Source organism: Rhamphochromis longiceps, linkage group LG22 (genome assembly GCF_057381845.1).
Source record: "Rhamphochromis longiceps isolate RC_006_pf linkage group LG22, R_longiceps_female_GT1.1, whole genome shotgun sequence".
Taxonomy (NCBI): Eukaryota; Metazoa; Chordata; class Actinopteri; order Cichliformes; family Cichlidae; genus Rhamphochromis; species Rhamphochromis longiceps.
This window is the reverse complement of record NC_140577.1, coordinates 17,170,730-17,457,654: the sequence shown is the minus strand read 5'-3', so window position 1 is coordinate 17,457,654 and position 286,925 is coordinate 17,170,730. Positions and strand designations below refer to the sequence as shown.

Sequence of the window (286,925 nt, the reverse complement as noted above, 5' to 3'; positions counted from 1 at the left end):
TAAGTTCAATAACAAATAAGCTTAAATAAATTTCTTAATAAATTACACAAAATAAATCCAGTACAAAACCAGAGAACATACATTTGTGTTTTTTCTCCTGCAGTTTAACCGGAAATTTGCCTCAGTTTGGTAGCATCATAGTTGGCAACAAATCAAAACTGCAAACGCATCACTGAAGGAAATCCTGAACTCCAGATCACCGCGATGTTTTTTTTTTGTTTTGTTTTACGGATGTGATGCGAATTTTCATTCTAAGATGACTTTTGTTCAGCGGTCTTACCTTACAGAGAGAGCACAGAGCAGTCTCTGTTTGTGCGTAGCGGCGCTCCTCTGGTGCCTGCAGCCGTCGGAAAAAATGAGTCGTTCACTGCAGACTGTTACATACAATCTGAATCACTTTTACTGGCCCGGTAACAGCAGAATCAGGAGCTTGGATTTTCCCTCAGTGGAAGGGGATGGGATGGGAGATTGCAAAATGCATGTGAGGTGTGGGTTACAGTAAAAGCTCCCTGCTGGAGGGAGAGAGCGCCATTCTCTGGATCGTATCCCTGATTTGAAGTGTATTTATTTCTTTGTGAGCTTCATTTTCTGTGCTCATTTGTGCTTTTTTTTTGGTTTTTAGAAGTGAAGACTTTTTAATTTGAGTGGCAGGAGGAGAAGGAGGTGCGATGCTCTGGGTATTTATGAGCCATTTACAACATCCAAAACAGCTACAGCAAAACGCTCGAATTAAAACACCAAATCTGCTTCTTAAACTTGCTGGTCTGAAACCATCCCTGAGTTACATTTGAACACGATGGTGTCCTGCAGTTACTGGGGAGAAAAGAGTTTCAAAAAGTACCCAGACTGTCCATGAGCTCAAAACTCATGCAGAGCATCTGTAGTTATTTAGCGAGTTTTTTGAATGACCAGAGAGTGGATCCACACAGCCGGAGGCTTTCACCCTGACATAAGCTGCAAGGAATGGGACACATTTTGGCACAAACAAGCCAGGGTTTTGCAATTTAAGGGGAATGACGAGCAGTTTTCTGAAAACAAACACTAAATTTAAGGATGAATTGTAAAACATAAAAAGGGTGGGACTTAAAAACATTACACCACCACGAGATTCTGTTTATGCAATAAATCACTGGTTTGGCTTAAGTGTGCCTCCTGCCTCGCAAAGTAACGTTTTAAAGGTATTCACTGGTTATTTTAGAAAATAACATGACAATAATAAGAAGTCGAATAAAATTAAAATATGAATTCCAGTTTATTTACATGGTTCAATAACACTTCATTTATTTGATCTGTTTGTAAGAGTTGACTACTTTTATAGTAATTTTGTATCTTTATGCTGTTGTTGTCACCAGAAAGTGACCTAATGTGACTTTGACCTTATTTTAAAAAACAACACTAATATTCTCTTGATGCAGCAAAGCACACAGGTGTGGAAAGAGTTCACTTTATGAGCATGTGTGCTGGAAAATATTGTGATTCACTTTTAATTTTTCTTTTTAGTGAGAGAAAAGCTTAAATTTTACAACTGCAATTCTGAAAAAAATTGGGATGCTGGAAAACATGTCGTCAGATGTTTAAACTTAGAAAGTGTATCTTTTTCAGTCAAACTGAAAAAGGAGTGCTGTTTATAGTATGAACAATCGGCTCTATGAAGGCCATCTGTGTGGTTCACAGATTTGTATAATTGTGTCCAAATGTTGTAAATACAGTGAAAAGCGAAGTCCAAAACTGACTTTGAAATAAAGAGAAATCTGACTCACAATACTTTGAAAATCCTGGCAAAAGCCCTGATCACTTGTATGTTTACCCCCTATTTTGGGTGGTTGTTATATCTGAGGCTATTACATGCCCAGAGTTTTTTTCTTTTGTCATTCATACTACACTAAAGTAATAGATACACAAAAATACAGACATTTCTAAAAAAAAAAAATTAATTATGATTTATTAGTTATGACTTACTCTCCTGTAGTTGCAATTGCAGGACAGTCTGAGCAGTGAGCTATCAGAACCTTTTCCTGCAGTTTTGTAGTTTTCTGTAATGATTTCTTTCATTGACTACAGCAGCATTCCTTTATCATGTACAATCCTGTACTGAGACTTACCATTATAACTGCACTTCTTATTCTTATATTAAATGGGATTAAAAGTGCAGTTAACCATATTTACACTGGGAGAAAACGGGAGGTATGCTTAACAGTTACTTAGTTTTGGTACTCGTGGTCCTCCATATTGTAAAATGAGTTTGCCACCCCTGGTCTACATAAAAAACACAACACAGCGGGACTTTGCTGAGTGAACCTGACACCACAGCCGTGTATAAATAGTAAAATATGGGGCGAGCGTGCTCTGACTGCACTGCCCCGGACCTCAGTAATCCCACAGTGACATCTAGTGGCAACAGCCGTGAGTTGCTGCTTTTTCTTGTCCCACCATTTAAATTCCCAAACTTTATCGTCGCGTTTGGATTTCAGTCATGTCGTTATTATTCTTAGGCTTAAATATGAATAAATATGTATTTGGGGTATTAAATGGAAAACGCTTTTTAAATCAATGCAGTTTATCAGGAAAAAATAAAAAAAATTCCTTCAGTGTGCACCAGCATGAACTCTGCCCATGCCCGGGGCCATATCTGAGAGGGGCGTGGACCACCGCGGAGCTCCTCCCCTCTCCAGGCTTCCGTCAGCGGGGCTGCTGCTGCTGCTGGACCGGAGCGAGTCGGCACCAACAACCAGCCGCTGGCTGCTCCTCCGTGCTGAGGGAAAACTCGGTGCAGCCAGGAGCCACCCCGTCATTTCTCACGGTCAACGACATGGCCTCCGACGGCATGGACGAGCGATCTCCGCTGCTGTCGGGCCCCAACTCCGAGAATGTGACCCCAACAGCTCCCCCGTACCTGCAGGATTCAAGTCCCCGAGGTAAACACGCCACACGCAGCACCCCGCCGCTTGCATGCTGAATCATTTTCAGGGCGTATCGAGTTTGTGTGAGTGCGTAAATAAAGCTGCAGCAAGGCGAGGCAAGGGCATCGCTGGGAAATCAGTCGGCAGCTGACTGAAAGGTGGAGCTTGCACTGTGAGAACTGGAGCAGTGGGTTATAGAGGAGAGGGGCCTGCGATAATACCAGCAGTACCATCAAACAGTGTTTTCAGTGCAGAGATTTCTACATCACGATTCACTGGGGCCTGCCGTGATTTTGTCCAGCAAAAAAAAAAAAAAAAGAAAGAAAGAAAGAAAGAAAGAAAGAAGGTATGAGCTGAAGCTCTGCAAAGCCTCAGTAGATTTTGGGTTGAGTGTTGACGTGGGAGCACTGAGGTATTGCAGATGGAGGCAGGCGAAGCATCCTTTTGTCCAGCTGCAGATCAACAAAAGCACCCACAGGTGTGCCCTTTATGGGAGAAATAATGCAGCACGAGTTAAATGTCGTGTTCTCCTGTTTTTAATGATGGTGAGTTTTGCTCGTTTGCATGGTGAATGCACTGTAAGCGACGAGCTTGAGCCTTCTTGCATGATTTGCAGCTTTCATACAGCAGAAAACATAAACATGTAGGTTACAGCCCACAGTGCTTATTCTCAGGACTGGCAGCAGCTGTCTGCACTGACCTTTGCTCTGAATATAATCTCCTCAAATTCTCAATATATTCTTCTCCACAAGAAGAAAGACGAAGCAAAGTGCCTGTGGGAGCTGCAGAAATGCATGATCTCACATAGAGCCCTCCTTGTGTTTTGCTGGCATTAAATATTGATTCAGGCTGTACTTTGACTTCAGTTCACATTCTCTTGTTTGAGGATTAGATTTTGAGTGCTACTTTCAGTAGTATTTGACCTTTTTTCCTGTTTCTGCTTCTACGTTTTTGTCAGCAGCCTGACAGAAACAACGTTTCTTTGCTTTGCAGCAGCTCGGGATGGTCGGCAGCAAATGAATGGACTCATTGACCGTGTAAATCAGTTTAAGGAGCATTTCAGGCCAATTTCAAACAAACAGAGGAGAGAGAGAAGTGCTTGTTGTTCTCGAGAAGTCTAATCCCACAGAATTCATATTTCACCACGGGATTAAACTCTTAATGCTGGACTGTAATAATCTAAGAAGCAAGAGCCTGGCTGGATGCTAACACAGTGACACAGTTCCTCCCCCCTCCCTCTCTGCAGACTGGATTATTGGCTAATTCCAGTTTGGGTTTGTAAAATCAATTACTTTGATCCTAAAATGCCAAAACTGTGACATTTCCCAGAAACACAATGATTGTGATGCTGCTTTGACTAATGAGCAGCTGCATTAAGGCACTAAAGTGAGCTGTGGCTTGAATTTAAATTTTAGGATATCCATGTAATACTTGTTGTGTTCACTGGAATTATTCTGTAGTAGCAGGTAGAAATTCAGTGGTTCCTGCTTGTTGTTTTTGTTTTTTTTTGCCCTAAAATAATCAAAGAAAAACAAGCATGTCTGCCTCGTTTAAAATGAAGCTTTACCAGCTTCACATTATCAGGACTAATTAGTCTAAGGTGAAGTCATGAAACGTCAATATTTTAACAGGTTTCTTTATATGAAGAGATCCAGTTACCCTGCTATTACAATACCGAAATAGAAAGGTCTGATTCTTCTTGTTAGCAACTCATGGTCACTTTAACAGGTACACCTGTTCAACCGTTCATTAATGCAAATATCTAATCAGCCAGTTGCATGGCACTAACTCGGTGCATTGATGCATGAAGACGACTAACTGAGAATCAAACTGGAGAAGAAAGGTGCTTTAAGTGACTTTGAATGTGGCGTTGTTGTTGGAGTCAGACGAGCTGGTTTGAGTATTTCAGAAACTGCTCATCTACTGAGATTTTCCCCACACAACCGTCTATACAGTTTACAGAGATTTGTCAGAAAGTGAGAACAAATCCTGATCTGATAGAACGTCAATAGCAACTGAAAAAAGCAAACGACCAAGATATGGAGAACAGGATCTCTGAGTGCAGAACATTTTGAACCTTGAAGCAGATGAGCTACAGCAGCAGAAGATCACCCCAAGTGAGACTCCTGTCAGCTAATAACAGGAAACTGAGACTACAGTTCACACAAGCTCACCAAACCTGGACAACAGAAGACTGGAAGACTTGTGTGATGAGACTTGATGTTAGATGGTAAGGTTACTGACCACATCCATCGCTTTATGACCGCAGTGTACCCAGCCTCAGATTGTTGCTTCCAGCAGCCATAAACAGGTTTTTTTGAACTTGACAGTGAGTTCACTGTGCAGGCGACAGATTTGCAGCAACTGTGTGATGCCATCATGTCAATATGGGCATTACACCATGGAGAAAGCACCTTGTTGAAGCCATGAAGAGTTAAGGAAGCTCTGAAGGCAAAAAAAAGGGGTCCCATAAAATCCCGGAAAGGTGTACCTAATAAAATGTCTGGCAAGTGTATATAAATTCAGTTACATTACTTTGAAAAATCAGTTAATTTACTTTCTCACTAAAAAAACATTGTTATCTTGTTTTGTTTTGTTAGTAGTAGAAACTTTCAGTGTTTTATTTATCATGAAAACACAAAGTTAAAAATATTAACTTGCTGACTCCACCATTAAAGAGCTGCCTCCAAAGAGAGAGCAGCTACCGTGTGGAAGCGGGTGGGTTACAAGAACATGTGACCAATGACGAGTCTTTATCACAGGTCAGTGGAAGAGAAAAGTAATTCAGTCTAGTTAAAATAAATCCGTTATCAGTCACGGATTTGCAAACAGAGCCGACCGAACCCAATGCCCTGTCTGACTGATTAACACTAATCAGACGAGTGGAGGAGCTTTATTGATATCTGGCTGAACTGTTCATAGGTGGAAGCTGAGATGACTGAGGCAAAGAACTGCCCAGCCTGGAAAGACTCCTCCATGAATAAAGAGATCAGCTGTCGAGACATGCTGTCCTTTAGTAAATGAACACAACAGGAGACACGGTACAATAACATTGATCTTAACATGATAAAAGCTGACTTATCATCTGAATCAGAGCAGCACTTTATTAGAAGACAACCCAAACCAGTGTGCTTATACACAACCAAGATGTTTAGATTAATAATGTATTGTAATAGTGTAAAACATAGATGTAATTAAGGCACATTGTTTGCAATTTTTATACTGTGTCTTACACACATGCACTAAATGTCTACTAACGTAGCTGCTTTGGGAGATAACTAGATTTTCTTTCAAATTAACTCTCAAATTTGTGGCTAGATCTTAAAGACTTCAGATTAAATCTAAAATGTTGGCTGTAGTGAGGGATGGGCAGACGCATTGTTGTGTCGGTAAAAGGAAAACTGTAGTATTATTTTAAGATTAAAGAGATAATTTTTTTCTTGCCACACAGAAAGGTCTCCAGAGCTGCTGGTGTCTGAATACCAGATGTTCAGCTTGGCATTCTATCCCACAAACCACAAGTGAAGTCATCGAGTCAATACCCTTAAAGCAGGACTGTATGTTGTGGTGTTGGTGGTGGTTGCAGCAGAGTCTTCTCGTCTTTCCTCTGGCTCCTTGTGAAAACCTATAGCTGCTGTCTTCAGTGTCAGACGTGCATTAAAACACACAAAGCAGCAAGAGGAGGAGAAACAGACCTGAGACTAAGTCGGGGTGGATACTAACACGGCAGAAATTTAGATTTAATCCTAAGGTGTTGTGGAATAATAAAAAATATTCTCCATCTGGTCGCACTGTGTTACATTTTAGATTAACAAAGCGTAGTAGAGGAGGATTCACTTAGCTTTGTTGTGTAATAAGAGCCACTCTGCTGCCTGAAACTCAGTGGGAGTGTCCAGTCTTGGCATGCTCGCGTCGTAGTCGTAGCCAGGTTCGCCCAAATGTAGACGGGTGTCCCATCTGTCCCTGTGGTGTCAACCGGTTCAGAGTCTCTAAATGTCGGAGCCAAGCACGTTTACCCACCGACCCATGCCATTATCTCATTCAGGGCGAGATTAGATTCTAATAATTAGTCGATTGTTAGATTGGATGGCTTCTTCGTGTCACTGAGCCGTCAGTCGGGTAAATGAAGCCAAACAAAGAGACTGTATATTCTGATATAACTGGTTAATATTTTTTTGGAAAGAAGCTTGTCATGAATCCAGAAAGCATGTTTGCGTCCTCACTTTTTCTCCGGTGCCTAAACATATTTAGCTTCCTGTCATGGAGGGGGAAGAGCAGCAGCTCTACATACCACATCTGGATTTAGGAAATGTATTTTGGCATTTTAGTTTAGAAAAATGTGAGACTGACATCTGAATGAGTATTTAAGTGTTGATCGATATAAATATGATTTCAGCTTGCCAGAGCTTAAGAATATAGATGGCGTAATTACTGTATACTCACATGTTATTTAAACCTCTGCTCCTGTTAATTAAAATTAAACTGATAGAGGTATTATGGTTAATTGTGTAACTACAGATTTTATTGGCTTTAGCTACGTTACAGACAAGCAGAATTTTAAATATGCCACAAAGCCATTGTAGTAAAGGCAGTGGCTGGTGCAAGCCTGTAGATTAAATGTTAAAACTCTGAAATACAGACTAAATACACGAGGTTAATGTGGGATTAAACAGTACAGAGGTCATTATGGTGGCCACTGTAGTCAGTTCACAGTAGGCCTTGCAGACATAAAGAGAAAATCTTGTCTGTAAATGGCAGCCAGTTTAATTTGGCGACTTATTCAACTAATTCAACAGTGGAAAATAATCTTTAACAAAAACCTTCAAGTTTAGGTGGAATTATTCAGGTACTATAAATTATTCTGTTTCCAAAGTACAAACTGGACACACAAAGCCAATTTTTTGTTCATGAAGCTACTTTTCTCCAGATGCATGCCATTAACATCTGGCTGTGTGCTTTGCCTTCCTCTTCTCAAAGCCGAACTACCTCCTCCTTACACAGCCATCGCCAGCCCCGATGCCGGCGGTGTGCCTGTCATCAACTGCCGCGTTTGCCAGTCGCTCATCAACCTGGACGGAAAGCTGCATCAGCACGTGGTCAAGTGCACTGTCTGCAATGAAGCTACAGTAAGTGGAGGCTACATCATCACAGGTGTCGACAAACTAAAACCGTAACAGTTCAACATTCGACTTTCCTCTGTATCTGTTACAGCCTAAATTCCCTGTTGAATTTTATTGTCAGGCACATTTTTGCATGAAAGAATGTTTGATTGACTTTCAGTGCTCACATTTGGACTGCTTTTTCCCCACCTTTGCTTCTTTGCCTGCCTTTATCGCTTAAACTGATGTTGACATTCGACCAAATTAATCAGGGCCTAAGGCTGCCAGTGTGACAAGGAGTGCAGGGAGAATGAATGACTGTCATCACCAGCGCTCGGGTGGGAAATGCCATTAGCACAGCTGATATTTTTGGTCGTTATGCATCCACACGGACATCTTATATTATGCTACTCTGCACCAAAACGATGCACGGTTTAGCATCTGGCCTCGAGCTGTTGTATCTTACTGTAAATATAAAGTTAGAGAGTCACATGACCAGAACTTGATTTTAACCAGGAGTTTCTCCAAGTTTTGTTTGATTTACACAGGCAGCGCAAAAAAAGTACACTTGAAATATTTGTTTTTAAGTGTGTTTGTAATGGTTTCATTCAGAGGATGGTGGTTTATGTTGGTAATTGACTGTTACAGTTGTTGACACCAGCTCCAATGTCGTTTTTAAGAGGGTTTAGTCTGCTGTGATGGCTGGATACAGAAAATCTGAAATAGAGGATAAATTCTCCCCCGAGCTCATTCTGCTCATTCTGTGTTGAAGTATAACGTGAACTGTGGATGAGCTAAATTTAAAGCAGTGCATTCTTTACTGGTTGTGCTTGTGGTGCTGCTACTGTGAGAGCCCTGGATTTAAAGTGCACCTACAATTTATTTTTTTATATTTACAATTCTTTGATGAAGTATTCACCCCTTTCCTGAGTTCCTTTTGTTTTCACGTGTTTGTCACACTTAAATATTTGAGATCATTGTCTAATATTAAAATTTGTTCAAAGATAGCCCGAGTAAATACAAAATGCGATTTTGAAGTCATGATTATGATTTCATTTATTAAGGGAAAAAAAGCTATCCAGACCCACTTGACCCTGTGTGAAAAAGTACTTGTTTCTCTTGTTAAACCATGTTTTAACTGTGATTAACAACATGTTTTGCAAAGTTGAGTTTCATTTCACTGGTCACACTCAGGCCTGATTACTGGCTGAACTGTTGAATCGAGACATAACTTAAACAGAACCTGTCTGACAAAGTGAGGCTAAAAGATCTCAAAAAACAAAAAAGAAATAAAATCATTGACATCTGTCAGTCTGGAAATGGTTATAAAGCCATTTGTAAGGCTTTGGGACTCTAGTGAATTACAGTGAGAGCCATTATCCACAAATGGAGTCGCTGGCCTACCAAAATTTGTCCAAGAGCCCACGGACGACTCATTCTTGAGGTCTTAGAAGAACCCAGAACAACATTAAAGAGCTGCAGGCCTCACTTGCCTCAGCTAAGGTCATAGTTCATGATTCGACAATAAGAAAGATACTGGACAAAAATGGCATCGATGAGAGAGCTCATGCTGAAAAACTCTGTGGCAAAGATAAAAAATCTGCAAAGAAGATTGGGACGAAATTCCTCCACAGCAGTGGGAAAGACTCATTGTTATCACAGACACTTGAATGCAGTTCTTGCTGCCAAGGGTGGCACAACCAGTTAACATGTTTATGGGACAGTTACTTTGTCACTTAGAGCCAGGTAGGTTTTGATAACTTTTCCCTTAATAAATGAATTCATCATTTAAAAAGATTTTTTCTACTCTCAACTTTCAGATCATAGTGGTGTCAGTGGGCCCAATAACCCTAATGTGGTCACAGCTTTGTGGCTCCATGCAAACGTGCTCAACAGGTGCAACCAATCAGAAGAAACTTGCTTAAAGGAGTTGTACTTTACTACTGAAACCAAAACTTTTCTAAGCATAGCAGTTTTAACTCATAGTTTTTTATGTTTCTTTTAGCCCATTAAGAATCCCCCTACAGGGAAGAAGTATGTGCGGTGTCCCTGCAACTGCCTGCTCATCTGTAAAGACACATCCAGAAGGATAGGATGTCCTCGACCAAACTGGTACGGAACAAGAAGAAACATTCAGACAGTTTACCCCACTGATGCAATAAGCCACACAGTGCTTCAAAACTGAATCTGGGGCTGTGGCAACATGTTGGCTCTGTAACAAGTCAAACAGTCGCGTAAGGTAAGGTAAAGACCAAGGAGCTTGGAAAGAAAAGCGTGTGGACTTCTCTAAGTTTCTTGAGGATGTAAGAAGCTTTTCGGATGAGAGGTGAAATATCTCTTTAAAAAAACCATTAGAACATTACATTAAAACATTAGAGGTTATCTAGGTCTTTATGCCTTTAAGAAATTCCTGCAGTTTAACTAGTTGGTGTGTGTCTTCTAGCTTCATACATGGATAAAGCTGCATATCATCTGCTAAGCACTGAAAATTTATGCTGTGCTTTCGAATGACAGTGTCCAAGGGAAGGATGTATAATGTAAAAAGAATTGATCCCAGCATGAAACTCTGTGGAACTCCATAATGAACCTTAGTATGTAAACAAGACTCGCTGATCACATGAACCAGTTGGAGTTTTAGTTTTATCTATATCAGTTATTATTAATCATAAATGTCTTCTTGGTTCCTCTGACAGCAGACGCATCATCAACCTGAGCCCAGTGATGGTGATCCCCGAGGAGCAACCCGCCCAGCCAGCGCTGCCCATCCAACCCGAGGGAATGAGAGTGGTCTGTGGCCACTGTGGCAACACCTTCCTAGTATGTAAACCTGCAAATACAACCATCCTCAGTCAGGCACAGGCTTGTTAATGCAGAATCTCATTGCTGTGCTGTTGTTGGTACGTGCATATATACGTAATTTTGAGAGCCTCGCCATATGTTCATGTTTACAGAAAACTACTGCAGTAAATAGATAAATTGCTGAAGGATTGTCTGCTAACTAGTTGTACTTTATGTGGGGTCAGCTATTCATTAAAAGCACAGAATTAGACATCTGCGCGTGGCTGGCATGCATTTTCTGCATGTTTTCTTTCATTGCGTGTCTCACCAAACATCCTGAGTACCTCTTGACTGAGCATGGCCGCACCTTTCCACACAAGTTTCCCTCTCTAACATGCTCTCAACCTGCTTTTTGCAGAGTTTTCTAATCTCGGATAAAAATGGCTTCCTGCCACTCTTTGTTGATGTTACTATCAGTGCATTTGACATGTTTGGGTTGAGTGTAACATGTCACACATGCATTTAATATTTCACATAAGCAAGGTTATGTACACAACCTGAGCCATTGAGTCAGTGTGACACAGACTCGAATGTAAGAAAAATAAAGTCAGTGCTGTTTTCCTCTTAACATCTGCACATTGCTGCTTGCGGCATCTGCAGGGCAGTGAGGACGCCAGGACATCACAGCCTATGTCTGGTCTCCCCAGTGATGGCTCTCCACCAGCACAACAACAGGTTGAGAAAGCTGGTCTTACTGGTGGACTTATTAACAACAGCCTAACCCGCTCCAGCTCAATTTGTGGCCTTATTTACTCTGACTTTGTGAACATCTGGCTTTGAGCAGAGCTTTGATCAATTAAAAAAATAAAATGTAAATTTTTTTTAATGCATTAGGCTCTAGAAGTCTGCGCTAAATTGTTTCTTTTTTTATTGCCGCTTGCTTACCTTTAGGTATTTAATTTATTGTTATTTCTAACCTGAAGCCAGATGTTGTCACATGTTTAACTTCACCGTGACCCTTGAATTAATATGATTTGGAGTGATTTAACACTAGATGAAATATCAACTAACGAATTATGACTCTGTGTGCTAACTTAGCAAGAGTGCAGGATAGATTTAGACGGTTCATTAAAACTGTTTCAGATCATTTCCAGTAAGCCTTTTGCTGATTTGTTGTTTCTAAAAAGAGTAAGATTGTAGTGTTTCGTTTCATTTCTGTGAGCCTGTGCATGCGTGTGTGTCTCCGTGCGTGTATACGTTTTCTTTGTGCCTTAAAATGAAAATGCTGATTTCTTTTTATTCCCTCACAGTGGATGGAGCTTCGATTTAACACGCTAGCCAAGTGTCCCCACTGCAAAAAAATGTGAGTCCATCAAACTTTCACACAGAGTTCCCCTTCACACAGTCGCTTTAAGTGGATATCTGCATGTTTATATTCTGAATCAGTAGGCACAAACCAAGTTTTGATGAATGGGAGTTTTCTGGTTTCTGCATGCTTTAGTAGCATAAAGCTGAACTTTGGAGTAGGCTGTTCATGCAGAGAGCAAAAGAACAGTGGCATTTGCCAAAATGCAATCTTTAATCTTTAATGAGATCTGTGCTCACAGCCCAGCACTGTGCAGCTTGACAGGACCTCTCCAGAAAACACCAGAACTAACAGGTTCACCACTGGAGCCCCATTTTCTTCACAGAGGAGAGCAGATTCACACTGAGCACACATGACAGATACCACGCCATCTCCAGACTCTTTCACATGTGTATATTTATCTTCATAATGAATGACTGAATTAGTCTTTGTTGCGGGGTGGGGAGGAACACCATGACATTCCCATACATCTCACCAGCATGTACTGGGCTGATCCTGATGGGATATACCTGGAACACCTCACCTTGGAGCCACCCAGGAGGCATCCTGGTTAGACAGGAGTAAAAAACAAAAAATTAAACAAAAAAGCTAAAAAAAACCCCCCAAACAAACAAGCATAAAAAATAAAAGTAAAATTCAGGAAGGAAAAAACATTAAGTTCACTTTCCTTCAAATAGACAGCTGTACCAGTGTCTTCACAGCTGGCATCGGTAACAGTTCTAAATCTTGTGTTTGATAAACCCAAAGTTTGATAGTTTCTTGTGGTTTTCTTTCTATTATCGCAACTGTTGTTGGCATTTGGTGCCATACAAATAAAATTAAATTGAATGAACTCATTCATGCTGTACGTGAACATCAGCTGTGCTTCAGAGCTCTTCTGCTGAGAAAGTAAACTTCCCATGTGTTTCTCCTCATTTCTGCTGTGTGCTGCACAATGCAGTTCTGCTTTAAAAACTACAGTAAGTAAAAAAAAAAAGTGTTAACTACATTTTATTTTCAGATGTCAGTTTCCAATTTAATCTGGGAAAATTGTCAGGTTAGCCCGTTAACTATGAAAATGTCTGGTTTGTTTTTTCCAACTTCATGATTTTGCAGTTACAGAAAGGAAGCCACTAATTTTACTTCATGTCTCATAGAAAGAAGTACTGCAGTCTGCTTTTTGTTAAAATGCATTTCATTATATTACAATTGCATTGTCTAATGCAGCTCCTGGGATGCAGTTTTAGTGCTTATGATAAAGCCAGAGGAGGTTTACAGCTCTGCAGTTAGTCAGCAGAGCAATGGTGACTTTTACCACCGTGCCCTGTTATGTTTGTTGACATCCTTCTGTAACTGAGTTCCTGTGGCTCTTAAACACTTCCACTCTGCAATAGCATCACTTACAGCTAATTGTGAAATGTCTGGAAAGGAAGAAATTTCACAAACTGACTTGTTGCAACTGTGACATCCTATTACAGCACCACGCTCCGAATTTAGAGCAACTCATTCTATCACAAATGTTTGTAAAGGCAGACTTTTGTCCACATAATGTACACAGAAACATTGAAAACAACGTGCAAGCTGAAAGTAACAACTTTCAGGAGCCTACACTGTTACATTTGATTGTAAAATAAAAATAAAAAGAACCCATTAATTAGCTGCCCCAAACAGGAAATTATAGAAAATAACTTTGAATTGCAGGATGCCCTTCCTGATGCAACCCCAGACACATTCATGTCTCGTCCCAGCATTGAACCAGACATCCTATGCTTCTTAAGCAAATGTGTAAACCACTACACTATAGAGCCAACTAGTGAACACATGCAAATCGGTATGATTCATTATATCCACTGAGCTTTGTGAAATCTAAATTTGGTCAGCAGAGTGAAGCTGAGGCTGTGTGAAACACTGTACAGTGTTGTTACACTAAAATCCCCACACAGCTTACTTTAAAGTTATTTATCTTTATTTATTGGAGAAGTAATTCACCATGAAGGCATACTGCACATGAGAAAAAGCAGAATAGAAAAAAACATAGACATTTCACTTCTGTATAGGCATTAACACTTCGCCATGTAGAGCTGTGGTCTAGTATGACTCAACTATGAAACCAAACACTTGAATACCAGGAGAAAAAAAGAGGGTGTGGGGCGATCGTGACTCAAGAGTTGGGAGTTCGCCTTGTAATTAGAAGGTTGCCGGTTCGAGCCCTGGCTTGGACAGTCTCGGTCGTTGTGTCCTTGGGCAAGACACTTCACCCGTTGCCTACCGGTGGCGCCAGTGTCCGGCAGGCTCGCCTCTGTCAGTGCGCCCCAGGGGAGCTGTGGCTGCAATGTAGCTTGCCATCACCAGTGTGTGAATGTGTGTGTGAATGGGTGGATGACTGGATGTTTAAAGCGCTTTGGGGTCCTTAGGGACTAGTAAAGCGCTATACAAATACAGGCCATTTACCATTACCTATTGAATTTATGTTTAAATTCACTGAGATGCAAAGGTTTAGAGGGCTGGATTTGCAGTTCTTGGAAGGAGGAGGGGAGGTAAGCAAGGCTAATCTAGACGTGTGACACGTATTAAAGTTTGGCCTCACATGTAATGTTAGTGGTATGAGGGTCACAGGTCTGAGGAGAGGAGGAGGGGTCACCTCAGAGAGGTTTTTGTCCTAATGAGATGATGCAGACAGTGATGGTGAGATAAGCAGCAACTATAACATGACACTACTTCTACCCTTGTTTTCTGTGTAGTTGGCTGATGTACTTCTTTAAGTCAGTGAACTTCATTTATTATCTCTGTGCAATACTTTTACCACTCATAGCTTTTCCAAAAATTCCTATCATCGTCTCTCTCATCCTAAAACCCCCTTTCCTTCTTTATTACAGACATAAAGGCTGAGCTAAATATTTTCCCTTAATTCTCATTGAGGAACTGAAACTTCTGTTCTAGTAACACCTTTCCAAAGAGAAGTCCTCTTAATTTAAGCAGATAAAACGGTAGTAATTTCCCTCTTCTGTCTACATTACTAAAATGAAGAGATGGTTCTAGTTCACTGAATAAACAGCTAGTAAAAGAAACAGGGGATGTGAATGCAGTAGAAAAAAAGTAGAAGGCAGTAAATCAGGTGACCAGGCACCCCTAAGCCATCTGAATGCCAGTGATCCCTGAAGAATGCTTCAGTCCTGTCACATGAGAGGCATGTGAGAGCTGAGTGGGGGAAGGAAAGTGAAATTATAGTAAAGTTATGCCAGTCTGCTGCTTCAAGGCAGTTGAACTGTGTTTGTTTAGAGGCTGGATGGAGTGGAGGTTGTTTGGAGCTGGACATGTGACCGTCCTGGAGCGCTTACAAGTGTAACTTAAAAAAGGAAGTGAGACTTTTGGCAAACAGATTTATCATCAGAGCATGGTGAAGTAAGATCACTGGGACAATGTGTGGGGACTTCCACTGGATTACAAAATAAAAAAAATAAATAAGACAGTGTAACATCTACATGTAGTTTGTATGTTTCAGTCTGTATCCGTGTGGAAACCCTCTAAATGTTTCTCCCCAATTTCTTTCTTTTCTCAATCTCTCTCTGCAGATCCTCCGTCGGCAGTGCGCTCCCTAGGAGGCGCTGTTGTGCTTATATAACTATAGGAATGATCTGCATTTTCATTGGAGTGGGTTTAACAGTAAGTACGCTTTGATCAGTTTGTGCAGATACTATCCAAGTAAGTAAGTCACTCTTTTGACAATGAAAATGGACAAAAGCCACCAAGTTAGCTCAGTACAAGCAAGATGTACAGTGGGGCAAAAAAGTATTTAGTCAGCCACCGATTGTGCAAGTTCCCCCACTTAAAATGATGACAGAGGTCAGTAATTTGCACCAGAGGTACACTTCAACTGTGAGAGACAGAATGTGAAAAAAAAATCCATGAATTCACATGGTAGGATTTGTAAAGAATTTATTTGTAAATCAGGGTGGAAAATAAGTATTTGGTCACCTCAAACAAGGAAAATCTCTGGCTCTCACAGACCTGTAACGTCTCCTGTAAGAAGCTTTTCTGTCCCCCACTCGTTACCTGTATGAATGGCACCTGTTTGAACTCATCATCTGTATAAAAGACACCTGTCCACAGCCTCAAACAGTCAGACTCCAAACTCCGCCATGGCCAAGACCAAAGAGCTTTTGAAGGACACCAGGAAAAGTATTGTAGACCTGCACCAGACTGGGAAGAGTGAATCTACAATAGGCAAGCAGCTTGGTGTGAAAAAATCAACTGTGGGAGCAATCATCAGAAAATGGAAGACATACAAGACCACTGATAATCTCCCTCGATCTGGGGCTCCACGCAAGATCTCATCCCGTGGGGTCAAAATGATCATGAGAACGGTGAGCAAAGATCCCAGAACCACACGGGGGGACCTGGTGAATGACCTGCAGAGAGCTGGGACCAAAGTAACAAAGGTCACCATCAGTAACACACTACAACGGCAGGGAATCAAATCCCGCAGTGCCAGACGTGTTCCGCTGCTGAAGCCAGTGCATGTCCAGGCCCGTCTGAAGTTTGCCAGAGAGCACATGGATGATACAGCAGAGGATTGGGAGAATGTCATGTGGTCAGATGAAACCAAAGTAGAACTTTTTGGTATAAACTCAACTCGTCGTGTTTGGAGGAAGAAGAATACTGAGTTGCATCCCAAGAACACCATACCTACTGTGAAGCATGGGGGTGGAAACATCATGCTATGGGGCTGTTTTTCTGCCAAGGGGACAGGACGGCTGATCCGTGTTAAGGACAGAATGAATGGGGCCATGTATCGTGAGATTTTGAGCCAAAACCTCCTTCCATCAGTGAGAACTTTGAAGATGAAACGAGGCTGGGTCTTCCAACATGACAATGATCCAAAACACACCGCCCGGGCAACAAAGGAGTGGCTCCGTAAGAAGCATTTGAAAGTCCTGGAGTGGCCTAGCCAGTCTCCAGACCTCAACCCCATAGAAAATCTGTGGCGGGAGTTGAAAGTCCGTGTTGCTCGGCGACAGCCCCAAAACATCACTGCGCTCGAGAAGATCTGCATGGAGGAATGGGCCAAAATACCAGCTACTGTGTGTGCAAACCTGGTAAAGACCTATAGTAAACGTTTGACCTCTGTTATTGCCAACAAAGGTTATGTTACAAAGTATTGAGTTGTATTTTTGTTATTGACCAAATACTTATTTTCCACCCTGATTTACGAATAAATTCTTTACAAATCCTACCATGTGGATTCATGGTTTTTTTTTTTTCACATTCTGTCTCTCACAGTTGAAGTGTACCTCTGGTGCAAATTACTGACCTCTGTCATCATTTTAGGTGGGGGAACTTGCACAATCGGTGGCTGACTAAATACTTTTTTGCCCCACTGTAACTGTAACTGAGCTAAAGTGAAATAAGGTAAAACAACAAAACGTCACAAAAAGAGAATCTGATCTGCATCATATTTCATGACACAGCAGTAGAGACTTTAAACTCTAAACCACAATTCACTCCCTCCATGTGGAGGTGCTAGAGGACGAGTCTTCAGCAGCATCACCCAGTGGGGTTCACAAATTGTCAATGAAAAACTTCAGTGTAGAGCATTTGTATTTATCTGTACTTTATGAATAGGAGTAAAGATCTGGAAATTTCCATCAGACACTGGTGTTGTGACCTGAGAAAATGAAAACTGTATATATGTTTTAGAGATGACGAGAAAGATAAAAGTGACAAATCTACAAAACATCCAATGCATTTCCAACCACGCCTTGTTCAGTGTTTCACAGAAACATATTTAATATAATGAGCTTATACTTTTGCATTTCAGCTGAGGCATGGTCTCACAGGCTGGCCAAAAAAAAAAAAGTGATTGTCCGGTTGGCTGCAGTAGTTTTTTGTCTTTGGCTGGGTGATATTAGTTGCAGAAGGTGCAGCACCAAAACTATCCTTTTCACTGCTTTGGTTGCTAACAGATTGCAGCAGTTTCCTATAGTTTGTTTGGAAGATGCCAACTTATCTGTCGCTAACCAACTACTGAGTGGTAGTGAAATTCGCAAAGGTGCTGTACAAATCATAAATGGACATCATTCCCCTTGAAAGTAAAAGTTGTGCCTTATCAGAAGGCACCATGTTTCAAAACATGCAGCTTTTACTGTGAGGGTAACTGTGTCTGTTTTCAGGTTTCCCAGTTTCACTCCTGCTTAGAAAGCAATTAGCAAGGATTTGCAAATAACTTGATAAACTACGAGCAGCCACGGCAAAATACAAGTGACCAAAGCAAACACAAGGAGGATTTCTGTGCAGGGAATACACTTTTCCCCCTAGCGCCTGCTTGCTGCCAGGCAGTCGCCCACTGATCTCTAGCCTTTTATGACTGGAGCCTAATCTGACAAAATGCATATAAGGGGATCTTTTTAAATACAAATCGATGATCTGTATTTCTATAGGTGTAACTATGATTTCCTCCATGCTGTCTTCTTCCTCCCTCCCCCCATTATGTGTAATTATAGGTTGGCACTCGGGACTTCGCCAGACGTTACAACGCCACCTACGTGTCCTGGGCATTTGCCTATCTGCTGGGCCTCATCTGTCTGATACGTGCCTGCTACTGGGGGGCTATCAAAGTGAGCTACCCAGAGAATAGCTTCGCCTAGAGTGATCAGAACATGTGCACGGCTGGAAGAACAAAACTTCACTTTTAGTTTTTTCATCTTGCTCAGATTTCAGTCATGTTCGGCGAAGTGGAACATCTGTAGAGTGAATGGACAGGAGTTTGTTCAAGAAAGAGTATGCTGGTGATTTTTCTTCATGTTCCGTTTGTGTCTGGAATATTTTTGACTTACTGAACAAACCTACTGCCTGTCAGTCAGTCCTGTACCGGTCCACTGAGACTCAAATCCAGTCCAAGTCTCCTAAAATTGTTCAAAGTACAGAATTAAGAAATTGAAATGATTTTTCTTGATGAATGCCTGAATTAATTGGTTCACATGCTGATTTTAGAAATGATAGTGCAAGAGACTGGCTGGGTTTAGGATTTTTTTTTTAAAATCAGTTTTCTTTCCTTCAGCAGCCTGAATGACGTGACTGCACCCACTTGATTTTTCTCGTTACCGACCAGACCAAATTGAAACAACCTAAGAACAGTTTTCCCATTGCACTACAATTATATGCAATTGTGTTGTTTTGCTGCTAGTTAATGTCCAGCTGCAGAAAGCTGCATATTCATACTGCATTGTAACCATTTCTCATGCCTGTGTACACTGACATAGTATTGCTATATGATTTTAACTCCTGAAAATGTTGATTTTTGAGGAGAAATTATCCTTAAATACCCATGTGTGCCAACTTTGCTTCCAAGTGTTTAGTCAGGAAGAGTGTCAGATCAAGAGGAGCTTGTGTTTTTTTTTAAAAAAAAAAATCATTTCTTTGTGCCATGCAGCTTTTAACTCACTACAGCAATAACCAGTTTGAGTTGTTATGAAGCTTCCTGGTCCTCTGTCCCCAAGCTTTTCACCGTTACCTTCTCAAAATTATCCACAAAAACAAAACAAAACATGGTGACTCACGTTTGCATGCCAACTTTTTTTTTCTCTTCCAGTTTTAGAGGTAGTTGAAGCCTATGATGTTCCTGTCTTTGCTCCTTCTGCCTGTGAGTTAGAATGTAAACCCTCCTCCCTTTGCTTATATCGCTGCTCTTTGACCTTCAGTGAACTCTGTCTAGCTAGCATTGCTATACGCTAACTCAGCATCCTATCTCTTGACCTTGACCGGTGGGCACAGTTCAAACTCCTAACCTTGTTTTGAATGTGATTATGACGATGAAGCAGAAAATACTAAGAAATACTTTGTACATAGTTCAAATTCAGTACTTGGGTAAGTGAGTATGTATGTAGCGTGAGCTAGAAGGTAAAGTTGGCTTTTTAAAAATGATAATTTATCAATAAAAAAAAAAAAAAATCTGCCTGTGCTGATTTGTTTGTTTGTTGAGTGAGATCAGAGTTTAAGGATAAAATATTGGCCGCTCGTTGTGTGATGAAGCAAATAGAACCAAATCAACAGCAAAAAGCAGTCTGCAAAGGTTTCTGTAGGATTACCACACAGCTATGCTGGTCCCTTTTTTCTAATGCTAAACTAGTTTTGTTTTTCTGGCAAGTCTGCAGCTGTTTTATTTATTGTTCAGTCTTTCAACAGTACTACCAAGAGATCTTACTAAAAATAGTCTTTGGCTCACCAGAAGTAATTCATGTTTCACTGGACTGAATTCTGATGCGTTTTTGCTAATCTAACAAATGCCCAGTTCAATAATGCAAGAAAGACAAGGAAAGCTGGAAAGAAAACATACAATGATTTTGCACCCTAATTTATGAGGTAGTCCGGCGTTGTGATTTTATTGTCATCAGAAGAAGATTTCAGAAAACGAGAAGAAATAAGCGGTAGTTAATTGTTTTAAGTCTAGCTGTATTTTCCAGGTGAGTCTTCAGCCAGTTAACTGTTCAGTTTTTTTTTGCAGTAGCCGACCTACTATAGTGATGTGTAATACCATTTTTTTTTCTTTTCTGATCTGATACCAAGTAAACGCAAACAAGCAAACTTTATTACAACAAGCAATAAGGTTAAACACTACACAAGCTGTACAAGTACATTGTAAGAACACAGATCTGTTAATTAATGGCAAGTAACAGAGTAATAAAATATAATTTCACTTGATAATGGTGACAAACTGCTTGGACAATTTGGTTCTCCTTTTAAATCAGAATAGTACAGTGGCCCTGAGAGGCCAAACAGACTGCAGCTTCAGAAAACACCAGCAATAAGAAAAACACTGAAAAAGCACACAAAACAAAACGGAAATAGGAAAAACGAAGACACAAATAGGATAAACAAAAACAGAAATAGGAAAAAACAAGGGAAGTGTTTCCAGGGAGACAATAACCCGACGGACCAGTTGCAGGAACCCAAAACATGGTAGGCGTGCTTCATCATGATTCATATAATACTGATGACGGATTTTTAGGCTAATAGTTAGTCTAACACACTTACCTCTCCTCTTTTCTTTCTTCGCAAAACCAATAGGTCCTCCACTTTTAAGCGTCTCCCAGCGCAATGCTTAGCATATTTTGGTTCCTGCAACTGGTCTGTCGGGTTATATTCTCCCCCGAAACACATCCCTTGTGCTTTTGGAAATCAGATTTTTTCCTATTTCTGTTGTGTTTTGTGTGCTTTTGCAACGTTTTTCTTAATGCTGGTGTTTTCTTAAGTTGCAGTCCATTTGGCCTGTCAGGGCCACCGTAGAATAGCATCAAATCAGTGAAACATCTGGGATATTGATCTGCTCACTGAAGTAGCTGGTGGACTTTACAGGTGCAACAATGAGACAACCTCCAAATCAGAACCAAAATGAAAACTACAGAGGAAATTCCAAGAGACAATTACACAAGAAAAAGCTGGACAGGGCCATAGAAGGTCTTTTGAGCCCAACTGGCATTTCCCATAGAATACTAGGAATTGGCAAGTCCACCACTGATGAGAGCAGGTTCACCCTGAGAACATGTGACAGATGTGAAAGGGTCTGGAGAAGCTGTGGTAAACATTATGCTGCCTGTAATATCATTTAGTATGACCGGTTTGGCGGTGGTTCAGTGATGGTGCGGGAAGGCTGTGTGCACATGTGTCTTTGTCTTTCTGTGTGTCACTAGTGGGACTGTCACCCTTTGGCTCTTGGCACCCCATCTAGGGCCTCCTTACTTCTCATGCTGGGGTAGATGCACAGATGTCACCAAGATGTGTGGCCTCAGGTGTTCGGTACCCCCGGGGCCTGCAGATGGCGCTGTTGTCCTGGTTCCATCTCTGTCTGCCCCCAGGCCTCACCCCCTCTCTCTCTCTCATTCACTCACCAGCGGTGGATAGCGGTGGTAGAGAAACTTTCTTAGGGTGGCAAAATCAAAGCTTCTTTTGGTTAAAATACATCAAATGCAGTCAGAACACATGTTTTATATAAATATAGTCCATAACTTTATTTTCTTTGGCCCAGATAATTAAAGATTTCTGTTACATAAAACATGAATTTTCATTTTATATACACTGTACAGTCTACATGATAACTGTGTAGCCCAATAAGTATAAAATCAATAAAAGCAACACAACATGGAGTGGTTCATTTGGTTCAAACCCAAGTCTAACTTAAGTTTCACACTCTTTTGTTTTATTATTAGAAATAATCAAATTGTTACATGCTTAAATTTACACAAAATGCAAGAAATCCGTTCTGTCATGAAATGATAAAGTTATATACAACTATTTACCTAAAATGCAGCCACTGCATCTTTAGGTTTTTTGTACAACCATTTAAGAATACTACTAAAACTAAAATGAGAGATCAATCAGGTGTCACATTAAGATGCCACACAAATTATTTGTGCCAGTGCAAAAAACACTTTGACAGAGAGAACACCAAAGAGATAAAACCAGGTCTGACAGCAGGAGGTGTATCTCTCCTCCTGTTTTTCACCTGGAGCCAGTGTTTACATTGCAGTCTGCCTTTGTGGGTTTTTGGCCAGCAACTGTGACATTCAGAAGTCGCCTCACAGAACAACACAACACACTCCAAACATGCTAAATGCCACCGTCACTCCCAAAACTTTATCCTCTTCCTAAATAACCAAATCCCAAGTGTTGCCAAATAATTTTTATCAGTCAACATGGAACACCTTTACAACAGTAGGAAAGGAGTGGCATTTTTTTCCTTTTTTTTTTTGCACTGTCCATCACGCATTTTTTTTTCTTTAATCACAACTGTGATTGGATTATCAATAAAATGAAAAAACTGGTATATAGTTTTAAGTCTGAGCTTTCAACACAAGTTGAAACACACTCGCGGCTGCATCTAGTTGCTTTGATATCTTAAATCTGTCGTGTGATTTGGAGGTGTCGGCGTTTCTGTCGACCCCAGAGGGTCAATAACACCCACCTTCATTCCATTTTCAAAGTGTAACAATTAACCACCTGCATGAAAGCCTAAAAATGCCCATGGTGTTGATGCAAAATGTGTTCTGGCACAATCATGAGCATTGGTTGCTATGGACAACAAGAAATAAAGTCAGTCTGCACTATGGGCTGAACCATTTTTTAGTGGTGGTGGTGTTGGTAACTATAATATATTCAGTTTCAGAATTTATATTTAATGTTAATTGTAGCTAGGCTCAATGTGTTAATGCTAGTCATATGCAAAACTAAGATGGCACTAGGGGTAGCAAGAGTGGCCAGATTTCTAGAAATGAGAGCTGCTCCGTGCAAAGGGGGATGGATGCCGTCTCTCCTAAAAACAGTTTACAACATCTTAAAAGCATTTCCACTTACTTAACTGTCCTCTAGTCAGTTATGCCTATTGGGGAAACCCAAGCAATTACTCACATTAGCTCTGAAAAAACAACCTCATTCTTTACGTCAGGGGTGGCAAATCCCAGTCCTCGACAGCTACCTTCCTGCAGCTTTTAGATGCATCCTTGTTCCGACACGCCTCAATCAAATGAATGGCTTGTAATCAGTCCTTTTCCAAACTTGCTGGCATGCTGAAGTACCTCTTCAGCATGCCATCAAACCATTTGATTCAGCTGTGTTGGAGTAGGGATGCAACTAAAAGCTGCAGGACAGTAGCTCTCGAGGACTGGGATTGGGCACCCCTGCTTTAGGTGCTCCCAGCATGTTTGAGGTCTAGTAAAATCCCTCAGTGAAATGTGATGAACCCAAAATCCTATTCAGGGTGTTAAACAATGTGTCAGAATTCAGTACACATGTCAAAAGAACTCACAACTTTTGTTGCTCTGTATACTCAGACACTCAGGACCTAATGCATTTATGCATCGGGAACTAACATGCTTGAAAAGCAGTCTAGCTACCCTACAAAGTGTGCATAAACAATTGCTAGTCAAGTAGCTGTAAAGGTTGTATGCTATAATTACTCCAGTTGGTTTTACTCAGGCTGAGGACTCTTTCACCCCTCACTCTCTTGTTCCAACTCAGCTGTAGGTTGAAAGGGCAGAGCACGTCATACACCGTTTTGTCTTCCTCAGCATCTAACACAGGTCTTTCTTAACCTTTATGGTTATTGCTGTAGTTCTGAAATCTTTTCATGAGGACTAGCAGGACCCTAAATGGCACGACCTTTGACCTCAAGCACTGCCTGGGCTGTCAGCTGTGCGTGGAATGGTCCTGACTTCTCGCTGTGTCTCTGAAGATTTCTGATCAACACCCAGTTTCAGTCTGGAGATTCCACCCTTGGGATGATTCCTTTCAGCAAAACTTTGGCTACTGCACCTGTATCTCCTTACTAGAAGGAAAAGCTTCTAACCATTTAGAAAACATATCAACCATCATCAAACCATATTTTCATTTCCTTTCAGTGAACTTTACTTATGCGTCATGAAAACCTTATCTGAACATGGATGTAAAATACCTGTACATGAACTGTTAATCACACAAATCACAGTGAAGTCCTAGAAAAATCATCATGGAAAACATTGTTTAATGTTAAACCTGGACTCCCCCTTTTGACACATGGTCCCTCCCATGTGTCAACTCATCAGAAATAAGAGAATAAAAATGTTAGTGACATTATTTTTCAGACAACATCAGAAATTCTTCTCTGGAGTAGCTCCGCTTTGGCCTGTAAACCTGTGTTAGGAAATGAAATCAGTGTGGTTGTCATATTAAGTCTGTTTAAGTCCTGGCTCCACCACCACATCCACATTATTATTTCCTAGAAAACAAAACCTGTGGGTTAATATGAACTTCAGATTTGCACAATGATGAAGACGAGGTTTCTTGCCCTTACATCCTTACATTCAAGGACTGGAGGTGCACCACGCCTTTGTAATACATGTAAGTCATTAGAATACATTGTCATTGTTTTTTGAATTATTATAATGACATAATGGGAATGTCACAGTCTGGCGGAGGCAGACTGTATGTATTGTGAAGAGTGGACCCAAAATGCAGACTCCAAGGAACAGGGAACAAAACTTGAATGTTAACAAAAAGCGAGCCGTTTAATATGGCTGGTAAAAAAAAAAGGTACAAACAAAGGGCAAGGCAAACTGAAGTAAAACTAACATTAACTTAAACTGGGAGAACTAAACAAACAACAAGAAAAACCTAGACATGAAACTTGGAAACATGGCGTGGACAACAGACGACCTGAAAAGGAATGAACAGAAACACACAGGCTGTATCCCAATTCAGGGTCTGCAGCCTTAAAGTACGCAGCCTCAACGGTCCTCAAGGGCCGCGTACTCAAAGACCGCTAAGGCCGGAAGTGCGAGGCTTGTGAAATGGGACGGTCTAGCCTCTGTTGCGCTGCCCAGGTTGCCTAGCAGCCATGATACTAACAGCTGGAAACGTTTCATACAGCTTTGTTTGACAGAAATGAAGGAGAAAATCTTTTGTTCATTTGTTTGTTTGTTTCCACATGAGCTTTGATCATTCTCTGTAAGATTAAGGTCAGCTATTGAACGGCGTGTATTTTAAAGTAAAGGCTTTAAAAACAAGTTAGTACAAACGTCACTAACGTCACATAACTTTGCCGACATGTGGCCAACAGTAATGTTTTAATGTTCTTCGTTATTAAACATTTGCACATAAATAAGTGACATAATATGCAGTACTTAAAGTTTACTCTTCGGGCGCCCCTCATCCGCCGTTTTTTTCGGCAAAATTATCCACACCCACCGCTGCGCTATGCATTCTGGGATATATTGGGCCATGAAGTCTACACCACCACGTCCTTAAAATTCAGGGAAATGAAGGACGCATTTGAGGGCCGCATTTCGAGCAGCCTTCGAATTGGGACAGCCTTTGTCGCGTCGAGTCGCTGTGACGTAATCGGCCTTAAAATGCGGCCTTTAAGGCTGCAGACCCTGAATTGGGATACAGCCAGACTAAATACACACAAGGGTGATTAGGGGAAGTGGAAACACATGGGAAACAGCTGACACTAATCTGACATAATGAGACACAGGAAGCAAAGCTGACTATGCTGAACTAGGACACAGACTTTCATAATAAAACAGGAAACATGAGACACAGACATAAACTTGATAATATAAACTTGACAACATAAGACATGCAGCTTTAACACATAAAGGGCAAAGGGAGACTAAAACACAGGGGTAGAAGACGCAAGGGGAATCGAAATAGACAAATGAGCTTAGATAATCGAATGAACTTAAAAATAAACCATAAACATCAAACATAAACTAAAACCTAAAATGCTGGGTTAAAAGACCCAGGATCGTGACAGGGAACTTTAGTGTTTGTTGATATATAAACACTTTATTTAAAAACAAACATCTGTTTCAGGTCATAACAGCATGTGCTGTTTTGCACAACATCTGCCTCGGTGCTGGTGACATTGTGGCCCCGTAGGATGATGTTCAAGATGAGGGGGAGACTGGTTCAGAGGCAGTCAGTGGTGCTCTTTGGTGGGACCGCCTATCTGCTGAGGTGTCTGCCCTGGACCAAAATGATTGTCAACAGGCAGGTATTCATTCATTAGTACATTTTTAAAGTTGTAGATCATTACTTGTTATATCCATATTAACAGGATTGTTTGCCCAACTTTGTTCTTGCATCTTCCTGAAAACATTTTAGTGACATGGCAGCAGTCAGTTACATCAACCCTAGAGTTAGATGATGTGGTGAACTGTGGAAACAAGCATCCCTAAACAACTTGTGGAGACCACCCTTTATGATGCTCAACTTAGAAGGTAGAAAGGCAAATTGTTTCACTTATGGCGTCTCCTTCATCTCTTTGGTCCTGGTCCAGCAGATTCAGCAGCTCTGCCTGAGACTTCCTGCTCAGCTAAATATCAGGCCTGGTTAAAAGTGTGCATACGGAGACACTCAGCCTAATCCTGGACTTTAATAATAACTCTTAATAACTAATACTCCTGTTGTGTTTTTTTCACTGTTGTTATTTTCTCAATTTAGACAATTTAATAAATCAGTTGCAAATAAACAGTTATGTTGTACATAGTTTGAGAAAATGATTCAAATACAGTTAAAGTGTTTACAATGATTTTTATTTATAGAACTTTATACATTTTATGTTGGACATAGTTTAAAAAAATAATTCAAATAAAATTCAACAAACAGCAAGTTCAACTATGTACAGTGATTAATATTTAAAGAATGTTATTTGTTCCCCCCCCCCCCCTTCTCTTGGCCAAGCTGGCCGTCATCCTCCTGCTCACTTTGGTGGACCACTGAATAACTGGGCCCTGGAGTGTCCTCTTGGATGGTGGCAATTAGGACTGGAGGGCCTCTCTGGCAAACCCGGGTGATGTCGCTGCAGTGGGCTTCTCACTCACTCCTTAACTGAGAGCCATGCTAGGCTCAGGGAGACTCTGCTGACCATCTGTCCCGCAGTCATGCAGGGACTTCATCAAGCTTGGTTGTCTGTTCTTTGTGTGTTTGATTAAAGAATGTTAGCTACCGCTCACCGCTCGTCTGCAGGCTTTATTTAAATGGAAAACTTCCACAACAGGCAAAAAAAAGCTTTTTGCTAAAAAAAAAGATTTAGAGCAGAAGTTTTTTGCACTGCATTTTAAAATGAAGACATATTGCATTTATTTACAGTTAAAGACACAGAGCAGAAAGTGTGTTACTGTTTTACATCCACAGACACACAAGAAAAGACGCAGGCAACATGAGGTCAAGTTATGGCAATTTTATTTGTGTGTTTCAGTACATGTATTTAGATTAGAGTTTTTAAAAAACAAACAAACGTCCCAAGAAGAAGGATGGGGTGAAAGAAAGGTGGAGAGAGGAGGAAGAAACTATTGATGTCCTCAAACTCGATGCTGCTGGGTCAGTTCTTTCTCAGCAGTCTGCTCCAGAATCCCCTCCTGCCCTCGGCTTTCTTCTCTTTTGCCTTCAGTTCTTTTAAGGTTTTGTTGAGCTGCTCCTCGGCATCTTTAAATTGTTCTTTCAGCTGCTGTTTGGCCAGTTTCACTTTCTGTTTGAGGAGCTCTTTAGCTTCCTTTTTGTGCTTTCGTATTTCTTTAAGTGCGTCTTTGCAGTCTTTCTTGGTCACCGCAGAGCCGCTCATTTCTTTCTTGAATGCCTTCTGTTATGATGATTTCTGATATGAGGTTCAGTTCTACGGTGGTGATCGCAGGGTGTGCACAGGTCAAGTGCCACTATGACCCTCCAGAAATTAACGAGGACAGGGGATGATCGTTCAGCTCTTTAATGGCAGATTTAGCGTGGGTGTGGGTATGTGTGTGTGTGTGGTTCTACAAACAGAATGGAAAATAGAACACAAATTACAATCAAATTATAGACAACAATAATCACCATATAACATATTACAGCCACATACTTGTCTTATAGGCCCTAATACTAAGCTGGCGGCTTTTACTTATAGTCTGAACCATATTTGACAACAAAGAAAATAAACATCTTCCCATCACTTAACTCTTGTGCCCCACTCACTTATGATGCCAACTAAAGAAGGAAAATACACATAACAAATCCCCAACTCAAACTGAACTCAGTTTGGCCTAGGCGAACTTAGCTTAGCTTAGCCCGCTTAGCTTAGCGATAACTTAGCTTATAGAAAATGTACAAACAGAGGACGTCCAGAGCAAGAAAACATACAGGCTATCCTTCTTACACAAGAAATATCCTGTAACTCACCAGTCTTATGGACGCACACTCTCATTGAACCCACATAAACTGCTCCCGAGCATAACTTGTGATTCACACTGCCTTCATGAACACCATTTTCCATCCCAGTCAAACATTACTCACAAAACGGCCGCGCCCTCTAGTGGCGAGGCAGAAAACTGCATCACAGTCCTGCCTTCAGAACAGCCGCCCCCAAACTTGCCCTCGCAAGTTTGCAGAATGTCATTTACTGTCCATTTTGTTCTGGTACTGCAGGTAGTCGAATAAGGCGGCTCACTGGGCGTACGTAGGTACGGTCCTTTACGTCCACTTCTGCAGATCGGATCAAACCATCAGCTCCAGGGAATACCCTGTTGATCTTCCCAACAGGCCATGATGCTCTGGGAAGATGGGGATCCACTATCATCACCACAGTGCCCAGCTGGATCGGAGCAGTGTCTTTCTGCCACTTTGACCGTGTCTGCAGTGTAGGCAGGTAGTGGCGTATGAACTGTGTCCAGAAGCGATCGGATAACACCTGACAGGTCCTCCATGATCGTCGTCCAATGAGCTCTGAGTCGTGGTATATCACTTGGGGTAGGGAAGGGTCTAGCCGCCCCATCAGCAACAAATTTGGGGTAATGGGGTCTGGGTCAGCCACGTCTGATGACACGTACCCCAAAGGTTTCGAGTTGAGTATTCCCTCGATCTCGATCAACACTGTTTGGAGTATTTCCTCTTTTACAACCTGTGAGCCCAATGTGGAGGCCAGAGGTGCCTTTATGGACCTGATCTCTCGCTCCCAGGATCCTCCAAAGTGGGGAGAACTGGGAGGGTTAAATCGAAACTTGATCTGCTGCTCTGCTAACTTGCCTTGTAAAGAGGGATGCAGGGCTTTGAAAGTTTCCTGGAGCTCCCGATCCCCACCTCGGAAATTTGTTCCCTGGTCACACAGTATCTCAGCTGGTTTCCCACGACGAGAGACAAATCTTCTTAATGCCACTAGAAATGAGTCGGTGTTGATACTAGACAACACCTCAATATGAATGGCACGAGTCGTCAAGCATTTGAAGAGCAGGCCCCAGCGTTTTTCATTTCTCCGACCAACTTTCACCTGCATTGGCCCAAAGCAGTCGATGCCTGTTGAGAAGAAGGCTGGCTGATGTAATCGTAGGCGTGCAAGGGGAAGGTCAGCCATCTTTGGGTTGGCAGGTTGGGCTCTCCATTTTTGGCACTCAGGGCAGGAGCGCTGTTCGCTTCTTACGGCTTCACGGCCGCGAAGAATCCAGTATTTCCTTCTCAACTCTGCAAACAATCTCTCTGCTCCTGGGTGTTTCAAATCACTGTCAGCCTGTCGGATGAGTAGTCTGGTGACTGGATGTTTAGGGTCCAATACTACTGGATGTATCACAGCAGCTTCCAAATCATGGCATCGTCTGAGACGACCACCTACTCTTATGAGTTGAAGCGACTTATCAAATTCCGGGTCTAGGCAAAACAGACGGCTGGATGAGAGAACTGGTTTCCCAGTGGTCAGGCACTGGATCTCATCAGGGAAACTGTCTTTCTGAGCAGCTCTCAGCAGAATAAGCTCAGCCTCCTTGTAGTTCTCTGATGTGAGATTGTCACCAGCCGCCCCGTGAAGGCACCTGGCTGTTTCTTCCAAAAGCTTGCTAAAACTGGTAAACTGCTGTGCATCAGGCAGGGAGATAGTCAGTAGACACAGCTAAGCAAGTTATTGGTTTACGCTGCTCCTCAGCAAAGTCTGTACATGGTGTGGCTGGGTGCTCTGGCCACTGGTCTCGATGTAGCTGCAGAAACGGGGGCCCACATGCCCACCGGGACTGGACTGTGAGGTCTTGTAGCCTTTTACCCCTAGTTAGATCATCTGCCGGATTGTCATATGTTGTCACATAACGCCAAGACTGGCTGTCTGTCAGTTCCTGGATTTCAGCTATCCGAGTTCCCACGAACACCTTGAAATGACAGGACTCTGACTGGATCCATGTTAGGACAGTGGTGGAGTCTGTCCATAACACCACTCTGCATAGTGGTAGGGTGAGCTCTTTGGTCAGCAGGCTAGCAAGTTGAGCTCCAGTCAAGGCTGCACATAGTTCCAGACGTGGCATGGACATCTGCCGTTTAGGGGCCACCCTAGAGCGGGCAGTCAGGAAAGCAACTTCCACCTTTCCAGCAGCATCTTCCGTCCGTAGGTAGGCAACGCTTCCATATGCTTGTTGAGATGCATCGCAGAAGATGTGCAACTCACGCCTACTGTCAGATTTGTCCAGCTCTGGGCTTACATAACAACGTTGTAGACTAATGTCGTCCAGATGTTGCAGCTCACCCTCCCATTCGTTCCATGCCGAGAGCAGGTCACTTGGTAACAGGGGGTCATCCCACTCACGCTTTTTGTCCCACAGCTGCTGGACTAGTACCTTCGCCCTCGTTGTGAAGGGGACGAGAAACCCTAGTGGGTCATACTGACTCGCCAGAACCCGGTAGATGTTTCTCATGGTAGGAGGATTCCTCTCCAACTGCATGGACTTGTAGTGCAGAGTGTCAGAGCAGCACATCCAGCGCAAACCTAGAGCAGGTTCTTGAGGGTCCATATCAGTTTGATTCAGCCACTGTACGCTGCTCTCCGATCTTATTTCCTTTGGTAGATGGCTGATGAGATCTGGGGTGCTGCTGGCCCACTGTCTGAGCTCAAATCCTCCCTCCGATAATAGTGACCGTAGTTTGTCCACAACCTCTGTGGCCACATCTGGAGAAGAGAAGCTCTGTAACCAGTTGTCAACATAAAAATTCTTCTCAATGGAGTCACGCACGTCATCTCCCTGGTCACTGTGGTCATGGACGTGTCGCTGGAGTGCATAAATTGCACAGCACGGTGAGCATGTTGTCCCAAAGGGGAGCACCTGCCATTCATACACCTTGGGATGGGTGTCTCGTTGCAGATCGCGCCAGAGGAAACGTAGTAGTGGCCGGTCCTCAGGCAGTAGTCTCACCTGGTGGAACATCCCCTTGATATCACTGCTAACTGCGATGGAGCATTCTCTGAAGCGTAGCAGCACACCAAGAAGAGAGGCCCCCAGGTTCGGGCCTGGTAAAAGCAGCTCGTTGAGGTTCTGATCCCTATAGGTGAATGAGCAATTAAACACCACACGGTTCTTTCCGTTGTGTGTCACCATGTGGTGGGGGATGAACCATGATTCTGTGGAGGCCCTCATTTCCTCCTCACTGATTTCTCTGACATAGCCTGCTGCTATCAACTTTGCCATCTCCGCTTGATAAGCTTTAGCCTTCTCTGGGTCTCGACTGAGGCGCTTCTCCGTGCCACGTAGATTGGGGAGTACTGCTTCAGGTGGCACCCGGAGTGTAGGCATATCACTGACACGCAGAAGGGGAGTTGAACATCTGTTTACTCCCTCGACATTCAGTCTTGTCGTCTTTGCCTCCAAAAGCCTCATAGCTTGCTCTTCCCTCCGAGACCGTGTCACTAGTTTCTCACTTCGATATGGGAGAGTGTCAAGTTGCCAAAGCCTCTCTACTTGACTATGAAGCTCTGATTGAGGAGAGGCAGTTGAGAGGAAGAGGCACTGTTGTGGTTGAGCAGAGTGCTTAAGGGAGGGGATTGGTCCCTGTAGTACCCAACCAAGTCTAGTCTTGACTGCAGCTGGTCCTCCAGGTAATCCTAGGCGCACAGGTTTGATGGGCGTTACTAGGTGAGGACAGTCAGAGCCGATCAGAAGGAGTGGCTGGGCATTTGTGAAGGGCTGCAAGGGAAGCCTTCTCAAGTGTCTATATTTCTGTTGAAGTGCCTTCACAGGGTAGGAATGTTCAGCCAAGCCTAGGTCATCTGCTGTGAAGGCTCTCTCAATGGTGAATGTTCTGGATGGTTGGCTGGCAGGGGAGACTTTGACTGTCACTGATGCGCCATGCAAGGTTCTCAATCCTTGTCTCACCGTACGTAGAGTAAGACTCTCTGCCGTGCCCTGTAACTGCAGTCTTTGAGTGGCCTCAGGGAGAAGGATCGTCCTCTCAGATCCATCATCCAATATGGCGAATGTCTCCAGGGTGTGCTCACCGTTCTGCAGCAGCACTTTGGTTATCTTCAGAAGTACTTGGCTACAGCCAGCACGCCGGTCTAGATAAAGTACCTCAGTAGATGGTTTACTCCCCAGCTCAGCGACGTGTTCCATTGGTGGATTGGGTGCAGCAGGTCTGAGATTCACTTCATGCAGGGCCTCTAGGTGTTTTCCCCTGCATGTCTTACACTGCACTTTAAGTCGACACTGAGCGGCCTGGTGGTGCCGCCCACAACGCCAGCAGCGATTGTTGGACTTAATCCAAGTTGATTTCTGCTCCTTAGTCAGCATCTTGAAGTTGACACATTGATCTAGGAAGTGCAGAGTGTTATTACAATATGGACAATAAGCTGTGTGCTTGTCTTGGACCTCAGAAGTGGAAGGGGTTGTGGCTGAGGACCTTTGGGGGGCAGTGTTGTGTGTTGCACCATGCAGCACGGTGGTAGTCCTTTTGGTGGCTCGTTTATCTCTTTTCATGCTGCTCCTGTCTCTCGAGCTCTCCTCTACCTTCTCTGTGATCTCCGCCCTCTTGAATGACCAGCTCATACTCCAGCCACTCTGCAAAGTCTCTCAATGATGGTATTCCATCTTTCTGTGGGTAAAGGTAGCGGCGGAAAGCAGCACGTAGGTCTTGGGGTAGCTTTCGTGTCAGTCTAGCAACATGAGACCCGCATTGCAGCTCTATGTGTCCATCTTCCCCAAGTTGCTCTAACATGCCGACCAGAGCACGGACTCTCAGTGCAAACCTTCTGAATCCAGTTGTGTCACCTGGGCGGATGCTGGGCTCATCCATAAGCTCTGCTATCCTCTGCAGTGACAGCTGGTGCGGCTGACCGTAATGTTTAATGAGCGAGGCCATCGTGTCAGAGTAGGGGTGAGGTGAGTTACTGTAGGAGTCAGCAATTAAAAGAGCTTCCTCAAATTTAAGGTGGTCACATAAGACCTGATATTTGAACCTCTCCGTTGCATCAAAGGGGAGAATATTGTCTAGGGCAAGCCTTAATCTAGCAAACTGCCTGGGATCACCCTGCGTGAACTCTGGGATGGAGGGCGATGGTCCTCTGTAGGTCTTCTCCTTTACACCTATGGCTGTAGTGGGAGCCAGCATTTGTTCTGGGGGGAGCATGTTCGCGTCGAAACTAGGTCCAGCTAGTGATTGAGATAAGGGGGTGGACTGTGGCGCACGAGGCTGAAACTCAGGAGCTTCAGTGGCTGAGGGTTGCTGTAACTGTAGCTCTTGTAAGCGTTGGCTAAGCTCTTGTGCAATGGCTGGTAGCGGTGGAGGTGGAACAGACTGTACCTCTGGTAGATCAGGATGATCTCTTGGGAGAAAAACTGGAGGTGGTGGTACTGGCCATTCTTCAGCTGCATCCTGTGTGTAGGATATATTGTGCTGCTCTGGTCTCAGGGGAAAAGGCTGTGTAGTTAGAGGTGTGGAGACCCAAGTGTTATCAGCTGAAATGTAGCCCCCTGGTTGCTGGGCAGAACGTAAGCGGGTGGATTCCAACGTGCTGACATTACGATCCATCTGCCTCCTCATGTCTCCTACCATCATCTGAAGTTGCCTGTTGTCCTCCTGCAGTTGCTGCACAATGTTCATGAACTCCTGAGGGATGCTGGATGACACTGGAGTCTGTCCTGCAGCTCCAATAGAACCAGGAGTCTGGGTGAGGGGCGTCATCTTGGCGTATCCCTCTCTAGTCTGCTGTTGCTCCAATGTAGCAGTGGGTGGCAGTGTGTAGCCTTCATACTGAGTCATCCATCCTGGTGGTCGCACAGCCCTCCGTGGACGTGCACCTGCTCTCTGGGGGTCATAATCCATCTTCACTCTGTAATCACCTATCCGGCTCGAAGGACCAATTTTGTTATGATGATTTCTGATATGAGGTTCAGTTCTACGGTGGTGATCGCAGGGTGTGCACAGGTCAAGTGCCACTATGACCCTCCAGAAATTAACGAGGACAGGGGATGATCGTTCAGCTCTTTAATGGCAGATTTAGCGTGGGTGTGGGTATGTGTGTGTGTGTGGTTCTACAAACAGAATGGAAAATAGAACACAAATTACAATCAAATTATAGACAACAATAATCACCATATAACATATTACAGCCACATACTTGTCTTATAGGCCCTAATACTAAGCTGGCGGCTTTTACTTATAGTCTGAACCATATTTGACAACAAAGAAAATAAACATCTTCCCATCACTTAACTCTTGTGCCCCACTCACTTATGATGCCAACTAAAGAAGGCAAATACACATAACAAATCCCCAACTCAAACTGAACTCAGTTTGGCCTAGGCGACCTTAGCTTAGCTTAGCCCGCTTAGCTTAGCGATAGCTTATAGAAAATGTACAAACAGAGGACGTCCAGAGCAAGAAAACATACAGGCTATCCTTCTTACACAAGAAATATCCTGTAACTCACCAGTCTTATGGACGCACACTCTCATTGAACCCACATAAACTGCTCCCGAGCATAACTTGTGATTCACACTGCCTTCATGAACACCATTTTCCATCCCAGTCAAACATTACTCACAAAACGGCCGCGCCCTCTAGTGGCGAGGCAGAAAACTGCATCACAGTCCTGCCTTCAGAACACCTTCACCTCAATTTTCTCTTTTGCAAGTTCTTCTTGCACTTTCATCAGTTCCTTCTTCATGTTTTGAGTGTAACTCTTTGTATCTTCCATTTCTTTCTTTGCTTCCTGTATTTTAATTTTCTCTTCCTCCAGCACTTTTTGAGCTTCCAACAATTCTTTCTTCATATTTTCAATCTCATTTTCTGCCTCATGTTTACGTTTTTTCTCCTCTTGAAGTTGTTGCTTTACATGCAGCAATTCCTTCCTTAGTTTTTCAGCTTCAGCCGTTACATTTGCAGCTTCTTGTGTTGCCAACTGCATTTTCCTTCTTTCCTCTTCAAAAGCTTCCTGAACCTCCTGTAATTCCCGAATCACATTTCCTGCCTCCTTCTTTGCAGTTTGATATTTACTTTTGGCTTCTTGTGCTGTGGTTTTCTCTTCCTCCAATGCTTTTTGAGCTTCCAACAGTTCTTTCTTCATGTTTTCATTCTCGTTTTCTGCCTGTTGTTTTCCCATTTTCTCTCCTTTAAGTTTGAGACCCACATGCAGTAATTCCTGCAATACTACTTCAGTTTCAAACTTTGAATTTTTAGCTTCTCCTTTTGATTTTTCTGCCTCTTCTTTTAATTTGACATTTTCAGCCTGTATCATTTGAAATTCTTCTTGCAGGTTAATCAGCTGCACTGTATTGTATGGTGAAGCACTCGCCGATCCTCTTCTCGTTCTCCCTTGATTCAATTTGGCCTTTTAAATCCAGGCAGAGGAAATCAAAAGTGGCAGTTAACAAAAACAGCAACAGTACAGGTTTACATGAATAAATTCAATACATTATAATTAACAATACATATTTCAGTACTACTGTGCGTACTTTGTTTTTTTTTTTAAATTGTCCCTTTTCTTAGGCCAGCAAAGGGGTGATTTTCCCTGCCAGGCCCAGTAAGAACATTTATGTTTTATACTATGTTTTTATAAATGACTTCTCACCCATCAGCAAGCATACGCTGCCCAGCCCCAGTGTTACCAACTTAGCAACTTTGTCGCTACACCTAGCAAGTTTTCAGAACCTATCAGCGACTTTTTTTCTAAAAAGCGACTAGCGACAAATCTGGTAACTTTTTCTGGTGTTATTGGAGACGTTTTGATGTGAAAGCAGGTGTTGGCGTGGGCACCTCGCCCATGCCAAAGCGCTCACAGGCGGCAGATAGTCCTCACGCAGCAGTCGCCTCCAGCTGCTGTCAGAGCAAGAGATATTCACCCCTATGCGTACAAAACTGCAAATGAATCGCGCATGAGCGAAGCCGTTGCTCCTCTCCCACTGTAACGCAGGGCGGGAGCAGCGGTAAATGTACATTTTTCTTTGTCTAATATAAATCGGTGCACTATAATACATCATTCTAATCATTGCAAACTTAGAAATCGGATGTCCTTGCAGAGCCTTAACTCCATGTTGTACATCTGATTTCCACTGAAGAGGTTTGCTATTGTCACGGGGTGGAAAGGGACAAGTCATCTAAGTTTTTTTACTGTGCATGTTTTTGTTGTGTTTTATCTTTTTAATGTTTAATATTGTACATTGGGTTATTTTTATGAGTTTTACTGCATGTTTTAATGGTATTTATTTGGTGACTTGTCCTGGAAAGACTCCGCCCCTACCTGATAATAAACTGATCACACCTGCGAGAGATCCCAGAGAGGCCAATAAGAGGGCCTGACAGACCACAGGAAGGAAGTTCGACCGAGAGGCTTGAGAGACGGCCAGGAGTAAGTGGTGCCAGGCGGCAGCGCCTGCAAGCCGAAGGGGCTGGTGGAGCTTGGCGTTCAAGACGAGGACGGACAGCACCAGCGACTAGGGACGCAGAGCGAACAGGCGGACTGCAGTAGCAACAAGAGCCCAGCTTGTGCACTGCGGGAGAGCAGAGGCGGCGAGACAGCCGGTGCCGATTTGCAGTTTTAAAGAAGCGCCGGGCGGAGTTGAGAGCTCTGCCCACCCGGGGTAAGTCTTCGACTTATCCCCTTTTATTGAATGAAAACTGCCGAAAAGAATAGTGACTGCCGCTCCCTCCCTTTCTTCAGCGTACCAGGACGCGGAATGCGGGGAGGAAGGCGAGGACTCCGCTGGGTTTCCCTTTTACATCACTTCGCTGGACTTTTTTAGTTCTTTGTGACTTTTATATCGTGGCGGATGCCACTGGACTTTTAATGTTCTGTTTTATTGATTTTTATTGTGTTACCCCTTGGCCAAGGTTGTTTTAATTCATTTTACATTTTTAACTATTTAAATATAATAAATTATATTTTAATTATACAGATTTTATTCGTGTGCTTTCCCTTGGCGGCTCCACTGCTCTGTCCGTTTGGAGGAAGGTTTCCTTCCTTTAAAAAAAAAAGACACTGTGGAAATAAAATCACCTTAGCTCCGTTACACTATGTTCATTTTGATTGTTAATGGTTAAAAATTTTCTTTTTACTGTTACTTTTTTTGGATCACAAGGTTTAAAACCACTTAAAGGAACACACACACACACACACACACACACACACACACACACACACACACACACACACACACACTATAAAAAGTAACTCCGCCAGTGATTCCGGATAAAGGAGGAAGGTTGGAATTACTGAAAACAATAATTACTAAGAGAAAATTAATTTGTAGTTCTAAATATATTCTAAATGTGTCACGGTTCTGGGTCCGTTGGACCCAGTATTTTGAGTTTATTGTGTTTTGATTTAAGTTTGCATTAGGGATTGTGTTCTTGTTCTCTTGTCGTGTTATGATAATGTTTATGTCTATTTAGAGTTCCATGTTTCTGTTTATCTGGGTTTAAGATGTGGGTTTAGTTTCATGTCATTTCAAGTCTGTCTCTGTCTAGTCTGTGTCTTAGTAAAGTGTGTTTTGTTTCCTGTTTTATTGTGAAGGTCTGCGTCTCATGTGAGTGTGTTCATTTTTACCTTTTGTCTCGTCTTGTTGATTATTCCCAGCTGTGTCCACCACCTGTGTGTAATTCCCCTGTGGTTCTCTGTGTATTTAAGTCATGTCTTCCGTCATTGTTGTTGCTGGTCCGTCTGTGTTTCCACCCTGCTTCATCTGTGTGTTCTCCCTGCAGTCAACCATCATCTGTTTCCGCCCGCTCTCATTCATGTCCAGGTTCGTGTTCTATAGTTAGTTTGTTCCCAGTTTAGTTTAGTCATTGCTCCGTTCGCCGTTTGTCCATTTCCTTTTTGTGTTTAATAAACCACCCTCACACCCATACAAGTGCCTGCGTTTGGATCCCCCTTTATTTTCCACACGGCTCATCTCACTCGCCGTGACAAAATGCTTTTAGGGTGGTTTTTTTTTTTTTTTTTTTTTTTTTTTTTTTTAACTCACTTTGTCTCTTCAATGTTTTTTCTCTCTCCTACAGCGTCTGTAACATTTACATAGGCAGGACCAATTATGCAAATTAGGCGATGACATCATTTAGCGATTTTTAGGACAGCCAATAGCGATTTTCCTTACTGAGGAGTTGGCAGCACTGCTCAGCCCTCTTCCAACACCTAAAAAAAGTAGTTATTTGTGGCTGGTCGAGCATACAGGCAAAGCAGACTGGGTTTATTATCAACTCTGCAAAATGTTGTATAAAAGGGAGCGCAAGTGTCAGCAGTGCAATGTAGGCCTTTGGCTACAGCTTGAGAGCAAGTGCTTTTTGGAGCTCTACCAGAAGCCTGAACTCATTTAGAAGAAAAGAGATGCGAAAAACAAACCACAGGGCAGAAAAACAAACACTTGTTGTTGTTTAGTGTTTTACAGTTCATACTTCAAATTGGCTATTCTAAATCTTTTATTCATGGACATTTTGAGTGCCTCATGCAGTAAAAACTGTAAAATTTCTATTTTATTTTTTGTCTATTTCTCTTATTAATCCCTGATTACACTGTTATAGTACACAGTGGAGAAAAAAACCTACCAGATAATAGTAATTGTAAAAAAAGTTCAAAAGCACACATTGATAGCAGATTTTATGCCATTTTCTACAGTTAAAACAACAAAATAACTCCAGACAGCCTGTTTAATATTATACGAGATAAAGGGTTAAAGAGATTGTACTTCTAGCATCACTGCACATTTACGCAGATTATGTTTAGAACTGTTATAAAATTCATTACCAAATTATTTTAACTCAAAGTGTATCTCAAAAATCAATAAATATGTTATAATTGCCACTAGGTGTGAATGTGCGAATGAATGTGAGTGTGAATGGCTGTCTGTCCCTGTGTGTTAGCCCTGCGACAGACTGGCGACCTGTCCAGGGTGTACCCTGCCTCTCGCCCTATGACAGCTGGGATAGGCTCCAGCACCCCCCCCGCGACCCTGAAAAGGATAAGTGGAAGCGAATGGATGGATGGGAGGGAGATCCCCTATGAGCCCTAATATACTTATTATGACATGTTTAACTGCCAGTGAGACAAAGCCCATTTTTTACTGCAAATGAGAAATGAACATGCCAATAAAGACTAACTATTCATTTCTAAGCAAAGTTACCCTCTGTCGTGTCCTTTGGAGCAGAATCCATGAATTTTGTAGTAATTCATGGATTTCTTCACACTGTCCTTCAGACAGCTGTTGGATGCTCCTGACAATGACACAGGAAAAAGAATTTGCATTTGATGAAGCATCAAATGCATCGGTCACTCTGGCACAGCTGGCTGCCAGAGTGACCGAGTCCCAGGCTGAGAAGCCGAGGGTACCCCACCCCCGAAGTGGCCTGAGCGAGCCCCGGGCTTCAGGCCCCGATAACCAGCCACCAGGAGTGAGCCGGTGTGTACCTGTATGCCCATCCCCAAACACAAAGAACCACCAACGCACCAATGTCTGAGGGCGTCTGCCACTGGCAGGGGAAGTGGTGGGGGGAGATAGGCCTCCATACCTTGGAGGGCCTGAGATGTCCCTAGAGAGGTGGCGTCTGATACCCAACCTGACATATAGACACAGACATACAGCCACACACAGATACAGACATCCATTCCCACCCTCATGCTCTCATACGCAATTACTCAACACTCACCCAACGTGGAGACAGACATAAATAAAGACACTGTACACACAATCACACTCCCCAAGCGTACTCTAAGCCCCAGGTCTAGGTACCCTTGCCCCTGGAGGGGGAAACTGCACCCAGACCCAGAAGTGTTACCCTTTTCCCTGCGGTGGAGAGAAGCAGACTGCCCTGGCTCGGCAGCAGCAGGGAGGCCCCACATTCCAGACCCCAATTGGACGGCCAACTCCTCCTCCTAGCCCCCCCCTCCCGCTCCAACAGGCTGCAGAGAACGTGTGTGTGCGAAGACTCCAAACCTCCCTCCGCCCGCTCATATGTAGTGTTGGTGTTGTGTTGTGTGTTCTAAGGTGCATTTAAAACCCAGGAGGGCATGGAGCAACCTGCGAGAGAGAGCAGCAGGTAAGTGCATAGCCCCTCCTGATAGCCCTAAATGTCTACATGTATTTAAAATTGAGAGGTGGGCAACAACGCCAGGGGCGGAATTGTACACCCTGATGGTCTTTTGGATTATGTGTAGCGTGCCCACCCCCAAGGTCCTATATGTATGTGTTATGAGAGTGTGAGTAATGTGAATGTCTAAGTTGTGGGATAAAATTGCACCCCCATACTTTGCAACCCACCAGGGAAAGGGGGCCCAGGCCCATCCGGACCGGGGCCCAGTTCAGCAGCGCCGCCTGGCCCCACAGAGCCCGAGACAGTCCACCCGACCCCACCACAGAGAAAAGTCTGCATACCAGAGCCATCATTAATGCACAACACATGTAGGATGGCCAAGAGAGCTTGCTTGACAACTTCCATTCCATATGATTTATCTGTGTGATCCACTATGTGATCACCAGGAAAATTGCATTTTAACCCAACTCACGTTCAGATGTGCTGTCTAAGAAACATAATTCTGAATGTTTTTCATTATATAATTATTCACCCCTGGCTGCAAATGGGACACCTAAGTTACCTGAGTAGAGAAAAAATGCATATGTAACCCAGATTATTTTCTGAAATATGAGATTTCTGATAATTTGGCAGTCATTGAATGCAGCACAGTGCCATGACCATAGCAGCCGCCTGTCCAGCAGCTGTAGAATTTCATTTTCCTCCTGTCGATCCGATGAGGAGCATGCTGTTTTCGTGTGCCCTGCCAGCTGGAAACTTGGGTACATTTAACATGAGTCGCCATGGATACGTTTACGAGATATTTGTACTTGAAACTGATGGTTTAATGTGTTATTAGAGAGAGAAGTCATGTAGTGGTACACACTTGAAGCTGAGCCGAATCTGACAGGCATTGGCTATTACATCTGGCGAGTTATCTTGCAGCGCATGGTCAAATTGAATGTTCTCGTTTGGCTCTTGGCGAAGGCGGTCGCACTTTTCTCCTCTCTTCCTTCCCCTTATCTTCCCTGCTTAGCCTCTTGTGTCCTTGTCTTGTTTCGTGTGTATTACTTTCCCTCGAACAGTCGACTCACAACGAACGCAGCATGGTTAACACCTTGGAGACGCTTACAGCTGCCGTGAAGACTCAAAATAACACCATTGAGCATATGATGGGATACATCAAAGAGAGGCCAGCTCAAAATGAGACCCTTGAGCGAAAGTTGGATCACATCACAGAACGGCTCACTGCAGTTGTGAGGTCTCAGAATCAAAAGAATGACAACACCACGGACCAGAAGTTTGATACCATCATGGGGAGGCTCGCGGCTCTACAACGGGAAATTGAGAGACCAGTGTCGGAGTGTTAAAGATCAGCTTTGAAATTCTACTGAGCTGCTTGCATAAAAGAAAAATCAACGACATCAACATGCGAACACCACGGCGCCAGCTGCACGGCCCAAGGCTGGAGCCGAACAAAAACTCCCTGATAACGACTGTGTGATGACTATTCTTCCCATCCCATGGAAGGCCACCTGGGTTGGCTGGAAGACTGTTTACTTAGCCTGATAGGGCGAAGGACATTGTCTCAGCTGAACTATGGACACGCACACACACACATACTTACACTGATAAGCACTCACACATCCCCCCTCCCCTTCCAACGCCTTCGATGCTTGTTGCCTCCTGGGAACACGAGGCGGGTCTGAGCCCGCGCTGGTGAGTCGGCGCAGTGGCAGGATGGCTGTTGTGTTGCCTGGGATTACTCCTTTTCCCTACCCAACCCTGTTGCTGGTCACGTGCTCCATAATGTTGTGCTGTGGACATTTATGTGCTTTTTTGTGCAGAGGAGTTTTTTTGTTTCCTGTTCTCATGCTGTCCTCCTGTAGCCCAGCACGAGTAGAGGTCTCTTTTTTTTCCTCTTGTACTTTTCCCATTGTAGTGTACATTTCAGTGTTTTTCTGTAATGCAACCGTTCTCTGACTTGTATCCCCATGTGATGTCTGTGTTGTGTGTGTAAGGTCGGAGGGCGGGTTCATTTCACTGCAGTTTACTGCATGTGGCGAATAAAAGTTGATGATGATGATGATGTACCTTATTATGCTGCAGCAAGATGTCAAATCCACCACTGTGATATTTTGTTAAGGAAGAAAGCTAAATGTTGTAGAATCTGTGAATGAGGTTATTAGCAGGCTGGATAGCTGACTGTTACAAGCTAGTGGATAAGCAAGGCTGGCTACCATCTTAATATGGCGGCCAATACAAGGACAATTATCGAGTTTATTTGTTCATGCCTAAGAAAATTTGTTGAATAGCATTTATTTTTTCTGTTTATATTTTTACATGAACAAGCCTGTATTTTTATGATGGTAAGACTGCTGGATGAGCCGTTAGGGACATTGACACTGACTTAGTGGTACTGGAAGTCATGAATATGCTTTGGTTAATTTCCCTGCACACTTGTGTGTAGGCTGTTTTTTCTTTCCTGTGGTAGTCTGTTCCTGCTGGATGAACCACTTTAGGAAAATCCTCATCTGATGACTCCACTGAACCATCCTTCCTGGTAGATGGCCGTTGCTGCTAGCTGGATGCTTCTGCTAGCTGGATGCTATTACTGGATACTACACTGTTCCAACAGCTTGGTAGGAACAAATTGATGGGCTCAGAAGATGCACTTTACCTTTCCTTGAGCTTTTTTGGACTCAGTGTTTTTTTTTGGAAACACTGAGTGGAAAGACACTAAAAGAAAAGGGTTGTTGTTTAATTAAAATTGTTTTAATAAATTTATTTTTTAAGTGAGTGTGGTGTTCATTATGTGCTGAAGGTCATACTGTTCCTATAGTGGAGCAGCTCAGTCAGAGTTGCTTTTCCTGTTTGGGTGTGAAAGAAAAAGAATTAGTAGCAGTGGCTCCTAGCTTCAGTACTGCTATCTGTCCACACAGTGGTGCAGTTTGCTTAGCTAAGTATATATATGGAAATAAAATGCAAAGCTTAAGTCAGAATGTGTTAGGCTTTAAATGTGTTTGCTTTGGTCTTATTCACATGACCCTGTTTTATTTTTAAGTAAATTAATGTAGATATTAAATAAGGCTAATAAATAACGCTTGTGCATGAAATATCACTTTTACGTAATCATAAAAATAATTATATTTTTATAATCATAATCATAAAAATATAAACAAAGAAAAAGGCTGATTTGTCATATTTAAGATATTGTGACAAGAGACAAATGTGAAAAAAACACCAAGAGAGAGATGAAATCATTTCCACTCACAGAATGAGAAAAAGAAGCCCACAAATACACAATAATATCGTCTTTATTTATGCTTTTATCTCATTTTAACTCAATAAATGCTGAAACAACAGTATTATGGTTTAATGAGCTCTCCAGAGCTGCTACAGTTGATACAATTTCATCAACTAGTCACTCTCAGTCACTCACACAGATGCATACACACACGTCACACACTCGTCTCACACACACGTCACACACACACACACACACACACACACACACACACACACACACACACACACACACACACACACACCTATATACTTGTATGGCTATCTGTGAGGACATTCTTTAACAGACTTCCCAGCCCCAAATCAACTGAACCCTAAAACCAACAATGGGGACAAAAACTTTACACGCTGGTCCTCACGAATTAACCTATACAAACACACACACCTGTCTCATGAACTACTCTGGACTATAGATGATGTCATGTCAAACACTGCGATGAGATAATCAGATTGATCACTGTCTACTGAGATTGTTGCTTTTAGGATGGCTGAGGAACGTAAACAAACACGCGTGAGCTATTTGAGCTACCACCAAACTATGAAGGAACATGGAGGTCATAAAATAGATACTAATCACCATGACTTCACAAAATGTGTTCATCGTGTGTGTGTGTGTGTGTGTGTGTGTGTGTGTGCGTGTGTGTGTGTGCGTGTGTCAGGGGTAGGGCGGCATTGTTGCTCTTGCTGTGGACTTCCAGATGTGTTGGCCAGTTGCTGTTTGTTTGCACCCATCAGTAAAGAGAAGTGTGTGTCCACGTTCAGTTGTTGTTGAGGACCCACCAGGAGGCTGCAGTGGAAACACAAAACAAAAATAACGGGCCCAATGCTGAAAGTGACACTTTTAAAGGTAGAAATAGAAAAGAGAAGAGAAAACCCCCACAAAATAACCATAAAAAACACATGCTAAAATATTAAAAATTAAATTATTCCAGGAGAGCAAATTGTGCCACGTTTAACCAAGAAAAGTCACTGTTAACTGTGCAGACAAGTAGACTGAGTCGTTGTTGATTTCCCAGTGTCAAGCTCTTAACCAATCTCATTTCTCTGATGCTTAATCACATTTGTCGGGTGAAATCTCAAAGCAGAGATCTCTCAGCATGACCTTTGAATAACTTCAAACACTGCAGAGCCCTGATTTGAATCTTAAAAAATCGATTGTTTGTCTGGAGAGGATTCTTTTTATGATTAACGGCAGCCCCAGCAAAAGCTGCCTGAATCAGTCTTAATCTTTTTCCTGTTGATGTCACACAGTTCACTGTTGATGCTATGGATGTTCTTACCAGGAACCAACATGGTGGTAATGGTCTCAGGAGTTTCCAGGAAGTCCACGTTCCCCCTCTGGAAGGTTTTACTGTAGTTGGTCTGTAGGTGACTGAAGAGCAGAAAAGAGAAAACTCAAAGATGGTTTCAGGTCAGAGCAGCCGCGATCGTATAGTGGTTAGTACTCTGCGTTGTGGCCGCAGCAACCCCGGTTCAAATCGGGGTCATGGCAGGTTTTCTACATAATTTCTTTCTAGTAAATAAATGAATAATTCTCATATTGATTTTGAGTTCAGCTGTTTGCGTAACACTAGTTTTCCAAATTATTTGCTATTAAAAGTCAATAAATTAAAATTCTTTAAACAAAAACAGAAATATGTAAACATGTACACAAAAGCAACTAAAAACCTGCCATACCAACAATTCCTTAAAATGTGCTCAACCTGATTTACTTCCTGAAAGTTTATGATCTTTAGGGGCAGGACTTGCAGAGCTGAACACTTCTCATTGGCTAAGTGTTCATGGCAGTACATCCATAGACAACATGTGAACAATAGCATAAAAAACCATTAAAAAAATATATTTATATATAACAAACATGGTAAAATAAAATTTAGACATAAACAGTCATAAAGGTTTATTCATAAAATCCATAAAAGTGGATTGTTTTTCCAGCAATGGAAATGTGTCTATAAGTTATAAGTTAGCTGAACAATCTGCAATAAAAAAAAACCGAGAAACTAACAACTGAGATCAGAAACTAGGAAAGTGTTTACTGAGGTAATCAAGTGAGCAGTGGGCTCATTTTCTTACAGACATCTATTGAAGTTTTGTGGATACATAACCACAAACTACATGATTGGGTCAAGTGAATAAGGCATCAGTCACGCTCGCCTAGAGACCTGGCAACCACTGGTTGCTAGGGAGAAATGTGTATTCCTTCACCCGTTGGTTTATGATTGTTTTGGTCACTATCAAGTTGCTGCAATCACCGGTTGCTGCAATCATACCAGCTTGTCTGGAAACAGTTTCCAGGTGGTAGTGAAACTGTGAAAAGTGCAACACAAACTGGAAATGGACTGTTGCCTAAAAAGTAAAAGTTGTCCTTTCAAAATATGACACAAAACTTTTAGTTTGAAGGACAACAATCTGTTTCTGGTTTGTGTTTTACTATCTGGTTATATAATGTCCAATAATGTGAACAACTATGTGCACATGTAAGAAACCTCTATACAATCAGACCGCTATAGACGAAGCCCCCTGGTGGTCATTAGAAATAAATCAAGTTGATGCAGGCATTTCTGCTCTGGCCTCACTTCCTAAGGCAGAATTCTATGCCCAACTTTCATGATATATGATTTTATCAAGTTAACCACTCGGTCGAGCTCATAAATATCAAGTCCCTAGAAGCTCCACTTCAGATCCAGTGTTTTAGGTGTTTTGATTCTACTTTATTTAAATCTCCTCCATGCTTGTTGTTGCTACAGCCAGTGGCTTTCCTTCGCTTATCTGGTTTAATCTTTCTTATACAGTCTTTTGCATTTGTGACAACAGCTGGACTTCAGTGGAGCAGTTAAGGAAAAACAGCTGTCGCCTCAATATTTGCCTTCACGGTTCTTCAGACTGTGGCAGAAATGCAGCCTGAAGTCCTGAAATGCTGGCAGGTCTGCATTATTCACAACGGTTTTGTCTTTGATTTGTGATTTTAACCAAACAAAATGATCTTGTTATACATTTGCTTTCCCACGCTGTGCTTTTATATTACATTTAGCTATGTGATTTGACACTGGGAATGCTTGATTGCAAGCTGTTTGTTTGGGAAGGGATGGGTCAATGACTGTCTTTTTTTATATATAGAACTGGGAAAATTAAGTAGGATCATTCATTTTAATAAATATACATGATGTGACACAACAATATGTATAAAAATTCCATGTTAAAACATACATTCAAGTAACAACTACATTCTGACAGGCGAACACTTACTTCTTCCACACATTGTTGTGCTCCCAGAATTCATAGAGAATGAAGCGTGATTCATTTGCCAGCCGCTGAACTGCGATGCTGCCAAATACAAAACACGAGAGCGCACAAGTCATGCAGTTACTAATTAGTGTGCCGCATCATGTCGCCCAACACAGCTTCTCTGCCCGAATTGTGTCCTACACTCTGACAGCATGCGGGTATTGTGGGTCTGTCAAAAACACTGTGTGGTTTCGTCCTGATGTTGAGGCTTCATGCAGCAGGCTAGTGTTTTATTAATCACAGTTTAACTTAAAAGTGAGCCTGAAACATGACTGAGTATTTAGAGAAGCAATCATGACAAAGCATATAAATGTCAAGCTGTCCTTTAGGCTGCTGGGATTAGTCTAAAACCAGAGTGACAGTATGTGAGAGCAATTTGTTTTGTCCTGCTGAATTTACTCACGGAGCGACTCGGGTGACAGAGCTTCAGATTTTTGGGAGGTTTTGGCAGGCAGAAATGCAAATGTTATTTTATCTGCTTTGTTGTGATCGCACACAACAGTAGAACTCACAAAATGTCCTGAGCTATAACAGAAGACTGATTCTTTACTCCTATTAGGAGGACAATGGCTCAAACCAGCCATATGTATTTAATTTGATATAGATTTAAGTCACTAGTCAAGCTTAAATTTCACTACTACACTGTAATACACATATGATATAGGCCACAAAGGATGCTGTGTAGTATTGGGGAGTGGTGAACTAGTAGCTTATTAATAGTTTAGCAATGTTCATATTTCTCTAGTGATTTAATAAATTACTTTTTTAAATTAAAGGTTCAAATCATACAGTTCGACATATAAAGAATATGTTTCGGCCTTCTTCATAACTCTAACTAATCTTCCTTTAAACAAACATCTGACCTTTCTGTTTTGCATGTGCAAGTAAGCATTAATTTTTACTGTTTAGAAGAAGTTGCCGCAAGTTATTCTTGCTTGTTGCAGTAAGCCTGCTCAGGCTTTTGTGGAGGACAGGTGTCATTCCTGTCCTCCACAAAAGGATTAACAGTGGTGTAAAATGAAATAATATAAATAATAGTATCTCCCTCTGCAGTTCCATCAGAGGGACATAATACATTTAAGGCCAATAAGTCATTAAGTGACTGAGGCAGGTATGAGGCAGTATATTCCAGGGTCTTTTTATGCTAGAAAGATTTTACGCTAGGTGGCTAATACGTATTTACATATCAGTGTCTGTTTGAACACTTTCCTGTGATTATTTTCATGTTGGGTTGAAATAATTTATCTCCCTCTGCTGGTACTGCAGCTTATTGCAACTTCTTCATGCATGTGCATTTCACACTTTGAAGCAAAGGGGGAAATGGACACGCTGTCTATTACATGCTTTGCCATGATAGTGGGTTGGAATGTGTGTGTGAATGGGTGAATGGGACATGTTGTAGAAAACGCCTTATTTGCTTGAGTAGAGAAGCGCTACATGAAAACCAGTCCAGAAGTGCATTAAGGACCGGTTGAACATGTGTCCCTAATAAAGTGGGCATTTAATGTATATTGGAATTGAAGATCACCTTCATTCTTCTAATTGGTCCACGAGTTGACATAATTATCAAAAGGTCAAAGGTGAGGCTCTTGTCTTTATATCAGAGTGTGACTTTGTTTCCTTCACTGCTAGAAGATGTTTAGTTTTGCTTATGCAGCATTTCAGTGGAATCTTATTAAAACACATGCGTTATGATTTCTGTTCCTTAAGCTGCATAATTCATTAGAAATGCAAGCAATATGTTAAAAATAGTTTCTAATGCCAGAAAAGCAGCTGAAATATTTTTAGTCTCAGGTTAGGGCAGCTTCACAAGACCTGTCTGTCTGCCCGTCTTAATCAAGCCTTTACAAAAATGTGAAAAATAGAAAGGATAAAAATAAAAGCAGTAAATCCCTGACACAAATGAACAAAGAGAATATAAACTGACTGCAAACATCCAGTCTGGGCACAGGCGCACTCCATGTACTGTCTGAGAGCCAAGCGAAACTCCTCCAGCTCTTCTTCCAGCACCGAGAGCTGCCTCTGAACTATTAGGATGTGCTGCAGAGACAAGATGCAAACACAACATTTAAAGGCGCACAGACGTCAGACAGACAGAGGCTGCTTCTCGTATCTTGAGAGGCCGTTTGAGCTGAGGTGTTTGGAAATCTGGCAGGATTTTGAATTTGCTCAGTGCATTGTGACTCACGCAGAAGTGTAAAGTGAAAAATGATCATGTCTCATAAGGTCTTGGCATCAGCTTCTGAATAAATGTGCCAACACATTTGCTCAGAGACCAGAATATGACCCCGAATACACATTTAGAGGAAGCATGTACAGACATCTTGTTCAAAGGTGTGAACAGCAGGGGGGGGGGGGAAGCTGGTGTACCCATGACTGTAGAAAACCTGCTAATCATTTCCTGTGGCTGATGAGGAATTGTTAACAGCAGCAGAGCAGATGATTAGAACAGGAAGTGAATGGTCTCCCTGTTGGCTATAAAGCAGGCAGTGTGTGTTAATGAGGGTGAGACTCTAGGAAATGAAGGTAAGTCAATATAATGTCTTTTGAAATGACTGAAACACGACTGCGGGTGTGTGTATATATGTGTATGGGTGTGTCTGATGAAATGCGCACACTTTCGCTCTCTCAGTGGCTAATTTGGGAGAAAGTCACCCTCGCACGCATGCACACACTCAGGGACGCATCCACTCAGGCATGTTAACGCACACAAACACACATCAGTCTTGTGTTGTGGGTCATTATTGGATTACTCAGCAACCCATTTATTCCCAGTGACACACAGCAAATTAAACAAAATTACATATTGATTAATTCACACACAAAGAGATGTCTGCATCAAATTAGTAATGAGAATGACAGTAGCATGAAACATTCATATGCATACCTTCATTTGGAGCTGCCTCTGCAGTAGGATACAAACACAAATCATTCCATAAACATAACGCACACATATTGTGTTATAAAATAGCCTCACTGATGCTCCTTAGGCGTCTTCTCTCTGAAACAAACTATTTAAATCCCACTTTCTTCTTGTTTGGGCACATATAGTACTGTACAAAAATCTCAAACAACCTCTTATTTTTTATATTTATCTTCAAATGAGCCAGACTTTTTGTAAATTTCCAAAAGTGGTCTTAACAAACAATGATCCAGACTTTCAGAAGGTCTTTAAAAGCGTTTTTTTGTGTGAGAGCCTTTTCAATAACTTTAATCAGTTCATTCCTTGTGCCTGACCATTATCAGAAGGGGCCATTCTAAAAGAACAGAAACAGGGAGAAAAGTTGATACACAAAAACATACTATAACACTATTAGCGATGGATTGAGCCTGGACCTCGTTATTATTGAAGCAGTGTGGGATCATCCTGACAGAGAACAGAACTAAAAGCAGTCAGAGAGGGGTAGCTAAAGACGTTTGCACAGTGCTGTATAAAAACAGCTTGCAAGAACTATTAGAAGTGTAAGAAGCATCTAAGGTACAGAAACTTTAGTTGAGCTATCCACTGAAATTATCAATATGACACAAAGATTTTAGTGGTTTCATGTCACTTACAGTTTTGAGTTCTCACTCATTAACACTGTCCTTTGCAGATAGCTCAGGATAGCAAATAATTTAGCTGCAGGACTTGATTTGGCCCTTATCTGTCAGAAACCTTCATCTTAACTAACGTGAGATTGTTGTTTTTTTTTTTCCACAATTTCATATTTGACATACGTGAATGTGTCACATCACGGACCTCCAGAGATGTCTAAAAAACCCTACATGCAATGAGGGGTTCTCATGTTAAACATGTTTCATGTGCTTCTCTCAGCCGTTAGACAAGATAAATGTATCTGTTTTATATTTACAAGGGTTAAGTGGCAGTAAGGTGTTAAAATATAAAATAGCTATTTCCCAAAATAATGATTGAAATTGCTTTTGCATTAAAACTTTGAAACTAATGCATGAAAAATATAAAATATTAGATGTTGGCTATGCTGCTGAGATTTTCATGATGGAAGAAACTAAAGAGAAATCCTGTTAGTGCTGGTGTTGATGTGATAGTCAGTGAGTCATCATTTCAGCCATGAAATGAGTGCCAGGCAGCTCAGACTGCAAGAGCAGTTACTGTTTCCTTTGGCATGTGGACACACACACACACACACACACACACACACACACACACACACACACACACACACACACACACACACACACACACACACACACACACACACACACACACACACACAAACCGGCACATTCAGCGACACAAATACAAACCTGGAAAACATTTTGTTTGTCAGTAGAAGTTTTACACTTTGGGTAAAAAGAAATGCATGTCCTCCTGCAATGGTGGGAATCAAAAAGTAATCACAGTACAGTGGGTATGTGATGCGATGAAGACAATCATCTATGATACATCAAAATATCTGTGAAGGAGGAAGTGTGTGTATATCACTTTTAATCAACCTAAATGACATTGTTGTGCCTGACTGCCATTTTCCTTCTGGGACTTTTTTCTACTTTAGTCCAAGATTTTTAAGTTTTACTCACCCTCGTTTATCTGCAAGCACGAGGAGTAATGACCCTAATGCAGTCACGTGAAGAAGAAAGTACACCTTCAACCAGCTCAAAGCTTTAACGAATCAAGACATAATACAAAATGGTTCTAAAATTATGTAATATAACGTCAGGTGAACAACAGCACGTGACATTAAGACATATTGCAGCATGACATTATTTATTTAGCAAAAGCTAATCCAAGCCTCACTTCTTAACGATGCTGGTTCAGTTTATTGAGGTTTCTACCCATTTGTTTATGCATGGCTCTCCTCAAGTTCCACCACAGGATTTTAACCAGGTTGAGGTCTGGACTTTGACTGGATCATTGCAACACCTTGATTCTTTCCTTTTTCAGTCTTTCTGTTGTCAATTTGCTGCTGCTCATATTTGTCTCTAGGATACTTTGGTATACAGAGGAGTTCATGGTTGATTCAGTGACTGCAAGGTGCCCAGGTCCTGTGGCTGTCATCAAAGTTATCACCTCTCTACCACCATGCTTGACAGGATGAGGTGTTGTGCTAATATGGTGTGTTTGGTTTTATCCAAAGTTTGGTCTCGCCAGTCCAAAGGCCATTGTTACAGGAGGTTTGTGGTTTGTTCAGGAGAAACTCTGCAAATCTAATCTGTACTGCCATGTTCTTTTTAGAGAGAAGAACCTTTCTCCAGGAAAATATCCGAATCCTTGTTCAGTCTTTTTCTAATCGTACTGTCATGAACTTTTACATATAACATGCTAACTGAGGCTTGCAGGTCTGAGCCGTAGCACTTGGGTTTTGGTAGTTTCTCTGAGGATTCAGTGGTTTGGACCTTGGGCTGAATTTGTTGGGACTTCCACTCCCAGGAAGAGCTGTCTTTGAATGATTTTCTCTTCTTTCTTACTGTAAAATAAATAGTTTGGAAATGTCTTTTTCCAGATTGATGGGAAGCAACAGTTGCTTCTCTACGATCATTGCTGATGTCTTTGCTCCTTGACATTGTGTCATCACACCTGCATACAGCAAAATGCCAAAACTTCTGTTTTTAGAGATTTTTAGACCTGGTTAAGAGAAAGAGGATACACTTTTCCACATCTAGACTGCGCTTTTTGATGCAGGCAAAACATCAGAGTTTGGCTCCAGCATAAAAATAAGTGATGATGTATTGTTCATATTTTTTCCTACTGCTGGTCCTGTATTATTCACATGGCCAGTATTCTAAGCTATGGGTTTTTGCAGAAACAGTACAAGAACACAGAGGCACTGTCGACTCCCTAGCTCACACGTCCTCGCACCTTAATGTCTGCTCCCTACTCTAACTGAATATTGAGCCCTAAACAAACAGATGGAGGATAAAGACAGACAGAGCAACTTTAAACTCTGCTGTTGCTATGACAACACTGACTGGCCTCCATGTGAGAGCAGTGAAGTGGTCACTGTGGAAAAACAGGTGAACAGTAGATAAGTAAGGAAAAACAAACCGATTTGCTCTCCAAGACCTCTTCTTCAACGGGCTCCAGACGGATCTCCTGTGGAACAAAAGGAAGTGATGAGTCCTTTACCAGTGACTCATTTTCATTTATCTCAGTGTATAACCCGTCATTCACAGTCTTTATTTACAAGTATTACACGGCCCATTGGTATGCTTTTACAGATTTATTGTCACATATATGAGCTGTTACTACCATGAGCCATAAACTGCAAACAGCTCTAAATGCTCAGTTCCAGGAAGCCTTCTCTGCTCCTTGTTTCTGTACGAGTCTATGAAGGCAAATATCTTTCTATGACCATCTAAGGCCATATAATTACATGTCTAGTGTGAGCATAGAAGCCAACCCAATCACAAGAAAGCTGTCTTGAGAAGGAGAAGATAAAATGGGTTGGTGCAGACAGAAGATGAGAAATATGAATAATGAATTATATTATATATAAACTCTGAATTATACTAAGCCACTCAAAGATACTCCAGCAGCTGAAAGAGAGAAAATCAAGTCACCATAAAACCTGCAGTGACTGATTTTTCCAGCTGTTGGCAACACAAACAAGTTGCAGAACAGAACAAAGAAAGAAATATCCAGACAAACCAGTTGTTTTTTTTTGTTTTTGTTTTGTTTTAGTAGAGCTCTTTTTTTGGTAATGATCTCATGAGCTCTAAGATTTATCTTCTGAGTCCTTGTGGTTACCATGTATGAGTATAACTACATAATAAATAAATTAATAAATGCATTCAATTAAAACAACATTACTGTATCGATACATTTTTAAAAATTAAAATATATAAACCAAAAATGAAAATAAAAAATTGAAATCTTCATAAAATAATTCAAAATGTATAAAAGGATGATTAAAAATACAAAGAGAGACATTAAATAATGAAATAAGGATATTCTATTAGATTCCTAAAAGCATTACAGTTTTTTACAGACGCTAGGACACATTTCTCAATACTTAGGTCACTTTTGCAAAACTCTTCACACAATCCTCCTAACTGACCGTCAGCTTGGCAAAGCAGTTCATTTCACATTCAAAATGCACTACAACTACCAAAACACTTCATTCAGGTCTCAAATAACCTCATTCTTCCAGAACACTAGCAAAGGTTGACAGCCGACAAACAAACTTTGTCACCCACAAAACAATGACCTAAAAAACACTAACAACATGTAGCATTACACAGTGTTTTCTTGTGTAAAACAAGGACACATCTCTGTTTATAATTTCAATATATGTTACTGGAATGAATCAGACATCATGCAGAATTCGTTAATATTTGTTTATGTATTTTTTTATTTTTTTGCACTAAGTAATCCCAAAATACAAGAATTTGTATACACACCATCCACTGATACACATACAATAGTAATGCTAATCTACTCGGTCTTCTCCATTTGGCCACAGGTTCTCATCCACATCACATCTTATGTCATCTGTCCTGAACCGAAGTTCCGAGCGCAGGCAGGACCCAGTAGCAGAACACACACACTAGGGTAGGAGCGAATAAAGAAAGTAATATTTATTGCAACTAAAGGTGTCCTGTGAGGGTAGCCTGAAAAACAACGTATGGAACCAGAAGAAACCGAGGGACCGCGCAGGGAACGGCGAGAGCGGGGCTGTGAGAGGGGTGATAGCCGGGCCGAGTGAACCAGAGGGGGGTGGAGCTCCAAAAGGGGTCGAGACGGCGAAGCTGATGGTGAACCAAATCTCAGGCGGACAGGTGGACAGGCAGGTGGCTCGTAAACAAAAACACGCCGAGTTGTGATCGCTGAGAGGCGACTACGGACTGGCGTGGAGCAGCAGGTAGGGCAGGATTAAATAGTCCACCTGATGATCGCCTGGGATGGGATGCAGGTGTGGGGTTAGCAGCCACGCTCGTGGGCGTGGACATCCCAGCAGCACCCCGGACGCCGGGCCGCGGACCATGACAGTACCCCCCCCTCAAGGGTCGCCCCCAGGCGACCGGCCGGGACCCCGCCTGCGGAGAGAAGCACGGAAAGCAGAGATGAGACGAGGGTCCAGAATGAAGGAGCGCGGGACCCAGAGGCGGTCCTCGGGGCCGTACCCCTCCCAATCCACAAGATATTGCCAGCCGCGCCCGCGCCGGCGCGCATCCAGGATCCGCCGGACCACATAGGCCGGATGGCCGCCGACGAGCCGGGCGGGAGGAGGGGGCTCGGAAGGAGGGCACAGGGGGCTGAGGCGGACCGGCTTAAGTTGAGATACATGGAACGTGGGATGCACACGCCGAGAGGCCGGAAGCCGGAGCCTGACCGCCACCGGGTTGATGACTCGGTCCACTTCGTACGGCCCGATGAAACGGGGAGCCAGTTTGCGGGACGTGCCCCGGAGCGGGATGTTCCCAGCAGCCAACCAAACCTTCTGTCCCGGCTGGTAGTCAGGGGCTGGGGCGCGGCTACGATCGGCGTAGTGCGCCTGTCGTTCCTTTGCGCGCAGGAGGGCGCGGCGAGCGCAGCGCCACACACGTTGGCAGCGCCGGAGGTGATGAGGGGCCGACGGGACGGAGAGGGACAGGTCCTCTTCCGGGAAGAGCGGAGGCTGATACCCGAGGGACGCTTCGAAAGGAGACAAGCCGGTGGAGGACGAGGTGTGAGTATTGTGGGTGTACTCCACCCAGGGCAGGTAAGTAACCCAGGAGGAGGGGTTTTGACTGGCTACGCACCTCAGCATAGTCTCCAGCTCCTGATTAAGGCGTTCAGTTTGCCCATTGGATTGCGGGTGGAAACCGGAACTCAAACTGACCTTGGCGCCGAGAACGGAGCAGAAGGTCCTCCACACTTGTGAGGTGAACTGGGGACCGCGATCGGAGACAATGTCCAGGGGAATTCCGTGGAGCCTGAAGACTTCCGTGACTAACGCTTGGGCAGTCTCAGCAGCCGAGGGCAGCTTGGCTAGCGGGACGAAGTGGGCGGCCTTAGAAAACCGATCCACAACGGTGAGGATGACACATTTTCCAGAAGAGGTGGGGAGACCGGTAACAAAGTCGAGCGAGATGTGAGACCAGGGCCGGTGGGGAGTAGTGAGTGGGTGGAGCTGGCCCATGGGATGTTTCGTGGATGATTTTTTACGAGCGCAGACGGCACAGGCAGACACGTAGTCCCTCACGTCCCGTAGTAGCGATTTCCACCAGAAGTGTCTGCTGAGGAGGCGTGCCGTTCTGCTCACGCCCGGGTGGCACGCGAATCGTGCTGTGTGGATCCAGTGGATGACTGCTCCCCGGGCGGCGGCGGGAACGAAGCGCCGTCCTGGCGGTCCAGTCCCTGGGTCAGGGTCCCCCGGGAGCGCTTGGCGAATGGTCTCCTCAATCTCCCAGGTGAGAGCACCCACCACGCAGGAGGCAGGCAGGATGGTGGCGGGGGGGGCGCCTCGCTGTCGGGGGAATACAGACGGGAGAGCGCATCGGGTTTGATGTTTCGTGACCCGGGACGATAGGAGAGTGTGAAGTTGAAGCGGGCGAAGAATAGGGACCAGCGAGCTTGACGGGGATTTAACCTCTTGGCGGTTCTAAGGTACAGTAGATTTTTATGATCCGTCCATATAACGAAGGGCTGTTCGGTCCCCTCCAGCCAGTGACGCCATTCCTCCAATGCGAGTTTTACCGCTAGGAGTTCCCTGTCGCCGATGTCGTAATTCCTCTCCGCGGGGGTGAGTCGGCGTGAGAAAAAGGCGCACGGCCGGAGTTTGTTCAGGGGCCCAGACCGCTGGGAAAGAACCGCCCCGACTCCCGCATCAGACGTGTCGACCTCAACAACAAACTGTTTAGAAGAGTCAGGATGGGTCAGAATGGGTGTGGACGTGAATAATCGCTTCAATTTAGCGAAGGCTGCGTGGGCCTCAGGGGACCATGTGAAAGACACCTTGGGTGAGGTGAGTTGGGTGAGAGGCGCGGCCACCTGGCTGTAGTTTCGAATGAAACGGCGATAAAAATTCGCAAACCCCAAGAAGCTCTGAAGCTTCTTTCGTGTCTCCGGAACCGGCCATTCCAATATTGCTTTGATCTTCACCGGGTCGGTCTTCACCTGCCCACCAGCGAGGATGTAGCCCAAGAAGGAAATGGATGAGGCGTGGAACTCACACTTTTCCGCTTTTACGTACAGTCTATTTTCGAGCAGCCGTTGTAGCACGCTCCTCACATGGATGCGATGGTCCTCGAGCGTCTTGGAGAAAATCAAAATATCATCCAGGTAAACAAAAACAAACACGTTCAGGAAATCCCGTAACACGTCGTTGACTAGGGCTTGAAAAACCGCCGGGGCGTTCGTTAACCCGAACGGCATCACCAGATATTCAAAATGCCCTAGTGGGGTATTGAAGGCGGTCTTCCACTCGTCGCCTTCACGTATCCGTACCAGGTGGTAGGCGTTCCGCAGATCTAGTTTGGTGAAGACCGTAGCTCCCTGGAGTGAGTTAAAAATAGAACTAATGAGTGGGAGGGGATATTTGTTTTTGACGGTGACGTCATTCAGCCCCCTGTAATCGATGCACGGGCGGAGCGTCCCGTCTTTCTTTCCCACGAAGAAAAAACCCGCAGCCACGGGAGAGGATGACGGCCTAATACGTCCTGCAGTTAGCGACTCCTGGATGTAATTCTCCATGGTTTCTCTTTCGGGGCGAGACAGGTTGTATAATCTGCTAGAGGGCAGCGATGCACCCGGGAGCAGATCGATAGCACAGTCATATGGACGGTGAGGCGGGAGTGAGAGCGCCTCATCTTTACTGAACACCTGCTGGAGATCGTGATAGTCGGGGGGCACGGAAGAGAGGTCCGGCGCGGGTGGCGGGGCGGGCCTCCGTTCCGTTGAGGCGGAGGGAACGGCTGACCTCAGGCAGTTCGCCAGACAAAACACACTCCAGCTCGCGATACTTTTTCCGGCCCAATCTATGTGTGGGTTATGTCTCTGTAACCAGGGGTAGCCTAGGATAAGCGGGGTGTCAGGAGCAGGAAAAGTGAAAAAGGACAGCTGCTCTTGGTGGTTACCTGATGTGATTAACCGTACAGGCGCGGTTTGGTGAGTTATGTATGCAAACACTTGGTTGTTTAATGTAGACGCAGGGATGGGCGCAATACGGAGCCCATAGGCTTAGACCGCCGCTCGGCATCCCTCTCCCGCAAGCGCCTGTCAATCCTACGGGAGAGGGAGGCCAATTCATCAAAGGATCTGGTCTCCTCGTGAAAAGCTAGTTGGTCCTTGATCTGGTCATTTAATGACCGTAAAAAAAACCCACGAAGAGCCGAATCGGGCCAACCCACGGCGACCGCTCGAGTACGGAATTCAACTAGGTACTCCGCAATACTGCGCCGCCCCTGACGGAGCCCCAGCAACTTCTGCGCGGCATCGTCCTCCGATACCGGAGGGGAAAACGTAGCCTGGAACTCCTCCAGGAATTCATCGTAATCGCAATCATGAATGGGGTGAGAATTTAAGTAGGCTTCAGCCCATGCTAGAGCACGCCCCCGTAACAATCCCACGAAGTGGGAGATCTTAGCAGCATCCGTGGGGAACGCGTGAGGCGTGCGACTGAAAAACAAGGAGCACTGGAAAAGGAACCCCCCACACAGGTCCAGCTCCCCGTGGAAGGGTTCCAGCGGCGGAGGTGACACGCCGCGGTGCACGGGGTCGGACGGCCTAGTTTGTAATTTATTCTGAGTGTCACTGAGCTCTTGACAACGGTCTTGGAGAGACTGGAGCTGCTGATCGTGGCGACCGAGAATAGCGCCCTGTTTATTAATAGCGGAGCGGAGTGGATCTGCTGGGTCCATACTGGCCAGTCCGTACTGTCATGAACCGAAGTTCCGAGCGCAGGCAGGACCCAGTAGCAGAACACACACACTAGGGTAGGAGCGAATAAAGAAAGTAATATTTATTGCAACTAAAGGTGTCCCGTGAGGGTAGCCTGAAAAACAATGTATGGAACCAGAAGAAACCGAGGGACCGCGCAGGGAACGCCGAGAGCGGGGCTGTGAGAGGGGTGATAGCCGGGCCGAGTGAACCAGAGGGGGGTGGAGCTCCAAAAGGGGTCGAGACGGCGAAGCTGATGGTGAACCAAATCTCAGGCGGACAGGTGGACAGGCAGGTGGCTCGTAAACAAAAACACGCCGAGTTGTGATCGCTGAGAGGCGACTACGGACTGGCGTGGAGCAGCAGGTAGGGCAGGATTAAATAGTCCACCTGATGATCGCCTGGGATGGGATGCAGGTGTGGGGTTAGCAGCCACGCTCGTGGGCGTGGACATCCCAGCAGCACCCCGGACGCCGGGCCGCGGACCATGACATCATCTAGGGCAATACACCTAGGAAAGAATCTTCTGGCATGCCAGAATTGAAGGAGTTGAAAAATTGAAGGAGTAACACCTGTGTAGATGTTCATCTACAATGAGAATAAGCTGTGGCTGGTTAAACTGCATTTTTAGATTTAAAATATGTTTCAATAAAATATTGTTGTTGAATTTTGCTGTCTTTTCAAGTTTTGCATTGTGTTATTGTTTTGGCCATAAGTTTAACAGTTTTGAAAACAGTATGTAAGCACATGCAAAATGTCCTGTACGTACAAAGATTTTTGGCAGGTGTTGTGTCTGAGTGAGAAGATAATTCATGAAATTTGAGAGATGTAGTCATTGAATGCATTTTGTGCCAAAACAATGATAACTGATCCTCAGTTTAGCCCACATAGACTTCTGTTGTGCTCACTGTGTGAGGAGCTTTGCAAACATGACCTAAGTATTGAGAAATGTGTCCTAGCGTCTGTAAAAAACTGTAATCATAATAATGCTTTGAAAAAAATGAGCATTTAGAGTCAACTGGGGTTTAAATTTCAGATATTTATATTATTCATATTCATGCTTGCAGTTGTTCACAGTCTTACACTTGTAATGTAAACAGATCACAGCTTTTCTGGGTTTGCATGTCAATTTATTTTATCTACTTTTTACACCACATTTCATGCAGAGAGCAGCCATGATGGTTTGTGTGCAGCTGGTGCTGCCTCTATACGTACATATGTGCATGTGTCTGCATGTGGGTGGGTGTTGTTGGACGAGTGAATATGTTGACACAGTTTTAAATCCACTTGCCATAATCTCAGGTTAGTTTCAGAAAATTTTGCAAAGCTCAGATGGTTGAAACAGAGACAGGAGAAAGATGCGAAACAGGAAATGTCAGAAAGAGACCCACAAGAAGAAGGTAGGAAGGAGAGGAGACTGGAAAGGCTGAGCGAAAGGTCAAGTAACCTTTTGTTCTAGGCGGTCGATAAGTTTCTGCAGTCTGTTGACCTGGATTATCCACTGGCTGTCTTCATCATAAACACCTGGAGGGGAGAGAGAAGCAGAGAGAAGGATGGATTTCAGTCAGAAAGGTGGGGATGAAAGGTGCTGCATACATCGACTGTATTTTAAACACTTTCCATTGACTGCCTCAACAGTCACTGTTGTAAGGGGTGGCGGTGTGCCAGGAGGCATTTTAAGGATCCCTTTCATGTCATGCGACAAGAAACCAGGCCAATCAATGAGAAAAGCTTTGACCACTGTAATTGAAGTTCCTAGATGCTCTGTCGTTTTTTTGCAGATCTCCTAGCAACCACATCTGGCGCTATAATCCAGGTCGACGGTTAAAAACGTATAACAATGAAAATAAAAACCACTGGAAACATGTAACTGTCGTAGATAAATGAATATTTATCAGGATTCTAAGCAGAAATATTATAAAAATCATACCTAGATTTCATATTTATTTAATTTGAATCAGGTTTTATGACAGTTAAGTAAAATCTAGATGCAAACTAAAAAAATGAAGACATTGCAGGTGATGGCAAAACAACTCCAGGAACAGCTAAACAAGCTGAAAACTAAAGCAGGTTGATTGATTGTATAGTAACTACAGTCCTGTACAATGTCAGAGCTTGTGGTAAACAGCACATACTGTGTAGTAGTATCTGGAGTTGGTTAGTAATAGATTATAGAACAAAAGAAGTAACTCAGATTATAGAAATAAGCAGCCATTAAGAAGCCATTTTTTCTCACTATAATTGACAGTGACTACGTAAACATAAAAAAAGCTTTGTAGATGTAATCAAAGTCAATAGCTGACCCCTAATTTGACCCTGCACCCCTGCTAAACTGATATTAGCAGGGGTGCTAATGTTAGTATGCTTTAGCTGCAGAGCCAACAACAGGACAGCCAATTACAGTGCGCTCTGCAGGTACTGCATTGAGACTTGCCACTGACCTCCAAATATGTGCAACCTCAAACCTCCACCTGTGCACCAGATAAGTGGCTTTGAAACTAAACATAGAAACACATGTGGTCACAGCCTTCCTCCACCTCAAGCTCCCTCTGTGTGTCTCACTGCACTGTTTCTCTCACACCTACATGACCTTCCTTCCCCTCCTGTGCTCTGCTCTCCCTCGGTGTGACTCTGGTCCAGCAGCTTTTTTTTGCTTCTGGCAGAAACAACGCAGGATAACCCAAGGAATGAATCACAGTCAAACATAACGCAACACAACATGGTGATGGAGAGTTATTTAAACATAAAAAACATTAAAAAAAAAACCCCACCTGAACTGACGAGGCTAAAGAGAGGGTTGTTGGGGGAGAGGCTGTTGTTTCTCTGAAGCCTCCGATTAGAGCGACGACCCGACCACTGGATGGACAACACCTCTGGCTTCACAGGACCCTGTCTTGAATCAAAACAGGCCAGTAAATATCCTAAGCCTCACATATTTCAGCATACATTTTTACTTTCTTTATGTTTTTCTTAAAAAATGTCAAATCACTGAAGGACACACTGCATCACAGCCCTCTGTAAAGTACACATGCTCTTTCAGCACATGTCGTATGTGGTGATCACAAAATTACAGTTAAATTATTTGTTTTTTTCTTCTATTTCTTACAATCTGTGATGAGAATCAGGTGTCTGGAGCCACAGTTGTCTTGACTTGCTTTAAATTTCTATGTAATGCTGGTCTGACAGTGATACTAATGGCAGTGACAAGGTATGTGCACCTACAGGGTGTCTTCACCTAAGATTTATCTTACTGCTGTCAAGTTGTTGGTTCCCATACTTTGAAGGGACCTCAGGGTGTCTGTGAGCAGGCTGCGTGTGAACATGCATGATTGTGTGCATGTGTGTGTACATAGCATGTCATAATTCTATTTTGAACTCGTTCTACATTTTAAATACCCTACATGCTCACTTCTTTTTCAGTTCCAGGACTATTACCAGATACAGTCACATGGAAAAAAAGGTCCTGTGTAATCAGAGCATGCAATTATCAGAGTAACTACAAACCCAGCCAAACAAGAAATGATTGCTTACAGTACGTTATTGCTTCTGTATTCTGGTTTACTTTTGTTAAACAAATGATGGCATGCTGTAATCACGTGTTTTTCTTCATCTGCAGTTGTGTTTAATAGCAAGAAAACCAACAAAGCCTTTGAAACTGAAGTTTTATAAGGGAGAATGAACAAAAATTTCAGGAAGCTGATGTTGGAGACTGATGGCAGATGAACAGCAAAACACAGTAAAACATTATTACTGCTAAAATGGAAGCAATTTGAGGTATAAGACCAACTTATACTCTAGATGTAAACTTTACAAACCCTTCACTTACTACAGCAGCAGGAAGGAAAAAGTGAATTAAGGAAATAATAGAAAAATAAAAAAGGAAAAATAAACAGTGAGAGTGGTATACACAGACATACATGTATATTTTAGCGCCATCCTACACAGTGGCCGTAACAGCTTATTGCTGAAGGAGCTGCTCAGGGCCTCCAGTCTCATGCAGGGGTGAGAGGTGTTACCTATAATGGGTATGAGCTTGGCTAACATCCTCCTCTCACCTACCTCCTTTATAGAGTCTACGGGGCTGGCCTGGACACATCTGGCCCTCTTCACCAGTCTATTAAGCTATTTTCTTCCTTATTCTTCTTTAATTCAAAAGAAGACTGAATCTGTTCTTTCAAACATGTTTAAACGTTTACTTTGATTCACACAGAAAACATTTTACATGGGATACACTTGTTTTTCAAGACTGTGTGATCGAAACTTTGTTTTTCAACTGTAACTGTGCAGTATTCAGGAGTGCACTCATTTCAGTCTTAATGTAATGACTTTTGAAACAACCAGGTTTTCTTCAGCTTGATCTGCTCTTGTTGGGAAGAGAGTGGTGGGACATAGCACAGTTTTTAATTCACAAGCTGTTGTCTAATACATCTATACCACTGAGACTTGATGAGGACAAACTGGGAGGGGCAGATCCCTTTTGATCTGCCAGTGAGTCACAATCTCACCTACATCGCTGCTTTAACTGCTAAAACTTTCAGAGATATCTAACAGATCAAAGCACAACAGCTTCCCCATCCACATGTTCCTCCTACAGTTTTTATGCCAAGTGAGGAGGAAGGAAAAGAGGTTTCGAAGCTGGAGAGCAAAGTGCGATCTCAATGCTCATCTTTTTCCAGAGAGAATGATGAAAAAGATAATGCTAACCCAATAGGAAACATAAAGCTCTTGAGCCATTGTTATGGCCCAAGCTCAGTTCTGAGTAATACCATCATAGCCTATTCACATATACCTACAACTGAATACAAAAACCTATTTTAAACCACCAGAGAGAACCACATCTCCGAATGTTTGGAAGGACGGAGCAATTCAAACGCACAAGGCAATTTCTCCAGTGAGACGGCTGCAGGAAGAGGAGAAGCTGCTTGGGGAGCGAGCGACAGTCACACTTTGAAATGACGTGAGAGTGAAAGAACGATGCATTTGGAGGGAAGACAGTCTGTGAAGGTCTCCTTAATTTAAAGGTTGTTTATCCCAGCGCATTATTTTCTGCCAATGAGAATAAATGTCAACATAATTATTGTGTGAAACAAAATATTATGGAAAGCAAAACTGTATCAACCCAAAAATATAACTGGAAGTAAAATGATTTGATGGTGATTTGGATCTTTGGTTGCGATTTCGATAGCTGCAGATGTAACGTGGGAAAACATAAGAGACATAATGTGGCTAAAGTAGTAGACTGAAGCCACCCCTCATTTCTCTACTGTTTCCTATTTTTATTTCTGAGATGAAAAATGAGAAAACTGGTTTAGTGAGCTCTTGAAACATGTACAAACATACGTGGAAATGCAGTATATAAGGCAAAAGCAGAGACTGTGCAGTTCTAATGAGCTTGGAAGTCAATAATTGGAGCTTGGAAAGAAAAGTGACTGGACTTTGAAGTTTTTTGTTTTTTTTTAAATGTTCAACCTCTCATCAGTTCAAAGTCACTATTGGGTATTAGGCCACCTTCATTTTCCAACACAGCATAAACTCTTTGGGAGGTTTCTGGTAATTTGTAGTCCTTATGAATAGTTATCCAGGCTTATTGAAGGACATTCAAAGCTCTTCTTTGGATGCTTGCTGCCTTTAGATGATCCCACACTGCTTCAGTAATGTTGAGCTCCAGACTCTGTGGAGGACAATCCATGAGTGATAAAGTTCCATTGTTTTTCTATCAAGGTTTCCTTTGGCTGCATTGGTAGTCTGTTTGGGATCGTTGCCATACAGAAAAATAACCTGTTGCAAATCAGATCTTTTCCAGATGCTGTAGGATTTTTGTTTAAAATCTGGTTGCACTTCTGTGCACCACCACCACCAGCTGAAATGCAACCCTGAACAATGACAGAGCATCCATCATGCTTTACAGATGGCTGTAGACGTGCACTGCTGTGCCTCTTGCCTGACCTCCTCCGTACAAGCTGATGAGAACTTGAACGAAAAATTCCAAATTTAGATTCATCACTCCATCAGACTGGTTGCTTCTGATTTTCTGTTTAGTTTCTGTGTAATTTGGCATACCTCTGCCTTTTCTCCTTGTTTTGTTCCTTAAGCATATTCTAGTCAGCCACCCTTCCACTGAGATCGTTTCTGATGAGGCTTCAGTGAACAGTGGATGGATCTACAGATGCATTTCTCAGGTCCTGTGTTGGGGTTTTTGCATCAGAGATTCTTAGTAGCTGCATCCATGGTATGAACTTTAAAACCCTACTTCGCCTCACTTTTGAGTTACTGTACTGGGTGTCCATGTTTTCTGCCCTGAGGGTCAAAAATGAGCATAAATAAAAATTTTGATTTTGGAATCACTTGTGTCATTCTTTCTGAATCTGATCACAAATGTCAAGGAAAATTCTGTATGATTTCCAGCAGAAGGCATAACAATAATTAACATTGTTCCTGTACTGCACTCCAAAAGCCTCTCAGTGCTGGAGTGTCACATGTTTGTCAAAGATACCAGCTGCTCTCCACTGAGCTTCAACCTTTGCTGCATAAAGATTAAGGTGGCAAGAAAAAACCCCAAAAGGACTTAAGGACTGCGATTAATGTGTTTGGAATACCAAAATCCAGCATCCAATAAGCACTTAATTAGAAACATAGCAAGAGCTTGCAATGGAGTGTTTTCAGCAATATGTTTCCTCCGCAGAGACCGAAGAGCAATTAGAGAAACACAAAACAAGGACAGCCTGGAATAAAAAGACAAAACAAAACAAATGTATTATTTAGTAACAGTTCAATTTCAGAATCTGTTGAATGCAGGTTTGGTTGCAAATGGCAGCAAATTGTTGCTCAATTGTTGACCTGAGATCGGTGACAGGTGCATCATTACCTGTGCTTTAAACACACCAGGATTATAATGAACACAGACATGACCTGCAGGGGACACCCATCTACATCCACACTCACACCATATATAATATGTTGCACGCTGGTGAGTCATCCTCACTAATGAGGCATGTCTGATTCCTGAACGCAGATCCAGACTGATCAAATACTTTGAGCACATGCGGGAAACAGAGTCCACTAAGAACATGAGCCTCGGGTTGAATCATCACTCCTTCACTTTTCACGCTCAGAGGCGAGTATTCATTAGCAGTCAGTGCATTTAGAAAAATTATAATAAGATCATGACCACATTAAGGTCATATTTTTAACATTCTAGTATTCATAAACATGGCTTGCAGTAGTAAAAACAAACTGCCATTTTTGCACATTGCACAACAGTTGTGACAACACAGCAGCAGAAATCCAACAACCCTGATTCTGAAAAACAATGCTGTATAGACTGTTAATAAAAGCAGTGATTCCCAAACCACATAAACCCATATTTCATTCACAACAGAAAACATATCAAATGTTTAAACTCAGAAAGTCTACCAGTTTAAGAAAAATACTAGCTCACTTTTAAATTAAAGGCAGGAATATGTCTCAAAAATGTTTTTTCAGGGCCATGTTTACCACTATGTCAAGTCAAGTCAAGTCAAGTCAACTTTATTTGTCAATTCTGCCACATGTGCAGGACATACACAGAATAGAAATTGCGTTACTCTCAAACCCTAGTGATTAGAAAAATGCAAATAAAATAATTAAAAAGTAAAAATTTAAATAAATACAATACAATTTTACGTATAACAAAAAAAAGCTATGCAATATACAATATACAATATTCAAGTAAGAAGGCATAGTGGTGCAAAATAGGCAAATAGTGCAAATGGGGATTTAGTAGTGTACGGTAAGAGATAGTGTAACAACAAAGTCTTATGAGGTCCAATGCTTAAGCAGTCCAATGCTCCACAAAGTGACTGGAGCAGGCCAGTGAGTGCGTCAGAGAGTGAGTGTGTGTGTGTGTGTGTGACAGAGTTCAGTGAGACCGTGGTGGAGAAGAGGGGAGAGGGGGGCAGAATCGGGAGGGAGTTTAGCTTCCTGACAGCCTGATGGATGAAGCTGTCCTTCAGTCTGCTGGTCCTGGCCTGGAGACTCCGCAGTCTCCTCCCTGACGGCAGCAGCTTGAAGAAGCTTTGCATTGGGTGCGTGGGATCAGCCGCTATGCAAAGGGCTTTTTTAGTGAGACGGGTGCTGTAAATGTCCTGGAGGGAGGGGAGAGAGACACCAATGATCCTCTCTGCAGCTCTCACTATGCGTTGGAGGGTTCTATGGCAGGACGCATTGCAGGCTCCAAACCACACAGTGATGCAGCTCGACAGGATGCTCTCGATGGTGCCTCTGTAGAAAGTGTACATGATGGGGGCTGGAGCTCCTGCTCTTCTTAGTTTGCGGAGAAAGAAGAGACGCTGCTGTGATTTCTTGGCCAGTGCTGTGGTGTTGTACGTCCAGGAGAGATCCTCTGTGATGTGCACACCCAAGAACTTGGTGCTGCTCACTCTCTCCACAGACGCTCCGTCAATGGTCAGAGGAGCATGTTGGGTGTGCATTCTCCTGAAGTCCACAACAATCTCCTTCGTCTTCTCCACATTCAGAGAGAGATTGTTGTCAGCACACCACGTGGCCAGGCGTCTCACCTCACTTCTGTAGTCGGTCTCATCCCTGTTGCTAATGAGACCCACCACCGTTGTGTCGTCCGCAAACTTGATGAAGAGGTTGGAGCTGTGTGATGGAGTGCAGTCATGGGTCAGCAGAGTGAAGAGGAGGGGGCTCAGCACACATCCCTGCGGAGCCCCCGTGTTTAAAATGATGGTGCTGGATGTATTACTGCCGACCCGTACTGCTTGAGGTCTTCCGGTGAGGAAATCCAACAGCCAGTTGCACAGTGAGGTGTTGAGCCCCAGCTGGACCAGTTTTTGAGTGAGCTGTTGGGGGATTATAGTGTTGAATGCTGAACTGAAGTCTATGAACAGCATTCGAACATATGAATCTTTTTTGTCCAGGTGTGTGAGTGCTGAGTGGAGTGCAGTGGAGATGGCATCATCGGTTGAGCGATTGGGCCGATACGCAAACTGGAAGGGGTCCAGGGAGGGGGGCAGGACAGTCTTGATGTGCTGCATGACTAGTCGTTCGAAGCACTTCATCAGGATGGGAGTAAGTGCAACAGGACGGTAGTCATTAAAGCAGGAGGGAGATGACTTTTTTGGAACCGGAATGATTGTGGTGGCTTTAAAACATGTGGGGACGACAGCCTGGATGAGTGATATGTTGAAGATGTCTGTGAAGACATCAGTGAGTTCCACTGCACAGTCTCTCAGTGCACGACCAGGAATGTTGTCAGGAATGTAGCATCCCTCCTACTTTCTTCAGCAGCCTGTAAACAGGGAACTGAGGAGAGCAGCTGCTGGATATTTGGGAGAGGTTGTCCCATTCTTGCCTGATAGAAGAGTCTAGCTGCTTAACATATGTTTTGTTTTATGATGTTCCAAATGTTTCAGTTGGTGAGAGGTCTGGACTGCAGGCAGGCCAGTTCATCACTCTTGTACTTCAAAGCCATGCTATTGCAATAAATGCAGTATGCAGTTTAGAATCTTCCTGCTGAAATATGCAAGGCCCTCCCTGAAAAATCATCTGGATGTTATATGCTGCATATGTTGCTTTAAAGCCAAATTCAGATGTGTAAGCTTCCAATTTCACAGGCACTGTAATGTACCTTGAGACTATCAGAGATGCAGGCTTTTGAGCTGAGCGTTGATGCTGGATAGTGCCTCTCTACTTTAGTCCAAGGGATGTAGTGTCCAACATTTTTCAAGAAGAATTTTAACTTTTCCTCAGAAACGGATCATTCTGTTCCCATGCAGTGGGAACAGAATGATCCTTTAATACAATTTCTTTAATACAATACTACCCAAAGACCTGAAGATTGCAGGCATCAAATATTCATCCCTGGCCTTGTTCCCTGTGCACAGGGAGCAAGGCTTTACTTTTCCAGCCTTTTGTTGCTCTTGTCTCAGTTTTCTTAGATGTGTTGTTAGCATGAAATTCAAAATGAGCAAATATTCTTCATGAATCAGTAAAATATCTGAACTTAAACATTTGATATATGTTCGGTATATTAAATCATATCAAATTAGATTTCACTCAGTGTTTTTTTATGCCATTCTACATTTAATCATTAGTCATTATTAATCTCTGGTTATATTTCACAACTTGCTTTTTGTTCTGCATTCCTGCCCTTACCGCTGGCGGTTTCTTCCTGTTAAGAGGGAGTTTTTCTTTTCCACTGTTACCAAGTGCTCGCTCAAAGGGGTTTGTTTGATTTTTGGGGTTTCTCTGTACTATTGTAGGATCTTTACCTTAAAATATTAACCACCTTGAGGTGTTGTTGTGATTTGTCACTATATAAATAAAATAGAATTGAATTGAACTGAACCGAACTGAAATATTTATAAATATTTTTATATATATTGTATTGTATTTTACACTGCACTGACTGATCTGGCACCATTTGTTAACGCAACATTTGGCACCTTGTCTGTGCAAAAAGAAAGAGAAAGAGCTGAAAGATTCTAAAATGCAAAAGAGAACTACAATAGATGTTTTAGCTCAAACCAGCACTGTGCTTCAGTTCTCTCAGATATTCCTTCATGGAGAACGAGTTAATCAGATAAATTAGGACAAATAACTGCTGGATTGCAACAGAAAGCAGGTGTGTTTCACAAACACTTAAGAAGAACCTATGCTGGCATCAAGTCTAAAATGTGGGAGGCAAACTGGTGTGTGTGGTTTAAAAAAAAGTGAGAGCTGTAATTATTGGTGCTATTGTACAATATATTCTGCCCAAGTTTGAAAGACTAATTGTGTGTGTGCGTGTGTGAATGACCAGGGGAGGTTTGTTCTTACTTCTCCTGGCGAGTCTGCTCAGCTGTGGTTTCCATGGCACACTCGAGTGAGCTTTGAAGTGAATGAAGCTGATTGGTAGTCTCCTTCAGCAAGAAGCGGGTCACAAACTGCTCCAAGTGGGTGGACTCCTGATAATCCTGTCAATCAAGGCGATTAGAGGAGGACAAGTTAGAGTAGGAGGCATGGTGAAGGAGGGCCGAACGAGGAGAGCTGTGACACGTTTCACATGCCAGCCGGGAGTCACTCGACGCCCAGACCTCCTCTGCTAATTAAAAGATGCCCACGAGATCATTCATTTAGAAAAGATTACACAACAGTGCTGCTGGAAAGAGAGGAGAAGAAAGAAGCAGATGTCAAACCTTTGGTCTTCTTATTAACTTATTTAATAAAAGAATCCCTGTTAGCTGTGTTTGATCCACCACACTAGACTGATGTCAGCAATGTGTCAGTCGACGTCGAGTTAAATGTAGGATGGAGAGCTTAACCCGAGTCGAGTTTAACGACAGAATGTTTCTACAAAGTGAAAAGTGAATTCTTCCACTTAACATTTAACAACGTTACAACTCATTCTTTGTTTATGTCATGATTTAAATGGAGAATTATGTCCATGAACAAAAGCTTTCAGCTAATATTTTATTAATGTTGTTGACATACTTGTGGTATGGGCAACTGCTTTGATGTGGTAACTGTAAATGCAGGTGGATGATATACTGTAAGATAAACCCAACTTGACTCAGTTGAGAAAGCTGCAAATGTGGGTAGTTCATATATTTGCTTCTATCTGAGATCAGTCATTTTTATTTGAATAAATCTTTTTTTGGCTCTTTGGATCCAGGATCCGTGTTCACAAAGAAGCAAAAATCTAAACAGGAGGTGACGGCACAGAAAATGACAGGAGGTGATTTAATAGGAACTGAACTGCTGGTATGTGTGTGTCAACACTGATATACAGTTAGATCCATCATTTGTTGGACAAAAACTCTTTTGTTGTTGTTTTGCCTCTGTACACTGACATTCTGATTGTGCGCTTTAATTCAAGAGGTTTTGCAAAAAAGAATTACCAGTTTTATAACCGGACTTCATTTTCAGAGGTTCAAAAATAACTGGAGAAACTAATATATTTGTGTTCTAAATATAAAGATTTTAATCCTTGGATGAAAATTGTTTGCAGTCAATGGCTGCTCTGCTGGCCCTTTAATGCAGCCACCTTTAGTTTAGATGCGTGGGTCTCTCTTTCAGTTTTGTCTTCAGTCACTGAAAGCTTCTCTGTTGGGTTGATATCAGGTGACTATCTTGGTCATTGAAGAATATCCCTTGAAAAACTGTTGGATTGCTTTTGCACCACACTTTGGGTCATTATTGATGTTTGATTGATATTTATTTATTCATCCAGTCATCACATATTACACAGACTGTGTACTGTCCATATTTGGTTAAATCTGAGCAGAGAGATTAGCGCTGTACACTTCATCGTGCTTCTGCAAGCAGTCACATCATCAATGAACACCAGGGACCCAGTTCCACTGGCAGCAATACATCCAAATACTATAATATCATGTAGATCAGACATCATGTTTGACAGATGATGTGATATGCTTCATATCATAAGCCGTTTCTCTCCTTCTGCATAATTTCTCTTCCCATTATTTTGGTACAAGTTCATCTTGGTTTAATTGGTCCAAATAATTTTTACAGAACTGTGAAGACACTTTTATTCAGGTGAAGTCTAATCTAGCCATGCTGTTCTTTGGTGTAAACAGCGGTTTGTACCGTTTTGTTAACCTGCTGTAGTTTCCTCTATTATGAAGGTATCAGTTGATTGACCCTGACAATGTTACATTTACCTCTTTGAGATTGTTTTTTACTTGGTTAGATGTTGTGCAGTTGTTTTTCTTCACAACGATTCTGTCTGTTTGTGAAGGTTCTCAGTCATCCAGGTCATCGTAGCCTAGAGCGCTTGGAAAGAAATGCATCTGGAAATTTCTTGCAGATGTTTCACCTCTCATCCAAGAAGCTTCTTCAGTTCTAAGAGCAATTGGTGGACAGTCCCAGATTTTAAGCCCAATGGGAGTGTCTAATCACACATGCAAAAGTCACAATCAGGGTGTGGGTCACAATCAGCCAAGGTTTCAGGTAAACCCATTGTGAAACCCTAACCTGTCATGTGATTTACTGAGGTCAAATGGCGCAGGATGTGAGTGGGCGTTAAGGTGTCTGGGAGGGGATCTCAAAACTGGATTATAGACGGCAGACAGTTGGTGTCGTAAACCAGCCCTCTGTTCAAAGATGGTCATTCACAGTGGACACAGATGGCTTCTTTCACTCCTCTTTCAAACCACTTGTCTTCTCTGTCCAAGACAAACCAACTCCAGAGCTTTTCTCTGCTTATTTGCAATAAAACACCAAGGACTCAGCTCTGATCTGTTTCCCAACTGTACATTTCCTTTTTGGCCTCTGAAAATGGGGGCTGTGTATAAAAGTGGCTGCAATTTTTAAACATATAAAACAAAATATATGTGAAACCCTGTAAGTTAAAGCTGGAAGTCTGTAAGTACACCTTTAAATACTTTGAACTCTACTTTTAAATGTGTTATGGGTAAGAGGTTAGCAAACATTTTCCAATTTACATATTCCGAAGCTCTATTTATCCACATGGTCACTATTTGCTGCCCCTTTGGTTTGTTTTGATCTCTACTGACTCCCCCAAAACATGTCAGGCTGCTAACAGCCTGAACACATTCATTAGTCTTCGCTCCGTAGGGTATTTATTTATCAGAGAGAGAGTGAAAGGGTCTAAATGATGATAAAACAGTGTTCTCAGTCATGTGATACCATGTGCATAGTCGTGATACTATTAACATACACATGCAGTATTGAGAAGTATGACTTTAAAGAATTAAATGTGTTATTTTTGAGGCTTTATAGCTGTAAACAAACAGCATCAATCACCACCTCTTAATGATGCATCCTTTCTTCGGATTGGTGTAACAGGTGTTTGCCTGCAGTTATTTATGAGAAATAACATGTTTACATTTCTGTTGTGTTGGCAACAATCAGCTTCTTGTCATTTTGTGAGTCAGAGTTGGATATTTTTTCATGGCAGGTTGGAAAATTAGACTCAATGAGGTTTTGGAGAGATGTCATTTGTTATGTGTGGAACAGCACAGCAGGGCTAAGTGCTGTTTTGAATCTAATCAAAGGAGAGTGAGGGATGGTCAGCACAGCAGTTTGCTGTTTGCATGGCAGACCTGCTCCTACAGTTCTGAGGACCATGAGCATTCGTACACTCCACTTACAATGAGGCATTTGAAGGCAAACGCTAATGCAACTTGGATTAGAGAGTGCGTAATGCATGCATCGAAGCAAAACAAAAGATAGTGTTTCTTTATTTGGGTAACTGCTGTGTTTTTCAGTAGTACGATGAAAATGGCTGAATTTTAAAAGCTGGATTTGTTTATATGTTGTGTACATGTGTGCGCAGACACACTCACTAATTACAGTTTGTTGAGTGGGTGCCTACTGGGAGAGAGATAAACTCTTAGCAGCTCCTCTAGCATTCAGATCATTAAGACTCTTCCCCATCAGTCCTTTTAACAACATACATACACAAAACCATATGTAAGCAGACTAGATTAGGAGTACAGATAACACAAAATCTCTGCAGTGTTTGCAGTATTACTTTTTTTTTAAAGTCTCATTATCTCTCATGCACAGATATTGTTTGATCCCCTGGCAAACACGCACACATGTACACACCTGCACACATGCCTGCGCGCTCGCTCAGCCAGAGTGAGTCACGACAAAACTGGTGAAGGTCAGTCTCCTGTGATCTCCACCTTTGTGCAAGTGTGTGTTAGCGTGTGTGTGTCCATCTCAACAATGAAGAACCATTTTAAACAGCTTCATGTTTCTTTTTTTGGCCTCTTCTTTGATCTTTTATTTTCAGTTGTACAAAAGGTCAAAGGAGAGCTTTGTTGAAGGCAAAACCGTGTGGTTTTCTATAATTTTCTACCTCATTCTCTGACCCAGAACTGCTGCTAAAATCATAGCATTTAAGTCCGCACTGAATAAATGCAATCCCAGCCCTGCAATCATACCTCAGCTTCAGCATCAGTTGTTTTACCCTTGGTAATTATAAAAATCCTGATTAACAATTATAATTAAATAACATCAAAAGCAAGCTGATTGAGCACAACAACTATGCTAAGTAAAACTCAGTTTGCATGTTTTAATCTGTTTCTGGGGAGTGTGTAAATTTCCACTAATTTTAAACTTACCAAACAGCAAACAACGCGGCTACATTTTACCAGGCAGCAGCACTGCATATTATTTTTTATTAATTAAAACTTTAGATTACAGGTTTGGCATCAGTATTTGTATAAAATAAAAGACGGACTGACTATGATCACATAGATTTGGCTTCAATGCTTCTTCCAGCACCCCCGCACGTGTACATAAAGACATGAGGCATGGACACAAATAAATTAGCTTGTGTGCACACACTTATTGTATTCCAGTGCAAAATTAAAATATATATAAAAAAAAAAACACCTTGCAGCCCCCTCACGTACATCCCCAGCCAGAGACTACCCACTGAAATACATACTCAGCCCAACAGAGACGATTGAGCTTTATTCCTGTGACTAAAGGAGCATCTGTTCTCCTTCTTGCTCAGCCAATACCCAGAGACAATCAGAGAAACACGGGGATTTTTTTTTTTCTGTGACTCATTTCTAAGGTCAAAGAAATCTTATAAAAAGCGCAAGCAGAAAGACTTCATCGTGGTGAAAACCTGTGTGTCTTTCACAGTCCAGTGTTGGAATTTCATTTGGAAGTTATTGCACATTCTGTCCAATTTGTGCAGAATAATTTGTCTTCATTTAGGCTCAAATATCCAGTGTGAGTGTTTTCTAGGGGGAGCACTAGAGATTTTCTGAGAGATTTGCAAGGTGAATAGCATCAGTAGAAAATGATAAATCCTTAGCATACACACTGCCTGGTTCTCCCCTCCGCCACCGCCCCGCCGATGTCTCATTTCCGGCTCTCAGTTATCCTCTTGGAGAACAGAAAAATGATTTGAGGTGCGATTTGATTTTCACACCTCAGCTTAAACGTGTTGAGACCCTTGAATGATTGCAAAAGGGGTTGCAGAGCTATGTGTATTTTTCTCTGCAGAAATGGTGAAATTTCAAGCAGGTGTACTTCACAGCTATGCTACTTCATGTCTAACCTTTTTTCCACAACGCCTTTTTGTCTTATGAGCTTCTACTACTTTTTTGCACCTCACATTTTCTTAATAAATCTGTTTTGATCCAATTTTTTCTATAAAATCTACCTTTACTGCTGTTTTTTCCCCAACACACGCTATAAACCAATGCCTTATCTGAGATTGGCCATCATTTATCTTTGACACTACAACTTTTACATGTATAAGTTGGATGTCATCATTTGTTACCTCGTTCTGTGCTAGTAAAAAAAAAAAATACAACTGACAAATTAATGGTTTGACTCCCACACAATGGCCACGATGAGATGTGTCTGCTTCACTGAAGATCTGAGGGGCGATTTGAGCTTCACAGCATGTGTTGTGTGCACCAGCTGAGATACTACAAAGAAGACGAGAGAGTGCGACAAAGAAATAGAAGCTCTCCCTCCAGATCTAATAAGCCACCTCTCTTCCTTCTGCTCACATCCTTTTCCCATTTCTCTTTGTCATTTCTCCTTTCACCCTGCCATTTTTCTTCGTGTCTGATCATTCCTGTCTTTTTGACTTTATGTCTCATGCCACTCTCATCTTCCTTCCTCTCGTCTCTGATAATGCAAAGGGCATTCTGCTTCAGACAGTAAGATCAAGAGGACGTAATACATAAAGATCAAAAGCCATATTTGTTTGGTAACGCAGCCACAATCCATTCAATTTGTCATCTGTGCTGGCTGCAAGTCCAAAAAGAATTATAACATGTTTTGTTCTGGGGGGTTCATTAGTAGTATGCATGAGCCGTGGCTTGTCCTTTTTGGCTCTGTAATGGAAATGTGACTAATGGGAGATCTGAGAACGCCAGCTGGGCGTCCTCCCAGGAGCATGCTGATTTTCAGCATGTAGCTTTGGACACATTCTGGGAAAATCAAACATGCCTTCCTATTGTCTGTACATCTTCTAAATTTAATCAAAAGTTTCCTGTGTTACTCCAATTGACACAACTTATCTCAAATGTCACATCCACTGAGTCTTAACTCACTCACTGTGAAAAAAACACACACATATTATTGTCAAAGGAATATGGATCCTTTTATTACGATGACCTGGATGACTGAGAACCTTCACAGACACACACATATTATTGTGATGTCTGATATCTAGCAAAAAAAAAAAAATGTATAAAGGAAATTATCATTAGATACATTTATTTTATTGTGAAATAAAATTAAAAATTAGTGGCCTTTGCCAGTACTGTGAATGCAGCTTACAGCCATTTGCCAAGATAAAGCTCTATTTTAACATGCAGGTATAAATAGTTCTAATTTATTATATCTAATTTTTGTTGTTGCCACCATGTCTGCATGCCTAAGCGCACAGAGTTGGACTGACTGATTCTCATATAGTGCTTTCCTCCTCTCCCAGAGCACTCAGTGCCACACTCACCCATTCACACACTTTCTTCTATGATTTTCAGTGTTTCCAAGCTAACGTTCACACACATTGATATTCTAATGGATGCATCGGGTTAGTATCTTGCTCAAGGATACTTGGCATGCAGACTGTGATTGAACCACTAACCCTCCAATCTAATCTGCCAATCAGTAGACCACCTGCTCTAATTCCTGGGCTACAGCCACTTGTCAGGGTCCTTGGTTTTTTCGACTCAGTGTTTTGAGTTTCCTGTGTTTTTGTCATTTTGAATTATGTATTAAGTCCTCAGTGTCAGTCTTTAGTTATTCTATAGGGTAATGTTCCTTGTATACCTTATTTAGAAATTTTCCCTCTGTGTAGCGGACCCATGCGTCTCCCTCTGTGTGTCTAAGGCTACGTTCACACTGCAGGTGCATCCAATCCGACTTTTTTGATCCTATGCGACCCATATCCGATCATGGTATGACGGTGTGAACGGCACAAATCCGATATTTTCAAATCTGATCTGGGTCACTTTCTTATGTGGTACTGAATCTGATACATATCTGATGTTTTAGAAAGCGACTGCTGTTTGAATGGTCATGTCGCATTAAATCCGTCTTTTACGTCACTGACACAAGACAGACGCCAATTATCAGCGCTGGAGAAGACATCGCAAACGCTTCCTGGCCATCCAGTGAAACTATTAGGAAGACAACGTTGGAGGAACATGAACATTTTATTTGTACTGTATAATCTGCAGATTCTGACAGAAATCCGCAACTATCCTTTGAAGCACCGCTCCTCTAAAACAGCAATAAGGATAATTATTAGGCCATATGTAAAAATCAAAATAACTTCATAACTTAAAGCAAAATTTGGAAACGTAAAGTCCAAAACAAGTCTTCATATTAACGGCCATCAGTCAAACAATACTGTTTGGTCTGGGTCTAAACAGAGCGCGTTGTGTGTGACGTCTTCTTTTGTGCATGCGGGCCGCTTTGAGGGTTCACACTAGAGCATGTTTGCGGTCACATTTTATTTGTAGTGTGAACAAGCAGACAAAATTTTTTTTAAAAAAATCGATCAAAAAATGGAATTGAGCATTAAGACCTGCAGTGTGAACGTAGCCTAAGTGGATATAGTGATGTGAGTGTTGTGCTTTGTTCCCACTCCTTGTGTTCTGTGTTTCCTCACCCGTCATGTGCTCCTCCATGTTCTTTCTCCCTCCAGGCTATTTCTGTATACTTCCTGTTTTACTTTGAAGGTCTGTGTCTCATGTTGCTTCCTTGTCTTGTCGGTTCTGATTTCTCCCAGCTGTGTTTCCCTCCTGTCTCCTGTTTCCTGATTGTCCCTGTGAATATACAAGCCCTGTGTTTTCTCCTGCTGGTTGCTGGTTCGTCTGTGATGTCTCCCTGTGTTCATCTGCATGTTATCCTGTGAGTTTTAGATTCAGCGCCGTGCGTTTAGGTTTTCCCTGTTTAATTATTTCTTAGTTCCTGTCCTCACCGTCTCCATTTAAATAAACTCACTCCTCATACCAACCTCTGACTGCACTGGGGTCCTCACTTTACCTCCACACGACCTGCCTCGTCAGCCGTGACGCCACCCATGTGATTGGCTGATTAGATATTGAGTTGGACACGTGTAATAAAATTGCTGATGACTATACAGATACACACACACACACACACACACATGCATATTTGGCAAGATTGTTACACCAAAGAAACAGTTGACAAACACAAATTTTCTTACTTTTTTATGCTACGTTTATAATAATAAATGTGCATTTAAAATATCTGTTATGTCAGTAGCTTCATCAAGACGACCTCCCTGATAGAAAGAACCCAAAAAACAGTCTAATGCCTTAACTTATTTTGTTTTAATAAGAACTGGAATTTGCATAAAATCTGAAATGCAGAAATCATTGTGAAAAAGAAAAACACACTTTCAAGAGAATTTCAAAAACATCAATGCCCAAAAGATATGTGAATATTCACACAGGAAACATCATTACTATTCACATCTAGTGTTCCTGTGTATGTTCCCCCTGATTACATTCATTTATAGCATCTTACCTTCTTTGTTTTGTCCATCGCCTTCAGGATGGACATGTTCAGGTCTTCTAAGGCAGCAAGAACGTTCTCGTATTCACCGAGGTGCTGGGAGAAGTACTCTTCGAAGCAGAAAAACCAAACCAAAAAACATTTTGTGAGTCAGACAACTGGGACAGGGCTGTAGGTGTTTTGTTGAAGAAGCACTGGTGTGACACCTCACTCGCACTGCCTTAGGGGTTTGGTCTGGGAGCATGTGACCATGTCTAACATCTTACTTTCCTATCTTTACTTTTCTGTCTGCATTTAAAAGACTCAACTTACCACAGAGTTCATCCGTGTCCAAGTTGCTGTAAAAGAAGAAAATGACAGGTATTTAAATTAAAAACAGACGTCTCCAGGGACAGAGGTACATTTTTCCTGCAAAGATCTCTTTGACACAGTCTTCGCTTTGATGAATCAATGTGATGACAGATAGAACTGAGTAAAATATGCGATGAGTAACAGAATAATTTTGGTGTTTTGGCCTCCAGAGGCATGAGTGAGAGACAAATTGGCCAAATGGGGAGTTTCAGAAATGTTGGCCGTTTCTAATAAATGTTCATGCATGGATGCTTTTCTGGGTGGTCTGAGTATTTTTGTTCCTGAAAGAGAGAGCCCAAAAGAGAAAAGAAGTGGAACAAAGGAGAGGTGACGAAGTGAAGAGAATATTAGGCACTGTATCAGCACTACAACTATCTTCAGACGACACAAAAAACACATCTTATTTCTTGCTCTAGTCATTGATACCAGGGGATTTCATTCGTTTAAACCGCATTTCATGCAAGCCGTGGCTGCTGTTTGCAAGAGGAGAGTGCTGCAATCAATGATCCAAACAGGAGAAAACGGAGAGAGGAGCCAGAAGTCAGACAACTAAGTAACGCACCATTAGCCTCTCTCCTGTTTTGCTTGAAGCCTGGTTGCTCTGACACTGAAGGTACATTACCATTGCTCTGAAGATTTGTTACCTTTATAAATAAATAAAACAGCCTTGAAATACTGTAAATACAGTTAATTCCATATCAATAATCTGTCATCCATACATGCAGCATGCTGTGTGTGCCTGTTTAAATCCGCTGTATTGAATAATGTCAGTGTTCGACATGGACCTGAGCAGGTTTAACAGCCTGTCAGGGAGACCTTACAATCTGGTTACTCGTTCTTTAATCAATATAGGATTCAACCAGAGACTTCCAATTGACTTCCTTACAACTTTGTCATCTGCCTCCTCCTGTGTTCATTTCACAGGTGGAGGCACACATTAACACGGAGTCTGGTAAAGATAATAGGAAACTGGACTCCACTGTATGTCAACAGTATGCATTTTTCTTTTTTTGCTGTTGATATTTTCTTGAATACATATCTGATACAATCTATATAATAAAATTAAATATCATTAATTGAGTTCTGCTGAGCTCTGCTTAGGAATAAAGGGACATTTTAGGTCTCTATTCTCATTACAAATATCACATCAAATCTACACATACACACTGAAAGGTTGTTGGTTGGTTCAATTCCAGCTATAGCCACAAATCATCTTTAATACTGAGTCAGGAAGAGATCTGGTGTAAAAATGTGTTTGTGAAATAATTATTATCACTTTAAAATATTAAGGAAGTAGACAGACGTTTAGATGGTGATGACTGTAGGAGCAAGTGGTGACAAAGCCAGATAATTTCTTCTTGCTTTTCAAATGGCCAAATAATTTCTTTTCTTTTTGTTAAGTCACCCCTATCATTGGCTTATCTTGTTGAGGCCATGTAAAAGTATACGATGAGGACTTAGGCACTAATGACCTCTTAACTAATTACACCTTGCTGTTGCTGCAGATCAGAAGATGCATACACTTTGGGTATAAAGGGATGAACATGGTCAGCAACAATAATCAGGTAGGCTGTGGTGGTTAAATGATGCTCAGCTGGTGCTTAGGAGGCTGAAATGTACCAAGAAAATATCCCTAACAACATTAAACCACTACCTTCTGCTTGAACTGCTGATACAAGGCAGGACTGATATATGCTTTCATGTTTTTTATCAACATGCCTATAAAGTTGCTGTCATGTGATTGGTTGTGTGTATATAATAAATTTAGTTAGTAACTATATTCTGATTTTAAGAAATCTGGTTTTGTTTCTGAAGTTGTCCTTTTAAAAATGTTTATAAAAATCAATTAAACTTCAGTTTTGATGCCTCTGTGCTCAGTCTGCAAAAAACTTTTCTGAAAAAACTGAAATTCAGTTGTTAGTAAGTTTAACTTTAGCTCTGTGAGTGGATGCACAACCCTTCAAAAGGCTCTATAACTGGTTAGGTGAGGAGGCCAGACTTACTGATCGCTGTGGCCTCCCCAGAGCTTGTTTTTTCTTTTGTCCACTTGCAGTTTATGTGAGTTTGGACACCAAAACATTGAAACTGTTTAACATATTGATTTAAATGTAAATTTTCCAAGGTGATCGTTGTGTGATGTAATGCCGAGTGCAAATCCTGCATTCTTATAATTGTTGTGATGATGTGATGAGCTGCAGCAGCTATTTATTTAGAGAGAGAATCAACCTGTATCAAACCACTTGAGTCAGAGTGTTTAATTTTCTGGTTGTTTAATTACACCAATGAAGTACGTAACATGATTGACACACCACTGTGTGGAGTGAACAGAGATATTTTAATAAGCTTCCTGATAAGTGTACTCATTAAGCAGTGTTAATAGAATTAGCACTGTTTGCTTCGGGTGATATAGACAACAACAACCATCCTGTGACTATTACTCTATCAACAGACACTAGGGCCCAGTGTGTAAACTACAAGCCCAACAACATACAGAACAAGTTCCTTTACATCCTTGTGTAGTTTTAAGCCAGCTCTTTGTTTATAACAGCTGGCTGAATGCTCAACAGCTGCTTGCTTTAAAGCTTACAAAAGTCTCTTTCTAGTGTTTTTAGACCACTGATGCAGAACCTGCATCTGATTAATGTGAGGCACCAAAGAAAACTTAACTAATAGCTTACACAGAATGAAGTTTCTCCAAGCACTTTTTGAAGAACTATTTTCAACCTGATTCAGACTGCAGATCTTTATTAGTACACATAATCATCATTATTTTTCAATGTCTAACGTCAAACTGAGGGCCAGGTGAGGTGGTTTATTCAAAGTGGTAATTCATCATAAAAAATACTGAGTGCTCTCGAGTCTTTGACATCTCTATTAGAAAATGTATTTCTATTGAAATAAATCACTATCATCACTTCTTCTGTTGTGAATAGCTTTAGTTTAGTTTCATAAAACCAAATGTCCAGCAGTGTTGATTCAATGCACAACAGAGTCAGTGGCTAAAGTGCTAAAAGTGGCGCTCTGTGTGAAACCGCTAACGCTAACCATAAATTCTCCATTTCTTTGGCAGGTAATGAAGGGTAAACCAAATAATAATGTGTGATTACATACTGGTTGTACACGGTGATAGATGATACAGTTACTCTATATTATACTTTGTATATTTATGACAGCACTTGTTAGCTTGTTTGTGCACATGCTAATTGAAGCGTGGCACAGAAGCTAGCATGGCTTTACACTTTTATTTCTCTTCTGTTATGACTATCTAAACATTAGATCAATAACAGATGCTTTTACTAACCTAACCATGTTCTACATCACTCTACAATAACACACATATATTTAGTTCTACTTGTTTCCTTTATATAAAACTTTGATCGGGGACTTTAGGGTTAAGGATGCCAGTGTTATATAGCTGGAAGACAGAGATTAGAAATACTTACATACTAATCTAAGCTTTGTCAAAATGGCACTAAAAGGTTTATTCACCTGCTAAATGCCTCTCAGACAGAAACAGTGCTTCAGTGCTGCACTGCTATTATATAACTGAAACTAGCAGCTATTTCTAAATATCTTGTGGCTCAGCAGGTCATTTGCTCACAAATGCCTTCAGTGTAATCACAGAGGAGTGACTGTATAAGTATTATCTGTATCCTGATTGATGCAGGAGCTGGTTCACATTATAATGTCTGCAGGGAGCATAAGTAATGTGGTTTCTCATGTGTGTGATTTAAAAGAATTGGTGTGAACTAAAAAGCAGAAAAATCAGTGCAAATCGGTCGACAGTGAAGTGTCAGTGTGTCTTTGGCTTCCTCTCACCGTTAGGTGTTTGGGACATTGTGAATATAAAGGGAACATTGCACATCAGTGCCTGATTTTTAAAAGTAGATGATCTGTATTTACTGTGCTTCCACCTCCAGCTGAGTCTTGCAGAACAAAGCTGCAGGTCAGGAGGAAAAGAGGAAGACCACAGAGAAAGTTCACAGGTGTAGTGAGGGAGGACTTTGGGATCATCATTAACGATGATTTAGGCCTCATTGTGATGCGTTGACGGTTTCCCTGATTGAAAGGTGACTTATAATACACAAGAATTTGGAAACCACGTTAGACAAGCCTGATATTTGAGAGTAATAATAATAATAATAATAATAATAATAATAATAATAATAATAATAATAATAATGGATTGCATTTATAAAGCACTTTTCGAGACCCTCAAAGCACTTTACAATTCCACTATTCATTCACTCTCACATTCACACACTGACATGGTGTACAAGAAAAGCATGCAGAAGCTCACTTTATTTCTCTACTTGTGGCAGTCTCTCAGGGTGAAACAAAAATCTGTACAGGTATTACAATAAAAAAAAAAACTCTTTTTGAAAGCAGTAACTAAATTCAAAATGACCTCTCAAAGCCTCAGTGGGAAAGCTCCAAACAAATTTTACCAGCCATTTCATTTATATTGTTGTATTATTTTAGTTACTTCACAAAATAATTTGAGCAAGTAAATCTCTTCTTACTTTTAAAAAGATGAATGTTATTAAAAGGGAAAACACAACGATATCGTTCAGAATTTTGAAACCGATTACTCTCGCCCCTTACCTCTCCTCATCTGAATGGAATAAACTGGTAAGAAGGTAAAGCGAGTCTTACTCTGTGTTATGGGTATCGATCGTGTGAAAGAGCTCCTTCAGTTCCTCAGCTGTCAGGACTCCGTCAGAGAAGTAGGATTTGAATTCATCAAAGGACAGCTTTCCATCATCTGGGGGTAAAGAACAAATCTTCTCAGGATGGCTTCTTTCTCAACACTTTAAAACATCGTGGATTTGGTTTGTGTTTGCAAGACATCAGACTATAAGAAAATGTGTCCAAACAAATGTAAAAGTGAAACTGGCGGATCATTTTGTTATAAAACTGATAAGATGACATTGATAAAGAATATTTGTCTTGAGCTGGTTTGACCTGAGGTGTCTTTAGATGTTAAAAATTATATCAGTAAAATATGGCATCAAGTTTAAACATCAGATTCTATTTCACATCAAACGAGGAGTAATATAACATAACAAAATAAACCAGCAAAGGTACATTGATCTTGTTTTTATTATCCCTCTCTCCATATATAAAGCAGGTCATCACCATTTGTTCCACTAGACTAACATTATATCAAACAGTCAGTCATTTTTTATGATTTGAGACGCTGCAATTATGAACAGAATAAAAGTAGTATGAAATATTCATGAGCTGAAAATAAACAGAATTTCAAAACAGAGCGCTCCAAACTGAACGCCCTCCAGCGAAAACAAAGACCAACGACATCTCGTTTTTCACGCAGCTCTGGCTCCAGTGGTGTCTTCCTGTTTTTGTGACACAGTGTGGCCGATCTTCAAATTGTCACTGCTGACCTGATCTGGAGGAAATGTGTAGCATGTTTCTATAGCTGCTGTAAGGGAACACAATCACATGCCCAAAAATAGAGCCTACAGTGAGTCACTGTCAGTGCATTCAGAAATACGCTCGGAGCAGGTTCGGCATGTGCTGCTCCTTGTGCAACAATAAAAACAAACATGTGGGATGACTTCTATTGCTGCATGACAAGGCTTCAAATCATACACGGCGTGGGATGGATATTTAGTAGATGATGGAGCATGTCATGCCATGTGAAAAATACTGATTTGCTATTTTTGGTCATTTCTGCTAAATTCAACTGGACTGCATTTATGTTGTTTACACAACAAGCCGCAGTCACACATTCATGCAGACTTTTAATGGGTAGATATAACAAATATACTAATGACATGAGGGGCAAATGGGTCAGCAACTTGTCCAAGAACACTTCTACATGCTGCCTGGAGGAGTTGGGGATCAAACCCTCAGCCTCCTGCTACAAACTGATGCCCCAAATTAAAAATATATGCAGGTCAAAGAAAGACAACTAAATATAGAGATCTGTTAATTTGTCGGTATGTTATATGACTTATAGGAAAATTGATTCTACTATTTTCCTTTTTAACATTTTAAAACAAACAGCTGTTTCCAGAAATGGGTGCTGATGTTTACTTGTTTACAGCAAAGTACACCCGCCAGGTCATCGCTGATGGACGTTATAGGATGGACATAGCGGCAGTTTTTCGTAACATCCCCTTCTGAACCCTCGACATGAACATTTTGGTCATTTCCAGCTTGTTTCTATGAAACTGTCAAACAGGGTGAATCTCAGACATCGTGGCTACTGCACGCATGAGTCCACAGTCACACAGACCAGTCGGGAAATCCCTGGGAAACATCAGTTGCTAGAAAAAATGTGTATTGCCCGACCAACTGGCAATTGGCTGCAGGTAGTCACTGGGTGAAAGTGGTTACAAAGAGGTATACAGTATTGTATCAAAAACAGTGGGATTTGTTTGGGCGCTTGCAGGTTGTCATGGTTATGTGCAGTCTGCAATGCAACTCGCCGAGCAGTCGTGAAACTTGAAAAAGAGTGACCCAAACCAGAAACAGAGACTACTCGCCTTCAACATAAAAGCTGCACCTTTTGAAACGTGTTGGTTGCATCAATTAAGAGCAGCTTTTAATTTGAAAAGCAAACGTAATAATTTGCACAAAGTATCACGACTGCTTTCTAACTCCTGACAGATTTCAGCAGGGGTCATGACTTTTTGTGCTTTTTTGCACCTTCCTTTCTTCGTATGATCAACACATTTTCTCTCTATCATTTCTTCTATTTACACATAACTTAATTCATGGACATTTATGGTGTGATTTCTTTGCATGCATGGATTGGATGGGTTGTTACCAACATCTGGTAAGAATTTCCTTATAAACTGATCTATTTTTTTCTTATATTTATTGTTTTGTGGAAATTAATGAATGGTTTGGTCACACTTTTCACAGTATTTTCACAACAAATAGTTTGCAAGTGTTTTCAGACAAGTCAGGATCTTCCATGAGTGACTGAGGTCTAAGGTTGGCGCTTGTCAGTCACAAGATAACCACAACTTAAAGCATCATCTAACCAAATTGCTAATTTTACTTCATTTAATTCTTTCCAGAATTAAATGAAAGAAATTTAGATCTTGTTTTATTTATTTCAAAGCATATTTATTATCTCAGCAAACAAAGACTTGCTTGAATTTTGTGGGGTCAAAACAGTTTTTAAATGAAAAGTAAACAGTGAAGCAGCTTAAAGAAGCTAAGATGGAGGATTTATGTGCATCCTATATTACACTTGCATGTGTAACAGAAAGAGATTTATTTATTATTTTAGTGCTTTTTGGATTCCCTTTGTTGTCTGCACTTCTCTGATCAATAAGAACATAAAAGATGTATTTTTGTATGTTTATCCTGCATTAGAGAGTGGAGGTGAAACAACAACATAATTTGCCACCTGATAGGGCACCTCTGAGTCATTTTGTGTGGACCACTATCATAAAAGTGTTCACAAATGTCAGTGTTTTTCTTTGTAAATGCTCTGAAACTGAACCTCAGTGGGCATGGTCAGTTTCCTGTTTCCATGGAAACTGACAGAGTATCAGCAGAGAGTCATGATCGGAATTTCATTGAGAAAGTAATCTGTGAAAGAAAGGTTGAAGTGACGCTCAACACAGAAGAGAGTGGTGTTGGTGTGTGAATCTGAAATGAGCCAGATGGTGAAATACTCACCGTTTTTATCGGCCCTCCGTAAGATCTGTAATTAGGAAATGAAGAAAAAAACAACAGGATATTAAAGCAGGTTCCACACCACCAGAGTTAAAGTAAGCAAGTGTGTGAGTGCGAGGATCATCGATCACTCTGCCGAAAGCAGTGCGTCATTAAATTATTGATAGTGCTGTCCCAGAGTCCAAAGGAGATGAAAGGCGGAGTGGCAATGACCACATCAGCTGTAAAAGGCTTGAGCCACCATCCTCAAAATAGCACATCCTACTTTTACTTACCATGAAGAAGACTCTGCACAGGCGGCTTTGGAGGATAAATCTATATCTAAATGATGTCTGTTTTAAATTCATTCATTTATTTGTGGGATTTCCAGACTAAGAGGATTCTAGCCCAAAGCTGCACACAGGTTAAAAAAAAGAAAGAAAAAGAAAACTACTATAAAATATCCACCCACCATCTTCAAGCTCCTGGCAGTCGATTCTGTGCTCTGATTTACTTTTTTTTTCCAGTTTTTTTTTTAATCTGCTGTACAAATACTGCTTCTCTGTCTTCATCTCTTAGTTAAATTCAGTTCCTCTACAAAGCGACAAAGCAGAAAAAATTGTTTTGTTTCATTATTATTTCAAATATGTAATCAACCATTCACTTGGCAGGAACCATCACAACCATGTTAGAAAGTGGTCCAAAAAAGAGAAAGAAAATATCCAGTGAGTGGCTGTTCTCTGGATGAAAATTCCAGAATGAACAGACTGCTTTGAGCTGATAGGAAGGCAAGAGTAACAAGAGTAACCACTCGTTGGAACAAAGATATCCATAAGAGCATCTCTAAATGCCCTACATGTTGAATTCTGAAGTAGATGTGCTACAGGAGCAGAAGACCACACTAGCTGCTACTTTTGTCAGCTAAGAACAGGAAACTGAGGCTACATGTCACACTGACTCACCAAAACTGGACAACAGAAGACTAGAAAAAAACAAAACATTATCTGGTCTAATTAGTTTCAATTTCTGCTGCTACACTCAGAATTTGTCATAAACAACATGGAAGCATGGATCCATCCTTGTATCAGTGATTCAGGCTGCTGGTGATGTAATGCGTTGGAAAATATATTCTTGGCACAGTTTGGATCCATTAGTACTGACTGAGCATCATTCTAAGGCCACAGCTTACCTGAGTTGCTCATCTTTATAACCACAGTGTCCTCATGTTCTCACAGCTGCTTCCAGCAGGATCACATATCATCTCACTAAGTTTAAGATCATCTCAAAATGCTTTCTTGAGCATAACGATGAGCTCCCTGTACTCAAACTAGTACTAAGCTTCATGGTGTACCTAAATAAAGTGTCTGGTGAGTGTACATAAATTAGAAAAGACTACCAAAAAAGACATCACTTTGTATTATATGAAACTAGAATAGGATATTTTTAAGTCATGGTATTTTAATTACATATAATTAAGTTTTTATCAATTAAGTATAAAAATAATATAGATATTAATAAATGCTCAAAATAAGCACCTGCTCCTGATGTAATTGTGTCTGCTCTCTAAAGCTGTTGTGTCTGTTCTTTATCACCCCGTGAACGCATTGTCACAATCTTAATAGTACAGGCTTAAATAATATTTAGAGTAATCTTGATGACTACTCCTGCCGTTTCTGCTTTTACCCCTGTAATTAAACTCAAGTCCGGGTCTCATCTCATTTCATACCTCAGCTCACCCAAATGAATCTTTCATATGCTATTAATAAAATAAATCTCACACCGCAACAACGGCAGCAGAATAAAAATGCAAACATCTGAGATAATGTCAGTGATTGGGTTGAAGATATGTGTATTAATGAAGCACACTGAGGTTGAAGCTCAGAAGAAACAAAATATACCCAAGAAGCAACAATTTGTGACCAGCTCTCCCCTAAAAACAAGAAATGGTTTGATTCCCTGTAATCCAGTTGGAGAAGACAGATAATGAGTTTGCCATTGGCTGGATAGATAGAGGTCTCTGCCTTTAATAACTCTGGTTAAATGCTAAATGTACTATAAAGCACTTTTCTCCTCTTACCGAGCACTCAAAACACTTCTCTTGGTTCATTTGCTTTCCTTCTATGCCTTCCCGAAAATACTGATGGCAGCCAACAGGTTTATGATTAAGATATCACAAATGAATGAAAGCATGGAGGGAAATTGAATCAGTAGGTGGATAAGAGGCAGAAGGCAGTCTGATTAAGAGCAGGGGTAAAGCTGCTAAGACACAAACACTTGGAGAAGGGTCATTAGATCAGGATGAGAGTTTAAGATGTGTGAGGAATCAATCCTAGGCTTATTTTATTGTCCACACTTACACCCTCTGCACTTGCCTCCATCCCTAACAAAAACAGGACCCAAACAGAAGACCCGCTTAAGGAAAAATCACCAGCATGTCTACAACTACCACCTATGGCTTGGTTTGTTTGTTTTTCTTTGCACAGATTTGCAGTGAAAATTAGGAAATTAAGTGAATGATGTTCATAATTTAATTGAATATGTACCCCCACCCCCTGCACAATACTCAAACAAAACCTACATCCATGTTTGCATGATCATTTCCCCCACAAAAAAATACAGGTTTCTCTTTTCAAATTAGAAATATGTTAATGTTAATTAGATTTTTCATATTTAAGCTGGATTTGTGAACAAACATATCAACAAAACGGGGCAGATTTCTACTAATTAATTATTTTACTGTGTTTGATTTTAAGGCTGAGGAGAAGCGAAAGGAGTAAGCTTTGAAATCCTTCTACCAAATAGATAAAGTACATGTGAGTTGTATGAAATAATTACTAGAAAGAAAGCCCTCTGTACACGTCATACATTAGAGGAATCCATATTAAATCAAGTGAGCCACAATCAACACTAATAGGTCTTCTTTATTTCTAATAAATTGAAATCTGTAAACTGTAATGCATTTTGTAAGGATCACATACCGGTAATCCTGGTATATATATTTTTCTACAGTTATGTTTTAACAGTGTTGATTTTTAAGTGTAATTTTGGTCTTAATAAGGATAAAAAACACATGATACTTACATCAATGAAAATGGACATTCCCTTTTTGAGCTCTATTTGAGCGCTGGGCTCCTCGGACACCGGCTGAACCTCTTCTGAACAATCCATCATCCACAGTGTAGCTTCACTTGTGATCTGCAGAGGAATGTGTGTCCGCTTGAACCTCTTATTCTCTGACTCCGACAAGACACGCGAAGTAACGCACAAGTTCCGGGCTGGAGTGCCACAATTAAACGTTTACTTTTAAAAGCCGAAAATAAGAGTTAATGCGATCCTTACAGTGCACGTAACGAAGCCCAAATATAACTGCCCTGCAGTCAGCTTTGAGACTGCTTTTTCCTCCCCGTTAGGCAGCGATGTGCAGCTATATGCTTTTATTTTGACAGCTAAATCAACAGCCTGCCATATACTGACTGTCTGTGTTGATCCCGCCTCAGTTGATGCGAAGTGTTCGTGTTTTTCACACTGTGATGCACAGGCTTTAAAATATATAATTAAATACATAGAAACTTCACCTGAGACACTCTGACAACATCGCTGCATTCAGCCAAATGAGCAGCACTAATAGCTTACTCCAACAGAGGGGCTGTTACATAAATGTGAACTTTTTGTAAAAGCTACAAAGGCCACATAAAAGGTCGGCTTATGATGTCCTCTCTAGACAGATCCCCCTCCCCCCAGGTAGTTGAATGCTTGAAAACGGTGGTCTCACTTCAACACACAAAAATGGCCAGTCTCTCAAGGACTGACATTTCTGTGTTTTCGCTGCAGTATGTGCTCTCTTTTAATCTGACCATAATGAAAATGCATACAACTAAAAAACAAACAAATTAAAAAACAACAACTCATTAAGAATGCTTTCTATTGTAGCTTTGCATTAGCAAAAGAAGAAGAAGAGGAATATTGAACTATAACAAGGATATGTATGTTATAATCTGCCACATGTATCGCTCATGCTAAACTTGTATTGGGTTGAAATGGCTGTAAAACTGTGTAACACTTCCATCTAGTGGGGTGCTGTGATAGCACAAAAATACAGATCAACAAAACCAAAAATTACATTGATGAAAAAAAGAAAAGAAAAAACATATAATTTAATTAATAGTCCAGGGTTTATGTGAGACAATGCTCAGATAGGAGGGGTTAGTCTGTTTTTAAAGGACTACCATCTCAAGGCTTACAGCTCCACAGCCGAGAAAGCGGTGTTAGATGCACCAATGAACTTATTGTCTGCTTCACTCCCCTCGTTATGAATTTATGCTGAGCACACCAAGCAGGGTGATTCCCCTCAGGCTATAATATTATACTGCATGCTCTCAGAAATACAGGAGAATAAGTGAAAGTGCTCTTACTCTGCCACATTTCACAGTAGTGTGCCGCCTGAAATTATGAACCAGATTTTTATAAACGTGAAATTATGTCCATAAAAATAATCTGCAGTGTATTTTTATGCTAACTATATTTACTGCAGTACTATTGTTCAGTTACAGATTTGTGGTACATGTACTGCATTTAGGTCTGCTTCTTCATCACCTCATTGCATGATGGATATTTATTTTTGATTCCTTCTTTGAAAGCTATTTTGAATGAACATGGTAAGAAAATTAAGCTTAATTCATCTTGTTGTGAATGAAGACTGATTGGAGACAATCTATACTTTTGCCAGCTGAATTTAAGAGCATGTTATTTTAGGTGATCAAGAGGAAACATATAATTTTTATAGTAGAATAAAACTGAATTGAGAACCTTTTTTGTAGGATTATATGCCAATGAGCAAACATATGTGTAGATCAGGGGTGTCAAACATAAAGCCCAGGGTCCAGAATTGGCCTGGCAAAGACTCCAATCTGACCCACTGAAAGGTTGTAGAAAGTGTGAAGGAATGCATAGATTTAAACTTTAATCTGTATTTTGATAAGCTTTTCACAAGTTCATAAAAACCTCTCCTATTGCCATTCACACTATACCAAAGTAAAGTAATAGATAATTAAAGGACATAAAAGTTCCTGTTTTTAGTGCCTACTTACTTATACTACTAATAATGATATCAGTACTGGAATGTTTATGTAGGCAATGAGGTACCAAAAACCTTTCTGTCATTTTCTACATTAATAATGTAGAAAAACTGAGAAATACTGTTGAAATTGCACTTCCCCCCTATATTAACGCTTCTCGGGGATTAAATGTGCAGTTACATGCATTTACACTGACAGAAAGGGACGTTACACTGGTCTGGCCCACTGAAGGCCACGATATTAAATGAGTTTGACATCCCTGGTATAGGTAACATCTGTTCTGCACATTGAGACACACACACACACACACACACACACACACACACACACACACACACACACACACACACACACACACACACACACACACACACACTAAAATAAGTGTCAGAAAGCATGTAACTACAACAACAATAAATTGCTCTCATGAATTTATATGAATCTCATGCGTGTGTGTGTGTATGTGTTTGTGTGTTTTAATTTGCTTCAGTTGTTTATCAGTTACATTTATTTAAATTTCATAAACCATCAAAATGACGTGTGTTCAAAATGAAATCCAGGCCATCTTTAAACGACTTTTAATTCCTATGTTTATTTTCCTCTTGTTGCGTAATTTGTAATTTTCTAATGAAATCACTGTGTGTTTGCTCCTGTTTATTTTTAGAAAGGAGAGCTTTCCACGTAGCTACGTCCCGGCCACACTGACGGTAAGGAGTAACAACACGGGGACATTTCACGGTGATATCTGTTACGTATATCTTGCCTTAAAAACACAGAGAGACTCCGAATGATTGAAGTAAAAGAAACGTTACAGGGATCGCGTTAAGCTTGGCTGACAGAAACAAAATCATTCAAGCAATCGCTCAAAAACAACTTATTTAAAAAAAAATCTCGCGGTGACATCGAGAGCTTTCTGATTGGTTGAAACAGTTAAACGGTGGGTCACGTGGGCTGAGGTTACTTGGCATTCTGGGACACAAACAGTGGTCTGTATGAATAGCTTCGACATCGACAGCATCCACTCAGGAGAGAGGACGACGAGTGAAACAGCAACAGCAGCTAGCCTGGAGACAAAGAGCAAACTGGGCTTTCACATCCGGCTTGTGAGTCCTGTTTGTCGCTCTGGTGTCCGGGAGAGGCGGCTCTGAAAGGCCGGTGGCGGTGGTTTTAGTCTCGAGATTGCACTGTTGGACTTTATCCTCGCAGAGAGCTAGTTAGCTAACGGCGGAGAGTAAGTTAGCCACGCAGTGATTTGTGCTGGTGAGTTATCGCTAAAACTGGATGTGAATGCTGGGGGAGTCCTGAAAGTTGATGTGGATAGCACAGGCTCTCCCCTTGTCATGCAGACCCATCTTTGTCGTGTCCCTCCGGCCACTGACTCAACCTTGTCCTGAGCGAAGTGATAACAACTCTGAAGATGGCGAGTGCTTTAGACAGCGACTACAAAACTGACAACATCAAGTCACTGCGCTGGCACGCTACACAGCTGGTGTACCCGAGATAAACCGCTAACACGGGTTAAGTTGGGCAGTTAATGTAATGGCAAAAGGTTACCTGTATGCCTTACTATGCCAGTGCAGTAACAGCACCAGAGCAATGGACTACTACTTATGCTGAAGCCATCGTCTGCGAAGTTTGTGATTACTTGGCTCTGTTGAGATGGACTTTGACTGTGTTTAGACGCTTTCTAGGAGCCTGTAACATAACAGCTGCTTCCAGGTCAATCTGAGCTCCACTGCTGGTCCCCAGAGGCTGTTTGAGGACCGACATGTCAATGTCAGGGGCTACGACCGTGCAGCTTTTCACCAAGCTTGTAAAGCACGCAGTGGGCAAGACGCAGATCCAGCTGAACCGCTGGCTGCAGAAGACCTCCACGGACGAGTGTGACAAAATCGACATCCTAATATGCAACGCTTTTGATGAGAGGGGGACTGGCTTGGGGAAGTCGGATGGTGTTCCCGAGGCCAGCGTTGACGCAGGGGGGACGACCTTCACCGGTGGTGCAGAGTTCAGACACCCGTGTTGTATCACCACCTTCTGTTTTAAAAGCGCCCTGCTGGCGTGCATCCTCACTGCTGTGTGCTTCTCCTCGGTGGCTCTGGTACGCCAATACCTCAAGGACCTCCTGCTCTGGGTGGAGAGTTTGGACAGCTTTGTTGGAGCCATGCTCTTTATAGTTGGTTTGATTATCGTGTCCTTTCCATGTGGATGGGGATATATTGTTCTTAACGTGGCTGCTGGCTACCTCTACGGCTTTGTGCTGGGCATGGGACTAGTTATGGTGGGGGTTCTAATAGGGACCTTTGTGGCACACGTGGTGTGCAAACGACTGTTGACTGACTGGGTGCTGAACAAAGTTGGAAACAACGAACAGCTCAGTGCCGTCATACGCGTGGTGGAAGGAGGAAGTGGACTCAAAATTGTGGCCTTAGCAAGACTCACCCCCATACCTTTTGGACTCCAAAATGCAGTTTTCTCGGTGAGTATGTTTCCAGGTTTTTTTAGGTCATCGTGTAAACTCACAAATTGCAGTAGATGTGTCACAGCACTTGTTCGGCTCTGGGAAGAATTCATTACTGTGCCAGATGATCGCTGAACAAATCAAACAGAGTCCTGACAGTTAATTCTGTGGTCTTTTTGTGTGTGTTTTAGAGGGGATGCATTTTTCTTATTTCTAGGCCAGCTGAATCTCAGGGGAAATCAGAACTATCTAGATACAAGTCAGGAACTGCCAGTTTCATTTCAGTTTAGGACACTGAAAAGAGTAGTTGGCCTGTTACTTCAATATTCAAGGCAGACCGGAGTCTAAATGTGGAAATGAAAATAGGAAGCCGGTCCACAGAGAATGGAAACTCATTCTTCCTGCAGATAAACGGAGTGCTCCTAGGATGTGGCTCCCAGTGGTCAGTAGCCATATTTCAGGTTTTATATTTAGGAGCAATTTTTTGTTTTTGTTTGTTTTTTTTCCCTCTTGAACATCTGGTGACATAAACACAATTTAGTTTAAGGTGCCACCTTTTTTGTTTTTTTGAGATGACTCATGTCAGGTCAGTGTTGTGATATTGCTTTCAACTGCTCTCCTACATTTAACCGAGGCCCGAGACCTTCATACATTGCATGAATAGTTTATACCCCTTCATTATCTTCCTCACTCAACTCATTGATACATCCAAAAAGGTAAAAGGCTTAAGTGATCATCCTCTGTTTTATAGAATATCAGGATGGGTCACTTGATATGAAAACAATAGGACTATTTAAAATAAATAAATAAATAAAACAAGGTATTACAAGTTGAAGCCATGCAAAAAACATAGGTTCACTTACCCAGTATATCCACAGTTGTCTTTCTAGATACATTTAACCTCCTAGGACCTGTAGTCCACATATGTGGACATCACATTTTGGGTTGTTTAGACCAAAATACTCAATTTTGCTCTACAAGGGCCTGATGTCCACTTACGAGGACATTTTACTGCTCCTGTTCTATCAAAATTTTAAATGAATATCCTCATATGTGGCTCTCATTTTTCTTAGAAACAAAAATCATATTAAAAAAAAGGTAATTCTTTGATTTTTACATTCATCAGCCCCAATATGCCCAAATATCAAAGAGAAATCAAAAATGCGTGCCGTGGAAGAGTTCGGGTCTTAGGAGGTTAAGGTTCACACTCCTTGTGTAGGCAGTAATGTAATTTATAATACTCGTAAAATTGCCACTGAGAGGATTTATTCCTGCTAGTTAGAGCAGGGTGATATGGCCAAAAATATTTATCACGATATATATTTGAAAATTTGCGATAACGATATAACTGACGATATAATTGATGCGAGACAAAATACAACTCCACAACATTACTAGCGCAAAAAGACAACCTATCATTTATTTTCACTTAAACAAGAAGCTGGTTTTTATGTACATTAAAGCTTTATAAAAATGTAACAGTGCAAATGCAAATTCCTTGCTGAAAGTTTAACCAAAAGGCATTTCCAGTAGAAATGGGCTGACATATCCTGAGCATAACCATGTATAATATCCACTGAAGTTAAAAAGAGGTGCTTTGCAACATTAAACTGCAGTGTGCAGTACGTATTTTTCGGACCGTAAGGTGCACGGGATTATAAGGCACATTAAGCGAAACAAAGCAGTCAGATAAATCAAACTTTATTAAACTCATTCTTCTTGCTTCCTCCACTTCTGTACCATTGATTCATTAATGTTGAATTCTCTGGCAGCTGCTCTATTCCCATGTTGTTGCAGTATATTAATGACTAACCTCGTATTGTGGATGGATTATCTCAGTTGTTCTCCTGACTGAAGATTGGTCCTTTTACAGCATCCTGCCATGCGATTGCATTTGTCTCTAACCATGAGGAACCTTAACGTTAACTTTTATAAGTGGGAAAGTGTTAGTGTTCGTCCTCCAGCTTCACTGTTTATGTTATGCTAACATAGCTGTGTCGCTAGCGATCACGTAGCACATAATTATATACCAGCTAGCCCAACTTCAGTAACCCTACAAACGTCACTGCTGTTTAGTTTCCTGTCTTCATTTATGTTGGAAGTGATAGCAGAGCTGTACGTTTGATTTTTTTCAGAAATCTCTCAGTCAGAACATGCAATATCATGCTTAGGTAACTAGCGAAACTAGCGAGCTAACTTCCGCTAGCTTCCTGCTAGCTTCTAACTCCGTTAAATGTAATACATTTTGTTTTCATGGATGCCTGGAAGTTAAACTTCATAGTTACACCTGGTAAAGCAGCAATGCTGATCGTTTTATTAAAGATGAAAGAATTTAGACAGTTTTTAACTCTTAGTGATGCTGCAGTGTTCATTTGACCTGAAGTATACGGAGTTTAGGACCCAGATTACTCCCAGATTTAAGGGCATCTTAGTCCGACGGCCGCTTGCATGTTCTGCAAAAAAAATGTGCTTTGTCGTGTATCTGACGGACAAACACCAAACCAGTTCCACATCACTGAAGTTGCACCATTTTTACAAACCAATTCTGGTTCATCTGTTTCACTCAACAATCGGCCATGTGCGTATGAAAACAAAGGCACTGCGCATGCGCGTTTTACTCATATTCTATCGCGATATTTCATTTTCCTATGTAGCCTAACATTATACCGGTATTACCGTGAACGGTATAATATGGCCCAGCCCTACTGCTAGTTATAATAAAATTTAGCCAGGACATCCTTTCCACACACAAAAAATATATATATTTATATCTCAAAACAAAAACTACATTTAATCCACTGCATCTAACATGCTCAAAGAGCTTGATTAACGGTAAACATGCTAAAAGTATTGTCTGATGAGAAATCCCCCTTAAATACTGGAAAACGCAGAAGCACAAACATGCAAAATTGAATGCAAATTGTTGGGCTTGAAAGACATTAATCGCTTACAGCAAGAAGGAGTTGATGCACAGGCCCAAGGAGGGGAAAAATCTGATGATGTAAGTGTGTTTCACAAGGACAGAGGTTGTATGGTGCTAAACCAGTGGGGTTTTCCGGGGTGACTGATTTGGTTAGACATTTGTCAACTTTATAGAGTTGAGTGCTTTGCGTTGATTATGATTTCTCACAGTTTAATGTCACCACACTGACTTAAAAAATCTGCTTTATAACCCTCATGCAAATATTGAGGTGTTCGACCGCTATACTGGTTGATCTGAATAACTATCTAAATGTGTCCCCAGTGTGATGTTTATTACTGAACATAGAGAGAAGTCCTGTAAAGGGGTATGAAATCTTAATCTACCCTGTAGCGTGTGAGAGCAACATGTTGAAGTTATTTATTGCACTGCATTACATGAACACTAGACTTTGGTTTAACATATCAATATTGCATTAACATATCTACAGTTACTGTTCAAAATGACCCTTACAACTTCAGACGGTAATTTGATAATGGTGAGATGAGAGCATGTTAATAATGAGAAGCCTTGTGGGTACAAGAATCACGGGACGCAATAAGCATTTGTGCTGCTGTTGTACGCTGACTGATAGGCTGCTATTTGAGAAGCATCTCAAAGTCAGATGTATGGATATCAAGGTTAGGCAGGGAGCTGACGTAGATAAGGGTTTAGAGTCTGTGGTGATCTGTTTGGACAGTGATTCCTTTGATAATGGCACCAAATGCGAGCCTGTTTTGGTTTTTTTTTAGTTGTTAGGATGTTCGTTTAAAATATGCTCACAATGTGTTTTAAAATGAAGGTTTTTCAGACTGTGTTGGTGATAATTCCCAGACATACAGTGTCATCAAGTATGAGAATCTGTAATTCTGAATATGGGCATTATTAGTCTTTATTTCTACACTAAGTCAGCAGTTTACCTGATCATGGACTTTGAGTATGACATAGCTTAAGCCTAGCAGATGGCTTTCTTTTGCCTGACTGACTTCAGTAGCTTCATTTTTCCCCCTTGCTGTATACTTCATAGTTGGGACTAGGGCTGCCACGATTAGTCGACTAGTCACGATTATGTCGACTATTAAAATCGTCGACGACTAATTTAATAGTCGACGCATCGTTTGAAGCTTTGTAAGATCACAAAGGACGCAGGAATGAGTAGTAGGATTTAAGAGTGTAATAACGGACTGAAACAGAAGATGGCAGCACTGCATGTACAAGGATGCCAGCTGCCGTTAAACCCCGAAGAAGAAGAAGCTGTGTCCCAGAATTCATAGCGCAGCCCAGCGCAGTTGTCAACAATGGCGGCAGCTAGTTAGTTTTAACTTTACTCTTATTATTCTTTCTGGGTCACAAAATAAACGTTTAACATATTTTCAGGCGAGAATGTAGCTGTGTAAACCTCAAATATCTGCTCAGTTTATCAAGACACCACATATTTTCAAAAGCGCTCCGACGTTTTCGGAGACGTCTGTTACCCACTAGCTCGTTAGCTAGGCGGGGGCAAGGCTAACTAGAGCCGTGAGAACACCGGACTCCCGGCAAATCGTTTTCAAACCCACCGCCGTCTTTTGCTAGTCAGGTTAAACAGTCACTTAGATAACTTAAAAATGTTATTGTTTGGCTTTCTTTAGTATTTTATTTGTTCCTGAGTAAATCGGTTTGGCTGAGATTAAAGTTATAGTTTTTGCACAGCTAAAACTGTCAAGCAGACAGCTGATTATCAGAAGTGTGAGACGCTGGAGAATATACTCCGGTGTCCTGTTATATTTTAGAAAGCAAGGAGTTTATTAAACTTCACCGAAACAATCTGCAAATTTCATTAAAAATTAATAAACTACCATCTTGTCTTTATTTTTAGTTAGCACAAACACTTCAAGCTGTAAGCTAATGATAGTTATATAAGACCAGATGCTGCTGGTGCAATAAGCTGTACGCTGTACGTCCAATGGATGATGATCTGATTAGTCGACTAATCGCAAAAATAATCGGTGACTAGTCGACTATCAAAATAATCATTTGTGGCAGCCCTAGTTGGGACTTGTCTGTGCTTCATGGGAGGATAACTGGAGACGCTATGACAATAGTTGCAACATTGAACTTGCTGCTCCACGCTGCAGAAGTGAAAATGAGGTGTCAAAGTCAAAGGGACAGATTTTAACACTCTGTTGCTCAGCTGCTGACTCTGTGACTGGCGCTGTTAGTACCCTCAGTCAGCTCATGAGAGTCAAAGTACAAGGTGAGCTCACTGACAGTCATGTACGATGGTGATCTTCAGCTTGCTCTGGGTTATTACATACATGGTCAAAGCAAACAAAAAAAGGCTGCAATTCTAAAATGGCTAAACAACAAATGCTACAGATGTAGGTCATATTTTTTTGGATGCCAGTTTGCATTTGTTACTTTTCTGCTGGTTTGTTCCAGCTTATGACAGCTGTTTGTCTTTGGAAAATGTGTCTGTGCTTGACTCATTGTCAGGCTTTTTAAGGAGTTTTTTGTTTCTTTTGACATATTTTAGATTTACAAGCAGCTTGTTGAGTTCTTGGTGGATGTTGCTCCGAAAAGCTTGGAAAAACTCTCACCTGTTTTATTGAGATATCATTATGTCTATCATCTGCGTCTTTCTTCGATAATGAATAATATGGTGTCAAATGATAACTTGAAAGAAATCACAAAGACCGCATTGAAAGTAGTCCATTAATCATTATTTCCACACTTTTATCAGCGGTTTCCTCCTGGATCTGCACCTGTCTCGTATGCAACTTGTTCTGACTGCTCACATAGCGCCATGCAGCTGTTTTATGAAAAGTGCTGTTAAAGCACACTGTATGCTAGCTGCTTGGCACCAAGTGGCAAGCAGACACACTTAGCATAGCAAAGAATTTACCAACCACAGTGTACTGGAGTTAGTGGACTCCTAATCTTTCTAAACGGGTATCTACATATACATATGCAGAATGTGGAGGCCCAGGCCAACTTTGGGATCTGAATTTGTACTCATCAGTCACAAGCATGGTTACCGGTACCTGACAAGGACAGGAGGCAAAAGAATGATTTTATTTTTGCAATAAACTATCGCCTGCAATGGATTGGTGCTTTTGAATTTACCTGCATTTGTTAATGCATTTGCCTAACATGCAAAATACTGCTGGTTTGAGATAAGGGGGAGAGACAAATCTCCGTGTCAGGAGGGGCATCCGGTATAAGAATCAAAATAAGGTTGTAATCGAACAGATGGAGCAGGAAGCCTCAGATATCTGCTGGCTGCATCTGAGGAGAAAATTGGCCTTTGTCCTCAGATGCTAATGCTTGATTTACAGGACTGCATTGCCTATGCTGTAGACTGACATGCACCTTCCAGACACAGACTTCAGCATCTCTGAGTTTGGTTTATTAAGAAAAGCATGATGTTTTAATAAGAAGAGACCTGATTAACACAGTGAGGTGGCTGTTTCCTTCTAAGTACCGTAAAGAAGGTGGTGGAGAAGTGATAGCATTTGCTGTTAAATGACCAGGATGGAGAACTGATATATTCATCACATCACCCAGCGATGCGTGTCGCAGTCGCTTCCATGTGAAATTCTTTGGTTTCTGTTGGAGAAATGACTGTCAGAGTGGAGCTTTTCAGTCTCACCACCTGTTTTCCCTGCAACATTTTCACTTTCAACCCCAACTCAGGCTCTTGCTGGATACTTAATCTCATCTGGAGGTTCATTGTAAAGCCGAGCTGCTGTTGTATCTGTACGATCTTATTCTCCACAATAAAAAGAGAAACGAGCCAATTCTAAGCATAGGCCCGTAACGGCTCACAGTAGAGTTATGTCTTGTCTGCCCTGCCCTTGGTAAGCACTTTCTGCGGTGAGGCTACATTTCACTGTGCCCCTCACTTCTTTCTGCTGAAGTTGGTGGTGCTACATTATCACGGGTAACCTAAAACGACACAGAGACTGCAGCAGTTAGCAAAACAATAGGACAGCTCAGGAAAAATGCTTGTGAATCCGTTGAGCTTCAGGTGCGTGCTTTCATCTCCGCACATCTATTTTATTGCACTTTTATACCTGCTCGCTATCCTGGCTCCAACACTCGTCATAATGAGCTGATGAAGCAATCTGGGAAGTCTTTGTGTGTGATTTATGGACCTTCGGTACAAGCAGGCATGTTTTAAGTGTTCTTCACACTCCATTAGTATGAATAAAAAAGAGAAACGGCATCACAGTTGCAATCCTAATTTTACTGCATAGTCAAAGCACCTAGTGTTTTGTTTACAAGCACAAAGTCAGGCCTGCATTGCTGCTGCTCTAAATAAATCAGGCCAGCCATAAGACGGGGCGATATTTTTTTTTTTCACTTGAATTTGCAGATTATCGTGATACAGGCTTGCAGAAGCAAGTAGGAGGTTCAGTGGGAATTCTCTGCACAGTCTTAAAAATACCACAGACTGGCCCTTCCCTGGTCGCATACAAGACAGCTGTGTGTGCCCGATGCCTGGGTGGGACTTCAGAGGCCCTGTGCTTCAGAGACTGCATTCATTTTCTTCTATAGCTCTCACAGATGTCTCAGAAATCAGCTGAAGGCGTTTTGATTGTGTTGGCACGTGGCGTGGACACATCAAGGCTAATCTTGCGAGGAGAAAAAGCCTGTCACATGACCGTGCAGAGGGAAAAGTGCCTGGCGAAAAAACAGCATGGACTACAATGTTAGCTTGATTAACCACGATTCGATAATGTCAGTGTTTTGTGAAGTGTAACCTAAGTTCTTATCAGTGTCTAGTGTGATAACGGGAGAGGATTTTATCCCAGCAAAGAGACACTTTGGCCGCATCGAGCGCAAATGTTTTCAAGCCCTGATAACATTTTGGCACAGACAGTCTTGCAGCAACATACCAAAACCCCTGACACACTGCTATCAGCTGCAGCGTAGTCACTGAGCACACGGTGCCAAGGTCACATCCTCCCACAGCCAGCACGGGTGCACAGAGGCTTATGTCATCACTTAATCAAGAGATCAAGGGTGACAGCGAGCCAGCAGTTATTTATATTTACCGGTATATTTATATTAAGGTGGTTGTTTGGAGATACCGACATATCAAAGTTCAGGATACTTGCACCAAAATTTATTTAACAGCTTTTAGATTTAAAAAAAAAAAAAAAAAAATAGAAGAAGAAGGGGTCTGTAGCAACATTTTTTCTTTCTTTCTTTCTTTCTTCTTCTTCTTTTTTTTTTTTTTTTTAAAGACAGCATCCTGCCTTTGAGTAGTTTTTCTAGTAACTGAGGTGAAGGGACTCAGTTGTGATGTAGCCTGTGAGCACAACACTAAGCCACATCATTGACACCACTGGCAGTGCTCTGCAGAGACTCTGGTCCTGGCGTTCATGCGGATGTTACATTTACTCGTATACCACTAACCGGAACAAACCCCGAAGGCAGCGACACTACCCAACTGCAGCCGTCTCCTGTAGCAGAGCACCCAGCCTATGCACAGAAACCGCCCAGGAGTAGCTCAAAGACCATACTCACCCTCCAGCTTTATCAGATCCCAGTCTGATTGAGCATCTCTGGAACGCGCTAGAACAAGCCTGATTCGTGGAAGGCAGCCCGTGGGGACCAGACTGCTCTCCTGGTGCCAAACGCCACGAGCTGTTTTTGCATGATGGGTGCAGGTTCAGCACTCAAATTTGTTAGAAACTATTTAGTTAACCCAATTTACTGTGGTTAGTATCATATTTATTTATCCTGCGAGGAAGCCAATCCTCATAAGAATTTATTCGGTGTACATATATAAAAGCGTGTAAATAAACAATAAAAAAAATCAGTACTTTTTTCTTTTCTTTTTTTCAAATTGTAAAAGTCGTAAAACAAGTTATTCAATTACTGGAGTTGTTCATATGTTCTTTTTTTAGGAAAGGACAATGCCACCTTGTCATGTAGCTTCTTTTTTTTAAATTCTTTAAAAGCTTTACAACGTTTCAACAGGTTTTGGAAACTACACAAAGTTCAGGGCACAACAAAATCAGACAAGTCAGACAAGTTTGACTTTCACAGACTGACAGAGTTCAACATTGTTGAAATAACTGGAAGACGAAAAACTGAAAGTCTTTTAGTTATAGATGTTTAAATATGATTAAATCTGATCTTTTTCTCGTGTGTTTTACTGTTATTTTATTAATGTTTGAAACCTATTTTGTTTTTTGGGGTTTTTTAATCACTGCTCTCCTTTCACAGATCACAGATGTGTCCTTGCCAAACTACCTGGTGGCCTCCTCTGTGGGCCTGTTGCCCACACAGCTTCTAAACTCCTACCTGGGCACCACACTTCGTACTATGGAGGATGTCATCGCTGAGCAAAGCGTCAGCGGCTACTTCGTTTTCAGCCTGCAGGTGAGCTGAAGGTGATAATATATTGAGTACGAAGGTAACAATTTTCAAATATCCGAGATTTGAAATGATATGTTGCTTTCCCATTTTGCTCAACGTTGTGCTGACGTTTAAAGAACAAAAGCCCAGCGGAGCTCGTTATCAGCACACCCCTATTTGTGACCATACTGAATATTTATTCTTAAATATTGGTGATTATTGACGGAATAATAATAGCTGTGGATATAAAATAAAATAAAAATTGTGTGTAAATGTATTGTGGAAAATGCTTTAAAATGGAGAACGGTAACTACTGTGACGAAAACAAGCTTACATACAGGAAGTGTAAGATGTTCTTTTCTTGAAATGACTTCAGCAGGTCTGTGGGATGGTAATGGTTTCTCTCATTGTTCTGGTTTGAGCTTGTTCCACTCTTCCACAGTTTAACTCTAGTTATTTTCATTAATTTACCTTCAGGGATTTTCTAGAGATTCTTGTTTGCGAAGGACTGAGCTGTTTGTATTTCACTGTTATCAGATTCTCAGAACTTATGAAACCGGTTTTGCAATTCAACAGTGGTTTGGTTTGTTTTTGTTTTGTTTTTTTTAAAGAAGGAAACAGTGATACATGAATGAATGTCTGATGCGGTTGTTTACCTTTTTGCTTTACAGTAAGGAAGGAATTCCTGCTATAGAAAACATTTTTTAGACTATGACCTTCTTTCCAATCTTCACTGACATCTTCCTCTATTCATGCACTATATGTCCTTCAGCAGGTTTCAGTTTAGCCTTTCTGTTAATGATCTGTCAATGAGCTTTCAGTCCAAATTCTCTCAGGCGATGAGACACTTTATGCCAAGAAAAAAACATCAATGTTCAACAGCGAACTGACGAGCAATGTGGTCAATGAGCAATGAACCAGTTTCCCACTCAAAAGTTTCTCTCTGGTGAATTTGTCCCAAATGGACAACTATGGATGGATTTATTTTATTTTTATTTTTTTTAAACCTCCTGAGACCTGAAGATTTTTAATTTCATTTTAATTTAATAGAACGTTCAGTATCAGGTGCAAAAAAGTTCCCTTATGAAGGATGTTATCAACATTGGATCACATTTCCTTTTAAAACATCTCATTTAAGATTTTTATTTAGGATAGAGTATTTTTAAAGTACAAAATACACTTTAACTACATCCTGTTCACTTATATTAGGCGCTTTAAATAGATTAAGGGGTAGCTTTGGTATTCCCTGACTTTTATCTCTTCTGTATCTCCACCAGATGCCCTGCTTGGATGTTATTCAGCCCTTTTAGGCAGGTCTTTGCTTTGGAGCACTCCTTGTTGTAGGTTTTTGTGAGTCAGAAAACACAACAAAACCACGTAATCTACTAAAACATCAAACCCACAACAAGAAGAATGTGCTCTCCACCGACCAAGCCTGCGTGTACGCCAGTCTGACCATGCGAAATGCAGGTTGAACACTTTTCTTTAGAGTTACAATAGTAACAGAGAAAATAAATATGACCTACACACACAAGCAACAGGTGACAGATCTCGTCCTTGCTTCTAAGAAGAACTTTCTATTACTTTTCTGTGAAGTATTATTCCAGGCATTGCTCTTGTTTGTGCCAGAAAAGTCAGCTCAGCTCACCTCAAGTTCATTTCAGTTTTACAGCATCACCAACACCTGTTTAGTTTTATGTAATTCTCACAGGTGCTCAGGGAGAGTTAATAAAGGTCAGGAGTCCAGTGTCTGGTGAGTAGAACAAGGTATTAGTGTTTCATGTTATCTCATTGACAGCTGGCCATATTCACATGGAAGCCAGTCATGATGGGAAACTATGGGAGGTGCCGATGTAGCCCAGCTTCCCTGACACCAGCATGAGGAATGGACAGTCGGATTTTCTGGATTTGCCCTGTGATAGATGGCTCTCACTCAATAGCAGTACAGATAGGCTCCTCTTCCCTGCTACCTTAAAGTGAACTGGAGAAAATGAATGAATTGGAGTTAAAACCAACCTTTAAATAACTAATTACGTGTGATTTATATAATAAACATATTGGTGGTTGTCCTTCAGTATAATTAACGCAGTGTTTCAGAGGCTACTGAGTTTTTGCTTCTGAAGTCATATTATTTGTTTGGGCTTGTTCTGAAAAACTCATACTCCAAAGTGACTAAATGCCAAACTCCAGCTGGCTTCGAGATTTAGTTTTCATAGGTATGTGAGTTGTCTAGAAGGTGAAATGTCTTTAAATACAGAAGAACGCAGCAATGTCTTTAGTTTTTGAACTAAAGTTCCATCGATATTTGTTCTGGTTTATAACTACTAACTTAATTGTTACAGTTTTCATTTCTAAATGTTAGAATGTAGCTAAAATTTGCCTTCATCCCTTTTTGCTTTTAGGAGACAAAACGATGTGCCTGTAAATGTAGTGCTTTACTTTATTATCGTCATCATTACACAAACAGAACGCTCATTACCACAATCGTTAGTTAACACAAAGCTTCTTGCTCTGCTCCGCTCTACAGATAATCATCAGCATCGGCCTGATGTTCTACGTCGTGCATCGGGCTCAGGTAGAGCTCAACGCAGCCATCGCCGCCTGCCAGATGGAGCTGAAGTCGTCGCACATGAACGGCTCCTCCACCAATCACAGCAGCTTCACCTACTGCAGCAAGAGGGTGACAGCTGGAAGCGGAAACTGCATCAACATCGTGTGATCTCGAATCGCCGCACGTGGCTGTAGCAGCCACGACCTGGTCACTCAATTGTAACGCACGTATCCTTGAGGGAACCAGCACAGTTCAGCTGGTGTCCCAAACACGCCGGCGGCGTACTGCAGCGATCGTCCCGGCATCAGTGTACGCCTGTAGTCGGTGTGGAAGTGCGGGACCACGCGCCTGGTAATGGTGCTGATGAACGTGGTACGTCATAATGGTAGTTTATTTGTTTTCTGTTAATGGTACTTTTTCACATTTGTTACATGAGATGTCTGCGGAAATGTGACGATCTCATGGCAACCTGCGAAATAGTCACGATATTTAATCCTTTTTTTTGTGCTCATGTAGAACTTCAACTTACAAAGTCCACACTGGGAAGCGGGAGATGGTGGCAGTGGCATGAGTTAATCATACACTTATTGAGACTGTAGTTTGAATGCTGGGCAGGAGCAGAGCTTTCAGACTCTGTTTTATTACCTTTACACTTAAGATGTTTGCTTTCTTTTACTGCGGTTTGGCACCAAAAGCACTAACAAAATAATAGTTTGGGTTAAAATGCAAAGTTTGTTTTCTACATGATCTAACGTGACTGTTTCACTTTTGCCATGTGGGTGGGCAAAAATATGGCGGGTAGCACAGTGAGCGAGTTTTAAAGTACATGGCAGGAAATGAAATGCCTGCTTTTTTTTCTGAATGTGCAGGTCCTTTCAAAGGAACCGATTTTACTTTTGATTTCAGTGTCAAAAGAACACCAGCCTATGCACCTTTAAGTATACCTGTTTCTATTTTATTTCAGGTGATTGATTTTGCTTATTTGCAGTATGAGTAATAAAGGGCATTATTAATATTTTTGAATTATTTGGCATTTTAATTATGGTTCCCTTTTTTTAAGTGTCTTATTTTTGGACTATGGAGAAGGCGGGAACACTCCCAGTGCGCGTAGGCTTTCAGTTTGAGCACCTCCTGCAGGTTTGAGAGGAGAGCCGGGAACTTTATAATCCAATATGTTTAACTCAGAGCCGCACACCCTGCGAGCGATTCCCGCATCGTTGGTGATCCATTTTGATTTTTCGTTAATGTTCGTTTTACTTTTGTTTTTGTTTTTGCTGTGAGATTTTTCTTTTTCTGGAGAATTATAGTTTGTTTTTTTTCTCTTTTCTTTAAAATGGTTGATAAATCAGTGCAATACATCTAAGAACGAAACTGCAAGAATGTCACATTTCAGTGCTGAAACCAAACTAATAAGAAATGCTGTCATGCATACGACATAACACAAACTCAAGTCTGTGTGTTATTTGGGGTTTATCTTACTTAGATTACAGAGATGTGAGCTCGATGAGATAAAGAAGCTTTTATTTTTTTAATGTGCCGTGAATTGAGGAAGCTTATGAGACGTTATGACCCCGGCCTCGCCTGAGGTGAGGCTGAGTGCAACTTAAGACTTTTTACTTGTTGGTGGTGATGGACATGACCTGGTAACTTCTCATGCTGTAGGTTTGTTTGCACAGTCCACTACAGACAAACATTATTTTCATACAGATGAACTACAAATGGGTTTGGTTGGTCAAAAGGAAAACTGGATGTGTCATAGAAGCTGACAATCAAACACAACACTGACACCAAGGGATGAATGTGATACTACTTTTTATTTTTTACATTTATTGTGATGCTGCTCCTCAGACCAAGTCTGATAGAGGAATATTAAGGGCTCCTATTTAAAAGATTAAAAAAAATTACACATCTTAATGTTCCTGTAGTTGTTCACAAAAAGCCTGCTTTGTGATGCTGGTGCAACTTTTTGTTTTGTTTTTAATTTTAATTTTTGTACCTTTTTGTTCTTCTTAACGCCAGAAACTGTCTTCACCCGAACACATTCCATGCTGTCAGTCGACTGGCAAGCTGTAGAGTTACTTTCACACTAAATGTTGGTTTAAAGGGCCCCTTCCGGTTTGAATTTAGCAATAATTTTGACAGTTTAAAGCAAAAAAGCCCATACCAGTATGTACCAGTAAGCTCTTTAGCCAAGTGAGGGGAATCGCTTAGTCGGGTTATAACGTGAACAAAAAGCTGCATTTAAGTTATTTGATCTATATTCCAGAGTATCACCTTTCCCAGGTTTGTATTTCAGTGTTGAGCCTGCCTTTTACCTCCCGCTGCCTCTTTGACAGACATCTCTGAGTTGCCTATGATTTGAAAGAGACGTCACGAGACACGCTGGTATCTGTGATCAGAACAGCTTGTTTGGTATTGGGAGAGTCCCTGAAATGACTGACTGCTTGCACACAGATCACACGAACATCTTTATCGTCAGATTGAAACACTTTTACAGCTTCTTACTTGAATTGACCGTTTACGTATAGAGGGAGAGAGGGGAACATGTCTTACAACTGATAGCTTGTGAAAAAAAAAAAATCACTTAACACTTAGTCATGTTTTAAAAGCACGGAAATGTGGTTTGTTTTAAAGTCTTAGATGTCCCCTAACAGAGACTCTCCTGAAACGTAGCATGATTAATGAAGTTGTTCTACTCGGAAGTGGGTTTTTTTTTTTGTTTTTGTTTTTGTTTTTTTGGTTTGTTTGGGGTTTTTTTGTCTGTGTGTTAAATTTTGTTTTTGTCATGTTTAATGCAAAAATCAAACATATAAATGAAGCTCGATTGGCCACCGTGGGGACACGTCATTACGTTTAAGCGTCTCACCTGGGAACTCAGATTGTGCAAAAATTTAGTTCTACACTTAAAGGCTTTGGTTCTTCCTACGTGGGCTCTACTTAACTTTAGATATAGTTATGCAACAACTGATTCCTAAGGGAAGTATGTTTCATAGACACCCATATAAGACCTGGGTTTGGGATGCAGGTGTTATACCGAGTGAGGGATCATTAACCTAAAGGGCCGTGAGGTCATGTGTGGTGCTATGAAATGTAATACTTCCCCATCTGTATCAAGTGCATTACACATATACTGTATTTTGTAATACAGAGAATTTTACAGTGTATAAATGTTATTTATCACTGTACAATGCTTGTTCAGTGTTATTTATGAAAGAGAAAATAAAACTAGACAGTTTGTTATAACCTTCTGCTTCTTTTTTTTTTTTTTTCCATGAAACCTCACAACTAAAACACCTGAATTTATTTATTTTAAGTTGAGGTTTCTTCTGTGTTTTCTTGCAAGATGACCTCTTTTAATCCTCCAAGGTGAAGTTCATAATTACGTAGAGACACAAATATTTGGACAAAATATTTTTTTTCCACAGTGGATTTCATGTCAGCCAGTGTTTTAAGTGCCAAGTTTCAGTTTTAATTCAAGGGATTTAAAAAAAAAAAATAATGAAATTAATTTTAGGACTTAAAGCAATTTTGATGCATAGTCCTCCATTTGTAGAGGCTCTAAAGTAACTAGGCACATATTGATAAGCAGTACAGGTAAAAGATCTGTTCATGCAAAGTGTTTAAGTTGCGTTTTGCTGCTTTTCACTGGAATGAGGTCCAAAGTGATTTTGGTGCAAGTGTCATCATTAGTCTGAAAAAATAATGAATGCACTGGCCAGCTCGACAACAGCAAAACACCTGAAAGACCACAGAAAGTTAATTAAAGTGGGTGATCACACAATTATTTACATGTTTTAAGGAAAACAACTTCACAGCTGCTACACAAGTCAAGAACAGACTTGCGAAAGTGGCCAGATCAGTGTGAAAGCCTGCAATTAAGAGATGCCTTGGTAATGGTTATACTCAAAAACAAAGATAGACTAAACTTTACCAGGAGACATGTAAAGGAGCTCACACAGGTCTCAGCTAAATTATTTGTACACATCAATCCAAATCTTTCTGCGAAAGCAACCCAAGAGTCTCAAGACAAAGAAATGTGATATTTATCAATAGCCAAGTCAGTCACCTGATATCACTCCAACAGAGCATGTTATTCCATTACTGAACACAAAACTGAAGCCAAGGAGACCCACAAACAAGTAAAGGTCTTGCAGAGCATCTTGAGGAAACGCAGCATGTGGTCAGGTCCATGTGTTCTGCACTTCTATCGGTGACTGCCTGACGGGATTTTTACCCAAGTATTGAAGACAATCATCGCTTTTCATACATTGTTAGCTGGTTCAGTTACTTCTCAGCCTCTGAAAATGGGGGACTGTTTAAAAAGGGCATTTATTCCTAAATAGTTGATTCTGTAGTTATGTTAAACTCCCTGAACATCTGCACTTCAACTGGATGCTGTTTGTTTGATTTTAAACTCATTTTAGTGTAGTGGGCAAAAAATATTTTATTCTATCATTCAGGTGATTAAAAACTTACAAACTTACAAATGCAGTTTAATAAAAACACAACACAGAGTTTCATGATGGGAAATATATGATATAGTATTTTTGAAGTTCTCCCATAGAGACTGAAGCCTGGAATATTTCATCCACTGCTTTTGTCTTTTGTGTCGCTTATAGAAGAGTAACACTAAACCACTGAGACTTTAAATACACAAACTTGTTGTCCTTGTCTGTTTTTATGGGTTACAGGTCAGGATGTGTTATGTAACACTGAGTAAATAACTGTCCTTATTTGTTTTCACTTTAAGGGAACTGGTTTGAGTGGAAAACTCTTGACTACATGGCAGGTGTTTTAACAGAAATGTGTCAGAAAGCTTCTGCTGCTGATTCATTTTTAAACTTGTCCCCGTCTTTGTTGAGCTACCACACTTTTTTTTTTCTTAGTAAAATGCCTTTTCCATCCTAAATCCGAGCACGACTCTCCAAATATGACCCAGCTTCATCTCCTAACCCTTTGAGAGTCTTGGAAATGTTCTTACTCAGAAGATTTCCCCTTATCTTGCAATCCCCTAAAAAACCGTCAGTGCTCAAATATGCAGCAGCAGCAGCAGAAGCAGAACTGTACGGCCAGGCATAATACTGGCTTCTGGGGCAGTTTGTCACAGCAATTTTGAAGTGAAGTCGTGATGGATGTGGTGGTGGCGGTGGTGATATAGATTGGAGTACCACTTAGACGTGTCCTTGCCTTGCCTGTGACAATCTACTACCTCTCTCTGTGTGCACATGTGCACAGAGGTGGGTGTTTGTGCTTCAGTTAGATTGTGCTTGCAAACAGTGCTGTGCCCATGTAACCACATGCAACTTCATACAGTTGAAAAGCAGCCCAGAGCCTTCTGCTCACATCCCCAGCTCAACAAAAATATAAAAAGTGAATACAAGCTGAGCCAACCTCTATCAATCAAACAGCAACACGTCTGACAGGTCGTGCTTTTTATTGCTCCATCTGTTATCAGGAGCTGCAGCGCACGTCCGTCTGCTGCTCTTCACGCAGTTTTTTCCAGGCTCGGGTCAGATCCGTGTCAGACCCATCATCATGTAACCCCACCTCGAAGGACAAACCCCATCCCAGAGCCTCTCCGCCAGCGCACGAACACGTCTGCACAAAACTAACAACATTGAATTTGACGGGCCTCAAATTAAAGGCCTCGTTCACTACGAGGCCTGCGCTTCGGAGGGAAAGCTCCAAAAATACTGAGAGGCTGTTGGTGTTCGACAACAAGGAAGGAAATACAAGAGTGGGTGAGATGATCTTGGAATTCGTCCATGCAGGCTTTCAGAGGGAAACTTATGGTGCGGATGTTTATGGATTTGTGGAGGAGGGAAATGATAGGCCTCTGGCAGAAGGATCCTCCTTGAGGCAGAGGGATAGATCATGTGACCACTTTCTTGGCGCTGACAGCTGTTGCCTCCATCTGTACAGTAGATGACCTTATGCTGATCTTCTTCTCTGTACTCAAGTGTGACACCGCACTACTCTCATGCACCGTGCACATTGTAGTTGCAGAATAGAAAAGCTGACAGTGCTCTTCTTTTCTGCATTTAGCTTTGGGTAGACTGTTCACCTAATAGCTGCTTAAATCATATTAACTTAACCCAGTAGTGCTTCTGCTGGTCCAGAACAGGTCTAATAATCAATTTTGATACTTTATAGAAAAACCATTTCACAGGAGTAAAAAAAAAAGATCATATCCTTTAATAATGTTAGAAACAAGCTCTTATATCTTCCTCAAATGCTTGATTTGAATTTAATGTTAGGAATATTATAATGGACCAAGCAGTGAAGGAACATCAGGCACAGGTTAAAGTCCCTAAAAAAGTTTTTTTTAAACCCCCCAAACCCCTAATCGTAGGCCCATAAAAGAGATCAAAGTAATAGAACTCTGTAACAAAGTAACAGAAAGCTGTCAACAAACAATACTACTGACTCAAAAAAACTGAACTACTTAAACAAGACCAAGGAGAAACTTAAATAGTGGTTGATCAGCCCACAAAGACACAAAAGGGGGTAGAACACACAACTCCCCCCCCCCCCCCCCTTCACACTTGCTCCGCCCCTTTCCTCCCTTTTTAGCTCATCAACCAAAAGACTGGGAGCAGCTGCTACTGAGATAACTCAAAAGACAAAGAAAGATCAACTCATACACAGAACAGTGTAAACTAAAATGAGTGCACTTATTTCAGAATACAGTAAAGAAAATTAATTCTAAACCAAAACCGATTCTTCATTCCACTGTAAGTTAAGCCATATATTTAAAGAAAGAAAAATATAAGTATAGTATAGTGTTATGTGTAAGTCTCTATTGTAGCACTGATGTTTAGTTGATAATCCCACTGTTTGTGACTGTAACTGCAGCCACCACAAAGATGTTTCAGAAAATGTTTGGACGTGATCGTTGCTGTTTGTGGACCAGTTGCTGTAATGTTGGAATCCAAATGTTTGCTTTAAAATAGGATTTCAGCTGTTTAACAGGACTATGCACCAGTTGTTGTACATTCGTCATTTCATAATGCTCCAAATGTTTTCTGTGGGTGACAAGTCAGTTCAGCCCCCGCACTCTTTTATTATGGAGAGGCATGCTGTTATTATGTGTTAAATGTAGTTTTGTTGGATTGTAGCATGTGTTTTGCTGCAAAAGCTGGATGTGTTCTTCATAGCTACAGCCATCATGTGGCATTTAAACGGTATGTTGGTACAAGGTCTGATGGTCCCACTCGTCTTTAGCATAATGTTTGATTTGTTTCTATTGACGTTTCTATTGTTGTTATGTTATTATGAATGTTGGGTCTAAGTTTATGAATAGAAACACATAAAGATTACTTGTATTGCAAGTCCCACAGACCAAAGTGCTGTGTGTAACAATAGGTTTCACAGAGAATGGCCTAAAAAGGAGTAAATATCCAGTGAGCAGCTGAAAGAAGGCTGAAAATGCCTTGTTGATGCCAGAGATCAGAGGTGACTGTAAAGTAAGTAACTCAAAGAACCACTTGTTACAATCAAGGTATGCAGAAGAGCATCTTTAAACATACAACATATTGAACCTTGAAGCAGATGAGCTACTGCAGCAGAAGACCACACCAGATGGCAGAAGCAAAAAACGGAATCTATAATTCACATATGCTCACTAAAACTGGACTATTAACAACTGGAAATATTCACCTGATCGATGAGTCTTGAGCTGTACTGCAACATTCAGACAATAGGGTCACAATTTGGTGCAGAACAACCTTCAAGTATGGATCCATCCTGGTAGACAATGCTGACAATGTAACCAAAAGGCCCCCACAGTCATTAGAGCCCAATCCAACAGAGCACCTTTGTGATGAGGGCGAGCAGTAGATTCATACCATCTGTGGCAACTGTATCATACTGTGTGCCATTAAGAATTAAAGCAGTTGTGAAAGGAAAAGGGCGTCCAACCCAGAACTAACAAGGTGTTCCTAATGAAGTGTTGCTTGGGAATTAAAGTGGTCAGCAATATGAAACGTTTTCATCATTTTAGGTTTCAAACCAATTCCCAAATACTTGCACAAAAAATAGTTGGATAAGGAGATTTGGATTACATGAAACCCCAAAACCAATATAATCTGCATAATGCTTCAATAGAAGAGGATGTTGAGTCTTGAGGTATTTGTGTTTCAGGCTTCAGATGAACTCAGCAGAGCTGGATGTATTTGGTCCATGTGTCCTTGTTAATCAGGGACCAGGGGACAAATGAGGGTGGGAGGCCTTTTCTGATGATGGCTGCTCCCAGGGAAAAGTCACATCTGTGTCCTCTCCTGAGGTCAGCTTTTCCTCGCTGTGTGTGGCAGTGATCTAAAAACTGTGCTGACTGCTCACCAAACAAACATGAGAAATGCACTCAGAGGCTGTATTACAGGGAGAAGTGAGGGGGGTGCGTCCACACAGGCTGTGCGAGGAGACAGATTACATCTGGCTCGAGGGAGGAACTCATTAGATAGGATAACATCTTAAGACACCTTTTTCAAATCAGATATTTAACATTATTTTATACAGGAAAAAGGTAAAAACAAGCAGATGTTATTACAATTTTAATTATAAATGCTATAATTTTTTGGTTTTTTTTTTTACTAATTCTTATTTAATTTGTTCATCTTTGGTTTTTTGCCTACTGTTGCTATGTTATGGTGGGTTATTGATAAGAATTACCAATAGACAGCAATATGTCATGTTTAGCACAACCTTTGCCCTCATTTGCTGCAGACACGGTTTAATTATTAAAAAAACGTTGGTACAATTTTATCATGGCACTGAGCAAGATCAATCAACGACAACAGAAACTCGCAAGGATGCAGAGGCAGGTTTAAACATTGCTAAAGCAAAGTGAGTGAAAAAACAAGTACACATACTGTGTTAAAATGTCTTACAGATGGATGTAAAAAAGTCAGCTTACGCGTTGAATTAAATATCACGATCTCATCCTCATACTGGGATTACACCATTAAAGGAGACTTCAGTAAATTTAGAAAATTTGCAAATTCCTGTGCGCAAGGCCACACTGACAAATACATGTATGAATGAATGCACACAAACACATTTCTTACACAGTCACAACTAAAAGTTTTGGCAGCGACACAAATGTTTAATTTGATATGATTTGCCGCATCAGTTTTAATGTTTTTTCAGGGTGTTTTTAATGACACACATTTCATCCCTTGTACCCTCTCTTTGTCAAATCTTTGTCTCTGTGAGTGCCTGTTACACTAACTCCTGTGTTTTTTTCTGGTGGTCACTGATCTTTTGTGCTTTGAGGGCTTTTGGTATAGTCTTTATGTCTTGTTACCCTGATGTTTCCACTTGCCTTCTGTCTGTGTATGTAACCTCAGTTTGGCTGTGTTTAAACCCTAGAGCCTTCCCTCCTGATTTCTTCTTTGTGTTTGTGGACATTGGTATTTTATATTCTGGATTTGCATTAGCAACAATAAAGGCAATATATGTTTTTTGTTTTTTGTTTTTTTATTGCCTTGTCAAGTCTGTCTGTCCTATCGTCCTGCATTTCATGACAACTCCCCACATGAACAGATCAGGTCAACCCATTTTTATATCCGTGTCTGCTCTTCCTGAAAATGATCTGGAAGATTAAGTTAACTGCAGATTGTCTGATGTTTCCTGATGTGAGCAGTTCACCTTCCTCTAAAACATGGGCCGTTTTCCTAGTCTTGCTAATCAAGAGCTTCAGTCGTAAGTGTATAAAAAACCTCACTGCTTGAACAGTTGCTATCCAACTGTGTACTGCCCTCTAGTGGCCTGATTCTTGTGTTACACACAGAGTGACATTACAGTAGGGTTTCTCATGCTGTGTGTGGTGTTTTTCAGTCTAAACTCCATCCACTGAGGAAGATCATGTAACAACGTTAAAAGCTGAAGAGCTGTCAGACTTCTGCTAATGGATCTTGTTATCGGTCAATGCAAATGTATATCAAAACAAAGCAGACATAATTTATTGGTGGTTTTCATATTTTAATTGGCCATTTTAACCACATAAAACACTTAAGCAGACACACATTAGAGGAATAAATTAAATTGAACTGATTAAATTAAGATAAATCATTTACAGGCAATAAGAACATCTTCCTGCATAGTGTTACAGTAATTTAAAGAGCAGCTGATCTAAAATAAAATGCTTAACTGTCATGTTTTTGGTTGCTTTGTGTAGTTCTATTCAGCTGTGAAGGTGCAGTAGATTCCCCAGTGATCACTAGTGTAGCGTCCACAGTCCAGCTTCTCCAGCCCCACCAAGGCCATGTGATCAGGGGCCAGACGTGGGACTCCACGTTTGATAGCCGGGCGGAGGTAGATTCTGTCAAAGCGGAAGCGAGCAGGTGTAGAAATATTCTGATTGGTGTTAGTAGTGGTGTCCCACGTGTAGCGGCAGTGCTCCTGCTTGCCGAGTCGCTCCCACACATCACAGACAGTTGCAGGCAGGCCCACCTTGGTCACCTGAGACGGGTCCAGAGAAAAGAGTTACTGTGATTACTTGTTACAAGTTTACTGGCTGTATCTGAGTGGAAGGAGCAGCGTCTGACCTCCGCGTCCCTCAGGTTTGTGTCTCCCCCAAACACAACAGTGACATCATCAGGTGCATGTTTAAACCTCCACTTCACCACATGCAGCTGATTCATACGCTCTTTAGAACATGCCTTAAAGCTCTCAAAGTGAGATGTCATCAGGCACAGCTTCTGGCCATCGACGATCACCTGATTTTTGCAAAGGAAAATGTTCCTGAGCGTCACGTTCAGCTGAGCTCATGCATGTAAAGAAAATATCAGAGATGATTTTGCACACACCTGAGCAACAAGCAGGTTCCTCATCATCTGAGTTGTACGATAAGGTACTATCTCACTCTCCACAAATGTGACTCGTGACTTTTTCAGCAACATCCCTGTGAAGTAACCTTCCTCAGCACCTGGTCAACACAAGTCAGGAGGAAGTTGGAGACTTTTAAAGGCAAAGACCTTCAAAGGAAATCCTTTGTCAGGTGATCATGGGCTAGATTGCACATAATAACTGAAAGCACACAATATCACAGTGAATACACTGCTGCTATGATAGTGGGCTTATAGTGGGATTTATTCCACTCATCTCCAGCTCCATGTGTTTGTTTTATATCTCTACTAGGACAGCTTTGAATGATTCATTACTCAAAACTGTCTGAAACAAGCTGTTATGGCTCCTCCCCCTTCAAGCAGCCTGACGTCTGACTTACTAGAGTTACTACTTCTAGACAAAAGACATGAAATTCAAGTGTTTATAGCCTGAGCGTTGACACCCAGGATTTACCTAGCTTCTCCAATTTCAAATTTATTCTTTGAAAATGCAGAATCATAGTAACAATACATACAGTATGTTGGATGTGAGAGAAAACAAGAAACTACCTTACAATATAAAGCGCCTTGAGGCGACTGTTGTTGATATTTGGAGCCGTATAAATGAAATTGAATTGAATTACATACAGTATGTGCTGGATGTGAGAGAAAACCAGGAAAACCAAAACAGGCTCAAACAGCTGAGCTTCTCCAAAGTGTATCCATGGCCTGTGTAATAATCTTGTAGTGTTGGTACAACAGTCAGGTTTAAAAAAACAGTGAAGGAAGAACACAGATGTTTTCTTTGCAAGCTCCTTTGACAACACAGATGTTAATAATATTAACTAAAGTCCCTAACAGCTCTCCTCATGTGTGACACTACGTGAAGCCAAAGCAGTTCAACTGCATTCAGCCATTAATCACCATTTGATCATTCATACATGGACTTTTCCTACCTGTATCTGACATACTGTACCTTCAATCATCAGGTAGCTCGCAAACCGTTTCTTCAAGAACTGGACATAAGGGGGAATGAGCTCCTGCAGGAACACCACATCAGGTTTGTATCTGCATTTACAAACATTATCTTTTATAATATTAACTCTCACATATATGCAGCCTTTAGCAACATTTCCCGTAAATGATGCCTAAAAGTGTAGCATGTGCTTACAAGTTTAAATATTTAACCAGGCCTCTGGCACGCTCTGGACGTTTTTCCCCATTAATCCCGTCCACGTTCCAGGTGATTAGGGACAGTTTAAAATCCTCTTTTTCTGAGGGTTTCTGTGTGGCAGCAGGACTGTTGGCTGGACTGGCACCTGGAGTGTCGGCCGGAATGTAAGCAGGACTTCCATCAGGACTGTCATCAGCCAATTCCATCCTGCAAATTTTTCACACAGTCAGTCAGCTCAAACACAAAGAATCATAGGTGAACTTTACCATATGTAGGAGAACAGACAGCAGACTTACCAGTCATCTGGAGTAGTATCTTCACCACTGTGTGTTTCAGAGTCGCTCTCCATGTCAGCTTCAACAAACTAGTTCAAGGCTCTCTGAAAGAAAAGTGACAAGAAGGTTTTGCTTTCTATTCATTTACTATAACTGAAAAAGGGCTTGGCTGCAAATACACCCAGGCAGTTTCTCAGTATGTTTATTTGTGTACTTGTGTCCATGGTTGCAAACAAATATGGTTCATAGTATGTTGACAAGTTCTTGCTCCACCCATTCTATCAAGGTATGTGGCGGGGGCGTGGTCTTTGGCAGAGGAGGGGTGACGCAATGAGCTCGCGGGGCGGCGTGGAGGCGGGAAGGAGCAGGTGTGCAGAACTGTGTTAATGAGAGAAACCTTTCTTATGTCAAAGGAGCTTGCAAAGAAAAGCGTCTGGACTTCTTTAAGTTACTTGAAGATGTTTCACCTCTCATCCGAGAAGCTTCTTCAGTTCTAAGGTCAAATGGTGGAGAGTCCCAGATATAAACCTAGTGGGAGTAACCCCCCACAGAGGGACAAAAGGACTCCCTGATGATCCTCTAATCGCCTGAGCCAAGGTGTGAAACTGGGCGTGGGTCCCAATCAGCCAGAGTTTCGGGTGAGTTCATTGTGAAACCTGGCCCCACCTTATCATGCGAATTCCTGAGGTCAGATGGCCCAGGATGTGAGTGGGCGTTAAGGCGTCTGGGAAGGGATCTCAAAACTGGATTATAGATGGCAGACAGTTGGTGTCGTAAACCACCGCCTCTGTTCAAAGATGGTCGCTCACAGTGGACACTCCTCTTTCTTTGTTTGTGCAGTGCCGGAGGTGCCCCAGGCTTCCCAGGGTTTTTTTCCCTTTGAGGTACTGTACAGCAGGCAGCCGCGGGGGGTACTCGACCTGATTAAGGAAAACTGGGAGGAAGGGTCGAGCCCCGCAAAGAATGAAATTCAATAAGTGCTGGACTTGAAAGCAAAGTTGGACAGGTTTGGGAGGCTATCATGGGAGAATTTGCTCCAGGCCCAGCAACGTCAGCAAACCCTGTACAACAGAGCGGCTAGGCTCAGGCAATTTTCACCGGGAGACGAAGTGCTTGTATTACTCCCTTCCTCCAGCTCTAAACTGCTCGCCAAGTGGCAAGGGGCCCCTGTGGTCACATGGCAGGTGGGGGACATTGACTATGAGGTCGCCCGGTCGGACAGGGGAGGAGCGCTGCAGATTTACCACCTTAACCTCCTTAAAACAACACATCTCCCCTCTCTGGTTCTGAACTCCCCTTTCTTAAAAACCCAGAGAGATTATAGTTGCCCTACGTTGAAGAACACCAAACCCTCTTCCTATTTTATTGCTTATTTTCATCGACAATTCTGCTAATTTTATGTGTGTGTGTCCACCCTAGGGGAGCTGGTGTACCACCTTCTCCCGCTAGTTGGAGGCAACTTTTACACACATTTCTACACTCCTCTCTTTTTTTTCTTTTCCTGTTTTTGTTCCCAATTTTCAAGATTTTTAACCCCATTTTTCACTGTTTTTACACACACATCAACTTTTCCCACACAACCATTCTCTTTCATCTCACAACATACTTGCACTCACATTTCTTACCATACAGTCAAATATTGAGTTTTATCTCTGGCCGCTGGGTGAAACATCCGCCGCTACTGGATCTAGATCCCATATTTACATTCAGAGCGTCCCCTGCAATGGCCTTCTTCCCTTCTCGGCAGAAAAGTGCTAAAATACCGTCACTCCGCACACTGTATTGTGCAGACGTTATCAACAGTGGACTCGAACCACCGTTCCCTGTGATGGACCGGTGTTTTTGCAATTACTTTCTGGCAGACGATTGCTTTTCTTTGCACAACACCGGAACCGAACACAAGCCTGGGGACTCGAACCCCAGGATTTTCCTCCCGGAGACTCAAACTCCGGAGCAGCAAGCACTTCACGGCTTGGCCAGACAAAAAACTCCTCATGACTGTATACAAAGTTAGCTACAACTCACCCATCTGCAGGAGTCCCCTCAAAGTTGATGGTCTCGGTGGTGACTGAAACACACGGTTCTGTGACTCTTCCATTTCCTTCGCTTCAACAGCTGGTAGGACAAAGGTACCTTTTCCCTCAGGGGTGATCAGCCCCTCCACGAAACCGTTGTTCAGCGACCACATGGACTATCATGTCGACAACGCCATTTTGTTGTGGAAGTTTTCCATTTAAATAAAGCCTGCAGACGAGCGGTGAGCGGTAGCTAACATTCTTTAATCAAACACACAAAGAACAGACAACCAAGCTTGATGAAGTCCCTGCATGACTGCGGGACAGACGGTCAGCAGAGTCTCCCTGAGCCTAGCATGGCTCTCAGTTAAATACCTTCTCCAGGAACAAAAGGCAGTACACAGCTGTTTCACACCTTAAAGCCTGGAGAGAGGCTGAAACCGCTGCTCTGGTGAGCCTGGTTAAGGAGAGAGATGAGTTGGGGCCGGAGGTGCCAAATTCCACCATTCCCACCTCCCTCCATTGTAATGACCATCTCACACAGACCCAGAGAGCGGATGTTGCTGCATTGCAACGGCGCTTTGCTGATGTATTCTCCCCCCTGCCGCCTTATGTCTCTCATAGAGCACCATATTAACAATAATATTAATAATAATACATTTTATTTGAAGGCGCCTTTCTAAAACCCAAGGCCACCTTACAAAGAGAAAAAGACATCAATAAAGCAGTAGATTAAAATAGATTCTAATCCATTAAAATATTAAAAAAAAACAGCAAAATATAACCACAAACAACAAATAATAATAATTTAAAAAATCAAACACACGATTTGACAGCAAGTAAAATCTGTATTAAAGTGAGTAAGCCCGTTTAAACAAGTAGTTTCTGAGTTTGAGTTTGTTGTGACTGAAATAAGGGAAGGGAATCTATATTTCTTAAGGCTGAAGGAACTCTGTGCCCCATAGTGATAAGGCGAGCAGAAGGAACAACAAGATGAGTGGCAGATGAAGATCTGAGAGAGCAGGAAACAGTGGTGATATGAAATCAGATCACAGAGATAAACATGAGAATTAAGATTTTGAAGTTTATCGTGGCTTCTGTGGGCAACCAGTGAAGCTGTTGAAGAATTGGGGTAATATGGTCTCTTAAGGGAGTACGAGTTATGACCCGAGCTGCAGAATTCTGAAGAAGTTGAAGTTTATGGAGGGACTTATTGGAAAGACCAAATAGGAGGGAGTTGCAATAATCGATCTGGGAAGTAATAAGACTATGGACAAGGATGGCAGCAGCATGGGGAGTAAGGAAGGGACGAAGTCGGTTAATGTTGCGTAAGTAAAAGTATGCAGACCGGGTTATGTAATTAATGTGAGACTGAGATGGGAGAGTACTGTCAAGTATGACACCCAAACTCTTTACCTGCAGGGAAGGAAGGGTGGGGGAATTTTCAATATTAATGGAGAAACTGTGAGATTTGGTTAAGGTAGAGGCTGTGCCAATGAGTAAAACTGTTAAGTTTGAGAAAATTGGAGAAGAACCAAGATCTGATCTCCATAAGATAGTTAGAGAGGAAGGTAGGTGGAAGGGATGAATTGGGTTTGGAGGAAATGTAAAGCTGGGTGTCATCAGCATAACAATGAAAATTAATATAATATTTTCGGAATATTTGGCCAAGAGGGAGCATGTAGATAATGAATAAAAGAGGCCCTAATACTGAACCCTGGGGGACACCAGCAGAAACAGGATAGAGACGTGAAGAGTGTGATTTAAGTTGGATAAACTGAGTGCGGTCTGAGAGATATGAGATAAGATAAGATAAGATAACTCTTTATTGTCATTGCACAGTCATACATAGTACAGTAGTACAATGAAATTGGAAAAACTGTCCTACGTCGGCACTACATATAACACAACACGACACGATATGACACATCACAACGTAACAAACAACACAACACAGTATATTAACTTAGTATAAAAAAGAAGAATAAGTGTATGTGTATTGCACACTGTTATTATTGCACATTAATTATTATTGCACCTTGTTATAAATATAAATATTATTGTTATTGTTTTAAACATTGTTACCTCCCCCTAAAAAGTCCAGGGAGGTATCCAGTCAGGTCAGCTATTTACATTGATCAGGGCTATTGCCCTGTTGTAAAAGCTGTCCTTGAGTCTATTTGTTCGGGACCTCAGCAGCCTGAACCTCCTGCCAGACGGCAGCAGCTTAAACACCCGGTGTCCTGGGTGTGTGCAGTCCCGTAGGATGCTGCGTGCCCTCTTGAGACAGCGAGTGCTGTACAGGTCCTTCAGGGAGGGAAGAGGATGTCCAATGATTTTTTGGGCCATATTGATGACCCTCTGGAGTGCCTTTCTGTGTGCTGTGGTGCAGCTGGAGAACCACACACCGATGCAATATGTCAGCACACTTTCAATGGAGCAGCGGTAGAAGACGGTCAGCAGCTCCTTCTTCAGGTCCATTTTTCTGAGGATTCTCAGAAAGTGGAGACGCTGTTGGGCCTTCTTTAAGACCGCAGAGGTGTTAGAGCTCCATTGGAGGTCTGTGTCTATGTGCACACCCAGAAACTTGAAACTGGAGACCCTTTCCACGCACTCCCCGTTGATGCTGACAGGCTGCAGCTCGGACTTCCTCCTTCTGAAGTCAACTACCAGTTCTTTTGTTTTGGTGGTATTGAGGTCCAGGTTGTTGTCTGCACACCAATCTGACAGCCTCTGAACTTCAGCTCTGTATGCAGTCTCATCTCCCCCTGAGATGAGCCCCACCACAGTGGTATCATCTGCAAACTTGATGACTGTGTTGTCTGGGTGGGAACTAACACAGTCATGTGTGTACAGAGTGTACAGTAGGGGACTCAGTACACAGCCTTGTGGAGAGCCGGTGTTGAGGCTGAGGGCTGAGGAAAGATGAGGCCCCACTCTAACTCTCTGTACACGGTCTGAGAGGAAGTCTCTGATCCAGCGGCAGGTGGTGGAAGGAAGTCCAATTTCCAGCAGTTTATCTATTAGTCTGTCCGGGAGTATCGTATTGAAAGCAGAGCTAAAGTCAACAAAGAGCAGCCTGGCGTAACGGCCCTGCACTTCCAGGTGAGAGATGGTGGTGTGGAGCGTTGTAGCAATGGCATCTTCAGTTGATCTGTTAGCTCTGTATGCAAACTGGAGCGGGTCGAGTGTGGGTGGCAGGCAGGACATGATGTGACGTCGGACCAGTTTCTCAAAGCACTTCATTATAACAGGTGTTAGAGCAACTGGTCGGTAGTCGTTGAGGCTGCTAATGTTAGTACGCTTTGGCAGTGGGACAATTGTGGCTGACTTTAGGCACGGCGGGATGCAGGACTGGGACAGTGAAGTGTTGAAGATCTTAGTGAAGACCCCAGCCAGCTGGTCTGCACACTCTTTTAGGACCTTTGCGGTTACCCCATCTGGTCCGGTGGCCTTCCTGGGGTTCACTGCCCTCAGTGTGCGCCTCACCTCATATTCCTGCACTATGAGGCTTGGGCTGCTGCTGTCCGATGTTTTTGCTGCTGCTGCCTCTGGTCCCTTCACCTCAAAGCGTGCGAAGAAGTGGTTCAGCTCCTCTGCAAGCTCCGCGTTACCCTCAGTCAACGTGGTATTGCCAGGTTTGTAGTTGGTTAAGTGCTGAACTCCCTGCCATACCTGTCGTGAGTTGTTGGTGGTGAAGTGGTCTTCGATCCTTCTCTTGTACGCTGCCTTGGCCTCTCTGATGCCTCTTTTCAACTGAGATCTGGCTGCACTGTACTGCATACCATCACCGGATCTAAAAGCGGCGTCATGTTGCTTCAGCAGGACCTGGACCTCTTTAGTCATCCAGGGTTTCTGGTTGGAATACACCCGGAGACGTTTGTCCACAGTGACACTGTTGACACAGAAGTTAATATATGAGAGCACTGATGTTGTGTGCTCTTCAAGGTCCTGATGTTCGAACACGCTCCAGTCCGTGTTTTCAAAACAGTCCTGCAGCTGATGTGATGCACCTTCTGGCCAGGTTTTCACAGTTTTTGTGACTGGGGGGGCTCTTCTCCTAATGGGAGTGTATGCAGGGATCAACAGCATGGACATGTGGTCTGACAAACCTAGATGTGGTAGAGGTGAACCAGGCAAGGGGAGTGTGACTAATGCCAATGGATGCTAATCTGCTCAGGAGGATATGAGAAATTGTGTGAAATGCTGCACTAAGATCGAGAAGGATGAGAATGGTTAAAAGACCAGAATCAGCTGCCAACAGAAGATCATTAGTAATCCTTAACAAAGCAGTTTCTGTACTATGATTGGGGCGGAAACCAGACTGAAATTGTTTGTAGAGATTATGGTCATTGAGGTATGAGTGAAGCTGGGAGGCAACAACTTTCTTAAGGATTTTCAAAATAAAGGGGAGGTTTGATATAGGGCGGAGATCAAAATTATTGGGATCTGCACCAGCCTTTTTGAGAATTGGAATGACGGAAGCAGTTTTTAGGGATGGAGGATAAATTCCAGTGTTAAGGCAAGAGTGGATAATACTAGTTATGAGAGGAGCCAATTAGGGAAGACAAGCTTTAACTAACACAGAGGGAAGAGGGTCGAGCTGACAAGTGGATGATTTAGATTTTTTAATAAGATTTGATACAACAGCTGTGGAATAAAACTTGAAAATGACTGAGAGGAAGACAGCGAGGAAAACAGAAAGTCTACTTCACAGTTAGAAGCTCCTACAAAGTTAAGTTGTTGGTGAATATCAGTGATTTTATGAGTGAAAAAAGATAGAAGAGAGTTACAAAAGTCAGCAGAGTCCATATGAGAGGGGAATGAGTCTGGAGGTTTTGTAATTTCTTTGTGTATGGTAAATCCAGTTTTCTTAAACAGACGTTCCAGTTGGCGTCCTTTAGCTTTGAGATGGCGCAGGTTAAGAGTAAACCGTGGTGCTGAACAGGAAAATGAGACAGTTCGGTGTTTAAGTGGAGCAAATATGTTAAGAAGGTTATGGAGGTCGACATTATAGTGAGAAACAAGTTCATCTGGGGATGAGGAGCTGTGAATAAATGGAAAGTCATAAATGGCAGATGAAAGATCTGCAGGGTTAATATTACTAATTTTCCTAAATGTGATGTCACGGGGTGTACAGGTTTTGTAGGCTTTTGTATTTACAGTAAAAGAAATAAACTTATGATCAGATTGGGGAAACAAATGGGCTTTACAGTGAGTGGGGGTAACGCCAGAACAGCAGACCAAATCCAAGATATGACCTTTAGAATGAGTAGAAAATTTTATGTATTGTAGAAGCTCCAAACTTTCCAGACAAGAAATAAAATCTCTGGAAAGAGGGATTTTATCATTGTCCATGTGGATATTGAAGTCACCAAAAATTATCAAATTTGGGGAAAGTACCGAGAAATGAGTAAGAAGAGCAGCAAAGTCATTAAAAAAAATCCTTATTTGGCTTAGGTGGCCGGTACACAGTACATATAATGGTGGGAGTAGATCCAAGGAGCTGTATATATTCAAATGAGTGAAAGGGTGGGGCAGAGACAGGGAGAACAACAGGATTACAACTTGGTTCAAGTTGTTGTCAATAACTTTAGAACAAATAAAAATGAGAATAAATCGGTGAGCAGCGGCAGCCAGACGTGCCGGTGCCGGAAGATATTGAGATGCAGCCTGGCATGACGGTGCATTCCCGGAGCATAAGCGACAAATTGTTCAGCGGGAATTGAACGATATGCTGAGGCTGGGAGTAATAGAAGAGTTGCACAGTGCTTGGTGTAGCCCCGTAGTTCTTGTGGTGAAGAAAGATGAGTCTATACGGTTCTGTGTGGACTACTGCAAGGTGAATGAGGTGTCATGGTTTGATGCCTCGGGTCACTCCTGGACCGGTTAGGCACTGCTCGTTTTTTCATGTCGCTGGATTTGACCAAGGGCTACTGGCAGATTCCCTTGTCTGCGGGGTCTAAGGAAAAAATGGCCGCCTTATGGACCGGGTGCTAGGGCCGCAAGCTGCGTATGCCGCCACCTATTTAGATGACGTGATCATCTACAGCGATGCCTGGGCGGAGCATGTGCAGCGGGTTGCAGCGCTCCTGAAGTCCCTGAGGCAGTCGGGGCTCACGGCCAACCCGAAGAAGTATGCAGTTGGACGGACCTGACTAGTCCCTCAACAAATCTCACCCGAAAAGGTGCCCCAGATCTGGTCCAGTGGATGGAGCAGTGCCAGGCATTGTTTGTGCAGGTAAAGACGGATCCCCACTGTTGTTCATACTTAACTTCTCCCTCCCGTTTATTTCGCGGACAGACGCCTCGAACAGAGGGCTGGGGGCCGTTTTGTTCCAGCAGGTAGGGGGAGCCGACTGTCCCATCCTCCTCGTCAGCTGCAAGCTCAGGGTGCGGGAGACCCGCTACAGCACTGTGGAGAAGACGTGCCTGGCAATCCGGTGGGCGGTCGACTCCCTTCGTTACTACCTCCTGGGGCACCCAGTCACTCTCTGTTCAGACCACGCCCCGCTACAGTGGCTTCACCGCATGAAGGATCCCAATGCTGGGATAACCTGCTGGTATCTGGCTGGGGACAGGCCGGGGACGCAGATGGTCGTGGCTGATTTCCTCTGCTGCAGAGGAGGGCTGACACAGTGAGCTCACGGGGCGGCGTGAAGGCGGGAAGGAGCAGGTGTGCAGAACTGTGTTGATGAGAGAACCCATTCTCATGTTTTGCAGTGAGAAGGAGTGGGACACACACACACACATACATACAATGGGAATGACGGAGTGGCAGCATCCAGGGCAGATGCCAGAAACAGCAGGGGGAAAAGCACAGTTGGAAATAAAGTACTACTGAACGCAGAAGTGTCTGTGCACTGTCAAGCATGGTGGTGGTAGCATCGTGCTCTGCTGTGTTTTGTTGCCAGTGCATAAAGTGGATGGCATAATAAAGGAGGACTACCTCCAAATACTTCAACTTCACCTCAAATCAACAGCTAGAGGCTTGAAACTTTGACACAGCTGGGCGTTCCAACAGGACAATGACCCCAAACGCATCAAAACTGGTTTTGAATGCATAAAGCAGTCTAACATGGAGCATCTGGACTGGCCTCCCCAAAGCCCCGACATCAACCCTATTAAAAACTTTTGGTCTATACTTAAAAGCTGAATATGAGCCACAAAACCAACCAATTTAATTGCAGGTAGACTAAGCCTACATTTGAATCATGTTGTTGCATTAATTGTTTGCTTGCTCTCAGGCCATTAAATAGTATCCGTACTACAGCTGAAAGAATAAAAAACTAAAACTGTGTTATGCAAATCTAAACATGAATAGACTGCTTGATTATTATTTCATTAGATTCTCTGTGCCTGAATCTAATGGTTAGATTCAGCTGCCTGAATGACAGCTTTATAAAATAAAGCACGAGTGGATAGTTTCTCCACTATCAGCTCAACAGATTTTACTGTAAGATTTACAGATGAAAGATTTACTTCCATACGTTCGCTCCGTCAGCTGATTTAGGAAACACGCCCATTTAAACTGGTGATAGTCACAGTTTAGTCAGGAGCAAACAGCCTGACTAAACAGCACACTGGCCAACAGAGACGACCATTCAGTGAAAATGACGAATCTGCAGATGCAACATCTGGAACTCGCAGAGTGGAATATTTTAACAAATATAATGAGTTAACCTGAAACAGAGGTGTAGACCAAAAGGTGACTGTTCACTTTTAATCTGCTGTAAATTACTTTTTATTTACAGCTAATATGTGATATATATGGTATGGGGTATGGGGACTGTAACCAGTTTTAGATCCCTTTAATGGTTAATTGCATTGCTCAAGTATAAAACAAGTAGAAAAGTTAGATATTCACATTAATTGAGAGTTGTTTGTGCAGACTTAGTGGAAGGCAGTGTGCAGGAATGTGGGAGTGAACCAGAGCAAGGTTGAAAAACTGGTTTCCCACTTGTGGAAGATGAGCAATCACGGCTCCTACTTAAGGCATGGATGGACATTCTCTCATTGCTGGAATGTTGAACTACTTGGTTAGTGAAACCCTGGCTCTTTACTTAGTTGACTTCTCAAGAGTTTCCTTGTGGCTTCTCCCAGTGACCCTTGCCCTCCTTGCATGCAGGTTGAGGTTTCTCCTTGTCGTCGTATCCTGGAGTGTGGTGAACAAGAGAGAGAGTCCCCCTACCCCCATCATATGTGTGTAGTGGTTAAAACTGGACTCACCATTACGGCTTCCCATAACAATGCTTTCAGTCCTGTAAGTCACTGTTGACACAGTTGCTATTCAACTGTGTACTGCTCTCTGGTGGCCTGATGCGTGTATTACACACAGAGTAACATCACAGTAGGGTTTCTCATGCTGTGTGTGGTGTTTTTCAGTCCCAACTCCATCCACTGAGGAAGATCATGTAACAAGGTTAAAAGCTGAAGAGCTGTCAGACTTCTGTTTGGACTTTTCATCCATCAATGTAAGTGTACATCAAAACAAAGACATTATAATTCATTAGTACTTTTCATATTTTAATTTGTCATTTTAACCACATAAAACACTTAAGCAGACACACATTAGAGGATAAAACTGATTAAATTAAGGTGAATCATTTACAGGCAATAAGAACATCTTCCTGCATAGCATTACAGTAATTTAAAGAGAGGCTGATCTAAAATAAAATGCTTAACTGTCATGGTTTTGGTTGTTTTGTGTAGTTCTATTCAGCTGAGAAGGTGCAGTAGATTCCCCAGTGATCACTAGTGTAGCGTCCACAGTCCAGCTTCTCCAGCCCCACCAAGGCCATGTGATCAGGGGCCAGACGTGGGATTCCACGTTTGATGGCCGGGCGGAGGTAGATTCTGTCAAAGCGGCAGCGAGCGACAAAGGGAAACGTTTTGTTGTTGTTGGCAGAGGTGTCCCACGTGTAGCGGCAGTGCTCCTGTTTGCCCAGTCGCTCCCACACATCACAGACAGTTGCAGGCAGGCCCACCTTGGTCACCTGAGACGGGTCCAGAGAAAAGAGTTACTGTGATTTCTTGTTACAAGTTTACTGGCTGTATGTGAGTGGAAGGAGCAGCGTCTGACCTCCGCATCCCTCAGGTTTGTGTCTCCCCCAAACACAACGGTGACATCATCAGGTGCATGTTTCAACCTCCGCTTCACCACATGCAGCTGTTTCAGACGCTCTGCAGTATTTTCCTTACAGCTCTCAAAGTGGGATGTCATCAGGCACAGCTTCTGACCATTGACGATCACCTGAGTTTTGGAAACGAAAATGTTCCTGAGCATCACTTATGGAGATGAAAAAAAATATCAGAGATGATTTTGCACACACCTGAGCGACCAGCAGGTTCCTCCTCATCTTAGTGGTGGGATAAGCTACCATCTCGCTCTCCACAAGTTTGACTCGTGACTTTTTCAGCAACATCCCTGTGAAGCAACCATTCCGACCACCTGATCAACACAAAAGGAAGAGAAAGATGGAGACTTTTAAGCTTTGGTTCCCCTTCAAATCAAATCTTTAGTCAATGATTTGTTTATTCCTTGAGTATTAGTTCCTAGCTCTTCTGAGTTTTGTTATCCATGTTTCTAGTTCTGTTCCCTGGTTGATCTTAGTTCCCTTAGTGATCCCTGCCTTCCCTGTTGTGTCTCTGTGTCTGCATATGTTCCCTGTCTTGTCTAGTTAATATGTCTGTAGTCCTGTTCGCATGTTTTTCTCTGTGTGTTTTGTCCTTTTGCCTCTCCAGTCTGTTTTGTGTTTCCATGTCTTTTTATTCCCAGTCTCAGTTTTTAGATCATGTGCCTTAGTCTGTGTCTCAGTGTTTGTGTTACTTCCTGGATTTTTTGTCTTGTGTATGCTGTTCAGTCTGTCTCGTTAGTCAGATTTTGTTCACCCTTGTTCCCTGGTGTGTCCTATCTCCTTGATTACCTCATGTGTACTTAAGCCCTTAGAGTTTGTTCAAAAACAGTGAAAGAAGAACGCAGATGTTACTAATATTGACTAAAGTCCTTAACAGCTCTCTTCATGTGTTACATGAAGTCAAAGCAAAGCAGCTCAGCTGCATTCAGCCATTAATCACCATTTGATCATTCATACCTGTGCCTTTCCTACCTGTATCTATCTGACATACTGTACCTTCAATCATCAGGTAGTTGACGAGCTGTTCCTTCAAGAACTGGACATAAGGGGGAACGAGCTCCTGCAGGAACACCACATCAGGGTTGTGTCTGTATTTACAGAGATTTACTTTAATAATATTAAATGTCACATATGTACAGCCTTTAGGAAAATGTTGCATTTTCTCCAAACGATGCCTAAAAGTGTAACAGGTACTTACAAGTTTAAATATTTAACCAGGCCTCTGGAACGCTCTGGACGTTTTTCCAAATCAAACCCGTCCACATTCCAGGTGATCAGGGACAGTTTAAAATCCTCTTCTTCTGAGGGTTTCTGTGTAGCAGCAGGACTGGCAGCAGGACTGTCTACAGCCAAATCCATCCTGGAAGTTTTTCACAGTCAGTCAGCTAAAATACAAAGAGTCATAGGTAACCTTCACCATACATAGGAGAACAGACAGCAGACTTACCAGTCATCTGGAGTAGTATCTTCACCACTGTGTGTTTCAGAGTCGCTCTCCATGTCTGCTTCAACAAGTTAGCTCAAGGATCTCTGAAGGAAAAGTCCCAGGAAGGTTATGCTTTCTAATAATTTACTATAACTTTACAAACATGGCTTTGCTGGAAATGCACCCAGGCAGTTTCTCAGTATGTTTATTTGACTTTTTGTGTCCATGGTTGCAAACAATTAAGGTTCAAAGTATGTTGACATGTTTTAGCTCCTCCCATTGTATCTATCCCAACCCATTCTGCGTTGCATAATTCCTTCCCCAAACAGAGAAAGGCCAGTGAACAGAGAAAAGCAAACAAAGCAACAACAGAGGTTCAGTAAGTACCACACTATATAAATGCAAGCAAGCAAAAAAGCAAAAACTAAGAAATAAAAGGTTTGATACAACACCACCACAGATTTCAAAAGTGTGTAATTAAATCAAAGTTATGAGAGCTGAATTTTTCCAAAAAGATTGGGCTTTAAAATAACTACATATATGCATTAAAACATATAATAAATATTAACCAAAGCTGTCTTGTCTTGCCAGGATTTGTTAATGGAGTGTTTCACAGGAGCGGGGCCACTGTACAGTTTGGGATTTGGAGTTTCACGATTCACGCCAAGGACACGCACGAATGTGGGATTTTAGAGAAATCGCCATGGGAGCCACGGTGTGGGGATTGCCACGTTGTTGTTTACCTTTCTTCACTGTAAATAAATTCACTGTCACTTTTTGGAAAAGTCCTGCGTTGGGTCCTGTTCTTACTACAAAAGTGACAAAACCCTTCTGTCCTTAATAAAAATGGTCAAATATTATTTCCTCTAATGTCAGTAAGAGCAGGTTGATTTTCCTGGCCTGCAGGCCGTTCACCATGTCACGAGTGGACTGACTCTCAACCAAAAAGTAAATAATCCACATCCTATTTTGCAATCATCTGTTCTATTTAAAGTCAAAGAATGATATTCCTTTTTATCCTGACTTAGAAAATATTATTTTAATAACATATTTTAAATTGAAAACGTTTATTACAGAAATCAGCGTCTTCAATGATGACATATAACCCATATAATATTTGATTAAATGGTAAGTGGCATGTATTTGTATAGCGCTTTACTTAGTCCCTAAGGACCCCAAAGCGCTTTACACTACATTCAGTCATTCACCCATTCACACACACATTCACACACTGGTGATGGCGAGTCTCGGCCAGACTCTTTTGGTAGAGATCAGCTTCTGACATAAATCTGGCTGGATATTTGACCACACTTCTTGGAAACAAAGTTAATTTAAATTGGTTGGTTTTGTGGCTCAGATTCAGCTTTTAAGTATAGACCAAAAGTTTTTAATAGGTTTAAGGTCGGGGCTTTGGGGAGGCCAGTCCAGATGCTCCATGTTAGACTGCTTTATGCATTCAAAACCAGTTTTGATGGGTTTGGGGTCATTGTCCTGTTGGAACACCCAGCTGTGTCAAAGTTTCAAGCCTCTAGCTGTTGATTTGAGGTGAAGTTGAAGTATTTGGAGGTAGTCCTCCTTTATTATGCCATCCACTTTATGCACTGGCAACAAAACACAGCAGAGCATGAGCAGAGTGAAGCTGACCCCCCACCCACTTGAAACGTAAAGGCAAATAGGCGGAGCGGTTAGTGCTATGTTTGTGCTGATTTGTGCAGGTAAAATTAGCGTTTGTGCTGCTACAGTATCTGAGATATTAAACTTTATTTTATAGGTCATTCAAAGGTCACCATCCCCCCAGACTGCTCCAAAACGGGCCAAAATGGTCTACTTTTTTAGTGCTACGTTTGTGCTGGTTTGTGCAGGTAAAATTAGCGTTTGTGCTGCTTCTGTTTTAAAGATATTAATGAAAATGTAAAGGTCAACCAGCCCCCCCACATTACCCAAATCCAACAAAAGTGGTATCAAACGTTTGTGCTACGTTTGTGCTGGTTTGTGCTGCAAAGATTTTCGTTTGTGCTGCTATCATTTTAAAGATATTAATAACAATTTCTAGAGGTCATCAGAGGTCAACCAGCCCCCCCACATTAATTAAATCAAACAAAATGGGTGTCAATCAACTGTGCTACGTTTGTGCTGGTTTGTGCTGCTAAAATTTTCGTTTGTGCTGCTTCTGTTTTAAAGATATTAATGAAAATGTAAAGGTCAAAAGGTCAACCAGCCCCCCCACATTACCCAAATCCAACAAAAGTGGTATCAAACGTTTGTGCTACGTTTGTGCTGGTTTGTGCTGCAGAAATTTTTGTTTGTGCCGTTATTATTTTAAAGATATTAACAAAAATTTCTAGAGGTCAACCAGCCCCCCCATATTAATGGAATCAAACAAAATGGATGTCAAACGTTTGTGCTGGTTTGTGCTGCTAACATTTTAAAATGTTTAATAAAATAACGTCTTGATGCGTGCTTAATCATCCAGGTAAGTAAATCCCAAAAGGTTGATTCTGTTCATCTGGACATTTTCAGTTGGAGAAACGTTTCGTCACTCATCCAAGTGACTTCTTCAGTCTCAGCTGACTGTAGGTTTCCCCAACCATATAAACAGTACATTTGCATAGTGAAGGAAACTAGCGCCACTGAATGAACAATGTGCCGGGGGGTTAATTCCATGATTGTTAGTATGCAAATTCTTATGACCATTGATCAATGACAACTAATCAAAGCCTATTGATCAATGGCCATGAGTACCATTCACAGAAAGTGGGGAATGGCTACAATCACAGCATTGTAGGATGGCGAAAGATGTACCCTTGGGCCCCCCTTCTCGATCCAGAGATGGTCAGCATCCTGACAGCCCGATGGACGAAGCTGTCTCTCAGTCTGCTGGTTCTGGCCCGGAGGCTCTTCAGTATCCTTCCTGATGGCAGCAAACTGAAGACGCTGTTGAAGGGATGAGTGGAGTCACCTGTAATGGAGACGACCTTCCAGATGAGGCAGGTGCAGTAGATCTCCTGGGGAGGGAGGCAAGAGAGGTCCCCACAATGCTCTCGGCTGCTCTCACTACCCGTTGTCATTTTTTCCTGCAGAACCCAATGCAGGAGTCATACCACACAGTGATGCAGCTGGTGACGATACTCTCAACTGTGCCTCTGTAAAAGGTGCTCATAATGGGGGTTGAATCTCTTGTGCTTCTCAGTTTGCAGAGGAAGTAGAGTCACTGTTGGTCTTCTCCACATTCAGGGACAGGTTGTTGTTGCTGTACCACTCTGGCAGATGGTTAACTTCACCCCTGTAGTAGATCTCGTCGTGGGTCAGCAGAGTGAAGAGAAGGGAGCTCAACACACATCCTTGGGGAGCCCCCGTATTCCGTGTTCTTGGGCTGGAGGTAAGTAAGTAAGTAAAGACTTACATAATAAACACAAAATCACTGCCCTAGAACAGCTGGAACAGGCTCCAGCCCCTGAATTGGATACACAGAAGAGAGTGGATGGATAGTACTGCATCTAGCTGTTGAAACAGTGGCTCAACAGCTTCAGTCATATGCATGTAGTGCTTAAAAGTTAGGACTTCCCATAACACTACTCTCAGTCCTGTAAGTCAGTGTTTGAACAGTTGCTACTCAACTGTGTACTGCCCTCTAGTGGCCTGATGTGTGTATTACATACAGAGTGACATCACAGTAGGGTTTCTCATGCTGTGTGTGGTGTTTTTCAGTCCCAACTCCATCCACTGAGGAAGATCATGTAACAAGGTTAAAAGCTGAGGAGCTGTCAGACTTCTGTTAATGGACTCTCCCCCCCAATCAGTGCAAGTGTATAATAAAACAAAGACATTGTAATTTATTGGTACTTTTCATTTTTTAATTTGTCATTTTAACCACATAAAACACTTAAGCAGACACACATTAGAGTATAAAACTGATTAAATTAAGGTGAATCGCTTACCGGCAATAAGAACATCTTCCTGCATAGCATTACTGTCATTTAAAGAGCGGCTGATCTAAAATAAAATGCTTAACTGTCATGTTTTTGGTTGTTTTGTGTAGTTCTATTCAGCTGTGAAGGTGGAGTAGATTCCCCAGTGATCACTAGTGTAGCGGCCACAGTCCAGCTTCTCCAGCCCCACCAAGGCCATGTGATCAGGGGCCAGACGAGGGACTCCATCCTTGGTAGCCGAGCGGAAGTAGATTCTGTCAAAGCGGCAGCGACTGACATACGGAACAGTTTTGTTGTTGTTGGCTTTAGTATCCCATGTGTAGCGGCAGTGCTCCTGTTTGCCCAGTCGCTCCCACACATCACAGACAGTTGCAGGCAGGCCCACCTTGGTCACCTGAGACGGGTCCAGAGAAAAGAGTTACTGTGATTACTTGTTACAAGTTTACTGGCTGTATGTGAGTGGAAGGAGCAGCGTCTGACCTCCGCATCCCTCAGGTTTGTGTCTCCCCCAAACACAACGGTGACATCATCAGGTGCCTCTGACATCCTCTGCATCACCACATGCAGCTGTTTCATCCGCTCTGCAGCATATCCCTTACAGCTCTCAAAGTGGGATGTCATCAGGCACAGCTTCTGGCTGTTGACGATCACCTGATTTTTGGAAAGGAAAATGGTCCTAAGTATCCCGTTCCGCAGAACTTATGCACATGAAGAAAATATCAGAGATGATTTTGCACACACCTGAGCAACAAGCAGGTTCCTCATCATCTGAGTGGTGGGATAAGCTACTATCTCACGCTCCACAAATTTGACTCGTGACTTTTTCAGCAACATCCCTGTGAAGTAACCTTCCTCACCACCTGGTCAACACAAGTCAAGAGGAAGATGGAGACTTTTAAGCTTTGGTTCCCCTTCACATCAAATCTTTAGTCAAGGTATGCTGATACACATAAGTATCAATATCATGTGCAAACTGTATGTGTACAGAGATACTTAACGGTTGTGGTCAGTTTACATTTAGTCATTGTATGTATCAATGTCGTGGTAATATGGGCGCTTTTAATGACTACTTTGAACTGTCCTATTTCCAGTGTGCAATGATTGTAAAGCTTACATCTTCAATGAGTGAAAAAAAATTGAAAGTCTGAATTCATTTGAGATTTTCTCTAATCCACACAGAGTCAAAAGTATGCTTACAGACTCAAATAAACATATACACTCTGACTTGAATGTTTTAATAAGTGGTGCTGAAGACTAAAATGTCTTAACTGTACAAGTCAATAAAAGCCCTAAAATTACCATGAGACACCCCTTTTACTCCTACTCTGCAACCTTCCATGCCAATCAAGTCAGTGTTGACCCGATGTGCAGTTACATTTCTCTGGAGGTCCACGTTAGGTTATGCAGACGGTTACCTCGTGGGCTTAAAATGAGCTTCCTGTCACAGTTCCCGCAGAAGTATAATCCCCATATTAGTACAACAGTCAGAATTTATAAACGCAGTGAAAGAAGAACACAGATGTCACTAATATCTACAAATGTCTCTAATGGCTCTGCTAATGCGACACTGAGGGAAACCAAAGCAGTTCAACTGCATTCAGCCATTAATGACCATTTTATCGTTCACATGAGTGCTTTGCCTAACTGTATCTAACATACTGTACCTTCAATCATCAGGTAGCTGACAGCCCGTTTCTTCAAGTACTGGACATACGGGGGAATGAGCTCCTGCAGGAACACCACGTCAGGAGTGTATCTATGAAACAAAAAAAATAAAACAATTAAAGTAAAAACAATTACTTTACTTACATTAACTATCAAATATATAGAACTTTGAGCAAAATGTAAAATTTCCTCCAAATGATGCCTAAAACTGTGCAACAACTGTAGCACATGCTTACAAGACTAAATATGAACACAGGCCTCTGGCACGCTCTGCAATGTTGTCCGTATCAAGTCCGTCCACGTTCCAGGTGATCATGGACAGTTTACCATCATCTTCTTCTGAAGGTTTCCGTGTGGTAGCAGGACTGTCTGCAGTCAAATCTATGCTGCAAATGTTTCCACAGACAGTTTGGCTAAAATGAACAGAGTCATAAGTAAACGTCACCATACACAGAAAAGACAGCAGACTCACCAGTTTGCAGCAGGGGCATCTTCAACCTTCTGCCTCTTAGCTTTGGGGGTGGTGTCTTTCTCTGGAAGCTCCTCAACATCAAACACTCTCTCCATGTCTGCCTCAAAGAATGAGTTCAAGGCTCTCTGAAGGAAAAGAGACAGGAATGTGCTGCTTATCACAGGACTAAAAAATAAAAAAAATATCAGGACTTGGCTGTATATACATCCGTATTCCAGCATCAGCATCAATGTAATTTTTAGCTACAGGCTCTCATTTAATCAGTAAAATAACCCGCAGCTGTGCTGAGTGCAATTAAAAGTGCCCATTTGGACTCCGGCTACAACACCAGAGTTACACTCAGCTGGTGTATGTACCTCCATCTCCCAGTCATTCTCAGCCAGGTAGCACTGAGCCACGGCGCTTTCAGTTCCCGCTATGGCTGCAAACTCGTCACAGAGGCGGCTTCTTTTTTCCTCCAAGTTAGAAACTGACGGTGTGTCCGACTCCGAGGTAGAAGCCATCTTTATTAGACACCAGTTTTGCACAAGTACATCTGGAATAAAGAATTAAAACCAAACATTAGCCCATCTTTGCTCTCTGCAAGTTCTCTAAGGTGTACCCATGAAATACGTCCGGGTGAACTTGCTAAACAGTTTCTAATTCGGATAAATTGAAGCTTTAAATAAGACTTGTTAGGGTTGATATACCATTTCATAAGACTCCATACCATTAAAATATACTTTTTATTATAAAAAATATTTAACTAAAAGAAGGCTTGGAAAAAAACTATTAGCATTAAAATTTTATACGCACGCGGCGCTGTTTACCTTTTTTACTGTGGCTGGCCAGTTAAAGTTTCACCCGGACCGTTTTGCGGCACGCCACAGTTTCCGGCGGTGTAAGATAAACAGAAGTTTGACATTGGCTGCATGAAAAGGTGTTAAATACACACACCTTGTCGTTAACAATGGCTTCGCTTACTTTAAATTCCTTAAAACATGTAATGAGAGCTATGGTGGATAGCCCAGGCTTCGACAGGGTACTTAGCAAGGTAAATATGGACAGTTTGTGCCAATTAGTTTTTGGTTTAAGCGCAGAAAAAAGCCGGATCGTGTCTGTATTGTTGCGCTGACATAAAAACAACTCTGTGTTTTCTTCAGGTGGACATTTTGTCTGCCAGCCCCGGTAAAGTGGTGTGTGAGATGCGGGTAGAAGAAGAGCACACAAACCGGGGAGGGACGCTGCACGGCGGGCTAACAGCCACACTGGTTGATATCGTCTCCACCATAGCTATCATGCACAGTGAGAGGGGGGCACCGGGGGTCAGCGTGGATATGAATATAACGTGAGTCCATAACTATTGTAAGCCTTTCTGGGAACAGGTTCTACCCCTCAAAACTCTGGCATAAGGCAGATCTGCCTGTAAAAAGTAGCAAGCAGGGTTCAAGGTTCAATTGAAATATGTAAAATGAACCTTCACAGGGTCCTACAACACGGACCCAGCCACCAACCAGACTTGTGCTCGTGTAGGGTTATTTTCATGCAAAAACTAAATATTTTTACTTTTATCTGTCACCTTTTGTACATTATACTATTTTTGTTTTCCTCATAAATGGGTAAATGTGAACACTTAGTCCAAAATTACTTTACTATCTTTATTCCATTTATCTGTGCTCAGGATAGACACCAGTTTGTGGAGTGACCAGGGCTAGGGACAGGTCAGGTTGAGTGGTTTGGAGAGGCTGAGATGGTTTTAGCATTTTCACACAAATATAACAGGCTTGTTCCTTTATGTTTAACACATTAAGTTTTTATTTCTCATCGCTGTGCACCTTCAAACAGCAAACCAATTTGAACCTAAATTAAAGGAATAGTAACACATACAAGACAGTCCTACTGGTGTATCCATCAGCTGGGCTTATCGCACACAAGATGAAAAAGGAAAAAAAAAATTACCTGCGTATCATTTATAGCACTATACTCAGGGGGTTAAGGTGACATTCAGAACTGTGTTTTTTCTTAATAAGCTGTGGTCACTGTATTTCAGCATCTAGCTTAGAACTGCAGAAGAGGAACAAGCATAAAGGGGATGATGCAGAGGGTTGGTGTGATGCTAGGGATAGGATGACATGGAGAAAGATGGCAACTCCTGAAGGGAGCAGCCAGAATAGGAAGAGCTTTGCACTCAGAAATGAGGATATTTAATACCACTTAAACTGTAGTGTTCGGCCTCTCTGTGAGGTCAAAGTCATGAAGAGTGATGAGTCATGACCCCACATTTGAGAGAAAAGTACTTTAAAATATATATACACCGGTAGTTTTTTTTCCCCCTTGTTGATTAGAATTTTTATTTGCTTTGGTTTACAGAATTGCCCAGTAAGAAAATGGTCCCTGGCTTGATCCCAGGAGACAAATCCCTTTGGGGTTTCATCCGATGTGTTAATGCAGGGCAGGGAGCAGCCGAAAGTAGCTTTATTCACTTATTGCCAAGACTAAAGGATAAATGTTGAAAGTCAGAAATAACATACTCAGCTTAGCGCACTGAGGGTTAAGTTACACCTCACAGGATTAAATTTAACCTCCTGCAGGCTTTCCTAATCTGGCTGATAATTTCCCCGATAAACTACAAAAGCTGTCACTGTGTCATAGGTACATGAACGCTGCCAAGATGGGAGAAGATGTTCTCATCACCGCTCAGGTTCTGAAACAGGGACGGAGTCTGGCGTTTGCCACAGTGGACCTCACCAACAAGGTTACAGGGAAGATCATCGCACAAGGAAGACACACCAAACATCTTGGCAGCAGCTGAAGCTTCTCCACTCTGTATCTGTCTGTAGTGTCAAAGCAAGAGTGACGATGTAAACAGCTTCTCTCTGTCTGTAAATAAGTTTGTAATCAGTACTTCAGTGGTGGGTGTCACAACGCTTGGGCTACGAGCTGGTGGTTACTTGATGCTTATTTCCTGCTGTTAAATATTTGCCAATAACTTAAATTGACACCAGTGGTTATTGTATGATCAGAGCCCCTTGTCATTGAAAGACTGTATCAATGATTTGTGCGCATGCAATAAAAGAAAATGGACAAAGAGTGATGCTTTCAGAATTTGCACTGTATTGGGATATGCTCAGCAGTATTGATTTGAGAACCAACAGAGAAAAAAAACTCCAGAAGTTACACGCCTTACATCCTTTTAAAGTGAACACACTGAATCAACAAGGAGCAAAATTATATGTGCGTAATATTCTTTGACAAGCAAGCCTGCAAAACCCAATTTAATTTGATGAGCATGGTGGCAAATCATCTAACTTTTAGTAGGTCAAATAAAAATAAGAGAATTAGCTTTCAGCAACTTTTGTTAGGTATGTTAAACAATAAATGTCGCCATTTCAGTTACTCACCAACCCACATCCCCAATAAAACAAACATAAAAACATCATTTCAGTAGCTCAATGGAATAGTGCTTGAACAGTGAACATGACCCTCAACGTCTAACCAACTTTGTGTGTATAACACCTTTCAAGTCACTCAAGGTTTTAGCGAAGGCTTGCCTAGCATGTTTCAGAGGAAAGCAAATGACACCAAACCATCTTTGAAAGTCCAGCAATATAACTAAGGCTGTTTAAAAGAAGCGATACCTACACCATATGATTTGACAGATACTGTTCATCTCATTATCTCTTTGCTTACACGGGTGTTTAAACACCTCTCCACACCTGTCCTCGGTCACAAGACTGCGTAAAGTTGTTCTAGACACCTGCGTGACATTACAAACTTTAACAATCATTTCTTATGACAACAAGGATATAAAACGCGTCCATGTGAGAACCACCATGATGACCTGTGTATTGTTTGTTCCTGTTCTGATGCAACATAAAGAGTTCCTTCAATGACCGGTGCTGTTGACAGTGCAGCTCCAAGAGAACAACCAACCACTCAAAATCAATGTTCGTGCAGGTTCAAATGAACAAAAATAGGTGAGTGAGAAGCAGGGAATGAGGAGGAAGTGGAAAAAAAGGTGAGGGATAAATCCAAAAATGGTAGGGAGAAGAGGGGTGGGGGCACACTGGGAGCATGAGGCAGAAAAAAAATGAAGGATGGGAACTCAATCAGATTCAGGTCAGGGAAGGTAGAACGAGTAGAAACAAAAAAGGAGATCCAAGCATAAGTTCACATCTTAAAGGGAAAAAAGGATGGAGATGAGTACATCAATTTGCTTCTGAAGGCTTAGGCAAGAGGAAGGGAAAAAGGCTTTTTTTTTTTTCTTTTTCATTCCCCCTCCGTGTGGCTGGGTGGAGCAAGAAGCCTTAATCAGGCATATAAGGGCGGAGGTGATCCTCGATGTCTCCCACACCCCAGCAGGTCAGCTGGTCCTGGGGCAAGTACAGGCAGAGGCTGCACAACTTGAAAACTGTGGCCTTGGTTTTAGGAGTCTGAAAGAATGTGGACAACATTTGTGATAAAGTGTGTTAACAAGACCATTTCAGGGTTTTTTCCTCCTCTTTTTAGGAGAATTACATTTTATTTTCAGCGATGCGACATACCTGTAAGTGCTGTCTATCCATGAAGAGAAATACAGACTGAGTTGGGTTGTTCATGACCATTCCAGCCTTGTCTTTACGACCCAAAGCATGCATGCACTGCTTCTCGTAGTCTCCATGATGAAATTCAAACTTGGCCTATAAATAAGACAGACTTAAGAACTAAGGACAAAGTTTTGTTATGTAAAGTCTCAGTTTCCCAGACACAGATTAAGCCTAGTCTCAGGCTACAAACTCGCAGTGTTTCGTGTTAGTTGAGGACTGAACTTCATACATATCTGGGAAACTGGCTGCAAAATTGAATTTGCTGATAAGATGCTTTTTTTTTTACTATTTAAAATTGCTACACTGTGAAGATGATTTAAAAAAATAGTGTACACAAAGATGATATTTTTAACTTTCTATAGTTCTGACCAAACCTAAGGTGATAAGGACTGACCTGAACAGGCCTAAAGGGTTCATCATCGGCCCCCTTCCATCTGGAGAACAGCAGACAGACGATCTTCTCAATATCGTTGCGTGGCCATAGGATAAAATCCATTTCCTGAGTGCAGCCTATCACATCCTGTAAAAACACAGACAGCTAACATGACACAAAATGTTTACTTTTCCATACACTCCCCCTTTCAAATGGTATTGTGTCTCACCCTTCGCATTGACTGGTATCGGGGTGCGTGTAGTTGCACAACGTCTTTTTGCAGGAGCTCTATTGAACTCTCGAGAGAGTAGCTGGAATCGCGCACACCTCGTAGGATATTTTCTTCATAGTTGTTGGTCATCACTGGCACAACTTCGGCTACCTCAAAAAGTGCTGACTTCTTCTTCTGTAATGAAAAAAATTGGAGGGGGGATATTTTAAGGCATTGCTTTGGTTGTACAATGAGGAACAAACATGAGTGGATCTGTAGTGCTGGCAAACCTTTTCTTTGAAAACGAAGGCTATATAAATCTTGAAGTCAAACTGATCAGCCAAAGATTCCCTTTTCTTCCGAAGTTGAGCTCGAAGTCGATTTCGTGTTTGATTTCTGCGTGAAGTTGGGTCCCCCATGGTTGGAATTCGATGGTAGTGTCTTCTCCTCTTCTGCAGTATATTTTGGCTAAACTCTCTACTTTCTGTTTGATAAAGGATGGAGCTGGCTACCCTTTGCAGAAACAACGCATCAAAACTCTAGGCTAAATCCTCAGTATACCAACTACGAACTTAAAAGGTCATAAAAATCTTAAACAAAACTAAGTCATTTCGATTGTTTTGTTAAAAAAAGGGCAGTGTTGAGGAGGGGGGGAATGGTCGACAAGCTAAGACTACATCTCCTTTATGCTTGATCAGAAATCCATGTTTTAAGACATGACTTTCAAGGACCGTGAGCTTCGTTTTTCAACCTGCCATGGAGGGATTACAACAAAGATTTAAATTAAAACAGCAACTCAAATGACTCAACTTTTCCCTCCTATAGATGGTACTGAAATCAGCAGAAAGCGCTGCTGCAAAAACCCATATCGCTAGTTTTCTGCAATTGAGATTGTGGACTACAGCAAGCAGACAAATATTCTATCGTTTGGGTCATTTCAAAGTCCCTCATCCATGGCTGTCTTTTTGCTTCCGTGCAGACACTGTTATGTGCGTGTTATAGACGGACTGGGGATACAGACGAAGATGGCAGGTAAACACAGATGCCAGGAGATATTGGCACCGGGTAACATCGAAGACTACTGCGAAAGTAACTTGACATTTCCGTGACTTTTACTGCCACTCATTTGGCCCAGAGCCTGTGTCGTTGCTGCCACTGCCGATAGTCATGATGTGGGCGTATTTTTAGCACACTAGCTAAGGTGAGCTAGCAGGCTAATCTAGGCATTCACTTCCGACACTAACTAGTAGTGAGCCAGCGATATAGCTACATCTTATCATCTGACTGATTGGCTTAATTGAGGCCTATGTGTGATCACCTAGCTTAGCGTACAGTCATCTTTAAACGCGTTTACATTTCCCCCACCTCCTCGGCTCAATGTGACTGCCAGTGCTGTTTGAGGCTAAGAAACCAGCGGGCTTCACTCACTAACCGTTTACACCATTTTCGCTAAATGTAATGCGCTTCAGTCGTGCCTTGTTAACTACTTCATCGACAAAAAAACAGAATCAGCCCAGGGGAATCAATTATAGCCAATCAACGACAGCAGTTGAATGGCGAAATAATTGTTAGCTAAACAAAAAAAATCAACCCCCCGCTTTCCACGTCTGAAGTTTCGAGGTGTTTGCTGCGCTTGTTTTCTTTCTCTCCTTTTCTTCAGTCGTCACAACCTCCGGCTCGCCCTGCCGCATGCCATGTCAAGATAAATCGACAATCCAGCTCAAGTCCTCCGTTCTTTCAGTCGACATGTGGAGTTTTCTGTCTCCCGGCGGGCCCATATTTAACGACGTGTCGTCCAACGTTTTTTCCGTTTGGTTTCTTTGTTTGCGTGTTTTTTTTTAGGTAGCTAATAATGGCACATACAAGCTAGACGGTCTACAGCCTCCCCCAAAATGGCTGCACAATCAACTACAAAGATATGACGTGCCTTGACATGTGACCGCACGAGGGGAAAAAAACAACGGTGCAAAAAAAATAATTCTTTGTGAGCATGCGCCTCACTGGCCTCTTGCTCACGTGACGGAGTGGGCGTATTTAAGCCTCTGGCGCGGGAGTATCGGAGAAGAGTCGAGCGAACGGGAAACCGAGGTTAAGAAAAAGCAGGCAGGGTAAGTTCTGGTAATGTTTTTAATTAATTAATTTTTTTATCTACAGTTATATCACATTAAGTATAGTTCACGTCGGCTAATTTGCCTTCTTTAAACGTGGCTGATTGGTTTTCCTTAAGATCCAGCTGACTCGAGGCCTTCTTACCATGGCTTATTTTAAAAGTGGGGAAACTTAGACCATATGATCCTTTCCTTATAGAGTAGCGTTTCTAAGTGGGTAGAATCACTAGTCAATGGTAAGCTAGACAGCTAGAGGTTTAATTTTTTTTTAATATAATTTTTGCTAATTAAAAATCAAGTTCTTTGTCTACTACTTGTCCTGGCTCAGGTTTCGAGAAAAAAAATGAACGTCAGTGGAAAAGTAAAGCAGAGCCACCAGAAGTCCAATGAGAACATAAAGGTAAGTACAAAGACTTTTAAGTTGTTTCGTCATTTTGTCTTTCAAGTGTAAACATTGGTGGTAATTATTTCCCTAGTAGTGCTCAAATATCTCCTATACTACCTTTCTTGGGTGACTGGTATCATTTTAGAGAGCTTCTCATGAAATTCTTATTTTTTTTGGGTGAGGGTCAGTATTTTTATTTAAACTCCAAAACCAAAAACTTCCATGTAAATATAGAAGGCCAAGATTGCCTCTTCCATTTATTGTTGTCTTAATTCTTTTATATTAACATGTATAATCCAGCTGCAGCAGTCTCTGGACATGTAGTCTCAACAGAACAAAGCCATCTACTGTAAGTGGCTTGAAGGTCAGTCCTAAAGGACACTTCAGGGTTGGGTTGTGTGGAAAGGCACTTAAATGTGGTATTTCCTGTAAAGTGGTATTTAAATTCGTCATATTGCTGAGCAGCTCGGTGTCTTATTGCTTACACTTAAACAAAATTACATTTGTTTTGGTTTCTACTTTGCTGTTCCTTAAGGAAAAGGCCCACTCACAACTTAATCACCCATTATACAAAACACCCCAGCAGTCTTGTGAAGCTGTGGCCAAACATTAACAAATTATGTTTTCTGGCTGCTCTGTAACGATCATTGGAGAGACTTTCCCACGGCTGTTAAGAATTTGTGCCCTACCCGCGCTTTGCACACCTGTAGGTCTGTTGCACATGGCATTGCTGTTGTGGCACCTCACTTATGCCCTTTCTCCTGGTGACAGTGTAACTAAAGTAAAGCTTGTGAAGTGATGCTAATCCTTGCTGAATAGAAGCTTTGAGAATGAGAACATGGGTTCTGCTACTTTCCCATGTGATTCAATCTTTAGTTTCTAAAGGCTAATCAGGGGGAGGGGGAGTCTACCTTCTGTTTTGTTAGCATGTTGTAATCTAATCAGATATACAGTAACGGTTACTTGTGTTGGATGCCTTTCAGAGCCTTCTCACACCTTCTCAAAAGACTATGGGACCTGCCAGGCAAACCCTGCAAGTTCGTCAGGTTAACTCAGACCTGGGGAGGTCAGCTAAGGTTTGTAGTAGCTGTCCAAATTGGCTTGCATAAGATTAAGACTTGTAGATGTTGAATCACTCATGAAAATTGCATCTTTCAAGCCTAAATTTTGGAAATGATTTGTTTTTTTAGGCCGGAAAGGTTGGTCCAAAGCGGAAGAATTGGACAGCTGAGCAAATCAGAGGATCAAAGAGGGTCAAGATGGAAGTCAAATCCACTCAAACAGAAGCAGCTGATGGGTTAATAGATGGCATGTCCAAAGAAGCATATGAGCTCATGGTCAAAGGTAGAGAAGGCAGCACGGTGCGCTAGATGGTCACAAATTTTCACTTTATCTCAAACTCTGATCTAAACCCTCTGCTGCTGTTGTAGAAACTCCACCTTCCACCTACTGGAAAGAGGTAGCAGAGGAGCGACGGAAAGCACTGTACAATGTTCTACAGGAGAATGAGAAGGTGAGTTAATCACTGAGATTCTGCTAATGTTTAGCTGCAAACTGAGCTGTTCCCACGCTCCCACTGACACACTTGACCTTTGGCTACTGACCAGCTGGCACTTGAGTAGCTCTGAAGCTCACTGAATTCTCCTCTATATAAAAGGTGCTGATGCTGGCATTTTTCTGCATTCACTACTTCACGATTCCTGTAACTCCTAAATTGTTTGGCTAGATTGCCTGTACAGTGTATTAACGTGAAGCAGTTTTCTGGTTTAGACCTTCCATGTGTAGGAGGTTGTCTTAACTTTGTGTTTGCATTTGTTGTTTCAGCTCCACAAAAGCATAGAGGCCAGAGATGAGCAGCTAACGAAGCTTCAGAGTGAAAATGAAGAGCTGCAGGAGCTCGCTCAACATGTCCAGTACATGGCTGACATGATTGAGGTAAGTATTAAAATTTGACTGCACATTGAGTTGTGGCGAAAAACTATATGTTAATCTTATCAGTTGTGTACCAACATTACTGTGGACAGTTTTGAGAAAGTGGAACTGGAGGGATGCACCAGGAAGCTTAAAATGTATGGCTAAACAAACTTTAAACAGATTGGAGTTCAGTTTATTGGTGCAGCCTCAACCGTTTCAGTGTCTTCTTTTTTCCACTCGGGGAAAATAAACTGCCCATCCTGTCTAGAGATGCTTTGCATAATTAAATCTTAACACTATATGCGTCTGATCAAGTTTTACAAATCTGGCTACTTGCTGCAGCATTGCAATTACAATTTTGGACTCATTCTGTTTAATCAGTGGGCACAAAGTAGTAACTTGGTGGTAAAAATTTCAGCCTTTTGAGCTAAACCCAAATTCCCTGAGCAGAGTACTTAACCAGGTGGAGAGCTGCATGGATAAACTGGACAGGACTGCACAGATGGGTCTGTTGGTAAATTAAACTTGGTGTACTCTCTTTTTAGAGACTGACTGGGAAATCTCCTGACAATCTGGATGAGCTCAGAGGGATTGCCTTTGATGAAGATGAGGCTGAACATGAAGGCGACGACTTGGCAGATCAGAGTGAAAACTATCCAGACTACAGTTACGGCTCTGCAGAAGAGCTATCGGATGATGAAGAACCAGGACCCTCAGGACTCCAGAACTAATACTGCATGACTGAGTAAGCTTTGACTGCAACGAGTACTTCGTTTGAAGGAGATGAGCTTTAAAGATGTGTATGTACTCTAAATTCAGCCTGCAATTTTTATTTTTTTTTAAATATATTTTTCATCATTGCTCAAGTTTAAGGGTCTTAAGAAACTAAGCCAGTGAAGGTTTCCTTTAACAGAAGACCCCTTGATGTGTCATAGTAAGAAAAGTACAGATGTGAACTAAGCTGCTGGAACCTGAAAGACTTCCATGTCAGGGTGTCCACAACCATTAGTCTAAAAGAAGTTTACCTTGGCCAGGTGAAACTAAAATGCTTGTCCAACGTGCTTCTTTTGGCACTTGATTTGTCTTGTGGCTCCTGTTGAGCGACAGTGTTTACAAATTTTACTTGAACACCTGTTTTTCCCTGTTGTGATAAGTTAAATGTGCACTGTTGGTCAGTTATTTACTGCGATGTGGCAAAGAGCATGGCCCTGAAATGTTGCCTCACTGTAAAATTTTGAAGTTGGTGTAAATAAACTTTATATTTTAAATCTTGACACTTATTGAAGCTTGTAGTTCTTGCTGAACCTAAAGGGTGAAGTTGCTACAGAAATGAGAAAATTATAAATGGGTATGCTAGGGACTTGGGGGGGGGGGTGAAGACTCCAGTCGGTCCACTTGGTGGTGTTGGGATAAATCTTGAACTTTTATCTGTATTTTGAGAAGCGTTGCAGCTTTTCTCACTGATAAAGACCTCCTCGATAGCCTGTCATACTACAGCAAAGTGACACACAACTGACCTCAACTAGAGATGTCTTTGTTACTGTGCTATGGAAGGAAAAACTGACTTGCACTGGTGCTCCGGCCCATTTAGGATCAGAATATGCTGTATGTGGCTCACAATGTAAAATGAGTTTGACATCGCTGGCTTAGGCTGTCCCATATGGAAAAGAAATAGTAAAAACTTATATGTGATTACTCATGAAAGTGGCCACGTTCTCATTACTTTCATATATTGTTTTAGTAAGTATCCAAAACATACAAGTTTCATTATATAATTTTTCAAGGGATCTTAGGTTTTCACTCATGCTTTTCATACAAGTTTCACACAAGACAGATACAAACTTTATAAGATTTATATATCTTTTCCATATGGGGTGTCATGTCTTAACAGCATAAAATGGTCAAATCTACACTCAACTAAAACTTTTTTTTTTTTTTTTTTTTTGGTGTGTTAAGCTTGTATGCCCACTTTTCCGTATGGATTTGCATATACTAATTAGTATTAATTTAAAACGGCAGGACTTAAAAAAACAAAACATTCTATTTAAGACTGAATGGGCTCCAGCCCCCTCACAACCCTGACAAGGATAAGCAGAAGAGAATGGATGGACTCCGTGTGGGGAAAGAGAAATCCAGTTTTTAATTATGCAAAAATAAACTTTATTGCAACTTCTTGATGAGCAGAGGAACCACGACGGAGAAGAGCAGTGTGCAACCACATGAATCAGTACTGAAGCTATTGACCAAGAAGATGGATGAAGTTCAGTTTCAGCAGTTATTATTAAAACCTAAATTAAACGTGCACATTTCGCCACCTTGTATTATATACGGTGCTAAAGAACTGAACAGTCCACCAATTAACTTGTTAAACAGGTCAACAGTGAGTTTGTGAAGAGAGAAAATTAAACAGTGAGTTACTGGACCAAAATACTGTAATGCTGTTCACATCTCGAAAAGGAATTTAAATTTGGACCACGTTTTGCAAAAGGCTGCATGAAAGTAAAAAAGAAACAACTTTTAGTATCAACTTCACGCATTTACAGATTATATTACAAAAAGAATACCTTTCATAAAAATACTAACCGCTTGCTTTTTAATATGGCTTTTGGATTGTGCAGTTACAACCAGATGTAACGAGATCCTCATATTACGGGTTTGCCTTTTTTTCCTTTTTGTGCTTCCAAAGATAAGTCTGAGGGTTCTGGTCCAAATGTACACGCTGTATTGAAAATACATTCTCCTGGATGAGCTCTTATTAAAAGACCGTTTTAAAATCCCAAGATTTTTCCTTTGGTTATAGTAAATCTACTTAATAAAGTAACATCTCTATCATATAAATGCCCCGTTAGTTTGGGGACCTTTTAGGGAAAACAAAATCTATAATTACTATTAGCAAATCTTAATATTCTCCAAAATAACAATCTAATATAATTAAATTGAAAATAAACTCCAATTATAATCAAACACGAGTCGTATGGTAAAAACACAGAGGCCTTTTTAAACAAAAGACATTAATTCAAATACCAGACCTGAAAGTAGAGCATAAATATACAATCATTTACATAACAATGTGGTCTGCTCTAATACAAAATAACTTGACAGAATATTAGAATAACAAGGAGTAAATAATAAATATATGACATGTGAGCTTCTAAGTTTTGTCACTGTGCAGCAGCACCAGACTCAGTAGTACAGTTACAATGAGAAAAGCTGGAGATAGATGCCTCCCCTGGGTCAGTGTTCCCATTAAACCGTTCGCATGGAGCAGACCCAAAGTGTGGCAGAAAAGGCCAAAAGCTTAATGTCTTATCCTGCTATCAGCTCGCGTGCTGCCTCAACTGATCCTCTCTGCACAACTGCCAAGAAAGTGCATTCTCATGAGGTCCTCTGCCTAGTTTATTGCCCTCGACTGGCTCCTGACCTTGTAGGAAAAACAAACAAAACATACATTTACAAAGAGTATTTGTGTAATGTGCCAGCTCAGCCACAACGAGGCTCAAAAGGTCAAAAGCTGACGATATCAAATGGGCTTCACGTGTCAGCCAGGTGCAAAAAAAAAGGAAAAAAAAAAAAATCACATATGTACAGAAAAAATTGCACTTGTTAAACTGCAAGTAGGAGAAATCTCAGACGCAAACTGCTGCGTGAGTGAACACTGGGCACTGTGCTAAACCCCCGTCTCCCCTGGACCGCTGTGACCTCATCTTATTAATGTTCCTCCCTGCCAAAAAACACACAGGTCTTTCAACCACACGAGGATCCCTGAAAATTACGTCTTGAACACAACCACGTGTATCACGTGTAAACTAAGCCGTATTTACACGCCTTACAACAGTGCAGGTCTTCCGAAAGCGTCAGAAAGCACTTCTAATCTAGGTGAACGCATGTTAACAGTGATTATACAAAGATCATAGTATATTGCGTGGTACAATAAATCTGTAAAACTTGAGATTATTCAGAGAGTGCGTGAGACGGGTGTTCTCGGAAGCCTTTTTGACAGGAGGGTGAAGACCCGGTGCTTGATTTCCACAGTCTTTGGAGCAGCTCTCAGTCGCTTTGTGTCCAGTCAAAATTTGTGCTTTTCAATTCAACTTAACGTGACCGGTGTGTGCCTGGCTCAGACAGCAGGGTGAGGAGGAGGAGTGTAAGCGTGCGTCAGGAGGGGTCTAGGTTGTGTGTCCTTGTGGTTAAGACAACTTGTTTGGTGTTACTTCCTTTCAGGAGGCAGTGAGTAACAGTGATTAACTGCAGTTTAAGTGAAAACGTTTGTTGTTGCTAGAAAGCAGATCGATGAACAGATTAGTCGTTAACGGCCCTGTGAGGTGTGCTGTGTGGGTTGAGCTAAGGAGGCAAGTGCTGTCCTCGGAGGTCCGGGTGCAGTCCTTTTATCTTTTCAGTGATGGCTCAGAAGGCAGTGGTGACGGTGTTTCCTCGCCGTGTGCCCAGACGGATCATCTCCCCCGGCACAGTGTCCAGCTGCTCGTACGCCAGGCGCCCCTCCTCACCTGCAAGCAGCAAAAAGAGATTATTAGAAATAATGTGTCCATAGTCACCTTTCACATAACTACTGAAGGGGAGAACGGGGAAAAGCTACAATTTACTGATGGTACACAAACGCCTCATGCGCAGTTAGTTAAAAAGTGAATGTTTTGCAGAGAGGACAGCTTCACAGATACATTCACTAAGTGTGTGTGGGACTGTCACAGATTGTCTAACTTTCACAAAGACTGTTTCACACAATGTTCACTGAAATGGCATCAAACTCGGCGCTGAACTTACTGGTGTCTCCAGCAAGATGCCTGCATATTTTGCTGGGAATCGGGTAAAACTGGTTGACAAGGGTTAAGAATGAAACTTTGGACGAAGGCCAGAAGGAGCAACAGAATCTTCTAAAAATATTAGTGAGAATAAATCACTTGGCAAATGAAAGGTCGCTGGTTTGAATTTGCGTCAGGAAGGGCTTTGCCAAACCAATGTGCAGCGTTGCCTGCTGAGGCGATCTCTTGTGGTGAAGGAGCAGCTAAAAGTAGCTTCTGTTAGTAATGACCACCTACTTCTCAGATGGCAGTATTCGTATCCCCACAATCAAGATTATGGCAGAAAGAAGGCAACGGAAGGACGTAACAAATTGACAAAAGAAAATATAAGAATCTGCATGCTGAGTTAAAACCCTCGGCGTTTGAGAAAAGTTGCCTTCAATGTAAGATTTTAAAGCGTCTGCAGAGAAAGTGTTGAAGCTCAAACATCTGCCCCAGAAAACAAGCAAGAGAAAACGTGTTTTTCTTGGAATTTACCGTCAACACTGCAATTAAACACATCTTAATAGCACTATAGTGTGTAAATGACCTCATGGCAGTTGTGTATAAAATGCAGTGGATTTGTTACGCACCGAACGTGAGCAGGGTTTCTATGGCCACGTGACGCAGCTCTTCGTCGGCTGAATCGCACAGCGCTACCACTGCTCTGATGCTCTCGACTGCCTGCGCACACAAACAAGATAAAAATGTAAAAATCCAAAGGACATGTTTCTCTTTATTGCATAAAACTGCTGTTTGCACAGTTTAGTAAACAACTACTGACCTCCAGACAGCTGAGAGCTGAGCAGGCTGCCCTCTGACTCTGCACTCCAGCCTCCGACAGTGCCTGGGTGTAGCACTCCACTGCCTGCAGACACACAAACAACCATTAAAAATGTGGCTCAAAAAGCAGAAATGGTGCGCCTACCGTTTTCTCTTGAGCATTACTCACCCTGGTCCTGAAGTGCTTGTTTGACGCTCCAGAAGAGAGGTAGTCGGCGGCTGCCTTGTTGACCTGAGGGTCCTCTGCAGTGAGGAGGGATGCCAGGGCCCTTAGGGTTCTGCTTCCAGGCCAGAGAGATGACAAAGGCACCTCCTCCAGTTCTGCGAGACAGCGAGGATAGTCTCCGCTGCACAGGACCTCTGCAAACACCTCTGAGGAGGAAGCCAACGCAGACACACGCAGATTAAACCAAGGATAGGGCCAGCTGTAACACTCACAGGCCTCATCTACACACAAACTTCCTTTCTACTAAATCCTGATTAGAGGTGAGGTGATCGATCCAGATACATCGATGCAAACGCTGGTATTACTATTGGATTGATACTAGCATGATAGCATCAATACTGTTGGCAGTCACGTCAATTTTATTTATAGCCTATAGCACATTTAAACAACAGAAACTGACCCAGAGTGCTTTAGAGACTGGCACATTTACATTACATTAAAAAAAACAAAAGGAAAAAAAACACACAGCTTCAAAACACACGAAAAGCTGAAAGCTGCGTTTTTCTGTGTTAACTAATTATTGTGGAAAGCAAAGGTCACAGTGATTTAGCTCAGAATTTGCAAATTGCTGATGATTCATCTCATAAATCATGAAACGCTGCTCTTCCCCAAGTTGTGGATAAAGCATCAAAATGTTAGCTCTAATATTTGGATTAACTTGGAGAAATCTTGGACTTGCACAGGTGGCCGTATATGCCACGTAGCACAAAATATCCTAATTTTGCGACTTAGGTTAAGAAAATAATTCGATTATTACAGGACGCAGCCAACAACAGAGGAATTCGTGTCATGATGTAAGCATCACAGCTTTTGCGCACCCTCTCTGGCCAGGTGCAGCAGGTGCGTCTCCATGTCCTGGACTTCATGTTGTAAGATGTAGCTGTAGAACTGAAACACAGTCAGGACGTCCTGAGAGAGCGCAGCAGCGGGAGCACTCTGTGCCGCCAGCAAGTCGCTCCTGTCCACCATCTCACCCACTACCATGCTAATCGCTGGAGAGGAGAGAAGAGATCGGTGCATTGTTCCAAGATAACGGCATAACATTATTTAGTTTCAGCTATACAACAAAAACCAAAGAAAACAAAATCACAATGCCGTGTTCACACAGCCTGCAGTCACAGTTTACCTCATAACATAAAGCAGTTTGTTTCTATCCATTTTCATCAGCTGCATTATATTCTCAGTTAAATGCAGATGTCTCGTTTCCCCCTCAGGAGCACATTAAAACCTGTTTACACCCTGAATACGTGAGTCAGTTGAAGCCCTGACTGAAGATGAAATTTTAAGTATAACCCGTGGTCTGTTTGCAGAAACAAAGAAGGGACGAGCGAACCTGTATCGGCGCCGTGTGGGCGGTTCTCCTGCAGCACCGCCGTGTAGCGCTGATTCATGTGTTTGAACACTCTGTCCAGCGTGGTGTGGAAAAGTCCCTCAGAGCCGCTGCACTCTGACCACAGAGTCATCAGCTGGGGGCGCTCCACGAGGCCCGGGAGGACTGAGGAAAACAGGGCAGAGCACGAGGTCGGACCACAAACCCTCAAACCTCCTTCATGCACCGTAACGATTTGTTTTTCTGCTTTAAAGTATAAGATGTATGTTGCTGTTTGGGATAAGTTTCCAGATTATGCAAAAACTACAGAGCCAACCTTGGAGGGGTGAAGCATGAGAAAAGAAAGGAAAAATGGAGGAAATCTGGTCTACGTGTTTAGATACCCACCATCAGCAGCAGATGTTATTGCTCCCAGTTTGTCCACGCTGATCTCTGCTAACTCCTCTAGCAGCTGGGTCTGTCCTGACAATTTAAGGAGGACACTGCGACGCTGCCAGACACTGACCCCACTGGTCAACATCTGCCATGTTACCAAGAAAAAATGAAAACATGTCAGATGCTAAAATTTCCAGAAGGTAGCTGGTGTTTTACTTAAGCAGGATGAATGGTAATTATGATATCAACTATCAGAAGGAGCTCTACCTGTATGAGGTGAATGCAGTACTGAAGGTGGATGACAATAGCCACGTCCAGATTCTCATTTCCAGTGGTAAGTGGGAGGGGGCTTCCTGCCACACTGTTGCCCACCCCGGTGTCCTCTGTCAGGGCTTCGCTCAGGTGTCCTCTGGCTTCTGGATGCTGAGCCCTGAGCAGCAACATACAAGAGTCACCACCGAGGGGCAGCGGTAACACACCGACTGTACGTGTAGTGAGTTTGTTTTTAAAGAGTCCAGTCATCCTAAGAATCCTAAGAATTAAACTCTTCATTTGCTGCCAAGCACTTCAAAGTTCTCACAAAAGTTTTGGTATGGGACCTTAAAAAAACCTGCACGTGTATATATAAATAAATGAAACTAATGTTTTAGCCAATGCAAAATATTACACTCACCCGATCCTCTCTCCATCTGCATCAAAGATCGGAGACCTCTGTGGGGGAATGCTGATGACGGCGTTATCGTCTCCGGTATCATCGTCGTCAAAGTCAGAGGTGTTGAGGAAGTCAAAGCTCTCCAGGGCACTCTCCACAGTCAGACTGAGGCTAGAGGATCGACTCCTGTGACCCGGGAGACGGCACTGGGGGGAAAAGACAGGATGATGGGCATCCAAAGAGTATAAAAACAAGACAATAAAGTTTAAATGAACCCTAGGATGGCAGTTTCTCTGAAAATTTTAGTGCACAAGAGGTTCTGTAGATGTTAATGAGATGGAGTTTACCTTCAGTAGGTCTTCCAGACGCATCACTTCCTGCTCCAGGTCCTGCAGCTCTCTGCAGCGATGAGTCAGCGACTCTAATCTGGTCAGCAGGCTGTGGATGGCCTCCTCCAGGCTGCTCTCCAGGAAAGCCCTGCTTCCCTCTCCTGCCCAGCTCAGACTTCCCTCACCCTCAGCAGCGCTCCCACTGGGCGGCATCATTTCCGAGGAAGTCAGCCTCTTCACGAGCTGCTTCGTCAGGCTGCCCGCCTCCTCTGTGTCCAGTTCCACAGGTTTCAGCTCATCGGCGTGATCCAGGAAGACATCCTCGGGAGCCACTGCGGACAGCTGTCCATCTGAACACAAGGACGGGGCAGCTGAACCACAGTTGGAGCTAGAATTACGCTGAGACTCTGTGCGCTCCCACTCAGAGTCTTCGGCCGCTTCGGCTTCATCGCTGGCACTGTTCCTGCTGCCCCTGCTTCCTCTACTGCCCGTCTCCCCATCCTCCTCATACTCTTCCTCCTCCTCTTCCTCCACTAAATGCTCCTCTGCGATGGAGTCCTCCCTAGTTGGGAAGATTTGCGTAGGTAATGGTTCTGTTTCCGGAGGAGTTACAGTAATCTCAGGGTTGGACTGGCCCGGGGAGTAGGAGCTCAGGGCAGGGCTGGGGCTGGGCGTAGAACCAGACGTATCAGAGAAGGTGAAGGACAGACGCTTGCACTCAGCCACACCGCAGCCGCCGTTCTCGAAGACATCGTCGGGCAGTGTGGACTGAAAATAGAGACAGGAGAATAAATCTGTGCTGCAAACAAGATAAAGGACTGAGATCTGGCTGAAATCAGTGAATGAAGGACAGAAAAGTGCAGAAGAAAGCTCCTCTTGTTTTCCAAGATAGAAAAAGCGACGGCACACTATACTGATACTATACTTGTGATCAGATCTGAACCCAAATTGAATCGAACAGTGAGGTAAATATAAACAGAAAACATAGGAACAGCTTAACGAACATGCAAACAGACGTGCAAAGAGCCACACATGGCGTTCTGTAGTCCTTAAAAAAAGGGACAAGGTGAACCCAAGTGTGTCCACAAGAGCAGAGAACTACATCCCCATCATGTCAGTGGGGGTAAGAGGGCACACAGAGTCGGGTTAGGAGGGTCACAGGGGCCACAACACACTCACATAAACCTCCAGACTGGATTTGGGCCTTGGCCGCAGTGAGGCCAGGTCACCAAACGAACGACTGCGCCTTAGCTTCTCTAGCAGGGTGTCTCGGAGCATGTGCAGGAAGGAGAAGCGCTGGCGCTCCACGGGGTAGGGCTGCCACTTCTTTACACAGTAAAGGCAGGGAAATAAGACAGGGTGTTGGGTATTTGAGGGCAGGTGGGTGAAATGTAGGATATACAAGATGGGGGCAGAGTGTGGGTATAATGGGAATATACAAAGAAAAGGAGGGAAACGGGCGAGGGTTAGTTTAAGGGTGGTGCCTGCACGGCTTAAGCATCAACTGGAAAAAATAACATGGGGCATGATTTACATCACGGTGCAGACAGTGCATGGGTTAGTGTGTTATGGATCACAGAATATGCTAACAACTTGCTTGACTCACAAAAAAGGAGGTGTCCTGGAAGGTGGGGGTCTCCGGTGTGCCCTGGCTGTAGACGGACACTCGTCTCTGGAGAGCTGCAGCTTTGCTCACATTGCCAGACGACAGAGTCAGGTCCTCCACGTCGAAGGGGCTGGAGAGGAGGATAAAAAAAGACAAAGCTCTTAATGACACTGCTTACATTTGGTTTCAAAAACCTACAAATGGGCAGCCCTAAAAATGTGGTGTAAACAACCACAAAGATTCACTGTGATGCAGTCACTCAAGCCACTTCCTGAGGTGGTCTGTTGCAGTGTAAACAACAATATTTCATGATGGGTTTTCAACATGGGCTGGTAAAAACATCATTGATGAGGTGCTCCTTTTTGAAAATCAGTACTGAAACATTTGGTGCTGGCACTGGAGCTGTGTTTGGAGACCTCTGACCACAGGTGTGCACAGCAAGGCATCTCGGTTGTGTAAAAACAAAGTATGAAGTGGGTGTTACTATGATGTTTCACCAGCAGATGGCAGGACCCCACAAGGCATGCAGACCCCGACTTTAATGCTGTGACACTAACAACTGTTGTAGATGCTCCAAACATATGGCCGGTCCAGCAACAAGACTAAAATAGTTCTGGACTACCTCTGAACAATCCTGCTACCCAGCAGTGATACCATCTGGCAGCTGCCAACTCATTATGTACCCTAATTCGTGCAACACCGGTTAGATTCAGCGAGCTTCTACTTACTACCATGTGACTTCCAGGTTGAGTTTGATGGTCCCGAGGTCGTTGACGTCCACAGCCACCACCTGAGGCACGGCAGTGAATAGCTCCTTGGTCTCACAGATGACGCTGCCCACCAGCATGTGTGTGGCCAAACCCTTCAGCTCCGTCACCTGATGGGCACAAACTTATGTTTGTTTCTCATTTCAGTGCCACAGCGCAACGTGTTAGACACGAGGCTATCTGGGTTTGTACAGACCTTGATGTTAATAAGGTCAGTAATGAGGGGCATGAAGACCATCTCGTCTCCATCCCAGCTTTGCCTGGAGTTTACTTCAATCCTCCCCTTCAGCTTCCACCGCTGGCGACCGTAACGCATGAAGATCTAAAGGAAGGAGCAAAAAAAAAAAAATTTAACCACATAACTTTATAATGGCTGAACTAATAAGCTAATTTTTTTTAACTGCTCACTGTTTGTCTCACTAAACCAACCAGCTAAGTGCTAACTTTGGAGCTGGGTGGAGTGTACAGTGGTGTTTCACTGGCCAAAGCTGTTGCTACATAAATATCATTACAGCGGTTTCCAGCTGAAAGAGTCACTTGTGTCTATCTGTCTCAATCCTGTTAAAAGTAGACCCAAGAGTCAGCAGTTAGGGCAAAGAAAATAAACTTGCCTCATATTGGTCTCCAGGACAGAGTCGAGCAAATCCTGCCAAACCTGTCAGATAGAAGTGACAGATATTTATATTATGCACAAAGAGGAGAGAAAAAAAAAAACATCATTTTTGGGGGAGGGGGGGGGGGGGTGGGGGGTTACAATGAGTTAAGCAACGTTAGCTCACTTTCTTATTCAGAATGAATTATTGCACAATGAGACAAGCTGCTTTTAACTGTCAAGCATATTTTTGTCATGACTTTTCAGGGATTCAGGGTTTCTAACTTGGTCCATGAGTGAGAAATCTTAGGATTTTTGCTCCAATGAATATAAAATCATCACCAAAACATCTGGATTCTAAATAATCCCAGTGTGTAAATGACTAAACTTGCATTAACTTCTCATGTAAATCATTCACGTCCCACCTTTCATTTTGATATGAAACTCCCCGAGCAGGTTCTCCAGTTCGCTCTCAAATGCGCTCATGTTCTGGAGGACGGAACGAGAGAGATAAGACTCATCACACAAACGGCCCTCACAAAAACGAGAACAACAACAGTAATCAAGTTATCTCTGCAGGCTCTGACAAAGCCGGGCAACACCAAACTACAGAGGAGACGGAAGGGCGGGTCTAAGCCCTCGGCACAGGTGGCGACAGGTGCGCTTGTTATTGGGATTTAAAGGTAAGTATCTGGCTTTGCAGGTTAGTGTTTACAAATCCCTGTAAGCAGTAATCTGTATCATATACTTAGAGTGGGTGCTGTCAGACGTGACTACGTTTAATGCGCCCTGTTCTGCGTTTATATATAATCTGCAAATATCTCTGTTTAAATGTCATAATAATTATTGTAACCCTACAATTACAGTTACTTTTTACAGCTCCATTCGCTTTACAGGACTAAGAGTCTGCAGCTGACAGCTCTGAGTACCTCGGTGTATTCCTTGTACCGACGATTAACCTCCGCGATACTCTCTTTGGTGCCTTTGGTGGAGGGCGAGGACGAAAAGGCCTGCTTCATCCGGATGGCACCCTCTCTGAGACGGCTCTGGATGCAGAAGGCCTCGTATAGCTCATCAACCTGCACACACACACACACACACACACACCTCCATCTTTAATCGGCCCTCACGAATTTGTAGGCGGGGTAACACACACGAGACAGAAACTTGTGCAGTTATGAAATAAAGTTATAAACTTCCATATACATGAAAACATCCCCGGGCAAGGAGCAAATTCCCAAAAACTTCCAACTGCCATGTGAATTTTTCTGTGTTTGCTTCCCACTGGGTTTCATTCACGGATGGCACAGCTTCAGGCTTGTGCAATGAGAGCAGAAATAAGCACAGACATGATTAACTTTTGCTTTACACTTTATTTCAGATACACATCTGGTCACATGGTCAATAAGACTGTACAGGAAGTCCAAAACAGAAAAGGCCTGCAGAAGTAAACACAGTAAAAGGCTGACATTGCACACACAGACAGAAAGACAGTCATCAAGACCGACAGGAGAGACAAATGGATAAACTAAGAATGGATAAAAATGTCCTGAAGTAAGCTGGCACATGCAGCTGCTGTATATCTGTGTAACTCTAACCCGACGCCTGCACTGTCCCAGTCTGCGAGCCCAGTGGGACACTCCCACGGCGAGGCAGCAGCAGACGGGGTTTAGAGCTCATTTGTCTGCCCGACTGCAGTTTGCAGCACTAGCCTGACCTAACCCAAACCCGCAGGGAGAGGGAACGATTCCATCAACATCCTGCTGTCTCAGTGTGAGCTAAAATGTCAGCGTTTCAGCTGAAATCAAATCACGATGATGCTGAAGCAAAAAGCTCAGCTCAACAGATTCACTCCGCCGTGAAGCCACAGGCACAGCAGATTTAGATGATTTTATTATGAGCAAAGCTTTGGTAATGAAGTCATTATAATTCTTTATAATAACGCTGTTTCAAACGTTTTTAATTGTTTCACATTTCCAAACACAAGTGCTCCTTAACCAACCCTACTCTATAAAAATCAAGTTCTCCTCATCAATATTTGTATTTCCTAAATTTTTCACATACTTCATTAAAATTCAAACATTTAAAAGGCTCCAAAAACAGACACGAGTCATTATGAAACAACACTGAGCTGTAATCCCAGCACTTTTTGAGGATGCGGTTGACTCACTCAGAGCCATTGTACCAACAACAACATTTAGCAGCGGTCCAGATTTTTAGCGTCCTGTCCTTTGAATCTTTTGGCTTATTTTGAACTAAAATTCACATGTGATGAAGCGGCAGGCGAGCAAAAAACAAAACACCTCTGGTGAGCCTCATCAAAGGGAAATATCTCCGGCCGCCTGACGAGAGCGCTGAAATATTGATGCCTCGCGCTCTTTATGGCACTCATTAGGGAGAAGCAGGAGAAAATGGGCTATTCTGGCTCCTGTCGTCCCAACAGCTTATCTAACTGTTTGTTTGTGTATCTTTTGTGCATCAGCCGAACGCTGCCAGCCTGTTTGTGAGTGCAGACTTTTTGCACGCGCCGACGTGCTGACATGTGCATGGAGAGCGAGTTTTTGCAAGCGGTGGGTGGGCAAAGGAGTGCTTCTAATAAAAAAGAGTGAAAGTGGTTTGCGGTGGGATGGATATTAGAGTGTGTAACTCTTTTTGACACACACATACGCACAAACCCACCCACTCCACCTTATACCAACTAAGCCTTCACCACCCCCCACCCTCAACCGGGACCCAGCCCGTCTGTCTGTCTGTCTGTCTGTGGTATGTGATGTATGTGGCGGGGCGGCAGCAGCTGAGCTGAGCCGGCTGGAAAACAATTTCAAACCTCAACTGTTATTCTCAGCACTCGGAGAAAATAACGGGTTTTGTTTACGATGAAGGGGAAAAACACAAAACGTGTTTTTGTGCATGATCCAAGGAAACTTTTTACACCTCACATAAATAAAGACACGACTACAACGAGGTATTCATTGCCTAATGAAAAGCCATCATTCTTTAGAGGCAATCAGCGGCCGTATCATATTATCAGCTTAATGGTGCCAATTTTTGTCCCCAATTACAAAAAAGCCCTTTGCTGCCTTCGAGGAAACGTCCTTTTGAAGGTCAGCCAGGCTCCTCCACTCCAGAGGGTGGCCGTCAGCATATTGCTGAGCCTTGGGCACATTTCAGCCCAGAGGAAAAAAACCAAAGAAACATGAAAGGCAAAACACAAAGAAACAAGAGTAACCTCAGCACAGGAGGAAGGAGAGGACTGCACCCGGCAGAAGCGCTGATGCTCTTTTGGACGCGCATACACACAGACAGACGGACATGTGTTATACATCCTGATAGCAGCTCCTGTGGAGATCTCCCCGCCTTTCTGCCCTTTGTCTCCATCGGTTATGTATCATTCAAGAACCGTAAAATAAATAACTAAAATAAAAAATAAATTAAAAAAAGAATACATCTGAAACATTACATGGTTGTAATTTTGACAAAGGCAGAAAATATACAAAAAATTGTAAAAAAAAAAAAAAATCAAAACAAAACACTACATCAATTTTCTTTTAATGGAAGCTTCCCTAAATAGTAAAAATCCATTTTTTCCCCACTGTGGATCAACAAAGAAAAACAATCTGCAGATTTCTCAGGAATAAAAATAATCTTTTGGAAATGTTACACCAATGCTAATAACAGTAATTTTAACATTAATTAAAATAAAAATATAAAATATGAACATTTAAAGCACTTCTTTAATCACAGGAAGAGTACTGTTTAACAGGCCGCCCGTAAAGACCATCTGAACCTTTTTAAATCACCTCTCTACAGAGACATTAAAATGGAAATGTATTCTAAATTAAGTCCTCTATTGGACTGTGCTAATTGCAGCTCGCTGCGATGACAAATAACCTGCACGGCTCAGAGACCGAGGGATTATTGGAATTACTGGGGAATCAGTTATGCTCAGAGTGAGCACGATATTGCATATTTATGTATTTGGTGTAAAATAAAAAATTTTTTGCATTTTGAAACCATTTTGAATGCATCCCTTCCTAAAACACTCCTAATAACATTTTCTTGGTAGTTTGAAAGGCAGCTGTGATTAAGAATCGCTGAACGTTTTAAAGGATTATCTCACTATCATCAGTGCGTATGATTTAAAAACGTGGGGTTTTAGATATTAGCAGTGAATCTTTCAGATATGGCAGCAATCCTCTTAAGATATGGCCATTATTCTGGATCATAGATGGCGCCTCGCGCACGTGCACACACTTTGTGCCGGGGGACCAGTGATTATAAGCAGATTAAAACAGGCGGGCCACACCAAACAGCTTCAAACACACATGAAGCTCTCTGGGGAGCTGTGGGTGTGTGTGTGCGCGCGTGCCAGTGGCAAGATTAGCATTCAAGGGAAGTGGGGAAAGCAGAAAATGCCCTATATTACAAATAATCACATGTAAAGCATGCACACTCATTCTGGATTGAATTTGGCACGTGTTTAACACACACGCGCTCTCTCAGGGGAAGAGGAGACGTCTGGCAGACGATCGTCTCACCTTCAGTCTATTTAATGATGCCCTGCTGATACCAGCGGTCAACACCCACTCCCCCAAACACCCCCCACCCCCACACACAGATATATATAGTCTCTGTCCCATGTAGGACATCATACGGGTTGTATCGTGCCACCTGCTTCCTCCATGTGTGCCAATTACTACTCAGACATCTGCAGGCAGCGCAGGAACAAAAGAGCAGAGCTGATGTGACTCACAAACTAACAACTTGCTGATGGATGATTGTTAAGTCATCCCTCACGGCAGCTGTCCTACACAAAGAGACACGCCTGAGCCTGAGCAAAAACACTGACAAACATGTTCACGCTTACTGTAGCTCAGCTGCTGAAACGCCATTTCTTTCGCTTTTTTTCCACTCGCAGTGTCTTTGCTGAACAATGTTTTGTTTACACATGCACTGACCAATCACGTACATGTGTTTAAGACATGCGGAGTAGTCCAGATGAGTTTATTGTTCCCCATCCTATATGTTGCTTTTAGTTCTGAAGTCCTCATCTGTCCCTTTTGGTGCAAAAAAATAGAAAAAAAACAAAAACTAATCAGCATCAGCTGCCTGATAAAAAAATGCATACTTCCTGTTTGCCCTGTCCTACATACTGTCGATTTGTTTGGACCATAACCAGCGTGTTATAAGCCTTCTAATGCAATCATACAAGTCACACGTCCCTTAGACTTTATGTCCTTACCACTACAGCTACTTATGGTTACTGATGCGTAGTTTAAGTCAGTCTGTGTGATGCTGAAGTTGTTTCTACATTATATTTTCACACATTCTGCCCAGTGTCAGGAAAAATCAGGTCGGGACATTGGCCAAAGATGCCCTTGAACACATGTAGCACACAGCAGGTGACAGTCCCCTGCAGACATGTCTGTTAGTCTGGGTACAGTGGGTAGCAGCACACATGGCGCCCAGTGAACCAGATATTTGTGCTCTCACATGCACCTCTGTGAAAGTGAGTGATGATTAAAGAAAGTTTGGGCTGAAAATGACTTTTCTTTTCCAAACTCACCGGCCACTCCATTAGAAACACCTGGTCAGCTGCTTGTTGATGCAAGTATCTAATCAGCCAATCACATGGATCAAGAGGATGTTTTCTCTGGACACTTTGGGCCCTTTAATACCAACTGTATTACTTTTAATTAGAAGAGAAACTAGCATCTGATTAATTTAAAAATAAAGACAAACCATTTGTCAAGTCACAAGTTTGAGTCTTTTCTTTAAACTATTTTATCTTTGATAAGCTACACAAAGTCAGATAGTGAGTATAAGGCAGGGGCAGGGATAGCTCAGTAGGTAAAGTGGTCGCCCCATGATCGGAAGGTCGGCGGTTCGAATCCACTTAACGGCTACCCTGAGGTACCCCTGAGCAAGGTACCGTCCCTACACACTGCTCCCCGGGCGCCTGCTTAGTGGGCTGCCCACTGCTTCACTGAGTGAATGGGTCAAATGCAGAGAAAAACAAGTAATTTCCCCATGGGGATCAATAAAGTATCCATTATTATTATTATTAAATAAAAACTGATTGAGTATTAGGCTTAACTTTAGTTACGCTTCAGCTTTTGAGTTTTTTTACATGGCACGATAAATCAGACACTTCACTGCTATTTCAAATATTTACCCTTTCATTCAAATCTATTTTTGCATGAAGCCTGAAAGAACAGAAGAGCTTAAGAATAACGCTAAGCAGTACGTGTTTGCTTAACATCATCCGTCACAAGACAGAACAAGCGCCGACTTCTTTTATCTCTCTTATCAAAGTCAAAGTGGAGCAAGCTGCAGATACACTTCCTGAGTTCCCTCTCATTTTTTCCCCCCATCTTTGAGGGCCGTGTCAATCGCTCCTCGCTGCAAACTGCCCTGACCCAGATTCCCTGTCGCCTTCATCCCCGCAGAATCGCAGTCACGCTGCTGTGTTGTTGTTTACCTGTGTATGCTTTTGGGACAAATGTTCTGAAGGTGGGTTTTGTAGTCGAGATGCATGTGAACATAAAGGGTTAACGCCACCCAACAGACGGCCCCATCGAGCTCATCGGGACTTCAAAGGCTCTGTCTCCGGGTAACCATGGTTACCTTTGGAGCTGCGCTGTTGTTTGGGCGTGTGTGCTCTGATTGCCTGCTGTCACATCTGATTTGACGCACAGCGAGGAAGACCATTAAAGCTCTACAAAAGGCGATGTGGAAGAAAAGTCAAAACCTTGTAGGGGATTAATGTCCCCAAATGGCAACCTGTGAGGTGACTACAAAGAGGATGCAGGGGGCCAAAAATCCCTACCTGGCAACCTCAGAAAGGATGTTTTTACCTCAACCATGGAAACAGCTGGAAACTTCCCTAATATATAAACAGATTAGAAGAGCAGGAATGCTAAGCTAATGCCTGGCAGCAAAAAAGCAGGTGAAGTTATGCCTAAAACTGCAGCTTCACTCAATAAACTCAACGTGAAACCGGTGGAAAGAAAAGTTGTGAGAACAACAAACATTTTAAGAAATGTGTCTGTCTGTCTGTTTTTGTTAAGAGTTACGCTTCAGTCACAAAGGCCTGAGAAATATCAGTCACATCCTGGGAGCCAAAGGTTGATAAAAAGCGGTGTATTCTCTAATCGGTTGGCGAGTCGTTGCTGGAGGTTGCTGGGTGAAATTGGTCACAAAGAGCTGCTGAGATTTTGTAGATGCAACACCACTAACTGTGTGTCATTAACATCACGCTCACTGTGACAATACAGGAAGTATTGAAAAAGGCACCATTTACCAAGCCCAAGAAACTGGTCTGCGACCATTATGCAATCCTTGGTCATAAGGCAAACTACAGGCAACTGTAGCTAGCAACCAAAGCACCCAATATGGCAGGCTGCTCTTGAGCAATGTGTGCATGAGAAACCTCGACATAGTGTTGCACCAAAAATCTCTTTGCAATTGCTTTGGTTGACAGCAGATTGCTGTGGTCACTCATAGTTTGCATTGAACTTGCATGCAAACAAACTACTTTCCGAGTGGTGCTGAAAACAGGAAAAATGTGACAACAATAGCCTTCAAAGTAAAACTTTGAAACATTTTAGCTGTAGTGGTGAAGCACAGCTTTCATTCTGAAGGCAAACATTCTCCGTTTCCAGTTTGCATCACTTTTTTTTTTACTAGATTTACCAAGTGCACGCAAACTGTCTGCGACCATGACAACCAAACTTTGTCCATAGATAACAATTTCCACCTAGAATCAACATCTAAACATGTATCAAACTCTCTCTTGTGTGTAAATCCATAGTAAAAATGGGCCCTTAATAGTTTCTGATTTCTGTGTTTATGCTAGTGCTGTGCAGGTAGCTGGCTTTCTGTCATGATCAACAGCTACTTTCACACTTTAGTCTTTGCACAGCTCAAAAAACAAAACAAAACAAAACAACGCAAGATGTCATTTTTCTGAGCTTTTCATGTGATGGTAGGTAGGTGTTACCTTTGAACAGCCAACTCGCTGAGTGCTACAGTTAATACCGCACCGATACGGTTTCAAACCAATAAAATAGATGCATTTAAAACTATCAAACATTTACTTAGAAACAGGTAAAAATATGCATCAGCACTCTGTTTCCTGGGTGAATGCTTGGATGGGATGAGGCCTTAAATACCGGTTTCAGACTTAAAATAAGCTCTTAATCAAATGCCCCACGGACTTACATTAAAAAGTCCAACCGAAGACTCCCATATAGATCGCCTCAAATACTTTCTTTGGTTTAGAGACTGACAAAACAATAAATATGGCTGTAAAGAAATCCGAACAGCCTTACCTTGCTAATATGAAACTCCAGACGTCTCATGTACCTCTCGATAGTTTTGATTTGCTGTAGAAAGACAGCGCAAAAATTTACAGGTCAGAATTTGGCTTCATCTGTTTTTTGTTTGCACCACAGATTATAACAAGGTAATACTTACATATTATACAGCAAAATGTGCAGAAAATACAATGTTCTGTACAAATATGTTATTATAAGATTCACACGATAAACTCCAAACTTGAGCGTGTGTTACAGTAGCCCCTCCCCTCCCATCATCTTACCTTGTCAAGATCATACAGCACTCCCTGGAGAGAAAACACACGCAGACACACACGTGAAATTACAGAGTTACTAAAAGGTAGGGCAGCTTATCCAAGATCACATTTATCTGCCATCAGGAAGAAACTGTTTTTCCTGTGTGCACACATCAGGCAGCCACGATGGCATAAACAATGAAAAATATTTCCATGTGTGCGTTCAGGGTGACCGTGGCTCAGGGGGTTGGGAAGCGTATCTGTAACTGGAAGGTCGCTGGTTCGATCCCCGGGCTCTCTGTCCTGGTCGTTGTGTCCTTGGGCAAGACACTTTACCCTATCGCCTATTGGTGTTGGCCAGAGGGGCCGATGGCGCGACATGGCAGCCTCGCTTCTGTCAGTCTGCCCCAGGGCAGCTGTGGCTACAACCGTAGCTGCCTCCACCAGTGTGTGAATGTGAGAGTGAATGAATAGTGGCATTGTAAAGCGCTTTGGGTGCCTTGAAAAGCGCTATATAAATCCAATCCATTATTATTATTATTATTCATTAGTTTAAAAATTGATGTAATATATGTGAATTTTTCATTTTCTTTATAAAGCATTTTCGGCTTAAGCTGTGAGTCTCACAGGCTGTAAACATTACGAGGAACGATGTAAGTTAATGCAGAGTAACTTCTCACCAGGCGGGAGTTTCTCTTCATGTCCTTCATCAGACCTGTGAGTTTGTCCAGCTCTGTCTGATGAACCTCCAGATATTCACTTCACAGGGGAAACAGAGAAACACTTCAGTCTTTGCATAATACAATGAATTAAATTAAAACACGACTGCAGAAGTTCAGACGCTCACTAACGTTACGTTCACCGCTACAAATTCACTTAATGACACCAAAGAATACATGTGGAACATAAACATCCACAGAGGTCTGTTAATGCATTCAGAGGCAAACGTCAACAAGCTCAAACAGGCTGTAAATGCACAAACTAAAGCTTCTGGTAATTACTCAGTAAGCCCCTATACCAGGAAAACTCACTGCATAAACATTCTTTATATACAGTTCATGACAAGACCAGACTCCATCCATTATAAAAACACAACCATCAACATTTTTTTAAGGCCAGAAAGAGTGGCACATGCACTGTGTGGGAAATGTAAGCAGCACTTCTGTAATACTATCTGTTTAATCAATCTGTAGTCAAGAACAACACAGTGCTTATTGTACTTACTGACTATCTGCTATATGGCTTCTATATATCTACTAACTTTAAAAGGTCTGGCATTAAACATAGAAAGGCTTCTTGTGTTTCAGAATTTGTGTCAAGTATCTAGTCTAGAGGCTTTTTTTTTTCTTTTTATATTTCCAAGTCGAAAAAGAATGGAGCATTTCAAGGTTTCAAGGTACTCTGGAAGACTTCATAGTGTGTACTGTAAGTGAATTTGCTTCATATTAACTACTTAATTGTGTGCATAGAACAAGTGGATGAGTTACTCACTCCAGGCCTTGTTTGAGTGCTGTGTAAACCTCCTCCAGTCTCTTGGGCTGCGGCTCTCTGGAGCTGCTGCCTCCCTTGTGGCCTGACAGGTGGGGCTTCTTAGGCTTGGACTGAGGCTTCTTCTGCACTGCAGAGTTCCCCATGAATGAGTTACATCTGCACACACACAGACAAACGCACAAACACGGGATAAGTTACCATTTGCTGATTGTGCCTCACAAGAATTTCCTAAATCTCATCACACAGGCCCAAAGGCGCCACCTTCCATATTATATTTATCTAATATTTATCACAGGATCTCTGCAGCACTTCAAGTGTCAGGCCACCAGCTGCCAATAAAAGCAAGGAGTTATATTTCTAGATTATTTACACCATCCTGAACACGTCCTTGGGCCAGTTACAGCATGAGTTCATCTCATCTGTCAGATGCATTGACCTTGTTGACTCTGCTCACACCAAAATGAACACGTCCTTGGGCCAGTTACGAACTTGTATGTCCATGTGTTTGTTTGTGCAGGTGTTGTGTTTTTTCTATGTTAATTTAGCTGTGCCAGGGCCCTGTTCCGATTGGTGCGTGGATATACTGCCCCGGCGTGATTGGATCCAGCTGGAGGACCCGCCCATTAAAAGGAGGCTGGAGTGCTACAGCTGGAGAGGTCCTCGCGTTTCTCCTCATCACCCAGCAGTAGTCCTGTGGTAGCCGCTGGCTGCAGTATACGCTTGAAAGTTATGGAAGTGGAGTGGGTAGGGGTGAGCTGCCGTTTCTTTTGATCACCCGTTTTCTCCTGTTTTGAGTTAGTTAAGGAGGTCAGACTCTGTCTTTATTTTTGACTTTGTTTTGGTAAGGTCAGGGGTGCGGGATTTGTGTAGGTTTGTTTTGTTTATTGTTTTGGCCTTGGCTCACCCTGAAGTGTTGACACTCCCGTTTTGGTTCTCTTTATTCACATTGTAAATAAATCACCTCACATCTAACGGATTTGTTTCGTGTGACTGCTTGGGTCTTGGGGGGGAAGCGAGTGCCTCGCTCATGTTATGGCCTGGCCCTAGACGGGTCGTAACAGGCCACCAGCTGCCAATAAAAGCAAGGAGTTATATTTCTAGATTATTTACACCATCCTGAACACGTCCTTGGGCCAGTTACAGCATGAGTTCATCTCATCTGTCAGATGCATTGACCTTGTTGACTCTGCTCACACCAAAATAACTCGTACATACACGCACGCATACACATTTAGATGTGACCGACGCATTTAGCCTACATATTATTCAGACATTCAGACACAAATACAATCATACATTCTGAGCATTTAACGCGGGCGTGCAATCACATGCAAACATGTGCTTCCCCGACTCCTAGCTGCCGTTTATCCTCTGCTGGAGTGAACTTACAAACAAACAAGCAGATTTATCCTCCCGGCGATTAACGACATTCAAGTGATCTTCAGTCTCTTCCCTCAAATGACCAAATGTGTGACCGACTCAAGTGGGAGAATTGAACAAATGTGATCCAGTTACAGAGAGTTGTCATATTTGTATAAAAGGCAGTGAAATGGGCTCAGACACTTTGTGTGGAGCTTCAGCTTTCTTTCATTTTTTTACCACCACACATCATTTTTTTTAAAGGTAATCATTTGGAGGAACAGTTTTCTGTAAACCACCAGTAGGGGTCCATTGGTGGATTATTATGTAGATATGCTCTTATTCAATTTAATTTTCCCTGATCAGACAATCGCAGTCATTACTGACATAAGGAGGAACTTGAGATATTAGCAGCCTTCCAGGATTAATCCAGCAGTAAAAGACCATCTTTGAAAAGGGAGGCATTTTCAAAACATTCCTACTTTGGATGCACCGAATCTAATGGAGAAGGCCTGGTTTAAAGCTATAAATGTCTGCATTTTGTGGACTTGAAGCTAACTGATATATCAGAGATGTCAGAAGTGTTCGTGTGACGTCTTTGAATGCGAATTTCGAAAAAGTTTTCATGTCCCATCCACGGTGGCCCCCGAGAGGCCAAACGGACAATAACGTGACAGCCCAGCTGCAGGAAGTGACAAACGGCAAACGGCTAACAGCAGACGTGTGTCTACAGTTTTATTTAATCATGTGACTAAAACACACATTGCCTGCGTCTGTTTCTCCCTAAAAACACAGATCGGTCACATGTTTTTGTTTCTGTCACTTCCACACGCCGTCTATCATTTTATCATGTCCCCAGAAACCCTTCCAACATGTTTTGTGTGCTTCTGCGGCATTTTTGTATTTGCTGCTTTTCTTAAGTTGCTTTGCATTTGACCTCTCAGGGCCACCGTACGTAAAAATAATCAGCAACCCAAGTTGTGTGGATGTTTTGCTGACTTTCATGTTAAAGCGCGATGCTTTGAGCGTGAGCATTTTAGATCCACTAATAACAATAAATAACTAGACAAATAATCACCAGTAAAAGCTTCACAGGCAGCTGCCCTCCATCAGCCAGAGAAACCACACAGACGAAGCTTCATGTGAAGCTTCTTCGCTCATTTAAACTGATGATGAAGAAGAGGCCCATTAGTATTATTTCTCAGTAATTATTGTGCTTAACTGCAAGTTGTTATTATATTAGGGATAACAGATGAATATACAAATGACTGACTGTGCCACAAATGGTAGCCTTTTGTGTTTCGTGATAATTCACTGCAACCAAGCAGAGTGAAAGGAGTGCTGGGGCAGATGTTATTATATTAGAGATAGAGAGCTTAGCCCTGATTGGCTGAAAAGTCTGTATGGTTTTTCATTGACTGACCTTTGCCATAGGGGACATAACGTATACGACAGGTTGTAGGTACAACCCTCTGTATGCATTCAGGTTGAAGCCTTTAAGAAAGATTTTTCCAGCAACCAAGGAAGGTTTCTCCCATCCACACATCCATCTGTCGCTTATCCAAGTCCAAGTATTGAGGTCAGGAGTCAAAGCAAAGATGCCCAGATCTCCCTTTCCATGGTTACATCATCCAGATTTTCCAAGGGTGACACCAAGGTGTTCCCAAATCAGCTGTATGACATGTAATCTCTCAGGGGTCTCCTGGGTCTTGGATTAGACCAGAACACCTCACTCACAGTGGCATCCAGGAGGAATCCCAGATGCCCGAACCACCTCAACTGCCTCCGTTCGATTTGAAACAAGCTTTTGGGAACAAACTGATAAGCTGAATGTGTTTTCAGTTAGTCTTCATGGGTAAGACTTTACCATTTCTAAGCCTCATATCTGCGGCTGAAAAAAAGGGGGCAGAGTTTTCTAAGTGGCAGAACCACCTCACGAGTCTCTTTCTCCTCACATTAATCCATTTTAGGTCACACTCATCTCTCCCACGCATGCACATCTCAGCTTTTAAAACCATTACGGATTTAGCTGACAAATGACATTTTCCCAGTCTTAATGAAATGATCTGAGAGTCATTCCAGGGACGCAGCGACAACCAATTCCAGCACTAGACGAGCTGGAACGTGCCGCGTTTTGCTGTGTGCCAGCAGCGGCACAAGTGAAGCTTATAGCTGCCACAAATGTAGGGCAACACCGAACGAGAGCGCTGCATAGCCGTGGGGTCATGCGAGCTCTGGTGCAGTAGGGTTTCTTGGCAGGGACATATACAGAAGCATACATGTCAACACTTCCATACAGGAAATCATGCATAATGATGAATTTATCCTTGTGCGCGCACAAAGTGCAAATTCTCCATCATGCAAACGCGCAGAAGTGCACACAAAACTCACGCATGGACACACACATGGAAAGTCCCTTCTCAATTACAGTAACAGAGGAGCGCGCACAGATGCTGGCACACTCCAGCGGCTTCAGGAGCTATATCTGAAAGGAGCCACTTCTCTCTGCAGGACCAGGACTGCTGAAGAAGCCCAGACACCGACAATCAGAAGTGTAAGATTATAAGAGATATGGTATATCTGAGACTGTGAGCAGGCTTTGTCTTGTGATGATGATGGAGAGCGCCGTCATAGATGAGTCAAACAGGAAAGCACACAGAAGAAACTCTTATCTCTCGAGAACTTTATCCATCTCTAACTTTTTGAGACCAACCCCGGGCTATGAACGAGAATACATCATGTGACAGAGTGACGATCACTGCTTAAGAATTCGCTTCTTTCACAGGTCTCAAGACTTGCTTTGGCTCGTGGATCACCATGAAGACTGGCTCCATATCCCTGAGTCATTGAATTCCTTTTGTTGAATGAGCTCTTTTGTTTTGTCTTTTAGAAGAGATAACTAATATGATTCGTACATGGATGCGAACAGATGTACACGTCTTCTCCGTGTATAGACACTAGTATGGAGACTGTATAGAGAGTTTTGTTTTTGTGGGTCTAATCTCCCTTTCACCATTTCTGTTTCCACTTGTCAAATTCCCCTTGTTATCCCCTCTCCGTCGATGATGCCGGCATCACAGACTCTTGAATGGTGCCATCTGCATGTGTAATCCTTTAGCTCAGTAAAGTTTGTCTTAATCTTTTCATTCATTTATTTTGTTTTATTGTAATTTATAAACAGTAAAACTCAAACTTTCCTTTACTAGAACATCTAACAACAACATCCAGGTGATGCTTTAGAACAGGGGTCTCCAACTCCAGGCCTCGAGGGCCAGTGTCCTGCAGGTTTTTGATCTCACCCTGGGTCTACACACCATAATCAAATGATTAGTTCATTACCAGGCCTCTGCAGAACTTCAAGACATGTTGAGGTAATTTAGCCATTTGAATCAGCTGTGTTGGATCGAGGACACATCTAAAAACTGCAGGACACTGGCCCTCGAGGCCTAGAGTTGGGGACCCCTGCTTTAGAAGTATTGAGGTACTTACTTTTGTACTGTTTATAACCTATTTATTAAATGCTGACATAGAAGTAAAGAAGTAGCACCATGATGTGTCATTTTCAAACCAGTCTTTTATTCACCGTGTGACCCAGATTACAGTTTTAGAAATAAGTAACTCCAGCTGATCATTGCTGAACAGCTTAGCAGAGTTCCGCTTACCGTGAGCGCCGTTCCTGTAGTGTGCTGAAACCCGCAAACGACTGGCTCCGGATTATGCCATTTGGCCCGCCGGGGGAGTGGGTTCCGGTCGCCATGATCTCCGGGACTCGTGACGACACTCCTGCAGAAAAGGCACAACATGTGCAGGATTTAGGATCGGGGTCAGTAATGCATGAAACATCGTCAACAGTGAGGTTACCTGGAGTGCCGCGAGCACAAAGAAGGCACACTTGGTGATGCTTAGCACTCGGAGCCTGTGCTAACATGCCTCAACTCCTCTGACTTATTTATCACATACCTCAACTGTTACTGTTATTCCTCAGGTGTGTGTCACAAATCATGACGTCTGTCACTTCAAATCAACTATGTGACAATAAGCAATTCATCAGACTGACAGCTGTTTAACGTCACGCAGAAGTCACTACATACGCCACACATCTGCTTCAATGGGCCATTTTTGCCTTCTAATCACCACATTTGACTGATTAATTCCACAGACAGCCCAGTGTTTGGCGTGTCTTGTCTTCCACTTCTGTAGTTAAGGCTTTTTCTTCCTTTTTTAAAATCACTGTGCCTATATTTACCAGCAGCAGTCTGTCAGCTTTTAGCCTCTCCTTAAGCCGGAGATGTGGAGTGCAACATGATTCACGTGGGCACTTGGGGAGCAAGCTGAAAATAGATGGCGAAACAGCCAAATTTAGCTGTCAGATAATGATGTAGCAGAGATCAAGCGCCCAAAGGAGGAATCCACTGAGATAACTGGATCACAGTTTCAAACGGCAGTGTGAGAATTTGTCCAGATCGCTGTGCTTCGGTGGCAGCAGGCTGACATTTAACCTCAAAGCGCAGTTTAGAAAAAGTTCAAAGAATTAACCAAGGAAAGCTTCCTCATACCTCACGAAAAAGCAAAAGAAAGGAAAATAGAGGAAAGTCTTTATAGAGTGAAATCTTTTGTTTTGGTGCGTCAGAGGTCAGCATGGGTCAGAACAGCTGGAAAAGGTTATAGATGTTGCAGAAAGACACCGTGATAGGATGAGAGAAGAGACTGAAATCAGGTCCTTTAAATACCAGGACATGCTTGTTAAATTCTATTCATATACTGAGATGAAAGCACCGTGTTACTCGAGCAATACCCCGCCATCTCCACAGGTGTGCAAACATATCTTCACATACTACAACGCTTTCCTGAACTTTCCTGCACACGCTGCTATTCCTTGCTTTAATGTCAACTCCCTCTGCAACATCACAAGACAAACGGCAACCTGGAACATGCCCGAGTAACAAACAACATCTCAACGTTGGTGACAATAACATGATAACTGTAAACTTTGTGTGAGTCAGAGGAGGCTCGATCTGTCTTGTTAATCTGTATTGCTTCTCGCCTAATACAGAAATGCCTGAAGGAGAAGAACAGAGAGACACATTTGTCACATCAAATTAAACTTTACTAACAAGCAGAGGAGCTTGTCTCAGTATTCAGCTCTCCTCTGCGTCTGCTTCCCCTCCTCTCACAAGCGACACAAACCATCCCCCAGGCGTACGAGTTAAAACAACTTTGCCAAATGAAAGAAAACTCTGGATTTGTGCTGCTGCTTGTAATCATACCCCACTTTTGTCCTACTGGATCCATCTTTATTTCTCCAGAGGACGTCTGTGTGGGGTGGTGGAGCAGGGCAGCACACACATTAAGCCTCTGTCTGTGGTACTACAGGCGGCCAAACTAGCAACCTGATATCAGCTCCTTTGGACTGAGGACCACACAAAGAACCAGCACGCGGTCTGAGGAAAGACTAGATCCTTGTTTTGCAGAGAAGCAACAATAATGTAGCGAGACTGATACGGCTGCGACTATTAATAGCAGCTAGCTGCCTAGAACACAGAAGACCCTGGTGGCTGTGACCGAGTAAATAGGCGATTCGGACCATTGCATAGACAGGCGTTACAATCCTAGTTTTGTCAGGATTAGTTAGAAAATATAAAATATATTTAAAATATATATCTTTACAGACAGAAGACCCAATATTTTATGTTTATTTTTATATTTTAAAAGTGGCTAAAGCCATTTTCACAATTGTACTAAAAGGTGTATAAATCAATATTTTTACATTACCAGCCGATCAAATTACTGCGTAATGTAAAACTTGCTACTCCTATTGCACGCCTTTGCAGTTCTCCTCCAACCAATGATCTGCAGACTTTTTTTTTGCTCACTGCTTTGAAGTTTGAGCCTGAGAACCCTCCAGAAACTTTTAAAGAATAAGTACAGCAGTGATAAACTGACTCTATACTTCCGCCCTGCACTATCATTTCGAGCAGGACTCGGGTCTTGGTGTCGAAACTATGTCTGAACATCAGATACCCCCTTCGCTCGTATTGCACCACCACTATATAGCTGCGCGGAGAACAAAGAGGGCGTTGCAGTCTTCGGTTCTCTGTTTTCATTTGTTACCCAACTATTTGTGGCACTTTTCTTGCAACATAGAACAACAGCATTGCCTCACTGAAGACATTTACTAAAAACGAGTGTTGCTCTCTCTGCCTTAAGCGACACTGGATCTTCACCTCTCTATTTGCTGCTACATATATAAATGAACAAGAATGAATCCACATACACTTTCATCTGTATCAATGAAAAAAAAAAAACAGATCCAAAAGAGTTTTATTTCTCTCAAGAGCACAAATGGTGTTAAAGATGGTCAGCGAAGTCTCAGTGTGAAGACTCGATGTCATTTTGGTGTTTTGAACCCTGAAGTGACAAGCGAGCGCTTAAATAATGACTTGTCAATTACAACTCATTAGCCAGTAAACAAAACCTGGATAGTCCTCCTTTCTGACTGTAACGATACAGTCGACCATAATTTATAAAATGTTCTATTCAGTGACTGAGCCGAGAAAAGACATTTTTCCCCATAGACTTCTTTACAACTTGAAGTCTTTTTTTTTTTCCAAACCAGATGACTTGCCCCCTGCTGGCCGTTAAAAGAATGCAGCATCGCTTTTCAGACTTGGAAGCTGGCAGCACATCCATCTTATATATACAGTCTATGGTCACGACACAAGGACACTCCACACCTCAACTTTGATGTAGCTAAGAGTACTAAAAATCTGTGATATTAGAACCACTTACCTGCACTTCATTACTGTTACTCGCACTGATATGTGCAAAACAAAACCCAGAGTAATGCTTCTGGTCTAAAATATACAATTGGAAAGCAGATTTGTTAGATAATGTGATGTGGTCACATTATCGGGATATGATTCTCCTGAGAGGCGGTAATCACCATTACTAGCCAAAACACAGCAAAGGAAGAGACGTTACACGAGAGCTGCAATTTGCTGTAATTCTCTGAAGCTTTTTGGTCCATTTTGGTGTCTGGATGTTCAACAAACACACTTTTCTGCCTTTCTGTACATGTCTTGCGGACTTTCTGACTCACTCTCCTAAAAGAGGAGCAGTGGGAAGGAAATGATGGTACATCCAGTTACCTAATGCTCTCTGGATAATAACAGAACAGGCCGGACACTGTTTACAGCACTTTCAGAAAGATCTACTGTATTTAGACAAACAAAGATGGAGAACGAGAAGATGTGCTCACTAAACTCCATACACAATGGTACCAGATTATCCCCCGAGTATCCTGATGTACACACAGCCTACGGTGAGGACGCAAGGGAATAACACGGAGTACTTCTCCCTGCCATCAGAGAAAACTGCTGTAAAATAAGAGTACTCACACGATTCAAACACAGAACAGCTTCACAACGGCGTGCACACTAAAACTCTGGCACTGCCTGTCAGGCAGAGGCTGTATGAAACTCAAAGAGTGTTTGTCCTACATTCATTTTCAGGGACTCGCCCACACATTGCTGGATAAATGTGGTGCTTTATAAAAGGTAATCACCTTGTCTCTGCGTGCTCTCAGAACTCAGAAACAAAGTAAATACCTCACTTTTAATTATCAAGCAAATTATCTGCACCTATATCTAGACTGTGAGTTTCTCCAGCTGCTACAAACAGGCTGAATGAAGATCAGCGGTTTGTTACATGATGAGATGATGAGCCAAATAATCGATTTGCTGATCAACACCATTATTTGATCAGCCATTTACAGTTTCTTGAATTTGACAAACTGACTCTTTTTAATATGTTATGATTGGAAACTGTATATACACTCATTGGCCACGTCATTAGGTACAGTGGTTCAATTGCTCATTAATACAAGTATCTAATTGGCAAAGAAATTGGCATCAATTCAGTCCAGTCATGGAGACACGGTCAAAATCACCCGCTGAAGTTCAAACTGAGCATCAGAATGGGGAAAAAAAAAAAAAGGTGATTTAAGTGATGTGGAACATTGCATGGTTGGTCTGAATACTTCACAAACTCCTGATATACTGTGATTGTCCCACAAAACCATCTCTGGGGTTTATAGAGAATTATCTGGTTGAAAATACCTTCGTGATGTCAGAGTTCAGAGGAGAATACCCAGACAGGTTTGAGCTGACAGGCAGGCAACAATAACTCAAATAACAATCGTTGCAATCAAGGTACCCAGAACAGCATCTCTGAATGTACAATGTGTTGAACCTCAAAGCTCATGGGCTACAGCAGCAGAAGGCCACACTTGATGCCACCCATGTCAGCTATGAACACGAAACCGAGGCTACAACTCACCAGAACTGGAGAATAGAAGATTTGAAAAACGTTCCCTGGTCTGATTTGTCTTGATTTCTACGGTAACATTAGCAGGATAGGGTCAAAATTTGGAGTAAACAACTTGAGAACGTGGCTCTACCCAGCCTTGTATCAACAAGTTCAGGTTGCTGGTGGTGGTTAATGTGTGTGGATATTTTCTTGGCACTTTTTCGGCACATTAGTACCAACCGAGCATCATTTAAATACCACAGCCAACCTGAGAACTCTTGATGACCTTATCCACCCCTTTATGACCAGAGTGTACTCAAAGCTCAGATCATCCACACTGGTTTCTATTGAAGTCTCAGTGTGAATGGGCTCCAGAGATCTTTGAGATGTGCTGGAACGGGAGATTCACATCATGGATGTGCAGCTGACAAATGTGCAGCAGCTGTGTGATGCTCTCATGTCAATATGGAAATCTCTGAGGAATGTCTCCAGAATGTTATTGGATCTATGCCATTAAGAAAAAAGCACCTCTGAAGACAAAAGAGATCCAACTCTTTAGTTAAAGCTTAAGCTAATTAAATATATTCCAGTTTAAATTCCTCTCTAATAATGGTTTAAAGGCTAATTAGTCAAAGCAATAGGAAATCTATCAAGCTTTTACTCTCTTGTAGGGGACAGCTGGTGTGAGTAGTGTGATAAATGTTCACACTATAGTCCAAGCTTTGGGATTTTCTAAACTTTTCAAAAGTATTAGCAAGCTCCTTAAAAAACCACAACATTTAAATAGATGTTTCTCTCTCTCTCTCACACACACACACACACACACACACACACACACACACACACACACACATATAAAGGGCTGAGTTCAACCACTGAATCATGAAAACCTTTCCTCCGCACCTCTTAGTGTCACCGCTCATCTCGTCTAAAGAGCCTTTCAGAGCGAGAACAACAATACCCACTTGCAGTGCGTCCTGGTTTGGTGCCAGGCGTTACCCATGCTGAATACAGCTGCCAGTCAGGCCATTCAATGGTCTTTCATCGCAGCCTTAAACACCTCATGAGTGTGTTTGTGTGACTGTGGGGTTTTTTTTGGAGGGTCTTGTAAGCATCACATTAATCAGTACTCTTAGCTGCGCCTTGGCAAGACTGGACAAATTACAAATATGCAATTAGCAAAGGAGAGGTGGCTGGAGAGAGCAGTTGCTGTTAGCTCTGCAATGTTCACGTACATTACCGTATTAGCACCATCACTGAGTGATTCTGTGTGAGGGAGAGAGACAGCCCTACTGAGTTAATGAGGGTCGAGAGAGCCTCAAAACTAATAGTGAGAGCCAACTGCAAATACAAAAGAGCTTCTTCAAGCAAAGTGGGATATGTTTTGGCAAGAGTCACGTGGTTGACATCATCAGCTGAGCTAGCATGATTGCTAGCATGGTCATTTTCCAGCATGTGCCTTTCCAGCTCACTAATAGGTGTTTATAAACCACCAGACCACATAGACACGGATACGAGGACAAACCTACTGCTTTCTTTATCTTTAACCTCAGTAAACACTTTCCTGACAAATTTCTGATCTTAACAGCTCGTTTAAAGTCTTATTTAACACAGCATGATGTTGATTTTATGACTTATGGTCACTAATAGAACAAAACAGATGCTCAAGCAGGATATGATTAGGAGGAAATGCCACCATTAGCACTCAGAGCTCTTGGTTTCTCAGTCAGATCTCCATGTCGCTTATCTACTTTCAAAACTTTGTCTAGCACTGTGGTGGGGCGTGGTCTGCGGTCCCGTGCAGGGAGGGTGGACGCATCTGCACGGCATCCTTAATCACGCCCGCCGAGTTATAAACACAGGGACTCAGGGGTTGGGGTTTGTTGTGGTGGTGTGATGCAAATGTTAAATAAAGATGGCTCATAACACGGATTTGTGGTCCCGTCGTGCCTTAATTCCACCACAAGCACTTTTTAAAGTTATAAAGTGCTTCACAGTTTGGATAAAAACACATTAACCTCCTAGGACCTGGCATCCACAGTTGTCTAGACCAAAATACTGCATTTTGCTCTACAAGGGCCTGATATCCACTTACGAGGACATTATGCTGCCACTGTTCTATCGAAATTTAAAATCAAAATCTTATTTTTGTCAAAAACAAAAATCAGGTAATTCTTTGTTTTTACATTCACCAGGTCCCAATCAGCCCAAATAGCAAAGAGAAATTAAAAATGCATGCCATGAAAGAGTTCGAGTCTTAGGAGGTTAAAAAGATTCATATATGCATATGATACAACCTCAAAAGCATGATCACCTCTGCTTTCAAAATAAGAGCGTGGAACACCTGATCAGATGATCGGACAGGCCAGCTGAAGATATAAGGTCTCAGCAGCTCTGCTGTATAAACTTTAGCCTGTTCATGTTGTGCTTTGCATGTAATTAATACATATTAATTTAAAAATGAATTCGGAATTTCATTAGAAAGCACTGAAAGGAAGCAACAATGAAGCTTCAAAATGGAACTTTGGAAACTAATGGTTAAGGCCTTCTTTTATATACAGTCTATCAATTTTCAATAAAATGAGCGCTAGCTTCGAAACACTTGGCTTTAAATCCATCCTTGCCTTTGATGTAGTAGTCTTCCACCGAGAGTCAACAAAAGAACACTTAACGCAACCATTTCACAATTTCATCCTTTCCTTCCTCTGCATTTCAGCATCAGCAGTTTTCTAACATCCCCCACAGGAACATGTGAGGCAGCTGTTCCTCTTAATCATTTATCCCCCCACCCTTCATTCATGTTTGTGAGGTTTCACTCGAGTGACTCAGATATCTGAAGTGATTTCACCCAGAATGGTCTTTTCTTCACTGACAGTGTGACTCTTCTTTCTCTTGTTTTGCTCCCTTTATATTCATCTCACTCTGCTCTGACTCCCTCATCCTCAGTCTGTGCAGCCAAATCTGTCAATGGTGAAGCATGAGGGGGCACTTTTCTCTCCCCATGAAGAGCATGAATCAGGTAAAACCATAAATAAAGGGAGACAAGGTGTTAAAATATGGCACTGCAAAAATAAGCAGCGATTCATCAAGAAAAAAAAACCAACTAATATTTGGTGTAATCGTACATGTAAACAAACTCTGCCGTGCATCTAAAACGTTGCTGAATAATAATCACAGCACTTGCTCGCGCTGTGCTCGTTTGCTGTAAACTGCACAAAACGCACCCTCACTGTGCTCGCTGTTCTCCGTTCCCCGTCCTCTCTTATACAACAGTCTCACCCAAACTCACAAACATCAACATTTAACTTCTGAATAACCCTCAGAGTGTGAGAGCGTGTACGAGTGTGTATTTACGTGCAAAAACCAGTATCAGAACCACAGTGCATGTTAATGAGAGAGGGCTAATTCTTAATGCCTGTATAAATTAGCCTCACCATGGCAACAGCAGACAAAATGGGATGAAGTGTGTTACGTAAAACAACAGTTATGAGCCAACTGCCAAGAAGTAGGACACACACACATACACACACACACCCTCGTGTTACAGGGCCGAAGCTTTTAAAGCACCAAACCTGCATTTGGAGAAAAAAAGCTGTTGTTTTTTTTGGTATATCCTGAGCTTTTAAAGATGCTGCTTTCAATGTCATTCAACACATAAATACATCATTAAAAGTGACTGTGCTGCTTGTCATTATTTCCTTCTTTTCTTTTATCTCATTGTGCGTACAAAAACAGAAAGATATTAGAAAAACAAGAAAGGCAGGTGCTGATAACAATGCAGAAAGGCAGAAATATGTAAGATGATGCAGCAGTCCGGCTGAAACAGTCAAGTTTGTGATAAAACAAAACCAACTGAAGCGATCGGCGATGACTGGAAGTGAAGTAACATGTTCCAACACAGCCTGCAGGCTGCAAGCGTGTGCCTGAAAGCTGCGCAGTTATCCATGAGTCCAGGTTTGTATAAACTGGTTCAGTGAGGAGGGTAACTGCTGGTCTAGCTCCAAGCCGGGCTAAACTTGCTGCAGGCTGCAAACCCAGAGCCAAAAAATAAACATGTTGTTTCCATCTATGATTTTCTTTTCCTGTTCACAATGAAAAACCAGGTGTGTCACATATGCGAGAGCATGTCAGCCCATCGAAAACAGGTAAAAAGGTTCAGGGTTAGCTGTGTTTTGGCTAATTTTGAGTGCTTGTTCCAGTACTGAGGGTGCACCAGACAAACTGCAATGTTCTCCATTGCAGTGAGTGAAAGAAGTCAAAACGGGAAGTAAAGCAATCAGATTTTTCTCCAGAAAGAATGAGCTTTTTCAATACGGAAGATCAATTCCACCAACATTTTTTGCCATCAATGAGTAAAACTCTCAGGTCAGGAATCTCAAAATTTCAACTTAATGACTCAAACTTCTGAGAAAAAACTTGATCTTTAGAGATGATTTAACAAAGAAATGTTCATATTTTATCCATATTTCAAGCTGTTGCAGCATCTTTCCTTGTATAATTTGGGACTCTCTGTGTCTCTGTCCTGATGTATCACTGAAATGGAAGTAAAATGTGACAAAATTGTACACGTGTGTCCCTTCAGCCCAGCTGAATCATCCATGAAGCAGTAACCTTTGCTGCTGAAACATTTAGCCATCTCAGAGGTGCAGAGGTGTTTACAGCCTGGAACAAATAAACAGTTTACCACATTTAAGTTTTGCTTCGCCTTCCCATCATGATATTATTGATTAATTATTAAGGCTTGATGTTACACCTTAAAGACTCTTTGAGCAAATGGTGGAGTTATTAAGGATTTGATCCAAGATGTCCAAGTTCTTCATCTGTCACTGGTCATTTGTAAATCACTGTTATATTAAATGAGACATGAAAAACAACAGATTTTAAGTTCACCTTGCTACCCGTGCTTGCTAGCTAACATGTTTGTACCATGAGCCATTAACTTCCCAAAATGCTACACACTGCAGATTAAAAACAGTGCTCCCCATCTTTTTAAATCGAGCCTTTATCACAAAACTAAAACTTTTCTGCATCTAATAAATAACTTTGTAACTACGCTCAAGGGTTACCTAGGCAACCGGAGCCTGGAATATCTGCCAGGGACCAATCGGTTACAATCAGGCCACATATCAATGGCAGTCAATTCAAATGCTCGTCTTCTGTCGCTGCTCACAGTCGCTGAATCTCAGCGGCGTTGCTGCCGCTCGCTTCCTACGTGGACACGTCTTTATAAGTAATATGGTACATTCCATGCATGTATTAGTTAGTTAAGATTAATTTCATGATGAAAGGGAACATTTATCACTGAATGTCCCGGAAAGAACAGGTTTTAAATCCAAAACTCCCTGCAGGTAAAATATGTGACACTGACAAATGTGCTTAACACACCGATGCATAATCACAAGAACAGCCATGTTTACGAACCTGAGCGGGGTGCACATGCAGATGTGAATCTACATTACTACACAGCACAAATCTCACGATATTGCTTCTTAACCCGATTCAGGATTTACACATTTACAGCTACTTTTACAAGGAAAAATGACTTCAGGAACAGGGAGCCTTATTATCCACAGTGCTGCAAAAGAGTGTGCGTTGCTCCCGAGGAGGAAGGTTTTATTCATCTTTACTGAAAAGGCTTCTCAAAGCTCACTATAAAGCTGGGAGGAAAGTGCTTTAAGATGACATTGTGGAGTAGAAAAATGTCATCTTTTGAGGTGCCGATGAAACACTTTTACTAAGCATGACTCTCACTTCAGTTTTCCCCACCAGCAAGAAACAATGGGTTAAACTACTGTCTGGTTGTAAGAATCCACTCCACTGAACTTCAACATCCTCCAGCTCACTGTTTAGATTCCAAAATCTAAAGTTTTAGTTTCGGCTCAGTCTCTCAGTCTCATGTTTTAGCTAATCAAGATCTCACAAAACAGCTGTCTGCTCTGAAACAGGAGAAAGAGTTCCATACAGACTCACTGGTGAACACAGTTGAGCACTCAGCAACATAAAAGCCAGAAATTTCCCATAGAAGAGGGGAAAGTGATGTTAAAGGGAAAGTGCTGCAAATGCATTCAGTCAAGTGCCCTTCAGTGGCTAAAAACAGTTATTACAGATTTAAAAAGAAGGATATTTTATGCTTTTCTTTACTTTCTGCCATATATATTTTGTTAAGACCACCAGTGTTTGTGCACGCAATCAGTGTGAGCCACAGCTCAGGATTCACACTGATTCAGACAGTCTTTTTTTCTTGTCTTGGCCCTGCAAGGTGTCAGTCAAATAGAGGCAAGTCCCCAATATGTCCGTTTTAGCAGAGCAGCCCCGACCACTCGCTTCTGAGACCTTTTGTTTGCAAAGTGCAGCCAATCACAAGAAAGCTGGTTAAAGGGTCCATGTCCTTAAAGTGAAAGGGGTCCAAAACCAGGTGTTACCATAATGAACACAAAAAAAAACATAATTTAAAGCCCAATATGTATAAAACTAAGAAGTAAAAGAGGGGCAGCCAATCAGAAGAAACTTTGATTAAAAGAGCAGAGGAGGTAATTTATATATGGCCAGCAAAATAAATATGGATTAAATATGGTTTTCATATTCAGTCATCTGAACTCATTCTGCTACCTAGAAATTAACATATTAGGTCCCCTATAAAGTTTTATGTTAATGTTTACTTAAGACGAATATTTATATATTCAATTATTTTATTTTCTGATGATAAATATATAGAGATAATAGAGAAATTTAAACTTGTAGACGACAGGTATAAATCTCTAGTTTGTGTAATCCAATCTTACCAGCATGTTATACGAACCCTCACATCCAGAAAGAAGGAGGAAGGTGTAGTAAATAACACGACTGTGGGACAAATGGGAATTTGTAAAAAGCTTTGAACCTGAAACGAGAGATTGACGCTGTTATGACTGACCATCATGTGCAGGATCATAAACACCATTTCAGAGTCACCAGCCTGTGATTCCAGGAATCCGTCACACAGAGAAAAGAAAAGAAACAAAAACTTCGTGTGTGATGCTGGTACCTGGTGAGTCGTCTCCACATGTGCTCACAGGGCTCTTTTTCCCCCCTCAGCTATCTCTTTGAACGGCCACAATGGTGGAAATTCCAGAAAGAACATAAATGTTCAACATGACACCCAAACACACATGTAAAACAACACAGACTAACTCAGTTTGTTCAGGGAATCGATTTCTGTTTGGAGCGAGCAGTGAGACTATTCAACAGGAAGCTTCCACAAGAGCTCCAATTAGGGAGATAGCTCGCACTGATTCTTTTAAAATCAAAATTATACCAGGACAACAACAAATAAGCCGTTTTTACGGATGCTGGAACGATAACAACATGTTTTTCTTGCTGTTTATTCCTTATTTTGTTAAAGGAAAATGTTAAAGTGCAGCGATTCTTCATCAAACTATTTTTAAAGATTTAGCCAACGTAAACCTGATGTTATAAAACAGATATCACTGATAATTGTGGATGTTATCTTATCTGCAGCGTCACACACACACACACACACACACACACACACACACACACACACACACACACACACACACACTTTCAGCCAGTGCTAACATGGCTGATGATAAACTGATGCTTCCCTTCTCAATAAGAAAGACTGACTTCTCTTTACTCGTATCACTTCTGACCAAAAATAGTCTCTCTGCCTGAAATCCTGACCTAATTAGTAATTGGTGACGGATTTACTTAAAAAAAAAAAAGGGAAAAAAAGAAAAAAGCTTTACCAGGTCATCACTGAACTGATCTGGACCCTATAAATAATAAAAAGAATCAGCTGAGAGTCGACTCAGTCATCTGATGCAGTCAAACGCTTTATTGTGGGAAAGACTGGGAACTGGATGCAGTGCAGACGGGATGTGACGGTACTGTGGTGGCCTCTGTGTGTGTGTGTGTGTGTGTGTGTGTGTGTGTGTGTGAGAGAGAGAGAGAGAGTTTTAGAGCGAGAGAGGGGGGAGGCCAATGTCAGCTCTATCACAAACTCACCACGGAAACACAGCACTGGCAGGTATTTTAAGTCCATATCGACCCGATCTATTCCCGATTTATCGATGTGTGAACTAATCAGTTATTAATAGATTTATTTATATCTGTCAGAAAAGTCAAAGATCATTTCTCTCCACCTTTTCACAACATTTAAAGACACCTGCACCGCTTCAGACACCAGTGTGTGCGCCAAAATCTGCCCAAAAAAATCAGTAAGATGCGAATTTGGTCACTCCACTCCAATTATAAGTCATCAGGGTCCTCACGGCGCACGGGAAAAATTAAGAGCAGGATATGAAGTGGAATTTGACCAGATTAACTGAGGCGTGTGGGGCCTGAGGTTACATTCAGGCATTTCAGCAGGAGGGTCGTGCTGCAATCACTGTAAGCCTTAACAGTGAATGCATCCAGATTAATGATCTAGAAGATTCAGTCAAAAATCACTGAATGCTGCAACAAAATGAAGTACCTCAACAGCACAGCCACAGTGCGTTTGCTGCTGAGCTCATACAAGCTCACCTAACTTGATTGCAGAGTATTAATAAACCCACCCATCTGTGATGCTTAGTCAGAAATGACACAGATGGCACGGACAGGAAACGCTGCGTCTTAACAACATCACCCTACGCTCTGACAAAGAAAAAAAAAGGCTACATATGTTTTAACCAGGTGTTTGTTCTTCATGACGCCGACTGATCTATCGGCACAGCAAGAGAGCGAAAACATTTTCCTCGAAATCAAAAAAGGGGAGCAGCGCAGAAGATTAAGCCCCACGTTGTCTTCTTCTACATGTAAATAAAAAGGTACGCTTGATTAACATATCAGTGCGCTCTGAATGTGTGTCAGCATGAGAACCCGTTCCCTGCTTCCTCTGGTCCTTTGATTTGTCCGTCATGCGATGGCTCCGACTGAAAGTGGCCACCTATGCCGCAGCGCTGGAATGCAGTTACCATACAAAACAGGATTATTCAGCTTATTTCAGCTCCATTTGTTATTTTCAGTGGGAAAAGACAATGTTTTCACCGCTGGCAGCTGCTGTGGTAACACGATCTCAGAGTATCGCACAGCCATGTGTGAATCAGCCAGTCAGCGACAGGGTTTGCCACTGTGTCAGCTGTGAGGTGCAACATTTCTCTGGACTTATTACTAACAACGGGCCGAGATCAGGCCTGCTGACCCGAGTTATCACCGCTTATTAATGTTTAATAGGGTAAAAAACTGCACACAGTGATATATTGCTTAGGAGAAAAAAGAAATTTATGCAACATCTGACCACATTTTCTCTAAGAAAACAAGCAAAACATGACCTACATCCATAAAGCACATGCTTTCTGGCTATATTTGTTTCATAATACAACCATATGCCCATACTCTACCTCTCTCTCTCTTACCAGCAATGCATTCAAATCTGTGGGTGTATTTCACAAACAGAAGTCATGGTGGATTTCTGTTCCATTCATTCCTCCTGTTGCCTTGAGTTAGCCATTACTATAATGTTAACGACACAAAAACTTACTCAGCGGCTGAATGAAAGAGAAAAATCACACTGTGCGGGATTTAAAAAAAAAAAAAAAGGCTAATGGAAAATGACAGAAAAAGAACATCATGTCCCTGAAAGCAACTTTCTCTGGTGCAGAAACACACTGAAGAGGAGAACTTTCCTTTCCCTCTAAAGTGTTATTTCACAGTTGGATACTTCAAGTTAACGTGGAGATTTCTGCACTGCTTATAAAGGAGATTCAGTAAGGAGCAGGGCAGCTTTTACAACCAGTGAACGCTATAATACATGGGTCCGTTTATGTGCTGATGTGTGACGTGTTAAAGTTTTGGTACTGGGTGTAGCTCAGAGAGTCGCTGTATGACAACAAAAGCGAAAAGATGACTCAGACGCTCACAGAGAAGCGCGTGGATGGTGCTGCAGATGCTACAGACAGGCAGCAGAGACGCTGCATCACCATCCATCGCACCAGGCATCGCATGAACTCGCTCACCTGCTCACACCCAAGCCTCTCCACGCACAGATGTTTCACAAAGCCCACATCTGGTCCAGCTGTGATCTCCTGTACGGATAACTGACATTTATTTTATGATTTCTTCTTTTTTATTATAGTGCGGCAGCTTTTATCTGCAGCCTGAAGCAGAGGATGAGCAGGAGAGAGGTGAGCGCGTGCGCTAAAGGTCAACAGCGCCGAATTTTATGTCTTTGATACAGTAGCACTTTAGCCAACGCAGTTAGAAGGCAAAACATTTACGAGGGAAGGAAAAACTCTCTGACCTTTCTCAGCTGCTGATTATTTATTGATGGTAAATGGTGCCACTGACCACTTAAAGAACTTTTGGTGTTAAAGTGCCGTCCATTCTATCTCCCTCGGGAATTTTCTGCCGTTTACATCTGCGCTGTTTACATTCCACCAGATGCTAATGCTAAGCTAGCGTTAGCACAATTGAGCAGCAGCATCAATAACAGCCTGGTAGCACACCCGGACAGTGTCTTTATTGCGGCTGGGGATTTTAACCACGCGGACCTGAAATCTGTACTTCACAATTTCCACCGTAATGTGAAGTGTGCTACCAGAGGAGATAGAACGTTGGACCAGGTGTACACCAACATGGCGAATGCGTACAGAGCCCAGGCTTATCCCCACCTGGGTCTGTCAGACCATCTCTCCCTTCTGCTACACCCAATATACACACAAAAGATCAAGAGCACTGGGATTACAACCAAAACCGTGAGAACATGGCCGCAGGATGCTATTCCGATGCTTCAGGACTGTTTCCACTGCACAGACTGGGATGTATTCAAGGTGCAGGACACTGACAATCGTGTCGCATTGGACAGTTACACCTCCACTGTCTTGGACTACATCTGTTTCTGTGTGGACAATGTAACAACTTGGAAACGATTCCGTGTGTTCCCTAATAATCCACCCTGGATGACACACGGAGTTCAACAACTTATTCGAACAAGGAACAACGCTTTCAAATCCTGGGACCAGGAGGCATACAGTGCTGCCAGGGCCAACCTGAGAAGAGGCATCAAGACTGCCAAGCAGCAGCACAGGAGGCGTATCGAGGCCAGGTTTGAGAACAACACAAACCCAAGGCAGGTCTGGGAGGGCATCAGGGCTATCACGGACTACAAAAGAAGAACACCGTCACCCTCAGCCGACAGTTCTACTCTGGCTGAGGATCTAAATCTCTTTTATGCCCGTTTTGACAGGGAGAACACCGACCCTGTCCTGTCCCCTCTCCCCTCAACCGACCCTGCTCCGGTCCTGAGCACTCATGAGCTGAGGCGTGTGTTCCGGAGCATTAACACCAGGAAGGCGGCCGGGCCGGATGGAGTGCTGGGCCAGGTGCTAAAAGACTGTGCTGCGGACCTGGCGGACGTCTTCACCTCTATATATATAACACCTCGTTGTCCTGTTCACTGGTACCATCCTGTTTCAAAGCAGCAACCATCGTTCCCATCCCAAAACAGTCAAATGTCACATGTCTGAACGATTTCAGACCTGTGGCACTCACCCCCATTCCCGCCAAATGCCTGGAGAGACTGGTCATTAAACACATCAGAGCTGCTTTTCCACCATCCCTGGACTCGCACCAGTTTGCATACAGGGAGAACCGGTCAACCGAGGATGCGATCGCCACAGTGCTGCACACATTACTGAAGCACTTGGAACACAGGAACACCTATGCACGGCTCCTCTTTGTAGACTACAGCTCGGCTTTTAATACCATCCGGCCATACAAACTCCGTCCCAAACTCCACCAACTGGGACTTAACTCCTCTCTGTGCAACTGGATTGTGGACTTCCTCACTAACCGTAGACAGAGTGTCAGAGTGGGTAAGAACACCTCTTCCACCCTTGTGGTCAACACCGGTGCCCCTCAGGGGTGTGTTCTGAGCCCTCTGCTATACACTCTCTTCACCCATGACTGTATTTCCTCCTGCGCGTCCAATCTCATTGTTAAGTTTGCAGATGACACTACAGTGCTCGGACTTATATCCAACAATGATGAGACAAACTATAGGACAGAGGTGCAACAACTAGAGTCATGGTGCCACGACAATAACTTGGTCTTAAACACCAAAAAGACCAAGGAGATCATTGTAGATTTCCGGAAGAGGGGTCATAACAACCATCTGCCTCTCTTCATTGGCAGTGAGGCTGTGGAGAGGGTGAGCAGTTTTAAATTCTTGGGGGTAACTGTGACCGAGGACCTGTCCTGGGGCAACCATATCACCTCAGTTGTACGGAAGGCCCAACAGCGCCTCTACTACCTGAGGAGACTGCGGAGCGCACACATTCCCAGATCTCTGATGTTGAACTTCTACAACTGTGCCATCAGCAGCGTTCTGACGTATGGATTTCTAGTGTGGTTCCCCAGCTGCACCAAGGCCGATCAGCAAGCACTCCAGCGGGTGGTGAAAGAAGCTGGCAGAATTATTGGAACAAGTCTGCCAGAGATCAGTAATATCTTCCCCACTCGCTGTCTGAGGAGGGTGCACAGTATCCTGCGGGACCAACATCACCCTGCGCGCCACCTTTTCCATCTGCTGCCCTCAGGGAGAAGGTACAGGTCTATACAGGCCAGAACATCCAGACTGGCCAACAGCCTGTATCCACAGGCTGTGAGGCTCCTGAACTCTCTGCCCCCCTCTCACGGACAATAACCATATCCAACTTCTTAATAGCAATGAACTGGTCTGCATTGGTGCATCATATCTTTATTCTCTTCCCCCTCCTGCCCCCCCCCCCTCTTTCTTAAATAGATAACTATCATATCTGATATCATATCTCACAGTACAATAATATTGAATGGGTTGCATTGTTGTATTTTGTCATGTTTCTCAGGTCTTTGTCTGAATTTCTACGAACATTATTGCTAAGGATTGTCTTATTGCATTGGAGTCACACTGGGTTAAATATGTACACTTGGGTTTTAAGGGGTATTTATTATTTTCTTCTTTTTTTGGGGTTGTATGGAAGCCCCAAACGCAATTTCATTGTTCTTGACAATGACAATAAATAAATAAATACTAAATACTTTTACACTACTTAGACATGCAGAGCGGAGGAGCCGAGGATCAGTCACCAGACTGGAGGACAACCTGCTGAACCTCCTGAGCTAGAGTTGCAACAATCGCAGTCTGAAAGACTTGTAAGAATCATGAGCATAGATGAAACACTCTGAAGGCTGATTGATTTTTTAAATCTATAAAGCAAGTCATGATTTTAAGTAAACTAAAAGCAGGAGCGCTGGTTTAGCTCACTGGGTAGAGCGGGTGATAAAGCCATGGATAAAGCTAATGCAGAGGCCTTGGGCTTGAATGCACCCCGAGGCCATTTACAGCACGTCTTTCCTGTCCTATTGCAGCAAGAGTTAAAAAAATCTCCTAATATATATTGCAGAGAAAGATATTGTATGTAATGCCAGTATTTTCTTACATCCACGGGATTATCAGATCCCACAATTCTCATAATCCAACTTGATTTCCCTCAGCTTCCAGCCTGGTTTTCTTCCTAAAACCATAGCTATCCTCCCCATGTGTGCAGTTCAGTTCTCCTAAAATGCTGAATAGATTTTTAACAATCAGTTCAAAGATAACTGCATTCTCAGCTGTTGTAATGTCAAAAAAACATCATTACCACACTGAACGTATTTTGAGTAGCAGGTTTCAGTCATCCTTACAACGATTCCCCTCAGGACGAAGGAGTTACACATTCCAACCCCTTCTTCACCTTCTTAAGTCATCTGTCACCGCACAGCTGTGTGTCACAGACGCCCTCAAGCAGCTGAGTAATGGAAACGCCCACTTCAGGATGCCTTAAGTTGCAAAGATGTCTGTGACAAGATGTAATCACACGCATGCGGGAAAAAAAGGGTGCGAGATAGCTCACCAACGAGCAAAGACTGGAGGCAGGAGGCAGAGAAGACAAGTGCAGCTGAGAGATTCATCACCCTGGTAGGCCAGAAACGCTGACAGCTCATGCACGACTTTCTATCAGTAACTATGAAGAAAACTGTCAGGACTGCTGGCACCGGATGTGCCACCAATCTGTTAGCCTCATGTTGTCATGCTGTCAAAACAAAGACCCAGACATGAAAAGATCACGACACACACACAGACGTGAACCAACAGAGTGTCATCCAGCTGCTGGACTGCTGCAGAGGAAGCACATCAAACACCAAAACAGACAGATTATCAGCTTAGGACGCTAAAACGCTTATGACAATCATAACGCTGCTACTACCAACTGCTGCGGCCAGAGGTGTGTGCGTGTGTGTGTGTGTGTGCCAGTGTGTCTGATATCATGGATCTCCCATGACGTCTCGTGCAGAGCATGCAGCATGTGGTGCACACCTCACAGAACAGTAACGCAGATGTGGGGGAGGATTACCTCAGACAGACACACGCCAAGCTGATCTGCTCAGAAACAACAGGAGGAGGGGGTGAGAATGGGTTCAAACACCCTACCATAAATTCCTCATCTGCATCTACGCAGGAGGGCACAGAAAGGACAGGGGGGTAAATAGATGTGGTGGAGGAGGGTGGAGAAAGTGCCAGAGAAAGGAGGGATGGAGGGAAACTGATAGAAAAACACAATAATATAGATGGAAAACCCAAAGGGATGCCGAGCAAGCACTCAGCCTGATTGATGCCCCCCCACATACACACACACACACAGAGCTGGACACTTATTAGGTCCATTAGCGGCACATAATTGTTCCGGTTTTCCATTTTTCATACATCACCACTTCTTACTCGTGTGGTCAGGAGAAAAACAAAAACAAAAACATACAAAGAAAAGTACACACAAGCCTGTGTGTGTTGTGACTTTAATGGGATATAACAGGTTGGCGCTTCTGCACTATTATCCACAGTCATTGTGTTTAAGCTGCACTGTTCTCAACACTGGCCTAAAGAGCTCTGATGTGTCTTTAGGCAGCTCAGTCCTCTGTAGCGATTCTATAGGCTAATCTTATTGTAGCTCCGCTCATTAATAAGCCAGCACTGGTTTCAGTGTCTCTCTTAGAGGGACGAGTGAAGCAGAGTGAAAGAAAAGACAAACGCTGCTGTGATACTGTGACTGAAAATGGTCACAGAAGGCAAAAACTGAGTCGCTGTAATGAAGCAGACTGTCAGAGGGGCCGTGGTGTCCACCTCAAACTCCCATCAGGCCCTCAGACACAAACCAATGAACGCTGATCGTATTATTTATATAAAAAGGTTAATGCAGCTTGTCTGCTTTTAATACAGTTGACTAAAAGCTACACAAGATTAAGGTTTTACTATATTGATGTTATATTCCATATTTTTATGAGCTTCCAGACCATCACGGTGTCCAACAATCATCCTCTTGTGCTTTAAATCAAACAAATGCGGCTCTGTGATCAGATTTTCTTAAAGTCATCTATGGTTGCGAAAAGCGGAATTAAATGGGTATAAGTATTAACCCCCATTTATGGCATTTGGTATTGGAGAAATTAAGAATTTCTTAATTTCTTACTACTGATAAGTAGTGGTGTGCGATACTGCATATTTTGGTATCGGTGCGATACCAAGTAAATATGGGCCAGTATTGCCGATACCAATACTTTTCCATAAATAATTTTATATGTTTTTTTATGTTTATATAAATTGGTAGTGTTTACCTGACAAGCTTTCTACAAATCCCACATTTTGCTGCGGTCTCATTTTCGACTTGAAAATACAGCCACAGGGCGCTACTCTTCTTCTTTCTTCTGTTGCATTTTCTCTGTGCTGATGAACCGAAACCACAGAATTGCAAACAGGAGCGGAACCTAAAGTAAAAAATCGATCTCACCAGGCTAGTATCAATCTGATACCGATACCGACTTGGTATCAATACAATCGATATTTGGATCGATCCGCCCAACACTACCGAGCACTAGTACCATCAAAACCTTAAGGACACCCATCCTTTTATATGACAGAAGAAAGAAAAAGTATAGCAGGTCCATTTTAAGGTGAAAGTATACAATCCCACCTTGTGGTACATGAAATTCTTCTAAACAAGCTCTCCCTTCCTAGAAAGCCCAGGATGGACACCCATCAAAGCTGTCAGGGAGTGACCTAGACGTCAGTGACATTTTAGGCATCATTACCTCACGATGTTTGATCTGGCAGGACGTCCAGCTGAGGCTGGTGAGTATTTAAGTTCTGCAAAATAAATAATTAGTCAAAAATGAAATTGTAAATATAAACGTAAAGCGATACGACATCAATAACTGAGCGACTTTTCAAAAAAAAGTCTATCTGCTAATCGTGGTGTAACCACCATCAAAGTGACCTCCAGTAGTGACTCTTCCTGTCCAACTTAAAGTTCCTCTCTTATCTCATCTGACCCCCCCCCCCACACCTTCCCCGAGGATACCATCACCCTCCACCACTCCTCATTCCTTCCAGCTGATCCCTTCCCTCTGCCTCAGTCAACCCTCCACTCCCTCCACATACCACTTAACCCCAGTGTAACAGCTTATGACCCACCTTCTTGACACCAGAGTTCCCAGCTAACATGAAAAACCTCCCACACACCCCCTCTGAGGAGGCAGTGATTGTAGGGCCAGGCATGTTGGAACAGCCTAATAAGACTATCATCCTGAGATAACCTCTGACTTACAGCTGGCAGCTTTATCTCACTCCACATCCTAAATGGAGGTTTATCTCAGTTAGCTCAGCATGTGATGAAGCTCTTTACACAAACAGACATTTCTGCTAAACTTTGGAAAGTTACAAAGAGACTCTGTTACTAAAATAACACTAGACTGGATGTGCTCTGAAAACAACTGTCATCTACAGTATACCAGTGATCAGAATGACCCATTTTCTCCACAGGGAGCATTCAAGTTTCATCAAAGGACCGGAAAAAAAAATCTGCCTCTTGCAAGTCACGGTTTGTATCACAGCAGCTTCCCAGACGCAGGTTAAAAATGGAAGTCAGGATGAACTCAGCAGGAGTTTTGAGACTTTATTCTTCAAGTCGTCCTCAATATCAAACTTCTTCAGAGCGTCCGGAGCGTCAAAAGACTCCAATTGGATTCATTTCCTTCCACTGGGACTTGGAGAGCTTTAACTTTCTGCAGCCTACGGTCCTTAAGAAATAACTATCAGCTGTGAAAACTTCAAGGAGGCACTCCTCCTGTAAGAATGCAAGGCCTTCGTTTCCCCCAAAAAAACCACATATATGCGCACAGATGGAAAAACATATGTAGGTGCATGCAGTGAATACAAGCACCCACCCACACACACACACACACACCCACACACACACACACACACACACACACACAAGCAATATTCCTGAGAAGTACAAGTGGGTCTACTTAGGAAGAAAAAGGTCAAGTGCGCCATGTGTGAGACGCTGATAGACTTAAAAGCACTAAAATACTGTGTTCACAATGGACTACCAGGTCATGCTTATCCTGTTTTGGCATTTGCATAACCTTCATAATGCGCTTCTGTTGAAGTATCTACATGAGGCGGTCAGTGAGGTCACACCATGGTAGAAAAATCAGCATAGTGACCAATACGTTGATTTAAAGAAGATTTGCTTTTAGCCCTGAAGTATGAAAGTGATCCCAGAGCTGAAAAAGAAGCCAATGAACAAGTGCCGAAACATGTAGTTCCTTAAATGACCACTTGAATGATCACTTTTGTTAATAACTGTACAGGGGTGACTATTTTTTACTGCATAAAGCTTAAAGTTTGGCATTATCCAGAACGTGGATGCTTAGGGTAGCCTGTGTTTGCTGTTGTCTCAGTGAAACTAACTTCTTATTTTAGATCACAGTAAGTAACACGCAGACTTTGTTAGCCCAGCTAGCTAGTGGTTGCTGATAACTTGCCAGGTTTAGCCTCTCATTCACTTACAGACACTCATAAAAACAAACAAACAAACAAACAAACCAATACAAGTTTGAGTCGTCCAGATTTTCAAATTTGAAGCTTCAAAACAGTATTTCTAAACAAATGGGTGATGTCATGTTAGTTACATCATCTATATACAGTCTATGTAGTAAACTAGCTCTCTCTTTTGGTTTTGAAATACAACCTATTATCAGATTTATTGGTTTTTATGACTAATATTTCTTTAGTATCTTCATAACGATACAAAAAAACCATCACAAAGAAATATTCTCTGCAGCACTACAAACAAAACTTCAAAACCTTATTTGAATGGTTTGATAAGTTGACAAGATAATTACAGTTTACTAAAATTAACAGCAATTAAATTAAAAACTTTGCCAAGAGTTTGGGCTTGGTTTCGATTTTTGAAATGGTGTTAGAGGGCTGCTGCTCAATAAAAAAATAATGTTGATGATCGACACTAACTTGAGATGGTTAGATTTTTTTCCAAGCAACAATGCCAAACTTTCTTTGGAAACGGCTTCAAAACCATAAACATACTTCCTTGTTTTATCTGATAGTGAACTGAATATCTTTGGGTTTTGAACTTCTGGTCAGATTTAAAGAAGAGTGACATCTAATAAATCTCTGGGCTCTGTGAAACTGGCAGCTGTCCCACTTAGTTGACACCAACGCTGCAGTGTTGTGTTTTGGTAGTTGAGGGGAAAACCCAACAAAATGACAGAGGCCTCTGAATTTCCTCCAAACCACACAGTCATAATTCCTTTAATGAGGCTTTTGGAGAGAAAGAGAAGGAAATGAGTGCATGTGGGTGTGCTTGCCCCTGCATGTGTGAGACTCAGAAAGTGAAAGCTGGAGAGAGAGAGGGGGGAGAAAAAGGAGGGACGGTTGAGGCAGCAGATGCGGGGAATGAAAAGCTGGTTGTGGTAAAGTGGAGAGAAGGTGAGGGGGGGAGCATGTGTGAGAGTCTGGGAACAGACGCTGGTCCTGCATCCCCGCAGCCCATCTCAGCTTGGCACAAACACCCTACCCCTCGTCTCCAGCCCCCTTCAAACAGCTTAACCACGGCCCAAACAGCCTGGCAGCGAAGCAAAGCACTTCCACTTAACCATATCAAAGTCAGCCTGGCACTGCACTGAAAGAGCATTTAGCCCTGGAAAAAAAAAAAGAAAGCCCTATTCCTCAGAAACGGCATGAGCAGCCAGGATGGACGTCTGCGTGGTTTTATAGGCAGCCGATTTTCATGTTGTTTTGTTGTTATTTATATGTGTGCTGGAGATGGCTTTGAACTGAAGACTTCTGATTGCCTGAAGAACCTTTTGATCAACTTGGAGGACACGCAGCTGAAGAGATAACGTCAGCTCAGTTGGAAAGCCTTTAAACAGGGCTAGATTTTTAAAATTCGAGGAAATTCATGCATCCCTCTGGGTTAGAGGGCCCAGGAAGCAGCAATCTGGCAGGTAGAAACCTGCTAACTACTGGCAATGTCTTCTGACAGAACAGTCAGGGCTCACTTCACAGACAGTTCCTCCTCAGCGCTGCTGCTGTTCCATTTATCTGCTCTGGTTCAGCTGGAAGATCCACCGTGGGTGGTTTCAGTGGACAATGGATGCCCTATGACCCTGCCTCATCCCCAACAAACCCGGAGATGCATTTGTAAAAATCACTGGCCTGATTCTGGCATTTCACTTGCACTGAGTCCCAACACGTGTGGATGCTGCGATAATACAATTTTAAACCTAGTTTGCATGCTTCCAATCAACACTGATCACAGCGGATCATCTGTCAGAAGAACAGAGTGACACATGACACAAAGAGCCGCGCACGCACATGTTCGAGGCTAAATATACTCTCCGTTTTACAGTGTCGGAGTTCAATTTCCTGAAGTTGTTTATTTTCAGAAAAGCGTGAAGCCCCCAAAACAAATTATTATTCTATAAGTTTAATTATGTGATCTAAGAGATTTATGTAAGGGGTTGAAAATGAAATTATTATAGGCTTCCGTACGTTTATCCTCCACTAAGCTTCATCCTCAGTGAAATCAATTCACGCGTTGCCTTGATCCACTAACCCAGTGCCCGGGGGAATCAGCCTTCCTCCACAGTGGGAGAGGAGTTCCCCTGAATGAGCGCACCACACCAAACCACGAGCCTATTTTGTTCCCGGTTTAACCCTCTGTGAAGTAGCACCGAACAATGCTTCAACCCACCTCTGGAAAAACTTCACGACAGCGGCTCCTCAGCGGCGTCTCCGACCGTCTACCTGCGCCTCTCCATCCATGCGTAAGAAAAATATATATATAAAAAACACAAAAGTGATTTCTCGCTTTCTGCGCGGAGGGTTTTAGCACCGATTCAGTGACAGTTCAGAAAATCTCATTCCCAGAGAGACGGACCAGCTGCCCGGTTGAGTGATGGATGATCGTCGCTTTATTTTTCACCCCCCCCACCTCGACGAACAGTCGTCGCGGCTCCGACCAGAGCAAACACTGAGCCCACTCACGCATTCCAGTTTGTGTTTGCAGCGCTCCTCCTGAACAGCGACGGCCAATCAGAGGCGGAGGATGTCACGGGGAGGGCGGGGTCGATCTTTTCTGTACCCTAACCACGGCTGAAGAATGACCCCCAACTCCATCGTGTGGCGGTGGGGGTGCCCGTACGTGCATTCATTTACGCGTCTCTCCCTTTGTCTCCATCTCCGAAAATGAACGAGCTGTATTATCGTGAGTTTCAAAGACTGAATACTTCTGTTATTTAATATCTCACCTTGATAACCCTGCAAAAGGTGGCCAATATCAGCTGAGATCATATTATTGCACAATTTTGCAGACTTCTTTTGGTGCTTTTTATTGGCTATAATCTACAAGCTAACACTCATACAGACATCAGACAGGGTTACTGCACTGTACGCGCATTGGTTGATGTCTCAGCATGCTGTGAAGCTGCCCTGTTTTATCTGCTGTGTACAGTGTAGATAATAAAAACTTGGCACAGATAATAAGGGGAGACTGGGAGCCAATAGGAAACATTTTTCCCTCTCTGAGGAATTATTTGGAGTGTCTCTCTTTTATTTTGATCTATAAATAGTCCAAATGACCATTTTTATTATTTCTATATATAAATATGTGTAATAAATATGTGCCAAGCTAGTGATGTGCAATTAAAAGGAAAGACCTTCATAAACATGCTGTTTGTAAAGGTTTATCAGCTACAGGATATGATCTGCACTTCATAAACCATTCACTAATAGGGATGCGTTCATGCACACTCACATTAGAGAAAATATAGAACAATGTATTGAGTTAGATTATGAATTATCTCCATGTGCGCTCTGGACAGCAGTGGGATCATGTTTAGGAAGCTTTCATAGCTTTAAGGAATTAAAATAATTTCGTGCCTCATTCTGCAACATTTCACCAGTGCCTCGCTGTTTCATTTCTCTTATTGTCAGGTTGTACGACTGATTATATAATTACCCGTGAATGTACATCTTAGCACCAACAGATTATTCCAAATCACCTCGTCAGCCTGTTTGCCTCAATAGGGGTTTGCTGGGAGGTCTTTTCCTTGGAAAGCAAGCTGCAAACTAACCGAATTACATGCGAGGGAACCATGAAGAAGACAAACGCTTCCATCTTTAGAAGCTACAAACAGCATGAAGCGCAGGTGCTGCTATTTGAGGCCGAGGGAAAATACATTTCTGTGGCACGACTTATGAAGAGCGACTCGTCGTGAAGTGCTCCTGCCAACATAATTGCCCTCCATAAGTGGATACATTGTTCCGCTGAGTCCATACAAATCCAATTCAGCTCACCCTTCCAAGAAGCAAAGGGAGCAGAAAATGGCTTGTCCCTTTTAATCCCTCAGCTTGGTTTTTAGTAGAGAGAGGGACTTTTAAAAAGACTCACCGATATGATTAATCTTAGAGGGTGGGTTCATGAGGTTTTCATGCAGGTTGGAAATTGGTCAGTTTCTTTAATTTTGTGTTAAATTAATTGTCTTTTCTTAAAAAAAGGCCAAAGGTGCTCTTTAGGGTGAGAAGCTGTGATCAGATATAAGTGGCACAAGGTCTAAAAGAATCAAGAAGAGACTACAGAGATGCATAAGGTGGTTAAACATTGTTAGAAACACCTTTAAAACACATCTTTCCGTCTTCAGGACTGCTGATCGGCCAGCTGTACAGTGCATTGGAGGGAAAGCTGGGTTTGCTGTCCTTTAATCCTTTCCTGGATAAGTGTGCAATAAAGTGTAACACATGCCCAAATCAATCTTTATGAGCAGAATTTTAAACTGAACGGATCGCTGATTTCACCAGCGTCCTGCAGTAGTTACAGCAGGAAGGGGAACCCTTTCACTTGTGACCACAGACTGCTCAGCTGTGATTCACCGAGTGTATTAGTTCCTTGTTAAAACATCGATAAAAAGGCAGAGAAATCCACAGAACTCATAATCTGACAAAAGTAGGCTAGCTTAGTCATAAATCAAAGCCTGTTGAGCCATCGACCTTACGGACAGCTTTTGTGGAGCGTGATTTCGACATGACACGAATGTAACTTAGCTTTAGGGAAACAGAAGAAATGAGATGACTGTGAATCTGTAAAGTGAGCTGACAAAGTGACTCAAATCGTCAAAGTCATTCTTGATTTAATTTCTACTTGATGGGAAATGCATACGCCGGCCATTAGGCTGCATAACGATGATGACAGATACAGACAGAGAGGAGGGATGAATGAAAGATGGATAAAGGTTTAGAGGAACGACTTGGAGGAAATGTCCTTATTGTATTTCTTGCTAAAAGTCAGATGATGATTTAAAGTGTTTATGTCTGAAGGGAAGCCATAAAGCCACCATTTGGCTTAACGACATAATGCTAACTTTCTGAATTGTTTTTATCACCCTAAGGCATCTCTTCCTCATTAGCAGCTCCATATGTTCTGCTGTCAGCGAACTTTCCCCACCTGAGCCTGCCAGATAAATGCAGCCACTCACCTCAAACACGATCATTACTCAGCCTTCGTCTTTCACACTAACTGTGGCCGAGCGGTTCATCCCTATTTTTTAATCATCTTTTCAGCAAGTACATTTTTATTTGCTCGTACTTTGTGTTGTGCATTTTTCTGTTAAATCTCAGGTCCAGTAGAGCCAGAGAGTTGGTTTCCATGAGCTCCTCGATTAGCACTAACACACACACACTCTCTCTCTTCCTCTCAGCTGTTGGACAGCCCAGCCTGTAATTATGGCTGTCATCAACAGCCCCTGACCAGCAGCTATATTTACCTCCGTGTACATGCACACCACAAAGAGAACAACATATAGACCAGGCAGACCAGTTACATACAAACAAAACCACACATCTAGCAATATGTTTTTAAAAAAAGCCTGCATACCTAAACTAAGGCTAAAGATTTCCTCCACATGTGCGAATTGAGTTACACAATCAAGGAAAATCTGGATCTGAATCAGTTTTTGTCCAATATATTATCCTATATTGCTAATGAATCAACTTGCTCTAAAAAGTTTGTCCCTTCGAAGTTCTGCCAAGCAAAACACCTCAGGTAAAATGCTCGTGCGCACCTGTCCAGAACTTAATGAGTCATCTTGCTAACAAACAGGCAGACAAGCAAACAAATGAGCTGGAACAGTTACATAACGCCCTCAATCAAGGTTTAAAAAAAGAAGTGCTTTTTCCTTTCTCCTTCCTTCTCTGGTGTGCTCCAGCTCTGTCAGTCCCTCCCTGATTTAAACTGCACTTAAAACATACTTGTTCCACACTTGTTATGGTGGCTGCCAGCGTCTCCTGACTTCTTTGACTTTAAAACCTTGTTTCTGTGTGGGTATAGCTGCCAAGCGTACGTGGGTGCATACCCTGTTCACATAAACCTACACACCCTTTCATATACACAAACTATGAATGGAAGAACTTCCACTGACCTCCCAGCAGCACAGCTCCTTTCCTTCCATACCAACCTCCGCCGCTGCTGCTGTTCACCACCTTCAGTCTCCTGCTCGGCCTGTAGCGCAGCATTGAAACTCTTGTCTCTCTCTGTAGCTCAGATTCTACTTCATTCAAACTTTTTTATTTTACATTTTACTCTTTTCTTGATCCTTTTCCCATATTCCCTCATCTCTGCTTAACGGCATTTGACTGCTAAAGCCACGATGATTTCAAAAGACCACATGACTGAAGAGCCAGGAGGTCAAGGCTAAAGGATGTACAGGCACAGCTGATGATGATATGTGTGTGACTGAAAGGCTGAGTGCCGCCTATGCTCAGATTACTTGCCTCGTTTAGGTCGAATCATTGTTGAATTTTTCTCCTCTGAATCCAACACCCATTACGACATCAGCAGCTCTACTTTCATTAAAACCACGCTTTATTATTTGCTATTTATTTATGTGCTCTAAATATGCAGCTGCTTTTACTGCTGCCCAAACAATGCACAGATTTAATAGGTAACCACGAGTGTAACTCACAACATTACTGAAGCTTCTGCTCTTTGCAAGTTATATAAAAGGGAAACTCAAGCTTTGTGTTGTGAAATATGTTTCAGTCTTTGTTTCAAATCCATTTCTCAGTACATCAAACATGTTCTGTGGCTAGTTTTCAGTTCCGGTTGATTGGAACAATCAGCAACACTCATAAACCTCAGAATTGGTTCAGTTTACTGCACAAAAAAACCCCTCTGTGTATAGACTATCATTAGGGTATTGACACACTGGATGCTGGCATGCATGTGAATGAGAGAATTATCTCTGGTCTGAATCTCGGTGGAAATCCAAGTGGACAAAGGCACCAAAACGAGGTGCTGCAACCTGTTCCTGTGCAGTTCTTGTGCACAGCTCTGCGCTGCCACAGTAGTGCACGTCTTTCTGGATCTGTTCCACTGTACGACATGCTGGGGATATGCTCGGCCAAGGGTGGCTTGGCAACTGGTTGCATCCCATCAGAGGGACCCATACCTCATTTTCAATGTCTTCTACACACACATAAATATATCATAAAATCTATTTAAAACACAATCTTGTTCTTTATTTTTGACAAGTATTATCACTACTGTGAATAAAGTTTATTTAAAGCTGCTATAAGTTTGTACAAAGCTGCCTATTATTCAGTACGTCTCTCTGAGTCAGACGTACTGTACAGAGGTGAATCAATTACAGGCCGTGTACAGGCATGGCTCCATGGCTCCTGTCTGCTTTGGTCTGTAATGACAGCTTGGCTGTTGCAGGTAGACTCCTGGCCCCCCTGGGGCTTGGAGGCATCCCATGCATGTGTGTGTCAACAATATCATCCAACTCACAGTCAGAGTAACCGACAAGGCGTGGATGTGTGTTATAGAGCATGTTTCTGACTCTGTATAGATTTAAAAAGCTCCACAAATGAAAAGGAATTCAGCAGCGAGGCTTCTTACTGGTTTTAGCAGACACTACCACATAACCATCTTTAGAAATGGTTAAGAAATGTGACTGACTGGTTTTAAAACACGTCTGTAAGTGGTGAATTCATTTCATTAAAATACATTTTGAACTGTTTTAGTTTGGAATTTGTTATTTATAGTGAAATGTTGCTGTGGAATGATACCACTTCGGTTAACATTGTCGCCTAACAGCAAGAAGTTTCTAGTTTCAAACCTCCTTGTCCTCTGGAGCCTTTTTGGATGATTGCAGGTGCTTCCTGCAGCTGCATGGATTTTCTGCAGGTGCTCCTGATCCCCCCACCTCCACAGTCCAGCCGATGTTCATGTTAGGTCAGCTAGTGAGTCTAAATGGGCCTTAGGTGTGGATGTGAGCTTGTACTACTTCTTCCTGATGGGTGGCATACCTGGAAAGAGAACTCTGCAAGATCCAGGTAACTTTCTCAGGATTTATGCTTGTGCTTAACCCTCACTGGTGGCTTGTCCATTTAAATTACATGCACTCTGACTCAGTGCCAAATAACAGGCGCTAATCTGCTCTGTGAAGAGCCATGGGTGGCCTGCTACGCTCCATGCTCTAAACAGAGTTACCTCACTGTGAGAGTAGTTCCAAACCACTAAGTGTAAATCTTGCACGCCCAGTGCTGACCACAGCACACACTGCCATGGTAACCGCATGAGAACTGTAAACCGAAAGGTGAAACTGCCGCCTTTCATATAAACCACGTGCAAATATCAGTGAGCAACAAAAGGGCTGAGATATGTCTGCAGAGAGAGAAAGATTTCTGCTCTTCCATCATCTGGCTTACTGAATGTTGCACCATCAAACGTCCCCTTTGTTTTTGTTGCTCTTTTAATTTTTCTCTCGCCTCTCATTCAGTGAGAGCTGCAGAAAATAATAATAGTAATAATAGTTGTAGGCTTCTGGCTAAAGTAGGTCAGTGAAGCCAACTGTCAGAAGCAGGAAGAGGGGAGATGTAGAGCGGAGCAGTAATATGCCAGCTACACTAGGTCCCCTCAGGTCAGAGCTTTCCCCAACACAGAGCAGCCGCTGACGCATGAACTGCAGGACTGTCACGTTAGTCTGTTAGCGTGTTGCATCCCCGTGGACAGAGACGACATCTGTGGCCACACACTGGAGGTTTTGTGTGTGGGTGGACTGCCAGTGTGTGAATTTTCAAGGCAGTTTTCAAACAGGAATGGCTCAGTGCATGTGTGTGTCTGACGGCGGGGCGAGTTAGTTCACATCAGTCTCGAGCTCAGCCCGCTCCCCCTGTCGTACTCGCTCTGATAACAGATATGCATTTCCATTGATAGCATCCCTGACAAACCAGTTTGTGATTGGCAGTCATGGGAGGGTCGAGTGTCTCTTTATGTCCCATAAAAGTTCAGCTCAAGCTGACAGACAGCAACAAACATCGGCCAAATTACTGCCTGGTCTGACCACCGTGCTGCCCGACTGAACTCTCTGTTTTTGCTGCGGGGAAAGCTCTTCATCTAAGTCTGATATAATCATGGTGTGAATTTCAATTGCAGCTTACACACTTTAACAGTGAAGTGAGTCACAGGTATGAGGGTTTTCATTATTAAGACAGTATTGTCTGCTAGACCCCAGTGCCACAGATTCTGATGCTATAAAGAAGAGTAAAAGGGAAGCAAAAACAAATATAATTTTAGTGCCAGACGATATAAGCAACAATCATACCAAATACTGAGATTCCTTGTGTAATTTCTCCAGAAATACTGCCTTAAACAAGCTCTGGCAAGACAAGCTTTAGCCCAGATATCAGATTTTGCACTACGCGATTATGGTGCCGTGATAAAATGATAATATTGTGTGTAAACATTTTGAAAAAAGTGCTTTAAGTCAAAATCATTCTCAACTTCCACGGTAGTGGTGACTTTAACTAGCATAACAAAATAGTAAATGCCAAAGCCATAACGTAAGCGCGCCAACAACAACAACCATAGAGGAAATCAGAACATCCGAAAAGACTGGACCTAAAAAATATGTATTATTGTCTTACATGAGGCAAATGATAAAAATCTATCTAAACAGGCCTGAACAAATGTTACTTACATATCAAGTGTTCAGTTTGTACAGCTAAACCAGAGCACTAAGCTGCAGTGATTCACTCAGACCTGCCACAAGCAGGGCAAAGGAGGGCATTTAAAGAGAGCAGCTAATGTTAGCTCCAAAACCGCCTTTCATGATGGAACATGAGTGTTTCCTGACCAGTTGGTTTGTGGTTGCTAAGGGTTGATGCTAATCGCTAGAAAAATGATTGGTAAAACTCCAGGAATGACATGAGTCTCATAGGAGCACGCACTTGGTGACAGTGGGAAGGAAAAACTCCCTTTGAAAAGGATGCTCAGGGAGATGCAGCCATCTGTTTTGCATTTAAATTTCTGCCCCAGTCTGATACTCAGTTTGAATTTTAGCAGCTCCTCTTGAACATGCCTATATGCCTAAATGCACTCAGCTGCCACCATGTGATCGGCTGATAAGACATTTGCATTAACAAGCAGTTGAGCAAGTTCTGACAAACAAAGCTAGTCATTAACTGAGTCAGGTTTGACTGCACAGCTGTTTTTCAGATCTAAAATGGGCTTAAAGGATTTCCAATGCAACAAAGAGCTCAGACTCTAAGTGCAGCGCACTATATGTTGCAGAAGTTTTCGGTCTTGTTCTCTGCAGTCTCGTTCTCTCTCATCGCACAAGCACTTCAGTCTCACCTGGAACCACTCAGTATTTTATCGGCATCTTATTCTTTCTACAAAGTGGGGTAGATCATAAAAACACTTGATGCACTAGTGCTGGTTTAAATGACGTAAAATTTGCTAACTATCTAAAACTGAAGTCAGCTTTAGGCACTGCGCTATCATGGCTCGATATCCTCTTTGCTCCCCACTCATTGGTCGTGATCCACTGTCATCGGGCACAATGTCAGCGGGGAAGGATTTGGTTTCCTCTGCTGCACAAGGCAAGTACAGACAAGAGGCTAAGAGGGGAAAAATGGATTTATGAAATCCGACCAGGCTTCTAGTCTTACAGCCTTCTCCTGGAGCTCTGTATGTTATGCTAATGGCTCGTGTTAAGTGTGCGCGCTCGTGTTGTGGGGGTGCATCACTCATCTCACCCTCAGGGCAAAGAGATAAAAGCTTGTACCGTGGAAGCGAGATAGATTTCATGTCATCAGAATGATAACATAATAAGAGCTCATCAGTACTCATATGTGAAGCTGTGATTTGATTATGACTTTGTGAAATGAAATTAAGCATGTGGCTGTGTGGTAATATATAAACCTCTGACTCTCATATTGTTGCTTAACCACATTACAATGAGGTGCATTCAGCTAATGCTGCATAAAACACACAACCCTCAACTTTTACAGTGGATAAAAGTGTTTTCACCTCAGTCCAGCTGTCTTTTCCCTGTGTCCTTATTACCAAAGAAATGCAGTTCCTCCACTGCTGCCTCCTGTTGCAGGAGAAATTCCTGTACAATGGAAATGAGTCCCCAATTCTGGGGCTTGAGACATTGTTCCTTTAAGAGAAGCCTGCGTGTCGAGTCATGCTCCTATTTATTTGTTCATCCTTAAAATCTCAGGTGTTGATTAGCTGCAAACCTTAAAGAAAAGCCCCCCTGGCAAAGGCTTAAAAGAGTGGAGGCTTAAACACTACATCAAAGGCGTAAACGGTTTCAGGGGTAGTGCCACTTCACGCTATCGCTCAAAGCTCCACCTGCCTTTCACCTCGGTGAAATTCTGCAGAATCCACTGTGCTTCGGGCAGCTTTCAAAAACTGCACTGCATTAAAACAAACAAACAAACAATAGCTGGTGAGGTCAGCAATTAGTGGTTTTGTCATGTAATTAGCAGTCTGCAGTCAGGGTAGGGATGAATCCTGTTGTGCAAGAAGCAGGAACAATGCAAAAACATTCCTGCACGAGAGCAAGAACTTTTTCACAGATTTAGATATTTTGAAGGACTTACTTCCTTTGTGGTTCTCTAAACTTTAACTCAAGGTGCTCTGAGGCCTCCCTGATACCGACAACCCTCCTCACTTGTGACTGAAAGCCTCTCTTCATGCTTTCTGAGCTGACCCAGTTAGTCAAACACTGGTTTATTTAAATACCAAACACCAACACATTACTCCATCCATGGCGCCATCGATCCAGCGCTCAACTGTATTTTTACTGTCCTGCTATGCCTGCTCCCGTTTGAGACGTGCCGCTCTGTTCTACTTTGTTTTTGCACACAGCCACAGAAGTAGACCAATAATCACTCTCTGGACTTCACATGACAGGAAAAGAAGGAGTTAAAGAGTTTATTCTGGTCTCAAAGAAGCTACTGTTCACTTTTACTGATGCAATCTAATTTTCTGTTTTTCAGAGAGGCTTCAAAAAGGTAGATTGCGCATGTGTGTGTGAATGTATGTATAGAAAAAGGTGATAAGGGTATAAAGTGGACCCACTGTTTCTTAGCCTCTGTGTAAAACCACTTAAGATGTTTCACTGTAGTTTCTTTGAGCTTTAAGCAGAAACGCTCAGGTCCGGTGGGAGTTCATGCAGAGGTGATTATGCATGGACTCATGAGCGTGACTCTGTTTGAATCATTATACATAAATACGCATGTGCGATAGCTGTTCATGCAGTAGCTGCTTTCTTTAAATGGGCGATTGAGAAATTTCTCTCTACTAATACTGCGACACATTAAACAGAAGTGAAAAAAACGCCTCTAAAACTCCTAATGTTGATTTTTGTGATTGCACATTTCAGCCACTGTATCACAAATAAACACAGGGGGGTAACACATAAAATAGGTGGCAATGATAATATATGTGAAGTTAGTCCAAAGGTTTAATCTCACTGTAAACATCTGCCAAGAGACCTCCACATGACACTTTCTCACGTGTTCCGACTCAGAAACACAGAATTTAGTTTTGCATACTTTATGTAGCATCTTTCACAGACAGCTATCACAAAGTGATTTACAGAAGACAAACATTCATGAATACAGTGGGTATAATCTGGTCAACATGTGCTGATCTGCACACTGTGAGCACACTTATCACGTCCCTACAAAGCAGCTGCTTTTTGGCAGAGTACTTTGAAACACATTGTTCCTGTGAGCAAAGCTAACCGAGGCTTTTTGTTAATTCATACGACGTGAACTGGAGTCACAGAGTGTGTGTGAGTGGGGAGGAGAGGCAGGAAAAGGAGGAGAGAGAGTGTGTGCGTGTGTGTCGCTGTGTATCTGCTATGTTCAGGCACTCTGACATTTCTGCTGCCAGGCTAAAAGTAGCACTCCTTTAGTCATAATTCAGCTCAGCACAGAGGCAGAAACGTCTGTGAAGCGCAGAGCTAACAAAACTTCACATACACTCCCTTTTTTATAACGGCAATTCTGAGTTCAGTGCCACATTGGGGTATTGTTATAGCTGTTGTAGCGAGGGCTGTGATGTCTGTTACTTCCTTCATCTGGCTTTTATCTGTGCGTTTAAGACACCACACCATGCTTTTCATTAGACTCTACAAAGCGATGACAGTGATGAGTTTCATGCTTGTAATTCTCAGCTATTTCTAAATGAATGGACACTTATTTTTAGACAGAAGCAGAATGAAAGCAGGCTTCATATCTGGAGCCAAGAAAGAAGAATTTTGCCAGTGTTTTGTCAGATTTCTTCTTCGAATCTTATTTCCTGCGTTGTGGTTAGGATTAAGGTTTAACGTTACAGGAGGAAAAAGGTCTTTCTCATGCTTTGAGAAGTGTAACTCCTACTTTCCCCCTGAATTCGCCGTTTGACCCCTTGTGGTGTCGAGGGCCGTTACAAGCCTGCAGAACAATGTCACACACTTTACGCTGAGCGCATTCAACACAACGCTGATGTGTGCATAGGAAAGATGTGAAAGATATGCAAATGGTTCACTAACTGTGATTTGACTGAGAAGGGAAATAGGACAATTGTAATAAATTTGCATTTGGCACCAATAAAAATGAAACACACACACACACACACACACACACACACACACACACACACACACACACACACACACACAAAACAACAGAATAAGCCCATCGCTAATCCAAAGAGCTAATTAGAACAGAAAATATTAGTGATCCGTATTGTGCAACCTTCCTCTGAGTCTATGAATAAACACACTCATGCCTGCTGGCCAAGCGGCACATGAATCCGTGTGCTGTGATTGGCTGCTTTGTTGCACAGAGTCATGTGTACCTCCTGGCAGCGCTGTTCAAAGGGAACGTCACATTACCATCGGTGAGTATCAGTCAGAAGTGGGTCAGTGGAGGCATTTACATACGTCGCACACCAAATGACGAAATAACTCGGAATATCCTCCTCCGCCCCGTCCACTCGCCATCTGACAAGCTGCAGAAGAGCCTTTTTAAGCCTGCGCGGACCCTAAAGATAAATGTATTAATGTATCAAAGGGCTGGTGTTAGTGTGTGTAATCCAATCAGTTAGTGTGTAATTTAACTGCTAAGAAAAGCCAGTGTAAACACAAAACATGGGAGAGCACTTGTAAAGCTCTGATGTGAGGCGTTTGCCTCTGTGAATGAGAGTAATCGACCATTTTGCCACTGATGCAGGGATGTGCTTATCAAAACGAGGAAGGGAAACAGTTTCATTGGAATTAAAGGGACAGTTTTTGGGAAGTATGTGTTTTGTTTTCTTGCCAGGATCTAGATTTGAAGAAACACCATCGTCTGATGAGCTTATCTTAGCGTAAAGACTGTCAAAAGTACACTGTTTTTTCCCGCTGTCGGTGCAGATAATGTTGCAGAGCCACTTCTGCCTTGGCCAGCCTGCATTGCAACAGGTTTGAGAACCTGATGTTACGTAGCAGAAGTTGCATTCATGGCCAACAAAATCTGCAGGTTCTGCATCATTTAAATTTTTGCCGTAGCCGCTTCCCATAACCGCTGACATCACTGGTTCCTGCTCTGGACCCAGCCTTTTTGTGATGGAAATGATAAATGGACTTGTTCTTATAGTGCTTTTCAAACTCTATTTGAGCACTCGAAACACTTTCTTCCTGCACGCCTCAATCCGTCACATTCACACAAGCCATTTTTTTCCCGCCTAAGTGCTTTCAACCTAAAACTCACACAGTCAAGCTTTGATGGATGAATCGGAGCAGAGTGTAGAATCTTGCCCGTGGTTACGTCTGTGTTCAGACTACAGGATGTGAAGGTTGGTGTTTCCTCCCATTTAGTGGACCACCCACTCCATCTCCTGAGCTACAGGGCCTGAAAACTAGTTCAGGATTCTGCACCAGAACCATCACAGCATTTGTGGGAATGAAGCATATGTTTTTAAAAAACTAACATTTTTCTTCATGCGAAAAACAGAAAAATAGCTTTTTGCAAAATACCGAGCTGTTCCTTTAAATAGACGGGGGCACATTAAAGACAAAAAGTGTCATGAGATGCACATGAAACTATAAAGCATCAATATCTGGTATTGTGTCGTCTCAGTCCTGATACTGGAGATTACTTTTCCAACAGTTACTACCCGAGCTGACACGTTTCTCACCTTCTCATGAATGATCATCAGTAAAGTTCTGCTGTTGCTCATCACTCTTCCAGCATCCAGCTCACCTCAGGTTATGATTACACTTTGTTTTAAAATAGCAAACACCCCCACCCCACCCAAAAACAAACAAGAGATTTTCTTGTGGAGAATAATGCTTGTTAAAAACATCTGCTTGTTATACAAGAACGCCCCCACACGCTGCAGAGGGCACTGCTCCTCTCGGCTTTCTAAAAAGGGTAAAAGTTTGAAATCGATTAAAAAAAAAAAACTGCACAGAGCGCCTGTGATGAAGGGAAACTCGAGACACAGCTGAAGCATTCATTACACTGACCGTGATTTTTTCATTTCACTGAGACAAATCTATTTATCTTGAGGTTACTCATTTTCCATCTCTGTGTTTAGGAAAGGCTACTCAACCGTGCCGTTGACAACGCCACCTACACAGCTAGGGAGAGCCCTCTGGGGCGCCCTTCAACCATCATTTTTACCCTTTCTTTAACCCTGATCATAACCACAACTCACAAACCAACCAGTCTGACCTTGCCGCAGCGCTGGGGCAGCTGTCTCGGCCCTGCAGCCCACCTGTCAAACCCACGCCCGCTTTAAAACACTTCACATTTGACTCTTGGCAATCCTACCGTCCTCGTAGAAGACGTCCTCCGCTTCTTCGCGCATCCTCTCATCCAGGTCGTCCTCTGCAATGTCGGTCACGGCCATCACTATTCCTCCTCTTCTTTCTCTTCTTCTCTCCCTCTTGTCTTCCTTCAGCCTCAGAGAGAGAGAGCGACTGGGCTGTAAAAATTGAATCGACGCCGGCCCGGCCTCTTCGCTACAGGCGACAGTCCGATCGCCGGCAGGCTCCTCGCACAAGCAGGAGGGGACAGGGACTGAGCTGAGCTTCAGCTCTCCGCACGAGAACGAGTGCGTAAGTGCCAGGTGAAGTGTGTGTGTGTGGGTGAGAGAGAGGACTCCCAGCGACCTTCACCAAGTTTCAGCAACAGTGCTGATTTCATAACATCCTGTGCAAGGCTGAAGTGAGAGCGTGCCGGTTGGAGAGCACTTGTATGAGTAACTGTGCGCATGTGTGCGAGCGTACAGCACGGGGAGGATCAGTAGTGTGTACATGTGTTTCTTCATGTGTGTGCGTGTGTGTCCATATGCACATTATGGCTCTCCACAATGAGTCAGCTCAAGCGCCTGGTGATTTAACCAGAATAATTAGATTCTTTATTTTAAGCCAGCAAGGACATGCAAAGAGGGTGTGAAAACACACCCTGTGTGTGTGTGTGTGTGTGTGTGTGTGTGTGTGTGTGTGTGTGTGTGTGTGTGTGTGACATGGTGTGTGAGACATGAAGCTGGCTCTGCTTGTCATTCCTTCACAGCTCACTAGGAATCATGGGACCACACTGATCTCTCCCTCTATTTTTTTCTTTTTCTTTTTTGTGACCCGCTGTGAGGAGGCCTTGGCAGAGCCGGTAAAGTCTGTTGTCATCTGCTGTTGCTGAAAGCCTCCACAGAGCTGCTCATGCAGCAAATAAGCACACTCACCTGCTCTGAAAGAGACAGATTTAGATTCAGACAGAGTGGGAGAACCTCTCGCAGAATAGTAGTTTTTACATTTCAGTCTTTTGCTCAAGACTACACTGAGTCACACACTTGAAATCTGTGTTTAGGAAGCGCAAACAGAGATTTCTGGCCTTTACAAATATGCTTTAAAACAGCGTAAAGCCTCCGGATACTTTCATTCTCAGTGTTAAAGTATTCAGTCAACTTTTAGTACAGTACACAATTGTTTAGTACAAGATTTCTCTTTAGAAGCAATGCTTGACTTGAGTGATGCATCTAAAAAGTGACTAATTTATCTTTGGACTGGATATTAATCCTGGTCTCTGTCATCTGTTCCATATAATCATGCATTTATAGACAGGGCGTTCGCACGTGTGAATAAAGAGATGTCGCCTCCAGCTCTTTGTCCTTTATAAATGAATATTTTTTTCATTTCACCTGAATACACGACAATCTGATAAATCTTGCTGACTGCCAAGGTTTTAAGGTCTTTCTATAAATCGCAGAGAACAGAAACAAATGTAATGGTCATTGTAAATGTCTCCGGTGGAACAAGAATTAGAGTCTACAGTGATACTAGCACCTCTCCAAGTCTGTGGTACTTATTGACCATACAGCTGTGCGTTCACCTCCACTCATCACAGGTATGAATGTAGTGGTAATTTTGGGCTTTTAATGTTTTCCTTGAGCTGTTGTTTTTCCAGGATAAGATGAATAAACAGCATACGTCTTCAATGGACTTTAAAAAAATAATTGGGTGGAAAAGTTTCAAGTTTCAAAGTTTAATTGGTTAGAAACATGTTTCCCTGCAGGACAAAAAAAAATCTAAATATGAACTAAAGAAACAAAATAAATTATAATACAAAAAACAATTAAAAACAAATAGTAAAAACAGCAGATGAGAAATACAGTAGAAATATAAGATAAATGCTTATGGTGACCATCAACAAACTTCCGGTATAAGCAGAAGAAATCACTAAAAGCCCCAAACCCCAAAATGAGCATCTGACCTCAACTGGACATCCTCAGTCTTTATCTGCAGGTATCAGCATGTAATACCTTTAAATCCAGTAATTAAGAATGCAAGAAACAAATCATTTAAAGAGATTAACAAAGTAAAGCCCAAAAACTGTTTAAAACTGTAAGAAATCTTGTCAGGTAGTCTAATGTTTAGCAGCTTGACCTAAATAGAAATAAAGGGGGTTAAACAGCACAGACTGGCACTGAACTCATGTGTTGTGCTGTTTTAGAGAAAAACAAAAGCATGTAGAACGGCTTGGATATATTTTTGGAGTCCTGTCATGTTGCGTTGCATAATGACAAACTCTCTAGCGCACTTTATAAGTCTGAAGTAGTTTTCCAGCTTTTTAAAAAGCTTTGGTCCATCCCCAGGAGGCCCTTTAACAGCCTCTTTCAAGCATTTCATGTCCACTCCTAAATTACTGTTAACATGCAGCGCTTTGTGTCTTTTTGACCTTTAATTTATTCTTAGATGGAAACGGTTTGTTTTTTTAATAGCAGGCAGACAGAACTTTCTTCCTCTTTCTCACTCTGTGCCTACATCTGCCAGAAAGCAGTTTCTCTGACTCACCCCATTTAGACAAACCAATTTCAAACCAAAATAGAAAGTAGGCTTAAAGTCAGTTCATTATCACTTTTCCTTCAGACTTCCTCTCCCCAGCCGCTGGCTCCCTTCAAGGCCAAAGCTTGAGGGAATAAACTCATTTTCACTGGGGCAAGTCCAGACAATCCGGACACATCGCAAAAGGACACGCAAAGAATGTGAGACCAAAGAGTTGTTTTAAGAACGTCTTTGGGTTGAGAGAAAGGCTCGCTTTATGAGAGTATTTCCTGTTTGTGTGAGGTCGATAAGAGGAACAGAGTGTGTCGTGTTTGTTAGAGATGTGTTCAAATCTTATCTGCCAATCTGAAGCAACACAGAATCTGTGAAGATGGCTAAAACTGGCCGCTGCAACTCAAAACCCAAAGATGAAGTCATTCAAAAAAGAGAAACAAAGAAATCTGGCCCCAAATTCTGATTTTAACCAATTCAATTACATTAAATTTTGCATGTAATTGTATTAAGTAAATACAATGTAAATTAAATGTCAAATGAATTTTACTTAGTATACATTCAGTTCATACCAAACATGTTTTCCTTTACAATTAATTATTTGAATAAATAAGCCTTTGATTTGATATATTTTAGTTGTATTTTACTCAGAATTATTGCTTTATATTTATTGAGGGTCCACGTTTCCATGCAGAGCAGTCAGCTGCTTCCATAGGAATTAAGACGTAAGGAAGCATCCAGGTTGAGCACCAGTAAATATCAGCACCTCTTTAAAAGTGGATGTTTTCATAGTTTGTAGGTCTGCAACATTCAGGTGCCACAGTCTTCCCTGTAAATTCACCCAAGGTCAGAGTGTGCAATGCTCAGAGAAACGGTAAACAAATAAAATGAAGAGTAAGAATTTTAAGTAACTGTATGTTGATGAAAACTGTGCATGAGAGCAATCTGAAAGGCTTCTTCTGAATGCTGTCTTGTAATCACGCAGCCCTGCAAAGATCTTTCTCTTTGATTAACGCGACAAGAACCACACTGCAAGTTAAACTCGAGTGTCGGACTAAGTGACGGATCATAATTAATGCTCGCCAACCAGACTGCTGCTTCACGGCTAACAGCAGTGACATTTTGACTCGCTGCTCTGTGTCGCAGGGAGCTAGAGTCACTGGTCAGGCAGGCAAGTAAACAGAAAACACAGTGACACATGCAAAGCAAAGCCCACTGTCTTATGCAGACTCATCCCACTCCCATCTGTGCACTCCTATAACGAGCTGGTTCTGCTGTTGACTGTGTCATCATTATGTGCAAAACATTGTTGTTGTTGTTTTTCCCTTAAACCGAGGCTCACTTTATTCAATGCAAAAATGGTACATGCAAATGTCGGAAAATATAGGAGCTTCTCTTCTCTCTCTTTCTGTAACCGTGAACTGTTGCCGGCCTGCAGCGCCAGAAAATGGGGTCAGCGTTTGCCCTGCTGCATTTCAATGGCCGGCTATTTGTTCTGACCACCAGAGAAAAAGCCCCTGCTTCAGGAAATGCAAATACACAACACCACGCATACGCACAAATTACTCTTACACACATATGATACAACTGAACACACACACACACACACACAATACCACCAAAACAAAACACAAACAGACAAGTGAACACAAAAACACGCATACACAGTTGTAACTGTCGCACAATCAGACCGGCTCTGTACAATGGTGCCGTTTGAATGGGGTCAAACAATGGAGCTCTTTGGCATCTGAATCGAGCCAGATGATGAGTATCCCAGGAGGCTGAATAGGCGGCTTCAGCCTCCTACACAGCCGCTCTGCTGGCCCTGAAAATATGCATCAGTATGTTGCCTGTTACCACGGCTTAAAATATCAGTTATTAGCATGAAAGCAGCAGCTCTTTAGCATCCATGCTAATTCTGTGGCGCTTGACAACTGAGCTCTTGCATTAAAGACAAACTGCACCAATAACGTTTATGGACTGGTGGGGAGACTCCAACAGAGCACATCACTGAGTGTGTGTTTCTATATTGTTATTGTCCCTGAGCTAGCATTAAAAGCTGTGACTGGTCTCTGTGGCCACAAGTTTAAAAGGCCACTGAGAGGCTTGCACTGACAGATTTAATGGATGCACCCCATTTTTTTGTCTTTTTATACCAGTTTCAGTCATTTAAACGCTTCTCTGGCAAAGATGATAACATTAATGTTTTAAATTAAAAACAAGAAAAAAAGAAAGTGTCCACTTATACATTCACTGCACTAATTCCTACCCCTTACACATATATACTCACAAAAATAGTCAGTGTTGTTATTGAAATTTTTTCCTTTATATTGCAGACCTTTAGTTAGCATTTAGGTCAGTTTTACTTTCCTTCTGGAGATTCTGGTATTTTGTTCAGCCTGGTTAGGACCATTGATGCATACACCACCAGAGATGGGTAATCCGATTACTTTTTTCAAGTAACGAGTAAAGTAAGGGATTACTATTGCAAAAATGGTAATAAGATTACTGTTACTTTCCCGTAGGAACGCTGCGATACCGCGTTACTAAAACCATGATTTTTTTGCGAGAATGTCTCATGACAGTGAGTAAACGAGTGCAATGTTTGTGACAACAGCTGTGTGCAGATCAACAATGGCTAATATAGAGTGCGGGAGAGAGTATGAGCGTGCAGCGTTTAAAGCGTGGAAGTACTGACCTTACTTTGAGTTTGATTCCATAAAAAGTGACAAAAACATTAGCGTCCGTTGTGCGTGGGAAGAAAACTTCTTTTTACAGCGAAAAAAACCCCTAAACTTCCAAGCAAGCACCGAGTGCGCTACCATGTAATGGGAAACTCACAGAGAAACTCGCGGATTCTTCCACTGACCGCCGCAGCACACCTGCACCAAGGTAAACCTCCGCCTACCCTAAAAATAGAGCAAAAGGACCGCTAGTCTTTGACTTTATTTATTTTCTGCTGTGTTTTACTTGCATCTATTTGAAAGAGTGTAAACACACACACAAAAAAAATTTTTATGTGCTGGAATGTGCAGAAAATAGGTTTAAATATTAAACAAATTTCTTCCAGTCAGCGAATGTTGCATATAATTAAATTTTTGCTTGATGGATAAAGTTAAAAGATTAAAACTAATAAAACAAGTTTTAAAGAGAGACTTTTCCATTTGATTACATTTTGTATGATGGATTATGCAGAAAAAGTAGAATTGGGCTGAAAGATCTATCAATTTATCACCTATTCAGGTTGTAAATTGTGTTTAGAAAAAGTAACTAAGTAACTAAGTAATTAATTACTTTTGAAAATAAGTAATCAGTAAAGTAATGGGCAGCTGTGGCTACAATGTAGCTTGCCATTGCCAGTGTGTGAATGTGCGTGTGAATGGGTGAATGACTGAATGTAGTGTAAAGCGCTTTGGGGTCCTTAGGGACTGAGTAAAGCGCTATACAAATGCAGGCCATTTTACTTTTTTGGGGAAGTAATCAGTAATTAGTTACTGATTACTTTTTTCAAGTAACTTGACCAACACTGCACACCACATACGCAAACAACTTTTTCTGTAGCGAGAAGCTTAACGTGTTTGTTTTGCTGTTCAAGAAAGCTGTTACTGGTCTGTTACTGTTACTCACATTCCACACGGCTGCATACAAGTCGAATGAATCCAGTAATAGTTAAATACAAGAATGACTGTGTCTCTGAAGCAGTTTTGGCTAGCTTCTAGCTGTTGCTCTGAGGGAAACTGATGAGCCTGTTGCTGGTTATGTAATGAAGGAAATGCAATGAGTTAAAGCCTGGACATGTAACCAACATGCCAGCTAAATAAAAAGTTACTTCTGTGAGTTACTTTTCTCACTAGAGAAAAGGCCTTTGCACACCAGATGTGTTAAATCTGAGTGAAAATTTAATGAGTCAAAAATATTTTTCACTCTCACGTACGACCATAAACAGATCTGACCAATCAGATCACTGTATTTGGCAATGTGACAGCTTGTTGCTCAAAATGTGCACAGGTATTGAATATACAGTGACATACAAATAGTAAAATGATACTATTTTACCTCAGACACACAGTTAGATGCTGACTCAGGTCAATCGCCTCCCTGAAATGATTTATTTTCCTCCTCCTCAGATGTGGTCCCAACTCTGCCAACGAGAGCTCAAACTGCCTCACTGACGTCCTGAAATATGTACGATAGCAGTCGTGATCCAGCTTCAACTCCTGGATCAAACCATGAAATTCTCCCTGCTGCTTTCTGCTAGTGAGAATTAGATGAACCCAGAATCTCAGTTTCTTCTTTTTCCTGTTTCAGGGACATCAGGACCAGCTCATCGTTACTTGATGTCGACTCAATCTATTCCGTTGTGCATTTTTGAGGACAGATATTTTGCAAAATAGCAATGCTTGTTACACAACAAGTTCCCTTCTGACGATTTTTTCCCAACACACTTGATGTGGCCGTGAGTTGTGCTGTAATTGCTGTAATTTAGCAAATTATTGCTATTATTAGTGTAAAAATTACTTTCTAAAAGAAATGTTAAGCAGCTCTAATTGGGATAAATAAATTATAGAAAGCTCTTCTTTTAGACTATATTTTAAAGGGAACAAACATGCTGCTAATAAAACATCTTGCAGGCTTTTCTCGTGAAAGATTTCCAAACTGTGATCTGGTGTCAGTGCATAACAACTGCTGATATAACACTAACTGAGAAGCTCTTCAAAAATGCAATAACGACTTAAAGCAATAAACAAACAAGCAGTAATACTAAGAATGTGAATAAAGAGGAAGATACGCCCAACCCACAATAAGCTGACACTACACAAACTGCCATACACAAAGTGCATTTTGCAGTAATGTTTGTGCTGCTCCAGGACTGATCATTTTAACGAGGAGACTTATGGGAAAACTTTCCTCCAAAAAGTTCTTGATGTCAGCCTGACTTCCTCTGCTGCACCCTGACAGATGGGTATTCATCTGAGGTGGTGGGAATGAGGTGAAGGCAAAAAATATCACATCATTTTTGGAGGACGGTGGAAAAGTGTCCTCAGGCCAACTCACGTTTGATCATTCCCACAGACTAATGTGAGCATGAGCCAGACAGGATGAGGAGCGGAGGAGAAAAAGAAGACACAAGGGGGGGGAAGGAGACCTCTCTCATTCCTTCTCCTTTTCTCTTTAGCCAGGCCTCGGCCTTTTCTCTCTCTCTATAAGAAAGATGAAAAAATGGGATGACTGTGAATGGGTGGCTGGTTACCCGGGTAACAATAACGAGGGCACTGCGTGGCAAATCCAATTTGCCATGGCACTTTCTGACTCATTGGAGGTGCACGTGTGTGAGTTAGTGTGTGTCCTGCACATTATGGCTTCATGTGGCTAAGGGAAGACGGCCATGATGTACCAAACCGCCGCCAAGCCTGCACATATTCATGCATGCAGACGTACACAGGCCAAAACATCTGCTCCAGCTTCCTGAAACATCTTTAAAACCCACAAGAATGCAAACTATAGAGAAAATCTATATGTTATAGCATAGGGTAGTGGCATAGTGTTGTAATCATCTGAGAGATCCAAGAAGGAGAACTCGTATTTTGGATCTAAGAGTGGATATAATGACTCGTGCATAAAACACAATGTAAACAGTGCAGACTGCTGAGTTACATCCTTCATGAATCAGCCTGCAAACAGGAGAACATGTGAGTGAATGAACTTCTAAAACAAAAAATGAGTTTTGAAATCCTGCAAGTATCATCCGCTCTCACATTATTCAAGAGAAACCACATAAACCGACTTCCACTGGGACAAACCTGCAGCCTGTGATTGCGTCAGTGCGCTGCGTGGTTTAGTGTGCAGGAAAGCTCGGTGAGATGGCAGAAAACATCCGAGGCTGGTAATGAAAACACACAGAAGTAACTTTGCAAGAGAACAACTAGTAGATACCTACTGTAAGCATATCGATATCTTTTCATCGTAATGTAGTTGTATGTCTTGACTCTGCGATGCATTGTGCCAGAGGATAATCCAAAGCGATGCCTTCTTAACAGTGTGAAGCCTGCTACTCCTTTTGTGCTGTCACCACTTTCTATTTTTGTGCTCTCTCTCCCTGCCGCTATTGTATTTTGTCATTCTTTCCGCTTCACAATTGGATCCTCTTCTCTTTCTCATTCACTCTTTGCCTTTCTGTGCCTGTCAGAGTGCAAAGAGGGCATCAGACAATGGCCGCAATACAGCCGCTGCACGCCGGCTGTGCCGGCTGGCACCGCAGAGATGGCGGTACTCATGCTGTGGCCTGCTGCTCCCGGGTACACCTGGAGGGAAGAGATAACAGGCGGCTGAAGCACTCAGGCAAAAGAATCAGCAGACCTCGACCCTGTCTGTTCATTTGGTCTCTGTGACCCTGAGTGCTTAATTTACGCGGATGTCCTCGGTGCACGTTCATGCTGCTGATCTATGTGGGGTTTTCTAGGGTGTACAGAGAGTGGTCTGAAAAAGAGAACATATTCAGGAAGCGGCAGTTCTCTAGGTGCAAATGCTCACACAGACTCACCAAAATTGGATAACAGAAGACCTTGTCTGATGAGTCTCAGTTTTTCCTGTGACATAGGGTCAAAATTTGGGTGTAAACAACATGAAAGCACGGATCCATCCTGCCTTGCTTCAACAGCTCAGGCTGCTGGTGGTGTAATGGAGTGGGGGATATTTTCTTGGCACATTTTGGGCCCCTCAGCACCAACTGACCACTGCTTAAACACTATAGTGTATCCTAGTATTGTTGCTGACCAGGTCCATCCCTTTATTACCACAATGTTCCCATCTTCTAGCTGGACAATGTCTGTCACAAGCTCAGATCATCTCAAACTGGTTTCCTGAACATCACAATGAGTTCACTGTGCTGAAATGGCTTCCACAGTCTCCAGATCTCAATCCAACACAGCACAATTGGGATGAGGTGGAACAGGAGATTCGCATCATGGATGTGCAGCCAAGAAATCTGCAGCAACTGCATGATGTCATCATGTTAACAAGGACCAAAATCTCTGAGGAATGTTTCCAACCTCATGTTGAATCTGTGCCATGAAGAATTAAGGTAATTCTGGAGGGAAAAAGGTGGCCAACATACTACTAACAAGGTGTACCTAATAAAGTGACCATTTGGTGTAGCCTGCCAGTATGTCACAAATCTTCTGGGATTGGCTAACAGACCGTCAGGCAACACCTCTGTGACTGTATTACAGTCAGACAGATCAATTCAGTGGTAAAAGGGAGTCTAACCCAATCCCTTTTAAAGTGATCAGTGAAACAGTGCAGCATGATATCATGTAGCCAGCACATGTATACATAGCCCCGCCTTTTTATTTTACGTGTTACAGTCATCAGTCCACTCAGTGTGTTAGCACATTTCTGACACTCGATATGCCCGAGCTTCAAACAGATCATTAAACATTTTCCTGTTGGGGAGATTCAGAAGCTAAATGAAAAAAGTTACCACAGGGCGGGGTAACAGGGTGGCAACAGTTCTGAAAACCACAATTTCCTCTCCCACGCCTCCCAGTACATCACTGTGTCCTCTAGTTTACATTTCAGCCATCACCTGCTGACTACAAAAAGGAGAAGTCAACTTTCAAAATCGAAAAGTGGAGAAAACAGAAGACACTGACAAACGAAATGGGTCGTGCTACCCACGGTAATAAGATCCACTTTTTGAGGCCTTTGGTTGTGTTAGTCCTGTGGTTAAAAGGTACAAATGCAGTAAATATAAAACATTTTAAAAGTCAGTGGTGAAAACCCCCCAAACAGATTTATAGATTAAACAAGTTGAAAATATGGTAACACAATTTCTGAGAACTAGGGTGGGGACGTGGAAGGAAGGTTGGGCAATAGTGTGTAAAATAACATTAGCTCCCTGTTGCAGCTGCATTTCTCAGAGTACAGAATGAACACAAACCACAGCACTAATAAAAAGTGTCACAATTAGGAAGTGGGCTCAGGGTGTATACCAAATCAGAGGATGACAGAAGCGGTCACAGTTTTACACTTGTAGCCTTTCTGCCCTGATGGTCAGGGGAACGGGGGCAGAGCTGGAAACTGTGATGACAGCACATCATCACGCGTGAAAGCCTTTTAAAAACAGACTAAAAATCTCTGCATGTGTGTGTGAGCATATGTGTATGAAAGCATGCTTTCCCAGAGTCTAGCTTTGCATCAGGTCACTCCAGAATGATGACATCTGCCTTGACTTCACATCTGTCCTTCTCCCTGAAGTATGATCGTGGACTAATAACAGCAACCGCGCATGGCCTACTTACAAAACAATATGATCCTGGCACTGTTTTTTTACCTGTTAAATATAAAGACATTTCACATATTTCCTGCAATTCTTCTCATGTGTTATTAATGGATCAAACTTAGCCAAGGAAACGAATTACACAGTGAAGGTAGAATGATTTGTTAATAATGCTGGTTGTCATTTGACATTGATCCAGACACCAGAATGATACCTGCCACTGAACACTTTTAAGAAAAAATTCTACAAAACCATTTTTCCCCCATAAATTTGGAAAATAGTACTGCAGTCACAGAACGAGGAAGCTGTAACTTGCCTGCACTGCACTGGAAAGCCATTTTCAAACACATCAGCCCCAGTATACCAACTTTATTTATACAGCGCCAAATCACAACAGCAGTCGCCTCAAGGTGCTTTACATTGTAAGTTAGACCCTACAATAATACGTACAGAGAAAAACCCAGCAATATGACCCCCTATGAGCAAGCACTCGGGGATGCCGCGCCCAGCAGTCTGACTGCAGTTAGGCCAGATGGACTTCAGTGGATAAACCTGACTTTTTACTGGGTAAGATTGGCTTATCTAATAAAGCTGATGAGTGGCTAGCTCCTGGAGATAGCAGCTGGAAGTCCAGTAAGAATACACATGTATTAATACCTTGTGCATCCAGATCAGCTTCTATTTTATGTGTTGGTGTGTTTGTTGACATTAGTGTTTAGTGGACTCCATTTCTAAACTAAAAGCACCCTTATTGAGGTATTGCCATCATGCTAACATGTCCACCAAATACACATTTATCCCTTGAGACAAATGATTGCATCACATCCAATATTGCAGAATGGCAGGCAATGTGCATATGACATCACCCAAGAAAGCTCAGGATCTCATGTTAACATCTTGCTGTCTGATGCCATGGATCAGCTTCAAAGGTCTTGTGACGCTGATGCATCAGTACATGAGAGCAGCCTTAGAAGTAAATGAGACTTACACAGGATTATGAGGGTGGTTGTAATGTTATGACTGATGTACTCTGATCAAAGCCCTATATATAGCAGATATACAATGGTATCATGTGATTGTAATCTTCAGGTGTTCACCGTAGGCACTGTAAAGGAGCGGAAGAGAGGCGCTTGAATTTAGGAGTTAGCTTAAAAGTCACATTATTCAGATTCCAGATGATCTAAAGTCATCACACATGGGCTAGTCCATAGGTTAGGGTTGTAAATATATATGGTATCATTATTAATACACAATTCTTCACACACTGGCTACAAAAAACGCTGAATGCGGCAACAACACTCCCAAAGCTAATCTGAGCACAGCTTGATCAAAATATAAGTAAACAAAACTAATCTGAACAAACTGTGTTCTTGGCACTGAGATCACAGCTAGGCTGGGACTCCAAAAGTATAACCCAGCCTTGTTATTCACAGTAAGTACATTTAACCCTGCAAAGCCTGAACTATTTCAAACTGAAGTGGTTGTTTGACCTTCTGACATATAAAAAAAAGAAAAGGAAATTAAATATCAGTTTGCACATATGAGTTTTAATTTGCAATAACTTTAGGTTTTTCACATTTTTTGTATTTGTTTTTTTTTTAAGGAAAAGAAAGAAGGAGACTCTCTCACAGCAATACAGAGTCACACCGATGCCTCCTTTCCGGTTCATCAGCATTTGAATGTTGCTTCTCATTATTGAAGCCAGCATGCGTTTAAGTAACGCTGGCATCTCGGTCTCTTGCAAGCAAGAACACACACACAATGATGTTAGTCTGGCATCCTTCTGAGGGGAATGGACACTCAATAGCACCACATCCTGACCACCATGAAACCCGGCAGTTCCACCGAGAAGCACAAAGAAGAAACTGTCAGCGCCGTCCAAGCCCGGTGACGTGGGAACCGTGAGCTCACGAGGATGCCAGCTCTTCCTGTTTTTGGCCTTGAGATGCTTCAGCTGGCTCAAAGTTTGACTACTCAGACCGATGCTTTTCTGTGAGAACCTCTCATTCATGTCTCAGTGAAAAGGCAGAAATAATAATATGGTAGGAGGCGGTTTGCTGTGTGTGGTGTGTTTACTCATTGATCAACTCTGAAAAGAAGAAGTTCTTTAATGCAGCAAGTGACTCCTACAAGGTTATTTGCCGCACCTGAATATCAAAATCGAAGCATGTGTGGAAAGATACGACAACATCTCTTTATTGTAACGGAACATTCATGATATTACATTTTTGAACCATAAAGTCGCTTCATTGTCTATTTTTTCCAAACATGATGCCTTGTGAGTCATCAGAAACAAAAAGAGTCCAACAAGCAGAGGGCGAGGTCAGTGTGAACTTTTCTCTCACTTCTTCTGAATGACAACAAGAACAATAAATAATAACAGCAGCAGCAGCAACAACAGGATATTTGATCGATTTGCTCTTTCCATTATAGAGTGAGGTCAGAGTGCAACGCCCTGGAGAACTGGCTGATATTACTCACTCAGCAGTGAGTGTTTGCTGAGCTTCACCCTGAGCTGTGGCTGTACTCAATACTTTTACAGGTTGGTGTATTTATACCAAGGGGCAACTTCTGGAGGACGCAAAGTTAAAGCCATCTGCAGTTCTTTGAATGGCCACGTGGGGATGAGTTGATCCAGAATCAAGGCTTCTCGTGTCTCGTGTGACTTCATGTCGCGCATGTTGTTTGCAATAGTTGTTTGCCTATTTTGTACCTGATATAAAATATATATTCATGTATTCCCTGACTGGTTGGCAGTCAAGGAGGTTTTTTGGCTGTTGCTGGATAAAATCGATGAAACTGGTCTCTAGGCCTTTGCAACTGGGGGCTTATTCTTCTTGATGATACATTGTCGCCATGACTGTCATACATTCAATGCAGCATTTTGACAATTCAGTGGTTTAATCAGTTACTAAGTAACTGATTAAAGAAATACTAGAATTTCACTCAGTAGAACTGAAGCACAACCTTCTTGGATGGTCTGAATCAAACAACAAGCCACGATAATAGTCAGAGAATATCCAACAGCACAAACAGTGAACAGATGTCAGCTCAGTGACACTACGTAGTTAGAGATAAGGCCTAGCAAGCATAGATGAGCTCCAGCAGCCTTTGTCAGGACACCTTTCAGTCAATGTGGGCTTGCTCTCATCTCCAGCCTCCAGGTGGATGAATTATTCTTACTACAATGTGTCTCTAATCTCTATCTGTGTGTTTGTTTCTTTGTCTGCAAACTCTTCCCAGACAATCATGAATAGAAGGAACAAGTTTGGCACAAAGGTACATCTTAGGCCCATGGAGGTTATGATGTCATCATTTTGCCTAGCAATCACCATTAGCCAAACAAAAACTGGTGTTCAGTACTGCCTGAAAGTAGCAGTTCAGCCTATGAACTCATAAGCAACAATTTTGTGAGATAACACAGCAAACAAGCTCAGGGTTGTTTTCCTGTAGACAGTCAGTTAAGGTGCCCCCTGCTGGCTAATAGAAAGAATACAAGTCTCACTTTTTCTACCTGGAATCTATGTCCATCCTTTAAGTACAGTTTATGCATTTTACTGTTTTTTTTTTTAAAGATTTATAGATGACAAAAACTTGCATGTTAACAGTAGCCTCATTGCATGTCTAAGCTTACAGGCGTCATTATCAAGAACTCAAAATACTGAACTATATTGCATAGTGTGGTGTTTCGACAGAAGAACGGAGACGGCTTGGTTTGTAATGGAACGTATATATTCAGCAGTAGTTCGCCATTTTACATCTCACCATACACTTCACTTCTTCTCTCCTTCCATCATCCTTAGTCACAGAGCCCCCTACTGGTAACTGAGTATATGTTCATATTCAGTCCCCCTTGTAAGCAACCCTTCACCATCTTAGCAGTGTATGTAAACACAACATCTCTCCTCATTCTCACAGAATTCTACTACCTCAGTATTACTTACTTAGTAGTAAACTTTGCAACCAGACAGCATTTTCAATACCTATTTCACTTATAACATTACTGGGTGTTTGAACTATACCCGTGATCTTAACATACAATCTTGTTATGGTGCCTAAATCGTCCTTTATAATGAATACTTGTACCGTTAAGGTTACTGTAGTAACTTAACAACCTTAAGTCACAAAACTCACAAATAAATCACAGTAAATCAATCCTCTATTATACTTGGACCTCAGAACTAGCAGTATGGAACTTAACATTAGCACCCAACAGCTCAAGCGTGTTTTTTTCACTTTTTTTTCCTTTTCCTTTTTTTTTTTTTTTAAACTCATTTCATAACATAATCCTTGGTCCAAGCTGGTAACTGTCTCGGTCTGTTAGGAACAGAAGGTCTTTTAGGAGTTTCTCTTGTGTTATTTTCAACCTCGTCACCAGCCTGCAACGGCTCAGCATTCTCTGCGCGGCAGAGTGAGAGACGGGCTGCATTCCATCTCTTTCCATCACTCAAGATGAAGGTGCTCAGTCCAGTCTGTTGCTGCACTGACAGTGGATCAGTGAACTGTCTCTCTCCCTTCCCCACTCGAAAAGGTTTACGTATCCGCACCCTGTCACCGACCACAAGCTGGGGAGGTTTTGCCCCCCTCTTTGCATCAGTGTAGCGTTTACTCTTACGTTGCTGGTGAGAGACTCTGGCTCTGCATTGGTCATACTGTCCTGTGTCTTTGGGAAACGGCAGGACATTTAGCTTTGTTCTCATGGGTCTCCCTCTGAGAAGCTGGAACGGAGCTGCTCCAGTCGTTGCATGAGCTGTAGCACGGTAATTCTGTAGCATCTCTGTCACGGCGGGCTTCCACAGCTTCTGGGACACCTGTGCAGCCTGAACACAGTCCTTCAGCACTCTGTTGAATCTTTCAACACACCCGTTCGCTTGAGGGTGATACACACTTGTTCTGATGTGCTTGATGCCCCTTTCCGTCAGGAAATCAGCAAAGGCAGATGAAGTGAATTGTGGTCCATTATCTGTGGTAAGCTCACAAGGGTTTCCCTCCCGTGCAAAAACTGAAGACAAGAACCTAATCACAGTGTCTGTAGTAGCTGATGAAGTAAAGGCTACTTCTGGCCATTTGCTGAAGTAATCGACCAGTGTGATGGCAAACCTGCAGCCCTGCGACCCGCGGTCAAAAGGTCCAACAATGTCAACGGCCACATGCTGAAAGGGACCATCTGGAAACTGAACCGGCTGTAAGGGAGTAGGAGCAGTTTTGGCCGTTTTGTCACACAATTGACAGACTGAGCACGATGACAGAATCGCATGGACTTGAGTATCCATGCATGGCCACCAGTAAAGCTCTCTGAGCCGCTGCTTTGTGCGAACTATGCCCTGGTGACCTTCGTGTGCGAGGCATATCACCTTTTCCCGCAGGGACCTTGGGACCACCAGACGTGTCCCCCGGAAAACCAACGGTGATTCCACAGCAAGTTCATGTCGCGCCAGGAAATACGGCTGTATCTCAGGTGAGAGAGACCTTTTCACCTTAGGCCAGCCTGAGCGGATAACCTGTTGGAGCAGAGAAAGGTCAGGGCAGTCCTCACATTCAGCTTTAAAATCCGTCAACGGTGTCGCTGTCAAGAGAGGAGAAACTTCAGCTATCTCCAAGAGAAGGTCTTTTTCAGCATCAATGTCAGTGCTGGAGTACATCAGGGGAACCCGTGAGAGGCAGTCTGCGATGACATTCTGAACACCAGGACGGTACTGCACATCATACTGAAAACACATCAGCCTTGCAGACCATCGTGCGATTCTCATGCCCGCTCTGTTCATACCTTTGGTGCTGAGAAGGGTAGTAAGAGCTTGGTGGTCAGTACGAAGTGTGAATCTGCGGCCCCATACATATGTACGCCATCTTTCCACCGCCCAGACACAGGCTAACGCCTCCTTTTCTGTGGTGGAGTACTTTCTTTCAGCAGGAGACAGTGTTCGGGAGGCGAACGCCACAACCCGCTCCACTTGATCTGGATGTAACTGTGTCAACACAGCGCCTAGCCCATAGTCTGATGCGTCTGGGGTGATAAAAGCAGGTAAGTCAGGGTCATAGACGGCAAGTGCGGGACTTTCCAGAAGGAGTTTTTTCAGGTTACTGAAGCTCTCATGTGCTGCCTCGTTCCACTGGAGTTCGACTTTCATGTCTGTTTTCAGCAACTGTCGCAGTGGTTCCACCAGTGTAGCATAATCTGGAATAAATTTACTGAACCAGGATGACAAACCCAGGAACGAGCGCAATGCAGCCATATCCTTTGGAGCAGGAGCCTCAGCAATAGCAGTAAGGTGATGTTGGCTTGGACGTAGGCCTTCCTTTGAGATTACATGGCCCAGGAATGTGATGTGTGACTGGCAGAAGGAACTTTTCCCAGCATTAATCTGCAGGCCGACATCTCTGAGACGTTGGAGAACAGCTTGCAGGCGTGTATCATGCACCTCCTTTGATGTTCCGTAGACGATGATGTCATCCAAGTAGTTGCGAACACCAGGCAGATCTTTCAGGACCGTTTGCATCATTTTCTGGAACGCCGAAGGTGCTGATGCTAGGCCAAATGGGACACGTGTGAACTGGAACAGTCCCTCATGAGTGATGAAAGCAGTCAGCTTGCGGCTCTCCGGATGCAAAGGTAATTGGTGGTATGCTGAGCTGAGGTCAATCTGGCTGTAGTGAGTGGCACCTGCCAAGTCAGAAAACAGATCCTCCATATGAGGAAGAGGATGGCAGTCAGCAATAATGCTCTTATTGGGTTCACGAAGGTCAACACACAGTCTCAACTCCTTTTTTCGCTTTCTGGCCACGACCAAAGGACTCACCCACTCAGCTGCATCGATCCTTTCAATTATGCCAGCTTTGAGTAAGCGAGAGAGTTCTGCTGACACCTCTGTACGTACACTTAATGGCAGGCGTCTCAGCTTTTGGCGTACAGGCCGCACATTGTTGTTTACCTGTACTTTATGGATGAACCCTTTAACACATCCAAGTTGAGCTGGTGGAATAGGATCAACATTGTACACAGCAGACTTCTGGTTAGACGAATCCGGCTCATCTGCAGTTTCATCCTGAATACGGTCCACTTTGCCTCCGACGATGCAGACGTTCAGTGCTCTAATGAGGTCGAGGCCTAATAGCGGGGAACCAGCTTTGACAATGTAGAAGGAAGCAGGAACTTTTTCATTCTGTGCATGCAGTGCAACTGATGCAGGCAGACAACCCATCACAGCCAACTCATCTTTAGCATAAGTAACTAGTTTGACTTTAGGTCGCACCAGTGAACAGTCTGCAAAATACTGTCTGTAGATAGTTTCTGGCAGAATAGACACAGAAGCTCCAGTGTCTACTATCAGCTCTACTGTCTTAGAGCCACCTTGTACAGTTTCAATGTCGACAGTGCAGGTAAGCTTATCTTGAATAGCTGCCATCATTTTAGCATCTTGCACGCACAGTACTGCCAATTCTGGAACCACTACTTCTCTCACTTCACTGACTGACGACTTACATACCTTGGCAAAATGTCCCTTTTTCCCGCAGTTATTGCATTTTGAAGAAGCAGCCGGGCAGTTTTTATCATTAGCTAAGTGCTTGTGAGAACCACACCTGAAGCACTTCCGCTGCTGCTGCTTTGAACCTCCCCGTTTGCGTTGGTCTGGAGTGCAGCCTTTAGCGGGGCGAGGTCCTCTCCTCTGGTGAGAGTGGGAATTTGCCGCGTCGACTGTCTGAACAGGCGCGGTCGGACACGAGCCGGGTGTGGAGAGTAGAGTAGCGTTTTTGACTGCTGCTTCTACCTGGCTCGCAATAGTTAGAGCCTTATCCAGTGTGAGTTCATCCTCCAGTAACAGTTTGTCTTTCACAGCGCTGAGATGAGCATTGGAGATCAACTGATCTCTTATCATTTCACTTTCCATTTGTCCAAAGTTACAAGATGAAGCTAATGCTCTCAGAGCCACCACATACTGAGAAACAGTCTCATCCGCTCGTTGCATACGCTGTCTGAATGTATGACGGCACGCCACGACATTCACTTTCGGCACAAAGTGCTTCTCCAGTGTGCTCATGGCGTCAGCATATGTATCACCTTGCTCCGGTAACGTGTAGAATAACCGCTGTCCCTCCGGGCCCAAGCAGTGTAGCAAAACAGCGCGTTTCCTAGCATCCGGCCATGCGTCTCCCGTGGCATTGATTACTAGCATGTAACTGTCGAATATTTTCCGCCATGTAGTAAATGGAATCGGCGGCTCACCCACATGTGGAAGAAAAGATGGTGGACTCGGAACTGATGCACTCATCCTCGTCGCCAATTTGTGGTGTTTCGACAGAAGAACGGAGACGGCTTGGTTTGTAATGGAACGTATATATTCAGCAGTAGTTCGCCATTTTACATCTCACCATACACTTCACTTCTTCTCTCCTTCCATCATCCTTAGTCACAGAGCCCCCTACTGGTAACTGAGTATATGTTCATATTCAGTCCCCCTTGTAAGCAACCCTTCACCATCTTAGCAGTGTATGTAAACACAACACATAGGACACAATCTTCATGTGAGCGCCTGTGTTGCCTGTACATTTTCTTCTTTAGGAAACACATTTTACTTTGTTCTCTGTCCCTCACTCTCTCTTTCTTTCTAAAACTCTTTCTCTCTGTGTTCACGAGCAGCCCACGCAGCAGCCCAGCTTGTTGACTTTATTGTGTGAAATCACAGAGAGAGGGCCAACATGACTCCATTTACACGCTCCCTGGTAACCTGTAGAAATAATTATTTTTCTGCAAAGATAGCGCAGAGTGCAGAGAAATGTATGGATGAGAGGGAAAGAAAGAAGAAAGAGGGGAAAAAACAAGCGTGACAGGAGGAGAAAAAGAGGAAAACTGGGATAAAATATGAGCAAGCAGTGAAAGAGAGAGAATCACGTCTAGCTACAGCTGGAAAAATGAGCCGAGGCAATATGTAATCCCCTCTGATGTAGTTTGCATCACACCGCCTTCCCGCATCAGTAGCAGCAGAGTTACAGTGGTGAGGAGGCGCGTTGCTATGGAGTGGGAAGATTTTTTAGAGAGTGAGCACCATTATGTATCTGATTGGAGAGAAGAGAGCGGGGAGTGGTGAGGAGTGGGGGTTGAATATCTGGAGGGAGGAAGGGGGAAAACTGGAAGAGAGGGAGGGAGGTCGCAGGGCATGAGGATGGTGAAAGGAGGGAGGATGGGAGGAAAGGAAGCAATAAAGTAAATGCAAGCAGGGCACAGGTGAGGGGCAGAAAGGGGCAAAATGGGGAGGTGGCAACAACAGAATGAAGGAGGAAAGTGCACGAATGAGTCAGGTCACGGAATAACACAATCTGCTTAAGTGGTTTATTTTAATCATCTTCATCATGACTTCAGGCCCATTTAGAGGAAAACAAATTACAGCCTGACAGATAAACTGGCCACAGTGTGTGTGCATGTGCGTGTGTGTCATCATCAGAGGAAAGTAATTTTTCCAGCTTCTGCAATACTCATAAAATCAAACAGCTGATGCGTTGTTGACCTCAGCGCAGTGGCAGAAAAGGGGAACAATGCATTTTAACCTTGACAATAGAAACACACTGCTGAATGGAGAAGAGGTGCAGCCTTTTTGTTGCTTCACTTCCTTCTAAGCTCAAGATAGGAACATACAGCATGGGCCTACTGTATGTTTGTGGTGAGCTAAAGGGAAGCATGCGTATTTTCTAACTGTGGAGGCCCCCTACTGCTCAGTACTAGAAACAGTTCAGTGAAAGGGAAAAAAACAAAACAAAAAAATAAACTGGTTCTTGTATAACACTTTTCTACTATATCTGAGGACAAAAGGCGCTTCATACAGCGTTTACACAAGGGTTTCTGACTGCGCTCTGTCTGACACTGATGGCTGCATCGGTTCGGTGTCTTGCCCAAGGACACTTTGACAGACAGAAGCAGGCAGGGATCAAACCACCAACCTTCCAATCAGTAAATGACCTGCTCTACCTCCTGAGCTACAGCCACCCCCAATGTTCTGCTTCCTTTATGAGCAAGAGGTTTATTTATTTAATCACACTGACAAGTGATAAGTTATCTTTTTGTGTTAGAAAGACGGAGAAGTCCAGATGGGATTATTGTGCATTATATGGAATCGAGCTTTAAAGATAGATTTATATGAAGCGCCTTGAGGCGACTTTTGTTGTGATTTGGCGCTATATAAATAAAATTGAATTGAACTGAATTGAATTGAAATTGAAGAAGTAACCTGTGCATGTATAAATCACCAGTCCATAGATTTCTTACTCCTGACTAGGTCTGATTCACTGTCATCCCACAAGTGTTCATAAGTACTTAAAGCCACCAGTGAACAGCGACATTAGTACCCACTACTCCGTCTCCAGTGAACAACTACCCCTCAAAAAGAAAGGAAGTGGTACCAGAACATTTTGTGTAAAAGAAATGTGTAAACAATCGCCATCTACAATTACATGCAATCAACTACCATCAATTCCGAGGTGTGGGAGACTAAAAAAACAACAACTTCTAATGTGACAGAGTGAAAAGCTGCATTATCATGATCTGCATATTCATTATAACTGTGGTTCAGCTGCACGAACATAACAAAAAGGCTTCATGAACAATAACCTCTTGTTGTGAGACAGCAGTTCTTAACCACCAGGGAGAACATTATTTCTTCCAGCTGCCTGTTGAAGTCGACATTTGCGTTTCGACTATCAGTACGAACATTATGACCTGTTAGCTGTAGCTTTTTTTTTTTTTAAACTTCCCTTTTCCCTCTGTTGCTATTTTAATTTCTGAGCCACAGTCAAAAGGCCGATGAAAGTCGTATATTTTTATCAATACTTTGAAGTAATTCTGTTCTGCTTTACGGAGCTATTTCAAGGCTCATAGGCGTAAAAATGCCATCATGCATTCGAGGCCGCTGCTCTAGATCTTCTCGTTAACAAATTCTGAGCTAATCAGTGCAAAATCCACTCAGCCTTCTCGTAAGAAATAATCTTTAAAGTGCAGGTTTAAAGGGGATGCTGGCAGGCAGTCACATTAAAAGAGAAATTTAAAAAACAAAAAAGACATGAATGAGTTTTCAATACATTATTTTGCTGAGGTTTCTTTGCATTAGGTCGCTTCATGCAATGCAGGTTGTTTTTAAAGTATATGTTACAACTGCAAAGCTGATTAAGAGCAAAATATAAGGAATGCAAGCTCCAAGTATCTTAACAGTATACATAATCACAAACCACCCCGCCTTATAACTAAAAGTTTAATTCAGATTAAAAATCTCTTTCATGAGTCGCTGAATCCTGGGAGCAGGAGACAATCTCAAACACGACTATCAATGGGTTATAAGCAATAAAATATCAGAGACAAAACAGTTTCAAGCCATGTTTGGTGCCACTTTAAGAGCAATCGCTGTTCTTTACAACTAACTTAAACTCAAAGTGTCTGAGAATTTCAGCTCCATCTGTAGATTATTCCAAGAAACAGAGGCAGTATATTTAGAAAGTGATCTGACTGTCGTTGTTCTGATCAAGTGCTTCCTTAGATGCGGGAGGAAAAAAAGATAAAACTAATTTAAGTCCCACTTGAAAAGAAGATTTTTAGTGTGTGGTTTCAAAGCAAATTCTGACCCATAATTACAGCTCAATACTTGAGATACATTTCAGTTTCAGCTCCTTCAGCAGTTAGAAAGGCGAGACGTTACCTGTTTGACATCTGAAAATACCGAATGTCATTTAACTCGACTAACGTGTTCTCAGTAAGTTAAACGGGAGTGAATACCTGCAGGAATCGGTGCTCTGTCTAACCTGAATGTAGTAATGATCATTTTTAAGGCTGACTTTGACTTCTATACATGTTTATCTCAAACAGTAACACCTAAATGTAATCACGTGTTTGCTTTAGTTTCAAACTCCACAAATGTGGCGATGCTTCCTCAACTCCAAGCTCCACGGTGAGACCTTGATGGAAACCTTTGTTGATTTTGTTCATATTTATAAGTCTGACTTTGGTTTTTCATTTCAGGAAAAGGCTGAAAGGGCAGAGTCGAGTTCGGCAGCTTATTTTGAGCAAATCTTTAATAATAATAATCCACTGCAGCAGTTCAGTGCTTTTCATTTTTTAACTTTTCAATTTCCCCTCTGACACGCAGAGCTGAATGTTGCTGATCTAGGGTCGCTGGTTCCATCAAGTGTTTGTTCTTATGCTGTTTGCTGTCTCTTTGGTCTCCCTTTGCTTCCCCCACCTCACCCAGACCGCTGCCTGCCTGAGCACTCCTTGTTAAGATGGAGCTATAGAATATTTTCCTGATAAAACAAATCCTAAGAAGACTGATAAAACCTGTTATAAGAAGTCAACTGTGAAAATATGATTGGTTTTGGTGGCTTTATGAAACACAAATGTACAAATGCCATACAACATGAACTCTCAATGATCATCTCAAAGTCTTTTCCATCACAACCACTGATTCAAGCTAAGGCTTCAGACTGCTCTTAATACTCCAATACGCCATGTGATGTCAGCACGTGATATGCATAATATGCACACAGAGGCCCCACCCACCTGCTGTTCAAACTGCCTGCAGGGGTTGGCCCCACCACAAAGAAGGAACTGATGGGCTGCATAAATACTTATTGACTAGCTAGGACCACATCCTCATTGAGGTTTGAGTTCATTTCTAGTAGATAATGGCAGTAAGCATCAATTGAGGCTGTGGTTTGGGCCTCAGAGGGTGCTGGTGGTGGCTTCCAGGCTGAACAGATCCCCATGTACTAATGAGAGATGAATTCATTGAAACAGGCAAGGACAGTGAGGGCACAAAAAGACAGTATGTGGGGTCATATATAGTCAAGAGAATTGGAAGAGGAGGGTATAAAGAGTGATCCCGCTCATGAAATTCAAATAAATTACTTATTTAGTACAGTCCAAGAATCAAATTAATGTAGCTGGAAGTGAGCATGATTAGCCAGTTTAGGTGCAATCGCCATCTCTGGGCATGCACTCCATTTCAGTGGTATGTATGCATGTCACACTATACACACCCATTGCACAACAAGCAACTTTTTCTACAAAGGCACAGAAAAGTCTGCAGACGTTCAGCTTTGCAAACAACATGCAAACCGAATAAAACGCCATCAAATCTGCTCAGCCTGGCCACAAGGGTGTCGCATTGCATCCTTTTCATTCCTACAATCTGATCTTACACAATCGACACAGATGTTGTTTCAATTAAACATTCACCATCAGGCCTGATCAAACAGACTAGAGCGTTGGCAGACAGCCGTCGCTCACTGTGTCAGACAAGCTTTCCTTCTGATGAGATTTTTAGAGGGAAAGTGAATCGTAGCCATCTGTCATCAAATGCATCAACTATCAGCAAAGAATAACAAGTGTAATGATGTTGTTCGGCCCTTTAAGATAAGACCAACACAAACCAGGAGCGATCTCAGCCTGCAGCCAAGTGAAGATGCTTTTAATATGAATGAATCTTCATACACTTCAGTGCATGTTCTCTCACCCTGGTGCATTTTCAGCACATGATGCTTAACATTAATCTTATTTGACACCTGCAGTCTGCTTGTTGTTGTTGCGGCAGAGAGCTGCTGCAACCATGGTGTGAAAATTTAAAATATACATAATTTGCTGATGCTGTGGTGCTGACTTTTAGTTGACTAAAACTTCTCTTAACCTTTTTTTCCCACCTCAATGACAGATTAGAAAATGAGCGCGGGGCACACCAGAAGAGGTTTGAGAACCGCTCACTGAGTCACATGACTAATTTAAAAACACAAAACTTTGCAGCATGTAGACATGTTTAAAATCATCAAGCATGACTAGGCGCACAAGACACATGTGTCTGCAGTCCACCTCATGATGCTCTGAACAGCAGCAGCTCTGTGACAGTCACAACAACTTACACTTGACAACTCATGATGACATCACTGGGAGCTTCTCGGGTTCACAGCAGCACTTAGACAATTACAAAGCAGGTCCAGAAAGCAGATGTTTGTAAAAAAGAAGAAGAAGAAGAAGAAACAAAGGAACAAAAGACATGGATACAAAGACAACATAAACAATGGAAATCAAGACTAAAACTGATTCCCTGATTGGCCCAAACACACGTTGCACTTACGATTGAAGTGCCTGCGGCAGCCATGAGGCCTCCAAGCTCGGTTACGCATCCAGTTCAGACGTCGAGGCAGTTCCATGATGCCAAACTGGTGCCAGTGTGTAACAGCCACTCATCCATCAAACAGCAGCACCCTGGTTCCTCTGCCCATTCCCAGGTGAGATGCTCCCTCCAGACCATCAGGTGTTCAGAGTACTACCTTAGCAGCCTTGAGCTTTTAATACCAAGAATTCACTTCAGCTGCTGCCTGATCTCCACTCAGCGGGAGAGAGAGTAGTTTCTGTAGCCGTCATGGTGCTCGGCTACATTTCCCCTCCACTGCTTTATCTTTTATGCATGAGTCAGTGGAACCCAATTCCCGTGGTTCTGGGGAGGAACACTCAGGCCTCTTCCCCCCAGCCAGGAGCACCTATCGACGGGCAGCATCTGAAGCACAGAGCGCACACCCCGTTGAAATGTGATGCCTCTGCACTGAGCCTCTAGGGAGGCGATGTGGTTTGGATGGACAGGAGGTGGGGCTTGAGCAGCCACCTGAGGAGACTGGAAGGTAGACAGAGCAGAAAAGATGCCAAGAAACAGTTTCCAGTCCGTAGAAAGATTCAAAAACAAGTGCGAAAGACCAACAATTCTGCTTTTCCTCATTGCTGTTAGTGCTTTTCTAATAAAAACAGGTTCTAGGTCTGAATGACAGTTTAGCTGTGGGCAAAAGGTGACACCAATAAAATTTTAAAATATAATTTATTTAATAAAATTACTGAGATCAGAAGGAAACTTCTTGAGCTACAAACAGTTAAGGAATAAAACAGTAGCATCCCATTTGTGAACACAGAAACAAACTAAATCCAAGGTCAAGGCCAGTTATGCCACAAATCAGCTACACTCCACATGCTGACAACTTCAACAGGGAACAGCAGTTGTCCTCTCAGACCCTCCACCCTGTACGTAGTTGGCCTGCAATCAGCCCAGCCTCAACAAGCTAAGTCTGTCTTCAAACTGCAGCATATGACACATAACAATTAAACCCACCCGCTCACAGCAATTGTGAAACACACAAAAGCACTCTCGATCCAAGCCTGTTTCCCAAAGCAGATATGGAGGTGAGTTATTATGTAGGGAGTCTACCGTGTTACAGCTGATGTACACATGGGCAAAGTGTCACCGTGAGCCAAATACTCAGGCTTCAGGCTGCTCTCAATGCTTCTCTGCGATTTCAGCGGGAGAGGATATCCTTATATTCCTTTAAGTCCCGCCCACCTAAAGGTTCAAGCCTGCTGTTTGCAACAGCAAGCCAATCAGATGTTTGTTATACATTTATATTATATCAATGATGCTTCCACAGATGAGCTGCACTAAAACCCACAGTTAAATTTAAAAAAGGGAGAATAGCCTGAGCTACTAAAATAATGATAATCAATGATGGTGTTATTTTACAGATATTTATTTTTAAATATTTGATTATATAGTATTTAGGTTGGAATCTACTATATAAAACATATACTATATGTAATACTACTTCTTTCAAATTAAATCTTTCTCAGATTTTCTGCTGAAAATTAACTGCCTAAACTTTATCAAAAGCTGATCAGCAAAACACAATCTAACACAAGAACTTCTGGTTTAAAGCTACATGACTCTCAAGAGCCTTCTGAGCTAGCAAAAGGAAATGACAGGACTTTAATTTTGTGGTTAGTTGGTTTCCTTATTTCAGATGGGGTGGGACAACCCCTCAATGATGGTAAATACCCACGCCTTTTTTCAGACTGGTTTACGTGTTGACTCACGTGACCAACAGTGGGTCAACGACCATTAGCACCACGTTCAAGGGTGCTAATGGTCCCCTGCCATGTAGACCTCTACACCATTTGATTATAGAACAGAAGCAAGGATTAGAGACGAAATACCTTTGCAAACTTAATCCAGTTGCCTCTTGTTTTTTCAAACTCTCTGGCGACCATGACCTGGAGAGCTGTGAACCGACGCAAATATTTAAATCCCAAATCAATCATCTTGTGTTTAAAGGTTATTTGCTTCCCTTTCCAGACCAGACCATTAACAATTTCACTAGTGAATAACCCCAGGATACTCAGTCCAATGTGATATAAGGAAATGCCTGCAAAGGACCAGTTAAAATACCATTAAAAAAATGTGGATTTTCATACTGATCAGTTGGGAAACTTTTAAAACCTTGATTTTATCAAAGCTGCTCATTTACCTAAAGGGTAAAGCTACAGATGTAGACTTTAGTGTGTTCAGGTCAAACAAAGCAAACGATAAGAACAGCCAGTCACTGAAGTCTGTACCTAACTTTATTCAGATAAAACACACAGCTCACTTTCTGCCTCGGAGTGAGCAAACACATTTCCAGCCCCCTGGAGAAGCTCGTCTGGCAAAATAAATCAGAACAGTGGGAAAAAAAGCAGGTTCTTAAGACACATTCAGCACAAAAGCTTTCAAACACCCAGAAAACACACATTTGGTACCCAATGAAACAACAAATATGTTATAACATTCTTATTTTGCATTTTCTGAGAATAATAGGTTCATTGTATTACAGTATACTGAAATATACATATACAGCTGTTTTTGTGTTTAAACGGCCCACTAGTTTGTTTTAACCGATGACTACTGATCCCCGAAAAGCAAATTAGCACGTGAAGCAACAAACCGTGTGCTCCCGTTAGCTCCTAATCATGTCCAGAGGCTAAGCAGATTTTTTATTTTTATTTTTTTAAATCTAAAGACTGATTATTTCTAGCTAACCAACAACTACTGCCTGTGTTTTTGTGATGGTCAGCTTCAATTTGAAGAAACTAATGAAAGATGACGACTTGAAACACATTTGGCAAACTTTACAGCGACATGTCGGCGACTGTGCTCAAGAACAAATGTGGCGATATCACATCATTAGACCCACCTCACTGAAGGCACGTACAGTCTAGGAACACAAAAAGTACACCACAAAACACCATATAAACACACTACAGCTGTGAATTTTCACTTTACTGCATGATGGTCCAACAATTGATCTGCTCTGTGACAACCGCCCATCTTGGCGATACATTAAAAACTGAAAAAATATATTAAATATTTCATCTGCAATAGAAATCCTTATGTTTGGTTTTTTTTAAAGTGTAACTGAGGTGTGTACCTAAAAAAAACATGAGATTTTTTACTTTTAAATGGATCGTGTGCACGTATATGAAGCAACAAGGTGACAGGTAACAGTACAAACATGAGACACAACACACAGAAGCAGAGACAGACTCTTATATGACACTTTGGAAAGTCTTATGACTTATCAACTGAAGTTTTTTAAGCTACCACTAGGAGGCGCCTGAACTTAAAAAGAGCCCTGAAGATGATGTCAAAGTTCCCACATGCAGCTGTGGTGGATGGAAAGCAGCATGACAGATTTGTGATCATAAATATACAGCAGGACCGCTCCTTAATTACTCTTTTTTTTTTAAACCATTTTATATATCGTCTCCTTCAAAATGAAAAATGTATGTGCAAAAACCGTTTGCTCTTCTTTGAGGTCTCAAGTTCAAAAATCAAGATTTTTGGACTAAATTTTCTGCTAAGATATACACTTAGTATAATTGTAATAATACACTGCATTTGTGCTCTTGCCTATAATAAACAGTCTGAGTAAAATCCTGCTCCTTCCTTCTTTATGGCACATGTGTGAGAGAAGAAGAGGAGGAGGAGGAGATCGAGTAGCGTGGTGTGCTCATCTCTGCACCGTCTCCATCCGTCTTTAATAGGTCCAGCGATCATCTCATCTCAGCCCCGATTGTCTGCCGCTCCCAGATTGCTTCATATTGTGTTCGTTCGTCCTCCTCCATCTCCCCGTACAGTACTTTACTCTGAGTTTGTCTGTCCATCGATCATTCGATCTTCCCCGGGTCTATGTTGTCCAGATCAATATCTGGCGATGCCACGCAACACATGCACAGTTTCTGGGTGTATAGAGATATCGCATCTGTGTGAAGAGAGAAAAAGAAAAATCAGATGGCTGCTCAAGGGTTGCTAATTAGAAAAATTTGCCTTAAGTGTTACTTGTTTAAACTAGTCCAGTGTTAATAGTATAAAAAAGTAGCATTTCTAAACAGTAAGAGTTTTATAAATGTTGTACTATAGAAGCCTTTAGTGTAGGTGGGTTTTATGCTAAACTGAACTATGAAACACTAATTCCAATCCCTTTACAGAGAGCCATAGCAATTCCATACATTTCTATGGTAGCTATAGGAAATATGAGACTGGTATGCTACTTTAAAGAGTTGTGAGTAATAACCTAACACAGCCACATTCATTCACAGAGCTTTATACTATAGCTGTTGTCATATTACCACGTGCTAGCTTCAATCCTCTACCTTTGTACCTAGATTTAAGTTTCTTGGGGAAATTCTTCCTTTATAAACCAATTGGGAATTTGCAAGGAAGATAAAGGATGCATTTCCCCTCAAAGGGAATAAAAAGCTAGACTGACAGCTTGGCTAGCTTGTTCTAGCCTATGAAAATATGACACTGAGCTCTTGCTGATCTTTCTCAGAGCTAGACCACAAATGTTAAAGGATAAAGCAGTAATAGACAAGTGCTTTAATAAGAAGGCTATCAAATGTGAGTTTCAGAGTTCCCTCAAAGCAAACAAAACCTCTTCTATGATAGGCAGTGCAGTGTTTCTCTTACTGAGCATTTTTCCAAGGAAGGCTGGTCTGGAGCTGCGAGGCAGATGGACACAAATGTAGTAGATCGGTACCCCAGAAAGTGCCACACCAATCCCCACTAGAGAGTTGACAGTGTCGCTGTAGAGCGGCACCACCACCAGGAATAAGCTGCACAGGCAGTAGACTATTGGGAAGAACAAAGACAGCTACCGAGAGGGAGGAGGAGAAATGGACAAAACAAAAGGATCAGACTGACATGACTTTAAACATTGTCGCAACTCAAAACAAAAGAGGGTAAACAGTACAATACACTCACTATTGATGGGTAAACGAAAAAAACTTCACAGACCATGAACAACACTTTACACACTATCTTTAATGTATCCATTTACATCTTGTGCTCATTGGTTTATTTGTCTGTTCACAATCTGATGGGGGCTGTGAGCTGGATGATGTGGTTGGGTGGCTGCACCAAGGTGCAGTCGAAGATTATGAGATAAAAAACATTGGCTCACATTCAGAAACAAGACGTTCATACACACAATCTACACTCATCATCCTGCCTAATGCTTTATTTCTATTTTCATTTTTATCTCTGAGCTGACTGCACTAACACATCTGAGCTAAATTTTACACCTGTTTGTATTTCAAGCTCACTTTGGTTATTAAGAACATTGCATCATTTTTGGTACCTTAACGGGTCGGTGTCGATCAGGATCTTTGATGCGAAGGTAGAGCTGGCTGGCTATCGACAGGCCGATGAATAACCAGTAGTTGAAACTGAAGTAGTTGATTAACCGGAAAACATCTGGCACAGTCAAGTACAACAGAGACATGCCACCCTGTGAGAAGACGACCAAAAACAGACACAAATATTACGTTCAAGAGAAATACATTCATGACAAAGATGAAGAACCACAAAGATTTACATTAAAATAAAAAAAACATATTGGGGATACTTGCATTGAAAAGTAGGGCAGGAATCGGGGTGAAACGTTTAATATGGATCATACAAAGCACATTAGGTAGGTGGCCTTCTCTGGAACCAACGAAAAACAACCTGCGAGAGAAAATGACATTTCAATAAGAACTAAAGTCACTGTGCTGCTGATTGGTTAGTTGGCAATAGGACAAACAAAACAAAACAAAAAACCCATACATTTTGGGAAAAACAGAAATGGAGGCCACTAGATTTAGGAGTTTACCTCGAGGCTGCAATGATTGATGAGTTGAGGCCTCCGTAACAGGAAATCGCCACAGAAAGAGGAATCAGCCAACGAGCCCAGCCCAGCACCTCATCTGCAAATGTCTGAGGAAGCAGCCAAAGTGCTTGTAACTCCTTTTCACTTTAGTAAAAATGTGACTCATCAGTGCAGATGTGTGCCACTAATTAAAAGACACGAGAACTAATCCAACAAACTGGCTAATCTGCTTGCGGGAACCCCTGATGTTTCCTGCTACTCCCCTTTGTTTCCTTTTCAAGGGCGGAAGAAAGTGTAAAGCTCACACTGTTACAAATAATCAATGAGTACAAATACTGTCAACAAAAAAAACTACACAGATCACAGCAGTTTCACAGGACACTTTGTTAGAAAGGAGAGAAAGAAAAAGTTACCAGCTAGAAAGAGAAGAACAGCAGGAACTGAGAAAGATGTTATACTGTGATGCCACTTTAAAACCTCTGAGTGGATTTTCTTTGTTCATATTGTGACCTGAGCTGTTGCCAAAAGCTTGACTCGACAACGATGTGGCATCACTCATTTTAACCCACTCAAAACCCAAACATGCCTGAGGTGCATTATATTAGTGATATAATCAAGTTTAGGTTCAAACATCATCATGTTTTAGTGTGGCGCTGAGTTGCAAAGTACAACCAGCGCACAATGAGATTCGACATCATTAATCTCCAAAACCTGACTAAAAATTTTGCTGCATCTCACAGTTTCATTACAACAGGGCAGAAAACCCCTGGCTTAATGACAGAACATTAGTAAACCATTAAAATAAAAAAAAAAGAGATTAGCAAATACCACTGACAAGTACAAATCTTCCTTCTCCCTGCACTAATCACATCATGAGCTCTCCTCCTGTTCCTGTGTGGCGCGCTAACCTCTTTAGCTAAATGAGGTTCCTGTCATCTCGACTCCTACAGTCTTGCATGACCAAGAGGGAGTACCAAAGCCAGATGCGAGAGGCAGTGGCTGTTAGATGGACTCAGAGAGACGACAGTCAAACACAGGAGGGACAGATCACATCCTCCTACCTCTAAGAGGGTGAGCAGAGGCTGTAAATACTGGTATGTGATAGGGCTTGTATGCAGATATGTACACAAAGTGACTCTAGTACAGAGCTTTGGACTCACCACAGCAACAGCTTCACTGTTGAGCACTGTATCTGCGTCCATGACGACATAGTAAGCTATGTTGGTCAAGATATAGATCACTGTGACGATGGGCATTGAAATGGCAATGGACAAGGGGAGATTCCTGCAATGGAAAAATAGGAGGTGGCATCCATTAAGACTGTTAGATTTAAACTACTTAGCAATACAGCAGTGTGAAAACGTGTTTGCCCCCTTCCAGATTTCCTAGTGTTTTGCATATTTGTCACACTTACATGTTTGATGTTTAATATTAGACAAAGATAACCTGATGAAATACAAAATGCAGCTTTTAAATGACGATTTCATTGATTAAGGGACAAATGTTCAATCCAATCCAAACCTCTCTGGTCTCGTGTGAAAAAGTAATTGCCCATCTTGTTAAATTATGAATTAACTGTGATTAACTGCATTTTTTGGAAAGCTGAGTTCAGTTTCACTAAACACACTCAGGCCTGATTATTGGCAGACCTGTTGAATCAGGAAATCACTTAAATAGAACCTGTCTGGCAAGGGCTAATTATGCCACAGCACGCTAGGTCTAAAGAAACGCCTGACAAACAAACATTGACATCCGTCAGTCTGGAAAGGTTACAAAGCCATTTCTAACGCTTTGGGACTCCAATGAACCACATTGAGAGTCATTATACACAAATGTAGAAAACCTGGAACAGTGGAGAACTTTCACCACTGGGAGTAATCGGTAGGGGTGGGCAAATATGTTCGATGTTTCCACGTACGACGGATAAAATGGTTTTATCACAACCATCGAGTAAGAACTGCAATGGAAATATTAAGCTGTCTGCATGCAATTCACTGTGAGTTTGTTTTTCTCCCACACACTGTGAATGCATCATTAATAACCCCCTCCCAGATTTTCTACCTGGCGCACTGCCCTTAGCATGTGTGTTTATAAACTACCAGATAGGGAAAGATATGAGGACAGTGGGAGTTTCAGATGAGTGAAGGAATGAGACTTTCTGTGTTTTTTGTTTTTGGAGGCTATTTAAACATATCGCGATGTGTATCGTGATACAGCCAAAACAAATTTTGTGACATTTAGATATTCCTGCTGACGACTCATCCGGGATTTCACAAAAGAATGATGAGTGGGCCAAAATTCCTCCACAGCGCTGTGAAAGACTCACTGCCAGTTATCGCAAACGCTTAATTTAGGACTGCAGCTATCGATTATTTTAGTAATCAAGTAATCGCTCAGTTATTCCATCAATCAATCAAGAAATTAGATAAGAAATATTTTTTCTCTTATTATTGAGCAATAACAAATATACACAGGTTTTTTTCAAAATGAACTGTTGATTGCAATTTTTCAATCTGAAAAATGTTATGAAAGCCTCGAAATTAATCTGGTCTTGTCACGGTCCTGGGTCGGTGTCCCAGTGTTTTGAGTTTCTTGTGTCTCTGAGTTTTTGTATTATGCTCTTAGTTCTTTGTTGCCCCAGTTTATTCTATAGTCTAGCGTCTTAGTTTGGCTTTCTTGTATTCTGTTTAGTTTCTTATATAAAGCAATATAATCAGCATATAAACATTTAAGATGATAAATTTAAACCTCAACACTAGTGAGTTTGCGTTTGGGTCCAATTCCTGCCTGCACACAGCCGAAACATGATAGGTCTAGTACACCCCATGCCCCCCTTTAGATTCACCCCTGCTTCAAGCATCAATAGGATGGCTGCTCTTAGTTAAATTATACAGCTTGCTGTATAATTTAAACATGGTATCAGATTAACAATTAACAATTCACCTGTATATCTTAATACAACTTCTTGAGGCTTACTGCAGATTCTCCACTGTGTAAAGCAAACAGCGATGGATGGAGCAGCTATAAAATGTGATTTTTTTTCCATGTCAGAGTTTGTCATTACTTTTTCCCAGTAATGGTTTTATTGGCGATTGCAGGAACAGCGCTGCTGTTTTGGTTGCTAGAAACACATCTTCTTTCACTTAACCAGAGCTCACGTCTTGCTAATGGCTTCGTTTGCTCTTTACGGTGTGCAAACAGACTCCAGCTCCTCGTTAAACTGTGCCAGCATCAACATGACTGCTGCTGTTGTGTTACCAATGTTTGCGGGCTGTGTGGACTCAATGTTGTCAGCTTTTTTATTCACATGCTGCTCCTAAATTTGTTTGCATTGCAGGTGTGATTTTAGTCACAAATGTGGATGAAGTGCTCCCACTTCCACGACGACAGCATTGAAGCAAAGAATTTGTGTCGAGAATTTTTTTATAATCGAATTACTCGAATCATCGCAGCCCTAGCTTGCAGTTGTTGCTGCTAAAGGTGGTCCAAGCTGTTATTAGGTTCAGGGGACAATCACTTCTTCACACAGGCCCATGTAGGTTTGGATTTTTTCCCCACTTAATAATAAACACCTTCATTTAGAAACTGCATTTTGTGTTTACTTGTGTTATCTTTGTCTAATATTTAAATTTATTTGATGATCTAAAATGTGTGAAAAACATACAAAAAAAGAGTGCACAGAAATTCAAATGCCTTGTATTTCTGTGTGAAGCACTTTGTGATCTTGGTCTTAAAAGGTGCTATATAAATAAAATGTAACTTTACTTACTTCACAAACACTTTTTTCACACCACTTTATGTATACAAATCGAAAGCACAACCAGGAATAAAGGATTTTAATGATTACTGTAAAACGAGCATTATAAATACAAGATTGCGTACCTCTCTGGGTCCTTGATCTCCTCTGTAATGAAGTTGAGCGTATCCCAGCCAGAGTAAGAGTAGAGTGCTGAATAAAGGGCCAGGGCCATATCACCAGGATTCAGGTTGGAGTCTTTGAAAGAATCCTCAAAGTTCTGGTTAAAACCTACAACAACACAAGGTATACATTATAAATATATCCCATTTTTTTATTTTCATAATAAAGAAATATATTATTCAAATTGTATGGTGTTTTTTTTTTTTTTACTTTTCTCACTTAAGGGAGAGAGGAACAGTTCATTTAGCCACACAACACCCTAACCATGCCCACAGTTTAACTTTTAAATGACTTTGATAAATGTATTTTAACAGATTTCATCCAGCTGTATTTGTAATTACTATTATTGTTATCATCAATATTATATAAGCACCATGTTTTGAGCTTTAGAACATATGTTGTCTAAGGACCAATTGGTAGCCTTAATAGTTGTTTTCTAAATAGAGACTATTCAGGGATCCTACCTTGTCCCAGCCTAACCAGTCCGGCAATGATGATGACAATTAGAGCAATGACCTTTGCAAAAGTAGAGATGACCTGAAGAATGGCACCCCACTTCACTTTCATGCAGTTCACAAATGTGAGCACACCTGATGGAAAGAAAGAAGCAGTATAAAACTACAAAAGTAGTAGAAAACTACAGCTCTAGAAAAGCTTGCAGCTAGAGAATGTAGCTAAAGGGTACAAGTCACTCCTCCTCATATAGAACTGACACGGCACCACCCAAATACCACCGGGTTCATTCAGACCCTGTGAGGAACACCCCTGTAAAAAATGAATCTCACAGCGTGCTTCTATTAATTCCATCACCTGTCCCATCATCTGCTCTATCACTCGATGTTCAAGTCAAACCACATGCATAAGAAGCCCATTTCAAATGACACATTTCATATGGGCGCCATGCAAGTTATTCCAAATGCAGCATGCGTGTTCCAGTAGTGCTGCAGCCAATAGACCATTTTAAACACCTTTCTCCTGAATTTACACGTGGAAATCCATTTTAGCTGTTTTGCGTGAAAGATTCAACTGTCTGCAACTGATCCTCCTGCTTGCACAGGAGACAAAGATGCATTTAAGACTTCCTCCTAATTAAGACTCTCACTGTATGCACTGCAATTTACAGGGGCGTGATGTAAAACAGTACAATCTAATACAGTAAACAACTGTATATGAACTTTCCATTGCTTTGGTTTATAAAAAAAACCAAACAAACAAACAAAACTAATTTTTGTGTGTTACAATGCTCTATTGCCAGCTCTTTAACTGAGCTGTCTACAGAAATTAGCACAGAGGTACAGAAACAGATGGGATGTGGTGATGTGCAATTTTTCACCTGCTTTATCAGCACACTATTTTTGCTGGGGTTGAAGAAATCTCTCCCTAATTATGTCCAAAAAGATTTAAACCAACACTGCATGGATACAAGCTTAAAACTACATAACACACTTACAACTTTACAACATCCATGCAAACATAAATAGCAGGTAAAATAAATGATGTGAGTGATTAATAGCGAAAGAGGCTTACATATGATGACAGCAGCAATAAGACGGACGGCATCGTAGGGGGCTAAACAGGTGGGGTAGAAAGGCTGGACCAGGTAATTGGAGAAGGTCAGGGCTATCACAGCTTGACAAGCCGGCTCTACAATCATCAAGGATGTCCACAGTCTACAGAGACATTTTTTTCATCTTAATTATCGCTTCACGTAACGCTTACAGTAGGCAGGTTTAGTTTATTTACACTGAGTAATGTCAACCTTTGTTTCCGTCTACCATTTAATCCCAGTACAGCACATGCCTGAGTAGTTTATTGTGTTAGTAGAAGGGCTCAGCAGTGCACTGCTGAAACAACATACCGAATAAAAGCCAAGAAACCACCAAAGGCTTCAAGGATATAGGCATAGGAGGCACCAGATTTACGGATGGTGGTACCAAGCTCAGCATAGCATAACGCTCCAAACACAGAGAATACCCCTCCGATGGCCCACACGACCAGGGACATCCCAAATGAGCCAGTGTACATAAGGACTCCCTGCAGGGTAACACAGGAGAGGAGATATTAAATACACACACACACACACACACACACACACACACACACACACACACACACACACACACACACACACACACACACACACACACACACACACAGAAGGCAGTGAACCAGCTGTCATTTGAACAAATGTGCCTAGTGATCTAAGATCTAATGTAAATATAGAAGACTGCTCAACCCTAAACTGGACAGCTGTAATACACGTCATCAACAAAAACTGAAGTCCTTCAATTTCAGATTTCTTTAGTAATTAAGGTGCATTTTACAAAGAAAGCATTTAGATTTTACTGCTCTGCAACGTTTAAACCACAATAAAAACTCAACCACCCACCCCCCAAAAAAGGGAGAGACCTACCTTAGGCGAGACAAAGATGCCCGAGCCGATCATGTTTCCCACAATGAGACAGACACCATGAAGGAGGGAAATCTCCTGCTTCAGCCGCATGCCACTACCCTGAGACGCCGTGTCTACATCAGCAACCATTTTGAGGAATTTACAGCCTTTGGCCTCAGCTCAGATGAGATTGACAAGGAAATGATGGGAATGACAAAGTAGTCAAAGACTAGAACAAATAAGAGGTAGAAAAACTGAACAAAGAGGTGCGGGCCTATCACACGAGAAAGGAGGGATTGAGGTGTTGAGTGTCACTGAATGGCTCGAGCTATTGCATGTCTCTAACACTCATTGAAATCCAAGAGGTGCTTCTCTCGGACAATCTGTAAAAGAAACAAGCACACACTGTCTCACAGAAGGGAATTTATTATAATAGTAAACAGTTTTGCTGAGCAGATATGAGTTAAGTGATCCCAGTTCAGTATGTCATCATACACACATCTCTGTTATCTTCCATAAATGAATGCCTTTCTTTATATATGAAGTGCTTTGGGTTCAAATAGCACTGTGAGTGAAATGTTTCCCACACTGCTCTTTCCCATAGATATTACACATTAACTAGAGGTGGGAGTAGGGCTGGGCTATATCATACCGTTCACAGTAATACCGGTGTAATGTTGGGCAACGATAAGAAAATGAAATATCGCGATAGAATGTGGGTAAAACGCGCATGCGCAGTGCCTTTGTTTACATACGCACATGGCGGCGTATCTGTCAAATGTTTCAGTACGACTTTGCTTAGCTACGAACCCGCACTGCTTGATGGATTGTCGGAGCTTTACGGTTATCGTAGGCAGGAGCCTCACGAAGTGATACGTACAGTGCTTCATCATAATATTACCGTATTGTGTGTGTATAACCTCTTTTTAAGTTTTGTGGATATTATACATGGTTATGCTGAGGATATGTCGGCCAATTTCCACTGGAAATGCCTTTTGGTTAAACTGTCAGCAAGGATTTGCATTTGCACTGTTAATTTTTTATATAACTTTAATGCACATAAAAAACAGCTGCTTGTTTAAGTGAAAATACATTGATGTTTGTTTGTTTTTTGCACTAATAAAGTTGTGGAGTTGTAAAGTATTTTGTCTAGTGTCAATTATATCGTCAGTTATATTGTTATCGCAAATTTTCAAATGTATATCGTGATAAATATTTTTGGTCATATCGTTGGGAGTCACCTGACACCCAACAATACAATATTATCATAATGAAATGAGATGGTCAAGAAGACCAACACTGTCAAGAAAACCTGCTAGAAATGTTTCCATCAGAGGGAGTCAGTCTACTACTAGCCTGATATCAGTATGCAAATGAATGGGGTCAAGTTGGCAATTACATGCAATCAAGTGACCTGTGCAATCACCTTGTGATCAAAAGACTTGGTGAGTCTGAAACACTGCCAACCAACCTGTGGGCGTGGGCGACCGTTTAGTCACCATTGCAGAATGTGAAAATAAATTCAACACAATCACCAGGAAACAAGCAACTTTTAGTAGATTTCAAAGTGCTTTAACTCAATTCAAACGTGTACTGTAGAAAGAGGGAATTTATGACTTTTCTGTGCTTGCTGGAAGGTAGCATGACAAGAGCAACGACTGCAGTGAGTCCAGACATGCTTGCAGAAGTATAGGACAAGTATGACTATCAAATTGACATATGGACACTGAGCACTAGGGCTGCACGATGTTGCATAAAATGAGAATCACGGTTTTTTGGCTTAGAATTGAGATCACGATTCTCTCACGGTTTTCTTTTCCAGTATATAAATATTTATTGCACTTATTAACTGCACATCAACTTCGTAACAGTTGAAACTGAACATAAAAACAATAAATAAACATAAAAACAAATGTCTCACGTTTTGTGGTTGCCGCAAAATGTTGTACTGCTTGAAATTCCGTCTCCACCATTGCTCGACGCTGCGTGTATAGAGCAGGTAGTGCAACAATAGAAAAATAGTTGCGGGACGGCACTGTGTAGCGTTTGTCTAGGGTGTTGATCATTTTCCTAAATCCCTCATTTTGCACAGTGTTGATGGGAGCCATATCTTTGGTCAGGTGATAAGTGATAGCCTCCGTAATTTCTTTGTGCCTGTGGGAGTTCGACGGGTATAGGGAAGCGCTGTATAAGGTTCCCGTTATTGATGTTTGGGTGGTTGACCGGGACGGATGTTCTCTTGTCACTTTCTCATCATCCCTGACGTGCTCTCCGTTGTTTTTTCCCTGCTAATTTTAGCATCACACGGCACAGCTTCTGTATCACGTGGTATAAGGCTCCGCCCTTGTCATTTGTTGAGCAGGAAGAGTGAGCGCTTGTTTTCATGCAGATTACGTCCCGGATCAAAATGCGGTACAATCATCGTTGCCTTTTTTTTTTTTTTTTAAATCGTTGTCATTTGGAAATGAGATCGCACATAAGTATGAATCGAGATCGCGATTTTCTAACGATTAATCGTGCAGCCCTACTGAGCACTTTGTAACTGTTGCTATAAAACTTCATATTTAGCCATGTATTTTAAAATCTCGCATCTAGAACTATGTAACTTCTAGCCTTTTGAAATCGGATGATTCTTTTTGAAATACTCTGTATAATAAGAATGATAATAAGAATGTCATATATTTGATTAGCTGCATTTATAATTCCTATCTCTCTGCTCGTCAGTGCATCCAAGAACATTTCCAAATCAGGGACAAACAACCAACCAACAGCCAGGCTGTGATAACTACATCTTGTATGCGCTGGCTTAAAGATTTATATTTCCCTGTTGCAATATTACATCTAGCTTGCTCGCCTTCAGCAGTCAGTCACATTCTGGTCAGTACTGTTTAACAAATGGCTCCATGGTGTATCGTTTTAAACCTTTGTCTAACAAGTGAAAGAGTCCTGGTTTGATCCCAGGAGGAGACAAATCCCTTTGGGGCTGTTGCCAGTGGAACAACCCTCAAATCAACCATGAATAAGGAAACAACAACAGCAGCTTATTTCACAGGCATCCAGCTCCCCGAACTAGTAAATCTTGAATAACCAGCTGTCAGCCACGGGTCCTTTCATTCCCACGCGACTTTGGTTTTTAAACTGCAGGGTCGGACGACACGGTGCAATCAAAATGGAGCAAGTTCTACTTTTATTGCACCTCATTTACCCATTATCTGTTCTCTTATATCATCTGATAGCGCTGGCTTCATAATTCATCACTGAATGTGAGCAAAGTTTAACTTAATTTGCATATTTTAGATTCTAACTTCCCATACAGGAAAGCAGTGCCTCGCTCACTCTCTCCTCTCATCAGTGTGTATTCACAGAGAAAAAGAGATCTAACCTTACATAATCCTGCCGCTTTGTCTGTAGCACACCGTGTGCTTCATAAGCAGGTGCTATGTTACTAAAAAGTGAAGCAAACTACTCATCCCGCCTCCTTCAGCCTGGATCAGTTCATGGGAAGAGGCACTCAAAGCAAGCGTTGGACTGAAACACTGAGCCAAATCAAATTTCACCTTTACTAACTAAACACATCTTTCTTGGAAGCACATGCACAAATACATTAAAGCACTATGAAGAGCTCCATGAGTTGGATCCCCAGGAAGAAACAACACTCATATTACACTGAAGATATATAACATGGAAGAAAACTTTAAATATGTTCACTGAGGGTATCCAATGGTGTAACAACTGAAAAAAAATAGGTTTCGATGTGTTTCGAAACTGAACCACAGAAACAATGCACATTAAATCTTTGTGGCTCCCAACATCATCACCATCCCAATGTTTTTATGTGTCTAATATAGAAGACAGACGTTTGATGCCCTTCCAATTAAAATGACATTCTGATTGGAAGCGTGCTGTACTCTCAGCCATCAGCTTTTGGTGCAACTTTACCTTAATCTTTCAGTCAAAAAAAAGTAGATAAAAAGATTAATTTAAGCAATGTGTTTATTAAATGTGTGTAATTGTTGACAACTCCTTGGATTTTGAATCAGCTCTGTAGGTCTATATTCCCCTTTTAAATCATGTCTGAGGTATTTCATGGTTTTTGTCAAGTCCACTGTGAACTTTTTTTTTCCCATTTTAATCTTGTTGTTTGTTTATATTGCCAGCTATTGCTGTTCCAGTGAGAGTGTGAAGTGGTTAGAATGAGATATGCACCCCCAAGTCTGAGGCCATGGTCCTCAGCTGGAAAAGTGTGGAATGCCCACTCCGCGTCAGGGGCGAGTTACTCCACAAAGTTGAAGAGGTTAAGTATCTAGTGGTCTTGTTCGCGAGTGAGAGGAGAGGGAGATCAACAGACGGAATAGTGCTGCGGCTGCAGTGATGCGGAAACTGTACCGATCTGTCAAGGTAAGGAGCGAGCTGAGTGTAAAAGCAAAGCTCTTGATTTACCAGTTGAGCTATGTCTCTACTTATACTCATGGGCTTTGGGTAGTGACTGAAAGAAAGGGATCCTAGACATAAGCAGCGGAAATGAGGTTTCTCTGATGGGTAGCTGGCCTCTCCCTTAGAGATAGAGTGAGGAATTCGGCCATCTGGGATAGGCTCAGAGTAGAGCCACTGCTCCTCCGCATCAAAAGGAGCCAGATGAGGTGGTTTGGACATCTAACAAGGATGCCTCCTGGGTGAGGTGTTCTGGGCATGATCCATCAGAAGGAGGCCCTGGGGCAGAAACAGGACACACTGAATAGATTATATCTCTTGCTTGGCCTGGGAACGCCTCTGTGTTCACCCAGTGAAGCTTAAGGAGATGACTGGGGAGAGGGAGTTCTGGGATTTTGGATGGACTTTATGGATGGATGGGTGTTCCTATGTGCAGATTTTCCATCTTTTGAAACCTCAAATGTTAATACTACCATAACTTGAAACCACTTTGGGTCAACTATAATAACAGCAGCAACCTTACATAATTTGACAAAGCTAAATCTCCTGAATATCCCTTTTTTTGTTCATCTTAAATAGAGCAGGGCGATATGGCCAAAAATATTTATCACGATATATATTTGAAAATTTGCGGTAACGATATAACCGACGATATAATTGATGCGAGACAAAATACAACTCCACAACATTACTAGCGCAAAAAGACAACCTTCCATTTATTTTCACTTAAACAAGAAGCTGGTTTTTATGTACATTAAAGCTTTATAAAAATGTAACAGTGCAAATGCAAATTCCTTGCTGAAAGTTTAACCAAAAGGCATTTCCAGTAGAAATGGGCTGACATATCCTGAGCATAACCATGTATAATATCCACTGAAGTTAAAAAGAGGTGCTTTGCAACATTAAACTGCAGTGTGCAGTACGTATTTTTCGGACCATAAGGTGCACGGGATTATAAGGCACATTAAGCGAAACAAAGCAGTCAGATAAATCAAACTTTATTAAACTCATTCTTCTTGCTTCCTCCACTTCTGTACCATTGATTCATTAATGTTGAATTCTCTGGCAGCTGCTCTATTCCCATGTTGCTGCAGTATATTAATGACTAACCTCGTATTGTGGATGGATTATCTCAGTTGTTCTCCTGACTGAAGTTTGGTCCGTTTACAGCATCCTGCCATGCGATTGCATTTGTCTCTAACCATGAAGAACCTTCACGTTAACTTTTATAAGTGGAAAAGTGTTAGTGTTCGTCCTCCAGCTTCACTGTTTATGTTATGCTAACATACAGTGGGGCAAAAAAGTATTTAGTCAGCCACCGATTGTGCATGTTCCCCCACCTAAAATGATGACAGAGGTCAGTAATTTGCACCAGAGGTACACATCAACTGTGAGAGACAGAATGTGAAAAAAAATCCATGAATTCACATTGTAGGATTTGTAAAGAATTTATTCGTAAATCAGGGTGGCAAATAAGTATTTGGTCAATAACAAAAATACAACTCAATACTTTGTAACATAACCTTTGTTGGCAATAACAGAGGTCAAACGTTTACTATAGGTCTTTACCAGGTTTGCACACACAGTAGCTGGTATTTTGGCCCATTCCTCCATGCAGATCTTCTCAAGAGCAGTGATGTTTTGGGGCTGTCGCCGAGCAACACGGACTTTCAACTCCCGCCACAGATTTTCTATGGGGTTGAGGTCTGGAGACTGGCTAGGCCACTCCAGGACTTTCAAATGCTTCTTACGGAGCCACTCCTTTGTTGCCCGGGCGGTGTGTTTTGGATCATTGTCATGTTGGAAGACCCAGCCTCGTTTCATCTTCAAAGTTCTCACTGATGGAAGGAGGTTTTGGCTCAAAATCTCACGATACATGGCCCCATTCATTCTGTCCTTAACACGGATCAGTCGTCCTGTCCCCTTGGCAGAAAAACAGCCCCATAGCATGATGTTTCCACCCCCATGTTTCACAGTAGGTATGGTGTTCTTGGGATGCAACTCAGTATTCTTCTTCCTCCAAACACGACGAGTTGAGTTTATACCAAAAAGTTCTACTTTGGTTTCATCTGACCACATGACATTCTCCCAATCCTCTGCTGTATCATCCATGTGCTCTCTGGCAAACTTCAGACGGGCCTGGACATGCACTGGCTTCAGCAGCGGAACACGTCTGGCACTGCGGGATTTGATTCCCTGCCGTTGTAGTGTGTTACTGATGGTGACCTTTGTTACTTTGGTCCCAGCTCTCTGCAGGTCATTCACCAGGTCCCCCCGTGTGGTTCTGGGATCTTTGCTCACCGTTCTCATGATCATTTTGACCCCACGGGATGAGATCTTGCGTGGAGCCCCAGATCGAGGGAGATTATCAGTGGTCTTGTATGTCTTCCATTTTCTGATGATTGCTCCCACAGTTGATTTTTTCACACCAAGCTGCTTGCCTATTGTAGATTCACTCTTCCCAGTCTGGTGCAGGTCTACAATACTTTTCCTGGTGTCCTTCGAGAGCTCTTTGGTCTTGGCCATGGCGGAGTTTGGAGTCTGACTGTTTGAGGCTGTGGACAGGTGTCTTTTATACAGATGATGAGTTCAAACAGGTGCCATTCATACAGGTAACGAGTGGGGGACAGAAAAGCGTCTTACAGAAGACGTTACAGGTCTGTGAGAGCCAGAGATTTTCCATGTTTGAGGTGACCAAATACTTATTTGCCACCCTGATTTACGGATAAATTCTTTACAAATCCTACCATGTGAATTCATGGATTTTTTTTCCACATTCTGTCTCTCACAGTTGAAGTGTACCTCTGGTGCAAATTACTGACCTCTGTCATCATTTTAAGTGGGGGAACTTGCACAATCAGTGGCTGACTAAATACTTTTTTTCCCCACTGTAGCTGTGTCGCTAGCGATCACGTAGCACATCATTATATACCAGCTAGCCCAACTTCAGTAACCCTGCAAACGTCGCTGCTGTTTAGTTTCCTGTCTTCATTTATGTTGGAAGTGATAGCAGAGCTGTACGTTTGATTTTTTTCAGAAATCTCTCAGTCAGAACATGCAATATCATGCTTAGGTAACTAGCGAAACTAGCGAGCTAACTTCCGCTAGCTTCCTGCTAACTTCTAACTCCGTTAAATGTAATAACTTTTGTTTTCATGGATGCCTGGAAGTTAAACTTTATAGTTACACCTGGTAAAGCAGCAATGCTGATCGTTTTATTAAAGATGAAAGAATTTAGACAGTTTTTAACTCTAAGTGATGCTGCAGTGTTGTTTGACCTGAAGTATACGGAGTTTAGGACCCAGATTACTCCCAGATTTAAGAGCATCTCAGTCCGACAAATACGACAATAACGACGGCCGCTTGCATGTTCTGCAAAAAAATGTGCTTTGTTGTGTATCTGATGGACAAACACCAAACCAGTTCCACATCACGGAAGTTGCACCATTTTTACAAACCAATTCTGGTTCATCTGTTTCACTCAACAATCGGCCATGTGCGTATGAAAACAAAGGCACTGCGCATGCGCGTTTTACTCCCATTCTATCGCGATATTTCATTTTCCTATCGTTGCCTAACATTATACCGGTATTACCGTGAACGGTATAATATGGCCCAGCCCTAATCTTAAATTTACTCAATTTAATAACAAACATTTCATTGCTTTTCTCTATTGGATGCAGTGTTTTTGGTGAAACCAACAAGCAACGTTGAGCATTGCTCATTAGTAAAGTTGATTACTGCCTAAAATGATAAGTCTGAAATCATCTGAAAGTAAGGAGCAATCATCTTTTCAGAAAATAATTTTTTTGGATGTCACAACTGGACCTTCTGGTCTGAGGAGGTCTGGCGCCATGTGTCCCGTTATTGGTCCAATGAAATTATGCTAGCATCTGTTCGTTAAGGTAATGCAGATGCTCCCCCCCCCATACCACAGCCTCAAAACCCATCTCTAGGGGAAATGGTTATGCTCACCAAAATAACATTTTCTGTGAATTTATCCCATGTTCATAAGAACAACAGAATAGTAACTCGATTAAACTATCAGTGTCAAGAACAAGACCGTGTAGAAGAAACCTGATGTACAAGTCAACCTCCATATGGAGTTACTGTGAGTGTAATGTATGAATCAAAATGCACAAAATGATTACGTAGGCCTCATAACAGCAAAGACACACAATGCCTGACACTGACACCTTACTGCTATTAAAGTCTGGATATCGCTTTACTGAAATGTTCATTCCTTAGACATCTAGTAGGAAATATAAAACCATCAGCATGAATGCCTTGTGCCATGTTTAAAATCCATTTTGAACACTATTCTAGACCTTTCTGCAACTCATAAATATCGCCAATAAGTTTAACATAGCAAAGTGTTCATTCTTTATGTGTTCCCATCTCTTTCCCTTCATACTCAAGTGAAGCTGCACTTACTCAACTTTAGTTTTTTAACTGTACAAAGTGAATACATTTACCCCACTTACACTTTAAGATAATTCTGATAACATAGAAAACACTCCACTGCACACTCATCTCTGAACTCAAAACAAGAATCTGATCCTCTTTCTGTTATTAAGTCTTTATACTTCAGGGGGGAATCTATGTTGTAGCTATAGCAAAGCCCCTACAAAAACCGACCAACATAACATGCAGCATAACTTAACATGCGCCTCTCCGAAAATGTAACTACATGATAACAATAACTGGCTCTATATAGGGGTTAATAATCATAGTATCAATATAAGGACTCACAAATATTATTCATTCTTATTCACAAATCCTGGGAGCAGATTGCTGAAACTATTGGAATGGAGGTGAGTGAATGTGTTCACATTGAGAGGAAACTGGGTGGACACAGAAGACCCGCCTAAATAAGGGCCAAAGCTGTTGTCTGTTTTCTGAGACATCTACTAAATGATGCTCAGGATGTTGCAAGAGTCTGTTTTGTGGTCAGGCAGGTCTGACGTTAGGTAGCAATGTGAGTGTGGAGTTGGACTCTAACAGAGGTTTGGGAAATAACGATGCTGCCCAAGTTATTGTCGGTATCGCAGAACTGGCTATTATGCAATAATGCTTACGCTGTGTGGACCGTGCAGCATGTATTTTTTTTTTTAGTTTGCTGATTGTTAAAGGTTTTATACTCAGCATCTGCTCTGTGCATAGTGAACACCACGTCGGATTTTAATAATAGCACTTGAGGCACGTCGGGCTCGTTAAACGCATGTTTAAACTGTTGGAGGAGTTTTTGTCGCTGATTTTACGCTGTATTCATTTATTGAATCCTGACGCAAACTTGCTAGCGACTTACATTTCCTTTCACTCTCGACTCCGTCATTTTCCGCATGTTAAGTGAGAAAGGGCGAATGCAAATTTCAGACCTAGCTTTTAAAGGAAGTACAACTTCCACTAGTACTCCCAACTCAGTTTAAAAGTAGTGGTGATTGTAAACCCTTCTAGCCTATGATCCAGATAACTTCCCGCTATTAAAAAAGGCCGGCAGAGAAGATTAGACCGACTTCTTTGCCTTTTGTGTCATTACGACTCCGAGCAGTGTAGCTCTGCGCGCTTCCGCACGGGGCATCCACCATTCTGTAAGGCACACAAAAAGCAATGTAGTCACTAATTAGTGGTTCATCTCCGATATTAGCCATAGGCGGGAATGTTCAACACGCAATTGTTTAGTTTCAGCCACCAAATTATACCACATCAACCGCAAAACGCGCTCGCGCCCTGTTAACACGCAAAGGCAACGGTTTTTGTTACCAATGATTAGGAATGATAGCTCTGTTAGCCCCGGCCCGACGCACACTCAGTGAAAGAGGAGAGGGGTGAAAAGCGCGTCTTGTCTCGCCTACTTTAAATCTCCAGCTCACACTGTTATGTAAACGAAACACTCAGTCACCATGTAAGAAGAGTCCGCATTAAACTAGTTGCCGGGCGGCTCCACGTGTGCCAACAGAGCTAATGACGACGAACACGCATGATGCTGCAGATGTACATGCTAGCATTAGTGTGCGCGTGAAAGACACGTAGCGACGGTTAACTTCGACTGAAACGACTCCTGTCCGCGTGCCCACCTAGTCTCTACATCTACAAAGGTAGTGAAACCTCTACTGTGAAGTCAGGCAATTTACCTTTTAGCTGAAGCGAGCGGTGACTCAAGGACCGTCCTTGGGATTTCCAGTCACCAACTTGTGCCGCTCCACATTTTAGGCAAGCAACATCTGTAGCTGGCTCCTCCTAGCCAACCTCCCACCATACGTGACCCTACGTTCAAAAGCAGAAGCCTTTCTGTGAACAGCAGAGAACATTGCATAAGATACTTTAATAAATAACAGAGGAAATAAAGTTCATCGCGTGTCGCTTCTCACCCTATTGTTAGCATTTCGGGTGAGCGATGATTTGATCTGTTTGAAGAGTAGACAGTAAGACAGTTGAAGCTCTGTCAAGCAATGAAAATGGATTTTTTTTCTTTAGATCTGGAGACTGTGGGTGGGTACACTGTAGTCATAAAAGATGGACCAGTAATCATATAGACTGTAGTTTTTTATGTAACGTTTAGTTGATTTTAAAGGGCTCAAAGTGTGCCAGGAAAATACTCCCCACACAGGGGCGGATCTAGAAGGGTGGCATGTGACATCCTAAAATGATCACTTGCCATCTTGGTTTTGAATATGACAATGTTGTTTATTAAAAAAAAGATAGCATTAACACTTTGAGCCTAGCTACAGTTAACCCTGAATATAAATTCTAAAACTGAATATATTGCATAATGTTACCCCCCACCACCACCACCAATATTAACAAATGGTTCAGAAAATTGTTAATTTAAGCATGTAACAATTTGATTTTTTTTCTAACAAAAAACAGTGAAACTTAAGTTATACTTGTGTCTGTAAATGAACCGCCCCATGTGGTATAGCTTTCTGTGGATTTTGATTGTATAAATATATTCGTTTATTTCTTATAAAGGCTATACAGTGCATAAAATCAAAATGCACATGTTTTATGTAACTGAAATGTTTAATTATGAGGGCTACAGAGAATAATTAAGTTATACATCCATTCGCTTCCGCTTATCCTTTTCAGGGTCGCGGGGGTGCTGGCACCTATCCCAGGTGTCATAGGGCGAGAGGCAGGGTACACCCTGGACAGGTCGCCAGTCTGTCACAGGGCCAACACACAGGGACAGACAACCATTCGCACTCACATTCATCTGCACCTAGTGACAATTTGGATTATCCAATTAACCTATCCCCACAAGCTGCATGTCTTTGGACGGTGGGAGGAAGCCGGAGTACCCGGAGGGAACCCACGCAAACACAGGGAGAACATGCAAACTCCACACAGAAAGACCCCGGCCTGATGTTGGAATTGAACTCAGGACCTTCTTGCTGTGCGGCAACAGTGCTAACCATCGTGCCACCGTGCTGTCAAGTTATACAATATTTATATAATATTTATATGAAACGTGTATATTTACTACATTTGAATCATTTTAACCATAATGGGATGGCTTTATTTCGCCACCCCATTTCATTTCCATGCCACCCTAAGAAAATTTCTCTAGATCCGCCCCTGTCCCCACACCATTACACCACCAGCACGAGCCTGAACTGTTGAGCCTATCCCTACTATCACAGGGCGAGTGGCAGGGTACACCCTGACAGGTTGAAAGTCTTACACAGGGCAAACGCAGAGACAGACACCCTTTATTTCATGTTATTTACATTCTTCCACTCTTCTGCTGTTCAGTTTTGGTGAGCCCATGGGAATTATACCATCAGTTTCCTGTTCTCAACTGACAGCAGTGGCACCAAGTGTGGTCTTCTGCTGCTGTAGCCCATCTGCTCTTCAGAGAGACTTTTTCACCCAACTGCTGCTCACTGGATATCTTCTCTTTTTGAGACCAAAATAATTGAAATCTTCTTTCTTTCAAATTATGCTGGTCAATTAAAACTTCAGTAGGTCGACCCGTACTGATTTACAGCCATGTGATTGGCTGATCAGATATTTGCATTAATGAACTATTGAACAGGTTTATGTAATAAGTAGTAACTGTACATCAGTAGAATCCCATAAATAATAAAACAACAAATAGAAAGGATGAAGAGGCTCAAACCGTTTACTAGGTTAAAGTTATTTTACTTTAGCCTAGTAAATGGTTTGAGTTGTAAATTGCGAGTGGCGATCGTGGCTAAAGAGTTGGGAGTTCGCCTTGTAATCGGAAGGTTGCTGGTTTGAGCCCCGGCTTGGACAGTCTCGGTCGTTGTGTCCTTGGGCAAGATACTTCACACGTTGCCTACTGGTGGTGGTCAGAGGGCCCGGTGGCGCCAGTGTCCGGCAGCCTCGCCTCTGTCAGTGCGCCTCAGGGTGGCTGTGGCTACAATGTAGCTGCCATCACCAGTGTGTGAATGTGTTTGTGAATGGGTGGATGACTGGATATGTAAAGCGCTTTGGGGTCCTTAGGGACTAGTAAAGCGCTATATAAATACAGGCCATTTATTCCATTCATGCCACCTTATTACAAGCCACAGCTACAAACATTGGTATATTGTTGGGCCTAGTTAAACATTGGCTTTTTACAGAACCTCTCACTACACATGAATAAACAGTGGGCACATAACGACTTTGTTATCTATGCAAGCGCATGCTTTGTGATAAGGACCCTGTACTTTAGGATAGTATGGAAAAAACCTCTAAAGAAATTCTATCTTTGTGCTCAAATTTTTGGAAATAAAATTGAAAAAGAGAAAAGGGAGTGCAATTTCCTGTCTAGTGGAAATAAGGTCAGGCATTCCACCAATCTCTGATAGCTTTCTTTGGAAATGCTACTATAGTGTTAATGTTCTCATCTTTTTCGTCCTTTTGCTGTTCTCTGCCTTCTATTTCTGCAAATACCTTGTATCATGGTTCCTGGGGTTGACACAATTTGCAGACACAGACAGAATATCAATATATCAGAAAATAAATAAATACATAAGATACATTATACACAGTAAAATAAATGAACAAAATGATGAATAAATGATTATTCAAAGAGGAAATATAGACAATAGATTAATGAATGAAAATTCAATAGTAACTAACAATGGACTTACATTTTCTGTTTGCCTGTATTTCTTTTATATATCATATTAGGTGCATTTTCTTGGATATTGGATGATGTTTTTTTGAGTCATTAGTTGATGTATTGTTATTGCCAGTTTTGACAGGAACTTTTCTCCGCGTACCCTACAGACTTGAGATTTGCTGCCACCTAGAGGCTATTCTTTTAATAATTCAAGTTTGGTGGTCTTTTGCCTTTGCATATAGCTAGCTTTACATCTTTATATACCCATAGATATATAGATATAGATATAAACACACACACACACACACACACACACACACACACACACACACACACACACACACACACACACACACACACACACACACACACACAATTGTTTCACCTCTAACCGTTTATCAGAAACAAAAGAGGAGACTCCCTCACTATCAGCTGTCACAGCAGGGTTGGCGCTCTGTTATGCAGGAGGACATTAGGTGTGTCAGAGTTTGCCTGGAGGAGAGGAGACTGTGGTAGAGTGCATTACATGGTAAAGCGCTCATTACAGGCACCGCCAAATCAACTGGATTAGATGTTGGGAGTCCCTGCAATTGATTTCAAAATAAAACACACGTATTTAGAATATATTTAGCTTTTCCATAATGTTTGACGTTTACGCAAATTGTTGGGGAGCCTCACAGTTTAATTAAAAAACAAGCAAACAAATAAAAAAAACAAAAAACAAATATTCTCTCCTCTTAGCATATTACATATACTTCACATGCACCTGTTAAGAGTTTATGATTATTGTCTGGCTGTATAAAATGTTAGCTGGCAATGAGAAAACCAGTTTTCAGTTCTAAATTTAATGTAATTTGTTTATAGATTTTATAGTGCTTAAAAAAGAAAAAACCGTACATATTCCGGTTATTTAAGCCATCGCGTTTATAAGTTGGAGCCATGACACCAGCATTTATTTTTCAGTGCATTTCTTATTGCATTTTATTCCGATATTAATTCTGCGTTGTCTGTTTTAATTTGAAGCAAGAAAAAAATTCTTTGTTAGACTAAAACATTTTGAGACTTGAGTCTTGTATAAATGCTGCTGTGCAAATATTATTTATTTGTTTGTTTGTTAGTTTATTGTTATATTATATTTTTATTTTTTAAATATTATTTTGTAATTATTTATTTTTGCTTCCACTCTTTGGTCCCTCAGTAAAATGATTCATGGCTACTTTTATTCCGGAGGGGTGCGCACTTCCGCTCATGCCTTCGTTATTGGCCAGCTGCTTGACGCAGCTCGTCACAGACCACCAGGCGCACCGGCACCCCCCGTCTCTGCTGACTCAGTGCCTTACCAGCAGTCCCTTCACCCCGAGATAGCATCCAGCAACTGACGCACACTCCTCCGGTCAACCCGCCCAGGCACTACCGTACAGAAATGGCTAAGACCGCGATCGGTGAGTTTTGCACTTTATTACGTGTGTGTGTTTTAGTGACATTACAGCGGATTCGCAGTTTGAGGAGGATGAGAGGCAGTGGCGACACCCATGGCACAAAAGGATGCTGAGGGTTGTTGGGAGGGAGCGGCCAGACTCCTCCGCAAGTCGCTGCTAAATATGTGATGAAGTTGTAAATCTGATGCAGCATTTTGAAGATTCATTATTATTATTAAATATTATTTTGGTCTTTAAAAGTCTAATCGATTTTGTCTAATTGTAAATCCAGTTCGGTGTCAATCAGTGAGGGGAGTTTGAGGTTCAGTTTGCCGTGTGAATGACGCATATTTATTTATTCAGCTGAAAGAAAAAAAACATATACATAAATACTCCATAAATGCAAAAGCCGGGCTGTTTTCCCAGCCTGCACAGCATCATCTTGTCGATGCCTGCCTGCCGCACCTGCCTCTTGTTGCCTGACTCAGAGCCGTGCAGCATAATGCAGCGCCAGCGACCCCACCCAACATCTACGGTCCCTTCAAAGCAACCCAGCCGCTCTCCAAGGGTGTGAAATATTTCCCCGTGACAAATCTCATTATTAAAACTGGGCCATCCTATGTAGCTGCGCTGTCTAAAGCCCGCTGAACCAATTTTGTGGTTACCGCCAAAGACGTGAATCAAAGAGAGATAGAGAGGGGGAAGGAAAAAAAGAAAGAAAGAAAGAAAAGGAACTGCTTCGCATTCCAGGGAAGAATTTACAACAAGGGACGGAAATATTAGACATCATTCCTGTTGGCAAGGTTATTGACAGTAATTATATTTGACAGCTATTATATTTGATAAGAGTTTTATGATCGGGCTGCAAATGATGCTTGAAGGCAAACATGACGGCATTTGGCATAAATATTCGGGGGGTGGGAGGGGATAAAATGGGATGCATGCTGTGGCAGGTGGAAGGCCTTGTGTCAGTAAATGCATCTCAACATCCCGGTTTCATTTGGGCTTTTTAACCCATCTCCTCTTCAGACCATAAACACTGCATGGGAGCTGCAGGGTTGCTAAAAAAGAAGCCCTGCCCACCACTAACGTGTGTGCGTGTGTGTTTGAGGAGAAAAAGAGCAGTGTGTGTGTGGTCAGTCTAGGGGATGGTGTGTTTGTTTTCTGCATGGTTGACATGCTGATGGATGCAGGGGCACGCTGAGGGACAGCGGTAAGGGTCCTCGTGTCTGCACTCAGTGAAACCAGCAACTAAACCCTGGCTGTTACATTTATTCCCCCCCCCCCCTCCCCCTTCTCCTCTTCCTCCTTGTCCTCCTACGCCTTCTCTTTTTTCCTCCGTGATTTGAGCTGTGGACAGGCGGACAGGAAGGGATGGGCATGGAGCAGACACTCCGCCATCATGCCAGTCAGCATTCATCGGGTCGCTGAGTTCATGTAGGTTGTGCAGAAGCGCAAGAATAGTCTTAATGTTTCAGAACCAAACTGCTGTTTCACGTTGAAAATTATACAACTATATGTAAGGACAGAAAGGGATGATAAATGCCACCAGAAACATGTGATTTTGTTGGTTATCTTAAATTCTTGACAGTATAATATAGATCAGGACCACTCCTGTGTGCTTTAAGGCTTCTAAGCACTCTTCCTGATCCCTATCAGGTCCACTTGTCATATCCAATTAGGTGTGGTTATTCAACTAGCTCCATAAAATCTGTGCACACAACAAAAGCAGCTCAGATAACGGCACATCCCAAATCTCATCTTCACATGTCTCTCAGGTTTGTTTGTCTGTCTCCATGTCTGCCTGCCTGCAAGATCACGCTAAAAACTGCTCTGCGAAAACCTGACGGGGAGGCGGAGCACAGCTAAAAGGAGAAGCCATTAAATTTTGATGCAGAGCCGAGTCACTTTCTTTAAAATTGCGAAATAGGGCACTGGCCTTGGAGGAGGATGCGCTCGCTCTGCCCTTTCCAGTTCATCCTGATTAATCACTCCATCGATCTATGCAGCACACTCCCATTACTGGTTCAGATGACTGTTGCTTTTTAAGATAGGCCAGAGGAAGAGGTGACATCAGTCCAGTGGTGATCCATGATGTGGTCATAAAAATTTACATGTGGGTTAAAGACAGTTCAGACATTTTAACATCCTTGGCAAGTCTGGTTGTTCTCTACAGACTCAAGAGTATCTTATAGACACAACCTCATTATTTTAAACATGCATTAGAAACCGAATTTTCCCTTTTAATATTTCCTGGCACAGTATCCGCATATTCACCACCTTGATTTAAGCAGTTTGTTGATTAATGATAGTATTTGGTGTATGCAGTTAGTTTGGGTTTATATTACAGATATTAGAGCACACTAAATAACTACGTCACAGCCGTACAGCCTGTCATCATCACCTAGGGGAGCAGCATCTACCTGCAAGTGATTTGTAGACATCCATCACACTGTCAGCTTAGCGAGATGTCTATGATCAGCTTTCAAATGACAACATTTTCTCCCACTTTGTATACTCATATACTCGGTTTCTGTATGTTCACGTGTCCATACCTCTTTCCTTCATTTCCAGGGAACAGTTGTCAGCATTTTTACTGATATTTTCGCGCATTTGAGCACAGACTGTCATGTTTCAAGCAAAAGTGCTAAAACATACTAAAATTGGGGGGATTTGATCCTCTTTGCTTGTGATGCTCAGCTGATGATATTAATTGTGGCTGTTAGCTGCAGGCTCACATATTGATAGCTATTAGAAATTTTCCCTACTTGCCCTTTATCGTCCGGCTGCTCTAATATTTCCCGTAATGGCTAATTTTGCTCTTAATAACCTTGTGATTTTATTGCTGATGGGCGATTTGACTGTAAAGGGCTGGTATGTGCCGAACAGGAGCGCCAAACTCGCACTGCTGTGACTCTACAGCACCCAAGAGGGCAGTGGAGATTTGATGCACAGGGTCATATTTTGTAGGGCAAGTTTTGTAGCCAATTTGCTCCTAGTGCTGCTAAGAGTGTCATTTCATTTGTTTTTCCACCCCGTGTGCCTTTTTACTCAACGTGACTATCCCATAAATTCTTGTAATGGTGTTTTTTAAGACTGCATGAAGAAGAAGGGAGGAACAGTGTGGCTGAGGGGGGGGGGTGGAAGGTTCCAGGAAAAATACCAAATAGGGGTGTGGCGGTTTGTGGCAACGCACTCTCTCTGAGGAGATGCTGGGAGCGTGGGTGAAAAAATAGAGAAAGAGAGTGAGAGGGAGAGTGCACCAGCGACAGATGAGACGGAGGCTTGGGGATGCAGAAGGTGCTGGGGAAGAGGGATGCTTGCGGGGGTGGAGGTAGTGTGGATATTGATGATCTGCACTCTTTCGGCTGATGGATTGGAAGAGGAAGTGCAGTTTGATGGCTGTGTCTGTGGTTGTGGGACGGGAGGAGCAGCTCTGACTGGTTGGAACCAGCCTGATGGATTGGAGTGGGAGCAGTAAAGTGTTGATGTCCCCGTCTGAAATTACTTCATCTCATCTTAAACTGACATATATCGCTTCAGCACGCCTGAAGCTCTGCCAGAAACCTTTGTTTGGAACGCCGTAGCTAGCCATTTTAATGTTTGTGATCCTCTGGGAATGACCATATTATTACACTGCTTACAGAAGGAATTCTCTCAGGAGGAATACAGTAGCACTTTAATGTTTCTACATAATAGTGACTCTCATATATTTTTGATTATGGAAATGAAAGGGGGGGGGGAATGTGGGTTTCAGACATGGAGAGCTGTTTCAGTTCACAGCAAGCGGTTCTTCTTAAGAGAATCAATTTAATTTAACAGTCATAGAAAAGCAAAAAAAAGTTTTTGCACCTTTATTAATAACCAGGATAGAGCTGCAATCATGGGCGAATTTATCCACTCGTCCATCAATACAGATAAAGTCTCCTTTTTTATGTGATATGCTGCTTTTTTCCAGCTAAAATGAGATACCTAACAAGCTCCTCTTAACTAGAGACTTCAGTGATTAACCAATTTTTCAAGAAAATCACCATCGAATTAACAGATTATGAAAAAATCATTAGTTGCAGCCAGAACTGCAGAAACTGTAGATCCACAGGAAAAAAAAGGACCCGCCCAGACTCAGCAACCAGTAAAGAGGAATATCTACTGATCTGCTCCATTAACCCAAATTATCTGCTCCACTGAATTGTTAACTGTCTGAGTCTTTAGCTGTCAAGTGGAGTTGTACATACGAGAACATGGCTGCTGGGCCTTGACATATACACAGCCCAGTAATGAGCCAGTGACACCCTCCCCCACCCCCATCAGCAGAAATGGTGCAGTCCAGTAATTATGAGTTTAAGTGGCATCCACCTGACTTGGCTCCTTCCATTTAGCTGTCCTGAGGGCAGTCAGCGGTGGAGGGAGCTGATAATCCTTCCGTCTGTGATTTCATTTTAAGTCAGAAAGGCGTTGGCACCATCGCAGGGCTACACCTCACCACTCGAGTGTTTTCTCCCCCTCTCACCCCTTTTCACTCTCTCTCTCCTTTCATCTCATAGAAATTGCACTCTTTTCTGTTTCTTTCATCTTCATTCCTATTCTCTCTCTCTCCTTTCTTCCAATAATTCTCGTTTTTTTTATCAGCCTCCCTCCTGCTGTGCTCTTACTCTTTCCCTCTTCCTCCTCAGGGAAGGGGCTAACAAGGCCATCGGAGAATAGCAAGAGCTACATCTGAGAGTTTATCACATTACGGTGGCGTCTGCCCGTCTGCAGGGCAGAAAGTGAGACGCAGGGAGTGAGAGTGAGAGAGTGAGAAGGGAATGAGAGAAAAGAAGCGGCTTGTATTAATCACACTGTACCCCACCACAGAGAAGCTCTTTCCCAGTAAATCTAATTTCAGACGTTGGTACTGTGGCCTTCTGCAAATCATGAATCAATGTGCCACATTTCAGCCCTGAAGGCCTTGTGCTCTGGGTGATGGATTATGCCATACAATGACAGTTGGCATGCAAATCTGCCCCATGAGGCAGTGCACCTTGACAGATGTGCAAACGCAGAATATTTCACAACCTGCAGCGTGTTGCAGATACTTTTGCCTTCTCTCTGCTGGGACTGCTGCTGAACTTAAAGCACAAATTACAAAGGAGTAGGTGCCAAAAACACAAGAATGAAAAAAAAGAAAAAAGAACAAGGTTACACAAGGTTGTTCTTTTCATACTTTTATTTTCTGTCTGCCCTTCGGAGTATTTGTTCCTCCCTGCAGGGGCGTAGGTTGCCAAACACAGCAACTATGAATTGCTGCCAGCTTCACTTCAATGTTATTAAGTTTTTGGACTGTAAATGGACCATGGGATGGACAGCCATACTGCTGTGCTATGCTGATAAGCTAAACCAGTAGCTGTTAGCCTCCTCTATCCATAAGCCACAGTCTAAGAAGATAAAAAACCCAAAGATTATCTGGCTTCTAAAATTACCTGAAAACCATACAACTAATCGCTGATTACCTACAGAAAAGCTGTGGAGCACAAGGGCGTTGGTCTGCCGGCGTTAATAAATAATAGGCCGAAATAAATGCATAGCTAATGATGTGTGGAGAATCCTGTGGGGATGGAAGCATCTTGACTGTTGGGGAAATTAGGTCAAGTAAGGACACATCCGTCATGCTCCCCTCAGTGGAAACAAAAGCCTCAAAATGTCTGCAAAACCCTGAGCAGTTCAGCTGCAGCAGACATCCTTTGATGAGATTTCCTTTTGGACGTCTTGATGAATAATTATCCCTCCAAAAATGTTAATATTTACATCAAAGACCTCCCGTGGAAGTAGAAGTAGGTTACAGATGTTTCATCTTTTTTCTGTGTTACTGGGTTAATATTTTGCCTGTGTGCATGTTAGAGGCGCGGCCCTAAGTGTGCACGACAGCAAAGTAAGCAGAAGTAATATTTCACATTTGTATCCGCAGCTTACAAAGAGAAGATGAAGGAGATTTCAGTTCTCTCGCTCATCTGCTCCTGTCTGTATCCCGAGAGCCGCAAAAATATCATGGGCGACTATGAAGGTAGGGTGGATATAAGCCTCCTGTTTTATCCAAAAGCACCTGAAGGAAGAAAGAAAGGCAGAGAAAAGTGAGAATTGTCTTTCTTTTGTTCGTTTTTGTTGCACACGCATGCAGATATGGACATAAAGCCCATTAACAAGCGCGCCTCAGGCCAGGCCTTTGAGGTCATCCTGAAGCCGACCTCCCCTGTATCTGAAGTGGCCCACTGCATCACCAGTCCCCCAAAGAGGGACATTTCCCTGGAGGATATCCAAAAGAAGCTGGAGGCAGCTGAGGACCGAAGACGGGTAAGGATTTTCCCCCCACAGAGACACAAAAACATCAAGTGTAAGAAAACAAAATAATGCCAAACAAAAGCACAAAATCATCTTCGAGCTTACAAAATATTGCTGCTATGATGTTATAATCGGTTGGCTTCCCTTGAAATCTAATTTCACATAAATGTGCATCACATTGGCTGCTGCACCCTCAAGCCTGTCATGAAAAATCGAGGCTGACATCGGCTAATTCCTGCATCCCATTGATTCGAATGTCAATAGAGTGAGTCCAGCACCTGACGAATCCAACAAACCAGCACCAAATCAATCAACCAATCAATATCACTGATTTTTTTTTAACTCCGACTACCCAATACTGTCAGGAAATATAAATTATAATACATAGTAAATAATTCATTATAGTTTTTAAAAAAATTAAGCCGGTGAGGAAAGACCTTTTCCTAGATCGTTTAAACATCTGCATCTGTTGCACCATCTCTGACTCACTCTCAGAGACATAAATCAATGAGTGGTCAGATTTCAGTAAATCACATTTAAGAACAAATTTAGGAAGACATCTTCTCTCTTCTTTCTCCTTCTCCTCTTCCTCCTCCAGTGCCAGGAGGCGCATGTGCTTCAGACCTTGGCTGAGAAGCGAGAGCACGAGCGCGACGTGCTGATGAAGGCCATGGAGGAAAACAGCAACTTCAGCCGCATGGCTGAAGAGAAGCTCCAGATGAAGATGGAGCAAATCGAGGAGAACCGGATGGCTTACCTGGCCGCCATGATGGAGCGCCTGCAGGAGAAGGTGAGGAGCGGAGAGAGTCCCATCTGAAAATTATTCTTCTTATTATCCGGCTAATAATAAAAATTATGTCACTGTGAGACTTTGCAAACAGGCAAATAAATATTTTAGTTGTTACTTCATATTGTGTATAATACATACTGATGTCAGTGTGAATAAGAAACGGTCATTCTCGTTGTGTTGCTCCAACTACAAAATCCCCAGACAAAATATTGACGGTGTGACCTCAGAAAAGCTGAGAAATCTTAAAGAAAAGCTACCTTGTGTTGTGCTTGTATTCATAAATCTATCACTAAGTCAAAGTAGTATCTGCTATTTTCTGATTCGCACTATGAAAACTTAATAACATTTGTCTTTGCTATAAGAGTCCAAAACAAACAGCTGAACAAACTGAAAGTGACTCTGCCGTTACACACAGTGACATAATTACCATCAATGTTTTATTACAGTTATGAATCTGACAATGAAACAAACCAGTAAAGACAAATGTGTTTTAGAGCTGAAGTACTGGATAATATTCTCATGTTCATAAAGACAAGAATAAATAGGAACCATATTATTAAGCTAGGCTAATGAATGCTTGTTAGCTGATCACGATCAGCCCCCATTACTCAGTATACAAAAGATACACGTAGCTACTGTCACATCACCCACTGGTCTGAAGCTTCAACAGCCTCTGCCATGTTATATTTCAGAGCGTTCTCACTCCCGAGGCGTAACATGTCGACGTTTTGTCACGTCCCGCGGCGTTCCTGAGGAACGCGAAAGGAGACCTTCGGCGTTCTTATGGTACGCGGCGGGTTATGGCTGGAATCCAGTGCAATGACGCTCCCGCGGTAATAGACGTTCCAGCCCTGTATTCCAGCCCTAAACCTAACCTTATCCCTAGCCCTGACCATAACCTTATTCCTGACCTTAACCAGGACTTTAATGATGTTAAATAGCGTGTTTCTAAGCGATTTGAAGAAAAAGAGCGAACATGTGTAGGTTCAGTCCAGACGGTTCTCATATTCCCTCTTTTTCCGAGGTCGTCATTTAGGAACGTGGTGGGTAGCCGAAAACGTAATATGGTGACGATTTGTCACCTAGCGTAAAATGTTACGCTTTGGGAGTGAGAACGGGTTGTATATTTTCTGAAGGGCCAAAGCTTATCATTAACCGCACCCACACAGGCCTAGAGACCAGTTGGGAACTGCTTGACAACCACCAGTTGCTAAGAAAAAATGTGTGTTCCCCGACTGGTTGGAAATGCTTGTTGGCAGTTGCTGTAACCAGTGGTTGCTAAGGAAAAGTTATTACCCAATCAGTTGGGGCGTCGATGCAGGAGCTTAATTGCTGTTACTATGTGAAATTGTTTCATAGACAGGTACATGGCGTCCCAGCAAAACCTCTTTGTGATTGCCTTGGCCACTAGCAGATTGCTGCAGTTGCCCATCGTTGCATGGAAGATGCCAATTTGTCTGCAAACACTTGCCAAATACTTGTTACGCAGCAGTAAAGCACGTCTCTAACAAAGATAACACCACTTTTTGTAAAATATTGGTTGGAGTGGCAGGACACAACGTCGCACTTTTTCAAGTTTCATTAGCACTAGCAGGCGTTTGCAATCAGTGTCTTCCATGCAGACTACAGGCAATCTGTTAGCAGTCAAAGCAGTCACATGGGTGGGGTTATGGTGCAGCACCCTCTTTGCTCGTGACACCTCTAGCAAACCTGATACTGAATACCTTTTTTTTTTCTTTTTCTTTTTCTGTGTGACTGAGGTCATACTTGGACAATCTAGCTAAGGCTAGCTTGTTTAGCAAGCTAAGGACAGTCACCACCAGTTGGGAGTTAGTTGCTTATTCAGTACTCGTGTTCTCCACCATCATTTTGAAAAGTCTTGCACATTTATCAAGTTATCATTAGCAAAAGACAGAATGACATTTAAACTCAAAATTGCCTTTGGGTAGTAGGTCTGGAAATAGATTTTACTGCACAAACACACATTCGCACACACATACATGGACTCGAAAGAGGAAAACAATACAAGCCGTGCTGTCACGGCTGGTAAATATAGCAAGAGGGGAAATGAAGTCCAAGGGTCAGCATAGGGAAACTGTTGCTGTGAACAAGGGGGGAAAAATGTCAGGAAACGGCTGGCAGCAGAGAAAAACGTGACATCCTCAATGTGTGTGTTTATGTTTTTTCTAGGAGAAGCATGCACAGGAGGTGCGCAGGAACAAGGAATTGAGAGAAGCACTGACAGCGTGAGAAACCCCAACTGGTTCCATGTCCCACCTCCACACCCTCCACCGCCTTCCCCAGCCCTGAGGAACGCCCCACCCCGCTCCTTTCCCCACCCGTATCCCACATTTCCCCACCTCTCCACCCCCACCACCATACTCCCCCCTACACTAGTACAAACCACCACAGCCTGAGGTGCCACCCCGACACAGCGGGAGCTTCAAATGGAGTTGGGGGTGGGAAAAATGCAAAAATGATTAAAAACAAAAGAAAGATCAATGTATCCTGTCCACTCTTCCCAAAAAAAAGAATGTTTTCGCTCCGTTTCAAATGAGAGGAAAAGAAAAAAAAAAATCAAATTGACAAGTGACAGTGGTTTTTGTAAATACTTCCTTTTTTTGTTATATACAGTACGATACAAGCAGCAAAAGTATTGATTGCAGTGTGCCATTTTTATATATAAGTTTCTTCTCCTTGCATATATGGATGTAATAATTTGTTCATTTTCATGTTTACTTTTTTTTGTTCATTTCAGCCTGAGAATGTTTTTTCTTTTAGATTTCTCTTGTGTGATTACAGGCTTAGGTGTTTGTTGTGAGTTTGCCAGCTAGCTGATGGTTGGCGGTGACTGCTTGCGTCCTCACACGGCCCGCATCCTGGCTCAGTTCCCTTCGCCCCTGCAAGTGGCCGCTTACTCATCTGACCCAGCAGATCTGCGAGGCAAAATTAGATCCATCCGGTTTATGCCAGTATTCAATCAGTGAGGAGCAAGTGCAGGAAAGCTGACAGAGGGCAAAGGGGGACAGTTTTGCGTTCATGTGAGGACCGCAAGCCGTCGTCGCACATCCACTCCTGTGAGGTAGGGTAGTGACTGTACCACAGGAGGCCACTTTAGCATTTAATGAGCCCATCCTCATCCTTCTTCCTTCCGTCTGCAAACTCTTCATCTCTCCACATACAACATATATATATATCTACTGTAAAAGCACTCACTCACATGCTCTCCACACAGGCAACCACAGAGCTCAGGCAGAGCGTGCTAATTTCTGTCCATCTGGCACCGGAAAGCTCATCCCTGACAAATGGCGGACCTCTTATATTCCTCTGTAAACAGGCTTCCAGTCACATTTAAATCACATGTTACTGTAACGTACGACACCACTGGGGACAAAGTGCATCCTGAGAATGCTGAAGTGCAAAAACAAAATAATAATAATAAAACCTGCTACTGTGAAGCTTAATTTGGAGAAAAAAACAAAATAAATCCCAGTTTTCTCCATTTCACAAAGGCTAGAGTAGTCCGCGACATCGCCATCACCTACTGGGAACCATCGCACTTCACTCCGAGACACTTTAAATGCCACTGTAAGGTCAGCACAAGAAAGACTTCTAAGCCATAAAGACAGGTATCACTGCAGCAGCGATTCACAGTATTTCCATCTGTAAAGGTGTATATGAGTGTGTCCGAATGGTTTGTAACCAGGGTGTTGAAGCCTGAGGTTGAACCCTGTTGGTCACGCACGCACAGTTGACCCATAAATGTGTGTGAGTGTGTGTGTGTGCAAGTGTGTGTGTATTTCAGAAACGGCGGGTAGATAAACCAACCCTTGTGCCATATGATATTGATCCGGTTAAATATAAATAAACACCATTACAGTCAGAAGTTCAGCACAGACAGCGACTCTCCTACCTGCCTCTCTCACTCTCTCTCTTTGTCTCCTCTATCCATTTGTGTGTTTCCCCCTCTCCACATATATCTTTGTGAGCAAGCAGTGGTTAATAAAGATTTGGGGTTCAGTGAATGAAACCGGCTCTCAGACTGACTTCTTTCCTGCACGCTTGTGTTTCCAGTGGACTATTTTCTTTATGTAACTGAAACAAAATGTCAGGTCAGAACAATGCGTGGATAAACACGTCTGTAGGTGAATTATTCAGCTTCAATAACTCTTTGGACTGTACAACAATCACCACCTGGATTTAACTAAGCAAACAGGTATGAGCCTTCCACTGGATAATTACTGCAATGATTAACCTGTTTCGGCTGCCAACAGGTTATTTAACCCTAACCGATGCAGTAATTAGTTTCTCATTTCTTAAACCAGAAGGTGCTAAATATTAACCGGCATCAAGCAAAGAAAACTACTAAGGAGACTGCTGAAACTGCTAAAGAACTGTACAATGCATTATGAAAATGTGGAAGGACAGAAGTGTGTTAGCGGATACCCACATGCTAAGTGCAAAGGGAACTCAGGGGATTGGGACTAAACAGCTTTTAGATTTAAGAAAACCACTTATCATTGAGGGAAACTGGGAAAAAAACATGCTTTAATTTGGTAGGGAGAATGAAGATTGGACTGGATGTTGAAGGAAAAAGGTCGTGTTCTCAGATGAATTCTGTTCCTGATGAGTGTATGAGGGTAAAAAGAGAGGTGGATAAGGTGGTGCACCCATCGTGCTTAGTGCCCCCAGTACAAGCCTGTGGGGCAGGCTTATAAGCTTGGGTTGCTTCAGTTAGTCCACTCCAGATTCAGCATTAAAAAAAAATAGATTCTTCCATCAGTGTAGTTTTTCTTCCTTCATGCAGTGAGGATATTGCAAGGTGACAGCGTCAGGATTCATCGGGCTCAGACTGTGAAAGAGTGCTACATGGAGCACGAGGCAGACCATTAACCCCACTGAGACTGGAGAAGTCGTCTGACTCTCTCATCGTGAATACAAGATATCAGTGAAAAATGAATACAGCTGTGCAGGAAATAAATGCCATGAGGTTATCAAAATGCTGTGTTTTGTTTTATATACTTTTTAAAATTATTGTTGATTTTATTTTAAATATTTAGATATAAATAAGTAACAAAAAATACTGATTTTTACTGACTCTACCTATGTATTATTTTAACATTTATCATGTATTTATTTGTTCTGCAAAACTTAGCATTAGTGTGAGCGAATCAGAGAACAGCTTTATATTGTAAGGTAGACCCTACAATAATACATACAGAGAAAAACCCAACAATCAAATGACCCCTATGAGCAAGCACTTTGGCGACAGTGGGAAGGAAAAACTCCCTTTTAACAGGAAGAAACCTTGGGCAGATCCAGACTCAGGGAGGGGCGGCCATCTGCCCGACTGGTTGGGGTGAGAGATCAATACCTGAACCAGTTTAAGGCTACTAAAGTAACTTCTCTGGCATTTGTTATGGGCATAGTGCTGCAGTCAGCTGTTTTACACAAACACCAAAGAAAAAGAGACACAAAGTCATAAACATAGATAAAACATTACAGATTAGATGGTACCTAACTACACATAAAATCATGAAGAAAGAAAAAATCACAGCCTCTAATGATGAATTTGATTGAGCGCCTTTTGTTTTTTTAATAACTGTCTGCAGATTTTGAGTTAACGTTGTTATTTGATCACAAAAAAGCATAAAGTGAAAATCTGACATCAGCCCCAGTTATAAAAGGAAAGTGAGAATAATGAAGGCCGTATTTGCACATTAGCTTTTCCTGCTATGACAAGTAGAAGGGCAGTTTACGAGGCTTTAATTTGAGTTGTATGGTTCCAACTTGTTTATTATACATGACCAGCTTTTTAAAACGTTCATCAAGATTATATGGAGACATAGAAGTACAGCATAAATGCCTGTGCATTTCCATTACATCTATAGAGAGTGTTTATACTCTTATCTGTTTGTACTATTATCTGCTCTAAAACATTTTTAAAATAAACTTTGAAAATGTACTTTTTCAGTGGATTAATATAACAAGAAAACATTCTAATGCTATTAGAATAATGTGCATTTTTGCTGTATTGCTTTAACCTAAAAAATATAAGATTTCATTACGCATAATAGGTTTCCTTAACTTCTTTCAGTCCTTTTCCTTGTGAAATATTCCCATTTTGCTGTGATTAACAAAACATCCTTTGCCCGCGACGACTTGAAGCACCACTTATGACCAGTTGAGGGCGACAAAAGACAAGCTGTCTTCGCTCCACTTCACTGATCTTGCCTTTCGGCTGCACAGAGAGGCTTACATCACTACCTGGCTCTGCATCATCATCAGGAAATGAAAGGAGGATGACTAGACAGAAGCGGAGAGAGGCGACAGCAAAGAAATAAAAGAGTCAGAGTTACGCAGGCGACCGGGCCGACTATTTGGGCCACTGTGCTGAGAACAGAAGGTGCAGCTGGTGCAAGCTGAAATGATGGCAAAGAGACAAAAACCTTTGATGCACACTTCCTTTCTCACAGGTTCCTGCTCCCTCTCTCCTTTGACTCTGCCACCCCTCCCATTGCTTTCTTCGCCCTTTTCTCTTCATCTGCTACCCAATACTCCATCCCTCCTTACTTTCCTCCTTCATCCTCTTCCAACCTTTCCTCCCTCCTTTTTCCCTCCTCTAGTTCCCACGGAGCACATGGGGCCAGGCAGGCTGCTATTGTCTAGGATATCCCCTCCTTGTTAATGGTTTCCTGTGCACACACAGAGGACTGCTGAGAGAAACAAGCAGCCTCATCTGATACCAGGCGTCGCCATGTACTGCACACACACACACAAACAACTGGAGGCATCAACAAGCAAACACACGTACCATACCACACCAAAGCACATTCACACCGCAATGAATAAAATCCCAGCACACTTGAACAAATACGCAGGTGATTTATCAGAACTCTTTTTTTATTGCAAGGAACTTGTCGTTACCACCAGCAAGACCTTTGAAAAGCAGGCAAATCTGATTTGTCAGCGCTTGCTTGTGTTTTGTACAACCATGAAATGCACACAGTCACAGTGAGGTTTGCTAGGAGACACCAAAACATCACCTGGAAATAAAGCAATTGCATTTAGAAATCTGTCTACAGGCTTTGGAAATGTAATGATGTTATTTACTTTTTATTTACTACAACTGTTCTTACAGACGGAGATGAGCTTCCTGTTGGTAACTTCTGACTCTAAACGCTGATGCAAAAAAACTTTTGAGACTAGGTGATAAGAAGAAAAAAAACAGCCTAACATCTTTTACATTAGGAAGAAGCAGGAACTTTGCTATAGCTGTTAAAAAGCTGTTAATCAGTTGATTGTTAAGGACAGGATTTACTGTAGAGAGGAAGTTTAAGTTGAGGGAAGCGAGTTTAAATAACAACGCTTTACATGAACACTGGAGGCTGTGGGTAAATCACATTTAGCTTTGTTTTAACCAAGCTGGTAGCTGACGTCTGCTCCCACTATCAGTCAGACGAGCACCTGGTTTTGGTTATTCCACCCCATAAAATGTTGTAAATAGGGGGTGACTCTCAATCCCCTGTAACTGTGGTACCAACACCCGAGTTCCAGGGTGAAAGTGTCCCCCCCCCTTTCACCCAGGAACTCGACAGGCTGCTTGACCATCTGGAAAAGCCATTCCTGATAGACTGACTACAGTGGGTGAAACTTCTAAAAGGGGTGGGCAGGAACAGAGATCAATCAACATAGTAAATCACACTTGTTGCCTTTTAGTCACGGTCTCCCTCGTCACTGATTTTTTCTTCTCTTCTATACAAAGAACAACAACAACAAAAAAAAACATTACAGATGATTAAAAAAAAAAGAACTATAACTAGGTATATCCTCTGTGGGATGTCATCATCATCATCATCACCATCATAGAAAAAAAATAGCACTTTCTTAGCAGGAAAATAAAGAATTTGAGTCCTTGAGTCCAGCTCAGCTGGGAAGTGAGTCGAGTCTGTGCGCAGATTGAGTTTTCATTTTAGTCAGAAAGCTCCTATCTCCATACCCCAGGGTCTGTAGGGTTTGGCCACGCCGGAGTTCTGGGTCGGGGGGCTGATGGCAGTAGTGGGTGAGATGAGGGGGAAGGTGCTGAAGGTGAAGGGGAACGCCGAGAGAGAGGAGAGGAGTGGAGGGGAGAGCTTGGAGGCCGACGAGGGGACCAGAGCAGGATGCAGGACGGTGGTGGGAGCGGCAGTGGTGGAGGGAATCCTGATCGGACCTTGATCGGAGTGTGGGGTGACGCTGCCGCTGCGCCTGCCCGGGATGTGAGTCTCTGCAACCAGCGCGGAGGATGACGGCGAGGAGGAGGACGGCGATGAATTGGAGGTGGATGACAGAGGAGTTTGTGGGCTGCTGGTGGTGCTGCGGGGTAGAGGCGCCAGCGGTGCACCCTGTTGGTGCTGGAGGAGGAGGGGGTGTGTGAGGTGGGCAGCGGGGGATCCGAAAGCAGAACCCCACGCCAGGTGACTCAGGCCGGAGTGAGCCTCACGCTGACTGGCGTAGTTGTTGAGGTGAGAGACTAGACGGATCCGCAGAGGGTCTGCGCTGTCCAAGCCTTCGATTATGCTCAGATAACGAGCCGTCTCAGCCAGGCACTCCCTGAAACCCAAACCACGGTAGTCCATCGCGAGGGCGTGGGCGTCAAAGTAACCTGAAGAAGACAGTAAATTAGATTCTATAACCGCCAACTCCTCTGAACTTTAAAAAAGAAACCGTTATGAACCATTGAGCCCTTGCTTTTGGGATAATGACATATCAGTCACACAAAAAGAGACTACTTCCACTGCTGATCTGGTCAGACCAGCTATGTGTGTCTCATTTAAACATATTTAAAATTAATAAGTGTACCTTTGCCTCCAGCAGCATGAAGCATCTTCAGATGATCAACAGTCATCTGCAAAATCTCTGCTTTCTCCAGCTTGGCTGAACCCTTCAGGGAGGAAAGAAAATGGAAAAGATAAGATTTTAACAATCCAACAGATTTTAGGTAAACAGTGAGCTTTCCTGAGTGTTAACTGCTCATTAGGCTGGGAGACTTCGCGTACTTGTTTCTCGTAGGCGCTGGGAACCAGCCTGCGGAGCTCGCTGAGGCTGTTATTGATTCTGTCACGGCGTCGCTTCTCAATAATCTGAGAAAAGATCATTAAAGATTAGAGATGAGACCTGCTAAATGTGACATTTGGTGACAAACAAGGTCAAGAAAGATAAATTCACTTACTCCTCGACGCCTTTTCCTCGCCTGCACCTGAGTGGATGTTGAGGGAGACATGGAGCCGAGAGGGGAGCTCATATTCCTGAAAGAAGGTGGAACGGGGAGGTTTGGTCAATATCCGCACAGTAAAGTTTTACAGAGATATTCACAAACTTGAACCACTTCAGAGGAAGGAAACACTTCAGGGCCAAATGACTTACCCATTCTCATCTGCGCTCTCCTTCTCCACTTCAATAGTTTCATCCAGCTCGCTGTCCGAGGAGCTAAAATCGTGATTCCTCTTCATTTTGATTCGTGCGCAGTAGTTCCTTCAGTGCGTCAGCTTTGTGAGCCAAACTCGCTTCTGCCCAGGTTTGCCCGGAGCGCCTCTGTTTGAAGCGCTCAGCTTTCCCACGGTGTCATTTCAACGGTGCTGTCGGGCAACGGGGGCGGTGACCCGCGCCAAATCAGCCAATCACAAAGCTGTCTCGGGTTTGAAAGACAGCAGTTAGCCCAAGCACGTCTTCGTGCGCTTTGAGGGCTGGGGGAGAGTTAAGATCTCCCACTCTGAGGCTGTTTCGATGCCCTGAAAAACCTTCAATACTTTTCACCTGTAACGGAAGCTTATGTAAAAAAGAGCGGTGGGTCATGACTTATGAGCGTTTGCAAATTATGAGTACATTTTAATGACCATGACTGCGACTTTTACTTTTCACAATAAACAAAACTTTAAACCTTTTATGTATTTTAAAAATTGTATCTATTTAATTAATTTTTGAAGTTTAGTGATGTAAATGTGCCTGTGAACGTCTGTTGTTTAAGTGTGCTATATAGGCTATAAATTAAACAGACGTGACTGACAACATAAAAAGATTCAGATGTTTTTCATAGTGCATGTTTGGGATATATTTTATATCGCAGAACAGTTCAGTCTGCTAAATATTGAAGATTTGGGCCGACCTGCCCTGGGACTACAGATGGAAATCAGCAGTTTAGTTATAATCTTTACATTTAATATGTTTGTTACACTGATGTCCATTAACACACGTTGTTCCTGTTGAATCGATTTAATAATATTTTTCTTTAAGACCACAGACAGCCTTTGTTACCACTTTATGTTCCCCTTCTTAAATACTTTCATGCTTTTTTCTTTTCATTCGGCGTCTTTTTTCTGAAATCACAGCTGAGTTTTTAAAGAAAAACAGGTTTCACGACGTGATTTGGGATTCCCCCCCCTCAATTTCAGAGTGACTGATCTTGCCAAACACGGAGGATCTTTGGAGAAACTTTGACATCGGTCCAATGGACTTTCGGTCCATGACTGTCCACCCCCCGCCCCCAACCACCCTGCTCCCGCGAGTCCGCCCCCTCCTCCCCCGTGTGTGTCCCCGGTGGTGATGAGGAGTGGCTGGCCGGCTGTCAGCACGCGCTGGCCGTGGGAAAGTTCCCTAACCGGCGCTGATAACCAATCAGAGGCCGACGGCCGGCTCCAGCGCTGGAATGAATGGAGCAATTGGTCGGGGCGACGGGCGGTCTGCGAGCGAGCGTGTGAACCTGTAATCCAATACTAACTCAGCCCGGGAGGAGAGACAGGGAGCGCTGCCGCAACCAGAGGAAGCCACCAAGTCTAATCTTACCCCACAGAGAGACCTCATGCACGGTAAAGACTCCGTGGGCACTTCAAGGGCTTGTGAGAGCAGTCAGCGAGAGGCCCGTAATGCAATCAAAGCGGTTTGTCCGCTCTCCCTGGAGTTTCCATATCATCACCAGCGCACGACTGATGGCTCCTATAATGGTCACACTCCCCAAATAATTTGCTGTGTGTTTGTATATGCGTGCAGCACTCATGTAATGCATATGGAGCTGGAGCCCCTCAGGCGACGGTCTCCTGCAGGGACCGGTCTGCGGCATATTTAAACAACAGTGCGGTGTTTTAAAGAATAGCGCACAGTGATAGACATGAAAAACGCCTGAATCATTAACAGTATATAAGTAATCATCTCTCTCATAGGCTGCAGTGGCTTTTCACTTCTATTTCATTTCATTTGAGGAACATATTAAAGCCAAATTTTACTCCACGGTTTTATTGTTGTTCACATTTAACACCTCTTTCTAATAGTCTGTAAAGGGCATTAATAAAATGACACCACCTCAGTTTACATTAGGTCTAACCTGCCTGGTATAGTGTTAAACTCCTCAGCTATTAATGTTTCTGAGGCCTGATAATGATCCAGTAATATAATGGTTATCAAAGATGGGGCTCAATTTATTTAATGAGTATTTTTTCTCAGTATTTTACAAAATGAGTCTGCTATGACATCGAAGTCTGGTGATATAAGAGTTACAGCAGAGAAACAGAAAAGAACTAAGTTTATTTTGCATTCAGCAAAAAACTTAAAATAAATCTGTCGACCAAAACAGGCGAATCACAAAAGAGCTATTTGTTTAAAAAAAAAGTTGCAGTGCCTTTGATCATTTCTGAGTAAGCTGTATTACATTTAATAAAAGCTCACCTATAATTAACAGAGTAAACAAAGAACAACCTGACGTAAAATTAAATAATAAAGAATAAAAGAATAAAAATACTAAATTATGAAAAAGCACACTCCCACTGCCCAGTTTGCTCACTTTAAACACGATGATGTAATGTTTATGTTTCACTGCATTTATAAGATAATCCTCAAAGACTCCTGTGTGTGATGTCACTGCAGAGGTACAGCTGGAATTATGGGAACAAACTGGTGGCAAACTGACATTTTTATCCCGGCTCGCGTTAAAAAAAAGAGAAGCCAAAATTGTCACTGAAGGCAGTTTCATTTAATGCATCCTGCAAAATATCTGCACCAGGCAGCAACAATGAAGGGCTATGAATAAAGCGAGGAAATGTGCTCTGTGAGGATGTAATGAGGAAACATAAAACCTCAATTCATCAGACTTTTTAAACATTTATTGTGATATATAAGATCGTAGTGCACCTCCACTCATTCTCCGAGGGGCTGTGGGATTGTCGTTTTAATCTTACGCTAATAAAGAGCAACAGAAAAATCAGTCATTAGGAGCATGCCTGCACAGACACACACACACGCACTCAGGGTAATATGGAGATCCTTATCAGTGGGAGCCGAAGGCAACCCGAGGCGTAATAGTCATCTCAGAGAGAAGGCCTGCCTTGTTTGGTTTATATGAATGAGAGGAAGCACTTAGGGCTGTTTTCATCTTATTGTTGTTGTACAAGGCTACGCTTATATCAGCACACACACACACACACACAGACAAGGTACAACCTTTTGCTGAGCTGATCAGCGGTGAGCTGGTGCCTGTGTGAGTGTGTGTGTTGGGAGTGGGCGAGCGAGTTGCGTTCACACACGTTCCGAGTGCATGCAACCTGAAGCTTTTGTCACAATAAACACAGGTGTGCGTCCACATTAGTTTCTGACTTTGTGTGTGTGTGTTTGTGTATTGAGCGTGGAGGGAGGAGGAGGTGGAGGCGGGGGGTGTGAGCCCTCTTGTTGTATTTCAAGTTCACCCAGAGTTCCCACGCTGTTATTTTCTGCCCGGCTGTCTTTGTTCTACCGGTCTCATCACATGTTGTGATTAGTAGGGCCTTTCAGAGGCCGCCCTTTGAAGGTGAGGGCCCGTAACACCACATCATCAAATCCACCCCTCCCCTCCCCTTCCCCACAGCCGCCCTCCTCTTCTCCCGCCGCGGATCAGGCCACCAAATCGAATGATACTCAGGCCCAGGACTCGGTGACGGCTCACCTCCGATGCCCTTTCTGTCTCGTATTCGCTTCTTTTCTCATTTCATGTCTAATTTCCTGTTTTCACATATTTTCCTCCGTCTCCTTTTCTCCAATGACAGCCCCGCTTTGCATGTCCTCTCCCTCAGACAGTCATTTGGTCTCTGCAAATGCTGCAGAGCTGCCAAATCCTCTCAAACGGCGAATATTGATGCACGTGGTGTGAGCTCAGTTCAAAATGTGAAACGTTAAAGCACTGATTTAGAAATTAACTTCTTGATTCCACGTCCTCTGCTGTCTTCTACTGTACAATCATAAAGGGTTTTGAATTCCAGTTTATTAGTAAGCCACAAGGGTTTTTTTCCCTCTTTTTTTGGGCTGCAATTACATATAATCAGTGCAGACATAAATTGAGTCTAGACTGTCTTACCAGAAGGAAATGTTTGAAGTATTTGTGCACATTCGGGCTTTGAAGTTGTTTTAAAGGGAGATTTCACCAACAAATTCAGCTCGGTGCTGCATGCCGCCTGTATTTTCTGCATTACGCTACTTTGGCTGTAGATATTTATACAATGGTCCACATGTCATCGGGTTTTTAGTTGTATTGGTTTATTTAGATGTGACTTCCTGAACAGAGCTTATGTGGCTGGGAGCGTAAATCAAGCAGGACTGCAGCGCTGACAGACTGACTTTGATGAACGATGCTGAACTCGCATTCAGGAACTCTCGGTTACTCCTTAACAAAACAAAGTCACGAAAAACTGTTAATGTGCTAAAGTCTTCCCGATGTTCTGCTCGAACTTTGCCAGCAGATGCAACGGTGAAGGTGAGGTCTGTTTCCCACCAATTATATTAATGCGCACAAAAGTCATAAACACAATTAATTAACAAGGTTGAGTATGAAACAGTCGCGCTATTCGAAAAGGGACAAACTGAGATTACAAAGAAATCTCATGAGGTTTTGAGGAATTTACGAAAATATAAAATAAGAATCTCCTTTAAATCATAAAGCCGCAACAAATCATCACTTCTTAATTTAATTTCAAGCTGCTCATCATCTTCTCCTTTTGGGAAAAAGAATAAAAATAAAATCCTGACTTACTCAGCTGGTGGCTAATAATTTAATCTTTACGTCTTCTCTATCTCATCCCATCCCTGCGTTTATAAAGCCCTAAAATAAGCTTCATAAGTGGGAAGGTCCTGAGAAGAAACAGAGGAGCGATTGTTCTCGCAGGATTACTGGTTGTCTTGACTTGATTCACTGGAAGTGCTGAAAACATATTTAAAGCCTTAAAATGAAATAAATAAAAATGTTAAAAGATACACATACAATGTAACTTTACTGAGAGGAAGCAATCCCTCAACTAAGGCTGCGTCCTTGGAGTCAGCTCGAGTCATCAGAATGAATTTCTGTATAAAACTGTTGCTACCTAATGAACTTCACTGTTTATTTTTTAAACGTGCTCCTCCTAGAGACCTCCTGCCATTACCTAACCAAGTTATGGACGGGAACTGGCTGTGGCTCAGTGAAATTAGTCACACAGAAGGTGCGTCACCAAAAGCCTCTCAGTGATTGCTTTGGTTGCTATCAGATTGCTCCAGCAACCTGCTAGCAACTAAATCAATCTCAAAGCTTTAGGTGTGGCACCGTATACCAGTTTCACACAAGATCACTGCCACCAACTTCCAGCAACCGCTTATAACCCATTTGTGAAATACACAATTTCACTGGCTGGGCTTGAGGTCTGCCTGACTGGGGCTCTGAAAATCAATCTCCCAAACTGTCAGTGAATACATATTTTCTACCCAGTGGCAAAGGGTTGCCAGACGGTTGTTGAAATGTCTAAAGACCGATGTGACTGAGGCCTTTGTTCAAAATGGGAATGAAATAATTCTAGTCTAATGTCAGGAATGGAGCTGGACAAAAAATGAAATTAGACACAAAAAGTAAAACAAAAATGCAAAAGATTTATTATTTCAGAAAATGTCTGAAAAACATCTTTTTTTTGCATCGTACAAACATTTTTGAAAGCAAATTCATTTTAGAAACAATATTTCCTTTACAAGTTAAACTGCTGGATGCACGGTGCTGTTCTGAATCAGAAGTTTGTGTAAGCTGCGTAGTCGACTATGACTGACTTCCATTTGTGATGTCACAAAATCCTGCTTACAAATTAAATGCCAGTGTTATTCTTTCCTCATTCGCAAGTACACGAGGGTCTGCTGTGGTCCGCGGGGTGTAAGGTTGTGTCACAGCTGCACATGTGCTGCACAGCAAGATTGGATGCTGAATCTGAGACTGTGGGGGGAAAAAGTCAGTCGCTACCCACATCTCTATAATTTATCTTTAAAATTATATAAAGGAAATTAAATTGAAATAAATCAGGAATGGAACTTGGCCGGACTTTGGGAAAAGAAGAATAAGCCTTTCTGTAGACGTGTGACACATCCTCAAAGCAGCCTGGAGAGCAGTATGAGAACACCTCGGTGTCTGTGCTGTCTACAAGAAAGGCTTACAGGAGCCTTAAACCCAAACTTTATGTGTGCCAGAGAAACCCTCAACACATGACAGCTGCAAACTTTATACGTTCATAATTCTAAATGGAGCTCAAGCATCCAAAAAAGTGGAGCTCTAAACGCGTTAACCTGCAGGACTTCTAGGTAAAACTAAGTGATAAAGTTTCTGAAGGTGTGCCCCTCACTGACTCAGAGCTGAGGATCTGCGGCGTCTGCACATTAGCCACAGACAGATGTTCATCCGCTCGAAACAATGCGTGGAGCTGCTCTCTGGTGAAGCCCTGCAGAGGGTGAGCCTTGTTATTGTTTATAAATAGAGCTGCGCGGAGCTCTGAGGAAGGCTAACTTTGTTTCTCCTGACAGGGAGAGGAAGCAACGGCTAATTCTGCTCCAGACATGTATGACACCCGACTATTGTCCCTTAGCGAGACAGGGGGTGAGAGCGAGAGAGACATTGTTAATGAATGTGAGTGTCTTTAAGAGGGTGGGCTGTTTGTAAGGCAGGGGTGAGGGCTGTGTGAGTGTGTGTGAAACCCTGGCATTGTCTTTCAGGAGGGTGGGGGTTTGAACGTGGTCGCATTGTTTGTGCGTGTCAATCATTGTTAGTTGCCCTGTGAGTTTTGTTGACGGGCCCTCTCGTTCACCCCTCTTGACTCGTATTCTTCTCCCCTTTCCGCAACGCACAACACATCAGTCAGCGTGTGTGCGGATTGAGGAAGTGAAGGATGTGTCAAAGTTGACCCACTGACACTCATCACTGTCTTGCTTCCCCATGGGAAGCGTTGGAGGGCCTCCCACACTCTCTCTGTCACACACACAGAAACCGAAACACACAGAAGGAGAGAAAAACAGAAAATTTCCTAATTCTTAAAAATTGTTCTTGAGGTCCATAAGATTGATTTTCTCTCAATCTGAATAAACACTTGTTTCAGATGTAGAGCACCACTCGTAGAGCAACATATTGAGCATTGCTGTGCAGCATCATTTATTTATATTATTACCTTATTTATGCGCTTAGTTCCAGGAGTTTTTGGACATTAAAATATAATTTTTTGT

The 286,925-nt window shown here is 42.3% G+C and overlaps 14 protein-coding genes and 2 long non-coding RNA genes across 25 annotated transcripts in view; 6 read left to right on the top strand and 10 right to left on the bottom strand.

The window, feature by feature from the left end:
* Positions 1–371, bottom strand: part of LOC146643834 (uncharacterized) — a 2,884-nt gene extending 2,513 nt beyond the window's left edge. The window contains exon 1 of the mRNA XM_085396595.1: positions 281–371. The gene's annotated coding sequence lies outside the window, so the exon portion shown is untranslated. The remainder of the gene's footprint in view (positions 1–280) is intronic.
* Positions 372–2,662: 2,291 nt separating this feature from the next.
* Positions 2,663–19,558, top strand: pip4p2 (phosphatidylinositol-4,5-bisphosphate 4-phosphatase 2). Of its 2 annotated transcripts, XM_085395787.1 has the most exons (8): positions 2,663–2,915; positions 7,878–8,026; positions 10,005–10,111; positions 10,693–10,816; positions 11,438–11,512; positions 12,088–12,140; positions 15,695–15,785; positions 18,623–19,558. In XM_085395787.1, the coding sequence occupies exons 1-8, from the start codon at positions 2,810–2,812 to the stop codon at positions 18,764–18,766; spliced, it is 849 nt and encodes a 282-aa protein (XP_085251913.1). In that variant the 5' UTR covers positions 2,663–2,809; the 3' UTR covers positions 18,767–19,558. The 2 variants fall into 2 exon arrangements, with proteins under 2 accessions (XP_085251913.1, XP_085251914.1); XM_085395788.1 differs by lacking the exon at positions 11,438–11,512 and having other exon boundaries at positions 2,665–2,915.
* An 8,263-nt stretch (positions 19,559–27,821) lies between these two features.
* On the bottom strand, positions 27,822–28,920 carry LOC146643832 (uncharacterized). Its single transcript, XR_014909320.1, has 2 exons — positions 28,806–28,920; positions 27,822–28,402 (listed from the first exon to the last, which is right to left on the bottom strand). It is a non-coding gene; the product is annotated as an uncharacterized LOC146643832 (long non-coding RNA).
* A 15,263-nt stretch (positions 28,921–44,183) lies between these two features.
* Positions 44,184–89,979, bottom strand: necab1 (N-terminal EF-hand calcium binding protein 1). 2 transcript variants are annotated; one of them, XM_085396819.1, is made up of 14 exons: positions 89,845–89,979; positions 86,788–86,812; positions 83,782–83,890; positions 79,087–79,112; positions 78,787–78,884; positions 70,096–70,232; positions 62,046–62,167; positions 60,722–60,798; positions 53,461–53,508; positions 50,344–50,361; positions 49,384–49,496; positions 47,418–47,495; positions 45,452–45,543; positions 44,184–44,958 (listed from the first exon to the last, which is right to left on the bottom strand). In XM_085396819.1, exons 1-14 carry the CDS (start codon positions 89,932–89,934, stop codon positions 44,930–44,932), a joined length of 1,062 nt encoding a protein of 353 aa, XP_085252945.1. In that variant the 5' UTR covers positions 89,935–89,979; the 3' UTR covers positions 44,184–44,929. The 2 variants fall into 2 exon arrangements, with proteins under 2 accessions (XP_085252945.1, XP_085252946.1); XM_085396820.1 differs by lacking the exon at positions 50,344–50,361.
* Positions 89,980–92,810: 2,831 nt separating this feature from the next.
* Positions 92,811–108,811, top strand: tmem64 (transmembrane protein 64). The gene is made up of 3 exons (XM_085395871.1): positions 92,811–94,317; positions 103,478–103,633; positions 106,137–108,811. The coding sequence occupies exons 1-3, from the start codon at positions 93,607–93,609 to the stop codon at positions 106,326–106,328; spliced, it is 1,059 nt and encodes a 352-aa protein (XP_085251997.1). The 5' UTR covers positions 92,811–93,606; the 3' UTR covers positions 106,329–108,811.
* Positions 108,812–116,130: 7,319 nt separating this feature from the next.
* Positions 116,131–120,837, bottom strand: LOC146643829 (tyrosyl-DNA phosphodiesterase 2-like). 3 transcript variants are annotated; one of them, XM_085395874.1, is made up of 7 exons: positions 120,461–120,837; positions 118,457–118,539; positions 118,158–118,367; positions 117,963–118,054; positions 116,969–117,087; positions 116,708–116,878; positions 116,131–116,621 (listed from the first exon to the last, which is right to left on the bottom strand). In XM_085395874.1, exons 2-7 carry the CDS (start codon positions 118,507–118,509, stop codon positions 116,340–116,342), a joined length of 927 nt encoding a protein of 308 aa, XP_085252000.1. In that variant the 5' UTR covers positions 118,510–118,539; positions 120,461–120,837; the 3' UTR covers positions 116,131–116,339. The 3 variants fall into 3 exon arrangements, with proteins under 3 accessions (XP_085252000.1, XP_085252001.1, XP_085251999.1); XM_085395875.1 differs by lacking the exon at positions 120,461–120,837 and adding an exon at positions 120,061–120,437; XM_085395873.1 differs by lacking the exon at positions 120,461–120,837 and having other exon boundaries at positions 118,457–120,006.
* Positions 120,838–124,580: 3,743 nt separating this feature from the next.
* LOC146643828 (uncharacterized) lies at positions 124,581–130,749 on the top strand. Of its 3 annotated transcripts, XR_014909262.1 has the most exons (5): positions 124,581–128,158; positions 128,342–128,489; positions 128,579–128,713; positions 128,836–128,924; positions 130,597–130,749. It is a non-coding gene; the product is annotated as an uncharacterized LOC146643828 (long non-coding RNA). The 3 variants fall into 3 exon arrangements; XR_014909261.1 differs by lacking the exon at positions 130,597–130,749 and having other exon boundaries at positions 124,581–127,640; positions 128,836–128,966; XR_014909260.1 differs by lacking the exon at positions 130,597–130,749 and having other exon boundaries at positions 128,836–128,966.
* Positions 129,105–131,685, bottom strand: LOC146643827 (tyrosyl-DNA phosphodiesterase 2-like). Its single transcript, XM_085395876.1, has 6 exons — positions 131,035–131,685; positions 130,786–130,947; positions 130,584–130,675; positions 129,783–129,901; positions 129,533–129,703; positions 129,105–129,446 (listed from the first exon to the last, which is right to left on the bottom strand). Exons 1-6 carry the CDS (start codon positions 131,085–131,087, stop codon positions 129,165–129,167), a joined length of 879 nt encoding a protein of 292 aa, XP_085252002.1. The 5' UTR covers positions 131,088–131,685; the 3' UTR covers positions 129,105–129,164.
* Positions 131,686–134,831: 3,146 nt separating this feature from the next.
* Positions 134,832–137,793, bottom strand: tdp2b (tyrosyl-DNA phosphodiesterase 2b). The gene is made up of 8 exons (XM_085395870.1): positions 137,769–137,793; positions 137,436–137,614; positions 137,080–137,204; positions 136,844–136,993; positions 136,607–136,698; positions 135,684–135,802; positions 135,423–135,593; positions 134,832–135,336 (listed from the first exon to the last, which is right to left on the bottom strand). Exons 2-8 carry the CDS (start codon positions 137,580–137,582, stop codon positions 135,055–135,057), a joined length of 1,086 nt encoding a protein of 361 aa, XP_085251996.1. The 5' UTR covers positions 137,583–137,614; positions 137,769–137,793; the 3' UTR covers positions 134,832–135,054.
* Positions 137,794–137,924: 131 nt separating this feature from the next.
* Positions 137,925–140,149, top strand: acot13 (acyl-CoA thioesterase 13). Its single transcript, XM_085395879.1, has 3 exons — positions 137,925–138,112; positions 138,222–138,406; positions 139,711–140,149. Exons 1-3 carry the CDS (start codon positions 138,029–138,031, stop codon positions 139,868–139,870), a joined length of 429 nt encoding a protein of 142 aa, XP_085252005.1. The 5' UTR covers positions 137,925–138,028; the 3' UTR covers positions 139,871–140,149.
* Positions 140,150–144,125, bottom strand: lg22h6orf62 (linkage group 22 C6orf62 homolog). Its single transcript, XM_085395877.1, has 5 exons — positions 142,519–144,125; positions 142,247–142,423; positions 142,039–142,164; positions 141,603–141,737; positions 140,150–141,491 (listed from the first exon to the last, which is right to left on the bottom strand). Exons 1-5 carry the CDS (start codon positions 142,645–142,647, stop codon positions 141,366–141,368), a joined length of 693 nt encoding a protein of 230 aa, XP_085252003.1. The 5' UTR covers positions 142,648–144,125; the 3' UTR covers positions 140,150–141,365.
* Positions 144,126–144,200: 75 nt separating this feature from the next.
* On the top strand, positions 144,201–147,909 carry gmnn (geminin DNA replication inhibitor). Its single transcript, XM_085395878.1, has 7 exons — positions 144,201–144,336; positions 144,665–144,736; positions 145,705–145,797; positions 145,912–146,065; positions 146,152–146,234; positions 146,546–146,656; positions 147,181–147,909. Exons 2-7 carry the CDS (start codon positions 144,680–144,682, stop codon positions 147,364–147,366), a joined length of 684 nt encoding a protein of 227 aa, XP_085252004.1. The 5' UTR covers positions 144,201–144,336; positions 144,665–144,679; the 3' UTR covers positions 147,367–147,909.
* An 862-nt stretch (positions 147,910–148,771) lies between these two features.
* On the bottom strand, positions 148,772–211,712 carry ripor2 (RHO family interacting cell polarization regulator 2). Of its 4 annotated transcripts, none has more exons than XM_085396606.1 (23): positions 211,344–211,712; positions 173,179–173,299; positions 168,158–168,313; positions 167,347–167,425; positions 166,694–166,717; positions 166,425–166,478; positions 159,021–159,170; positions 158,517–158,580; positions 158,111–158,154; positions 157,696–157,821; positions 157,461–157,609; positions 156,733–156,862; positions 156,306–156,452; positions 155,145–155,894; positions 154,819–155,003; positions 154,413–154,575; positions 154,158–154,290; positions 153,774–153,935; positions 153,259–153,432; positions 152,384–152,586; positions 152,216–152,299; positions 152,025–152,115; positions 148,772–151,140 (listed from the first exon to the last, which is right to left on the bottom strand). In XM_085396606.1, the coding sequence occupies exons 1-23, from the start codon at positions 211,420–211,422 to the stop codon at positions 151,040–151,042; spliced, it is 3,369 nt and encodes a 1,122-aa protein (XP_085252732.1). In that variant the 5' UTR covers positions 211,423–211,712; the 3' UTR covers positions 148,772–151,039. The 4 variants fall into 4 exon arrangements, with proteins under 4 accessions (XP_085252732.1, XP_085252733.1, XP_085252734.1 ...); XM_085396607.1 differs by lacking the exon at positions 211,344–211,712 and adding an exon at positions 197,938–198,450; XM_085396608.1 differs by lacking the exon at positions 211,344–211,712 and adding an exon at positions 193,967–194,060.
* A 26,793-nt stretch (positions 211,713–238,505) lies between these two features.
* On the bottom strand, positions 238,506–259,118 carry LOC146643821 (Y+L amino acid transporter 2). Its single transcript, XM_085395160.1, has 12 exons — positions 258,967–259,118; positions 248,423–248,784; positions 247,868–248,043; positions 247,537–247,679; positions 246,474–246,599; positions 245,973–246,117; positions 243,251–243,374; positions 242,094–242,197; positions 241,852–241,948; positions 241,581–241,730; positions 240,911–241,094; positions 238,506–240,203 (listed from the first exon to the last, which is right to left on the bottom strand). Exons 2-12 carry the CDS (start codon positions 248,549–248,551, stop codon positions 240,109–240,111), a joined length of 1,473 nt encoding a protein of 490 aa, XP_085251286.1. The 5' UTR covers positions 248,552–248,784; positions 258,967–259,118; the 3' UTR covers positions 238,506–240,108.
* A 4,062-nt stretch (positions 259,119–263,180) lies between these two features.
* Positions 263,181–274,469, top strand: stmn2b (stathmin 2b). Its single transcript, XM_085396199.1, has 5 exons — positions 263,181–263,347; positions 269,268–269,363; positions 269,478–269,650; positions 270,237–270,428; positions 272,619–274,469. The coding sequence occupies exons 1-5, from the start codon at positions 263,329–263,331 to the stop codon at positions 272,676–272,678; spliced, it is 540 nt and encodes a 179-aa protein (XP_085252325.1). The 5' UTR covers positions 263,181–263,328; the 3' UTR covers positions 272,679–274,469.
* Positions 274,470–277,310: 2,841 nt separating this feature from the next.
* On the bottom strand, positions 277,311–280,019 carry hey1 (hes-related family bHLH transcription factor with YRPW motif 1). The gene is made up of 5 exons (XM_085396743.1): positions 279,834–280,019; positions 279,640–279,715; positions 279,467–279,550; positions 279,270–279,351; positions 277,311–279,072 (listed from the first exon to the last, which is right to left on the bottom strand). The coding sequence occupies exons 1-5, from the start codon at positions 279,917–279,919 to the stop codon at positions 278,405–278,407; spliced, it is 996 nt and encodes a 331-aa protein (XP_085252869.1). The 5' UTR covers positions 279,920–280,019; the 3' UTR covers positions 277,311–278,404.
* Positions 280,020–286,925: the final 6,906 nt, after the last annotated feature.

Bases quoted from the DNA above. Each gene is read 5' to 3' on its own strand.
- pip4p2 (XM_085395787.1), top strand. From the start codon at position 2,810: ATGGCCTCCGACGGCATGGACGAGCGATCTCCGCTGCTGTCGGGCCCC. The intron at 8,027-10,004 runs GTAAGTGGAGGC...TGTTTCTTTTAG, and splicing joins CTGTCTGCAATGAAGCTACA to CCCATTAAGAATCCCCCTAC. The intron at 10,817-11,437 runs GTATGTAAACCT...CGGCATCTGCAG, and splicing joins ACTGTGGCAACACCTTCCTA to GGCAGTGAGGACGCCAGGAC.
- necab1 (XM_085396819.1), bottom strand. From the start codon at position 89,934: ATGATGGATTGTTCAGAAGAGGTTCAGCCGGTGTCCGAGGAGCCCAGC. The intron at 62,168-70,095 runs GTAAGAACAAAC...TTTTGATTCAAG, and splicing joins GAGCAGACTCGCCAGGAGAA to ACAGGGTCCTGTGAAGCCAG. The intron at 44,959-45,451 runs GTAAGAACATCC...TTTCCACTGCAG, and splicing joins TACCACCATGTTGGTTCCTG to CCTCCTGGTGGGTCCTCAAC.
- tmem64 (XM_085395871.1), top strand. From the start codon at position 93,607: ATGTCAATGTCAGGGGCTACGACCGTGCAGCTTTTCACCAAGCTTGTA. The intron at 94,318-103,477 runs GTGAGTATGTTT...CTCCTTTCACAG, and splicing joins TCCAAAATGCAGTTTTCTCG to ATCACAGATGTGTCCTTGCC. The intron at 103,634-106,136 runs GTGAGCTGAAGG...TCCGCTCTACAG, and splicing joins ACTTCGTTTTCAGCCTGCAG to ATAATCATCAGCATCGGCCT.
- LOC146643829 (XM_085395874.1), bottom strand. From the start codon at position 118,509: ATGGAGAGCGACTCTGAAACACACAGTGGTGAAGATACTACTCCAGAT. The intron at 118,055-118,157 runs GTAAGCACATGC...TTGTAAATGCAG, and splicing joins CTGGTTAAATATTTAAACTT to ATACAAACCTGATGTGGTGT. The intron at 116,622-116,707 runs GTCAGACGCTGC...GACCCGTCTCAG, and splicing joins CAAACCTGAGGGACGCGGAG to GTGACCAAGGTGGGCCTGCC.
- LOC146643827 (XM_085395876.1), bottom strand. From the start codon at position 131,087: ATGGAGAGCGACTCTGAAACACACAGTGGTGAAGATACTACTCCAGAT. The intron at 129,902-130,583 runs GTACAGTATGTC...TGTGTTGATCAG, and splicing joins CAACTACCTGATGATTGAAG to GTGGTCGGAATGGTTGCTTC. The intron at 129,447-129,532 runs GTCAGACGCTGC...GACCCGTCTCAG, and splicing joins CAAACCTGAGGGATGCGGAG to GTGACCAAGGTGGGCCTGCC.
- tdp2b (XM_085395870.1), bottom strand. From the start codon at position 137,582: ATGGCTTCTACCTCGGAGTCGGACACACCGTCAGTTTCTAACTTGGAG. The intron at 135,803-136,606 runs GTACAGTATGTT...TGTGTTGACCAG, and splicing joins CAGCTACCTGATGATTGAAG to GTGGTGAGGAAGGTTACTTC. The intron at 135,594-135,683 runs GTGTGTGCAAAA...TCCAAAAATCAG, and splicing joins GGAACCTGCTTGTTGCTCAG to GTGATCGTCAACAGCCAGAA.
- acot13 (XM_085395879.1), top strand. From the start codon at position 138,029: ATGGCTTCGCTTACTTTAAATTCCTTAAAACATGTAATGAGAGCTATG. The intron at 138,113-138,221 runs GTAAATATGGAC...TGTTTTCTTCAG, and splicing joins TCGACAGGGTACTTAGCAAG to GTGGACATTTTGTCTGCCAG. The intron at 138,407-139,710 runs GTGAGTCCATAA...ACTGTGTCATAG, and splicing joins AGCGTGGATATGAATATAAC to GTACATGAACGCTGCCAAGA.
- lg22h6orf62 (XM_085395877.1), bottom strand. From the start codon at position 142,647: ATGGGGGACCCAACTTCACGCAGAAATCAAACACGAAATCGACTTCGA. The intron at 142,165-142,246 runs GTGAGACACAAT...GTGTTTTTACAG, and splicing joins GATACCAGTCAATGCGAAGG to GATGTGATAGGCTGCACTCA. The intron at 141,492-141,602 runs GTATGTCGCATC...ACATTCTTTCAG, and splicing joins TGGATAGACAGCACTTACAG to ACTCCTAAAACCAAGGCCAC.
- gmnn (XM_085395878.1), top strand. From the start codon at position 144,680: ATGAACGTCAGTGGAAAAGTAAAGCAGAGCCACCAGAAGTCCAATGAG. The intron at 145,798-145,911 runs GTTTGTAGTAGC...TTGTTTTTTTAG, and splicing joins ACCTGGGGAGGTCAGCTAAG to GCCGGAAAGGTTGGTCCAAA. The intron at 146,066-146,151 runs GTAGAGAAGGCA...CTGCTGTTGTAG, and splicing joins ATATGAGCTCATGGTCAAAG to AAACTCCACCTTCCACCTAC.
- ripor2 (XM_085396606.1), bottom strand. From the start codon at position 211,422: ATGGCCGTGACCGACATTGCAGAGGACGACCTGGATGAGAGGATGCGC. The intron at 166,718-167,346 runs GTGAGAAGTTAC...TTTTCTCTCCAG, and splicing joins TGAAGAGAAACTCCCGCCTG to GGAGTGCTGTATGATCTTGA. The intron at 157,822-158,110 runs GCAAGTTTATTT...TCCTTCCTTTAG, and splicing joins GTCCTGGAGACCAATATGAG to ATCTTCATGCGTTACGGTCG.
- LOC146643821 (XM_085395160.1), bottom strand. From the start codon at position 248,551: ATGGTTGCTGATGTAGACACGGCGTCTCAGGGTAGTGGCATGCGGCTG. The intron at 246,600-247,536 runs GTAAGCCTCTTT...TCTTTCCATCAG, and splicing joins TATTGCTGCTGTCATCATAT to GTGTGCTCACATTTGTGAAC. The intron at 242,198-243,250 runs GTGAGTCCAAAG...CTGCTTCCTCAG, and splicing joins ACAGTGAAGCTGTTGCTGTG to ACATTTGCAGATGAGGTGCT.
- stmn2b (XM_085396199.1), top strand. The intron at 269,651-270,236 runs GTAAGGATTTTC...TTCCTCCTCCAG, and splicing joins CAGCTGAGGACCGAAGACGG to TGCCAGGAGGCGCATGTGCT. The intron at 270,429-272,618 runs GTGAGGAGCGGA...TGTTTTTTCTAG, and splicing joins TGGAGCGCCTGCAGGAGAAG to GAGAAGCATGCACAGGAGGT.
- hey1 (XM_085396743.1), bottom strand. From the start codon at position 279,919: ATGAAGAGGAATCACGATTTTAGCTCCTCGGACAGCGAGCTGGATGAA. The intron at 279,352-279,466 runs GTACGCGAAGTC...TCCTCCCTGAAG, and splicing joins CCAGCGCCTACGAGAAACAA to GGTTCAGCCAAGCTGGAGAA. The intron at 279,073-279,269 runs GTACACTTATTA...TGTCTTCTTCAG, and splicing joins TCATGCTGCTGGAGGCAAAG to GTTACTTTGACGCCCACGCC.